The 288,358-nt window shown below is 45.0% G+C and overlaps 2 protein-coding genes across 2 annotated transcripts; one reads left to right on the top strand and one right to left on the bottom strand.

Annotated features, from left to right (window-relative positions):
* Positions 1-45,320: 45,320 nt before the first annotated feature.
* On the top strand, positions 45,321-134,520 carry RUBCNL (rubicon like autophagy enhancer; the record flags this gene model as incomplete). The annotated part of the gene is made up of 16 exons (XM_082247253.1): positions 45,321-45,384; positions 53,452-53,549; positions 62,831-62,933; positions 63,630-64,283; positions 75,813-75,898; positions 87,783-87,972; positions 91,616-91,726; positions 92,043-92,100; positions 94,521-94,635; positions 95,561-95,700; positions 106,628-106,692; positions 108,797-109,035; positions 115,160-115,221; positions 116,107-116,260; positions 128,904-128,994; positions 134,289-134,520. The coding sequence occupies 16 exons, from the start codon at positions 45,321-45,323 to the stop codon at positions 134,426-134,428; spliced, it is 2,370 nt and encodes a 789-aa protein (XP_082103379.1). The 3' UTR covers positions 134,429-134,520.
* Positions 134,521-166,138: 31,618 nt separating this feature from the next.
* On the bottom strand, positions 166,139-283,905 carry LRRC63 (leucine rich repeat containing 63). Its single transcript, XM_082246813.1, has 12 exons — positions 283,795-283,905; positions 266,190-266,267; positions 250,414-250,536; positions 232,669-232,782; positions 226,411-226,896; positions 210,282-210,332; positions 209,954-210,099; positions 197,188-197,286; positions 195,998-196,134; positions 180,405-180,488; positions 175,412-175,651; positions 166,139-166,489 (listed from the first exon to the last, which is right to left on the bottom strand). Exons 3-12 carry the CDS (start codon positions 250,532-250,534, stop codon positions 166,306-166,308), a joined length of 1,662 nt encoding a protein of 553 aa, XP_082102939.1. The 5' UTR covers positions 250,535-250,536; positions 266,190-266,267; positions 283,795-283,905; the 3' UTR covers positions 166,139-166,305.
* Positions 283,906-288,358: the final 4,453 nt, after the last annotated feature.

Below are 288,358 nucleotides of genomic sequence, written 5' to 3'. Positions count from 1 at the left end.
AGGGTATACATTTGATATCCCTTCTCTTCAAATCTCTTCATTAAAATTGATGTTTGTTGGTCATAGTCCTCTAACTTTCCACAATTTCTCCTCATTCTCATAAATTGTCCTTTCGGGATGTTGTTTTTCCACTTTGGGTGGTGGCAACTTGTTTTTGGGATATACCCATTCTTGTCTGTGGTTTTAAAAAAAGTTTTTGTTTGTAGGTAACCTTCTTTAAAAATTTGTAAATCCAAATAGTCTACCTGATCTTGGCTCCAATAACCTGTAAAAGTGAGCCCGTATTGGTTAGAATTAATTTCTTCCAGGAAATTTTGTAGGGAGGATCTAGATCCTTCCCAAATCATTATTATGTCGTCTATGTAGCGTTTATATAATTTTATCTCCGGTATGTTCTGATTGTAAATCTCCTGTTCCTCCCACATATTCATAAAGACATTCGCCACACTGGGTGCATATCTAACCCCCATGGCGACTCCTTTTGTTTGGACATAAAATGATTTCTTATACCAGAAGTAGTTACTTTCCATTGCCAGTTTTAGGCCTTCAAGGATATACTGTATTTGGGTCTTTTTCAGGCTCTTATCTTCATAAAGTGCTTTTTTAATTGCTCTAAGTCCATCTGTTTGATTGATGCTTGTGTATAATGAATTTGCATCTATTGTAACTAGAAATTGGGATTCGTCAATGTTTATATTCCTAATCTCTCTTAGAAGTTGTGTGCTGTCCTTCAAGTAGGACCTTCCTTTGGATACAAGGGGTTGGAGGAATTCATCTAAATATTCTCCCAATCGGGAAAACAGGGAGTCTACCCCACTGACTATGGGTCTCCCTGGTGGTTTCTCAAGTCTTTTATGTATTTTAGGTATGTGATAGATAATAGGGGTTTTAGAGGACTCCGGAACCAGATATTTTGCTTCCTTTTCCGTTAGAATCCCTAAATCCTTTCCTTTCTGTACATATTCCTTTAGTTTCTGCTTGTATTCCATTTTAGGATCTTTCTTTAATTTTTTGTATGTGTTTGGGACTTTAAGAAGGTTTTCCATCTCTTCTTCATAATCTTTTTTAGCCATAATGACCAGCCCTCCTCCCTTGTCTGCTGGTCTTATGACAACTTCTTTATTTTTCTCGATATTTCTGATTGCTTTCCAGATCCTTTTACTATCTGTCCCATGGATCTCCAATTTCTTTATATCCTCCTCCACCATCTTTTTAAAAGCATTAATACAATCGTTATTCGGTACTTTTGGATTAAAAACAGACTTATTCCTTAAAACAGTATGTTTAAAACGTGTAGAGGATCATCCAGGGAGACCTAAGGGGATCCGGAGGCATTAGAGGCGATATTATACCTAAGGCCTGTTACCCCTGCAGGGGTAATTATTTCTGGTGAGTGCGGTCCTGGGGACACGGGGAGCACAGAGTGATCACCATAGTCAGCACCCTTAAGAAATGTACTGAAGCACCTGCACTGAAGTCACTTTCTTTGGGAAGTTTGTCTCTCTTTGCATAGGAGCCATTTGTGGATATTAGATCATTACCATACTTATGTACAGTGGGATATAAATCATTGGACACTCATCGGTGGACTATATTTATAATTTTTTCCTCTTTTATCATATTTATTGAGAGTGGTTTTGATATTTATTCTTGTACGTTTTATATCCCATGTTTATATGGGGTTCCCTGCTGTTTTTATATTGTGTATCTCCTAGCCTGTTTCTAATTAGCATCCTGTTTGGTTTTACACTGTGATTTTTGGATTTTATCCAGTTGCATTTCAAAAACGCATACACAGAGGATTTTCACTTTTTTTTCCACTTTTATGAATATTAATGATATTTATTATAACTTTTTTGATTACTATTAATAATAATTTTTTGATTACCCTTATTCCACATCACTATATTGAATCACTGTTTACTCACTTGTTTTTTTATCACCCATTGGCATTTAATTTATACAGTCATAGTTTATGACACTTTTTTGACTAACATCATTATATATTTTTTATTTACCAATTCACTCATTACCAGTTTTTTAATAGTGGATCCAGTAAATTGTTTGTTATTGCACCTTCACCAATTAATATAAAAAGGTCACACAATATTTATTTGCACCATTGCACTTTAAATATTTTACCAAACCTTTCATTCTATTTCTAAGTTGCTGCATTTGTAAGTAGCAAAAGCCAGCATAAAGAATTAATAGTGGTAAAAAAATAACAAAAAGCCCAGCAGAGGTGTATGAATCCTGAAAGTGGCTGCACAGAAAAAAAAGATTCATTTGGCACATAGGACAAGTCACACTTATTTCAAGTATGAATTCAGTGTTTAGCCAAATGTCAGTTTTAGCAACTGTCTTTGAAAAAATGCCTGACAAGAGTGAATGCACAGGAAGAAAAAAAGATTTTGTTTGTACTTTTTACAATCTCAAAAAAAAAAACACTGCCAGCATTTTTTGGTCCATTCTTGTGACACAAGTTTTATTGGTGACATAAACCAAACAAACCCCAATGCAGTTAAACTGGAAAGTGATTCATTGTACTAAATTTGAGGTTTACAGATGTGGCATTTCAGTGCACTCCTACCCGGAAATGAGCAGTATTTATTAATAACCTAGGAATCAAAAAGTACATAACAACTATACCCAACATAGATGGATGATCAACCAGTGAACTGGAACTGTGCATTACTGAACTGACACCAAGCACGAACAATAATACAAGTGAGCCAGATATAACAGCTGCTGACAGCTGATTAATTAATATGCCAGCAGAGCCAAAGCTATTGCCCTTGGTAACAGTCCAGTGACAGAGAATAGAACTAAGTCTGGTTGGCAAAGCTACTGTAGGACGCGATTATCAGTAGACAGTGTTTTATTAAATTCCCAGAAAACAAGCACACCAGAAGAGCCACAGTGCAGAGATAAAAATATGTTGATAAAGTTCGCCATACACTAGCAGATTTTCTAACAAACTTTCATATGAATATTCAGAAGAATATTTGTTTGAAAATACTTAGTACTTATTTAAATTAAATTACCATAAAAGAGATTTAAATTAGAGACAGAATGAACATCCTCTGTTGTGCTCCTGCTGTAAAAAAATCCATGGTGAGGAATTCTTTATTATGGGTGATTTGGTATTTCCCAAAAGAAATGTTTTTTTTTTTATATATTTATATTTGCAAAGCAAAGATTATGTGTGTAAATGTGTGTGTGTGTATGTATGTATGTATATATTTATATATATATACTATATATTTTTTTTATACAGTGTATATATATATATATATATATATATATATATATATATACACACAGTATCTCACAAAAGTGAGTACACCCCTCACATTTTTGTAAATATATCTTTTCATGTGACAACACTGAAGAAATGACACTTTGCTACAATGTAAAGTAGTGAGTGTACAGCTTGTATAACAGTGTAAATTTGCTGTCCCCTCAAAATAACTCAACACACAGCCATTAATGTCTAAACAGCTGGCAACAAAAGTGAGTACACCCCTAAGTGGAAATGTCCAAATTGGGCCCAAGTAGCCATTTCCCTCCCCCGGTGTCATGTAACTCGTTAGTGTTACAAGGTCCAAGGTGTGAAAGGGGTGAAGGTGTGTTAAATTTGGTGCTAACTCTCTCACTCTTTCATACTGGTCACTGGAAGTTCAACATGGCACCTCATGGCAAAGACCTCTCTGAGGATCTGAAAAAAAGAATTGTTGCAAATCACGCGACTTTGGTGTCGCACTAGTGGAAACGTAGCCTTAGTGAGCTATATCAACAGACAATTTTTGTGTGTCCATCGAATTTAAGTGACTGGGCATGTTGGAATTTTTTTTAAATCAAATGATTTTCTTATCATTATTTACCATGTCCGCACAGCCTATGACATCTCCTGTACCATGTCTGCACAGCCTCGGACTTCTCCTGTACCATGTCCGCACAGCCTCTGACATCTCCTGTACCATGTCCGCAAAGCCTCTGACATCTCCTGAACCATGTCCACACAGCCTCTGACATCTCCTGTACCATGTCCGCAAAGCCTCTGACATCTCCTGAACCATGTCCACACAGCCTCTGACATCTCCTGTACCATGTCCACACAGCCTCTGACATCTCCTGTACCATGTCCACACAGCCTATGACATCTCCTGTACCATGTTAGCACAGCCTCTGACATCTCCTGTACCATGTCCACACAGCCTATGACATCTCCTGTACCATGTCCACACAGCCTATAACATCTCCTGTACCATGTCCGCACAGTCTCTGACTTTTCCTGTACCATGTCCACACAGCCTCTGACATCTCCTGTACCATGTCCGCACATCCTCTGACTTCTCCTGTACCATATCCCCACACAGCCACTGACATCTCCTGTACCATGTCCGCACAGCCTCTGACATCTCCTGTACCATGTCCACACAGCCTCTGACATCTCCTGTACCATGTCTGCACAGCCTATGACATCTCCTGTACCATGTCCACACAGCCTCTGACATCTCCTGTACCATGTCCACACAGCCTCTGACATCTCCTGTACCATGTCCACACAGCCTCTGACATCTCCTGTACCATGTCCGCACAGCCTCTGACATCTCCTGTACCATGTCTGCACAGCCTATGACATCTCCTGTACCATGTCCACACAGCCTCTGACATCTCCTGTACCATGTCTGCACAGCCTCTGACATCTCCTGTACCATGTCCGCACAGCCTCTGACATCTCCTGTACCATGTCCGCACAGCCTCTTACATCTCCTGTACCATGTCCCCACAGCCTCTGACATCTCCTGTACCATGTCCCCACAGCCTCTGACATCTCCTGTACCATTTCCACACAGCCTATGACATCTCCTGTACCATGTCCGCACAGTCTATGATATTTCCTGAACCATGTCCACACAGCATATGACATCTCCTGTCTCCTGTACCATGTCCGCACAGCCTCTGACATCTCCTGTACCATGTCCACACAGCCTCTGACATCTCCTGTACCATGTCCACACAGCCTATGACATCTCCTGTACCATGTCCACACAGCCTCTGACATCTCCTGTACCATGTCCACACAGCCTCTGACATCTCCTGAACCATGTCCACACAGCCTCTGACATCTCCTGTACCATGTCCACACAGCCTATGACATCTCCTGTACCATGTTAGCACAGCCTCTGACATCTCCTGTACCATGTCCACACAGCCTATGACATCTCCTGTACCATGTCCACACAGCCTATAACATCTCCTGTACCATGTCCGCACAGTCTCTGACTTTTCCTGTACCATGTCCACACAGCCTCTGACATCTCCTGTACCATGTCCGCACATCCTCTGACTTCTCCTGTACCATATCCCCACACAGCCACTGACATCTCCTGTACCATGTCCGCACAGCCTCTGACATCTCCTGTACCATGTCCGCACAGCCTCTGACATCTCCTGTACCATGTCCGCACAGCCTCTGACATCTCCTGTACCATGTCTGCACAGCCTCTGACATCTCCTGTACCATGTCCACACAGCCTCTGACATCTCCTGTACCATGTCCGCACAGCCTCTGACATCTCCTGTACCATGTCCGCAAGCCTCTGACATCTCCTGTACCATGTCCGCACAGCCTCTGACATCTCCTGTACCATGTCCGCACAGCCTCTGACATCTCCTGTACCATGTCCACACAGCCTCTGACATCTCCTGTACCATGTCCGCACAGCCTCTGACATCTCCTGTACCATGTCCGCACAGCCTCTGACATCTCCTGTACCATGTCCGCACAGTCTCTGACTTTTCCTGTACCATGTCCACACAGCCTCTGACATCTCCTGTACCATGTCCGCACAGCCTCTGACATCTCCTGTCCATGTCCACACAGCCTCTGACATCTCCTGTACCATGTCCGCACAGTCTATGATATCTCCTGAACCATGTCCACACAGCATATGACATCTCCTGTACCATGTCCACACAGCCTCTGACATCTCCTGTACCATGTCCACACAGCCTCTGACATCTCCTGTACCATGTCTGCACAGCCTCTGACATCTCCTGTACCATGTCCGCACAGCCTCTGACATCTCCTGTACCATGTCCGCACAGCCTCTTACATCTCCTGTACCATGTCCCCACAGCCTCTGACATCTCCTGTACCATGTCCCCACAGCCTCTGACATCTCCTGTACCATTTCCACACAGCCTATGACATCTCCTGTACCATGTCCGCACAGTCTATGATATTTCCTGAACCATGTCCACACAGCATATGACATCTCCTGTCTCCTGTACCATGTCCGCACAGCCTCTGACATCTCCTGTACCATGTCCACACAGCCTCTGACATCTCCTGTACCATGTCCACACAGCCTATGACATCTCCTGTACCATGTCCACACAGCCTCTGACATCTCCTGTACCATGTCCACACAGCCTCTGACATCTCCTGAACCATGTCCACACAGCCTCTGACATCTCCTGTACCATGTCCACACAGCCTATGACATCTCCTGTACCATGTTAGCACAGCCTCTGACATCTCCTGTACCATGTCCACACAGCCTATGACATCTCCTGTACCATGTCCACACAGCCTATAACATCTCCTGTACCATGTCCGCACAGTCTCTGACTTTTCCTGTACCATGTCCACACAGCCTCTGACATCTCCTGTACCATGTCCGCACATCCTCTGACTTCTCCTGTACCATATCCCCACACAGCCACTGACATCTCCTGTACCATGTCCGCACAGCCTCTGACATCTCCTGTACCATGTCCGCACAGCCTCTGACATCTCCTGTACCATGTCCGCACAGCCTCTGACATCTCCTGTACCATGTCTGCACAGCCTCTGACATCTCCTGTACCATGTCCACACAGCCTCTGACATGTCCTGTACCATGTCCACACAGCCTCTGACATCTCCTGTACCATGTCCGCACAGCCTCTGACATCTCCTGTACCATGTCCGCACAGCCTCTGACATCTCCTGTACCATGTCCGCACAGCCTCTGACATCTCCTGTACCATGTCCACACAGCCTCTGACATCTCCTGTACCATGTCCGCACAGCCTCTGACATCTCCTGTACCATGTCCGCACAGCCTCTGACATCTCCTGTACCATGTCCGCACAGTCTCTGACTTTTCCTGTACCATGTCCACACAGCCTCTGACATCTCCTGTACCATGTCCGCACAGCCTCTGACATCTCCTGTCCATGTCCACACAGCCTCTGACATCTCCTGTACCATGTCCGCACAGTCTATGATATCTCCTGAACCATGTCCACACAGCATATGACATCTCCTATCTCCTGTCTCCTGTACCATGTCCGCACAGCCTCTGACATCTCCTGTACCATGTCCGCACAGCCTCTGACATCTCCTGTACCATGTCCACACAGCCTCTGACATCTCCTGTACCATGTCCGCACAGCCTCTGACATCTCCTGTACCATGTCCACACAGCCTATGACATCTCCTTTACCATGTCCACACAGCCTCTGACATCTCCTGTACCATGTCCGCACAGCCTCTGACATCTCCTGTACCATGTCCACGCAGCCTCTGACATCTCCTGTACCATGCCCACACAGCCTCTGACATCTCCTGTACCATGTTCGCACAGCCTATGACATCTCCTGTACTATGTCCGCACAGCCTCTGACATCTCCTGTACCATGTCCACACAGCCTATGACATCTCCTTTACCATGTCCACACAGCCTATAACATCTCCTGTACCATGTCCGCACAGTCTCTGACTTTTCCTGTACCATGTCCACACAGCCTCTGACATCTCCTGTACCATGTCCGCACATCCTTTGACTTCTCCTGTACCATGTCCGCACAGCCACTGACATCTCCTGTACCATGTCCGCACAGCCTCTGACATCTCCTGTACCATGTCCGCACAGCCTATGACATCTCCTGTACCATGTCCACACAGCCTCTGACATCTCCTGTACCATGTCCGCACAGCCTCTGACATCTCCTGTACCATGCCTGCACAGCCTCTGACATCTCTTGTACCATGTCCGCACAGCCTCTGACATCTCCTGTACCATGTCCGCACAGCCTCTGACATCTCCTGTACCATGTCCGCACAGCCTCTGACATCTCCTGTACCATGTCCACACAGCCTCTGACATCTCCTGTACCATGTCCGCACAGCCTCTGACATCTCCTGTACCATGTCCGCACAGTCTCTGACTTTTCCTGTACCATGTCCACACAGCCTCTGACATCTCCTGTACCATGTCCGCACAGCCTCTGACATCTCCTGTACCATGTCCACACAGCCTCTGACATCTCCTGTACCATGTCCACACAGCCTCTGACATCTCCTGTACCATGTCCACACAGCCTCTGACATCTCCTGTACCATGTCCGCACAGCCTCTGACATCTCCTGTACCATGTCTGCACAGCCTATGACATCTCCTGTACCATGTCCACACAGCCTCTGACATCTCCTGTACCATGTCTGCACAGCCTCTGACATCTCCTGTACCATGTCCGCACAGCCTCTGACATCTCCTGTACCATGTCCGCACAGCCTCTTACATCTCCTGTACCATGTCCCCACAGCCTCTGACATCTCCTGTACCATGTCCCCACAGCCTCTGACATCTCCTGTACCATTTCCACACAGCCTATGACATCTCCTGTACCATGTCCGCACAGTCTATGATATTTCCTGAACCATGTCCACACAGCATATGACATCTCCTGTCTCCTGTACCATGTCCGCACAGCCTCTGACATCTCCTGTACCATGTCCACACAGCCTCTGACATCTCCTGTACCATGTCCACACAGCCTATGACATCTCCTGTACCATGTCCACACAGCCTCTGACATCTCCTGTACCATGTCCACACAGCCTCTGACATCTCCTGAACCATGTCCACACAGCCTCTGACATCTCCTGTACCATGTCCACACAGCCTATGACATCTCCTGTACCATGTTAGCACAGCCTCTGACATCTCCTGTACCATGTCCACACAGCCTATGACATCTCCTGTACCATGTCCACACAGCCTATAACATCTCCTGTACCATGTCCGCACAGTCTCTGACTTTTCCTGTACCATGTCCACACAGCCTCTGACATCTCCTGTACCATGTCCGCACATCCTCTGACTTCTCCTGTACCATATCCCCACACAGCCACTGACATCTCCTGTACCATGTCCGCACAGCCTCTGACATCTCCTGTACCATGTCCGCACAGCCTCTGACATCTCCTGTACCATGTCCGCACAGCCTCTGACATCTCCTGTACCATGTCTGCACAGCCTCTGACATCTCCTGTACCATGTCCACACAGCCTCTGACATCTCCTGTACCATGTCCGCACAGCCTCTGACATCTCCTGTACCATGTCCGCAAGCCTCTGACATCTCCTGTACCATGTCCGCACAGCCTCTGACATCTCCTGTACCATGTCCGCACAGCCTCTGACATCTCCTGTACCATGTCCACACAGCCTCTGACATCTCCTGTACCATGTCCGCACAGCCTCTGACATCTCCTGTACCATGTCCGCACAGCCTCTGACATCTCCTGTACCATGTCCGCACAGTCTCTGACTTTTCCTGTACCATGTCCACACAGCCTCTGACATCTCCTGTACCATGTCCGCACAGCCTCTGACATCTCCTGTCCATGTCCACACAGCCTCTGACATCTCCTGTACCATGTCCGCACAGTCTATGATATCTCCTGAACCATGTCCACACAGCATATGACATCTCCTGTACCATGTCCACACAGCCTCTGACATCTCCTGTACCATGTCCACACAGCCTCTGACATCTCCTGTACCATGTCTGCACAGCCTCTGACATCTCCTGTACCATGTCCGCACAGCCTCTGACATCTCCTGTACCATGTCCGCACAGCCTCTTACATCTCCTGTACCATGTCCCCACAGCCTCTGACATCTCCTGTACCATGTCCCCACAGCCTCTGACATCTCCTGTACCATTTCCACACAGCCTATGACATCTCCTGTACCATGTCCGCACAGTCTATGATATTTCCTGAACCATGTCCACACAGCATATGACATCTCCTGTCTCCTGTACCATGTCCGCACAGCCTCTGACATCTCCTGTACCATGTCCACACAGCCTCTGACATCTCCTGTACCATGTCCACACAGCCTATGACATCTCCTGTACCATGTCCACACAGCCTCTGACATCTCCTGTACCATGTCCACACAGCCTCTGACATCTCCTGAACCATGTCCACACAGCCTCTGACATCTCCTGTACCATGTCCACACAGCCTATGACATCTCCTGTACCATGTTAGCACAGCCTCTGACATCTCCTGTACCATGTCCACACAGCCTATGACATCTCCTGTACCATGTCCACACAGCCTATAACATCTCCTGTACCATGTCCGCACAGTCTCTGACTTTTCCTGTACCATGTCCACACAGCCTCTGACATCTCCTGTACCATGTCCGCACATCCTCTGACTTCTCCTGTACCATATCCCCACACAGCCACTGACATCTCCTGTACCATGTCCGCACAGCCTCTGACATCTCCTGTACCATGTCCGCACAGCCTCTGACATCTCCTGTACCATGTCCGCACAGCCTCTGACATCTCCTGTACCATGTCTGCACAGCCTCTGACATCTCCTGTACCATGTCCACACAGCCTCTGACATGTCCTGTACCATGTCCACACAGCCTCTGACATCTCCTGTACCATGTCCGCACAGCCTCTGACATCTCCTGTACCATGTCCGCACAGCCTCTGACATCTCCTGTACCATGTCCGCACAGCCTCTGACATCTCCTGTACCATGTCCACACAGCCTCTGACATCTCCTGTACCATGTCCGCACAGCCTCTGACATCTCCTGTACCATGTCCGCACAGCCTCTGACATCTCCTGTACCATGTCCGCACAGTCTCTGACTTTTCCTGTACCATGTCCACACAGCCTCTGACATCTCCTGTACCATGTCCGCACAGCCTCTGACATCTCCTGTCCATGTCCACACAGCCTCTGACATCTCCTGTACCATGTCCGCACAGTCTATGATATCTCCTGAACCATGTCCACACAGCATATGACATCTCCTATCTCCTGTCTCCTGTACCATGTCCGCACAGCCTCTGACATCTCCTGTACCATGTCCGCACAGCCTCTGACATCTCCTGTACCATGTCCACACAGCCTCTGACATCTCCTGTACCATGTCCGCACAGCCTCTGACATCTCCTGTACCATGTCCACACAGCCTATGACATCTCCTTTACCATGTCCACACAGCCTCTGACATCTCCTGTACCATGTCCGCACAGCCTCTGACATCTCCTGTACCATGTCCACGCAGCCTCTGACATCTCCTGTACCATGCCCACACAGCCTCTGACATCTCCTGTACCATGTTCGCACAGCCTATGACATCTCCTGTACTATGTCCGCACAGCCTCTGACATCTCCTGTACCATGTCCACACAGCCTATGACATCTCCTTTACCATGTCCACACAGCCTATAACATCTCCTGTACCATGTCCGCACAGTCTCTGACTTTTCCTGTACCATGTCCACACAGCCTCTGACATCTCCTGTACCATGTCCGCACATCCTTTGACTTCTCCTGTACCATGTCCGCACAGCCACTGACATCTCCTGTACCATGTCCGCACAGCCTCTGACATCTCCTGTACCATGTCCGCACAGCCTATGACATCTCCTGTACCATGTCCACACAGCCTCTGACATCTCCTGTACCATGTCCGCACAGCCTCTGACATCTCCTGTACCATGCCTGCACAGCCTCTGACATCTCTTGTACCATGTCCGCACAGCCTCTGACATCTCCTGTACCATGTCCGCACAGCCTCTGACATCTCCTGTACCATGTCCGCACAGCCTCTGACATCTCCTGTACCATGTCCACACAGCCTCTGACATCTCCTGTACCATGTCCGCACAGCCTCTGACATCTCCTGTACCATGTCCGCACAGTCTCTGACTTTTCCTGTACCATGTCCACACAGCCTCTGACATCTCCTGTACCATGTCCGCACAGCCTCTGACATCTCCTGTACCATGTCCACACAGCCTCTGACATCTCCTGTACCATGTCCGCACAGTCTATGATATCTCCTGAACCATGTCCACACAGCATATGACATCTCCTATCTCCTGTCTCCTGTACCATGTCCGCACAGCCTCTGACATCTCCTGTACCATGTCCGCACAGCCTCTGACATCTCCTGTACCATGTCCGCACAGCCTCTGACATCTCCTGTACCATGTCCACACAGCCTCTGACATCTCCTGTACCATGTCCGCACAGCCTCTGACATCTCCTGTACCATGTCCACACAGCCTATGACATCTCCTTTACCATGTCCACACAGCCTCTGACATCTCCTGTACCATGTCCGCACAGCCTCTGACATCTCCTGTACCATGTCCACGCAGCCTCTGACATCTCCTGTACCATGCCCACACAGCCTCTGACATCTCCTGTACCATGTTCGCACAGCCTATGACATCTCCTGTACTATGTCCGCACAGCCTCTGACATCTCCTGTACCATGTCCACACAGCCTATGACATCTCCTTTACCATGTCCACACAGCCTATAACATCTCCTGTACCATGTCCGCACAGTCTCTGACTTTTCCTGTACCATGTCCACACAGCCTCTGACATCTCCTGTACCATGTCCGCACATCCTTTGACTTCTCCTGTACCATGTCCGCACAGCCACTGACATCTCCTGTACCATGTCCGCACAGCCTCTGACATCTCCTGTACCATGTCCACACAGCCTCTGACATCTCCTGTACCATGTCCGCACAGCCTCTGACATCTCCTGTACCATGCCTGCACAGCCTCTGACATCTCTTGTACCATGTCCGCACAGCCTCTGACATCTCCTGTACCAGGTCCACACAGCCTCTGACATCTCCTGTACCATGTCCGCACAGCCTATGACATCTCCTGTACCATGTCCGCACAGCCTATGATATCTCCTGAACCATGTCCACACAGCATATGACATCTCCTGTACCATGTCCGCACAGCCACTGACATCTCCTGTACCATGTCCACACAGCCTATGACATCTCCTGTACCATGTCCACACAGCCTCTGACATCTCCTGTACCATGTCCACAGAGCCTCTGACATCTCCTGTACCATGTCCACACAGCCTCTGACATCTCCTGTACCATGTCCACACAGCCTATGACATCTCCTGTACCATGTCCGCACAGCCTATGAAATCTCCTGTACCATGTATGCACAGCCTCTGACTTCTCCTGTACCATGTCCACACAGCCTCTGACTTCTCCTGTACCATGTCCACACAGCCTCTGACTTCTCCTGTACCATGTCCAAACAGCCTCTAACTTCTCCTGTACCATGTCCGCACAGCCTCTGACTTCTCCTGTACCATGTCCGCACAGCCTCTGACTTCTCCCGTACCATGTCCACACAGCCTCTGACATCTCCTGTACCATGTCCACAGAGCCTCTGACATCTCCTGTACCATGTCTGCACAGCCAATGACATCTCCTGTATCATGTCCACACAGCCTATGACATCCCCTGTACCATGTCCACACAGCCTAATACTTCTCCTGTACTATCCAATGCACAGCCTCTGACCACCTGTCCTGTTTTGTTCTCCTGTTCCATCCAATATGCAGCATCTGACCACCTGACCTGTTTTGCTCTCCTGTTAAATCCAATACGCAGCCTCTGACCACCTGTCATGCTTTGCTCTTCTGTTCCATCCAATACGCAGCCTCTGACCACCTGTCTTGTTTTGCTCTCTTGTTCCATCCAATAAGCAGCCTCTGACCACCTGTCATGCTTTGCTCTCCTGTTCCACCCAATACGCAGCCTCTGACCACCTGTCTTGTTTTGCTCTCCTGTTCCATCCAATACGCAGCCTCTGACCACCTGTCTGTTTTGCTCTCTTGTTCCATCCAATACGCAGCCTCTGACCACCTGTCATGCTTTGCTCTCCTGTTCCATCCAATACGCAGCCTCTGACCACCTGTCTTGTTTTGCTCTGTTGTTCCATCCAATACGCAGCCTCCAGGGCTGGTTTTTATTCCAAGTCCGGTCTTGCAGGGAAAGAGTTAACCTAGGAGTGATCAAAAGGTTAATTGAGAGCCTAGGGGGTGTTTTCTAACTGTGGGGGGGGGACTTGTGAAATGATCATAGAGACCTGTGTTCCTATACAGAAATATCACAGGTGCTCTATGATCATTTCAGAGAACAATGGTCTGCTGTGTTTACAACAGCTGACTGGTGTTCTCTCTCAGTGGGGAGCGATTGTGGATTGCCGCCAGTCCCGTGGATCGGCATCCCTGCTGCCTAGTGGGGGCAGGAGCGCACCGCCACCGGCGCACGCTCACTCGTCCCCACGGATCACCATACGACGATTTGTGCAGCCGAGCCAGCCTGCCGCAGTATATATGTGGCGGGCGGTCAGTAAGTGGTTAAGGTGGTAATTAAACTCACTTAAGGAGCTTTTCCACTACATGGTACGGCTTGGTACGGCTCGCTTAAACAGTACCACCTTGGTTGGGGTTCCAAGAGGGCTGTACCTATACCATATCCCACAATCCTTTGCATGCAGCCTTGATTGTTTGTCACTACTAGCCACTGATTGTTCAGAGAATCGTTGTAATCCCACCCACTTACTATTTTAGTGGAAAAGCAAAGCGAGCTGAGTAGAGCCTATACAGTGCTGAAACGTGCCGACTCGTACCACGCAGTGGAAAAGCAAACTGAGCCGAGCAGTGCTGAGTGGAGCCGGGCCGGTACTTCCAGTGGAAAAGTGCTAATAGTGCCTTATGTGCATTATATCAACCTTGCACCCTGTGTAATTAATATGTCCTAGTTTAAAGGGATGGTGGCAACCCTATTTGAGAGACATCTGAGCGGGTTCACGCACAGACATCTATTGAAATCGCTCCCGAACATGCCTAAAGTAGTGCAGGAACTCATTTTTGGAATCGGTGCCCGATTCGAATGATGCTGTTGCCAGCAATAGGCTTCAATTTGACATGTAAAATCAGCCCGATGTGAGCGATGGCTCAGACGCGGTGGCGAATTCGCACGCCATCTACTCAGGCTGAAGGCTTTGTTGGTCAGATTCCAAAATCTATGGTGGCACCATAGGATCATAAGGCTGGCCACACACTATACAATTTTCTTGTTCAACTTTTCTTTAGATTTACCAAAACCATATAATATGAAGTCAAACCTAAACACTTTCAATTTGTATGCAATCAGGCAGGCCCTTGCATTATGTAGTTGAAGGTAAATCTAAAGTAAATTGAATAAGAAAATTGTATAGTGTATGGCCAGCCTAAGGTGCACGAAATTTCTGTTTTTTTCGAAAGCAAATTCGGAATTCGACCCGTGTATGGTCTCAGAGTTTAGTGTCACTCTTTATAAGGAACCTCCCCACCTCAAACCACGAACACGTGTGTGCAGTGTGCCATGGGCCCCTCTCTCCTCCTCAGCAGTTGTTGTAGTCTCTCCCCCCTCTCCTCCTCAGCTGACCCTATGAATGGATATCCGAGTGTATCAGCTGCTGGGCGGCACAGGGAGGCGGGGGGAGGGGCTCCTGTGTGGGAAAGCCAGTGACCTCCACACAATTGCCGATTTATTTATGCTGAAGCAGCTGAGGCTGGAATCCCATGTATAGTGTGTGTATAGTGTGTGTACGGAGACCGGGAGGAGCGAGGAGCCTGAGCACTGAGGTAAGGGGCCTCTCTGGGCTGGATATAGGGGGACGGGACAGTCTAGTCTTATTATACACACTGAGCACGGAGGGGTCCTCTTTGTTCTCCTCATATTGGTAATGGCGGGTCAATAAGGTGAGCAGGTCCTCCTGTCCTGTCCTCCTGTGTGTCCCTCAGCTGTGACTGGCAGGGGGAAGGCTGCTCATGTGTTGCTGTATTCCTGGACTGCCATTCTATATTTTGCTGCTCTATAGGATTATAAACGCTTTGGAAATGCTGCTTCTATTTAGGGCTCATTCACACAGCAATGCATCCGTCAACGCGTGTGCTGCGTTCTTCGTAATGTGTCGTTGTGCATGTTATATACGTTGTTTTAGTGTCGGGTCACACATGCAATGTCGGACATCGCATGTGATTCGCAGCGCACTGCTAGGCAAATTCCACGCAATGTCAGAGTGTTGAGAATTCAGGCATATAGATTGTATGGCTGAATTTGCATCGCGTCCGGAACAAAGTCACACAGGACCCCCCTTTTTTTTTTTTTTTCTTTTCTTTCTGGTCCGCACCAGAATTGGATCGCATGGGTGTTCACACCTATGCAATCCGATTCATGTCCGAGCTTCTAGTTTGCACTGCAAAATGCTTACTGATCTGGGGGTGTGGTTAACTTTGTATTGACACCCCCAGCGATTCGCATATGGCAGTGTGAACTGCCTGCAAGTTGAGTGCGATGTCGGAAACTGCAGTGGATTCGCAGGGTTCCCACATCCGATGTGTGCGAACTGGCACTTAAGGGTGTGTGTGTGTGTGTGTGTGTTTGTGTGTGTGTGTGTGTGTGTTTGTTTTTTTGCTTTGTCTTGCAGTGTGATTTGTTTATTTCAGGTACTTGTATAGCGCTTTACATATATTTGTACATTCACATCAGTCCCTGCTCTCCAGGAGCTTACAATCTAGGGTCCCTAACTCAAATTCATACATACAGGGCCATTGATAGGGGGGGGGGGGGGCACCAGCCCTCCTGTAGGGGGCCCCCTACAGCACGGGGAATCAGTGCGGTTGGGCAGAGGGGCAATTACAGAAGGAAGCCCTGTGCAGCTCTCTGCAGCAGCTGAAAGCCAGTTTCTCCCCCTCCTGCCAGCTTTCAGCTGCTGCCGGGAGAGACACAGACACAGGGCATCGTTCTTGTAATTGCTTCTCCATCACCGATTCCCCCCCTCCCTGTTCTGCCTGCTTCTGATCCCCCCCCCTTCTTGTGTGCCCCCCTTCACTGCGCCCACACACACACACACACACACACACACACACAGAGCGCTGCAGGCTTCCCTGTCCTGTAAAAAAAATAGCTAAAAAAGGGCTATTTCACACAGATTCTATGTTCTGTTCATGTCCACTAATAATGATTTTAGTGAAAATCTTGTCTTGGTATATTTGGGGGGGGGGGTTGTACAGGGCCCTGTGATTTCTAACTGCAGCCCTGCATACATACAAATACCAGAGCCAGTTTAGACAGGAGCCAATAACCTACTAGCATGTCTTTGGAGTGTGGAAGGGAACCGGAGTACCTGGAGGAAACCCACATAGACACAGGGAGAACATGCAAACTCCAGGCAGGTAGGGTCATTGTTGGGATTCAAACCGGCGACCCTTTTCCTTCCAGGTGAAAGTGCTAACCACTCCACCAATGTGCCGACCAGGCTTTTTTTTTGCTAGAAATGTGCTTATAATACCCACTTTTTTTCTTTTTCCTTCTAGCAGAGGGAATAAAATGGTGATTATTGCCAATTATTATGTCCCAGTATTTGTGCAGCAGTTTTGCAACACAATTTTTTGTGTGTGGGGAGGGGGGGATACCTTTTTAATGGCTTGCCAACCATATACTATGTGTGTGTGTATGTATATATTTAGCACAGCGGCTCTCCTGCGCAGGGTTACCTAGTAAGTAATCCTGCACTTCTGGGGTGCACGCCACCAGCATCCCGCTGTGATTGGCTCCTGCTGTGTGCAGTCAGCATGTCCGGCAGACTCTCTGTCGGGACCCACCAAAGTTTTGGGTCACAAACCGAACCCCCAGTCTACATATGTAAACAAGGCAGACTGCTGTTCTGTCAGTTTTGATCCTGTTTCTGTGAAGGAAGAATATAGCATCTCCCCACACAGATAGGGCCCTTTCACATGACCCATCTGCTCAGCGAGGGATCGATCCGCTGATCCCCACTGAGCAGGAGGCTGACAGGTCCGTCTCTACTCTGTCTGCTGTGACAGACCTGTCAGTCTCACTCTCCTCTATAGGGAGATCAGAAAAAAATGGCCCGCCGGTCCATTTTTCATCCGGTCCTCCAGACGGATTGAAAATAGGGTCACCATCCATTTGGATTTGGCTGATCGGATAGCAGCAGGTGTCACTGCTGACATCAGCCACTCCATAGGGGTAAATGAAGGGCATGATCAGGTAGAGCTGCACGATTAATCGTATGAAAATCTCGATTCACCCCCCCTGACGATCTAAACCTGACATATGCTCGATTCTTTGCATAGCTGTGAGGAAGCAGAGAGAACAGCTGTGGAAAAAAAAAAAATCCTCCGGTGTCGTGTCGAAAAATGCCCTCCGTCGGATAATGCCCGGGTCGGACTGCGCATGCTCCGTAAGTGACGTGACTCCAGCTGATTTTACCGATCAGCTGGGGTTGGCGCGTGCGCAGTCCGTCGGGGGCACAATCCGATGAGAGACAGAGCGGGGAAGAATCTAATGTCAGATTCTATCTCGCTCTGTACGATCAGTACACATATGGGACACATTAAAGGGGCACCCTGAAATGCTAAAGGGGCACTCTGGAATACTAAAGGGGCACGCCGACTGCAATAATAAAAGGGCACTCTGGAATAATAAAGGGGCACGCCGACTGCAATAATAAAGGGGCACTCTGAATGCAATAATAAAGGGGCACTCTGACCGTGGGTCATAAAGGAGCTATGTGACTGGGACACATAACGGGGCACTCTGATAGGGACACTGATGTAAAGGAGGACTCTGACGGGAACACTGATGTAAAGAGGAACTCTGATGGGTCACTGATGTAAAGGGAGACTCTGGGACACTGATATAAAGGGGGACTCTGATGGGGAAGCACTGGATGTAAAGGAGCACTCTAATGGGGACACGGATGTAAAGGAGGACTCTGACAGGGACACACTGGATGTAAAGGAGGACTCTGACGGAGGCACAGACACAGGCCAAACTACGGCGGGGGGACATGAACTGCATGACGGCGGGGACACAGGGTGGATGACGGCAGGGACAGGGGCTGAATGACGGCGGGGACAGAGGCTGAATGACAGGGGGAAACAGGCTGCATGATGAGGGACACACTGATGAGGCACAAATGAGGAGGCACTCATTGGCATGATTTAGGCACAGATGGGCATGAGACACAGGTGGGCAGAGATGGGCATGGATGAGGCAGAGATGGGCATGGATGAGGTAGGGGCGGTGCCCATCGGTGTGTACAGCGTGCGAGGAGAGAGCTAAACCAGACATGCAGCGTTCTGTTGACAAATGATCGCTCTGTCATTGGATGGAGCGATCACATGGTAAATGGCCCCTGTCGGCCCTTTAACACAATCCGTGGGAAGCGCGATTCAGATGTCTCTGTACGCCCTCCCAGAATAGGCCGACCACGCTGTAGCTATCATTGGGCTATGCCCTGGTCGACAAGTAGTTAATCCCCATAGTCTTAGCTATCCGATATTACCCGTAAAGCGGGGCTTTGCATTACCTATGTTCTGCAATATTTGGCCAAACTCAATCACCATGCCAGTCTCTGTGAAAATTAGGCGTTGCCCCCAAAAAATGTGTGTGGCTACTGGAGGTCCTCTAGTATAAGTTTGCCAAGTATGGTGCCCTGAACCCCCGTGGTTTGGGCTCTACATTTATAGTAGCTTGGCCTGCTATGTTAATCTATTGCAGAGTCTTAGTCTAGAAATTTGAGGTGCTACAGCTAGGACCCCAAATGAGTCCGGGGGCCATATTTGGCACAGAGGTAGGGGGGTCCTTCCTTTACCACCCCAAAACATTTTGGGGTTTGTTAGCTCAAAATTTCCTGATCAACTTTTTCTAGGGCCCCTTGAGAGTATGTGGCCCCCGGGCCATACGGCACAGCAGGGAGTGCTGGATACCATTGGACTATTCTGCGGTGGTCAGCTAAAGTCTACCCCAATGCAGGTCCCTGTGAAAATAAAGCATTGGCCCCAAACAAATGTATGTGCCAAATTTGGTGCCCCTGAGCACCGTGGTTCGGCTACCACAGGGCCCTACATTTAAGCTAGCCTGGCCCATTATGTTAATCTATGGTGCAGCCGCGATCAGGAATTTGAGGGGCCACAGATCGGGCCCCAAATTAGTCCAGAGGCCCAGAGGTAGGGAAGGTCTTCCTTTACCACCTCTACATTTTTGAGGTCGCTAGCCTGAAGTTTTATGGTCAGCTTTTTAGGGGGCCCCTTGGGAGTGTGTGGCCCTCAGGCACTAATGCGGAGTGGGGATTGGTGAGTACTGCAGGAATCTCTGGACTCTTAGCTATTTAACAATATTTGCAGAGCCTGGCTCTGCAGTTCCTATGTCCTGCGGTGGTTGGGCAAATTCCACCCCCATGAAGGTCCTCATGAAAATTAAGCATTGGCCCCAAAAAAAATTGTGGCCCCTGGGGGGTCCTCTAGTAACCCTATACCAAGTTTGGTGCCCCTGGGCAACATCGTTCCGCTACCGTGGGGCCCTAGATTTAGGCTAGTTTGGCCTAACCTATGGTAATATATGGCGCAGTAGGGAATTTTGGAGGGGCCACAGCGTGGGCCCCAAACATGTTCAGGGAACCTGGACTCTTTCAGGGCCTGGGCTTTGGCCCCTCAAATTCCCACCTCCATCAGAGTCATGGATTAACATAGCGGGCCAATGTACCATAAATTTAGTGCCCTGTGGTACCCAAATCACGGGGGGATATGGTCACCAAACTTGGTACAGGGATACTAGCTGACCCCCAGGGTCACACACATTTTTTTGTGGACGATGCCTAATTTTCACGAGGACTGGCATGGGCGTCAAATTTGCACAAATACTGTAGAACATAGGTACCAGTGAGCCCTGCTCCGCAGGTAACATTGGATAGCTAAGAATATTGAGATTAATATGGTTTCCAGCAGTCCCTTCTCCACGGTACTGCCCCAGGGCCACACACTCCCAAGAGGCCCCTGCAAAAGTTGACCAGAAAATTTCAGGCTAGCTACTCCAACATTTTCAGAGTTGTAAAGGAAGATCTCCCCTACCACTGTGCCAAATATGGTCCCCTGGACTTGTTTGGTGCCCGAGCTGGTGCCCTGGAACTGTGCCCACTCGAAGATTGCCATACAGCACCAAGCTGACCTAAATTATGGGCCTAGTGGTACCTGAACCCTGGTGGCTAGGGGCCTCAAACGTGGCAGGGGCCACATGCTTTTTTCAGGACCAATGCTTAATTGTTACAGGGACCTGCATAGGGGTTGATTTGGCTAACCACTATGGAATACAGGAACTGCAGAGCAGCGCTATACAGATACTGCTGAATAGCTACGAGTCCAGGGATTCCTGCGATATCCAGCACTCCCCGCTGCATGGTACGGGCCGAAGGCCGCAAACTCTCAAGTGGTCCTGGAAATAGTTGACCAGTACATTTTGGGCTAGCGACTCCAAAATGCTTGGTAAAGGGAGCCCTCCCCTACCTCCGTGCAAAATATGGCCCCCCAGACTAATTTGGGGCCCGAGCTATTTCCAGGGCCACTTGAGAGTTTGTTGATCAGGAAATTTTGAGCTAACAAACCCCAAAATGTTTGGGGTGGTAAAGGAAGGACCCCCCTACCTCTGTGCCAAATATGGCCCCCGGACTCATTTGGGGTCCTAGCTGTAGCCCCTCAAATTTCCAGACTAAGACTCTGCAATAGATTAACATAGCAGGCCAAGCTACTATAAATGTAGAGCCCAAACCACAGGGGTTCAGGGCACCATACTTGGCAAACTTATACTAGAGGACCTCCAGTAGCCACACACATTTTTTGGGGGCAACGCCTAATTTTCACAGAGACTGGCATGGTGATTGAGTTTGGCCAAATATTGCAGAACATAAGTAATGCAAAGCCCCGCTTTAAGGGTAATATCGGATAGCTAAGACTATGGGGATTAACTACTTGTCGACCAGGGCATAGCCCAATGATGGCTACAGCGTGGTCGGCCTATTCTGGGAGGGCGTACAGAGACATCTGAATCGCGCTTCCCATGGATTGTGTTAAAGGGCCAACGACAGGGGCCATTTACCATGTGATCGCTCCATCCAATGACAGAGCGATCATTTGTCAACAGAACGCTGCATGTCTGGTTTAGCTCTCTCCTCGCACGCTGTACACACCGATGGGCACCGCCCCTACCTCATCCATGCCCATCTCTGCCTCATCCATGCCCATCTCTGTCCACCTGTGTCTCATGCCCATCTGTGCCTAAATCATGCCAATGAGTGCCTCCTCATTTGTGCCTCATCAGTGTGTCCCTCATCATGCAGCCTGTTTTCCACTGTCATTCAGCCCCTGTCCCTGCCGTCATCCACCCTGTGTCCCCGCCGTCATGCAGTTCATGTCCCCCCGCCGTAGTTTGGCCTGTGTCTGTGCCTTCGTCAGAGTCCTCCTTTACATCCAGTGTGTCCCTGTCAGAGTCCTCCTTTACATCCGTGTCCCCATTAGAGTGCTCCTTTACATCCAGTGCTTCCCTATCAGAGTCCCCCTTTATATCAGTGTCCAGAGTCTCCCTTTACATCAGTGACCCATCAGAGTTCCTCTTTACATCAGTGTCCCTGTCAGAGTCCTCCTTTACATCCGTGTCCCCATTAGAGTCCCCCTTTACATCAGTGTCCCGTCAGAGTCCCCCTTTACATCAGTGTCCCGTCAGAGTCCCCCTTTACATCAGTGTCCCCGTCAGAGTCCCCCTTTACATCAGTGTCCCCGTCAGAGTCCCCCTTTACATCAGTGTCCCCGTCAGAGTTCCCCTTTACATCAGTGTCCCCGTCAGAGTTCCCCTTTACATCAGTGTCCCCGTCAGAGTTCCCCTTTACATCAGTGTCCCCGTCAGAGTTCCCCTTTACATCAGTGTCCCCGTCAGAGTTCCCCTTTACATCAGTGTCCCCGTCAGAGTTCCCCTTTACATCAGTGTCCCCGTCAGAGTCCTCCTTTACATCAGAGTCCCTATCAGAGTGCCCCGTTATGTGTCCCAGTCACATAGCTCCTTTATGACCCACGGTCAGAGTGCCCCTTTATTATTGCATTCAGAGTGCCCCTTTATTATTGCATTCAGAGTGCCCCTTTATTATTGCATTCAGAGTGCCCCTTTATTATTGCAGTCGGCGTGCCCCTTTAGTATTCCAGAGTGCCCTTTTATTATTGCAGTCGGCGTGCCCCTTTAGTATTTCAGGGTGCCCCTTTAATGTGTCCCATATGTGTACTGATCGTACAGAGCGAGATAGAATCTGACATTAGATTCTTCCCCGCTCAGTCTCTCGTCGAGAAATGCCCCCAACGGACTGCGCACGCGCTACAGAGCTAGTCAGAATCTGACATTAGATTCTTCCCCGCTCTGTCTCTCGTCGGATTGTGCCCCCGACGGACTGCGCACGCGCCAACCCCAGCTGATCGGTAAAATCAGCTGGAGTGACGTCACTTACGGAGCATGCGCAGTCCGACCCGGGCATTATCCGACGGAGGGCATTTTTCGACACGACAAACGGCAACGCAAACGCCTATCAGCATTCAGTCTCCCAGTAACTATAAACAAAATGATTACATTGTATCTTTTCCTTCCCTCTGCCAGGGAGAAAGGAAGTTTAACCTCTTAAAGACTAGACCTTTTTCTGACACTTGTTGCTTGCAAGTTAAAATCAGTTTTTTTTGCTAGAAAAGTACTTGGAACCCCCAAACATTTTATATATTTTTTTAGCAGAGACCCTACAGAATAAAATGGCGATTGTTGTAATATTTTATGTCACACTGTATTTGCGCAGCAGTCTTTCAAACGCAATTAATAGACTTTAATGAATAAAAAAAAAACGTAACAGTAAAGTTATCCCAATTTTTTTTTTTTACACAGAGAATCGTGATCTTTATTCCAAGCTAAAAAATCGTGATTCTCATTTTGGCCAGAATCGTGCAGCTCTATGATCAGGTCTGCCTGAAAAACTGACAGGCGGACCTAATCGGAAAGCCCATGTGACAGGGCCCTAAGCAAGCACTGGCTAGGCACACAGTTAACCCTTTTAACGCCCCTGATGTTACCCCTTCCTAGCCAGTGTTATTAGTACAGCGACAGTGCATATTTTTAGCACTGATCACTGTATTAGTGTCACTGGCCCCAAAAAAGTGTCCCTTAAGGCCCGTACACACGTGCAGATTGTCGGCCCGAAAAGATACGGCCGATTTTCAGCTTGTTAGTATGATGCTTCCGACAGCCGACAGCGCACTTTCGGCCGAACAGAATCTGTCGTGCAAGCATTAAAATTTTTGTATGCCGACACCAGAACGGCCGATTGTTCGCCAGTCAGTACAGAATTCGGCCGATAGACAGATTTGCAAGACTGGGCATGCTCAGAAAAGAAAAAACACAGGGAAAGTTAACCATCACATGACATCACTTCTGCAGTCGGCGGACAAAATTCGTGTGCAGTCTTTTGCACTTTTCAGCGGACACGGCAGCCCGGGGACAAAAGACGGCCGATCGTTCGGCCGACGATCGGTGTGTGTGTACGGGGCTTTAGTGTCTGATTTGCCCACCACAATCCTGCTACAAACTGCTGATCACTGCCATTACTGGTAAAAAAAATGCAGCTCCCTACACCTGTTGTGAATGGGCATTTGGGGTCTGTGCACATTGTGGCTGGGGAGGCAGTAAAATAAGGCTGCTGTTTTACCAGGCACAACTTTACATGGCTGATGACCTCAAACTACTTATTTGGTGGGTGGTAAAAAATGGAGAGTTAAGCCGCTGTTCTGTCAAACCGCAGGTTAGCATGGCCAATAACCGTGTTAGTATACCGGCCGGGCTTGCAGTGCAGCAAATATATAACCAATCATGTTAAGCAGGCAATACCGCCACCAAACATAACCTTTTCTAATTGACTGGGCAACTACCCTGCAACTGAGTGCAATGCATTCAGTTGCGACACGGCTACGATCTTTCAGAGATTAAAAAGGCATTCCGAAAAAGCAACATGCTGCCTGTCAAATGCCTCTGAAAGGAATCCACTGTGGATCTCTTTTCAGAGCAGCGACCATGATGGCCACAAGTGTATACAAGCCCTTAATGAGCCAAAGCAGCTGAAAAATCTTCAGTATTTCTGAATGCTTCTCATACCTGCTTCCCTCCAGCCCCCCCCCCCACCCCCCACCATTGTGTGTGTGTGCTTTTGTTCCACCCATGAACTGTTGTGTCCTAGAGGCTAGCTAGAGGACCAGGTATCCAGCACTCCAGGAAATGTGTAATGGCCTGTACACACGATCTGAAAATCGGACGACGGATCATCCGATTTTTATTTTTTTGCATGCTAGTCACATATCGAAAATGAAGAGTTACCAAAGTTTTTTTTTTTTTTTTTTTTTTTTGAAAAAGGAGTTAACATATACAGTCAACACATCAAGTCACAACACAGCATCAGTATATAGTACAACGTGGCCTCATTAGGAATAGATAGCATACAAGAAAAATAGGGAGAACAGATTACATGGGTGGGGAGGAGAGCATAGCATATAGACATACAAATCAGCAGGCGGTGCGAGTACCTAGCCCCCCACCATCCACAAAAGAGGACAAAGTGATGTAGAGCTCACCAACGAACCAAGAAATCATCCAGGGGAACAAGTGTCAGAGACCTGTAGCCACCTGTCCCAGAGCTTGTGATAGCTGCCAAGAGAACCTTGGCTAGTATATATGACCTTCTTGTAAGATAGGGATTGATTAATGCCAGCCTTCCACATAGCTAAATCCGGCCAGGCAGGCTGAATCCATGTTCGGGCAATCAATTTTCGTGCACTAAAGAGGGTTTCATGCAGGAATTTAATGGTATGTTTATCAACATCCTCATCGGAGATTACACCATGCAGGCAGACCTTAGGATCCAGAGAGACAGGAGCACCCATGCGGTCGTGTAGAAAATGGACCACCTGCGCCCAGAATCCCTGGATGCGGGGGCAGTGCCACAGCAGATGTCCAAAGGTACCCGGTGACAATAGGCACTTGGGGCACGTAGGGTCCCTGGAGGGAGCGAATCTAGCTATTCTATCAAGGGAGAGGTACGCTCTATGTAGTATGTACACCTGCGTCAATCTATCGGACAGCTTGGGTGAGACAAGCTTACAGGCCTCAAAGGGCCTCCGTCCAGTCATCGTCGTCTAGGTCGCCTGCGTCGTCAGTCCAGCGAGGGCGAACACCGAATGCCAGGGTCATGGCCGATTTGGACGTCAACATCTCGTACAAAAGAGAGATAAGTTTACGGGGGTCAGGACTAGTCAGGACATCCAACAAGTCAACTGTGGGCAGGTCCGGGTAACGGCCCCCAAACTGGGCATGAAGGGCATGTCGAAGTTGATAATAGCGATAGTACATGGTGGGGGGAAGGTCAAAGTCAGTCCGTAGCTGGGAAAAGGGCCGAAGCGTCCCCCACGTAGCACATGGGAAAGATACACAACCCCCTTGGTCATCCACAGTCCAGGGTCTGGCAGTTGTAGTAATTCAGGTAAGTGTCTATTGAACCACAGGGGAGTTTTAGCGTGGAACAGCGGGTCCCCCGTCCTAGACAGAGCCAAATCCCATATCCTCCTGTAGTGAGAAGAGACAGCGCTCGACACCTGGGTGTTCGAGGGCCCACCAGCCCCCCTGAGAACATCGCAGAAGGGGTGAGGACTCGAGGCTAGAGCAGGGGGACAGGCCAGGGCCATGTACCTGGAAGCATCCAGAGCGTTGACATGATAAAAGTGGGACAATTGCGATGCAAGGTAGTACGCACCGAAATCAGGGACAGCAAGTCCTTCCAGTGCAGTAGGCTTCTGGGCGTGACGCCAAGCCAGTTTGTGTCTACTCGGGCCCCACACGAAAGTCTTCAGCAAGCGTTCAAGGATCGCGAAATATTTGTAAGGGATATACGAAGGAGAGAAGAGTTACCAAAGTTACAAAAATTCTTGTACGATGGAGTAAAAAATCGGAGGTGATGTCATGTGTTGTAGTGTATTTGTATTGTATTTTCCAACAACTGTACTGATTTAAATTGTACGATCTGGTATCTTACAAGAAATGTTCGTGCTTGTCCGATCGGATATAATCAGATGAACTGTCATGATCGGCTCTCAAAAGCTCTGTACTAACGATCTAATTATTGTAAGATCGCTTTGAAAGCGGTATTTTACATCCAATTTTCAGATCGTGTGTACGGGCTTTAAGGTGCTGAAGGTTTAGCTGCCTTCAAGATCGCTATTAACCCTTTTTTGTTGGGGGGGGGGGGGAATTTGCTAAAATCATTTAGGTTCATTCTTCTTCCTCATGAATGTACAAGCCACCTGCCTATGACGAAGGAGTCGGTCATACATAATATATTAGAGTTCTGTCTGAAAATCAGCAAAACAGTCTTTGATTTTTTTTTCTTCTTTAAATAAAAAATTCTGATATTTACCAAATTTAACCTCTAATAGAATATATCTCTTCTGTCTTGTTGTTCTCAGAGTGGATTAGAGATTTTGCTCCCTAACCAGTGTTAATTTAGTTGACTAAAATACGACTAAAACCATTTAGATGACTAAATCTAAAATGGCATTTTAGTCATAAGACTATAACTAAAACGGAAATTGACATCAACATTAACACTCCTCTGCTGGCCATTTCCTAATCGGCAACACAATTTCATCCAGAGCCTGTAATATTAGCACATTAAATAAAGTTTAAACATGTATTGCACTACCTCATAAGTTAGGGGCATCGACTAAGCTGCTGAAAGAGAAAAAAAGTAAGAAAAAGGCTATTCTTATATATTTTTTCCTAATATTTAATGTTGGTAATATATTCAGGTAATATGTGCAATGACAGCCAACAGAGTTTAAAGTTTTTTTTTTTTTTTTTTTTTTTTTGTATTTTAAGCCTCATGCACACTGGACGTTTTTGGAGCTGCTGTTAGCAGCGTCAGATGTTTTTTTTTTTTTTGCAGCTGCAGAACGCCCATCCATGTTTTATGGCCTCATGCACACATAGAGCTTTTAGGAGCTCCAAGTGGCATAGGCGTTTTACAGCTCCAAAAAAAACCCAGCAACTGTGCGTTCTGGAGCTGCAGCGTCAAGCTGTAAAAACGTCTGACGCTGCTACAAGCGTTAAGCCACGTTATACGTTTTTTTTTTTTTTCTTCCATTCAAAATCAATGGTTCCCTATGGGAGCCTATTGATTTGAATGAGGGGGAACTCCACGCCAAAATGGGGGAAAAAACGGCGTGGGGTTCCCCCCCCCAGGTTCCAAACCAGGCCCTTCGGGTCTGGTATGGAATTTGAGGGTAGCCCCACGCTGAAAAAACGGCGTGGGGCTACCCTCAAATTCCATACCAGACCCGAAGGGCCTGGTTTGTAACCTGGGGGGGGAACCCCGCGCCGTTTTTGGCGTGGAGTTCCCCCTCAAGATTCTCACAGCGCAAGTCGGATCACCCTGACTTGCGGTGCGACTTCCATTCAAATCAATAGGCTCCCATAGGGAACCATTGATTTTGAATGGAGGCAGAAAAAACGCTGCTAACAGCTACTGTGGCCAAACGTGCAATAACACCAATGGAAAAGCTACTGAAAGCACGTTTTTACAGCTGCTTTTTCCCGGCGTCAAGAAACAGCTTTGGAGCTCGTTTTTATGATGCCCTGTGTGCATGGAGCCTTAACCACTTGCCGACTGCCTAACGACGATTTACGTCGGCAGTCAGCCCCTCACAGGCAAAGTGACGTAGATCTACGTCGCTAGCCTGTGAGGGTCTAGGGAGCGAGCATGCGCCGCCGGAGGCGCGCTCCCGCGTGGTCACGGACCCCGCCCCGCGCGTGTGACCGGCGGACCCAATGTCCACCGGTCACTCTGCGATCGCCGCTGCAGAGGGAGAAAGTCAGACGGCTAGTGTAAACAAGCCGCCTGTCATTCTCCCCTGTGTAGAAACTGTGATCACACGGTTCAACTACGTAGGACCGTTGATCACGGTTTCTACAGCTCAACCCACAGCCAATCACAGTTGGAATCACGCCCCTAGGGACACACACAGCCCCTCCCTCTCAAATAAATTAACCCCTTCACTACCAGTGTCATTTTGCAGAAACAGTGCATATGTATAGCACGGATTACTGCAGTAATGTCACTGGTAACCCCAAAAATGTCAGTCAAGGGTCCGATCTGTCCATCGCAGTACCGCAAAATAAATTGCAGATCGCCGCCATTACGCGTAAAAAAGAAAAAACAACAAAAATTACAAAAATCTTTCCCTTTGTTAGTAAACGCGATAACTTTTGCGCAAACCAATCAAAATACGCTTTTTGCGATTTTTTTTCAAACATATGTAGCATAAAACTGGCCGAAAATGTTAAAAAATTTTGATTTTTTTTTTACATTTTTTTGGGGGGAATTTCATATAAAAAAAATGTGAAAAATATTGTTATTTTTTGCAAAATTGACGCTCTTTTTTTTGTTTATAGCGCATGATCAAAAAATCGCACAGGTGATCAAATACCACCAAAAGAAAGCTCTATTTGTGGGAAAAAAAGGACGTCAAATTCGTTTAGGTACAGCGTCGCACTACCGCGCAATTGTCCATTAAAGTCACGCAGTGCCGAATCGCAAAATACCCCCTGGTCAGGAAGGGGGTAAAATCTTCCGGGGCTTAAGTGGTTAAAGTTGCACTTCTGTTTGTCAAAAAGCAATATTTTTGTTTGTTTATGAAACTTGGTTTTATTTATAAAGACATTAATACCATAAAAACATGGTATTAGATTTTTACTGCAGGGATATATAATTAGTTTGGAAATTCTAGAGAAGTGTTTTAAATAATGCATTATAATTAACCTACTCCTATTCGATTTGTAGTTGACTAAAATGTATGAGATTTAAGTCAACTAAAATATACTGGCGTTTTTAAATCAACTAAAACCATTCAGATGACTAAAATACGACTAAAACTAAAATAGCATTTTAGTCAAGACTATAACTAAATTGAAATTTGCTGCCAAAATTAACACTGTCCGTAACCATGTAGTTGTTTGTTTATATTTACCACACTGCATAGAGATATATTTAAAAATAAATTTACATTAGTAACCAAATTATACACCACACTTTTTTAAGGTTATTAGATTAATCGAAACAATAATTGGCCAACTAATCGATTATGAAAATAATCATTAGTTGCAGACCTACAAATAGAGCTTTCTTTTGATGGTATTTAATCAACACTGGGTTTATTTTTTTGCTAAACAAATTAAAAAAAGAGCGAAAATGTAAAAAAATAAATAAATTCTCATAGCTTGTTTATAAAATCTTGCACTTGCAAACGGGTAAATTTTCTCCTTCACTGAGGCAGGACTGATAAGGTGACACTGAAGAGAATGCACTGATTATCAGTGCAGGCCCACCGTTGCTGCCAATCGGTGCCCTGATTATCAGTGTCGATGTCCCTTTAACAAAAGTTGGTCATTGGCCCGCTGGTTCTCTCCTCCCGCTGTCAGCGTGAGTAAAGAAAATTTGATAACTGGCTTGTGTTGACATTCGTGATCAACTGTCATTAGCTGACAGCTGATCACGTGGGAACAGGCTGCTGCGATTGGCCCTGTAGCCTGACCTGTGATCAGCTGCGTCCGAAGCATGCGGTAAGTGAGATCTTGGGAGGACTTCAGTAAGCCCATGCTGTAGCCCTCATTCAGCTATAGCATGGGCGGGAAGGGGCCAATTAAATGTGAGCAAAAAAATGTGGTTTCTGTCCAGAATTTTCATTTTGATGCACCACAAATTTTCTCACTTTGGAGGGATTTCCTTGCACTTCCTGTTTTGGCTATTAGACAGGAAGTGAAGGGAAATCATCCCAGCGAGAGAAGCATGGCAAAAGGTGTTATAATCCTCCCCCACTCTATCGAAAATGGCCAGAAAGTTTTTTGCCTTTGGTTCTACTTTAGGGCTGAGCACACACAGGCGACTGTCGCTGGCACACATGTGGGAGAGCCTTCCACACAACCTCTGCAGCATTGCTACCTTGCTGGCTCTGAAAGCTGAAATTCCCTTGTAAGCTCCTTCTGCCTGCACATGGTCTAAATGTTCAGCGTGATTTAGGTGTGGTGTGTTTATTTTTCTTTTGGGGCTTTTTGAAAGATCCAACAATCAAGTCGTCTTTTGTTTTCTGGCTTTCAATACAGCTGATGCAGAGTGAAGAAAAGGGTTAAATGATTTCATTTTGTAGATTGCAAACATTGGTTGCTATGTAGTTGTTTTGTGCTGACCACAGCTATACAGGCTGAAAGCAACCAATCATCTCACATGAAAAGATACTTTATAATCCAAAGTAAAACAAAGTGACAGCCTTTTAAAAGTAATGGTTCTAGACAGATACTACAGACTGGCATAGGAGCCCTTTCACACAGGTGCTCTTTTGCTGTGCTAGAACGCACCTTTCCAACGTCCTGAAAGCGCAAAATGATTTCCCTTTTAAATCTTATGTGACTTTGCACATTGCTGTGCTGCATTTTGAAAAATACTGCATGCTGCATCTTTGAGCTTTTCAAAAGCGTGCCAAAAATGCACCTCCAATGTAAGTCAAGAGAAACTTGCCAAAGGTGTGTTGTGCATTTTGGGTGTCAAATTTTATTTTTTTTTCTTCTTTTTTTTTTAGGAGGCTGGTTAAGGACCTGTACTTTTATGGTGGTCACCCCTAGCTCCTCTGCTCAGTCTTGCTTCTCTCCCCAGTGCTGCCTGATCTATTCCATTCTGTCCCACCCAGTTTCCCCGATCCCCCCTTTGCAGGGTCCTGTGTGATGGCCAATGCTAATTAGGGCGGGCTCCACTTTGTGTCTGCATCTCCTTGCTCAGTCTGAGCAGAGAGGAGCTGGGGATGACCACCAAGGAGCAGAGATGTATAGTAACGAAGTAGAACTACTTAAGTACTGTACTTAAGTACCGAAATGCGGTATCTGTACTTTCCTAGAGTAGAATTTTTTTCTCCTACTTCTACTTTTACTTCACTACATTTTTTCGATGATTTCGATACTTCTACTCAAGTATTTTTTTTTGTGCTGCATAGTTACTCGTTACTTTTAAAAAAATGACCACTGCCAGAACAGTAGATGGCAGGTTGCATAAAGTTAAAAAAAATGTGTATAATGTCATTTGTAAATCAGCGCATACGAAAATAAAGGCTGTGTATAATAAAAGCTGCTATACCAAATCTTTCCAATAAAAAGAAAATATAAAAAAAACAAATAAATGGTGCTACAGCGCTTAAAGTGCATCAAGAAACTACTAACAAACACAGGTTAATCATTTGAATAAATCATTTGAAATAATAAAAAACAATATGATGTTCAAACTTTTGACTTCTTTCTTTAATAACTACATAACACAGTACTTCTACTTCTACTTTCAGTACTTGAGTAGAAATTTTTTTTCAAAACTACTGGTACTTTTTACTTTTAGTACTTAAGTAGCAAATTTTTTGAAAAAACTACTTGCAATACTTAAGTAAAAAAAATGTTGAATACTTTAGTACTTCTACTTAAGTAACTTTTTCTGCGAGCACTTCCACTTCTACTCAAGTCATTTTTTGATCGAGCACTTGTACTTTTACTCAAGTAGAAATTTCGAGTACTTTATACAAGTCTGCCAAGGAGTTACAGGGGAATGGGGGGGGGGGGGAATTAAACTAATTTTAAAGGTAAGGTGTGTTTTTTTTTTTTTTTTTTTTATGTAGAACAAATGTTATACTTGCCTGCTTTTTGCAATGGTTTTGCACAGAGCAGCCCTGATCCTCCTTTTCTCAGGTCCCCTGCTGGCCCCTCCTGCCAAGTGCCCCCAGAGCACACTGCTTGCTGTGGGGGTCACCCAAATGGGTTTGCTCCCGAGATGCTGCTCTGTGTGTTGATTCAGACACAGAGCTGCTGGTTGGCCCTGCCCCTTCCCTTCTCATTAGCTCACTGGCTATGATTGATAGCAGCAGGAGCCAATGAGGAGGGAGAGTCCCGGGGGAGCTGTGGCTCTCCTAACACATTGCTATTTACCTCATATGCAATGCATTTAAAATGTGCTGGTTTTTTTTTTTTTTTTTTTTTCATAGTGTGTTAAAGCGCACCAGTCTGTAAGGCACCGTAACACTTCATAAGTCTATGAATTGTTATAATGAACTGGAAATAATTGTACCAACTTTGAATTTTTAGGCCTCATTCATACAGGCATACTTCAGCATACACCCGTGGTCATGTTTGCCTGTGTGGGATGCACAATTGTTCTATGCATCCACGTGGCGGCAGTCCCATTTAAGTCAGTTGGGATGCAGTGGTTGCACGGACAGAGCCGCTACTCCCAATTTGATGTGTGGGTTTTGGGTGTGTGTCCTTAAATGCAAATGGTGTGAGTTTGGGGACATGCACTGGCACCCACCCACACGCATGTCAAATTGGAAGTAGCAACTGTCTGTGCACAAAGGCCTAGTATTTACTGTGGAAGAGACTTTAAGCACAAGAACTATGACCAGGTATTCTCGTTTATTAGAGAAAATTGGTGAAGAGAAAAATACAGGGGATGCAGTTGCTGTCGTCTGAAAGTATTTGCTTGGTTGCCACTTTCTTCAATAACTGAGTGTCCTGTGAAAGCACTGGCATTTGATTATTTTTTGTGAGCCAAATCAGGCTTAAATATTGGCAGATTGCTGCTGAATTGAACAAAATGCAATCTGTGGGTGGACCTGCAAGCACTGGCTGGTTTGATGTCATTTAAAAATCGACTGAGCCGGGTGGAAATCTCAGCTGAACAGTCTTGTCAGATGCAATCGCGGTTTAGGTATTTGAGCAGCTACAGATGTCATTGCTTCGGAGTACAATAGCTGGCAGTGGAGATTCTTGCGTAGCCCTTAACCACCGGAGGATTTTGCTGTCTTACGTCCAGGCCACTTTTTGCCATTTGGCACTGTGCGACTTTAACTGACAATTGCGCGGTCGTGCAACGCTGTACCCAAATGAAATTGACGTCCTTTTTTCCCCAGAAACAGAGCTTTCTTTTGGTGGTATTTGATCACCTGTGCGATTTTTTTTTTTTTGGGAGCAGTCCAGCGACGTAGGTCTACGTCACTGGACGATAACGAGCCACATTGCCGCAGTAGCAGCAATGTGAGCGGGGGTAAAGCGGTTAAAGAATGATTTTCTAAAGGCTTGCCTTGCTTGGGGATGCTAAGACATCAGACAAGGGAGACTGAGATATCTGAAGGCTATCCTTTACCACACTGGTGTGTGACACAAAACCGTTAATTCAGTATACATTTGTACATCAAATCTATTTAACACCACCTAACCTTTCTACATTTTTATCCCCGCCCCCAACCCCACCATTGTCCTGTTGGAAGGTGTTTTCAAGGCCAGGCATATTTTATTCCTGTCTTTTAGAATGACCCCCGGTTTGAGTCTTTTTTGGCAGATGGTGGTGGGGTTTGTATCCAATCTGACTGCTTTATCTGGTAGGATTAGCTACCATTATAGCAGCTAAAACCTTGTTAAACCTGCTGTTCTTCTATGGCAGGTAAACTACTAATCTAAATTGGGAAGAACATGATCCCCACCCACCTTGTCAGCTTTGAAACCCCATATTAACTTTATCACACTTATACGAAGCCATTTATGCAAACGGAGGTAAAGATACTTGGGTAGTTCATAGAATGATTGATTACATTTTCTCCCCCTAAGCAGTAATTGCTTGCCAAAAATCCGACAGGCTGGTTGTACCCAAGATGATTGATGGGATTTTTTTTTCTCAGTGTAGCCTGTTCAGCCAATTATTTTCTGCTTGGCTCCTTTAATTTTTCATTCAAAGGATGTTGGGCGAGAGGGCTACCCCCTAAGAGAAGTTTGAACACTGTTGACTAACTTTAGTTTGATAGAATTCAGCTGTGAAGGTTGGACTCAAATTAATGCTACTTTGAAATTGACTGTACCTATCAAGTGGCATGTTTATCACTGTAGCCGTGACACTATCCATTGTAAACAAATATATACAGCGGGGGGGGGGGGGGGGGGGGGGGGGCGACAGTGCAATTGAACACTCGAGTGATGTTTCCGGCACTGAGTCTGCCTTGACCCGCAGCCTGTGTATGTGTCTTCACATAAATGCAATGCGGGAACCCTGTAAAACCACTGGGGGTTCCGGCATCGCATTCAAATCGCAGGCAGTTCACACTGCCATATGCAAATCGCTGGGGTTGTCAATACAAAGTTAACGACACCCCCAGATCAGTTTGCATATCGCAGTGCAAACTGAGAGTTCGGACATGAATTGGATCACATATGTGTGAACCACCATGCAATCCAATTCTGCTGCGGAACCAAAAGGGTTATATGGCGTGTTCTGTGCGAGTTCAGCCATACAATCTGTATGGCTTAAAATCACTAGCGATGTCTGTGCGATGTGAATTCAGAGCAGTGCACTCGGATTCCCATGCAATGTCTGTCATTGCTATAGTGTGAACCGGGACAATGTGGCTGGAGCCGGCAGCTTTACTTGTATATGCGTACACCTCCTTCGTGTCGGGCAATGTGAGGGCACTTATAGTTTTTTTTTTATCAAATTGTGGATTGTTTTATGCTATGCTTTCTGTTTTTGACTTGTTGGGCAAATGGTCTGGAACTGTGATAACGTTGCATGACTGGTTTGCAAGCCCAATAATGAAGAGAGTGGATCCAATAACCCATCTTTGGATGTTTGGGATTGTATAGTTGTATAGTTAGTCTGGTTTAAAAAAAAAAAAAAAAAAAGTCCATCCAATTCAACCAATAAAAGGGGAGGAAAAAAAATGTACATTCCTATATCCACAGTTGAACCAGAGGAAGGCAAGAAACCCCAGCAATGCATGATCTAATTTTTTTCCAGCGGGGAAAAAATTCCTTCCTGATTTCCCCCCCCCCCCCAAAAAAAAAGGCAATCGGATATTCCCTGGATCAACTTCACCTGTACATATTAGTTAGTATCCGGTTATATTATGTACATTTAGAAAAGAATCCAGGCCTTGTTTTAAAGCGAGTATAGTGTAAGATACCTCCTAAAAGTGCAAAATTTGTAAAATGAGGTAAATCAGGTCATAATTTTGACATTCCATTTTGAGCAGAGGATTGTTTTTTTTTTTTTTTTTTTTGTACACAAATTCCACTTCTAAATTTTGGGTGTGGGTCTGCCATCGGTACCGGTTACCCCTCCAGCCCATGTGAGCTGGGACCCTGGGTGTGAGCACTGAGACTTTGACAACTCCGGCATCTTTGTTTTGTTGTTTTATTGTATTTAAGGGGATGGAAGAAGGGAATGAGTGGGATACTCCTTTAGGCTCAACTAAATACAATTGTGGGACTTTTCTGGCAAAAATGCCTGTTAGCACTGTCTTGACGCTAGTCAACGCTTCCTGACGCTTGAACACTGTGTATCACTGAAAACTGTGCTGGATCCTCGACTTTAGTCCAGAAGATCCAGGACTGTAGAATTGCTTGACTTGTAACACTACAATAGGTCAAAGTCAGTGAATTCCTCCCTCCAGCACTGCACTGGTTGAGAAAACTCCTTGTAAGTTCCTGTACTGCTGCAACTCTCAACCTGGCACACTTCACACTGTGCACTGGCACTTCAGGGCCCAAACCGCAGGCGCCCCCTTTACACTTTAAGCTCTTCAGGGTCCACGGACTATATACCCCCTCTGTCACTTCAGGGTCCTCAACCTAGGTACCCCCTTTCACCACTAGCTGGCACTGGATCCTTGAACCTCCACCAGAGTGGTCCCCTCTAACTTCAGGCAGACACCCAGGGGCAATCCTCAGTACTCACGACCTGTGTAGGCTTTCCTGGGACTGGACCCCTCTGACTCTCCACAGGTTCTCGGCACTCTGGATCTTCAGGCAGCACCCTGAGATCCTCCTCCAGACAGGAGGAGAGACAGCCATTCTCCGTCTTGGGACTCTGCTCCCGCCAAAGACATTGTGTCATGCGCCACTCCCAGAATCCTTTGCAGCACAATCTGCCTTCTGGGGTAGCTACAAGCCTGGATGTGTCCCCTGATTGGGTTTCCTACACCACCCTATGAAAAGCCTCTCACAGGAGCCAGTGGGGAGACTCCCCCCTTCAGCGGGCACACCTGGAAACCATGACGCCCTGACTAATAAATCACAGCCCTGCTGCTAGGCAGACAAGGCCCGCTATACCTTTACCTAGCACCTACCTGTAGGGTGCTACATCACTTTTTCTGTGTGTGAGGAAAGGAGAGCTGATAACTGGCAAGATGTGTGACCAGCTGTGATTGGACATAGCTGATGACATGGTAAAGGGCCACTGGGATTTGCCCTTTACCCTAATCTGTGTCCAAGGGACACAGTGATCAGACACTTCCCGAAGCACACCTGAGGGGGTGAGTGGAAAGGCTGTTCTTGGAAGAGAGTAGCACTGTAGTCGTACATCAGTTATAATGCTGTGTGCAAGTGGTTAAAGAGTCCTAATTTCCCTTCAAAGCCTGCCAATATCCCAATGGTACTACGCAGTGCTGTTCACACAGGAGCTGTAGCCTTATGTTGTGTCCTGTTAAAATCTCTCTCCCCCAAAGCAGTTGAGTTTTGGGGGGGGGGGGGGGGGGTCCATGTAAAGTTTTTCATGTCCCTCTCAGTCTGTGACACGCTGTCACATATTGTGCAGCTATTCTCACCATTGGCTCCTCTTCTCCCTGTAGGATTTGGAGTTTCCTCTTCCCTTCTGTAGAATTGAAGTCCTCTTTTTCTCTTTCTCTCTCTCTCTAACAAAGTTAACCACTTCAGCTCCGGAAGGTTTTACCCCCCCCCCCCCTTAATGACCAGGCCATTTTTTGCAATTCGGCACTGCATTACTTTAACAATTGCGTGGTCGTGCAACGCTGTATCCAAAATTAAACTGGATGTCCTTTTTTTTTTTTCCCCCCACAAATAGAGCTTGCTTTTGGTGATATTTGATCACCTCTGCGGTATTTAGATTTTGTGCTACAAACAAAAAGAGCTACAATTTCGAAAAAACACAATGTTTTTTTCTGTTTGCTATAAAACATTCCCAATTAAAACATTTTTTTTAATCAGTTTAGGCCAATTTGTATTCTGCTACATATTTTTGGTAAAAAAAAAAAAAAAATCCAAAAAAGTGTATTTTAATTGGTTTGCGCAAAAGTTATATTGTTTACAAACTATGGGATAGATTTTGTTTTTATTAGTAATGGCGGCGATCAGCATTTTTTAGCGGGACTGTGACATTGCTGTGGAAAAATCTGACACTAAGTGACACTTTTTGGGGACCAGTGACACCAAAACAGTAATCAGTGCTAAAAATATGCACTGTTACTGTATAAATGACGCTGGCAATCAAGGGGTTAATACTGGGGGTGATGAAGGGGGATAAAGTGTGAGCCTAATTGTGCTTGCTAACTGTGGGGGGGGGCTCTGTGAAAGGCACACAGAGATTGGTGTTTTCAGCTTAGCTGAGTCACACAATCTCACTGTTCCTGTCTTGACAGGAGAGCCGTCTGCTTTGTTTACATAGGCAGGTGGTTCTCCAGTCAGTTTCCTCAAAGATTGTGGGAGACCGGCGGCGATCCAGCCTGCTCCTCCTGCGGTCTGGCTCTCGCGGTGTCTAATTACAGTGGGAGCGCGGCTTCGGTGGCACGCACCGCCTAGACAGTGTGCACATAATCGCATACATGTACCTGATTATGCGCAGCCGAGCCGCCCTGCTGCAGTAAATCTGTGTGGGGCAGTTGGCAAGTGGTTAATGACACCCCCAGATTAGTTTGCATATCGCAGTGCGAACTGCTGATTTTTGACAGGAATCGGATTGCATAGGTGTGAACAATGTAAACATAAAGGTGTAGCGCTTAGAAGTATTAATGATCACAAAAAATATTACTAGATAGTGTCCAAATGAATGGAAAAAATTAATAATGATCACAAAAAATATTAATAAATGGTGTTCAAATGAATGGAAAAAACAATAACCACAACGATGTGTACAAAAGAAAAAAAAGAGTTTAAAAAGTATAAAAGGGTCCAAATGAATGAGTCCCAATAAAATAGATGTGAAATGAAGTCATAAATCCACATGCACAATATTCCAGAAGGGAATTCAGCCCGTGACACCAGGGGTATGTGAAGGAAGGGAACACCTCAGTGATGGAATATAATAAGCAGCTTACCAGATTTCCATGGCTGCTCAACTTAATGAGTCAGCCTCTCCCAGCTATTAATCAAGACCACTGAAGATCTGATATTACGTGGATATTTTATCGATTCAGACAGATCACCTCTCAAGATGCGTGAAAAAGGATCAGTGTAGGATTGGCACTCCTCAATATTTCTCATCAAGCATAAATGAATATGTAGGGAAAGAAGAAGGCGAGGCCCATAGTGTAATCCCGTTTAAAAATTATATTCTTATTTATTAAAAAATGTTAATCACAATTTATCATGAACAGACAGGCATGTCAAAACGCTAGAACAAGGGATGGAGATGCGGCGTCCCGCAAACAGTCCCGAGTAGCAAGAATGATGAAGGCCGGCTAATTTCCAGGGGGCGTGTGGACGTTGCGTCTGGAGTCGCCAACGTTTCGTCTCAATAGACTTCGTCTGGGCGAAGCCACCCTGCTGCAGTAAATCTGTGTGGGGCAGTTGGCAAGTGGTTAATGACACCCCCAGATTAGTTTGCATATCGCAGTGCGAACTGCTGATTTTTGACAGGAATCGGATTGCATAGGTGTGAACACACATGCAATACAATTCTGGTGCGGACCAAAAAAGGGTTCTGCATGACTTTGTTTCCGAATACGATGCAAATTCAGGCATATAATCTGTATGGCTGAATTCTCCTTGCACAGACATTGCATGCGATTTGCAGAGCAGTGGGGTGAGAATCGCATGCGATGTCTTCCATCGCTATAGTGTGAACCGGAAATTGGGGCCCATTTACACCAGCAGCAACACTGAACACATGGCCGGTGCACATCACACTGTTTGCTTTTTATTTGGGCGCGTTTTGTCGAAATGTCACATACTGCCATTGTAATAAGGGCTGTTCGTCACAGCACGATGCAGTGGATTGTGTCTGAATTCTCTGTACCTTATTTATTTAGTTTTCCATTCTTTGCACAAGAAAAATTACATTCTTTCTCTTCAGCTCACGTGAAGTGACAGTCACTGCATTTGTGGTATGGTCAAAAGTACTTGCTGAAATGTGCTTAGGCTAAAAGAAAACGAACGCAGTCTTCTTATCTAAGGACTATACTGCAATATATCGTATTACATTTTTGGTTTTAGATTTACATATGCTTTAAAGAGGAAGTAAACTCTTCCCTTTTTACATTCTTTTTTCTTCCCTGCAAAGTAAATGCATAATGTGCGAGTATGCATCGCATACTCGCACATTATGTGACCCCTCCAAACGAAGCCCTCGTCGTCCCTGCTGCCGGCCGCATCCATCTTCAGCCGTCTTCCTTCCTGGTCTGCGTACTCCGGATGTGCTACTGACCGGGAGCCGCGTGACTTCACTCCCACGCATGCCGGTCACTGCACAGGGCTCTGAAGAAAGGGCACGGGCGGCCATTTCTTCAGAGTGCATGCGCCGATGGCGTCATCGACTGCATGAAATGTAAATATCTCCTAAACGGTGCAAGTTTAGGAGATATTTACAGTACCTATAGGTAAGCCATAAGGCTTGCACATAGGTTAAAGTTATGAGTGGGTTTACAACCACTTTAAATTTTGCGAATGGATTTATTAATGAAATCCTGCGGCACCTCAAGTTCAGTAATATACATTGTGAAATACAAAATGGCCAAGTCTGCACATCTGGTTTTCACTATTTTAAGAAAGTAATGAAAACCTCCAGTGACCCTGGTAGGTCTGTGACATTAGGAAGGATCCATAGGGTAGTCTAATGTTCAAAGCGGATACTACAAAGAGCTTGCACAGCATTGTTGGCTTGTTGGTCATTTTTAGGTTATGTTTGTTTTTACATGTGTTAGTTGTACATGAAGGACAAGTGCATTTGTTCCTGATTTGGTTCCTGTAATCTCATGAACTGATCATTACACGTTCACACATGTAAACGCACATAAAAGTAGGTTTGTTAAGAACAAAAATCTCTACTAATACATGTTTGTGCCTGCTAAAGAAAATGACTTTTCTATACTGTATGAAATCTAAACTGGTATAATTTGCAGGAAATGCCCGTTTTTGAGTTCTTTAAAAATAACCTGATAGTAATTTGAAACTTCCACGTTTTGAGTAGTCACACAACAGCATTTAGTAATTGTATTTCATCAACAGATTTTAAAAAGACCCCTAGTGGTTATCTGCATGGAATTAAATGTTCCATCTGTGGTAAATACAAACCACAGCCTGATAGTTCACAAAACTATCCAAATGTAATCCAAATTTGTATTCATTTAATTAGTTTTGCTTACAACTAGAGCTAGTACCTGAATCTGTCTTGACATCAAACTACTGTAATCCTTTGCACAGCAGCCCTCTGAGTCGGAGAACAGTACTCAGTTAGGGCGGACCCCGTTGTTTTGCATAGCACTTGTTGGCCCAACAGTGAAAAGAGTGGAGCGATGACCTTATCTGCTGTACTTTTATTCAATGAGTAGACTGGTGGGGAAAAGTGGTGAAGATCTGTAAGCTAGCCATATATGGATCAAATTTGGCTGCTTCAGCATGGGCTGGCTGACTTTCTGTCCTTGTGTGGCTACTGTTGTTGGGTACTGAACTATTGGCCGACTTCTGTTCAACCACCTTGTTGGTATTTATTTATTTTTTGCTGATCAGTGCTGCGGGCAATAGACTGCAGCGCTGATCTGTGTATTCTGATGGTGGGCAAAGACACAGCAGGGAAGATTCCCCTGTCCACCTTGAATTTTTGGATGGGGTAATTGAATGAGAAAAACTGACTTGTGTATGGCCAGCATTGGCATCCATCTTTTTCTTTAAAGGCCCGTACACACGTACCGATCGTCGGCATACAAACGTCGGCGGACGAAAGATCTGCCGATTGTACGCGTGTTAGTATGGTGCCTCCGACAGATGTCTGCGCACAATCCGCGGACAAAAGTCTTTCTTGCAAACATGAAAATTTTTGTCTGCGGACACCAGAACGGACGATTGTTCGCCTGTCAGTACAGAATTCGGCCGACAGACCGCAGATTTGCAAGACTGGGCATGCTCAGAAAATAAAAAACACAGGGAAAGTTAACCATTACATGACATCACTTCTGCAGTCAGCTGAAGTCTGCAGACAAAATTCTTGTGCTGTCCTTGTGCTGTCTTTGCACTTTTCAACAGACACCGACATCCCGGGGAGAAAAGACGAACATTTGTATGACGACGATCTGCGTGTGTGTACGGGGCTTTAGACCCCTTCAGATGGGGATCATTACCTTCACAAAGATTAATGATCGGTTGTTAAGATGTGCAAAGGGTAGAATAGTCCTGGACAGTTTCCCAAAATCGCACAACACTGCATGGCATGGAGCTTGGGGTTGTCAACTGTCGGAGTACAATGTCCCTGACATGTGTGTGGATGGTGCAATCTGTCCGTCTGTCTTTTTTTATTTCCTCCAGCTGGTCGGCTACATTTGAGTGTGATTTAAATGAAAACAACATACCCATTGACAAATCTGTCTTGGACTTGAGGTCACAACTGCCCAAAAAACTGTTGCTAACTGACAGAGGCAGCCTAATTTGCCTCCATCGTTGTCACTAATGTGCTTGACTGTCCCTCACTGTGTTTTTTGTATTCATTGGATTATGTGTCAACCCCCATGAACTGCTAATGACCAGGAAGCAGTTGCAGGTTTGGGGGCACAAGCCTACTGATCATAGAAGGAAATCTTGCTTGAATTCTGAAAGATAGTCACTTTATTTTCTCCTTCACATGAGGCTGGCATTAAAGGAAACCAACCACGTTTTTTTCATTCCCAGCATACTGCAATCACCACACAAAGGCACTGAAAGAATCATCGTTTTTGGTGCTGTTGGCCAATATCATTAGCATAAAGACAAAGTAGATGCTATCATGCTAATAACCTGAAGCTCAACAGGCTGCATAGATAACATACACAGCTGGTTCCACCCATCTCTTATGAAATGCAAGGCACTGAATTTTTGTATATACAGTTAGCCTGGGTTCACACTACTACGATGCGGGAACCAGTGCGATTCTAGTGCGGGTTCCTGCATTGCATCTTCCTCACGCTGCCTTCTGCAAACCGCGGTGGCTGTCAATACATGATTAAAGCAGAGTTCCAGCCTTTTCTGTGTTTATTAATAGTCAGCAGCTACAAAAAGTGTAGCTGCTGACTTTTAATAAACACACACTCGCCTGTCCCACGGTCCAGCGATGCGGCCGCCCGAAACCTCGATCCTCTCCCTCTGGTCTCGACCTCGCTGGCATCACTGGTGTGGGCACCCGGCTGTGACAGTTTGTGGCTTCACAGCCGGGTACGCACTGCGCATGCGCGAGTTGCGCTGCACGTCTTGATTGGCCGGCAATCTTCTGGGACCTCTGACATGTCCCAGAAGATTGCAGGGAGGGAGGGGGAGAAGAGAACTTCCGCTCAGGGCGGCGCTCCGAGCGGAAGTGGGAGAGGGTACCTGTCAAAACTAGGTACCCGCTCCCCCCCCAAAAAAATAACATGCCAAATGTGGCATGTCAGGGGGTTAGGACTATTTAAAGCGGAAGTTCCACTTTTGGGTGGAACTCCACTTTAATGACACCCCCAGATCGGTTCGCAGTTCAAACTGTGAATTCAGACAGGAATCGGATCACATGAATGTGAAAACCTAAGCGATCCAATTCCAGAGCGGGAGAAAATGGCTTCCTGCAAATCTAATGCAAGTTCAGCCAAACAACTATGTGGCTGAATTTGCATTGCACAGACATCGCATGTGATCTCCATAGCAATGTGGTGTGAATTATATTTGGTTTCTGTGTTCGCAATAGTGTGAACACAGACAAAGTGCTCTAGAGAAGATGGATTGTAGAGCTGTTGGATAGTAAAGCTTGACTATGTGAATCAAAGCAATAGAAATGGTTTCCTTAAATGTTCTAGGGCTAAAAGGTGTCCTCCCCCCCCCCCCCCAATTGACTTAAGGTAAAAGGTTGCAACCTATAGAAAATTCTAAGCTGACTTTAGGGTCTCCGCTCCAACATCTTTTTCACCCATTCAGTGTATTCCACTGAGGGTGTAGTTCAGGCTAGGTGTTTGCCCTGACTATATATAAAAAAAAAAAAAAAAAACCATGATGCCAGTGTTAACAGTTCACTGCTATCATTCATATGAGCTGTTGCTAAGTCACTTGTCACAGACAGACCAGACGGATGGGTGTTGTGTGCAGGCAACCTGATCAAATCAATGGCAGGCAGATACATGTACCTGCAGGGATCCAAGCGTGTCCTAGAGTGTACATCTATGGTGGACTGATGCATAGATCAGAATGCTGCCTCTTCTGTGCAGGTCTACGCAGCAACCCTCCCCACCCCCCTTTCTGTTATTGCACGCAGCTGCTTGGAACACGTGCGCCTCCTACATGGGTTAAGATGACCCTTCACATGGGTGTGTGGAATAGATCCCCTGTGTTTATTGACGCCTGATCATCCGTTCACATGCATTTTCATCCGCATCCGTCAATGTCCGTTTTTTTGGAACGTATGAATGCCCTATTTTTCATCCGTCAAAGAAACGGATTGGATGGAAAACGGTTGTAAACGGACAAACGGTCCGTTTTTTCATCCATTTTTTGTATTGGTAGTGGATGTAAAAACAAACAAAAAAAAAAAAACGGATGAAAAAACTGATACATTGAACTTGCACTTGAACAGTTTTTTTTTTTTTTTTAGCATGGAAGGATTTGGCTGAGAAAGGACATCATTACTAGCAGATATCCGTGCTCATGTATAGAGCACGTAATCCCCCCAGGAGACACAACTGTACAGTTTTTGGTATTCTTTATAGAGTTAAACCCCAGCTGTTTTTTTTTTTTTTTTTTTTTGTTTAGCCAGCATAGTCATTATATGAAATGCAGGGAGTGGGTTCTTGTTCCTCATTTTAGTTCTACCCACACAGCTTTTGTAAAATTCCCAGCACAGCTAAAACAGACTTCCTTCTTGTACAAAATCTACATTTATGTCCCTTCAATATTTCGGGAGTCTTGGTCTAGTATTGGTCCAGTTCTTTCTATTGTTCAAGCTTGCTTTTGTGTTTTTTTCTGATGTATTCGTTCGCATTTCATGCAAGTCCCTCTTGCTACTGTGACTTGCTTGCTGATCTGTCAGGTGAGTGAAGTACCAAAGTTTGTGTTCTGTTTAATTAGGTTTATCTTGGATATAAACCATCTGATTTTTGAAGTGCATTGTGTTCTGTTAAGAAGGTAGGGCCAGATATGTAAATCAACAAATACCAACGCAGTTATCCCTATATAATCACAACTGGGGCCTAATTTTTTATGAACCTTTTTTCTTGTTGCTAGAAATGTATACTTGGATTCATGTTGGCTTGGTACAGTGTAGGTGTTTTCTTCATTCACAGATTCATATAGGTATTTGAGCTAAGCCCACCGGTGGTAGTGAGTTGAAGGGATTTAAAGATTAAGCCTAAACTGATGTATGTGATTGCTGGAGACTTAAATATCATGTTAGCTTTATCTGTCTTTTAGGAACTATAATGGAGGGATTTGCTGTTCATTGCACTACTATTGCTTAGTTACTGTATATTTTGATGCTGTGCTTTAGTGATGGAATCTCAATGATATAAAATGGATGGGGAATCCAGGAGTGAAAACCTTGATTTATGGTCTTGTGTAAGAAAATACAGATTATTGCAAGGACAACCTGACTTTGGAGTCTTGGTAAGGAACAAAATGCCAGTGGGTGGTCTACCCTCCAGAATCATCAATGGGGAATTGCTCCTAAAAAAAAATAGGCAGACTTTCTGATCTACTATGTCTTCTAGTTACAGCTAGTTTAATTTAGCAGTATCCATTTTTTAAAACAGTCTGCCTTTTTTAGTAAACCAAATGTAGCACCCTCCTAGGTAGGTGCTAGAGAGTATAGTTTTGGATCTTTTATGATTGCCAGGTAAATCTATATTCTGCCTACCAGAGAGCAAGATCTGCTCAGGTGCAGCTCAGTTTGTCTGAAGTGTTTCACGCTGGTCCAATAGGGAGACTTATTGGACAGTGGGGGGAAACCTGACAAATTTAGTACATCCCTGGTGATTGGCAGAGGAAAGTGCCTCTGTACATGCTGGGATACTGTATAAATGCCACGGGCACATGTGCAGGGTCTTTCAGCCTGCGAGCAGAGTTTGGAGGGAGGGGGCAACAGTCGCCGCCTCTGTAGAGGTTGCCATGCGGCCTCAGGTAGTCGACCTGAGGGCCTAAAGAGTTAACTAACTGAACCCGAAGGTCCTGTAGAGTGGACTGGAAGGGGGACACTGGAAAGGATCTGATTCTGCATACAGTGAGTACAGATCTGTGTCATGGGGCCTGTCCTGAGAGGGCCATCCTGTGAAGTGGATGGGTGTCAGTAAAGAGGATGCTGGAGTGTCCTGAAGATAATGTAGTTCACAAAGTCTTTTGCTGGAGAGAGAGAGCAAGAAGACTTAACCCTTTCCATACATGTGGCAGTATGGGTAAAGCAGCGACTGCTTCCACAAGTAACCTGGTGAGTTCAAGTTGGAGTATTCCACTATTACCTTCTTCCATCCAAGTTCCACAATAAACCACCTCAAAAAACCGAAACCCCTGGACTGTTGAGTGACAACCCAAGTAAGGATGGATGTGTGAACTGTCCTTAAGTGACTGTCTGCAGGTAATCGGAGGAGACCCAACAAGTCCTCACACAGCAAGCCCTACGGGGACAGTGCTACACAAATATATAAATTGGGTAAAAAGGTCCTTGCACTCAATTTAGGTAACTGAAAATTTTTGCAGCATACTTTGGAAGGGTAATCTATCTGCTTTGGGCATCTACTGCTTTCTTTGCATAAATTTATAAAATGTGTATTTTTTGTCTGTATTAGGCAATGTAACAGATTAATTTTAGAGGGGCTTTAAGCATTCTATACTTTGTTTCCTCAGGTCCCCCACCATTTCTATTTGGGAGTGTTGCTATTCTTAAAGCTCACTGTAGGGAAAACAGTTTTTCACGTGACTGTAGTTATCCTTTTGCCCTTTCAATCTGTGTTCTCCAATTACAGATTTTCTGCTTCCTACTTCTGTAATCCTTACAGAAAGTCAGTCAGACTTTAGAAACTGAAGTCACCATCACTCAAAATGAAGCGTTTTAACTTGTTTGTTGTGAAGGCAGCATCACAAAAATCTGAAACCAAAGCCATACCTGCAACGAAGGAAGTAAAACACTTCTGCTGCCTGTGCTGCAAATATACATGGGAGCAATTTCAGGAGCAATGCAGTATCTTTTGGCATCCAGAATCCTTCCCAGTATGTCCACTACCTACTCCCACAATGCATGCTGTGGTTCCTTCATCTGGACTCGTCCGTGAAGCACAGCATGCAAAGGGGATCAGGCATCTGACGCTACCAAAAGTATCAGAATCCAAACATTTTCTAGCCAGTGTAGCTCCGGGACCTAGTTACGGGCAGTGTAGGAGAGCCAAGTATTAACCCATACCTATGCATTTGTCAGGTTCCAGCTTTTGCATGCTCTGCCTTCTCTGAATCTTCTTTCGTAGTTTGTGCCTTTCCCATTTTGCAGCTAGTGGTGTTGCTTTTCCTGCATATGTATGATGCAGTGGTGACATCCCGCCACCAGGCTTCACTTTTTGGCTTATTTCAGATGCCTGGACTGTTTGCTCTGCTGCTTGTGAACTGCTGACAGTGTAAAGCTGGATACACACTATCCAACTTTTGTGGTTAGATTTCCTTCAGATTTACCTTTTCTATGTAGTGCAAGGGCCTGCCAGATTGCATACAAATTGAAAGTGTTTAGGTTTGACCTCCATATTATATGGTTTTGGTAAGTCTAAGGGAAAAAGTAAGGGAAAATCTTATAGTGTGTATGTCCCATTATGATGCAAACAAATTTATGCAGCGCTAGCTCCAATAATATTTTAGTAAACAATATATCTCAAATTATTATAAATATAAAGTGCTAAGTGCTGAAATGATCAAATATGCAATAAACAGTAAATATCAAGTGCATAAAATCCACATAAGGTGTTATAAATAAATCCAAGTGAGTATTAAGTGCATAAAAAAGTCCTTAGTGATCCAAAATAAGGTGCCAAAGTGCCAGGAATTCAAAGTGCTTGCAAAGTGATAAGGTGCCCCTCTCGGTTCCCCACTCACCAGATTGCCGATATAAAAAGACCTTGGTTATTTATTGCACAGTGGCCCGGGATCTTTGAAACAGACTTCTCCTATGCAGCCTTCAGTAATATATGGGTCCGCCTCCGCTTCCACCATTAAATGAAAAGAGGGCCATACATGGTGAAGTATGTTTAAACCGATTTTTATTTTCATAAAAAGGTCAAATGGATACTCACAAGCGAATATAGTATATTAGCGTGTAGACAGTGAACTCGTGTGGCGCCGCTCTCGGCGTGCGTTCCACACACAGGAAGTTCCTGACCGGAAGTGACGTTCCGTCTGGTCCGCAACCGGAAGTACGTCAATGTGTTTCGCCGTCCATTTCGCCCATTAGTCTGTGATGTCTACTTTAGATACTTTAGTGGCCAGTGAAGCAGTTTAGCATGAGCGCATACTGACATTGAACTATTTTATTAAAATCATTGTTTTTTAAAAAATTGGTAGATGTTTTATTGGTACTCTGGGTAACTGCCATAGTAGCTTGATCAAAGTGCTCTGAAATGCTGCACAGGGTTCAAGGCACTAAGATCTATTGCATGTGTTCTTTTCCTTAGTAGCCAATATTTTGAGCCGTATGACTTTTTTTTTTTTTTTTTTTTTTCCCCCCCCAATATCTGTTGACTATCGTTGCTGCAAGCAAATGTTGGTATGCCTATTCAGTCTGCATGGCTTAGTAAACTGGATGTATGATGTGCCTCTGAATAAATAATATTAAAGGACCATGGATATGACTATAGTACTTTGACTTAACATGACAGCTGAAATCTTTTGGTGCTTTTGCTATGTAATTGGAATAAAAATAATTTGCCAAGCTGTTATTTGTTTTCCCTAGATTCCCAAGAACAGAAATGGCAACAATGAACTGCCTAATAAAAGCTCTAAGGCATGGGTGTCCAACCTTTTGGCTTCTCTGGGCCACATTGAGTGTAGAGAAATGTTCTCGGGCCGCATATAAAATATATACTATTTGTTAAGGTATATAAGTAATAAAGCGCCGCCGTGCCCCCTTCCCGTGCTGCCACCCCCCCAGCACTAATTTAACACAACTAGTAGATGATCCCCCTCCGAGGCTGACTCTGTGGCCGTCCCCCCGACTCTACTTCCTTCCTCCCCAGCAAAAAAGTAAATAAATTGTCAGGGGGCAGTGGGCCGCATTGCCTGTGGTTCTGGGCTGCATGCAGCCACCGGGCCGCAGGTTGGACATGCCTGCTCTAAGGCCTCTTGCACACGATACTCCTGTTTGAGCATCTACTTTTTCCAGACTTTTTTTTTTTTTTTGTATGTATTTGAGACGAGTATTTGAGAGCATTGAGGCTTAAATTACTGACCAAAAATGCATATTTTTCTATTTTGTTCTTACTGAAGAATGGACAACGCTTGTTTACGTGCCTGTGTGCATAGGCACATTACAATTAATGGGCTGTATTTTAGCTCAAAAAGCTGTACTGAGCATTTTCAAGCCGCGAGATGCTCAAACAGGAGTACCGTGTGCAAGAGGCCTAACTGGGTCTGAATGTATTCTCCATAGGAAGGGTATAGTTCAAGCACAGTGAAGTTGCCCTTGTGAACTTGGTCATGTGAAGTGATGTCATACAGTTCTAGGAGACTGTAAAAGCAAAAGACTTAATCAGTAGCTGCAAGCCTTTTTTTGTTTTTTTGTTCTTAGTTTCACTTCTACTTATTCTCTATCTTCATGTTAGCTGGATGTGCAGTTTAGTAATAAACCGATAGGAAATTTTGTAGGTATGTGGTCGGCATTATTTTGATTCCTGTATTGGCTCAATAGGCCTCATGCACATTGTATGCTCTTGACACACTTTTCTCCCCTGCGAACGTGGTAAAAAGTAGCGTTTTTGTACGGACGTTAACACCTATTCCTGCATCTAGTGTTAATGCATTCTACTGGCCAGAATTCTTGCCAACACGGGAACGTGCCTAGTGTTGGTGTGCGTTCATGAGCTTTTAAGCATTTTTAATGCTTAAAAGCTCTTCTAAAAGGACAAGTAACTTTGTGTGTATTGGGGCCTAAAGCTGAATACACACTATACAACTTTTGTTGTTAGATTTCCTTTAGATTTACCTTCAACTATGTAGTGCAATGGCCTGCCTGATTGTATACAAATCAAAAGTGTTTAGGTCTGACCTCATATTATATGGTTTTGATAAATCTAAAGAAAATTGTATAGTGTGTATCCAGCTTAAGGCAGGCCATAGATGGTATGAATTTTTTTCCTGCTACCAACTGTCAACACACAGTCTTGACAGGGGAATCCCTCCATCCCTCCTGCCGAGCAATTGTTTTCTCCTGGCAGGGGCAGCTGTCCCTGCTGGGAAAAGACCGTGATTATCGCTAGTGGCTATAGCAGCCGCTTGCCATAACCGCAAGCAAATCTGGCAGGCTGGTTGTACCCAAGTTTTTCAATTGATCAACTTATTACATTTTAGCCTGCCCATTAATGGTTTGAATCTCAGCCGGTTCCTACTGAACTGGCCGAGATTTGAACCCTATATGGCTGTCCTAAGGAACGGTTCCTTTCAGTTTCTTTCAACACTGTTCTGTTTTTTAAAGAGGAAGTAAACCCTCCTCTGACACTTTTACCTATAGGTAAGCCTATATTAAGGCTTACCTATAGGTACTGTAAATATCTCCTAAGCATGTACCGTTTAGGAGATATTTACCTTACATGCAGCCAGTGACGTCACTGGCGCATGCGCTCTGAAGGAACGGCCGCTGGTGCCGTTCCTTCAGAGTCCCGTGCCGTGACCGTCGGCTCCCGCACGCATTCGTGACATCACCGCGGCTCCGGCCAATCAGATGGCCAGATGCCGCGATCCCGGAAGGCGGGCGACTGGACATGTCGCCCGTCATACAGGTGAGCGGGCGGCACGGCGGGGGCTCGTTCTTGGGGTAAGTATTTCATAATGAGCTAGTATGCGATGCATACTAGCTCATTATGGGTTTCTCTTTCAGGTTGCAGCAAAAAAAAAAAAGTTTCGAGGGTTTACAACCTCTTTAAGTAGATCTGATTAGTATGTTTATACCTCTCAAAGACCCCAGTCACAAGATCTGGGTCTGACTTCCCCAGACCTGGCTTCCTGTCACAGGAAATAGGATGTCCCGATTTTTTCTTTTGGAATATTTGTTTACTTTTTTTTTCACCAAAGGATACAGCTGGTGGAGGTGTAGCGTATGGGCAGAGGTTCTCACCACTGGTATTCTTAGCTAGTTAACTCCACAAGCATTTTTTTTTACAATTTAGCAATATGCTAAAAATGCTGCCTGCAATAATGATACAAAAGTGACACACATTACTTTGTGTGGGTCAAAGTGTTTGTTTCTTTTGGTTGTAATGTCTTCCAAGTGCTAGTTTAATATCTTTGGCTAGTAATGGATAGAAGTCATCCAATTATATTCAGTAATCTTGTCTTATCAGGACCCTAAAATGTTTATGGTGATGTGCAGATTAAGTAAGGGTGTTGTGTTGGTTTTTTCGTATTAACTGTTGGTTGGAAAAAAAAAAAGTTTCTTATGTATACAAATGGTAGCTGTGTAAAATAAAACTTCTAAAAAAAACATTTAGGTTAACTTTTGTGTACATTATAATCTTGAGGCTGGGTTCACATGGTGTACAGAACGGCTCGCAGCAGGAGGTCCAGGGCGTCCCTGTTCACCATTTTAGGTCCAAATTTTTGGCTAAACTCTGACCTGAAATGGACCAGAAGACTCACAGGACCCTTCTGCAAACCACTCTGCAGCTGTCTGCGGAGCTGTGCGAACTGGCTTTCATTGAGAGCTGGTCACAGTCCCCTGACATGCGAATTTGATGTGGGGAAACCCACATCCAATTTGCACCAGTGTGAACCCAGCTCGATGGTGATCGAAGGAATCCCTAAGACCCGGTTCACATTAGCGTGACTTGTCAGGCGCCTTGTCCATTGAGCGCTACAGGACCCGTTCTGATAGGAGCGACACAAGTCGCCACGACTTAGAAAAAGGGTCCTGTACTATTTCGGGGCGACCTCGGAGCGACTTGCATAGACTTCCATTATGTGGTGCAATGTAATGCACAAGTCGCCCCCGAATTAGTAAGGAGTCATGTCGCGCTAATGTGAACCGGGTCTTAATCCCCATGTCAAATGCGTTTTAGTTTAAAACTCCTGAATAGTTTCGAAAGAGATACAACCCAAGGTTTGTGTTTTAGGTTCTTCTTTTTTTTTTTCTTAGTGATAGTAAAGTCCCCCCCCTTATTTTTATGGGGGGGGGGGGGCAGACATACTTGCCACCTCCTGTACAGTTTTTGCCCAGGACCTCCTCTTCTCGGGTCCCTCTTCTGTGATCCTGGCCTCTCCCTCCTGTTGAGTGCCCCCACAGCAAGCAGCTTGTTATGGGGGCACCTTGAGTTGAGTCACAGCTCCCTGTCTCCATTCATACACTAAGGCCTGACCCGGCCCCACCCCCTCTCCCTCCTGATTGGCTAGTAAACTTTGACAGCAGTGGCGCCGCTGCTGTGTCTCAGCCAATCAGGAGGGAGAATCTAAGACTGCTGAGACACTCGTGGACATCGCCAGACAGAGGGGGACCTCGGGTAAGTATTAGTGGGGGCTGCTGCACATGGGTGTTTTTTTTTTTTTTTTTTTTATTCTAATGCATAAGGATGAAAAAACCTTCTGACTTTACAACTCCCTTTTTAAAGCAGTTGGATTAAATTTAGTAAGAAATACCGTATACTTTACAAAAATTAATTTTCTAAGTTGCCCAAAGACATTAGTACTAAGAGGTCTTTTTTTTTTTCGTGCAGAATGCATGTCTATACAGTATATTTACGTTTTCAAGAGTGAAGACCTTTATGCAATACAAACATTTAAAACATGCATTGTTGTTCATAACACAGCTAAATGATAGGTTTTGTAGTGGTGAGGGGTTTTTATGTTCAGCTTTGGTTGAAAAATGTTCAGTTGCACTTAATAACCTTTTGTATTGAAGTCACTTTTTGTTTGTGTATGCTTCTAGGTCGCAACTTTTATGGATTACCAACCATGTCTGTACACGCCTTGACATTGAGAGACTACAACACAAAGAGAGTTCAGACTTGTGCAAGTGTGGCACAGGTGAGTCCTTGCACCTTGTGCAAGGTATTTATTTACTTTCTATTTTAAATGCCTAGACGTTTCTGTAGATATGTAGTGAAGACTTCAAACCTACTAAAAGCATTTCTAGGTAGAGAGTGTCTGATAATAAGCGCCATCATTTCACAGTTGTATTTATCAATGATTAGGGTTTGCAATTCAAAGGATGCCCATATAGAGCCATATAGATAATAGCAAGCAATGTGACATGTATTTAGGGCATTCTTTGCAACAACCCAGTCATGTAAAGGTGGGAAAAATCACACCTTTGAAAATGTCTTTGCAAAAAGAAGAAAAAGCTGGAAATCTATCACATTCTACAGTTTACAATTGTACATGAATCATTGGAGTAAGATGAAGAAGCCTCTTTGCTGATCCTTTCTCAAACATCCTTCCTATGGGCCTCCTTTACATGTGTCCTAGCTTAAAGCGGTAATGAACTGCCTCTTATTTATTTTTTTAACCTGCAGGGCAATGTCATAATGTCTTAGTATGCATCCCATACTAGCACATTATGTGAAACTTGCCTTAGAGCGAAGCCTTCCAGCAGCTCGTGGTCACAGCTGAAGGTGCTTCCATCTTCACCCGATCTTCTTTCTGGGTTTGCGGACTTCGGGCTGTGTGAGTGGCCAGAGCCGCGATGATGTCACTCCCGCACATGTGCGTGGGACCTGCTGTTTACGGCACAAGACTCTGAAGGAACGGCATGGGCATGCCGTTCCTTTAGAGCGCATATGTCAGTGATGTCATTGGCTGAATGCACAGTAAATATCTATAGGTAAAATTCATGCATGGGGGTTTACTCCGACTTTAAAATGTGCTGTAAAGTTTCCAGGTGCCCTCTTCCCTATTTCTTCTGTAGGGTGCACACTGATATGTGTTTAGGCAGTTTACGCATAGACCTATTTAGGGCAAATCACCTCTGGCAAGCCTGGTGATTATCTTAACCCATACATGAATATCACATGACTGGTTGTAGAGGTCAGCCTAATTTAGAACTGTGGATGATGTGCTCATTTAAGACTCGCACGAGTGCTTTTCAAACCACAACTAATTGGGTGTGTGTAGGGGTACATTTTTAGTTCAGAAAAATGCATAAATATTGTATTATTGTACTTGAAGCGACTTTGTTTTCAGCACCTGGGAGACTAGGATGTGTATGTGTATACATACATACATACATACATACATACATACATACATACATACATACATACATACATACATTTTTTTTATTTGCACAGAGAAGGCAATGGTTCTTGTGTGGGCTCTCGCTCCTGCTGTCCGTGTCCATTGACAGAGAGGCTTTGCTATGCCTCCTGCTCCCCTTTCATATGATTTTAATGACGGTGTTCCGTGAGAATTACCTACCCCATGAGAAAAACCTACCCTCGTCACTTCCTGCCAGGAACAGCTGAGCAGCGCAGCAGTGCGCATGCTCACAGCCCCGGATACGTAATGGAACAGCTGAGGAGCTGACTAGTGCGCATGCGCACTAGTATGAAATGATCACGGTGTTCCGTGAAAAAAACCTACCCACGCGGCGGTTACATTAAAACAGCTGTGCTGCAATACGAGTCATCTCCGCTCCTGTCCCTGGCACTTCCCTGATCTTGGCTAGTAAATGTAAAAGCGGGTCTCGGCTCCGTGATTTATCTTTTCATAGACCCGCCGCTGCTTTTATATTTACTAGCTGATATCATGGAAGTGACAGGGATAGGAGCGGAGATGACTCATATTGCAGCACAGCTGTTTTAATGTAACCGCCGCGTTAGACACACTGCCGTGCATCGGAAGTGACGAGGGTAGGTTTTTCTCACGGGGTAGGTAATTCTCACGGAACAACGGCAGCCAAAGCCAATGGCTCATGCAGCTATCAGTCCACACTGTGAGAAGGGGGGGGGGAGAGCAAAGAGAAACATTGCTCTTCTGCACACCACTGGATTGAGGTTATGTACCTTGATGCAGGGAATGCAATAAGGTTAAAAAAATAAACCCAAAAAACTTTGGGCTTTAGAACCATTTGAAGTAGTGATGGTGCCCATTATCAAAAACGAGTTTGCTGACAGTAGTTCTGGTTGAAAGCTGGTCTTCCTGATGTTCAGTAAGGGTTTGCTCAGTTTCATCACTGACTGGTTCTGTCCAACCTCTTTATGTTTGTAAGCAAAAAGGAGCAAGTGTCCCACTACCAATCACATTTATAAAAAAAAAACAATCTGAGCAGATCAATCCTAGCCTTCTGATGTTGTGAGTGAATACTGGCAGGTGTTTTTTGCTACCCATCACTCTGTTTAACAAAATAGACCAGCATCACTAGGAGTGTAGGTCAAGACTTGCTACGCAAATCACTAAACCTCAATTGTTCCTGATAAAATGTCTGCCCAACTGTATATAAATAAGTAACAATGCTAATTGGCAAACTACTGATTTTCCTCTAAAAATCACAAAACCACCAGAAAAGTAAGACTATATGATCACCTATCCCATTTAAATCCCCTTACACATATAACACATAAAAACAAATCCACCAAACATGGCTCCAGTCCAAATATGCAAAATAGTATCCAGCCGGAAAAGGCAATTCATACTTGCTCATTAAACTGCTGTTACCTGGGTCAAACATATACTATATCGTCAAAAGTATTGGGACAACTTCCTTTACACCAGGGGTATTGAATAACAATTCACAGAGGTCCAGTCAGTAAAATCTTGTTCTTGCAGAGGTCTGAATATCCTGTCAGTACCATTGGCATTTTCATGTGTGCCAAATGGCATGTTGCTGCAGCACCATGCGGCTTGGTGCGGCACATTTTTTTTTAAAAAATAGGTAAAGGACTTATTTTTGTGTTTTCTTGCGGGTAGTGCAGCCCATGACGTGAACACCTAATGCACATGCACAGATCTTAACCCATTCTTACATCTGCGTCCTCAGTCCCCACTGCACAACAGTCTCCTTCCCCTTCATATCAAGAGCCCCTATTGATGAGTGTCCTCAGCTTCCCCCTTTACATCATCCCCCTTCACCCCTTTTACAGTAGTGTTCTCACATTTCCTTGACATCAACCCCCATTAACAGTAATGTCCTCTGCCCCTATTTACACCATTCCCCACATTCCAGTCCTCAGCTCCCCCCACAGTCCAGTCCTTAGCCCTGTTTAACTTCATCTCCCTCTCTGTCCTGCCTTACACAGACAGATCAGAGGGAGACATGCTGCGCGGGCATTGCAAGATAGTGATTTGCTGCTAGGATTGCCCTTCATCCTAGCAGCCAATCACCTGCTTCTTAACCTCTGGCAGCCCCACCCTTCATCCAGAACTGTCCCGCCTCCTGCTGTGGGCTTTGTGAGGATTACAGAGCGACAGCAGGGGGAAGAAAAGTCTCCCTAATGGTTGGACCGCGAAGGTCTGAATAGTAGAGTGGCGTAGTCCACTATTTAGTGACTTTACACCCACATGAACTTTAAGGGCATCACAGTCTTAGTCTGTAGGGTTCAATATGGAGTTGGCCCACCTTTGCCACTATAACAGCTTCAACTCTTCTGGGAAGGCTTTCTACAAGTTTAGGAATGTGTCTATGGGAATGGTTTGTAACCATTCTTCCAGAAGCGCATTTGTAAAGTCAGGCACTGATGTTGGAGAGAAGGCCTGGCTCGCAGTCTCTGCTCTAATTCTTCCCAAAAGTGTTCTCCCCCTGAAAAAAAAAAAAAAAACAACCCCACACCATATTCACCCCCCCCTCCCCCACTGAAAGATTTGGACCAGTACACAAAGCAAGAGTGGACACGCATCCGCTCTCCTCCGATTCTTGCTGTAACCTGGAAATCTTTGTCTGTGGTGATACTTCGGGTCAGCCTCTCGGTGTCCCCGGTTAGCCTAGCCAGGAAATGTTTTTTTTGCAATGCGACTTTGTCCCCTATGTGATGGACAATAAATAAAATGCATTTGCACGTAAGCACAAAATCCTCCCCCCCCCCCCCCCCCCACCTTCACTAAAACATGTACGAACGTAAATGCATATGTCGGGCACCTACGCATGAAAACTTTGATTGTGATACACATGTTGCATATGGCCATGCACACCACAGTGAGCTCAATAATTCAAGCACAAGACCACCCCTGTACCACGAAACTGATACCTTTTTTAGAGGGCTTTTGAAGCGTCGCCTATAGAAAATTTAGGGTACTGAATTTGTTGCCATTTCACGGGCGCCAACCAATTTTAAGATTTGCCATGTTGGGGATCGGTTTACTCGGCGCAACCTTGTCTTTTATATTTTACCAAACATTTGGGTAATTTTCTGTGTTTGCCTTAAAACTCACTTTAACCTTGTTTTTTGCGTTTTCTTGACCTTTGTGCTAATATCGTGTGATGTAAAAAAAAATTGGAACTACCGCTATTTTATTCTCTACGGTGTCTACTTTAGACGATCTTTAATGTTTGGGGGTTTTCCATCCTTTATAGGACTAAAATTATTTTTTAAACGTGTGGAAAAAAATGGAATAATGGCTCTGGCAGCAAAAAGGTTAAAGTTCATGTGCAGGTGTCACAATACTTTTGACAATATAGTGTGTATATGGTGCATACTAATCAATAGTACATGAAGCCACCCTTTTAGGGCTCATGTACACTGCAGCTCAAAAAAAAAAAGCTGCTTTTACAGGCATTTGAGCTTTTTTCAGCTCGAAGAAGCTTGTGCTCTTTTTGTGCTCTTGTGCACGTTTTTTATTGAGCTCCGTTTTTTAACCTCCTTTGAGCTTTTTTGAGCATAAGCATTTTTTTTTTCACAAACCCTTCTAGGTATTTTCTAACCACTGTATAAACAAAAAAACAAAAAGCTGGAACAAAGTTTTTTTTGCACGTTTTTTGTTTTGAAGCAACAAATAAGAGCTCAAAAGCCTGTAGGAGCCGTTTCCTTTGAGCTGCAGTGTGCGTAAACCCTAATCGCATGTGGGAAAAATATATCCAAAGGCGTGGATTAGATTGCAAAAAAAAAAAAAGATAAACAAGAAATGATATATGTGCATCAGAAATGCTGAAGAGAATAAAAAAAAAACTCCTTGCGGGTCATTACTTTTCACCGTTAAGAAGTCTAAATGACCTGATGCAAGATATGAGTGCTGATGCAGGCCCTGGGCCAGCTGGAAGCAAGACAGTATCTTGGGGTAACAGCAGGACTGGAACAAGGAAGCTCAGACAGGTTTATCACTATCTATCCTTCTGTGAGACCAGTTCTAGCCTAGCCTTCTAATGTGAGCAAAGGCTGCTGGGTTTCTGAATACCCATCACTCTCTGAGACTTGTGGCTGGTTCTATCCTTGCCTTCAGATATCGAGTGAAGGTGGGCAGGTGTCTCACTACCCTTTACACTGTGAGATCTCTGACAAGGTGTATTCCAATTTAGCATGGTACCTTTTGTGGAAATTGGCATGGGAAAGTAATAATGGAGAAGCACAGGAGGTTCTGGTGTAATTTCTGGGTCCCCAGGTGGGGTCAGTACTAGTTTGTCTATTTTAGGCAGGGTTTTTTTCCTCCGAGAATAGGTGCAGGAACCCCCCCCCCCCCCCCCCCCACACACACACACACACACACTCAAATTTTTTATGTCACCTGTTGTCTTCGCCCCCCTACCCACCTCTTGTGTACCATCCCTTGGTTCCACGCACGACCCACTTCAGTGCTGCCACCCCTTTTAGAAAATATAGAACTAAATGATATTTTGTTTAAGAAATTTGTATGCAATTTTTCTTAACAAATAGCAGTAAAATAGATCCCCATGCAGCCAGCAACAATAGACCCTATCCTAGCCACAATAGATTAGCCCTCACACATTATACCCCTATTACAAAATCCTCCCCCCCCCAAGCAACAATGGGCCCCATTACAAAATACCACCCCACCAACAATGGGCCCCCAGCAGCAGCAAGCAATAATGGACCTCTCCCTCAACATATTAGATCCCTCCTAGCAACCACTGGCCCTCTCAACAAAACACACACCCCTTGCAACAATAGACTCCTTGGCAACAATAAATCCCCACCAGTTACAGTAGACCCCCCCCCCCCCCCCAGCAGCCCTTGCCATTACATACATTCGGTGCTGGAGGTACCGGAACTGCATTCCCCCACCTCCCTGCTGGAAAAAAGTCCTGATTTCAGGTTAATCTCTGCTTTTTGTAAAATTGAGTGTGTCGGCTTTAAAGAAAAAAAAAATGGATTCCACCACCTTTTTTTTTTTTTTTTTTTTTTTTTTTTTTTTTCTGGTGGGGAATTCTAGCAGGGAAGATTGAGGAAGGCTTCATATTTTTCCTTTTTTATACTTGTATAGAACATACTGTTGGTGAATAGCATGTTTAAGCGATCCTAAAATTAGTGTACTGCTTTTGCTGCCGATTGAGGCAATATATATGGGCAGTATAACAGTAGTGGAAAGAGTGAAATGCTGATTTTATGATTTGCACGGTTTTCTTTGAACTCTGGTTTTGGAGAAGTACCAGATCCTATTGCTTTCAGTATACTGCTAGGTCAACAACTTGCTTTGCTGTGTATTGAAGCTCAATGAATTTCTTTATATGGTGTAATCCCTCTAGCCTCATTCCTCCTGGACTCTGATTATACAAATCCATCCAGTCTATTGTAGTTTAGGCTGCAAAGCAGAGTACACTGTCAGTTGACCATCATGCTGGGTGTCCAGTGTGTCCCTGTGCCTTTAAGGAGGGCTGGGCTACCTCTGGGCTCACTTGGCCCCTATCCATTAGAATGCTTGTGCTTCCTCTGTAGATGATCAGACTGCAGAAATATTGGGGTGCCTTGGAGTGGCTCTGCAGCTTATGCATGTGTTTGCAAATGTGTGCTAACTAAACCCGTTTTAACGCAAACTGTTAGACAGGATAATTCAGTTGATAGCAGATTGAGCTGGGAATTATTTTTGGTTTAGTTTTGCATGCGTTGCTCTTCCATGTGCTCCTTGCTGTGAAGGCCAGTTTTAGGTGGGGCAGTGGCCAGCTTCTCAATTGACATGGTCCCACAAGGTTCTCCCCACCTTTTCACCACACCAAAAGGGAGATGGCAGAGCTCAGACCACATTTCACCTTGTTTTTGCTGGTTTCTGGTCCTTGATGCTTGTTCTGTTTTGTATCCATTGGAATCATTGCTGCTGGGTGGCACTTGTCACTTCCTATTCTGATGGAGGTAGAGCAGTCTTGACTAATCCTATGGCCAGTCTGTTAAAGCCTGTAGAGCAACAGGCAGTTTAAACAGTAGAAGATCTAGGAATCAGTGTAGCATTTGGGGGAGGGGAGTGGAGAGGTGTTTTTATTATATGTAGGTTTTTTTTAAACGTATACACCTGTTTGAGTTGCAGAAATGGTCAACTGTTGTAGGTTGATTTAATTAGGCTGGCCATACATGATACAATTTTCTTTCAGTTTTCTGTCAGATTTTCTTGAAATTTACCTTCCAAGTATGTAGTACGAAGGCCTGCCCAATTGGATACAAGTGAATGTGTTGTTTAGCTTTGACCTCACATTATGTGGTTTGTGGTAGATCTGACAGAAAATTGTACAACAAAAGTTGAACATGTATGGCCAGCCTTAGTTTTCAGTTTTTAGTGCCGGTTCACATTTCTGCGATGCGGGAACGCTGAGAATATACAGCGTGTTCCCGCATCACATCCGCACCCCTGGCAGTTCACACTGCCATATGCGATACACTGGGGGTGCCAATTAAAAGTTAATGACACCCCCAGATCAGATCGCATATCGCAGTGCGATCTGAAAGTTCGCACAGAATTGGATCGCACAAGTGAACCACCATGCAAAAAAAGGGTCCTGTGCGTGTTTTAGTGCGATTGCGGTGCAAATTCAGCCATACAAACTGTATGGCTGAATTTGCACCGCACAGACATCGCATGTAGTTTTAGGAGCAGTGCGCTCCGAATTACAGATCTTGTGATCGCACAAATGTGAACCGGGCCGGCACTTAGGGCTATCATTATTTATTTTTTTGCAACATTTTCTCTCAAGACTACTTTGTGCCGGTTCACACTGAAGCGGCACGACTTCAGGGGCGACCTTTGAAGTTGCGTGCACCACGACTTCAGCGCGACTTGCACAGACTTCACAGAATGAATGTCTATGCACGTCGCTCCAGGTCGCCCCGACGTAGTACAGGAACCTTTTTCTAAGTCGGAGCGACTTGTGTCGCTCCTATTAGAACAGTTCCTGTAGCACACAATTGACCGCGACTTGCCAAGCTGACAAGTCGCCTGACAAGTCGTACTAGTGTGAACCGGCACTTAAAGCTCTCCTGGGGATGTTTGTTATGAAATACATCTTTCACTATAGCATAGTTTTTTTTATTTTAATTTTTGTTCCGACCAATTCACATTGTGTTATCTTATGACCATTGATACAGCTGTATCCTAATAGCAATGAATGCAGTGGTGTGGACTTTTGTTCTTTTAGTATATTCTTTGCCAGTTCTATTACTCCCTGGCCCAAGGTGCTCTGTTTGCTTATTATCGAGACGCTAGTTTCTGTATAGCAAACTTGATGGGTCTGGTTTTTATTATTATTATTTTTTTTTTTTTCATTCAACCAGTGGGTTGAAAAAACAAAATGGACCTGATTTCCCCATCAGTACATTGGAGGTGGATGGGGGAATCGCTTCTGCTGAACCACTTTTGTGTTCTCAAAGTGGGGGAGACCCCCCCCCACCATCAGAATACACTGATCAGCGCTGTTGGCTGTGGCTGTCAGTGCTGATCGATTGGTATTTATCAGACAGGCTGGTTGTGCAGAAATCACCAGGGAGTTCATACACTAATTGAAATTCAGTCAGTCCCTGCTGAATCAGGGGTTTGAAAATGTCCCTTAGTCAACCCAGAACAGCAGGTGAAATTTCTTATTTTTCTGGGACCACATTATTCTTGATAGACTGAGATTTAGGTGTTAGGCATTATCAAATCCTTATTTTATGCAAGTGTTGCATTAAGCCATCAGAATGAATATTTTAGCAAAAATGCTTTACGACTTCTTATATCCAACAATATGACCTGTATTAGAATAGCAGAGGTTTAAAAAAGGCATGTATGTAATATGAAAAATAATTTTGTGGCTTTTCTGGACATTTTTTTTTTCTTGTTTAGAAGCAACTACCATACTGATTGACTTTTAAACTGCACATGTTCCAGTGTAATATAACGACATTTTATGGGTGGTTGTTGTTGTTGGTTGTTCTTCTTATTTATTTTTTACTTCCTTTCAGGCAAGTAATGATGTCCATCTTTACACTGGCCTGAAAACGATGGATGTTCCAGATCCTCCTCTGACAAAGATACCCAGGATTCCCACCATTCGTTTTCCTACAGGTATTAAAAATCTGCTGCATTATAATTTTGGGGGTTTGGCTGGATTTGTGGGTCTTGGCTGGATAAACCTAGTTCAGAAGTGATATTGTATTTAGATACTTGACTAATGTCCTATCATCCAAAGTGGTGGCGTTTTTACAGGAATAGTCAGCATTGATCTTGGCAGATGCAGGGCAATGGGGTCTCCCTCCCACAGATACAGGCAGATACAATCTTCGAGATTGTAGTGACTAGATCTCCTCCTATTCTGCAAATCTGATCATTACAAGGTGGTTTCTATCTATCTATCTTGGGTCTTAGAGTTTCCATTTGGCTTATGTTTTGAAGAATACAGCAGCAACGAGCCTCTCCTCTGCTCCTGTAGACACAGACTAAACCTCCAAGATGTGGAGAATAGAGCTAGTTTAGGTCTCATCTATGAAATCCCATTAGGAATGGCTATTCAACCCTGTAGACTCGATAAATTACCATAATATTTTAGGTGGTTCTGCATCCGTTTACCTGTATTCAGTTGCATGTAGATTTTTGCCAAGTCCTGCCTGTACATAAATATACAACTGTACCTACGAGAAAAGACAATCAGCAGTTAGCCAGTGCTTGCATAACTGCAATAATCACTTCAACCTGTCCTTTTTTTCTTAATACATTTAATTACTGTCTGATCTCTTATTTATTGCATTTTTTTTTTCCGTTTAGATGAATTACCCCGACCAGCTGTTATTGGACTAGGAGGGAGCAATGGATCATACGTAGACAGTGCTACGGCCATAAAGGAAATTCTAGCTTCTGTTTTAAAAATTCCAAGCACTGCTAAATCCACATTAACTGTGAATACGGATGTTCAGGACAGTGACCTAGAGAACTGGGGGGAAAGCAGCAATGATGATTCGGACAGTGATTCCGAATGTGCCCCATCAGGTTTCTCTTCACAGCGTGACATTCGATTGACTAGACACAAAGCAGCATGGGATAACTCAAAGTCAGACTCTCCTTTAACCTTTGCAGTAGAGTCAACCACTTCCTCACATAATGATCCCATCACAAGCCCAAAGACTAGTGATACTAAAATGAGACTTTCACCTTTCCTGAAATGTGGAGATGTACTTTTAACTGGATCCATCGCCTCGCAACCAAATTTTACTTTGAACTCCCAAAAAGACAGACGCTTCTCTTCGCCTAATCTTTCCAGTCTGAATCTTAATTTAATTTTGAATCCAAATTCACATGATCCCCCATCAGAAAAAGACCTTATACCTTTACTTTCAGCCACAGTGGATGCTGACACCTGTACTGTGGAAGACGGCAAGACTTTCCACCGTAGGTCAAAATCCTATTCCTGCATTCCTAAAGGTAACTTGTACTTTTTGGCACACAGCACTGGTGTTTTGATTGGTTTTACAGTTTTTGTATGGCATGAAGTGTAGTGACACCTTGATAGCTTTACTTCCACTTTTTGTAGAGACATCATGATAACATGAATTGCTGTTTTGTGAATTTCCATTTTCCTTTCATGTTTCTATGGATTGGAAAGCTTGGGGCCAGTTCAATCCCAATCCCTGCATTCAGTATGTTTCCACGTGCTTTTGTAATGCATTCCTGCGTTTGTTTTGTTTTTTTACATTTAAAAAAATCTATATTTTTAAATTAATATGCTAGCATTTCCTTTTGAAGTTATTTCCTTTTTTCTTCCCCTGGTTCTCCATAGTTTGGTGTGTGGATAATCTAAGTGCTAAGGGTGTCTACCCTACAGGCAATCATGGTGCTGGCCTCTGCAGTGTTCTGGTTTGTTTACACATGTTCTGCTGCGGAAAAGTGTGTGTGTGTGTAAGATTAAAAAAGCCAAAGATGTTTAACTTTTCCCCAGACTATCCAGAAAAAAGGAAAGCCCAAGCTGCAAGAGCTAAAGTGGTTTTAAAGTCTCAAGGTTTTTTACCTTCATATATTCTATGCATGAAGGTAAAAATCCTGTGTGCAGCAGTGAAAAACCACTGCAAAGAGCAGGTAAGTATGGCATATTTATTAGACTTCATTGCTTACCTTACCATGCTCCGGAGCGTGGTTTCCTCTCCCACTGGCACTGAGGGTGGTCCCTTGGCCTCCTCGCTTATAATGCAGGGCTAAGGGCTTTTAAACCTGTGTTGTGCATGGAGGAGGCAGTTGTATGACTGCAGCTGGGAGCACTTTAGAGAGGAGGCCATGTGAGACCGATTGCAGCATCGGGGGGGGGGGTAAAGAGAGAGACCCCGCTGGAGTTAGAAGTAATAGAAGTATTACACTACTCTTAGGCAAAAACAAGCATTTAACCTTTGCAGTGTGAAGTGTGTTTTTTTTCCTAAAAATATGTAGCAGAAATCAAATTGGCCTAAAATGTTAAATTTAATTTTTTTTTGGTGAATGTTCTATAGCAGAATGTGATATATATATATATATATATATATTTTTTTTTCTTCAGAATTGTCGCTCTTCTTTTTTTTTTTTTTTTTTTTTTTTTTTTGGGCAAAAAATAAAAATCGCACAGGTGATCAAATACTACCTAAAAGCTCTATTTGTGGGAAAAAAAGGACATACATTTTATTTAGGTACAGCGCGTCACACAACCGTGCAATTAAAGTCCGTTAAAGTAACGCAGTGCCGAATCACAAAATATGGCCTGGTCATTAAAGCGGATTTCCACCCAGTGAACGTTTTTTTTTAATAAAAAAACCCTCGGGACAGTCAGGGCTAGTGCATTCCACAATGGATACCCTCTGATCTGTCCCGGGTTGCACTTACCTTTTAGAAGAAATACTTACCTTGAAAATGTATTCTCCAGCACTGCCATCTCAGGTGTGGGCAGCTTGAAGCCAGCGCGATCCTCTTCAGTCTTCTTCGGTCCCACGATGCACTGCACCGGCCCCGCCGTCACTTCCGGTTCCGCAGCGTCATCCCTGCACAGCTTCTGGGCATACCCAGAAGCTGTTTTGCAAGGTATGACGGCGCCTGCACCGGAACTGACGTCGGGGCCGGTGCAGGCGCATTGATTCCTGGGAGCGATGACGTTCAGCTCCCAGGAATCACTGCATGCCAGGAAGTGACGACTCGCCGCGGCCGCCGAGGGGAGGAAGAGGAAGTAAGGTGAGTATATTTTCTTCTAAACCAGGTAAGTAAAAAAAAAAATAAATTGCGATTATCCATTTGTTTTTCAGGTGACCCGGAGCGAGAAGATGGAGGTAAGTATAATTTTAGGGTGGAACTCCACTTTAAGGGGGCAAATCCTTCCGGTGTGATTAATAAGTGATTATTGCATGGCTCCTGAGCATTTATGTGTAAATATAGCCTGTGTCTTTGAGGATGTTGAGAGAGATGTTATTACTCCTCAGTAGCAGCGCAGAGCGCTTTTCACTAACCTCAAATGATGTTTTATGGGATTTCTAATTGAATGCAAGATAAAACTCATTACTTATACCATTACAGGACTATATAAAAAAACAAAAAAAAAAAAAGTTGAGATTTAAAATGAGTTTTAATACATGCTTAAAATTGCTGCCATGTGAGGTGCTGTAAGCAATGTTTAGAGAAAGGCAAATTATAATAACTGGAGGATTGCAGATATAGGAAACGTCACTATTCTAAATCAGCCACTTGCCAAGCTAGAAGAATCTTTGTACCAAAGTTGTTCTTCAAGTTTCTTGCATTCCAGAAGAACCAGTAGGACCACATTCGTTTTAAGACTATTTACAGCTTGCTTTTGTAAAGTGGATGCTTTTCTTTTGGAGGTGTTTTTTTTTTTTTTTTTTTTTTTTTTAGAATGCCAATACATGGAGGAACAATTCATGTTTTATAATTTAATCTAGTGTATGACTACTGAAATGAGAAATTCCCCCTTGATGTTTGAAAGAATCAGTGTACGTAAAAATACCTGTCACATAGCTGGGTAATTCAATCAGACTCAACTGACCTAAATACTCCACTGTCAATTAACCAGCCAAGCAGGAAGCAAGCAAGATCTTAAAGTGGCCGTAAACCCCTGAAAATGAATAAAGCATATATCCTTCTGTAGTGTACTTGCCTCAATTCAAATCAATGAGTGTGATTTGTCTATGTCTTCCCTTTGCTATCTAAACAAGTCACTTCTAACAGGTTATGCCAATACCCCAGAATCGTGGGAGATACCAAACCCCCCCACAAGCGCACAGAAGATGATTGGCAGCCTCAGCTATGCATGTTTCCCTATGAGACGGTGTGTGTATTACACTTGTCTCCCTGCTCTATGCTGTGCAGTGTGTGATGTCAGATCTCTGCCCCCTGCCTTCTGGATCTGAGAACATAGCTTTTGATCTGTTTACTTTGAACTTCTCTAGAGAAGAGTGGACTACAGATAAACAGGTACCACTTGCATAGATGGATTTGTTTCATATGTGTGTATCGCCTGAGGATAGTCTCTTTAATGTGGTTGTAAACCCTTACGCATATACTAACTAAAGTAATGTTTGCCAGAACTCCTTCTTAAGGCTACTATTGAGTGTATTCACACACTACCCCCACACACACATTTTTTACTATTGAGGGTAAGTGTAAGGTGTGCTTAATACTGAATGCCAGGAACAACTTCTTCATATAAAATAACTTGTCTTACTGTAGAAGTGCAGCTGCTGCTGTACATCTAGCTCTAATATTGTTTTTATTATCTTGTTCTAAAGCGAAGTATATGTGACCCATTTCTGTCCAGAGGAAATTACACTTAACAATGATGTGGATGAAGGATGGCATCGTTGTCCTTCCTAAGCGCTCATGTACTCGAATGTCTAGTTTTTAAGCTTTTTTTTTTTTTTTTTTTACTTTTCTAAACACAACTCTCTTTTTGGGCTGGTATACACAGGGGCATAAACCTGCATGGTGTATAGATCAGTAAAATGAAATTAAAAAAAAATATATATCTCTTATATCTCTTATATACAGTATCTGTGTTGCTGGCTATATGTTATGCGCATACGTATGTATACACGCATACGACACCCCTTAAGAAAAGCTAGAAGAATTTTTAGAAGTGTGTAAATGTACTCCTAAAAAAATACTATACAGCCCATCGTGTTTTTACGCAGGAACTTTCTGGCAGAATCTGATTATTCATATATCAGTACTGGAAGTTCCGAATGGTTAATGTTTGTCCTATTTTCAAGTGTCGCGTTTATGGCTGCTGTAGTCCCAGTCTAGTAGTGTACAACAGCCTCGGCTAATAGAGAATCTGAATATTGAGTCCTAAACTGTGCCGGTTTACCCGATTTAAAAAAAGTGTATTTCTCTTTTGTTCATTGACGGACACAGCTCCTGATTCTTTTTAACCATTGGGTTATACTGCCCCCTTCAAGAATAGGACACTAGGCAGGAAAAAGCTGGACTACGCCTATGGGGCAGTCCCAGGGGATATACTCCCACTTCCTGCTATAGGTACTTAGTTGTGTTTTTTTTTTTTTTTTTTTTTTTTTTATCCCTAGTCAGCACTAAGGACCTAGTTCTTTGCTGGGATCTCTGGTCCTGGCTTTTTTTTTTTTTTTCATTTTAAATGCATTTTTTTCTGTTTTTTGTTTTTTATCTTGTGCCTATGAGAACTACAATCAAGCGAGCGCGTGCTGACCGCGCTGTGACATAGCCCCACTGGAGGGGGACTGGCCTGCAAATTAAACGTCTCGTAAGGACACATACGAATTGGCTTCAGCCTGAGTCGCAGCGTTTCCTCCTGGCTGACAGCACCCACAATACGATGGAGCCTGTTCCTGGTGTGCTAAGCAGCTATCACTCCACTACCCCTGGAGGGTTTTGTGGTGGACATGGGCCCCTCCCTGGGATGGTCGGACCCCCGGGTTCCCTCCCCCTTAGCCCCTCTAAAATTTTGGTCACTTTGGGTCTTTTGGCCCCCCCCACCCCTCCTCCCTGGGTGAGGTTATGAGCTGGCTGTTGCCACGTGCTCTTAGGGGGGCTTGTTGGAGTTGCTGCTGACCGGGCTTTCCTGGTGCGCAACAGGGGGTTGAGCAGGGGTCCCTGCCATCTTGGGGGTTGGTGACCTGGGCAGGGTTGTCCTCTGGGCTCCCTGTGGCATTGTTTGGGCTGGGGGAGCGGATATTTTAGCATCCACGGGCCTCACGGGGCCAGATCTGGCTGAAAATTTAGGCCACGGCTTTGAGGCCTACTACTAAGAAACTAAGTGAGGCAGCCCCTGTGAGCATGGCTAAAGCCACTGCCTCCTGTTTGGGAATCCACCTTCCCCTCTGCTGCTCCTGGGTGGTTGGCTCTGCTGGGGCTTGTGTCTTGGGGGCTGGGCGCCCTCAAAAATTTAGGCCACGGTCTACTAGGCCATGCGGCAGAGTTGGGCGCCGCTGTTGGGGGGGGGGGGGGCAGCCCCACCGCATGTAGTTGAAGCCCCCACTTTTCCTTTGGCATTTGCTGGGCTGAGGATCCATGCAATTGCACCTGGGCCCCCACAAAAAATTTAGACCGCGGCCTGCTGGGCCATATGGTCAGCTTGGCACCTCATTAGGACCGGGTGGCGCTGTGGGGGTGCTTCAATTTTAATGAGTCTTGCCCCCATTATTATAGAGTGCGCTTCAAAAATATATCAAACGTAACCTTTCTCAATGTGACCACAACAATTGTGAACAAAAAGAACAATCGCAAAAGAGTCTCTCAAATGTGGAAAATGTCTGCATCAACTTCAAAACAATGGTGAAAAATAAATCTGTGCCAAGGTGACGTGAAGAAATGCAGACAAATGGTGCTTCACAATCTTAAATAATAGCTGTGCCCAGGTGGCCTCTTACCACAAACCAATCCAATAATAGCGTAATAACTGGTGAAGTGGATGAAGTTGGGTTCTTACCAATTTTAAGGGAAAAATGAGCTTGAAACTGTTGTAACAAGGAATCCAATTGCTGGTCAGCTTGGAATGGTATACTCTCACTGAGCTGAATGGATCCAACAGCTCCTCAAATGTATGGATCCGGAATTCGTCAGGGTTCAACCGCCCAGGAAAAGTTCCCACAGAAAAGAGGGGGGGACTGCATTACCCTTATATTTTATTAATAAAAGAAAGGCAAACACTTTAATCCAATGCAAATGAAGACAATGCTCTTTAAATTCACGGCCGCCTGCAGTGCGGTCCGTGACCTGTAACAGCGCGGCTTGCTCCCTCCGACGCGTTTCCACTGAGGAGTCGGCTTCTGGGATTGGAGCGCTAAATTACGCTATTATTGGATTGGTTTGGGGTAAGAGGTCACCTGAGCAGAGCTATTAAGATTGTAAAGCACCATTTGTTTGCATTCCTTCACGTCACCTTGGCACGGATTTATTTTTCACCATTGTTTTGCCGTTGATGCAGACATTTTCCACATTTGAGAGACTTTCTTTTGCGATTGTTCTTTTTGTTCACAATTGTTACGTTTTTGATATATTTTTGAAGCGCACTCTATATAATTTATAATTCACCATTTATACATTATATTTCTTCAATTCTAATTTTTTTCCAGTGCTGCTTCCACTTTATCTCTATTGATTCGCGCACCTTTCACTTTCACACCTATTGCCCCCATTATTGTGTGGGGCACCTGCCTTGTTTTAGTGAGGGTAGCCTGCCTGCGCGTCCATATCACAGCGGGCGCCCCCCTTTTGAAGGGGCTATGTCCTAATATATGTCCTCTATGTAGGGCTCGGAGGGTGACCCCCTTGTTTTTTTTTTTTTTGCGGGGTCCAATAGGTGGTCCATTTGTGGACCCTTGGCCGGTGTCCCCTTTGCGGGATCGCAGTCAGCGGCCTCCCCTGATGGTTATGTTTTTGGGGTGAGCTCAGTATATAGCGACCCTACTGGATCTGCGTCCATGCACCCTGAGTGCTCAGTGCGGATGATTCCTCTGCTCCTCTAGCCACGCTTAAAATAGGCGCTGGTGGATGCACTGTTTGTGTCAGCGTGTGAAACTTTAAAAATGGGGGTTGCAGCTGACGCCATGTCGGGAGGCACCGGTTCCTTTTGGCACCCCACAGTCCCCCACAAAGTGGTGAGGGTGTTCCTCTTTCTGTTTACCTTGACAACATTGTCACAAAACAGTGGGGTTGTCCAAAACGCAGTGGTTGCCAGGTGTTTTTTAATTTGTGGTATCCTTATGAGGATTTTCTGCTTAAAAGGTGGACGGTCCCACCTGTAGTGGACTTGCCGGTTTCCAGATCAAATTGAGTTACCATCATCCCGGCTGAGGAGTCCCTGACCTTTACAGGTCCAGCTAATAAGAGGGCGGATGCTCTGGCCCGCCATATGTGCTCTGTGGCTGGTTCGGCAATTAGGCCGGTAAATACTATTGCCCTGGTGTCGCAAACTCCCCCATGTTGAGGGCGTGTGGCCCTATTATGGTCCAGGGGGGGTGGGGTCGCTCGCTCGTCCCCTCCCCTTTTCTGGCCTGCCAGGCTGCATGCTTGGATAAGGGTCTGGTATGGATTTTGGGGGGGGGACCCCACACAGATTTTTCGGCGTGGGGCCTCACCTCAAAATCCATACCAGACCCAAGGGCCTGGTTTGGAACCTGGGTGGGATCCCCACACCGTTTTCTTCCCATTTTTGGCTTGAAGTTCCCCCTCAAGATTCTCATCCTGATCCGACTTGCGATGTGCCTTCCATTCAAATCAATAGGCTCCCATAGGGAACCATTGATTTTCAAAAAAAACGTATAACGTGGCTGTATAAGCAATGTTAAGCCACGTTTACCAGCCATTAGCAGCATCAGACGTTTTTACAGCTTGACACAGCTCCAGAACGCACTGGTCCTGGGGTTTTTTTTTTTTTTGCAGCTCAAAAATGCCTATGCCACTTGGAGCTCCTAAAAGCCCTGTGTGTGCATGAGGCCATAGAATAACCTGGAGGGGTGTTTTTAAGCTGCAAAAAAAAGTCTGATGCTCTAAACAGCAGCTGCAAAAAAAACCCTGTGTGCATGGGGCCTTTAAGTGGTTAACCTTCCTTCAATGGGGGGTTGAACAGAATTTGGCCTTTGCATACCATCAAGGGCCAGGTATTGGGATTTGGCGGTCTTTTTCCAACGACCTTTGGCCACACACTCCCTGGTGCGTACCTTTTTTTTTTTTTTTTTTCTTCAGGGTGTCCGAGATTTGGTTCCTTTGGTGCTGCTCCATTGCCGCCCTGGAATCTTAATGTGTTGCTTTCAGCTCTAATAAAGATTCTCTTTGAAAATATTCGGGGGGTTTCCCTGCTTACGCTGCCCCAGAAGGTGACCTTGACTTGGTGGCTATCACCTCTGCATGCTGGATGTCTGATCTGACGGCGTTATCCTGCCATTCACCTTTATGGTAATTCACAAGGATTAGGTGGTGCTTTGCCTCTGTCACTCATTCCTTCCTAAGGTGGTCTCTGACTGTCATTTGAAGACATTGTCTTCCCTGTGTCCCAGGCCTAAACCTCTTAAGGAAATTGCCTTTCATGTCTTGGATGTGGTCCGGGCAATTAGGGTGTACCTGGCAGCTACGTAGTCTTATAGGAAATTAGACTCTCTATTTGTGCTCACAGACGGACCTCACAAAGGGTTGCCCACTTCTTCAGTGACCATCTCCAGTTGGACCAGATGGTGGTTCAGGCCTATTGCATCAGGGTTCAGGTTCCTCCTTTCCCTGTTTAGGAGCACTCTATCAGGGTGTTTAGTTTCTCCTGGGCTTTCCATCATCAAGCATCAGTGACACAGGCTTGCAAGATGGCCACCTGGTGGATGGTGCACGACGACCTAGCTTTTGTAAAGTGGTTGTGTTGGCATCTGCGGATGCTTCTTTTGGCCTGCAAGGTTTTTGCTGGCTGCTGTTTAGAGGACCACCTGGTCCTCTTTGAGGGTTTATTGTTTTTTCAGGCGAGTTCCAATTGTTTATGGTTGAGCTCCATGTTACCTGGTTGGCTATGATTTTCCTTGGAAAAACAGGAAGGATAATACCCCAGATCACCACAGTACTCCCTAATAGTTAAATCAGTAAAAGGTAAAGCACCAGAAGGTGCTGCTCCTATATCACAGTGAACTATGCAGTCTCCAACCCCAAGATATGTGTGTGTATGTGTGTGTATATGTATATATATATATATATATATATATATATATATATATATATATATATATATATATATATATATATATATAGTGTATGTGTAACACCTAGGTAAATGGTGTACACAAGAAATTGGGTTGATGGCGGACACACGGCGCATTTAAAAACAGACCTTTTTTTTAAACCTTGATTAAATGAATTATAAGGCACAACCACAGCATGTCAAATGTTGTCTAATGGGGATAAGGGAAAGACCAACAGCTGCTCATACTTTACCCAAGTTCATACATAGGCCAATCACCACAGTATCGACCGATTATAATCTGGATAAACCATATAAACAGTCTCGGATTAGGTGGATGTAGGTAGAACAAGGTAGCTGTGCAGTCACTGGGAGGTGGGGAGGTCCCTCTCTGGAGCAATATCTGAACAATTTATTGTTGAAATTGCTGATTAATGACAACTAACCATAGAGGTGTATGACAAGTAGTCAAAGATTGTGGCAGAGGAGGCACTTCAGTTACAACATGTAGATAATCAGGTTATGTGTCCATTGCTCATCCATCCATCTGCTCATGGATCAGGATCCCAGAATTGCAGATGGCAGGCAGTTGATAGATGGTAACAAAGAAGATACTTCAGCCACAAAGTAAGGATTTGGAGCAGATTATGTATCCATCAATCCATCCGCTCATGGATAACAGTTCTCAGTTATGTGATGATCGCCAAACCAGTGGCTAGTAATAGGTTAGATAGCATGTAGGCTACACTCAGCATGTATATAGAGATCACTCGTGGTCAGCAGGAGAGGTTGGAGTTCAGGGGGGAGTCACTGTACAAGAAGCCGATATTCCCTAGTACAGTGATGACAAACCTTGGCACCCCAGATGTTTTGGAACTACATTTCCCATGATGCTCAACTACACTGCAGAGTGCATGAGCATCATGGGAATTGTAGTTCCAAAACATCTGGGGTGCCAAGGTTCGCCATCACTGCCCTAGTAGATAACCTGTTCGAGAACAAATGTGGATCTCAGTGTATCAGGGTAATGCAGGCATGTAGGTGAACACTCACCCCTATAGACCTCCACCAAGTGCCACACTGGTGCTGGTCTCCAAGAGCCGTGTTGTGCTGATGCTGCCGCCGTCTCTCTTCCATCCAGTAACCACCTCCCGCTCAAACAACTGCTTTCAGCTGCATGGTGTATGTTGGCTGGTCATAACCCGAGGTCACGTCAGTGCTGGTGACGGGAAACTGACGCGTTTCGTTGGCAAGCGACGCCAACTTCATCGGAGCCAAGCTGTGGAGCAACAGGATGAACGATGTGCAACAATATAATTGAGATAAGAGCCCTGGACCACTGCTATAAGTGTCCCAAGTAGGACCAAAAGATGTAGTCGAGATTGGTGACCCAATAATCTACCAAACCATCATTATTAATTATTTCAGGGTTGGATATCCAAGTGGACTTGGTTCTCGCATCGCAGCTAATTCGCAGGCAGTTCACACTGCTGTCTGCGAACCGCTGCAGTTGTCAATACAAATTTAATGACACCCCCAGATCAGGTCGCAGATTGCAGTGCGAACTGTTAAATGGTGCAGGAATCAGATTGCATAGGTGTGAACATCCATGCAATCACATTCTAGTGCGGACCGAAAAAAGTCCTGCACCACTTTGGGCCGAATGCGTTGCAAATTCAGCCATGCAAACGGTATGGCTAAATTTTGCATTGCACAGACATCGCATATGATGTGCACAGCAATGCAGTGCGAATCAAATGCGATGTCTCACATCGAAATAGTGTGAACCCAGCCTTAAAGTGGTTGTAAAAGCAGAAGGTTTTTATTTATCTTGATGCATTCTATGCATTAAGAGAAAAACCTTGTGTGCAGCAGCCCCCTAAAACTTACCTGAGGTCCAACCAGATCCAACAATGTTGTAAGAGAGATTCGGCTGTGACGCCATTGGTTCCCACTGCTGTCAGTTAGTGAGCCAATGAGAAGAGAGAGGGCCGGACTTCGGCTCCATGTCTGAATGAACACAGGGAGCTGCGGCTCGGCTCAGGTGCCCTCATAGCAAGTTGCTTGCTGTGGGGGTACTCAACAGGAGGGAGGGGCCAGGAGCACCCAAGAGGGACTTGAGAAGGGGAGGATCTGGGCTGCTCTGAGCAAAACCACTGCACAGAAAAGGTAAGTATTATGTGGTATTTTTAACAAAAAAAAAAAAGACTTAAGTATGCGATGCATACCAGCACATTATGACATTACCTTTCAGGTTAGAGAAAAAATATAAATAAATCACCCAATGGTTTGCTACCGCTTTAAATTCATCAAGGGGGTGAATAAGGTTCAGGAGGGCAGTTTTTTTTTTTTTTTTTTTCCCCCAATATGAAGCCAAAATCAAGAACACGGGACATGACTTCGAACAACTGGAGGAAAGTTCAGAACTAATTTTAGGAAGTATTATTTTACTGAAAGGTTAGTTGATGCTTGGAATAAACTTCCAGCAGAGGTAGTGAGACAGTCATCTGTAAATGGCTTCAAACATGCTTGGGACAAACCTAGATCTATACAAAAGATTACAAAAAAAAAAAATACAAAACCTGTTTAAAAAAAAAAAAAAAAAAGCCAAACCAAAAGAAAAACCAACTTGATGCACTACTCGGCCTTTTTTCTACCGTCACTTTTCTATGTTTGTTTCTATATCCTGATTTAGTGTTTGGGAATCTTTTGAATATAGTGTTAGCTTAACCTCCCAACACTTAAAAACTATGAGATCATTCAGTAACTTTATTGTGTTATATCTTACTTTTCTTCAGCAGCTGAGAATTTGGTGACTTCAAGCACAGAACTCAAGCATGACACTGCTGAAAATCTCTTTGAACCAGCCGTAAACTTGGAGAAAGTAAGAAGTTAATTTTCTTGAGTTTGTCATTTTTTTTTTTTTTTCTGTCCAGTGTGTGAACCTAAAAAAAATATATCATAACCAGGGGTGCTTGTACCAATTGTATGTCCTAACCTGAAAGATGCCAAGCCTAACGTGCTCTGTTAGAAGCTCCCTACAGAACATCTGCTGCTGTCTTTACTTCCATATATTATATATCTTTATTTTTTTTTATTGGGTTGCCATAGATATTTGGAAGCTGCCAATAATGCAGACAATTTACGTGACTATTTATTTTGTCTGGCTGTATACTGGACTTGCACTGAGTGTGTGTACATTTGGGTGTCCAGAGGGGGCAGGCACAGGCGTACAGGACCTTAGACCTTTTTACACTAGATTGTTGCAGTAACACAGGTTACCACCATTAATGCAATTTTTAGTGGGGTACTATTCATTTTGAATAGAAGCTCAGCACATTAGCATTGTAGTGCACCATGACACAAGATGTGAACCATTTGTGCTCTGTGATGCGTTGAGCTGTAACAAAATGCTGCAAGACCAGTTTAATGTGCATTGTGGTGTGTTGGAAGCCCATTCAGAATTAACAGGCTGCCTATTGTAGTGCATGTTAATGCACAAGTATTGGCTGAAAACTTAGCCTGTGGCTTTGCGACCTGCCGGACGCTGTGTGGGAGGCCCCGATGCGGGTGGCTGGAGCCGGCACCCTCTGTTTGGGCATCCGCCCTCCTCCCTTGTTAGGCGGTTGGCTCCGGCGGGCTCCGTGAGTCTCCTGTAGCCACCCGCCTTCTTCCCTTGGATGGGATCTGTGCGGCTGTGCCTCCACCAAAATTTACGCCAAGGCGCCTTTCTTGGAAGGGGGGGAGCGCTGTGGGGGTGGTCACCTTTTTTGATGACAGTATGCCACCATTACTGCGTAGGGCACTTGCCCTTTTAGCGATGCAGGCCTTCTGGGTACCTTGCCTCCGCGTCATGGCGGGCGGCCCCCTTTAAGGGGACCATTTATTTTAATTCGGGCCTCTGGGGAAGGGTTTAGAGGGTGACCCAACCCCCCCCCTTTTTTTTTTTTTTTTGCGGAGTCCAGTAGGTTGTCCATTTGTGGGCCCTGGGTCTGCGTCCCCTTGCAGGATCACAGTTGGCAACCCTCATCTGCCTGTTTTGTGTCTATGTATGTATGTATGTATGTATGTATGTATGTATGTATGTATATATATATATATATATATATATATATATATATATATATATATATATATATATATATATATATATATTGTAAGGGATTAGCTCGGTGGTAGGCGTGGATGACCCCTTTGGGGGTGCGTTTTCACAGAGAGATAGCCGACAAGTGCTTGCAAACAAACAGTGTGGTTTATTAAATGGTGTTTTCTTCACCAGGCTGTATGCAGCAAAACATCCAAAATAAAATAAAACACAAAATAAATCCTTGCCTCTGTGGGCGGCTACCTTCTCACAGCTGGAACCTACCTAAGAAGTCTTTCCAACCTACTGTTGGGCCGACACTGCTGATCCTACAGCAGACACTCAAATGTCCATTTGTTTGCTTTTCACACAGCACAAACATTGTCCATTGAACATGTCCCTTTGTTTTCTTTCACACAGCACATGTTCATTTATAACAGGATCCTTTACTCTTCAGATTCTTCACATTGAACACAGTTCATTTAACAGGTCCCTTTACTCTTCACACTCTTCACATGGAACACTTCTCTTCACACTCTTCACATGGAACACTTTGTCTTCTCACCTTTGAGACGTCTTCACTCGTGGTTACCCTCCTTAGCTTCACATCGCTGTAGGGGGTCTTCTCCCATGCTCACCAGCTTGTCGGGAGGCACACATCCGACTGTCCCCCTCTCCCAGCCCACACGGCGACAGGCGGCAGCAGTCCTTCTCCCATGCCCACACGGCGTCGGGAGGTACACGTATGTCTGTCCTCCTCTTCCCAGCTCACACAGCGACAGGAGGCAGCCAACAATAGGAATTTCTCTGAACAAATTATAGAGCCTTAACTCCCTCATTCTGAACAGGTGAAGGCCTTTCAACTTCCTGCTGGCTAGCTCTGTAGCCAACACCCTAAATTAATTAATGGACTTTCTAAATCAGGTAGAAATGTATCTCCTTCCTGTGACTACATTCCCAGATTTAGCTGACTTCCTGTTACATACCCCCCCCTCTTGTTTCAACCCTAGGGTTGGGACACAGATTTCCAGGCACGCATGTGTCAAGCACTGCTGACTCACTGATAAGCCTCCTATTATCCTCAAGCTTCCGGATGAAACTGTTTTGTCATCTTCATTGACGGATTTCTCATAAATGCCACACAGTTTGTCTCTCATCTCATATACACATTCTTCAACTGCATTTTTGGCATCATTTCGCTCCTTCTCGTTTCTGTCATCTTCATTGACAGCTTTCTCATAAATGTCAGACAGCTTGTCCCTCATAACCGTCTGTCCAATCCACCATGGAGGACCGTGATCCATAGGCAACTCAATTGGGCTAGTCTTAATGTCTTCAACATTCTTAAGACGCCTCTCTCTGCAATCCATAAATGTTTTCCACAAAACTTTGAGAACCTTTGCTTCACTAAGCTTTGTTCCAAGTAGGGACTCTTGACATCCCTCTGTGACTTGAGTTGCCTCTCCATACATCTGTACACAATCATTGACTTTTTGTTGTAAAAGGGAATGATCTTCCTTCTTGAGCTTTGCTTGCTCTAAGATGCTGTGCAGAGGATTTTCCAATTGAGACAACAGGCTGTCACACATTTCTTCAAAGTGACCCCTGTTCCTTTTCCCAGAGATATCAATATCATTCAAACATTTCATATTCATAGGCAGATCTGAAGCATTTGCACTCATCAACTTCTTAAACTTTTCGCCCTCCTGAGCGAGTCGCAGTAAAGGCCTACTATTTGATTTGATATTCAGTTTATATTTCTTGCCAAACTCTTCACAGAAGTAGCCAACCAGAACATCATCAACTTTCCTTCCACCAACATCGGGGTTAAAGGCAACAACACAGTTGAACCCAGCGATCTGGGTGGTATCCATTATAGACCTCCTCTCTGCATCAGTGAAGAAGCATGGAACTGCAACACATTCTTTTACAGGTTTCTTCAATGCACTTTCTGCTGAACTATTTGACCGCTCAAGGTCACCTAGTTCTTTTTCTCTATCTGAATTCCACATGGAATGCATCTCAAGATCACGATCAAACTTCTGCCACCCGTCTTTCACCAGTTCCATTTTGGAAACACTCCCTGAAAGGCACTTATTCATTTGCTTCACGTTTTCACCAACAGCCTTAGTTTTCTCCACTAGGTTTTCAGCCTGAACTGAGAAATCACCACATTTCTTACTCAGCTCCTTTGTTTGCTGAAGCTCTAACGATACATTTTCCAATGCTTGAAGTTTTTGAAGGAACGGTTTATTCCAAAGGGGTGATTCAAGCCACATGTCGTCACATTTCTGAGGCTCACTCAGGACAGACCCCAAAACACTGATCCTTTTAAAAACTGCATCAGGCACACTATCCCCTCTTTGGGACAGATCCTCTGTTGCCTGGAATTCCTCTTCCAGTTCCTGCAACGGAATCTTCATCTCTTCTAGTTGCTGTTCTAAGGCTCGCTTAGACTTTTCTAGCTCCTGAACGCTTTTCACAACATCATCCTTGGAGCTGACCAATTCTTCCATTTCTGTACGCAGCTGTTTAACACTTTCTAGTTCAGCCTTACACTCTAGAGCTTCCTCCAAAGAGCGAGCCAAGAACAGGGCTTTGCTCTCGTTATCACGCACCTCCGTTTCTGCACGTGCGCGTTCTTCTGCATATTTTGCAGACACATTCTTCTCTTCACCAAGCATCTGATCAAACTTCTTTTTCACATCTTCAACACACTGTAATGAACCAACGCTTTCTTCCATGCGTTTTTTCATAACCGCTATCTGAGCTTGCAATGTTGCGACTTGCTCTGATAGGTTTTTCTTTGCTTCCGCCTCCTCTTTTAATTGTTCCAGGAAGCCATTTTTCTCATCTTCCATTTGTTTGAGCTTTGTGCTAAAACTCAGCCTTTGACACCTCTCTTCCTGTAAGAGTTCCTGCGTGTCTTGCAGCTGCGATTCCAAGATAGAAAAATCTTCCGCAATTTCTCTAGATTTGCTGTCTGCTTGAGAAAGCTGATTTGTAACATTGTCCAACTCAACCTGCAGTCGGTTTGCCTTCTCTGACAGCTTAGCACACAATCGGTCACCTTCTGACACCTTGACTTGCGATTCCAGAAGCTGTGCCTCTACTTTTTCCCTCTTATGTTCACAATCTCCTTTTCCCTGCATAAGAGCCTTCACCTCATTGGCTAGCATCTGGGAATAAGAATGTAATTCTGCCACACAGGCTTCTTTCTCCTTTAACTGCTGCTGGACACGTTGGGCTTCACCTTTCCAACTTTCACAGTCTGCACGTAATTCATCTACCACATTGCTCAAAGTGGTGAGCTCATACACAGTACTCAGTAATTTAGCCTCTCTTTCACTTTTCTCTTTGTCGCTGAGAGACAATGTCGCTTTCAGAGCAACATTCTGTTCCTGCGACTCCTGCAGGTCTATTTTTGTAGCTCCCAAAGACTGAAGACTTTTTTCCAGCTGATTACACAACTCCAACATATCAGCCATACTTTGCTTCTGCAAAGTCTGAATTTCACTTTCCTTTTCCATGAGGATGGTATCTTTCTCCATTATAGTCTCTCTGCGTTTTTGCAACTCGACCAAAAGAAGAGCAGTGGATTCTTCCCACTGTAACACATGAGACTTGAGTAGTTCATTCATTTCCTGCAAGTTTCTATGCTCCATTTTAAGCAATTCCAAGGCTTGTTCCTTTTCTTCCATTTTCCGTTGCAAGGCATCCAACTCAGCCCTGCACACATACTCGGTTTCCTCCAAACCGATGGCCTCCATTGGCTGCTGGCGTCTCTGTTTCCAGCCTGCCATGCTCTCTTGATGAGCCTTTTGTTGAGCTGCAAAGCTCTGCTGAAAATCCGCATTTGCCTGCTGTTGAGCTGCATTTGCTTGCTGTTGAGCTGCATTTGATATAGTCAGATGTTTCAACATCTCCTCCATTTTGAGTTTACTTTTCATCTGAGCACACTGCGTCTCCATAGCGGTTTCATCAGTGTTGCTAGGGACAACAACCTTCCTCTTTAGTAGACTCTCTTTAGGCATGGATGGGGCTGGTTCAGACGGCAACATCCCCTCCATCCATAGAATCCGGTCTCTCATTTCATCTATCTTTGCATTCTTCAGGCGTTTTGAACGCCCCATCTTCAATAACTCCACAAACAAATTTTTCACAGTCCAGCAAAAATTTTTCAGACCACTGTCTCTTTAACACATGTAGTTTTTCTCTCTCTCTTGCAAGATCTCTTTTCCTGCACACACAGTTTGTGCAGTCACTTGCACCAGACACAACAAAGTTCATCAAAAAAATTTTGAGACCCCTGTCTCTTTAAAACACTTTTTTTTTTTTTTTTTTTGTCAGGATCTTCTCTCCTGCACACATAGATTGTGCAATCTCATGCACCAGACAAAGTTCATCAAACATTTGCACTTCCTTGCAGGGATCTTCGCTTCTGCCCGCATCCTCCACCATATGTAAGGGATTAGCTCGGTGGCGGGTGTGGATGACCTCTCTGGGAAAACGCACCCCCCAAGGGGTCATCCACACCCGCCACCGAGCTAATCCCTCACAATATATATACAGTGGGTACGGAAAGTATTCAGACCCCCTTAAATTTTTCACTCTTTGTTATATTGCAGCCATTTGCTAAAATCATTTACGTTCATTCTTCTTCCTCATGAATGTACACATAGCACCCCATACTGACAGAAAAACACTAAATTGTTGACATTGTTGCAGATTTATTAAAAAAGAAAACTGAAATATCACATGGTCCTAAGTATTCAGACCCTTTGCTGTGACACTCATATATTTAACTCAGGTGCTTTCCATTTCTTCTGATCATCCTTGAGATGGTTCTACACCTTCATTTGAGTCCAGCTGTGTTTGATTATACTGATTGGACTTTATTAGGAAAGCCACACACCTGTCTATATAAGACCTTCCAGATCACAATGCATGTCAGAGCAAATGAGAATCATGAGGTCAAAGGAACTGCCTGAAGAGCTCAGAGACAGAATTGTGGCAAGGCACAGATCTGGCCAAGGTTACAAAAAGATTTCTGCTGCACTTAAGGTTCCTAAGAGCACAGTGGCCTCCATAATCCTCAAATGGAAGACGTTTGGGACGACCAGAACCCTTCCCAGAGCTGGCCGTTTGGCCAAACTGAGCTATCGGGGGAGAAGAGCCTTGGTGAGAGAGGTAAAGAAGAACCCAAAGATCACTGTGGCTGAGCTCCAGAGATGCAGTCAGGAGATGGGAGAAAGTTGTAGAAAGTCAACCATCACTGCAGCCCTCCACCAGTCGGGGCTTTATGGCAGAGTGGCCCGACGGAAGCCTCTCCTCAGTGTAAGACACATGAAAGCCCGCATGGAGTTTGCTAAAAAACACCTGAAGGACTCCAAGATGGTGAGAAATAAGATTCTCTGGTCTGATGAGACCAAAATAGAACTTTTTGGCCTTAATTCTAAGCGGTATGTGTGGAGAAAACCAGGCACTGCTCATCACCTGTCCAATACAGTCCCAACAGTGAAGCATGGTGGTGGCAGCATCATGCTGTTAGGGTGTTTTTCAGCTGCAGGGACAGGACGACTGGTTGCAATCGAGGGAAAGATGAATGCGGCCAAGTACAGGGATATCCTGGACAAAAACCTTCTCCAGAGTGCTCTGGACCTCAGACTGGGCCGAAGGTTTACCTTCCAACAAGACAATGACCCTAAGCACACAGCTAAAATAACGAAGGAGTGGCTTCACAACAACTCCGTGACTGTTCTTGAATGGCCCAGCCAGAGCCCTGACTTAAACCCAATTGAGCATCTCTGGAGAGACCTAAAAATGGCTGTCCACTAACGTTTACCATCCAACCTGACAGAACTGGAGAGGATCTGCAAGGAGGAATGGCAGAGGATCCCCAAATCCAGGTGTGAAAGACTTGTTGCATCTTTCCCAAAAAGACTCCTGGCTGTATTAGATCAAAAGGGGGCTTCTACTAAATACTGAGCAAAGGGTCTGAATACTTAGGACCATGTGATATTTCAGTTTTTCTTTTTTAATAAATCTGCAACAATGTCAACAATTCAGTGTTTTTCTGTCAGTATGGGGTGCTATGTGTACATTCATGAGGAAGAAGAATGAACCTAAATGATTTTAGCAAATGGCTGCAATATAACAAAGAGTGAAAAATTTAAGGGGGTCTGAATACTTTCCGTACCCACTGTATATATATATATATATATATATATAATGTGTGTATATATAAAAAAAAATATATAAAATCTTGCAAATGGAGTTGCGGCTGCTGCATCGGAGGTGTCGGCAATGGTGTCACCCCCCCCCCCCCTCTTCCGCTACTTGACAAGAATGTTGCAAAACAGTGGGGTTGTCCAAAACTCACTCGTCTTGGTTATGCAGTGTCCTTCAGAGAATTCCCTGCTTGCAAGTGGGCGGTCCCATCTAAAATGGACTCGCCGGTTTCCAGGTTGCCTGAACCTACCTTATGCCCAGTTGTCTCACCTTTTACAGCTCCGGCTGAGATGGGAGGGTGAAGGCTGCGGCCCGCCATATGTTCATTATGGCAGGTTAGGCACTTAGGCCAGTATTTACTAGTGCCCTGGTGTTGAAAACTCTAACGAGTGGGCTAAACTTTTAGGCCAAGACCTGGGGGGGGGGGGGGGGGGGGAGTAATTTTCCCTGCCTTTGCGGAGCTGGTGGACTAGTTGGTCCTGGGCATAGTTGTTTTTTTTTCCCTGTGATTCCCCCTTTTGCTGTAGCTCCCTTGGTCTTAGGCTGTATGTATCAGCAGCAGTCTTTCGGCATGTTGTGGCTGAAATGCTGGTCTGCTGACCAGACTTCTTAGAAAGCCTTTTCTGATATCCCTTTGTTGGGATCACCTGTTTGAAGCTGCCCTGAATGACCCCATTAAGGATTTCTCAGGGGGGATAGAATTTTTTCTTCTCGACTCATAAGACATCTGTCATCTCTTAGGATCTCAAGACAAAAATGGCCCTTCTGGGCCTCTACCGGAGGCTCCAAGAGAACCTTGTCTGGCTAGCCACGAGCGGGCTCTCAAGACCTGTGGATGGGCTCTCTCAGCACGAAGGAGTGCCCTCACTCCTATCTGGGGTGGGGGGATATCGACCACTGGTCCCTGGATCCGTGGACCTCCCTAGTATAGAACAAGGGTTCCACAAATTCTTTCCTTCCGGCTACAAGATCGAATTTTAATCTGATCTTCCAGAAAGGTCCCCCCCGACCTGCTTTGTCCCCAGACCACTTACACACTTACAGGGTCTCTTGGGGCAGTGCAAGACTTATTACTGTAAGTGGTGGTTATCCCAGTTCTCACTTTGGAACATTTTCAGGGGTTTTAAGTTTACAGTCCCCAGGGAGGTAGGCAAGGTACGTCCATTCCTGGACCTCGAGGCTTTTACCGCTTTGTGTGGGTCCAGAAGTTCCAGATGGAATCTATTCATACGGTAGCGGCGTCCCTATATGAGGGGCTTCTATTGAGATCAAGGATGCTTACCTTCATATTCAGATATACGCCGGTCATTAGCGTTTTCTTCCGTTTTGCCATTGGCAAGGAGCATTATCAGTGTGTGGCGTTAGCCCTTGGCATCATTTTCTGCTTTTCGGGCCTTCATGACAGTGTTGGCCCAGGTGCTGGCCTTGTTGTGTCCACAGGGGGTCACGATACTGGGGTTACTGGATGATCTTTCTTCTGTGAACAGTGTCCGTGACAGTTCCAATGGACTACGGGGAAATTGTGTGAATTCTGAAGGAGTTCAGTGGGATTCTGATTTTCAGAAGTCTGTTCTGGTTCTGCCCACCAAGTTGGGACTGTCTGGGCCTGTCTCTGTTCTCCACCTCAGCCAGAGTGTCTTGCCTCTGGACAAACTTCAGTAATTGCAGGGGCAATTCTGCTGTTTATTATTCCCAAGATGGGCCTTTTGGTCTCTCGTCTGTACAGTAAGGTACAGAGGTATGGTCTCGGGGTCCTCTAGCCGATGCCGTAGATGCACTAGTGGCTCCCTGGGGTCAGCATTTTCTGATTATGCCGTCTCCCCTCTCAGGCTTCTGCCAAGCCTCCTGCGCAGGATCGGGGCATAAAGAATCCTGGTCATTCTAGTGGCTCCAGACTGGCCTCGCCGGTCTCAGTACTCTGATCTGGTATGGATGGTCACTGCTGCTTCTTGGAGACTTCCTCTCGGAGAAGATCTATTGGCCCAGAGGCCCATCTTCCATTCTTCTTCAGTCTCTGGCTTTAACAGCTTGGCTGTTTGAAAACCAGGTGCTGAAGAATAGGGGGTTGTATAAATCGGTGATTCCCACTCTGTTTAAAGGCTAGAAAATCTACCTCTAGGAAGATTTTGCCATCGTGCCTGGAAGATGTACATTGCTTGGTGGGAGTCCCTTGGAGGTCAAATCCCGTTCCCTTTTGGTGGCTCGGATTTTGGCATTCCTCTGAGTTGTTGAGCAGTCCCTGGTCTTGGGTACCGTCAAGGGCCAGATTTATTTGGCCTTGGTGGTCTTCTTTTACCGTCCTTCCTTTGGCTGTGCATTCTTTTGTTCGCACCTTTTATTCAGGAGGTTCACCACTTGGCTCCCCCAGTACGGTCTCCGTTGCCTCCGTGGGATCTCAATTTGGTGCCTTTCAAAGATATTGCCGAGCTTCTTCTGCTTACATTGTCCCAGAAGATAGCCTTTCTTGGTGGCTATTACTTCTGCACACAGGGTGTCCGGAGCTGGCGGCGTTGTCTTGTCATTCACCTTACCTGGTGGCTCACAGAGATAAAGTGGTACTTCGCCCTTGTCAGTCTTTCCTTCCCAAGGTTGTTTCTGGTTTCCATCTGAATGAAGACATTGTGTTGCCTTCTGTGTCCTAAGCCTAAACATCTTAGGGAGGTTGCCTTGCACTCTCTGGATGTGGGTCGGGCGATCAGGGTGTACTTGGTGGCAACCGAGTAATTTAGGAAATCGCTCCCTTTTTGTCCTTAAGGATGGACTTCGCAGGGGTTGGCCGCATCTGCTGCGACCATTTTCAAATGGATCAGACAGACTGTAGTACAGGCCTACTCAATCAAGGGTCAGGTTTGAGGGTGTATGTTTTTTTTCAGGTGAGCTCCAGTTGTTCCTGGTTGAGCTTCATGTTACCTGGTTGGGTTTCCATCCGTCCGGATTTGACGGATCGGATAGGATGGCAGCGGGTGTCAGCGGACAAGTCTCTGCTGACATCCGCTGCCCCATAGAGATGCATGGGGCATCCGTTCAGATCCGCCTGAAAAACTGACAGGCCTGAAAAACTGACAGGTGGATCTGAACGGTCCACATGTGTGAAAGGGGCCTTACTATGTCTCTCTTAATTTTCAATTAGTCCCCTTTTGATTGCTGCAAACCGTTTTATCGACCCCCCCCCCCTCTTTATGCTGTGTTTAATTGCTTTCCCTAGAAAAAGTATTCATATATGTTTTTTTCCCCCCATTATTTAATTGCGAAGAGCCAAATACATTGCATTTAGGTCAGTTAGTGTAATTGGTACTGATTAGAATACTGCACTTTTATAATGAATATCTGCAGCAGTTTAATAAGACCAAAGTAAATTGGTAAGACAGATGGGTGGTAATCAGCATAATAATGAAAAAAGGCATTGATTTTAATTTCCCTTTTTGGATTAATAAAGTATGCTGAATCTGAAGTGCCAACACCCAACGCAACCAATCAAATACTTTCTAGGTGACCTGCCTGCTATTGGTTACTGCATTCTTTGGTTCCATTCACACAGCCGTTAAAAAAAAAAAAAAAAAAAAAAAAAAACTTACTGATGTTGTTACTCGTGTTTTCTAGGAAAAAAGCTCCTGCATAATCAGTAAAATACTGGCGTAATAGATGCATTTAAAATATGTAGAGATGCGTATGCATACATGAGATATATATATATATATATATATATATATATATATATATATATATATATATATATATATATATATATATATATATATTTTTACGTGCTTTCAAATGCCTATAAGTGCGCATGTTCTTAGATGCAGATTTTTTGTTTCAATGCTATGGATCTGAATGCAGTGCATGTTTCTGCACCTGTGTTTAGATCAGTAGTTTTAAAAAATTGTATTGTGGGTTTTTTTTTTTTTTTGCGGTTTTGAATGATTGAATCTTTGTACTAAAGCACATCTATCTTTAACTATTTATTGTACATTGTTATTGCACTACTTGTTTTACTGCATGCCTTAGGCCCCTTTCACACGATCAGGTCCGCCTGTCTGTTTTTCAAGCAGAGCCGATCGGGCCCCCAATTGTCCTATGTGGGGAGGCAGATGTCAGCGCACATCTGCCTTGCATCCGATCCGACGAGATAAAACAGACGTATAGCGATACGTCACCATCCGTCCAGCGAGTTGGATCGAATGGGTTCGGATGAAAACCTACAGTCCGTCTCCCCATAGGGGTGAGTGGGACTCTGACAGGTCTGTCTCTACACAGTGAGTGGAGACGGACCGGTCATCCACCTGCTCAGCAGGAATCAGCAGAGCGATCCCCACTGAGCAAGCAGAGTCTGTCTGAACGGATTCATCCCGTGTGAAAGAAGCCTTAAAAATAGTTTAAAAGGATACCTAAATGTAGCCAGCATAGCCAGCCAGCTATCTAAATGAATGTGATTTTGTTTTTTTTTTTAAAGGAGAATGAGCACTTCCTGGCAGCAGATCTGTTTATAGCTGTGGTTGAGAGAATGAAAAGCAATTGGCAGTATGAGCAGTGGAAGACCGAGGGAGGCATGTACTGGATGAAGAGAGATCAAGAGGAGCCTTGTTTCTTCAGAAAGAAGGCAAATTCTGAATCTGCTGCTTCTGTTGACAGTGGATATGAGGGTAAAGAAATATTATTGCATGGTTAGATGTTTTAATATAAATAAATATAACTACCTCATGTTAGAAAATACTGACTTTTCCAAACCTGTTTACTAGTATACAGGGTTGCAAAAGGAGCAGGCATATGAATGATATGCCTTACAACAGTGTAGCAGCCCCGTTAACACTATGATCCTAAATTTGCAGTAGAATTACACCCCGGATTCTAACAATGTTGGGAAGTTGTGTAAAATCAACATAAAAACAGATTGCGATGATTTGAAAATCTCATAAATCTATATTTTGTTCACAAAAGAAAATGGAAAACAAATGAAATATTTTAAACTGCGAAAATGTACCATTTTAAGAAAAAAAAACATTTAAACTGGCAGCAACATCTCTCAAAAGTTGGGACAGGGCCGTGTTTTCTTCCCCTCACATCTGGGAACTGAGGAGACCAGTTGCTGGAGCTTTGGGAGAGTAATGTTCTTTTCAAATATAATTTTATTAAATCATTTCTTGTTTTATATAACATACAAAAACAAAAAAGTAAAACAAATTCCCAAAACATAGACACGATGGCAACAGTACATCATCATTAATAATTCTCAACTATATCTCAGGATGATATTTCACGCCTTCATATATTAGCCCAACTGGCACCTAATCCTGATGCTATTGCCCAGTCCATTGTACCTCCCCCCCCAAAAAAAAAAAAAAAGAAAACAAAGGAACACAATTACCAGACAAACACTTCCTCCTCCCAATCCCCTCCCCCCAGAGGACGAGCGACGCGATCCCCCCCCTCCTCCAGTCCTCTGTCGACCCGTCTCACCCAGCAAGAAGTTGTTTACCTTCCTCTGACGACATAAACAAGATCCATTTATCCCAGATATTATTATATTTTTCCTGCTTATGTTGTGAGGACCAGATCAAGTCTTCCATTCTACTAATATTTTCTACTTTCCGTACCCAGTCTGAGATTGACGGCGCTCGTATTTTTTTCCACAATGAAGGGATACATGCCTTTGCAGCGTCTAATAGGAAGGGTATTATTGATCTCTCATATTTTCCAATTGGAATTTCCGAGAGATGAAATAAGAAAAAGGCCGGATCCTCCTCAATCTTATAGTCTGTGAAAGTTTGGGTCAAGGCCTTTACTCCTGACCAAAAAGGTCTTATTACTTCACATGACCAGAAGATATGTAAAATTGTGCCCTTCTCCTTCTTACATCTCCAACATTTATCTGTCTCTTGTGGGTACGAGAGTAATGTTCTATTCTTGCCTGATATGGCATTCCAACTCTCCTGTCTTGGGTTTTCTTTGTTGTATTTTTCATTTCATGATATGCCAAATATTTTCAATTGGTGAAAGTTTGGGATTGCAGGCAGGCCAGTTAAATACCCAGACTCTTTTACTATGAAGCCATGCTTTTGTCATCGACCTATGATGGGTGCGTGATGGGCTCATTGAGACAGACCTTGTCTCCCTCATTGAGACAGACCTTGTCTCCCTGATTTTGTATTTTTATGCTATTATGACTTTAAGTAATGTAAGGGGATTTCTCTCTGGCCTCACATGGTCTTATATGGCGATCTGACTTTTGCTTTTTGAGGCTGTCCTGCTTATCGCACTGTTTTTTTTTAATATTTTTTATTTTTATTATTATAATATTGGTTTTTTAACAACTTTTTTTCTGATTGTGTTCATTCCTATGTATGTAATGAAAACATAAATAAAATCTGCAAGGAAAAAAAAAAAAAATCTTTTTTATTTTAATGCATTCTATGCATTAAGAATAAAAGACTTCTGTGTGTAGAAGCCCCCCTAATACTTACCCGAGCCCCATCTCTATCCAGCAATTTCCACGAGTGCCTTAGCCATCCGGGACTCTCTCTCCTAAATTTGGCTCAGACACAGCAGCGGCGCCGTTGGCTCCTACTGCTGTCAATCAAACTCAGCCTATCAGGAGAGAGAGGGGCTGAACGGCAACTCCGTGTCTGAATGGACACATAGAGCTGCAGCTTAGGTTTGGGGGCCCCATAGCAAGTTGCTTGCTGTGGGGGGCACTCAACAGGAGGGAGGGACCAGGAGCTCAGGCAAGAAACATGGTAAGAGGAGGCTCTGGGCTGCCCTGTGCAAAACCACTGCACTGAGGAGGGAAGACTAACATGTTGTTTTTCATTAAAAAAAAAAACATACCTTTTTTTGGATGGCACAGCAAACTGTGTTTACAGACAGTGATTTTTGAATGTATTCCTGAGCTCGTGCAATGATGTCCATCACAGAATTATGCCAGTTTATAATTCAGTGCTGGGTGAGGGCATCTAATATTGCATTTCGGCCTTGTCCCTTGTGCACCGATATTTCTCAAGATTCTCTGGATATGTGCTGTAAATGATGATATATTTTAAAGCATTTGCAATTTTATTATTTTATTTATTTCAGGTTCTTATATAGCGCTGTCAATTTACGCAGCGCTTTACATATACATTGCACATTCACATCAGTCCCTGCCCTCAAGGAGCTTACAATCTAGGGTCCCTAACTCACATGCATACATACATAGTAGGGCAAATTTTATACAGGATCCAATTAACCTACCAGCATGTCTTTGGAGGGTGGAAGGAAACCGAAGTACCTGGAGGAAACCCAAGCAGGCACAGGGAGAACATGCAAACTCCAGGCCGGTAGTGTCGTTGTTGGGAACCAGCGACCCTCTTGCTGCTAGGTGAAGTGCTAACCACTACACCAATGTGCAGCCCATAAATTTTACGCTGAAGAACATTATTTTGAAATGTTGAAATTTCTAGATGCAGCTTTTAACAGGTTGGTAAATCTCTGCCCATCTTTACTTCTGAGATACTGACACTATAAGATACCCTTTTTATACCTAATCATGGCTGTTGCCAATTGGCCTAATTAGTTGTAAAATGCTCTTCCTTGTTAGTACTTTTTACTTTGCCCTGTCCCAACCTTTTTGCAATATGTTGCTGCCATCTATTTTAAAATCACCTTATTTTTTCTTCAAATGGTATATTTCCGCTGTTTAAACATTTTAATGTTTTCTATTGTGAATAAATATGTGTTTTAGATATGCAAATCATTGCATTCTGTTTTTATGTACATTTCCCAAATTTTTTTGCAATTGTGGTTGTAGTTATCTAGATTTCATTATTGTACTTATTTTTGAGACCTTGTCCTTTTTCCATTGGGTCGTCATTTGTGCTGGCAGCTACACCTCAATCTGTATATGGAGATAATTGAATGAACTGTTACAGTTCCTGCCCTCGGAAGGGATCAATTGCAGTTCACACATATCCCAGAGACTGTGTGGTTGACATGTAGTCTGAAGAGCTGCTAAAAAGGACACACAAGGGGGATTTGCTCCAGAAGCAGTGTGTTGAATCTGTAAACTTGGTGTATAATCAAATCTACATTTATCCTCCCTTGATCTACAAATGTTGACCGTATGATCCTCTTTTTTTCTTTTTGTTTTCTGTAATGATAACCACTGTATGCAATATATAGCTCGAAAGTTACACACTTGGCAGTCCAAAATCAGAAAGTATGGCCTCTGAGTGTTAAAAAATAAGTATCTTAGAAATGTTGATGCAAAGATAAAATATCTGCGATTTTTCTTACTGTCCTTCCAAATTTCAGGGTTGCCTGCATTGCAGAATTCTCCTGCAGAAACTATATTTGAGGAGGATGAATCTCAGCACTCCATCAAGACTGAAGTATGTGAAGACTATGAGGATTATGTAGTTATAGGTAAATCCTGACTATATTTAGGTGTGCAGAAATCCTTGATTTGATGTGGGATAAATTCACTGTGTTTACAGCTGCCAATATGCTGTCCTCGAATGTGGGCAGGCCTATTTGTTAGAATAATATATTACAATTGGAAGAAAAAATACTTGCATATGTTCAACTGCTGTTTGTGTCACCTTTTTTATCTGTTTTCCTCTGAATTTTTCAACTCTATTGTTTACAAATGATGTGCAGGCTAACAGGCATGGCAACACAGCTAGAGCACGGTTTATGCAGGACAACATTTTCAAATGTATTTGTCTGCTTGCTTTTGCAGAAATGGAAGACTGTGAGAAGTTATGCACACCTAAACAATCCAATGACATACCTGAAAGGTAAATGATTTTTTTTTCTTTTGTCAAAGCAATGTTGTATAACCTATAAGTTTTAAAGCTGAGCGCAGATAAATATACTGTTAAAATACTGAAACTGTTACCTGCTAAAGGATTTGTAATCTTGTTTAGCCAGTCTTTTAATCCAGGCAGTTTATGCTGGCCATACATGGTAAAGCCTGGGTAAACTCTTATCGAAATTTGGCTAGTTCAGCAAGAATCAGTCAAGTTTCGATTCGTGTATAGCCCTGACCGTTAAACATATGTCGATCATTGGACCAGCTTCTGTTGAACAGCCAGAATTCTATCTGCTGCAGCACTGATCAGTGTATTCTGATGGGTAATGGAGGGGGGGGGGGGTTGAAGTCAGAATAAAATGGTGGGTGAGATTCCTGCATCCACATCCTTTGTATGGATGCGACAATCCTGCTGGTTGAAAGAAAGGAGAAAAGAAAAATTGTATACTTGGCTTAAGATTTCTCTTATTCAGCCATACAGGCTATACAAGAGAAATAATACATTTCCCATTAACCCCCGCATCCTCCTCCCTCCCTCCCAATCTGCATTGCAGGCTATTGTATTCTGGCAGCCAGCTGTCCAGCTGTGATTTTCCACCCTGTTCCTTCAACAAAGCACCTGTTGAGCTAGGTGATGCCGATCAGGTCAACCCCAGAACGAATTTCAAGTGCTTGAGCAGGTGTCTGCTAAATTTTAATTAGTGTATGGCCAGTTTTATTTAGGTCCCAGACCTTATCTTGCAGTGTGAGTTTTGGGGGAACTAACATGGCATGAACAGTGACTGTGGGATGGATTTGAGGAGGGTGGGGATGGGTGCTAATTGACAGATCGGAGGCTGGTAAATAAAAAATAAAATAAAAAATGGTATTGAAAAATGGCTGTGAGCTGTGACACTAAAAAGCAAGTTTGGTGGAAGAGCAGGGCCACTTGGGATGAGTATGCAGGCGAATAAAAAAGGAAGAGTAGAATGAGGAGGAGCGAAATAGGCCATGCACCCTAAGGATGTAATGCTGAATGTGTGTAAGAGCTCTCCAGTATATTATACAGGAAAGATGATGTATGAATTTTAATGTCTCATATGCAAATTGTGATGGCACTTGCCCAGTGCTTTTATTAAAGTAGAACTATAGGCAAAATATACATACATTTTTTTTTTCTTTTCATTTTGGATAGAGTAATAGAGGATTATAACCCCTGTCAGATTATTTTTCACCATCTGCGTCCCATTTGGAAATCCCTGCAAATTGAATTCCTTGGAGACCCTCAGGTGACCAGAACTAGTGTCCCCATTGGAAGGTTTCCCCTCTATTACCCTTTGGGGGACAACCCAAAATATTAATGCCCTTAGGTTTTGGTGTATTGTAGGTGCAGTGCTTTAAAACAAACAAAAACCCTGCTTGCTGCAGTTTTCATTAAAACTCATGTTCAATTGGGGTAAGCAATAAATAACCATTTCTCATTTTATGCATTGGTATAAGTTTATATCTAGTTTTTTGGAAATAAAGCAAATAACCAGTGTGCATGAATTATTGGAAACAGACCTATATAAGGGTTATCCCATTTGTCTAGAGCAAATCAATTTGTTTCTTTTACTTTTTTTTTTTTTTCTTAAATAAATATTTATTGGGTTTTCAAGATTTTAACAACAAAGTACAAAAGGGTAACAGTTACAATGAACTAATACACTGGGCATGTCACCCACAAGCAACTGTTGAAACCATACCCATGCAAACGGAAATTACCATAACCATAATGGGGGGGGGGGGGGGTTTGGGAGTCATGCAGATACGTGGGACGTATCAGGGGATTTTTAACAAGCCCACTGGCTGAAGCCCCTCTCACGCAAACTGGGTGCAGCAGAGAAAAAGAGAAATAAAAGGAAGTGGATAAGAGGTATGCCTAGTGCAGATCACCAGCTGATATTTGCATATACCTGTGTGGCAGAAAAGGGATTTAGGGAGGGGGTGGGAAGGGGAGAGGAGGGAGGGGTAGTGATCCGAGTGATATGTGACCCAGCAGATATCATAGCTAAGACTTGGCAAGCAGTGTATTAACAGTATCAGACAATATAACATAATCATTCTTTTACTTATTGAAAAGTATCTCACTCTCTTTAAAGGTTTGATTTAGGGTGCATTCGCACCTGTGAATGCACCCTACCTGCGATTACATGCGGGAACCCCAGTGGGCAGCCCCATTGAAAGCGTCCACTCGCATATAATCTCTCATGCAGTGATCGGCCCTGGACACATGAAGTCTGCATCTAGGGCTAATCACTCCTATGTTATCTTTTTATTTTTAGTTTCTTTACAGGCCATTCAATTATCTTTTTTTTTTTTTTAGATTTAATTCATTAACTTCATTTTGTATATACAGCCTACTATATAGTAATATTTTTGTTCCAGACAGGGCCTAAACTCTGCCGAACAAATTGCCAAGAATTTATACCGAACTTTCCGACAGCAATGGACACAGGTTGATGGGGAAGCTCAACTACCAACAAGGGTCACAGCTGACGACGTATGTACAAACAAAAAGTAACCAGCCAGCATCGTAGCATGTGTTGTATGTTTATGACCGGGCCTGTTCTCTGCAAGATTATTTGAGCTGTTTTGAGGTCTCTTACATGACCTGATTATGAAACTGCACGCTTTCCACATGAGCATCCAGTGTATAGAACCTGTGCAAATGTTCCTTTTTTTGTTTTTAACTTTTCCGCTCTATTAATAACTTTTTAAGAAACCTACAAGCTGCCACATAGAATACAGATTATTTTTGAAATATTTGACCTGAAATTGTGTTTTGTAAGGCAGTGGAATTGTTTCCCAAGCTTGTATTTGTGCAGTACCACAAATAAAGTGGAATTAAACCCACAAATGTAATACCTGTCAGTTTCCAATGTGTCTCTCAGCTCTCAATTGATTTCAAGCCCTCAATTAGCTGATGTCTTAGCCGGCATGTGCGTAACACCATAACAACTGTAAATCGAACATGAGGTGAGCAAAATAAGGTTTACAAATCTTTTAATTTTGTGAACACCGAAAGCTATCTAGCAGGAATAGAAATGCTGATTGATTTTTTTATATATATATATATATATATATATATATATATATAATATATTTTCATTTACTGAAAAAACATTGGAAGAAGGGTTTAGTTCCACATGGCCACATAGTATGAAAGAAACAATTTGAATCAAACACCACTTTTGGCAGTAGGGCCGCATAAAATAACCCATAACAACCAGACCCATTTTAAATTGCATTTAATTTTTAAGAAGTTTCAACAGAAAAATGTGAATATAACTTGGTTGATGTTGGTTGTCTTTTTCTTTTTTTTCCTTGTTAAAGCTTTTTTAGCCTAAAATCGATATTTGGGTATGATGCGGGGCACAATGTATATTTGTATAGTCCTGGTATACATAGATGATCTCTTCTTCTAGCTCACTGATAACCAAGCTACAGCAGAAGAATTTGAGTCCAGTGTAAGTCTTGTGGAAGAGATAAAGAAGTTCAGGATCAGGGACACGGAAGAGTGGTCTCCGCGGTTTCAGATCATAAGCACCGTACATCCGTATATCAAGTAAGTTTATTGTGTATATTATAGTTTTTGCGTTTTACACTTAATATCATGGTTTCAAATTGACTTGTAAATCACCTGTTCTTGGATAAAGCAGTTGGCTTACAAATTGCTTAAACTAGAACAGGGAATGGGACGTGTAATCATTGACCATGGGTTTTAAAATGCACTACCTTTAGCTGATTGGACACTGGCATAGGCTTTGCTGGGAAAGCCCCCCCCCCCCCCCCCCAGTGCACCATAATGCTTCCACTCTGTGGGACTCCAGTTTTTTTTGCCTTTGTCCTTAGGTAATAAACCTCTTATCCTTTAGTGAAGTTTCTGCATCCTTCTTCTTTTTTTTTTTTTTGTGACCCTTCTTTCAAAATCTATCAAATTATTGCCTGAGGGCTCTCTAGCAGTTTCCAGATTGGCTGCACTCAATGTACATCTTGTACTGTAATTGGACCCATCCTGCAATGTTTGCTTTGGGCACTGGATCTTGCATTCAGTGTTCACCTTGGTATGTTGTGCAATCAGTGTAGTTAGCCACAGGGTGCTATACAGACCCAAGGCAGTGATCCAGACCTTTTTTAGACCTGCTTTGGGCTATGCTTACCATAAAGGGTGAAGTTTGGTCCCCCTCCAAGAACCTACAGTGTGGGTAAGGAAGGACAGGGCTTCCCTGTAATTGTGACTGTCCTATTTATTTATTTTTTTACATGTGGGGCATAATTTCCCATATTGTTATGCTTCTCTGTAAATGTCTTGAATATGTTGGCAGTAGATAGGTTTTACTACCTACTGCTGCTTGAATGCTGACTTTGTTGAAAATGTCTTTTGGCTGATGCTTTTCACTTCCACTGGGAACACATGAAGCATGTCTGCTCCTTGATATTTTCTTCTCCAGAAACCGACAAAGGACATCAGTTGGCGCCTGGGTTGTAGCGGCTCCCTTACCCATTTTGTGAGTACCCCACAGGGGGATCCCCTCAATTGAAATTCACTGAGACAAGACGTGGAGGGATTGAGAAAAAGGGCCTACTGGCATTATTGCTACATGAAAACCAGAAAAATGCTCAGGGCGGTAACGGTTCCCCTGCACTAGAGCAGTATTGACACAGCTCCCTTCCCCCTAATTCTAGCCCCCTCTTAGGCATGCGACTTATGGTCTATTTGACAAAGGGAATTTTACTGCACCTATGTCTGATTTCTTTGGTAAACTTTATGTCCAAAAGTGCTCTTTTGCCTTTCCACCACCTGACTCTTCTAACCTCTACAAGGAAGATGTTGAGAAAGGTGAGGGTGCACTCTGAAGAGGATCCTGCAGAGGAACTTCTTTACCTTCTGCATTTTGAGAAACAAGGTAAAGCTTCACACCATTTGCTTTCTACTGTGAGCATGCTAATTGCTGTGGGGCATAGTAGCCTTTAACAGCACCAGAATCCCCTCAGCCAAAACAGGCCACCTATAGGCACTAAATGGCTGTCAAGGTCTAAAACGACATTTTTCCTTTGCACACACAATCTAACTGTGTTTTGCATGATAATGGACAAAATTCTAACTATTCATTTCTCCAAAATTCTTTGCAGAGTTAACTTGCGGGGAACGAATTAATGAAAAAATGGTCTGTCCCAGTAGTGGATCCTGCCATTTCTGTTGTCAACAAGAATCTTAATGTTCCAGTTGAGGGATGTTTACATCTCTAAGGATTTTGTTGATAGATGCTTTGAAACCCTATTTTAGGCTTCCTTTGCTCTCGATAGACCTGCCTTACAACCAGCCATTGCTGGTAGTACTTCTAACCCCAAAAAAACCCCAAAGCTTACTACTTCTATGGCTGCTAACTTCTCACTGAAGGGGGTCCTTTTGCTTTAATAGAGGAGGCATCCTCTAAGTCAAAGGGGAGCCCATGCTTTTGTAACAAGCCTTGGACCTCAAAACCCTCCTAATGACAAAGAACAAGAAGGGTGGACCAACCTTGTGCATTACCTAAGATACCATTTATTAAATGAATAGAGCTCAGTGCAAGAGGGTATCACTTCTTTAGGGTGTCCCTCTAATTGCGTTAGCCCTTGCTTCTGCAATGGAGTCTTGCCCAGGTCTGCCTATTGGCACTGTTCAAGTTCTGGAACGAGGCTGGTTTCCTAATAACTTTTACAAGCTCGCTATTTAGTTTGTGAGTATAACCATTTGTGTATTCATTTAATAAACAATATCTTGGGTAATGCACAAGGCTGGTTCACCCTTTTTATATTCTCTAGCGTTTTAAGGATTTTCACAAGTCTGAAGAGGGCAGCAAAGTCTGGAGTTTACCTGGTTACCTGCAGAAATATGAAGCCACCAAGATTGATCGCCTTATGACTGATATGTGCATTAGCCACTGGCCTCTTACAGTTTAGCACTGAAATGGTGTAACTTTTTTTTTTTTTTTTTGTTTTTTTTTCAAAACCCTCCAAGCCTACCCAGAAGCCATCTTAAGAAGGAGCAACCTCCCTCTCCAGAGTGGGCGGACATCTGATGGCATGGGCTCCTGTCTTGGTCACATGTCCCGCACCTCTGGGTCCAATCTGTCCTTTCCAGGAGTTAACAAATAAAAATTCTATCCCTGCCCCCTCTATTCCTAACTTGCAATCTGCAAGTTTCACCTCAAAGACCCAGGAACAGCCCTAAATCAACTTCAGTAGGCACAAGGAGGGGGTCATCTCAGTTCTGCCGAAGAAAGAAAGGTTCAATTAAATTTTCTCAAACCAAACCAATTGATGGTTTCAAAACCGAATGGCCTAAAATGCTTTAACAGATATCTACTTGTCCCCAAATTCCCTAGAGAATCTTCTGGCATTGGTGGACATCGAAGATGCCTATCTATACATTCCCATATATCTGCATACCAATGTTTTTTAAGTTTTGCTGTGGGAGACCAACACTTTCAGTTTGTTGCCCTGCCATTTCTGTTTGGAATGGGTAATCTAACCTAAAGCGGTTGTAAACCTCCAAAAAAAAAAAATTAAATAAAAACCTCAAAGGCATAATGAGCTAGTATGCATCGCATACTTGCTCATTATGAAATACTTGCCTTAAAACTAAGCCCCCGCAGCGCTGCCCGCACAACACTTACACGGGCGATATGATAACCCGTTTTCCATCTGTGTTCGTGTCCTCTGGCCATCTGATTGGCCGGAGCCAGGATGATGTCACTCCCGCGCATGCGCACGGGAGCCAGGGTTTACCGCACATGGCTCTGAAGGAATGGCACAGGCGGCCGTTCCTTCAGAGTGCATGCGCCAGTGATGTCACTGGCTGCATGCAAAGTAAATATCTCCTAAACTATGCATATTTAGGAGATATTACAGTACCTAATAGGTAAGCCTTATTATAGGCTTACCTATAGGTCCAAGTTACAGAGGAAGCTTTACTTCTTCTTTAAGAAATCTGCTCTCCAGCCTTCCCATAACCTTGACTATCTCTAGGACTGATTGTAGACACAGCCCGGTCCAAATGTATCCTTCCCACAAAAAAGGCTCTTCTCCAGAGTCTAATTTTCAGACTCTCCGATCAACTGGGCATCCCTTGTCTCACTTTTGAATTTAGGGTTCTAGGCCTCATGGTATTCTCAGTTACTTCCCTTTTGCTCAGTTTCATTCTAGACCTTTCACAGCGCAACATCCTCATGTTGTTGAACAGACAGATCCCTGCTCTGGATCCCTCACAACTTCTGTCCATCCAGGCAAAAATCTCCCTGGTATGTTTGATTTCCAACTGAGCCCTAGAATCTGCAAAATCTTGCCTTCCCTCTCTCTGGAGTGTAATAATGATGGACACCAGCCTGTTGGGCTTGGGTGATATCTGCAATTCCCTAACTGACCAGGGCACATTGTCGTTACAGGAGCCGATGCTCCCCATCAATAATGTGGTGGGCGCCCTGGTAAATGCCTTGGTCCCGGATCAGACTGGTGTATGCATTGCCTCCAATGAAACCTCTCCATCAGCCTCTTGGCAAGATAGAGGAAGAATTAATTCCAGAGATCCTTGTTGCCCCATCCCAGATTGGCCCAGGAGAACTTCATATGCAGACATACTCGGACTCCTGGTGGGGGAACCATGGGCTCTTCCAAACAGGTCAGACCTCCTGCCACAAGGTGACACCTCCAGCCTGGTACCCCTGATAATGTAAACAAGAGGCACGAAGACCTCGAGTGGCACAAGTGCCTAGATGGTGAAGGCAGCAGATGTCAGGTCTGTGCGTACTTGGATGCAGGCTGGATAGTGTCTTAAGGCAGCAGGTACTTGGCAGGGCACAGGCTGCAGACACTATGGCAGGCTGGCAGGAAGCAGACAGCAGATATAAGGATGACCGGTCACCCAGCAGGGTAGGGCAAGTCGGGTTGGTAACTAGCAGGCACGTCAGGAACAGAGTAGAAGGCAGCGGAGAAGTCAGGTTCAGGCTGAAGTTGGCAATGGCAGACATAGGGATAAAGCAGAGACGTGGTTGAAGAGCAAGCCAGGGGTCGGTTTAGGCAGAGTACAAGCGTGGTCAGACAGATCTGGACGGTAAAGTTTAAACATCAGGAACAGGTAGCAGAACATTGTAGACCATAAGGCAAGGTCCTAGTGCAGCAGAGGTGTTTATATAGCCCACTTGTCGCCACTTAGTGGTGGGCATGATGGCTGGAGCGCACATTTGCAAGTCATGTGAACAGGAATTCTCTGTCCATAGGTTTGGCTAACGTACATTTTCCATCTGATCTGCACATAACTATGTGCTTGGGCTTATTTCTTCCCTGACACCCACATCTGGATCTTGGTACCCTAAAGAGACAGGTTTCTGCCTCATCCATTCTATTCCAGAAACCTTTGACTAAACACATAGTTGTGAAGACCTTTTATACATGGTGTTTCTCGTGTTAATTTGCCACTTTGACCTCCTGCGTCTCCTGCCCGTGATCAGAATCTGTACATGCGATGCTTCAAGACCTTTTAACTGGTCTGGGATATCTTATTAGAGAATCTCGCCAGTAATGTGGCCCTTTTGGTGGCCATTACTTCTGTCAGGCATATCTCCAAGTTGGCAGCTTTCTTGTAAAGAACCTTTTTGCATGTTGTGGTGATTCTGATACCCAGACCTTCCTTCCTTCCCAAGGTTGCCTCTTCTTTTTCCTAAATGGGGATATTCTCCTACCTTCCCTCTACCCTGTCTGGATGTGGCCAGAGAAGTTAGGCTTCAGCATCTTATTTCTAGAAAAATTGATTACCTTTGTTCTCCCTAAAGGTCCCAAGAAGGAACTCTGGCAGCTAATTTTCAGATCTTGTGTCCCCAAGGAAAAGGTTCCTCCCTTCGCTAACAGGGCCCACTGCATCAGATCTGTCAGTCGTTCTTGGGCTGGTGGGTTGTTAGGGTGCACTCAGAATGTTGCCAGTATAGATTTTGCCAGTGTCCAATCACCTGAAGGTAGTGGCATAAAACCCATGGTCTTGGACTAGAAGTCTGTCCTATACTCCCAAGTTATGACATTTTACATGCAAGTCAAAATACCCATTCTTGTCTCCTCCTCCGTTTTTTTTTTTTTTTTTTTTTTTTTTTTTTTTTTTATTGAGGGGTAATCCATTTTTTTTTTTTTTTTTATTGAGGGGTAATCCATTGTTAACTGCTGCTATTCTGATAGGGTGAATCTAATTTATTAGGTTAATAGAATTAAACAAAGCAGCGCTAGGGAAAACATCCAATACTGTGTGCTGTGCCTTCACCAACAGGTACAAATGCACACTCACCGGATGGTATTGCTGTCTAAATTATAGGACCGCAACATACACATAGATTTAGAATCCTTAGACTTGGAAATCGCTATTTCTCTTTCGTTCATTGAGGAACACGGCTCCTGATTCTTCTTGACCATTGGGTTATACTGCCCCCCTACAGGAGTAAGACACTAGGCAGGAAAAAGCTTGGCTATGCCTATGGGCAGTTCCAGGGGGGTATACACCTACTTTTTTTTTTTTTTCCTTTCTTTGTTTTTGTTCCTGTAAGAATCTACAATCAATTGCCGGACTGGATAATCTAGATCCAGAGGGTCCCCCCAGTCTGGCCAGTGAGCGTGTGCAGACCGTAGCTCTGCGCTAGGTCGGCCGCGACCTAGCCCCACTGGACAGGGGCTGGCCTGCGAGTTAAACGTCTCGCGAGGATGCGTACGACCTGGCCTTGGCCTGAGTCGCAGCGTTTCTCCCGGTCGGCAGCACCCACATTATGATAGAGCGTTGGTCTGTCCGGAGAAGTGCCTACTCCATTTCTGGTATGGTAAGTAACTGTCCCTCCTCTACTCCTGGAGGGTTTTTGGGTGAATGTGGGCCCCTCAACATACTCTTAAGGGGGGCTCGTTGGAATTTCTGCTGACCGGGTTTTCCAGGTATGCAACCGGAGGGTTGAGCAGGGTTCCCTGGGGGTTGGTATGTAGGACAGGGATGTCCTCTAGGTTCCCTTCCGCAGTTGTTGAGCTGGGGGAGTGGATAGTTTAGCATCCACAAGTACGTGCTTCCCAGCCGGATCCGGATCAAGATTTAGGCCACAGCTTTGCAGCCTATTCATTATAAGCTGCATCAGGCGACCCCTGTGAGGATGGCTGAAGCCACTGCCTCCCGTTTGGGCATCTGCCCTCTCCCTGCTGCACCTGGGTGTTCAGCTCCGCTGGGGCTCGTATCCAGGCGGCTGGGAACCCATTAAAATTGAGTCGGGCACCTCCGTTGGGGGGCAGCCCCAGTACATTTAGCTGAAGCCCCCCCACTCTTCCTTTGGGCAAATGCCAGGCAGGGATCTGTGCACTTGTGGCTGGGCCTCCAAAGTTTAGGCTGTGGCCTTCTACGCCATGTGGTCAGCTTGACGCCTACCTTGGAAGGGGTGGGGGTGCTTCATTTTTTTAATGACAGCCTTGCCGTCATTATTGTGTGGGGCATATGCCCTTTTTAGCGCCGTGGGACAACCATGATAATTTTGCCTCCGCGTCACAGCGGGTGGGCCACCTTTTAGGGGGGCTATTTCTTATTATGCCCTTTATGGAGGGCTCGGAGGGTGACACCCCCCCCCCTTGTTTTTTTTTTTTTTTTTGCAGGGTCTGGTAGATGGTCCATTCGTGGGCTCTTGGTCGGCATCCCCTTTAAGGGATCGCAGTTGGCGGCCTCCCCTGATTGTTGTTTTCTGGGTTAGCTTAGTTTATAGCGACCCTACTGGGTCTGCGTCCACGCACCCGGAGTGCTCAGATAGTGAGGATGATTCCTCGACTCCTCTAGCCATGCATGAAAAGGTGCTGGTGGATGCAATTTGTGTTTGTGTCTTCCTTGGATGACATTAAGGATCTCACGGGGGGGGAAGAGAATTTAGAACTCTTTATTGAATGAGGCCATTTGTGACTCCAACACGCATTGGCCATTTTATGGCGAGCTTAAAGTGTCGGTAGGCCCCAGTTTTTTTGTTTGTATTTCTCTAAACCTAAGATTTCTTCCTGTGTGCTGAAATTTGCCATCATTTTAACTATTTATTGGTATTGAGGTTGTAAACCTCCCAAAAAATAAAATTAAACCTGAAAGGCAAAGCCAGAATGAGCTAGTATGCATTGCATACTAGCTCATTATGAAATGCCTTAAAACGAAGCCCCCGCATCGCTACCCGCACAACACTTACACGGCCGACATGTTAACCTGTCATCCTTCCGGGTTGATGTCATCCGGCCATCTGATTGGCCGGATCCACAATGATGTCACTCCCACACATGCGCATGGGAGCCGCCGTTCACTGCACAGGGCTCTGAAGGAATGGCACGGGCAGTGATGTCAATGGCTGCATTCAAAGTAAATATCTCCTAAATGGTGCATGTTTAGGGCATTTTTACAGTACCTATAGGTAAGCCTCATCGTAGGCTTACCTATAGGTACAAGTTGGAGGAAGCTTTACTTCCTCTTTAAATATCTGGTTTACCTGGTTTCTCTGTTAGATGTTTCCTCATTTTGGCCTCTGGAAGCTGCCCCACATTACTAATATTATTTTTATTTTTTTTTGCTTGAGGGGGCTTTGGTAGGTTTGACATTGTCTCCCCTCTCTGCCCCATGTGATTAGTTGTGTCTATTTGGGGGGCAGCTCAAGCAAGGATGATTGAGGTAAGAATTTTCTCCCGTGCTAGTTTGCCCTAAGGCCTCTTTCACACCTTGTGCGATTTGTCCTGTGATTTGGGACTGCGAAGTCACATGACAAGTTGTACGCCATGATTTCCAATGAGTAATGCTTATATTTGTACGACTTCAAGTCGCAATGACTTCAAAGTAGTCCCTTCACTACTTTGTGCCGATTTTTATACATTTTGAGGTAATATAGACCTAGGTATTGCTTCAAGTCCAGTCAAAATAGGTTGCACAAGTGTGAAAGGGGCCTAAGACATACTTAGGCTTGCAGGGCAGGCAAGTGTGAACTGTCAGGCAACTGAAATGAAAATTTAAAACAAATATTTTTATTCACTCGTGCAGCCACTTACCATTTTCCACTTTATTTCATTTTCCAGCTTTTGCAAATTTAAGTTCTATAAGCTTTGACAAACATGCTGAAAAATGGCTACACCTACATGACCAGATGCCCTTTGCTCTATTTGTGATAGGGTACCACTGTGTCATTGATTTGCCATGTTAACAAAATAGGTCATAAAGTGGAATGAATTTCTGTATCCAGACTTGCAAGTCCTGCTAATGTGGCACATTTTTGCCCTCCAGAGTCATGTGGCCTGTTGACCTAGCAGGTTTAAGTCTTATTTTCTAGGAAAAGCGTACTGAATGAGATAAGCTATGTGATGTGTAGATCAGCATGGAAGAAAATGATCTTTGCACCCGAACAAAATAGTATTTGAATACTAGTCAGGATATCTGGGGTCAAATCGTATGTGTTTTGTTTTTCCCCACATGACTGACATGTAGCAGATAATCCCCTTGCCTCTCATATCACTGTGCACTAAAACAAACCTGTTTGGATGAGCATAGTCTATGTCCTAGCTGTATCCACTGTCCTTTTGGTAAAATTTGAGAAATGACTGTAAAAATGGACAGGAGTATTAGGTAATTGCCCCTTCACGCAGTCATTTTTATTCCAATGGAACTACAGTGCATCCGGAAAGTATTCAGTGCTTCACTTTTTCCACATTTTATGTTACAGCCTTATTTCAAAATGGGATTAAGTGAATTATTTTCCTCATTCTACAAACAATACTCCATAATGAAAACATGAAATAGGTTTGTTTGACATCTTTGCAAATTTATTAAAAATAAACAAAATTACATGTACATAAGTATTTAGAGTCTTTGCTTAAAACTTTGTTAAAGCACCTTTGGCACCAATTAGGGCCCCAAGTCTTTTTTTAGTATGATGCTACAAGCTTGGCATGCCTAATTTTGGGCAGTTTCTCCCATTCTTCTTTGCAGGACTCCTCAAGCTCCTTCAGCATCGGTGCACAGCCATTTTTAGATCTCTTCAGAGATGGTAAACCGGGTTAAAGTTTGGGCTCTGGCTGGGCCACTCAAGGACATTCACAATGTTGTCCCGTAGCCATTCCTTTCTTATCTTGGCGGTGTGCTTTGGGTCGTTGTCCTGTTTTAAAGATGAACCTTTATCCCAGTTTGTGGTCCAGACTGCTTTTGAGCAGGTTTCCATTAAGGATTCCCCTTTGCTGCATTTTTCCCTCGATCCTGATTAGTCTCCCAGTTCCTGCCACTGAAAAACATCCATACAGGATGATGCTGCCACCACCATACTTCACTCTAGGGATGTATTGGCCAGGTGATGAGCATTGCCTGGTTTTCCCCAGACATAACACTTGCCATTCAGGCTAAAGAGTTCAATCTTTGTTTCATAAGACCAGAGAATTGTTTCTTATGGTCTGAGAAGCCTTCAGGTGCCTTTTGGCAAACTCCTGGTGGGCTGTCATGTGCCTTTTTAATGAGGAGTGGCTTATCAATCAGGCCTGTATGGTAGAGGGGTGCTGCAGAGATGGTGTTTTTTCTGGAAGCTTCTCTCTCCACAGAGAAACGCTTTAGCTCTGTCAGAGTGACCATTGGGTTATTGGTCACCTCCCTGACTTAGACCCTTCTCCCCCAATCCCTCAGTTTGGCCAGGCGGGCCGCTGTAGAAAGAGTCCTGGTGGTTCCAAACTTCTTCTATTTACGGATGATGGAGGCCACAGTGCTCATTGGGGCCTTCAATGCTGCAGACATTTTTCTGTACCCTTTCCTAAGTCTGTGCCTCAATAAAATCCTGTCTCGGGTCTACAGCCAATTCCTTGGCCTTCATGGCTTGGTTTGTGCTCTTGCATGCACTGTTAACTGTGGGACCATATATAGACAGCTGTGTGCCTTTCCAAATCATGTCCTATCAGCTGAATTTACCACAGGTGGACTCTTAAGTTTTGGAAACCTCAAGGATGATCAGTAGAAACAGGATGCACCCGAGGTCAACTTTTGAGTGTTACGGCAAAGGCTGTGAATACCTGTGTACATGTGATTTTTTTTTTTTTTTTGTTTGTTTTTTTATGCATTTGAAAATATTTCAAACAAACTTCTTTTACATTGTCACTATGGGGTATTGTTTGTAGAATTTTGAGGAAAATCATGAATGTAATCCATTTTTTAATAAGGCTGTAACCTAACAAAATGTGGAAAAAGTGAAGCCCTGTGAATACTTTCCTGGTGCACTGTACAGGCTTTTGTCTGTGACAGCAGAGTAGCAGAGGTTCGGTAGGTTTATCATGCGCTTGTAGAAATTAAGCGAATTGTTTCTTGCTTTTGTGTTCCTTCTACATTCAGGAAACTGGCCTAACTGGCCTTTTATGGTCTAATTTTTCAGAAAACTGGTTGGCACCCTTTATATGTCTGAAACATAGGCACATTAGTATAACTGCCATTAACTCTTTATCCTACTTTTGTGTTTCAGGAGAGATGTAATTGTAGCATCACAAAACTATTTATGTGCTGGCTGTGGAACACAAGTGGAGACAAGTGAGTGCTGTTTTTTTTTTTTTTTTTCTGTAAGGTCCTAATCACCGCGGAACTTTAAATGAGGTAAATGCTAGTGGCTGGAAAAAAATTAAATCAAGAATGGGTAGATAAAACAATATCGGTTCTTTATTGCAATATGTGAACATGTTGTAAAAGTAAGGAATAATATCATGTACTGAATAGCACATGACATTTCACAGTGGCTAAAATATAAACAATGTACAACGTGAACAATGGTACATCACATATTGGTATACATCGTAGTAGTACAATGCAAACCAGAAAGGGGGGCCCCTGGTAGGTGGGTGATGAGTATGCAGTAGAAAAATGCACCTTCCAAACCTGTCATATATATGAGTAAAGTAGTAAGGGTATAGCATAGTGCTACCAAATGTTATAGGAATAACAGGTAAGGTAGTTGGGTAGGAAGGGCTGGTGTAAAGGTGGTGATGGTGAAGGAGATCCCAGTGGAATGAAGGAAGAAGTGAACTCAGAAGGAAAACAGCATGCACCTAGTGGCTGGGTAATGGGAAGGAAGTGATGAGTAAAAGTGTACCGTGGCCAGAAACCAAAAAGTGTGATAAGTAAAAAGCAATGATAGTGAGTAGATAGGTGCTGGCCTGAGGGAAGTAGGTGCTGGGGAAAGGTATAGCAGTGAAGAGAGAGGCAGGGAAAATAGCCCTGTGACCAAACCTACCATGTTGATCCGAAGCCAGCAGCATGCCTGGGACCCTAGCGTCATGTAGCGGGTAATACACGGATCAGGCAGAGGCAGGGCGTCCGTGATCTCGTGGGGGAGAAGAACGCTGTGGGCGGACTTCCCCGCCCCGCAGATGTAGGAGCACGCAGCAGTGCGGTGACGTCAGTGATATCCACTTTTTTTATAGTTCTTTAAAATTTAGTGAGATAAAGGAATGAGACCTTGGTACTTATGTTTGAAATTATCTCAGTTGGGAAAGAATCACCAGAACGAATAGTGCAGTCTTCGAGATGCAGAGGCTGCCATTGAAAATGTATTTTGCCTGGATAATATGCTGTTAAATGGCTCCAGTACTTTGAGGCACTGACTGAAAACAAGAATACAGAGCTTTATAGAAATGATTGCACCCTTTCACATAGATTTTTAGAAGTTAGACATCCAATGTGATGATGCGTTCTTCCTACACTTCGTAGTACTTGCCTTTTATCCAGTATAGAATCAATACACCGCCTTATTGTCAAAAGTAATGCGCCAAATCTGAGTGGTGTAACCATTGCATCTTGTCTGCGACAGGACTATGTTAAAGCTTGTGATCCTACCATCATCACTACATAAAATCTGTTTCATCTTTCAACATTCTGAAAAAAATTGACACGTTTTGGCAAACCTGTTTGGTACTGTAAGCTATTTCAAGAGGAAATAAACCTATATCTTTAAGTTTTTACCTATAGGTAAGTCTATATTAAGGCTGGCTTACCTATAGGTAGTGTAAATATCTCCTAAACATGCATCGGTTAGGAGATATTTACTGTCCTAATAGCCAGTTGCGTCACTAGCGCAAGAGCCCGGAAGGAATGGCCGCCAGTGCCATTTCTTCAGAGAAGTGTGACGTGACTGGCTGCTCCCGCGCGCATGCATGGGAGTAACATCATCCCGGCTCTCGCCTGCCGGAGCCGTGAACCTGGAAGGAAGACCGGGTATAGATGGACTCCATCTCCAGCAATTTTGCTGGAACACTTCATGTTCAGGCAAGTTTAACATAAGGCGATGCATACTAGCACAATTTGCCTTGCAAGTGAAGGGGGGGAAAAAAGCAGCGGTTTACAACAGTTTTTAGTTAAAAAAAAATAAAATAAAATAAGTAAATGAAAAAAATAAAGATCTGCTTACATGTAAAGTGCTGTTTCTCACCCACTGATGTGTAACCCAGGGTTTATGGAAAGTAAATTCTTCATACTTGAGATCTTTTTATATATATATATATATATATATATATATATATATATATATATATATATATATATATATATATATATATATATATATATATATTATCTATCTATCTCTGGACCTCTTTGTTTTAAGCAGGTGACCTTTGTGCAGTAACGTTTGTTTCGTTTCTAGGGTACACTAATAGGCTGCGATATTGTGATTACCTTGGGAAATATTTCTGTGACTGCTGTCACAGTTACACAGAGAGCTCCATTCCTGGCCGCATTCTCTCTAAATGGAATTTCAGTAAATACTACGTCAGCAACTTTGCTAAGAGTGTCATCGACAAAATCTGGGACAGTCACCTGTTCAATGTGCAGACTGAAAACCCAGCACTGTACAAAAAAGTTAAAGACCTAAACAGAGTCCGAGTAAGTAAACTTTGAAACCTTTTTTGAAGGTTATTTCAATGGCTGCAATAATTTCTATGGCATGCGTGTGTGTATATAAATGTATATATAAAATGTTTCCTCTAGAACCCACACTGCCCCTGTCCCAATGAACAGAAGAGAAATCCAAATCAATATTTGGTGTGACTTACCTTTGCCTTCAAAACCACATCAATTCTTCTAGGTACACTTGCAAACATCTAGGAGAACTAAACACAGATCTTCTGTGGCTGTAGGATCAATGAGAAATACAGGCAGTTACTTACCATACCACGCCATACCATCAGGGAGGCGTGTGATTGGCTCAAATTAATTCTGCAGCAGGACAACATCTCTAAACATACAGCCAATGTCTAAGAACTATATTCAGCATTAGGAAGAGCAAGGTGTCCTGGAAGTGATGGTTTTGCCCCCACAGAGCGCATCATCATGTCTGTCTAGGATTACATGAAGAGAGAAGGATTTGGGGCAGCCTACATCCACAGAAGATCTGTGGTTAGTTATGTCTGGAACAACCTAGCTGCCGAGTACCTTCAGAAACTGTGCCTGTGTACCTAGAAAAAATGACGCTGGTTTGATGCCAAAGGTTAGTCACACCAAAATGTATTTGATTTCGACTTTTCTTCTAATAAAAGTAAACAATTATAATTATATATTTTTATAAAGCATTCTTTACAATGTTTCTTCACCTGCCTAAAACTTGCACAGTAGTGTGTGTGTGTGTGTGTGTGTGTGTGTATGCCCACAGTCCTCTAGGGAGATACTGTAAACCTTAGTATCTAGGAGGGAGATACTGTAAACCTTAGTATCTAGGAGAGCAGGAAGTGGTTAAATCAGAACTCTGACAAATACCTGTTAACTCTCATGAGGTATATACCACCTGCAGGACCACTTCACTTTCCTTCAGTGCCTTGAAAAAGTATTCATACCCCCTAAAGTTTTCCACATTTTGTCATGTTGCAACCAAAAACGTAAATGTATTTTATTGGGATTTTATGTGATAGACCAACTCAAAGTGGCACATAATTGAAAGTGAAAGGAAAATGATAAATAGTTTTCAAAATGTTTTGCATTTATCTGAGAAATGTGGCATGCATTTGTATTCAGCCTCCTTTTACTCTGATACCCCTAACTAATATCTAGTGGAACCAATTGCCTTCAGAACCCACCTAGTTAGTAAATAGTCTACCTGTGTGTAATTTAATCTCAGTAAAAATACGGTTGTTCTGTGAAGCTCTCAGATGTTTGTTAGAGAACCTTAGTAAACCGCTTAATGAAGGACAAGAAACACACCAGACAGGTCAGAAATTAAGTTGTGGAGAAGTTTAAAGCCGGGTTAGGTTATAAAAAAAACAAAAAAAAAAAAACTGAAGCTTTGAACATCTCACAGAGCACTGTTCAATCCATCATCTGAAAATGGAAAGTGTATGGCACAACTGCAAACCTACCAAGACATGGCCATCCACCTAAACTGACAGGCTGGGCAAGGAGAGCATTAATCGGAGAAGCAGCTAAGAGGCCCATGGTAACTCTGGAGGAGATGCAGAGATCCACAACTCAGGTGGGAGAATCTGTCCACAGGAAAGCTATTAGTTATGCATTCCGCAAATCTGGCCTTTATGGAAGAGTGGCAAGCAGAAAGCCATAAGAAGTCCTGTGTTAAGTTTGCATGAAGCCATGTGGGGGACACGGCAAACGTGGGGAAGAAGGTGCTCTGGTCAGATGAGACAAAAATTGAGCTTGTTGGCCTAAAAAGCAAAACGTTGTGTGGCGGAAAACCTAACTGCACATTACCCAGAACACACCATCCGCACCGTGAAACATGGTGGTGGCAGCATGTTGTGGGGATGCTTTTCTTCAGCAGGGACAGGGAAGCTGGTCAGTTGATGGGAAGATGGATGGAGACAAATACAGGACAATCTTAAAAAGAACCTGTTCGAGTCTGCAAAAGACTTGAGAATGGGGTGGAGGTTCAACTTCCAGCAGAACATCTACCCTAAACATGCAGCCAGAGCTACAATTGAATGGTTTAGATCAAAGCATATTCATGTGTTAGGATGGCCCAGTCAAAGTCCAGGCCTAAATTAATTTGAGAATCCGTGGCAAGACTTGAAAATTGCTGTTCACAGGCCCTCTATCCAATCTGACAGAGCTTGAGCTATTTTGCAAAGAAGAATGGGCATAACTTTCACTCTCTAGATCTACAAAGCTGGTAGAGACATACCCAAAAAGACTTGCAGCTGTAATTGCAGTGAAAGGGGGTTCTACAAAGTATTGACTCAGGGGGGATGAATACAAATGCATGCCACACGTTTCAGATATTTATTTGTAAAAAAAAATTGAAAACCATTTCCACTTCCACTTCACAATTATGTGCCATAAAATACATTTATGATTTTGCTTGTAACATTACAAAATGTCAAGGGGGGATTTCAAGGGGTATGAAACTGTTTTCAAGGCACTGCAACTGTTTTCAACTGTTTACACTTTCATACTGGGAAGTATAGCATTTGCTGTACTTCTGACTCTGTAGCTGTAAGAGTTGCACCCCATACATGAAGCTGAAATGTTTATCCAATGCCTCCTCTTACCTTGTTCATTCACAGAATGTCTTGTATTCTTTAACCATTTACAAAATACAAGGTGTTCTGAGAGGAGGAGCGAATAAAAGACAGTGCAGCTTTGGTGTATAAAAGCCACAGCTTTTAAAGTCGCCGCAACTCAAGTATAGTTAAAGCTATACTTCCACCATGAGTGAAAGTGCAAAAGGTAAAGAAAGGGTGGAAATCTTGAAGGTGGCATATACTGCATGATTTAACTATGACCATAGTTTGGGCTTCAAAAGGGGGGTATTGCAGAAGCCAACATTTAAAGGTGTGTTTAGAGGACAATGAGGTCACCAATCGGAATAGGACCAAGCACTATATGCCTATATACGCCCACATGTATGTTATGTATATGCTAGCAAGTGATGAGATTACCGAGACTATTTGCAAATGGCAGTAAAATAATGCAGCAGAAGTAGTGGGGGGGCAGATTCAAGTGTACCACTTGCTTGGCTACAAGTGGTATATGTAAAATATATATATGCAATATATTTTTCTATTATTATTGCTATTATTATTATTATACAGGATTTATATAGTGCCATCAGTTTGCGCAGCGCTTTACAATGTGGGGGGAAGACAATACAGTTACAGTACAATTCAATACAGGAGGAATCAGAGGGCCCTGCTCGTTACAGCTTACAGTCTAGAAGGGAGGGTCAAGTGAAATAAAAGGCAGTAACCGAGGGGGATGGGCAGATGGAGAAAATGGAGGTAGAGTTGTTAGGTGTGGGTAGGATAGGCTTCTCTGAAAAGGAGGGTTTTCAGAGATCGCCTAAAAGCTAATAGAGTAGGAGATAATCGGGTAAGGAGTTCCACAGGATTGGAGAGGCTCTGGTAAAGTCCTGGAGGCGAGTGTGGGAGGAGGTGACAAGGGAGCTAGAGAGCAGGAGGTTTTGAGAGGAACGAAGAGAGCGATTTAGGTTGGTATTTTGAGACTAGGCTAGTGATGTAGTTGGGGGCTAAGCTGTGGATGGCTTTGTAAGAGGTTAGTATTTTGAATTTAATTAGTTGGTTGAGTGGAAGCCAGTGGAGCACTTGACAGAGAGGGACGGCAGACACTGAGCGATTGGTAAGGTGGATGAGTCTGGCGGCAGCATTCATGATGGATTGAAGTGGGGATAGCCTGTGTAGAGGTAAGCCAATGAGCAGGGAATTGCAGTAGTCGAGGTGACCAGGGAGTGAACTAGGAGCTTTGTTGTGTCTTTGGTTAGAAAGGGGCGCATTTTGGAGATGTTGCGGAGGTTAAGGCGGCAAGATTTGGACAGCGATTGGATGTGGGGCTTGAAGGAGAGTTCAGAGTCCAGGACAACGCCTAGGACCTTTGCATGCGGGGATGGGCTGATAGTAATGCCATCAATATTGACAGAGAGATCAGGTGAAGGGGCACGTGGTGGAGGAAAAATTATTAGCTCAGTTTTGGATGGATTGAGTATGAGGAAGTGGTGTGACATCCAGACCGATATATCGGATAGTAAATTAGTGATACGTGAGGAGACTGAGGGAGAGAGCTGAGGGGTGGATAAATAGATTTGTGTATCATCAGCGTAGAGATGGTATTGGAAGCTGACCCAGAGAGGAGGTGTAGATTGAAAATAGGAGAGGTCCAAGAACAGAGCCTTGGGGGACCCCAACAGAGAAGGGAAGAGGAGAGGCGGAAGTAGAATTGTGAGTAACACTAAAGGTGCGGTTGAATAAGTAGGAAGATAACCAGTGAAGAGTACAGTTGCGGAGACCAAAGGCATGGAGTTTGTTGAGGAGGAGGGGATGGTCAACCGTATCAAAGGCAGCAGAAAGGTCCAGGAGGAGGAGTACAGATTAGTGTCCATTGGTTTTGGCCGTTAGTAGATTGTTTGTCAGTTTTAGGAGAGCAGTTTCAGTGGAGTGTTGAGGCCAAAATCCAGACTGAAGGGGATCAAGGAGGCTATTCTCGGCAAGGTGGTCGTACAGTCGGTTGTAGACCAGACGTTCAAGGAGTTTGGATCAAAAGGGGAGCAAGGAAATAGGGCCTAGGTTGTTAAGATCGGTTGGGTCCAGTGATGGCTTTTTAAGTATGGGGCTGACTAGTGCATGTTTTAGAGAGTTGGGGGAAGATGCCCTTAGAGAGGGAGAGGTTGAAGATGTGGGTTAGAGAGCGTAGAATAGGGCCAGAGGGTGAACGTAGCATTTGTGAGGGAACAGGATCCAGAGGGCAGGTGGTTAAGTGGACATTAGCAAGTAGTTTAGCAACCTCGTCTATAGTGGTGGGGTTGAATGAGGGAGGTAGTGATCGCACCTGTGGGCATGAAGCGTAAAGCATGGAAGGTATCTGAACAGCAATGATCTCCTTACGGATTGTATCAAACTTTTGTTTGAAGTGGTTGGCAATCTCCTGGGCAGTGAGTGAATCAGTGGGTGGAGGCAGTGGAGGACGGAGTAGAGAATTAAAGGTAGCGAAGAGTTGGGGGTGAGATGACAAGCTGTTAATGAGTGATAAAATAGGTCTGCTTGGCAGTGTGGAGACTGGAATTGTATTTTTGGAGGGCAGATTTATATTGGTTGAAATCTTTCTGAGACTCAAGGGCCATACACACTAAGATTTTCTGAAGACTTTTTCCTTCAGATTTACCTTTTCTATGTAGTGCAAGGGCCTGCCAGATTGCATACAAATTGAAAGTGTTTAGGTTTGACCTCATATTATATGGTTTTGGTAAGTCTAAAGGAAAAAGTCTTCAGAAAATCTTAGTGTGTACGCCATAGGCGCTCAAGAGCACGGCTATACTTTTTCAGACTTCTAGTGTTTTCTGTTTGCCAAGGTTGAAGGGGTCGGGGCCTGATTCGGTGTGTGGTGAGGGGGGCCAGTGTGTCCAGGGAGGCTAAGAGTGAAGCGTTGTAGACAGAAGTGGCTAGGTTGGTGTAGGACAGAGGTGCGAGTTTGTCATAGAGGTGGTCGGTAGCAGAGAAGAGAAGGGTTGAGATGGCGTAGGTTTCTGCGGGTAACTGTAAGGTAGCTTGCGGGAGAGGAGGTGGAGGAGAGGAAGAGAGTGAAACTAATAAGGTAGTGATCAGAGAGAGGGAAAGAATAGTTTGAAAGGTTGTGCGGAGTGCATAGGTGGGAGAAAACAAGGTCAAGGATATTGCCTTCAGAGTGAGTAGAAGCATGAATCCATTGCTTCAGGTCAAAGGAGGAGGTTAGACTGAGAAGTTTGGAAGTGACAGGAGTGTTAGTATTAAAAGGGATGTTGAAGTCGCCCAGAATGATTGTGGGGATTTTGGAAGAGAGAAAGTAGGGTAGCCAGGCAGAGAAGTCATCAAAGGTTGATACTGGTCCAGGTGGGCGATAGATCACAGCTATCCTTGGAGAAACAGGGGAGAAAAGATGAATGCAGTGTACCTCAAATGAGGAGAGTGCATACTATAAAATGGTTTAGTCTTCAACATAGAAAATATATACACAATACTAATATGTTCCCTTTTAAAAAAAATAAATAATAATCATCAGTAATGTTGGTCTTTTGCAGGAAGTTCAAGAGCAGTTAATTCACATAAGGAAACTGGTGTCAACTTGTCGCTTTGCAGATGGGTAAGAATAAAAATTTGGGATATTTGTACAATATGAATACCCTGTCCTAATAGCACTATCAATCTTATTTAGTAAGGCAGTGCAAGGTAGATTCCATTAGAATATGGAATCATTTATAGCCGCTAAAACTTCAGTTGTCACCAAGTAGGAAAGAAAGAGGTCTTAAATATATTTTTTATTTTTTTTTATTTTTACTGTATTTTTTGTGTTCAATGTAACTACAATTCCTTTATCAATCCATGGTGGTCAGTATAATGGTCATTCCCTTTTTGTATTTAGTGAAGGCCAACTCTGATTATTCTTAAAAATGTGTTCCCCCACCTGGCTGGCAATTTGTTTTCCAGTTTTGACACAATATGAATCTATTCTTAAACCTGTTTTTTCTTTTGAGTTTCTATCCTAAATTGTGTTTTTGTTTTTTCATATTTTAACAACTGTTTTGCACAGTAGAAACATGCCTGCAACAAAATGAAAGTTCAAACACACACACTTGTTTTTTGTTAGCCACTTCCTAATAAATTCTTTTATATTTCATGCCTGAGGCTTACAACCTTTTTGAAGATACTGATAAACCAAGATTATTGAAGCTGCCTTGCTGTATGCATTTCAGTAATAATGTCTGGGGCAGTGTCATTGTGGAAGTAGACTGTACTCTAATTGCTTTTCTAGCACACGGTAGGTTCAGGAACAACTGACTAGATTAGCTCCAAGGTACACGAATGTGTTTGGAAGTTGGGACGTAAGATTCTAAGCTCATTTATGGGCAAAGGCTGACACCAAGTGGCTTAGTACTCTAGGCATTGCAAATAAAATACAGTGACCTTTTTTTAATTGTAAAACTTTTTTTAATGATGGGTTTTTTAAATCCTCCTTTGTACCAACCAGCGTTATAAAGGCTTTTGAAGAGGTGCCTTCTCATCTGACGCAAGAGCTACATCTCTACACATTAAGTGACCTCTACAATGTTAAACAGAAATCCTTCTTGCCATCACTTCGGGAATTGTTGGCCACTGCAGTGGCTCATGTGGACCAGTGTGAGGTAAAGTAGCTGTCTCTGTTTCACATATCTCTTGATTCCCTTGCTGGTATGCATAGTGAATACCCAAGATGGCCATATCCTTAGGAGTCATTCAGAGGAAGAGGGAGAGAAGTTACAGCTCTGGTTTATTCAAAACTTCATCTTGCAATCTTTATCTTGTCCTTTTAAGCTCTGCAGGCCGACCACAGCCGTCCACTCCTAATAAAACCCAACTTTTTTTCACTGGCTCAGAGAATTATGACTGGTTGTATCTTTGGTATTTTCATTGTTAAATGAGAGCCCGGAGCTGCTGTTGCTACAGCTTATCTTCTTTGTACAGTAGAAGGCAAAGGCAACTTATTTTACACTGTGGGTAATAGGCTTGCATTTTGTGATTGGACGCTGACACGCTTTCTCTTAGACAGTCCAATGTGTCTTTTATAAGTCTTGTAAAGCAGGAGTATTTGGTGTCGAACTGGCATCTTCTTAGTGTAACAAAGCTTGAGATGTATGAAAGTTCAGCTTTTTGGGTAAAAAATCCCAGGCTTTTTTAGATGTGCAATGGTGGGCTGCATAATACAATTTATGACAGGGCCTCATCAGCCTTCTGAACACCCTACTAAGTAAGGTTTATAATGCTTCTGCATTCCTTCTATCTTTGTCTGCTGTCTGTCAAATGTGTTTGGTTTTTCAAATATGTCATGATCTGTCGTGAGATTTAAATATGACAGTGTTTTATTAATTTTTTTTTTTTTGGTCATGGCCTCCCTCCACCATTAAGCCTTTCTGGTTTCCTTGGACATCAAAGATGTTTACCTACATGTCCCCATCTTTCCAGCCTGTTGAAGGAGAATTATGGTCAACGTTTTGGCTTTGGCCATACTTCTCCTATGGATCACAGAAGTTCAGTTCTTTTTGCTCCCCTGTGGCCTGTTTTCAGCCTACAGCGGCTAAAGCCCACAGAAGCCTGGTTTGGCTCATGCTCCCAGCGATCCACTGAGAGCCTGAGCCAGCCCTTTCCACCCCCTCCACAGTTCAGCAGTCCAGTAAGCACTGGAGGGGAGTGCCGTTGATTGACAGTCACGGCTCTGTGCTCAGAGTGAAGGGGGAGAACTGAGAGATCAGCGGTGTTTGATCGCTTAGTTCTCACTGCAGAGCCGCCGGGAGACATTGATGCTGAGGATTGAGGATTGATGCTGCATCCACCTAGGTAAGTATAATTCATTTTATTCTCTTAACTATTCTACACTTTGGCAGTGCAGGGTCCCCACACAGTAATTTGTGGCCCTGCCCTTCGGCCTTTCGTTTCCACCTTGGGAATTAACCAAGCTGCTGGCACCCAATGCTAGCCCTGCAACATTTTTGTGGGATATGATACCTAAATATCCTCCTGTATCAAGCCTTCAGAAATTGTTGGAAACGACTCATTGTTTAGGTCTGGTACGAGGATCCTCATGATGGATGGAAGCCTGTTAGGCTGAGGAGTCATCCTGGGCACCCTGTTGGTGCAGGGGATTCAGTTATTCAGAGGAATCTTGTTTTCCAGATCAAAATCCTGGAACTTTTGGGTGATTTTCTCTGCAATGTTGGACCATCCTTTTTGAGGGTCCATCAATCTGGATTCAATTTGACAACACAAATCCTTAGTAAGACCTCATCTGAAATATGCAGTTTAATTTTGAGCACCAGATTTTGTTTTCCATACTTGTCTGCCATGTACATTGCAGACATAGACAGTTGGCACGCAGCTTTTCTCAGCTAGCATTGCCTGGGGTGAGAGGATTGGTCCCTACATCCAGACCTGTCCCAGGACCTCTGTTGCAAATGGGAAACATTTGTGGACTTCCTGTACCCCAGATTCAACAAAAATTTGAACAGGTTTGTCTCCAGGTACAGGAATCCTGTAGCAAAAACAGTGGCTGCTCTGGTAGCTATGGGATGAACACCTCTTGATCTATGCCTCTGAAACTTCTTTGCGCTACTGAGATAAAGGGCATTACTGTGATCCTCATTGCTCTGGACTTGCCCAGGCTGGTGGGTGTGGTACAACAACCCAGTGATCTTCCATTCACCTTCATGGCTGTTAGGTTTAATGCCAGTGCTGGTAAAGTCCAGGCTCTGAGGGACAGGGTTCTCCTATTGTGATTTCTAGAATATTAAGAGCTTCAAAGTCAATCTCTCACAAGGTCTATCATGAGACATGGCAGGTCTCTGGACCACTGCTTCTTTCAGGAAGTCTGTTTCCCATTTTGTTATCCCAGGGGAATCTCCTAAGAGTGCGTCGGCTTATCGTTTCACCATCTCTAGGTTACTCAAACCATCTTACAAGCTTATGGTCCAAGGATTGGGTTCCACTCGTTCCTGTTAAGATGTACTCTACTAAATCTGTGAGTGCTTTTTGTTGTGGGTTTTTGTTTTTTCTTTTTTTTTTTTTTATTTGTTTTTGCAGTGCTATGACTGCTTAAAAATCAGTTTTTGGAAGTAGCAGGGTTGTTTGTGTTTTGGAAGAAGCAGAGTTGTTTGCTGTCAGTTTTGTCTCCAACGTGCTCCCCTTGCTGAAACACTGTGAAAACTGGAAGAAAAAAAAAAAACGCGTAGGGGATTGTTAAATATTATTATACTCTCTTCCTCTGGCTTCCATGGTGCAGGGGCTGACCACCTCCTGCCATCGAAGACTCAAGGAATCCAAAACACCGCAAGTCCCATGAGAAGACACTGCAGCATGGTGCTGGTAATATCTTCTAAGCAAGCTTAAGGCTACTCTCTATTCCTTAGATCTAAATTCCCTCAGAGGATGATGTGACCGTCACCAAGGGGCTGTGGGTAGAAGCTAAGGAAAAGCTAATATATTTACATTTTTCTCCCTACATATGTCTTGTGGTTTGTGTATTTGTGTTTTTGTTTTCATTGAAAATTTTTTTTTTTTTTTTGAGGGCCGGTTCACACCAGGGGCAGTCTAGTGCGTGTTTGTTTTCCTCTGCACCAAAAACGCATGGACAGTAGGTTATATGATTCCAATGGCATAGTTCACACCAGTGCGGTCAGTTCCAGTGCAGAAAAAGTAGAACATGCTGAATTTCTTTCTTCACAGAACTTTACTGGAACGCGGCAAAACAAACTAGAACACACCAGAACCCATTTAAAAAAAAAATAAAATCTTTAAAAACGCATTACAGCCAAAAAAAAAAAACGGGAGACTTTAGGAAGAAGATGCATGAAAAACCCACTGGAACACTGAAAAAATGCGTCAACAATGAGCATGCAGAAATGCATCCGGAATGCACCCAGACTGTGTCTGTGGTGTGAACCGACTGATAGTCACCATGTAAACAGTTTACTTTGCCAAATTTACTATTTTTACTGTGAAAAATAGATTGCAGGGTATACTTTGCAGAATTTAACCCTTCAGTGTCCTGTAGTACTTGGTAACCTTTTCGTGAAACCTCTTTTTAGTGTGCTTCTCTCGAACACTTCTACTGTTTACAGATTGTGTGCAAAGTCCTCTTTATTATGGCTAGTTCCTAATTTTTCATGAAATCTGTTTAAATAAAGCAGTGGTTATCCGGTGATTTTACGGAGTTCAAACTAGAATAGCAGAAACAGTCGATGAAACATTAAGGCTCGGTTCACATAAATGCGGCCACGGTTTCAGTGCTGCCGTCCGGCTGCAGTTCCGTTCACTGGTTCAGGTGCAAATTTTTACCCAAAAACGCACAGGACCCTTTTTAAAACGGCACCGTGGCCAACCCCGCACGTGTGAACCAGCTCTATTGAAAGCCGGTCTGATTCATGTTATGTGAATTGGATGTTGTTAAAAAAGCATCCAATTTGCATATATGTGAACCGAGCCTTCTAGTTCATATTTGTGCCAATGCAGGGAATTGCCTAATTTTCAGTTTTGAGGCAGTGTAAATTGGGGATCGACCGTTTTTTTTTTTTTTTTTTACCAGGGGCCGATATTCACTTTTTTTGAAGCATCAGCTACAAACCTGCCGATATGACTGATATTGCTTCAAGTGGTTGTACCAGTGTGATGCCTGCAGCGAGAGGCATCACCCTGGTAGCATTGTTTAAAGCCAGTGGTGGGCTTTTTTGTAGTAACAAAAACTGATGCAGCTGAGCAGCCACTCGATGTTCATTACAAGGAACGGGGGGAGGGCCCTTCCTGCCGCCTTCCGCTGTTCGCCCGGGTCTCCCGTCTCCTCCGGGAGACCCAAACGCGTGACGGCTGGCCGAAGACCAGAGCCAAATGTGGCTTTGATCAGATCGGGTCTCCGCTGCAAAAACCCAGAAGCAATGTCATGATATCACTTCTGGATACTGGAGCCTTAAAGGTGTCGGCTTTTTTTTAAAAAAATTCCAGTATTCAAAACAACCAAACTTGGCTATTTTGAATGCTTTTTAAGTGCAGGGAAGGGTTTGGGGTCTAAAAGACCTAAAAAGCATTCAAAGACTAAAAGACTTAAAAAGCATTCAAAAATGCCAAGTTTGGTTCCCTCCATAAAGAGGACCTGTCACTGCCTTTTACTATCACAAGGGATGTTTACATTCTTTGTGACAGCAATAAAAGTGATTAAAAAAATTCTAAAAGGACAGTGTAAAAATAAAAACTTTAAATGTGCAGAATCTCGGCACCGAATATCGGCTATTGGCCAGAAGGGTGGCCTGGAAAATCTGTATTGATTCTGAAAAAACTATGTTGATACCTAGTGCAAATCCTTTTTGCATTTATTGTAATTTTATTGCAATGATCGGAATTGCAGCATTTCTGGCATACTGGAAGGGCTAGCTAGGGCCAAGACTACAAATTTTCTGTATTTGTATATTGTCTGAAATCAAAAGAAACTAAGGGTTTTGCCTGCAGCGTTTATTCTGTATAATTTAGGAAAATTAACTGTATTCAGGAAACTCTAGACATCTCTTGCTTTATTTAGCTACAAATTACTGTTGATTAGAGTTAGAGCCTGTAGATTTCCTCCTGTTGCTATATGTACAGCTTGTCCAAGCTGATTGCAAAGCGTTATAGTTCTCTGAGTCCTAAGGCTTTCATTAGTACCAGCACTGACCTGTTTTGCAGTGTGTAGGATAGGTGCCAGCAAAAACATAATGTGCCTTTTGTAAGTGGGAATTACTGAGAGAACACCCAAAAGTCCAGCAAAAGAACTGATCTTCAAAGAGGAAATTACAATTTTATAGCAGTTTTAGATCTTATATTAGATTGAATTGTCATGGTAGATAAATTGCATGTACTCATGTACTAAGCACTTGGCTTTTATTTTATTTTTTTGCTAATCAACTGTAATTACTGTTCCAAAGGTTGTTCATCTTCGCATTAGTCATTTCTTTATATGTTTAGTTGCTTTATCTTGGTATTAGGCCAGTGCAAAGCAACTAAACATATAAAATCAGACTGTCAGTGTGTTGTCATTCCTTTTCAGAGATCACTTTATGTAGCATGAAGTCTTGAGAGGCAATCCTCCATTTTTAACTGGACTAGTTTGTCAGATTATACCTTAGCACCACCTGCTGATGGATAAGGTGAACATAGTCAAGAACTTTCTCTTGGGTCAATGCCAGCAGGGTAGCATTACGATACATCATTAGAAGCAAAGTGCATAAAACCTGTATTTGGTTTACCTACCAGCGTCTATTAGACTCCATTAGGGGGATTTCTGATCAGTAGACCATGCCTGTACCCCATCTCACAAGGTCATGGCAGAAGGCTCAACTTGTTTCCATTCTCAATGAAGCTAAAATTAAGAGTCATAATCTAGTCTGATATATGCCATGGTGCCACATGCTTACTAATTAAAATTGAAACAAAAAAAGCGAACTGATTATTAGGGCACCATCATAAAGAACACTGATAATCTGTTATTGAAATAGAAAAGAAATAGGCTTTGATAAAAAAAAAAAACATGGATGATAAAGATTTAAATCCCCAATACATCATAACCACCCAACGCTGTGTCAAATATTGTATAACAATAATCAAGTTTTGACAGACTGTTACAGGTGAATCCCACAGTGTTTTGGATTTCATGTTCATCTTAAAGGGTAGCTTGATGGTCACTCTAGATCTAGAATGTGAATACATAGATCAAAAGATTTTCATGTATAGTGTAGACTATCTATAAATAGCTTATAGTGGTAATCAAAGAACCAACTTGCATGAGAAGCTACCAAACTAGGAAACATTAGGCCACATAGTAAGTCCATAGGTTTTTTGGTGACCCCCCCCCCCCCATAGTGTAGGGAAAGGGGAAGCAGAATGAGCACCAGGAATTCCTTAATAGGCTGTACACTAAAATTACAGTAAATGAATATAAGAATTATAAAATGAGTATATAATGAATGTATCCAAAATTATCTAAATCTGTATCTATATTAAGCAAGAGTTTACCCACTTGGTGGGGAAAAGAGGTGGGAAACGAGGGGAATTACTCTCAACTCCCACAATGTACACACATTTTCAACCCAATAAGGGGTAATTGTATATGCAAGTTAGTTAATGCCTCCCACATCTCAAGAGACACAGGTAACACCAAAGATTGATGGAGTAGGCACTAGAAAGTATAATTAGAACTCTATGTACCAAATATATAGTGTCCGAATACCAAAAAATATATAAACAGACTCTTGGAGTCTTACCGAGTGAAGAAATACAAAGCAGAAACTACTCAAAAGTAATTGTGAGAATAAGAATTCTCATAATCCACAAAGAGGTTTTCAATCCAAAAATGTAAACGTGAAATGCAAAGGGGCCATCAAATCCACAGCAATAAGGACACTGGAAGAGAAAATGCATACAAAAGATCAGAATTTGGAAAAATACTGACCAATTAAAAAGCAGGTGCTAGAATAAGGTGCAATCCAACTAAATCTTGCCAAACCGATCACCTACCTCCTATCCAACGTTATCAACTCTATGGACATTGTAACTACAGCAGCAAATCTGACTTCCTAAGACTGGATTATATATATATATGTGCCAAAAAATGGGCAGAGGCAAGACCATGTGACCACCAGGACCAATTCTAAACCATTCCTAGGGCACCAATCCATGGAAAAGCATGCCAGAACACTATAAAGAAGAAAAATGGAGCAACAAGTAAATACGCCAGAGAGGGATGCTGACATGCACATGTTCTGCCCAGCACAGTGGCTACCTCTGGGAAAGTGGGAGAAGGGATGCAAGGATTAACTCCACCTCCATAGAACTTGCCAGTTTCCATCTCCAGCTGATGGGACAAACCCACTAGAATGGTCTGCAAAAGCCCCCACTTACCCCCCCAGAGCAAAATATGGGAATAGTACAGGGGCTGCATGTGTCGGGTGCTTACCTCAATGCCATCACCTAGGGGACAACGGATAAATGCAGGACAAAAATGCAAAAATAAACTCACTATTTTATTTACAGTAATGTATATAGACGGGGTGGGATATACATACAAAATCAAATACAAAGTATCGGTTTAAAAAAAACTATCACTACAGAATCGCAGGTACTTCTTTGACCACCAGACTTCGCAGGTACTTCTTTGACCACCAGAAACAAACCCATCAAGAAGGGTCTATAACTGACCATTTCATTTAATCCCACTTGGGAACCCTCTCCAAAGCAAAGAATTTTAACTGGGCGTAATGTAATTGTGGTCTCATTAGGAGAGTGACACCACCATTGGGCTTTGTAATCGCCACAGCTGTTAAGGAGCACTAGGAAATCTAGTGAAATTGCTTAAATATTTCTAGCAGCCAGCATGACATTCAACTTTCATTGATAACTGTTGAAAATTTAAATATCGTTTTTTCTCTTTCATTTTTTGATGGACATAGCTCCAGGTATTCATAACCATTGGATTATACTGCCCCCTACAGGAGTAGGGCACTAGGCCGAAATGAATTCTGGCTACACCCATGGGTAGTCAAAAGGGGATATATTCCCTCTTTGCTAAAGCCAGTCAGTTTTTTCTTCTGCCTAGTCAGGAGTAAGGAACTCGTTTCTTGCTGAGATCTTTGGTCCTGGCAAAAATTTTTAGATTGGGAAACTTTTTTTCCTCCTCGGGTTTTTTTTTTTTTTTTTTTTTTTCCCTCTGAGATTTACACTCATCTGCCAGACTGGGCGACAGGCTGGATAATCTAGATCCAGTGGTCACCCCAGTCTGGCCAGCGAGCACGCGCAGCTCCACGCTAGGTCAGCTGTGACATGGCCCCACTGAACAGGGGCTGGCCTGCGAGTTAAGCTCCTCGCGAGGTTGCATACGAGGTTGCATACGACCGGGTATCGGCGAGTCGCATCGTTCCTCCTGGCCGTCAGCGATGGGGGCCGCTTGCGACCGGATGATCGCCTGTACGGGGGGGGGGGCAGGGTTGTACTTGGTGGGGGCTCCTGCCAGGGCACCCCGTCCTGCCTGGATCTGTCCTTGACACCTGGTCTCCCTTCTGGGTCCCTGTATGCCTCGTGGTGCCGCCATTTTGTTGTGGCCTGTGTGTTCCTATACATGGCGGCCATGTTTGTGTAGTCCGGTGGGTTGCTATTGAAAATAGCGGTGGCCATGACAGTGGAGCCCTGTTGGCGGGGATTTCGGCGGGGAGAGCCCCTCCTTTTTATCCCCTAGTCCTGACTCTTGGAGCATTTTACTTCCTGATCGCTGCAGTGTAGTGCAGATTATCCAGGTAGCTGCAGGTGTTTGTTTCTGTGGGTGGTGAGTCTGGTGGGGTCCTCTCCCTCTCTGCTGAGGATTGCTTGGTTCTTTGTGCTTGGCGACCGGGTGGTGCTGCCAGCGCGCAGTGGAGCTTGTCCTTCTTTTTTAGCAGTGTTTTTTTTTTTTTTTTTGGGTCCCCCTGGTGACTCATGGAGCCTTTGATGATAGATGCACTGGTTGTATCTGTGCGTGAGACCCTGAAAATGGAGGATGCAACTGAAGCTGCGACAAAGGCGCAGGTACCCTTTGGCACTCACAAGCCATCCAGAGCGGCAAAGGTGTTTCCTTTCCCTGCCTATTTTGACAGAATTGTTGCTAAAAAATGGGGATGACCAAAATGTCCCTGTGAGGTCCCCAAGCGCTTTAATAGGCATTACTCATATGAGGAGTCCTTTCTTAAGACCTGGACTGTGCCACAATGGTGGAACCTCCTGTTTCCAGAATAAACAAGGCAACCATAATTCCTGTTGAAGAGTCCCCGGCCTTTAAGGATCCAGCTGACCTGAAGGCAGAGGCTGTGGCCTTCAATATGTACACTCTGGCTGGTTCGGCAATGAGGCTGGTATTCACCATTGCCCTAGTGTCGCAAACTCTGACCAAGTTGGCTAAGCTCTTACACCGTGACCTGGAGGGGTAACGGCTCTCCCCTGCCTTTGCTGAGCTGGCAGACCAGCTGGTCCAGGGGCTGCAGTTTATCTGTGATGCCTGTTTGGATGCGTCTCCCCTGATGGCTCGCCACTTTTTTTTTTTTTTTTTTTTTGGCAGTGGTCCTTAGGCGTGTCTTTTGGCTTAAGTGCTGGTCTGTGGATAAGAGGCCTTGACTGATCATCATCCTTTTCAAGTAGATCGCCTGTTTGAAACTACCCTGGATGACATCATTAAAGGTCTCACAGGAGGGAAGAGTAACCCTGGATGACATCATTAAAGGTCTTACAGGGGGGAAGAGTACTTTTCTTCCACAGGCTACTAAGGGCAAGGAACCTCGTCGTAGACATGGACCCTCCTTCAGAAGAATTTTTTTTTTTTTTTCGTCCCTCGACTGACAAGAGTTCGAAGCCTTTCAGGGTCTCAGGAGGATACAGGAGGATACAAACGAATCTGGTCTGGCAAGCCAAGATCGGGCTTCTCCAGACCCGTGGACAAGGCTCCTTCAGCATGAAGGGGGTGTGCCCTCACCTATATTGGGGGTGGGGAGGGGGCGGGGCATCTTTGCTGGTTTCCGGACACATGGACTTCTCTGGTGCAAGACAAGTCGGTCCACAAAGTCATTCGGTCTGGCTACAAGATCGAGTTTTTGTTGTGCCCTTGCAAGGTTTTTTCCTTCCAACTTGCACCTGCCCCCAGACTGCTTACAGGGCCTCTTTAGGGAGGTACAGGACCTGTTCCTTCAAGGGGTTATTGTCCCAGTTCAGATTTTGGAATGTTTTCAGGGTTTTTATTTAAACATGTTCACAGGAAGGCAAAGTGCATCCAATCTTGGACCTCAAGGCGCTAAACTGGTTTGTGCAGGTTCAGAATGAAGTCCATTTAAACAGTGGTGGCATCCCTGCATCAGGGGGATTTCCTTCTCTGCTTTGCTGTGGGAGATGGGTGTTATCAATTTGTGGTGTTACCCTTTGGTCTCGCCTCTGCTCCTCGGGTCTTCACAAAAGTGATCACCCCGGTGCTAGCTTTGCTACGGGGGATCACGGTACTGGGCTACTTGGACAATCTCCTTCTGCTCTGTTGGAAAACCTGGAGATCACAATACGAACTCTGCAGGAGTTCAGCTGGATTCTGAATTTTCAGAAGTCTGCCATGGTTCTGTCCACAAAGTTGGACTATCTGGGCCTGACTCTGAACTCTGCCTTAGCCAGAATGCTCCTTCCTCTGGACAAACTCCAGAAATTGCAGGCTGCAATTCGCCTCCTGTCAAACAGATGGTCGTCCCTCCAGACTTGCATGCCGGTGCTGTGCCTGATGGTGTCACTGTCTCACTGTCTACCTTCGAGGGTGTTCCGTTTGCACAGTCCTGTATGAGGTCCCTTGAAAGGGAGATTCAGACCAATTGAGATGAGATTCCGCAGTCGACAGTCAATCGAATCCAACTGAGTCAGTGAACGAGGGAGTCCCTGTTATGTTGGCTTCATGCTTCGGCTGGACAGTGATCTCCACAGATGCCAGCCTGTCCGGCTGGGGAGGCGTCCTTGGCAAGCATTCTGCTCAGGGGATCTGGACGCTGGAAGAGTCCAGACTACCGATCAATTACTTGGAACTCAAAGCGATCAGACTGTGTCTGGATCGTTGGACCGATCGTTTTCTGGGTTGTCAAGTTCGCATTCAATTGGACAATGCCACAGACATGGCTTAAGTCAATCACTAAGGGGGCACAAGTGTCCTGGTGGCTCTGGAGGTAGCCGGCATTCTAAGGTGGGCAGAACTGTTCGTTCTAGCCCCCTCTGCCGTACCACATTCCCGGGGTGGAAAATTAGCAGGCGGATTATCTGTCAGCAGGCGTTGCACCACAGGGATTGGTCCCTTCATCCGGTATGGTTTTTATCAGCGATGTCTCCAGTGGGGCACCCCTGAGGTGGATCTGTTGGCATCTCGGCTCAACAAAGGTGCAGAGGTTTGCTGCGGTTGGTGACCTTGTGGAGTCAGTATTGTCTGATTTAAGCCTTTCCCTCCTCTCATGCTTCTGCCAAGACTTCTAAGCAGGATCGAGGCAGAAGGGATTCCAGTCATCTTGGTTTCTCCGGACTGGCCTCTCCGGGCTTGGTACGCTGATCTGGTGGGCAGGTCGCGGACACTCCTTGGAAGCTTCCTCTCAGGGAGGATTTGCTGTCCCAAGCACCAATCTTCCATTCTACTTTACAGACGCTGACTTTGACGGCTTGGCTGTTGGAATTCCAGGTGCTGAAGGCTAGTGGTTTATCTGTGTCAGTGATTCCTACACGATTGAAAGCTAGAAAATCATCTTCTAGGAAGAGCTACCATCGTACGCGAAATACATACATTGTGTAATATGAGTCTCTTGGGGTTCATCATTGCTCCTTCTCGGTGGCTCGAATCTTTCCTTCAACGGGGGGTTGAACAGAAATTGGCCTTGAGTACCATCAAGGGCCAGGTTGGAAGCTTTGGCTTCTTTCAATGACCTTTGGCCAGACACTCCCTGGTGCGTACCTTTCTTCAGGGTATCCCACATTTAATTCCTCCAGTTCGGGCTCTGTTGCTGCCTTGGTATCTTAATTTGGTTCTTTCAGCTCTGCAGAAGCCTCCCTTTGAAAATATTTGGGAGATTCCCTACTTGCGCTGTCCCAGGAGGCCTTTTTAGTGATTATCACCTCTGCACGCAGAGTGTCTGAACTGGCGGCGTTATCCTGTCGTTCACCTTCCCAGGTGTTTCACAGGGATAAGGTGTATCTTTGCCCCTGTCCGTTGTTCCTTCCAAAGGTTGGCTCTGATTTTTCATTTGAATGAATACATTGTGTTCCCTTCCCTGTGTCCCAGGCCTAAACATCCAGTTAGGGTGTACCTGGCAGCTACATAGTCTTTCAGGAAGTCTAACTTGCAGTAACATCCCATTTTTCTGATTGACGGACACCGCACCCACCCCTCTGTGGAGTTATTACTCTCCTGACACTGCTTGTTACAAAACTGAGTGGCTGTAGCAGAGAGGGAGTATACCCCCCTGGGACTGCCCATGGGTGTAGCCAGAATTATTTTCTGCCTAGTGTCCTACTCCTGTAGGCAGCAGTATAACCCAATAGTTATGAATACCTGGAGATGTGTGCGTCAATGAACATCAGAAAAAAATGGGTTTTATGTAAGTCAAAAATCCAGATTTTTGCTTAGAGTTGAGTTTGAAGAGGTTTTCATTTGTTAAAACTAGGACTCTATGTACAGTATCAACTGTCTGTTTTCTCTAATTTGATTTTTTATTTTATTGTCAGTAAACAACTTTTTATTTTGTTTTCCAGTTGTGCCAAGCCAAGGGGTTTATATGTGAATTTTGCCAAGAAACTGATGTGATTTTTCCATTCCAGATACAAACCTGTAGAAGATGTGAAGGTGTGTATTGTACATATAATCAGTTTCCTCCTTCATTCTTGTGTAGTGATTTGCTGCATTGATGTGTTTTCTGCACTTCTGTATTGACAGTTACAGAACCTTTAAAGCAGTAGTAAACCTAAAAGCAAACCTTTTATTATATTGCAGCTTAACAATTCTAGATGTGATGACTGCATAGTTTGCTTTTTTTTTAGGCTTGCTTTCCTTTATTTTCTGCCAGTGAGTCTGTTTTCCACAGAACAAGCTGTCCTGCAGATGTAGTAGTTAGAGGGCTAAGAAAAACAATTTAACACAGACGGGGGTGCTTACATGGATCAACATTTATTTATGTGAAACCTTTATCCCAAAAGGGGAAAAAAATGTACTGTAACTGCAGTGTGAGCTGGAGTTTGGCCTCAGTTTGTGAGTGTATCTAAATCTGCTAGTACAGCGAACACTCCCCTGTCCACCCAGACTGACAATGTTGCGGTCCAAAGGTGCCATGGTGCTTCCTTCATCCAGAATGGGGGCACTTTATTACAGGAGGTGTGTAACTTGCCAGATCACCTTATGAAAACAGAGGGGGAGGAAAAAGACATTGAGAGGAAACACACAGAAGGGATAAATGTTATCACAGGGGCAGGACTGGCTTCTGTTGAATGGTCATGGTGCAAATCCAGCATTTGGTTCTGTGCATGCAGCCAATGGCTGATCAGTGTATTCTAGTTAGGGGGAGCCCCCGCTGTCAGAATACAATAGCGCAGCAGGGGAAAAGCATGTATCCACATCACTTGCGTGGATGCTGGGATCAGTTTGGTTTTTTGTTCAACCCGCTAGCTTGAACTAAAAATAAATAAATAAAAAGCTAAGCTATACAGTGAGAGACTCAGTATAGCTGTCTGCCTGTTCCTCCTATATGGGCAGACAGTTACTGGAGAGCTCATTGAGAACTACGAGCCATCTGCAGCAGCAATGGAAGACAGTCTTTGTAGGTCAATCATTCACAGAGCTCTGTGAATGGATGATGCAGCTAATGTGGGTGGAGGCAAATTGTGACAGTGGTTGTGGGAGAGGATGTGTGGCAGTGCTGAGGGAGGTTGCTGAACATGTTGCATGTTACACCCTAAATATGGGTGTAATATGTTGGATAAATTCACCCTTCTGGACAGAACTGTCACTGCCAGTCTATATAGGCCACACTAGTATCCTGGCTCTGGTGCAGAAGAGCTGTCGCTGCCACCAGTTTCCCTTTGATTGCATTAGGAGCAACAGATGGCTATTACAGTGTATCCTGAAAGTATTCACAGCGCTTCACTTTTTCATCATTTTATGTTATAGCTTAATTCTAAAATTGTAGAATTTTGAGGAAGTTAATGAATTTAATCATACAATACCCCATAATGGCAACGTGGAAGAAGTTTGTTTGAAATCCTTAGCAAATTTATTAAAAATAAAAAATCACATGCATAGAAGTATTTACAAACTTTGCCATAACACTCAAAATTGAGCTCAGGTGCATCCTGTTTCCACTGATCATCCTTAACTTGTTTCTACAACTTGATTGGAGTCCACCTGTGGTAAATTCAGTTGATTGGACATTATTTGGAAAGGCACACATCTGTCTATATAAGGTCCCAGAGTTAACAGTGCATGTCTGCGCACAAACCAAGCCATGAAGTCCAAGGAATTGTCTGTAGACCTCCGAGACAGGATTGTATTGAGGCACAGATCTGGGAAAATTACAGAAAAATGTCTGCAGCATTGAAGGTCCCAATGAGCACAGTGGTCTCCATTATCCATAAATGCAAGAAGTTTGGAACCACCAGGGCTCCTCTTAGAGCTGATCACCTGGCCAAACTGAGGGATCGGGGGGAGGGGCTGTATCAAAATGGTGAATAACAACAAAATTTATAATTCAGGTATACTGGACAGCCACTGACATATATCTCGTGAATATTTAGAATGAAAGCAGGCACCAAGAGCAGTTTTGATAAAAAACATAAAACAAAACTTTACTGGACATCATAAACACAAAGTTTCCTTAAACATCTTAAAAAGTTACCATTACTGGACATCATAATACATAAAGCTCCCTTACACATAAAAGTTACCATGAACAAATACACTTTAAACATAATACTTAGCTTTTGGTAGTTGTAACAGCGTCCAATAGATCTCTGCAACAAAGGGGTCTTGGCCGCATGTTTCCAAACAGCCAACCTTCCAAACGAACAAACAAGCAAGGCTACATCATAATGGACGTTTTCTCTGTGTGACCCTCCAAGGAGTCAGGGTGATGGGAAAGAGGCTTTCTCATGCAAATTAAGCCTTTTTTATAGTACTGTGCACAAGAGAACGCCCACAGGATGTGGTCATACCTCTTGTCCACTCATCAGGTCACTTTGAGTGAGGTCATCCACACATGGCTGCACCCCCCCCCTCCCCCCACAAGCACATGGTTCATTAAATATGCGGCAGCCATTTTAGAACCACCTGTAAGTGAGAGATTATTATTATTATTATTACACATGTATTGGGAACATGTAAAAAATCCACAACTGATACAGGGGCCTTAGGGGGTGACCAAAAACCTGATTGTCACTCTGACAGAGCTCCAGCATTTCTCTGTGGAGAGAGGAGTATCTTCCACAAGAACAACCATCTCTGTAGCACTCCACCAATCAGGCCAATATGGTAGAGTGGCCAGACGGAAGCCGCCACTCAGTAAACGGCACACGACAGCCCACCTGGAGTTTGCCAAAAGGCACCTGAAGAACTCTGGCAATGAGAAACCAAATTCTCTGGTCTGATGAAACAACAATTGAACTCTTTGGGCTGAATGGCAAGCATCATGTCTGAAGGAAACCAGGCACAGCTCATCACCTAACCGGTAGCAGCATCATACTGTAGGGATGTTTTTCTGCGGCAAGATTTTGGAGACTAGTCAAGATCCAGGGAAAGATGAATGAGCAATGTACAGAGACGTCCTTGATAAAATCCTGCCTCAGAGTACTCTGGACCTCATACTGTGGCGAAGGTTCATCTTTCAACAGGACACCGACCCTAAGCACGCGGCCAAGGTAACAAAGGAATGGCTACAGGACACCGACCCTAAGCAAGCAGCCAAGGTAACAAAGGAATGGCTACAGGACAACGCTGTGAATGTCCTTGAGTGGTCCAGCCAGAGCCCAGACTTGAACCCGATCGAACATCTCTGGAGAGATCTGAAAATGGCTGTGCACCGATGCTCCCCATCCAACCTAATTGGCGCTCGAGAGGTCCTGCAAAGAAGAATGGGAGAAACTGCCCAAAAAAAGTGTGCCAAGCTTGTAGCATCGTACTGAAAAAGACTTGAGGCTGTATTTGGTGCCAAAGGTGCTTCAACAAAGTATTGAGCTAAGGCTGTGAATACTTATGTACATGTGATTTTTTTTTATTTTTTTATAAATTGGCAAGGATTTCAAACGTTTTTCACGTGGTCATTATGGGGTATTGTTTGTAGAATTTTGAGGAAAATAATACATTTAATTTATTCTGGAATAAGGGTGTAACATAAAATGTGGAAAAAGTGAAGCCCTGTGAATACTTTCCGGATGAACTGTAGAAGCCTCCTACCAGGAGTACTTCTACACACAATATTGACAATGTTTAGAATGTACTGTTAACTGTTACTTTTGTTTAACATTTGCACAATTTATACATTTCACTAGATCTAATAATGCTTACACCCAGGCAAAAATTGAACAGCTGTGTTTTTTTAATTTTTCATTTGACTAGTACATACAGCATATGGTAGACAATCCAAACCAGGGCTAAACCTGAGTGCTGGATTTGAAATCTGCATTTAAATTAGGAAGTTAAACCATTCTACAAAAAGGTGTGTAGTCAAAGGAAGGCAACTGTGTGTGTCGGAGGACCCTCTAGAATAATTTGACTATGCTGTACAACATATATTTAAAGTGGTATTAAACTAAAAAGCAAACATTATATTGCAGATTACCAGTTCTTAGATGTGATGGCTGCTTTTTTTTTTTTTTTTTTTTTTTTTTTGCTTTCTTTCCTTTATTTTCACTTGGTGATCTGACCAGTAAGTCTGTTGTTTTTTTTAGCAGAACAAGCTGTCCTGCAGATGCAGATGTTAGTAATTGGTTTGTCTCAACCCTCTACTGACAAGAGTGCTTACAGTGGTCTGCTTTTTTTTTTATGTAAAATGTTTATCCCAAAAGGAACAAAACTGTTTGCTGTAACTGCTTATAAAGTGTTGGCTGGAGTTTGGCTTAAATTTGTTAGTGTTTACATCTGTTAGTGTTGATTGACAATGCTGCTGTCCAAAGGTATCTCTTGCTCCTTAAAAAGGTTGTAAACCTCCCAATAAAGAAGAAAAAAAAATCCCTGAAAGACAAAGGCATAATGCGCTCGTATGCTTTGCATACTAGCTCATTATGAAATACTTACCTTAGAAGAAGCCCCCGCAGTGCCACCCACTCACCGCTGACACAGCGTCCATCTATATCCTGTTTTCCTTCCGGGTTTGCGTCCTTCGGCCATCTGGCCTGAGCCGCGATTGTCACTCCCGTGCATGCGCACAGGAGCTGCTGTTCACGGCACAGGGCTCTGAAGGAACAGCACGGGGGCCGTTCCTTCAGAGCGCATGCACCAGTGATGTCACCGGCTGCATGCAAAGTAAAGATCTCCTAAACATTGCATGTTTAGGAGATATTTTTACAGTACCGAATAGGTAAGCCTTATCATAGGCGTTCTTATAGGTACAAGTTACAGAGGAAGCTTTACTTCCTCTTTAATCCAGAGTGGGGGCACTCTAATACAGAAGGTGTGTTACTGGCCAGATCACATTGTGAAAACAGGAGGGGTGGGGGGAGTAGGCTAAAAAGACAAATGCAGTCACCATATCTAATGATTGGTAAGCTGCAAAATAATTACATTTTTGTTTTGGGTTTAATACCACAGCCACAGGTTGAACAGCCAGGTTATAGGGGGCTATCATTTGGCATAATAAACAAAAACCACTAACTTTTTTTTTTTTTTTCTTTTTTTTTTTTTCTTTTTTTTTTCTAAAGGCCTCCAAAAAATTCTACCCTTTAAACATTGTAATCATCTGTACTAAGCTGAAAGAACTTTTCTTTATGTCGACATCAATGTGCTAACCCTTGGCAACCAATTCTATTCTAGAGTTCCAGCAGTTTAGAATAGATTGTGAGTGATTCTTAAGGGATATTGCACAGTTCCCTTTGCTGCTCGTCCCAAACGATAGCTGTTTACTTTTCTACCATTTTTTTTTCTTCTCTGTATTCTAGTTTGCAAGGCCTGCTATCACAAGCAATGCTTTAAGACTGGCGAATGCCCAAAATGTATAAGGATAAAGGCAAGGGAAGCCTTGAAAAATGACTCGCCGTTTACATCAAGTGGTGAAATGGACTCAAACTCTACACAGTAGCTTGTATTTAGTGATTTTCCATTTTGTATATTACTGTTAAAATGTACAAAGCTTTATTTATGAAAATATTGGAACTGCTCTATTTTCACACTGAATGTATTTGTATATTTTTCAAGAACTATTTTATCAGGTTTTAAAGTTAGTACTTTTTGTATTTTAGGTTTGATGTCAAGTTTGGATTACACTGTGTGCTTTGATGACAAAAATATGTTGCCAACAACAAATGGATGGATTTTTTTTATTTTTTATTCAGGTTGGATTATACTTTGAGGTGGTCCAGCCCCCCATGGAAAATTGTATAAAGTCAGCAGCTACAAATACTGCATCTGCTGACTTTGCTGGATTCCAGGACAGGCAAGTGTCCTAATATGCAATGTCTGTACCCCAGCTAATGTTTCCATCAGCTCTCGGGTGCTGCTGCCACTGCCGCCATTACCTGTAAGGGAAACTGGCAGTGAAGCCTTGTCGATTCCCTACTGTGCATGTACAAAGCATGCTGTGCTTTGTGAGTGGCCTGGCATTGGGTAAAGGAGGTGGGGGCAAACTTTCAGGGGATCTCGTTGGAGCCAGGTCCCCCCCCTCCGGTACCACATTTGGCACCATTCAGGGGAGGGGGGCAGATAAGCAGAGCTTTTGGGTGGAACTCTGCTTTAAATGTCAGCTTGAAGTTTTTGTTAACAGTCCTCTTGGATGAATGCATTTAGTAAAACAAAGGTGCTGAAGTACTTGTGACTTTTGGAGAAAATGTATTTCATGGCTCCCTATAGTCTTGGCTACTTAAACAATTGTCTAGGCATTTGGTCATGTGACTTGTACTTGTACGAGACTGTGGCACACAGGTACAGTATCCTCTGGATTCATATACAGGACATTGCATCCCAAATGTTTTAAGGGTTTCTACAAAAACTTTACACGTATTAGAGAAGATTGGTGTGTTTTTTTTTTTTGTTTGTTTTTTTTTTTGAGTGTTAAGTGATGTGCAATCAATTAATTTTAATTTTTTTAACACACATGGTAAACAAAGGTTAGACATATATTTATTTTTCCCCTATAACTGTTTAATTTTATAACCAGGAAATTTTACAATGAACTTGACATCTTACATGTTTACATAAGATAATTCAGGTTTTGTTGCTTGGTTTCATTTTATGCTATTAAAACTTTTTGTGTGTGTATATAATGTAATTTTTTTCTGTTCTTTTCAAAAGTGAATGTATATTGTGTTCATTTTATTCTATAAGAAATAAAAGCAGACTTGTTTTTTTATAACTACGTTTTTATCTAAATGTTTCCAGCCTGAGTGAATGAGCAGTCTGAATTGGGGAGGAGGAGGTGGTTAGTGGTAGCTGGTGGTTGATTGGCGTAGCTAATCTATGCTGCGTTTAGTCGGTCCATCTGTAGTTTCCTATATTTTATGAACTGAAATAAAGTGAAAACTGGTAACCATGTGTAGGTCAAATCAAATGTTTCCATTTTTGGATTGATTAAGTGAGGATTAAAACCCCTGTCAGGTTTTTTTTGTCCTCAGAACGGTTGGGAAGATTTCCCTTCACCTCCAGTCCCATAGCAAAAACAGGAAATAAGAGGAAATCCCTCCAAAGTAAGTGAATCCCTTGTTTACCAGAACTAGTGTTTCCATTAGAAAATTTCCCCTCTATTACAGTTCTGATGTCAACTCAAAATTTGGAATTTTTTCTTTTCTTTTACTTTTGATGATGGTAAACAGGACAAATAGTGTGGGTGAATCTCCCTAACGGGCACAGACAGCAATAAAAGGTCAGGTGTTCTAATCCCTCACCACTTTTTTTCCAAAACTTAAAAAACAATTACACTTTAACCACTTGCTGACTGCGCTATGAAATGTTGGCTACAGTGCATTTGGACAGTTCTGGGAGGGCGTCATATGATGTCCTCCTGTGAACGCGCCCACCCACTGCACAGCCGGGATGCTCAGTGATCACTGTCTTTCGGATACAGGTGGTCACAGATCGGGGTAAAGAGCCAAACACAGCAGCATTTTACATCGTGATCAGCTGTGATTGGACACAGCTGATCATGTGGTAAACACACTTGCCAGTTATCGGCATTCCTTTCCTCATGCTGTCAGTGTGAGGAGAGAGCTAGTGACCGGCTAGAGTGAAAGGGGACATCTGCACTGATTATCAGGACACTGATCAGTGCCGCCTATTAGTGCCCTTCAATTACCTGTTTGGAAAATATTTTACCAGAAACTGTTTTCATTTTGTTAAGCAAATAACCCAGCAGTGATTAAATACCACCAAAAGAAAGCTCTATTTGTGTGAAAAGAATGATAAAAATTTCATATGGGTACAGTGATGCTTGACCATGCATTTGTCATTCAAAAACGCTGAAAGCTGACAACTGGCCTGGATAGGAAGGGGTTAAAGTGCCCAGTAGGCAAGTGGTTAAGGTAAACAAAGGACAAATATATAAAATGTAAGCTCACTGAAGATGCACTGCAACTGCCCTTCAGGCATCTTTAACCACTTCCCTACCAGCACATTGAAAATCAATGCCGACAGGAACCTCTTTCTGGCGGGTGTCACATGTCCACCCGTTCTTGCTGCTCATGCGCGTCCCTTGGGGGCGAGCAGCGCAGCAGTCTGGGATGAGGCGTGTCCCTCAGGACACAAGCCATCCCTGATCAGGGTAAAGAGCCAATGAAAATTGGTCTTTTACTTTATAACCGGCTATCATAGCCGGTCACGTGTTGTCCTCGCTGCTCACACGCGCCCCCAGGGCACACAGTGCGGCGATCGGGTATAGGGTGTGTCCCTCAGACACAAGCCATCCCCGTTCAGGGTAAAGAGACAATTAAATTGGCACAACCAGTCACAAATGTCAGCAAACGACAGTAAATCACCGTTACTGGGTTTTCTTTCTCACACACTGATCCAGTGTGAGGAGGAGATCTGGTAACAGTGAGTTACCAATTTCAGTGCAAAATACAGTCCCCAGACTGCCCCCACAGTAAAGAATACCTGTCTGCAGCCCCATCAGAGTACCCGTGTACCCGTCTGCAGATTTATCAAGAGTACCCGAGCACCGCTCCTGTGGGGTCATTTTATGGGCATTTTTATATTGTTCTGGTGCTCTAGGGCCTTCACAGATGTAATGGGTAGTCAGAAAATGAAATGTGTAATTTATGCTCCTAGAACGCCTGAAGGTTCTACTTGGATGTTGGGCCTCTCTGTGGCCAGGCTGTGTAAAAGTCTCACACATGTTGTATAGTCATACTCAGGAGGAGCAGCAGAATGTATTTTGGGGTGTCATTTTTGCTATGTACATGCTATGTTAGCAATATCTTATAAATTGGCAACTTTGTGTATAAAAAAAAAAAACCCTTTTCCATCTTGCCCTCACTCGACTTTCTGTCTCAGAGGATCCGGGACCGGATTGTTTTCCCCACTGCCGACAGGTCTGGTAAGTGGGGAAAACAGCTGGGGCACGGCGGGAGGGGGGGGGGCACCCCTTCTGCTGCACCGTAAGGGTGATTTCCACAGCAAATTCGCCACTGGGACCACCCTTATCTGAAAGCAGGCTGCCTGCCGTTTAAAAAAAATCCTGGGGTTATGGCAGCTATCTGGTTAAATAAAACTAGTAGAAAAAAAAAATTGCAGGCAGGCTCTTTATTGCACAGAAGGCATTCTATTTCTCCCCTGCAATGAAACAAACTTGCCTACCTCTATTCCTTATTATATACACTGAGTTGTTCAAACAGTGCAGTTCATAGTACCTTACTGGTACTCTCAGCATTTCCATGGTAAATGATCTGTGCATGTGTACAAGTTATCTTACACTGGCCCATCAGTGCAACCAAAGACCTAGCATCCATAAGAAGCCAAGTGAGGGACTTCAGATCATTGGAGCAGAAGTATTTGTGGAGATTAGTCCTGCTTTAGGGCGGGGACACCACTGGACCAACAGTAACCACTCATTTGAGACTCCACTAATGGATTTTGGACTGTAAAATATTTGTAAGAAGTATTGGGAGTCTCCCTTGCCCAGAAGTAGCATATGCATTGGAAAGGACTTGGAATCTTAGGGTCTCAATGGGATCCAATCGCAGTAGCAGCACTAGCAGAAGCTTTAGGCTGCATGAACATACAGGTGGCTTGCACTGCAGAAATAAAAGCTGGAATCAGTTTTTCAAGCGCATCTGCAAAAAACATATCTCACAAGGGTATGGGACTTATCAGTCAGTTCCTTTTGTAATTTGAAGCTGAGGCAGGAATGAAGTACATCTATGGACTCTGAATTTAGCGTTAGCAGCCCTGGTTGAGAGATTGCCCTTAAACTAACGCATAACTGCAGTGAGTCCTCTTGGGGAAAAAAACAAGTAGGTCTCATCCAACAGCGTTAAAGAAGACTGCAGAAACTCAAGCAGGTTAAAGCCTTCAGGTTACAGAGGGCACTGTGGGTCCCACCAGAAGCAGATATGTTTGTGCAACCATATGCTAACCAAAAAAAAAAAAAAGGTAGGGCCCAAAATAAATTAACCCAAGTTTACCAGAGATGGGTGTCCAGCCCTCTTTAGTGCCCTGGAAAACAAATTGGGTAAACTGAAGAGATGTCAACAGGCAGCTTCAAAAAATCCTGACATAGGTGCCAATATACCACAGCACCAGATGCAGAAAATGTGGTGTTGCCACAACTAGGAGGGTGGTGGACAGAGTCAAACAGACTCTGCCCCGGTCCTCGCATATGCACTGTATTCTTGGTATAACTCAAGGGACCATTTAGAAAATTCAATTCTTGTCTACCTGTGGCACTGGGATGCTCGGTCACATTCTGGTGCACCTGTAATCCATGACATGCGAGGCACTCATGTACTCAGAACTGTGTTCTCATGCTGGGACTACTGAGGGGTGAAACAAGCCCGTTCAGTGAGCAGGTGCTGGGACGTAGGAGAGCTGCATCCCCACTACCCACACAGGGAAAATTGTCCTGCAACAGATATTGGAAGGGCACTGGGTGTGACATGTACAGCCAGTGCACATCCATCTCCATCTAGAACTTGCCCATACCTAATATGGCTACTGACAACCCCCCTCTCCAAAGTGAGAGGCACAAAAGAGCTGCTGGCTGTATAAATGTATTGCAGTAATGACAAAGCAAACAACTGCCCACCTAAGGCAAGACACAACCCATGCAAAGAACGAGTATCTCACACGCGCACCATTAGGACACAGCAGTGAGAATAAAGAGGTACTCTCAATATAGTGATGGGAAGTTTGGATCTTTTATGTGAATCGGTTCATTTCGAACTACTCATTGAAATTAATCGATTCTTTGGTTCACTTGCTGAGGCTGCTGACAAGTAAGTGAACCGAAGCTCTGGATCTGACTCAACCTTTATTAAATGATGTGAATTGGAAGACTTTGATTCACAGAAGGTTTGCAGATTCTTGTTTAGTTAAAAAAAGGAAAAAAGTGATAAACTAAAACCATTTCCACCGACCCCCGATGTCTGCATGTGAACAAACGTGCGTAGGGCATGCACGTTTACATAATTGATGATTGCGTCACACGGTGGGTGTCACAACAAACGTCCAGAGGGCAACAATTCTAGAAAAATAACTAATATCCTGTACAGGGAGCTATAGCTCGAGTGACCGGCGGCTCCGATGTCCTCCAGCCACTCGCGATCTCCTGTTGCAGAGGGAAAAAGACAGACGGCTGATGTAAACACAGCTGTCTGTCATTCTCCCTGATGTAAGCACAGAGGCTATATGATCCTGCTATGTAGGATCGTATGTCTCTGTGATTACATCACAAGCCACGCTCCTAGGAACACACTTAACCCCTTGATCACCAATAAAGTTAACCCCTTGCCTGCCAGTGTCATTTTGACAGTAACAGTGCATATTTATAGCACTGATTACTGTAGTAATGTCACTGGTATTCCCAAAAGTGTCAAATGTCAGTCAGGGGTCCGATCTGTCCGCCCCAATGTCGCAGTCCCACAAAAAAAATCGCAGATCGCCGCCATTACTAGTAAAAAATAACCAAAACAATAAAAATGACAAATCTTTCCTTTAATTAGTAAACGCAATAACTTTTGCGCAAACCAATCAAAATACGCTTATTGTAGAAAACAAATTGGCCTAAAATGTTAAAAAAATTTTATTTTTACATTTTTTTTTGAGAGAATTTCATGTGAAAAAACAGAATTTTTGTAAAATCTTACCGTAAAATTCCTTTCTCTGAGTCCTCCGACAGGTCGCCGCCCACTCACAGTCTTCACCAATGGGTATTGACCTTTGCTCCGTAGGAGTAGCTAGGCACAAGACTTGTTAGTAACAAAAGCTTTTAGCATAGACACACCCCTAGGGGCTGTCCCACTAGTCAATACCTCCCTGCACCAGCATTCCCAACTCAGTTTGGTAGCATAGCAGTAAGAGTACACAAAAACCCCAAAAGAGGGGCGGGGGGCGGCGACTGTCGGAGGACTCAGAGAAAGGAATTTTACTGTAAGATTTTACAAAAATTCAGTTTTCTCTTACGTCCTCCGACAGTCGCCGCCCACTCACACAGTCTTCACCAATGGGATGTCCCAAAGCAGTGTAGACATGGAGGGGTGGGAGACGCAGCCGCAGAAGAGCAACGCAGTACCCACATCAGAGAAAGGAACCTTACATACAGTAAGAGAACCAGCTGGGCAACAGGAAAAAGTGCTCAACAGGAGCAACAACCCAGGAAAACAAGTAACCCAGAGGTAAAACACCCCAACAGCCAAAGACCCCAAAAAACAAGGGTCCGTATGGCACTGCTGCACTGAGAACTTTACGGCCAAAGGAGGCATCAGCCGATGCCTGAACGTCCACCTTATAAAACTTGGAGAAGGTGTGCACGGACGACCAAGTCGCCGACTTACACACCTGGGCCACCGAAGCCTGATGCCGGAATGCCCAAGACGCACTCAAAGACCTGGTAGAGTGCGCCTTCACAGGGAAGGGCGGAACCCTTTCCTTTAAGGCATAGGCCTGCACAATGGTTTGTCTGATCCATTTGGCGATGGTCGCAGCCGACGCCGCCATGCCCTTCCGAGGTCCCTCAGGAAGGACAAAGAGGGAATCCGACTTGCGAAAGGATTTAGTAGATGACAGGTAAACCCTGATCGCCCGAACAACATCCAAGGAATGCAAAACAACCTCCTTAGGATGTTTTGGCTTCGCGCAGAGTGAAGGCAGGACAATGTCTTCATTAAGGTGAAAATCCGAGATCACCTTTGGAAGAAAGGACGGGTTAGGTCGCAAGACCACCTTATCCCTGTGAAGTACCTTATAGGGAGAGCTACAAGACAAAGCCGCTAGCTCCGACACCCTGCGAGCCGAAGTGATCGCCACCAAAAAGGCAACCTTCTTGGACAGCAGAGGCAACGAGATCTCCCTGATCTTTTCAAAGGGAGCATGCTGTAACACAGACAGAACTAAGTTCAAGTCCCACGGAGGCAAGGGCTCCCGCCGAGGAGGGGCCAAATGACGCACCCCTTGAACAAAGGTGCGAACCAAGGAACTTGACGCCACAGGGCGATGAAAAAGAACAGCCAGTGCAGAAATCTGGCCTTTTATCGTGGCCAGCGCCAAACGCTGATCCACACCAGATTGGAGGAAAGCCAGCACTCTTGACACGGAGTATGAGCGAGGGGAGTACCCCCTGGACTCACACCAGGCAAAGTACGCTTTCCAAGTACGATAATAAATCTTCCCCGAAGAGGCTTTTCTAGCCTTGATCAGAGTAGGAATGACCTCAGGGGAGAGACCCTTGTCCCTCAGGACCTGGTTTTCAACAGCCAGGCCGTTAAAGCCAGCGACTGTAAAGCAGGATGGAAGATCGGCCCTTGAGACAGGAGGTCTTCCTGTACCGGCAGTCGCCACGGAGGTCCGACTGTCAGATGAACGAGGTCTGCGTACCAAGACCGGCGAGGCCAGTCTGGAGCCACCAGAATCACCGTGTGCGGTTCCGAGGCCAACCTGCGAAGGAACCTGGACAGCAACTGAATTGGAGGAAAGGCATATATCAGATGATACTGATGCCAGGGCGCCACCAACGCGTCCGAGACGTTCACCCGAGGATTGCGCGTCCTTGCCACGAACCTTTCCACCTTGTTGTTCAGACGAAACGCGAACAGGTCCACATCCGGTGAACCCCACTTCGCGCACAACATCTGGAACACATCCGGGTGTAAGGACCATTCCCCCTGGTCCAGGGTCTGGCGGCTCAGATAATCCGCCTGCCAGTTGTCCACCCCCGGAATGTGTACTGCCGTTATCGCCGGGACGTGCGTCTCGGCCCAAGACAGAATGTCGGTCACTTCCCGAGCCGCTCGGGCACTCTTGGTGCCCCCTTGGTGATTGATGTAGGCCACAGCGGTGGCATTGTCCGTCTGAACCCGAACCGGACGGCCCTGAAGCCGTTCCGACCACTGGAGAAGGCAAAGCTTTATCGCTCTCAATTCTAGAACGTTGATCGGAAGGGAGGATTCCTCCTTCGACCAAGTTCCCTGGGCGGACAGGTTGCCCAGGACACCACTCCAGCCCGACAGGCTGGCATCCGTGGTGACCACCGTCCAAAATAACGGACGAAAAGTCTTGCCCCCCGACACCGTCGGGGACTGGAGCCACCACAGAAGACTCCTTCTGGTGCGACAGCTCAACGAGACCTGCAAATCCAGAGACTGAGGTCGCCCGTCCCATTTGGCAAGAATCTCCGCTTGGAGACCCCGCGTGTGAAACTGGGCAAAGGGGATCGCCTCGAAGGACGAGACCATCAACCCTAGACACCTCATGCATGTCCTGAGTGACGAGGATCGGTTGTCCCTGAGGGACCTGACTTCGTCCCGAAGCGTCCTGAGCTTGTCCTCCGGCAGGAAGACCTTCACCTGAACAGAGTCCAGAACCGAAGGGCACAGAGTCGACTTTGGAACGTTTATGGTCCCCCCGAACTCCTGGAGCGTCTGCACCGTAGTGGACAGATCGGTCAACAGGCTCTGGCTGGCACTTGATCTTAACAGGAGATCGTCCAGATATCCCAAGACCGCAATGCCCTGGGCTCTTAACAGGGCCAGAACAGGCGCCAGAACCTTGGTAAAAACCCGCAGAGCCGAAGCGAGACCAAAAGGTAACGCCACGAACTGGTAGTGTTCCTCTGCAATGGCGAATCAAAGGTACCTCTGGTGGCCCTCGAAAATGGGGATGTGCAGGTACGCATCCTTCAAATCGATAGAGGCCAGAAATTCCCCCGGGCTCAGGGCAGCCACCACTGAGCGTAGGGATTCCATGCGAAACTTCCGAACACGCACAAAGCGGTTCAGAGCTTTCAAGTCCAGGATCGGACGCACCTTGCCCTCCTTTCTGGGCACAGTGAACAGATTGGAGTAAAACCCCCGAAATCTGTCCCGATGAGGCACCGGAACCGCCACCCCCTGGGCTTGCAAGTCCCGCACCGCCAGGTGCAGATCTCGCAAACGCTCCGGAGGCAGTTGAAGATTTGATGGAAAACATCTGCCTGCCGGCCGAGAAAGGAATTCGATCTTGTAACCCGATCGAATGATTTCCTGAACCCATCTGTCCTGGATGCGGAACAGCCAAGGTTGGAGGAAACCGCGCAAACGTCCCCCCAGAAACGTGTGAGGGCGTTCCTTCAGGCGGACGCGGAGTGGGTCGCAGAGCCAACTTGACCGGACTTCTGCTTACCTGCCCACGGCTTCTTCTGGGAGCCTTGGCCTTTGAAGGGCTTGCCCTTAGACTGTGACCTAAAGGCACGAAAGGACCCTTGAGAGGGCCTAAAGGAGGGGTTCCACTTGCCACGAAAGGACTTGTTTTTCAGATTCTGGGGTAAGAGAGTGCTCTTACCCCCCCGTAACTCCTTTCACTAGAGTATCCAAAGCCTCGCCGAAAAGGCGAGAACCAGCGTAGGGAAAATCCGCTACCGTCTTGCGAGATGATTGGTCGGCCGACCAACTTTTCAGCCAGATCAGTCGACCGTTAAGCACCGTGACACTAGACAGGCGTGCAGCCAAAGGGGCCTCATTCAAGGCCGCATCGCACAAGTACATGACCCCCTGATGGATCTGGTCCACCATAGCCAGCATAGTCGGCGGAGCTGAATCAGCTACCAGGGTGCGTCTGAGCACCTTCGTCCAATCCGCCACCGCCTGGGCTGCCATAACCGAAGCAAAAATAGGCTTGAGCATAGAGCCAGCCACCATATATGCGTAACGGGCAAGAGACTCCAACCTCCTGTCCGTAGGATCCCGGAGAACCGGGGTATCCTCAGTAGGGACCAGGGTAGCCTTGTTCAAAACGGCTACAGCGTGATCCACTTGGGGCGCTACACGCCAACGCTCGTCGGTGGAAGGCGCAAAGGGATAAAGCAGTTTAATGAGAAAAGCGGTAAAAAAAACTGCGTAAATGGTGTGAAAAAATTAATTAATATAAATAAATTTATATATAAATTTGAATATAAAGTGATAAAGTGGGATTTCTCCCACACTGTCAGCTGCTACACAAACGTGGAATCGTGATAAATAGTGAACAAATGGGGATGTAGCGCTCGACAGAAATATATAAAATAAATACAAACATGTGAACCATATAGGATGATTCGTGCAATAAAGTCTCTGGTGTCCAAAGCAATTAGAGAATTGACAGCCAAAATGGAAGACACAGACTTGAGGTCTCCAGTAAGGAACAAGATGCATTAGAGTTCCTTACTGGAGTACACAGCACATTTGACCCCTATAATCAAGGGGTCCATTAAATCTGGTAAGCGGCTCATATAGTTATTCCACTGGGTGATCGTGTGAAGGTGAAGGCTTTGCTAAGGAAACCACCCTATCAAGTCTGTGTCTTCCATATTGGCTGTCAATTATCTAATTGCTTTGGACACCAGAGACTTTATTGCACGAATCATCCTATATGGTTTATATGGTTCACATGTTTGTATTTATTTTATATATTTCTGTCGAGCGCTACATCACCATTTGTTCACTATAAAGCAGTTTAAACCTACTGGGCACTGTAAAGGGCTTCTTTAAAGTGCGCCATTGCTCATTAACCGTGTGATGAAATTCCGCAGGGCAGGGGAAAATCTGCGCTAATTTGCGGGTTCTATGTGTCCCAAAAGAGGACACCCTAGCTGGAGGAGTGGGCTCATCCTCCAGATGTAGCGTATCTTTTATAGAAGCAATCAGCTCATCCATGAGTGCAAGCTCTTCAGGCGAGCCGGGGGGGAGAAGGATCAACCCCTTCCACCTCCGCCTCCCCCTCAGACCCCATAAGGTCCAGAGATGAGCGAGACCCTGAAAAGGGCACGCCAGCCACCGCAGCCACATCGCCCTCTGAATCAGAGGAAATGGATAACCTGGCCCTTTTTGCAGAACGTTCAGCCATCAGCACCTGCATCTGTGACACCAAAGAAGCCACTACAGTGGCCAGATCAGACCCCTCGGGGGGTGCAGCAGTCCCCTGGTCCCCCACCAGGGCCGGGGGGGAACTTGCTATCCTGGGAATCCATGCCAAAAAAACGGTATGGGATAAAAAAAGGTACTGGCCCTTTAAACACCACGGAGAGCGCAGCCCACCGTCCATAAACTGTATGCACCGACCCCCATAGGGATAGGAAACACTGAGTGAGGAAGGATAGCACAGAGAAAAACCTGGAGAGAGCACTGCAGACTGCCGCCACCGATCGCTGTCCAGAGAAAGAGGAAGTGATGCAAGCGAGGCTGAACTATATAACCCACGAGGCTCAGGGAAAATGGCTGCCCGGCGGGAGTGAATGGAGGCTACAGAAAAATGGCCGCCGATATGAGCCAGATCGATCGCGCATGTTACCGCCAAAAGCACTCGGCACTGCGCTCTGCATAAGGCCCAGGAACAGGCCGCAATCCACAGTACACACAAAAAAATGGCGGACCGCGCGGCGCGCAGCCCCGGCCGCACATGTCTGCACTCACATCACCCAAAGGGATACAGCGGAGCGAGAGGGGTCCCCCAGCAGCACAAATAAAGACATTTAACCCCCGCAGGGATCACATTAGGGAGCCCGCACGTAACAGACATGGGGGGGGGAGGGGGGAAACACGCAGCCACAGACTGACACCCCAGACAGAAGGTCCCCACACAGAAGGTGCTTACCGTACCGGATGGCGTGGGGAACCGTCTCAAAAACGACAAACCGCTGTCCTATATGACAGGGAGTGCCGCAGCCGGGACGCAGGAGACTTCAGCACATGACTGCAGAAGGCGTCCAGTGAGGTAGCCACCTCACATGGCAGCATCCCTGCAGCGAGCAGTGGATGGGTCGTTTATGGCGCCAGGGCGAACCGTAGCTGAACGCTCGATGGCAGGCTGGGGATCCATCTGACCCTCAGCCCTGGGTATCCAGGGCGGCCAGTCCGATTCCCAGCTCTGCATGATGTATCTTCATCCGAAGATCCCTAACTAAGAGCTGACAGAAAAAAAACAGCTAGTATAGTAAAGAAAAAACACTTTGAAATAAAATCAAAAAAGGGTAGAAGGCTGAGACTGAAGCCCCAGCACAGGAAAGCCTGACTACTCCTGAGCTAGGCAAAATCAAACTGAGTTGGGAATGCTGGTGCAGGGAGGTATTGACTAGTGGGACAGCCCCTAGGGGTGTGTCTATGCTAAAGGTCAATACCCATTGTTGAAGAAATATTGTTATTTTTTTCAAAATTGTCACACTGTTTTTGTTTATAGCGCAAAAAATAAAAATCGCACAGGTGATCAAATACCACCAAAAGAAAGCTCTATTTATAGCAAAAAAAGGATGTCCATTTCATTTGGGTACAGCGTCGCACGACCGCGCAATTGTCCGTTAAAGTCAAGCAATGCCGAATCGCAAAATAGGGCCTGGTCTTTGAGCAGCCAAATCTTCCGGGGCTTAAGTGGTTAAATCGTCACCTATGGCGTACTTGACCCTTCTCTTCCTTTTTTGATCAGTATGAGTTGTAATCAATCGTATGTTCTGTGTTATGATTGCAGTGTCCCATAATTGTTTCTTTACTGTTTATTTAACCACTTGCCGACCGCTGCACAACTATTTACTGCAGCGGTCAGCCGCTCCTGGGCAAACTGTCGTAGGACTACGTCGCTCGCCCAGGAGCCGAGCTCCCGCTCATTCCCTGACATCCCCGCGCGAGTGACCGGCGGCTCCGATGTCCGCCCGCCGGTCACTCACGATCTCCCGCTGGAGAGGGAGAAAGGTAGGCGGCTGATGTAAACACAGCCGTCTGTCATTCTCCCCGATGTAAGTGCAGAGACTGTACAATCCTGCTATGTAGGATCATATGTCTCTGTGGTTACATCACAAGCCATGCCCCCCACAGTTAGAAACACGCCCCTAGGGATACATTTGACCCACTGATCAATAAAGTTAACCCCTTCGTTCCAGTGTCATTTTTACAGTAACCATGCATATTTATAGCACTGATTACTGTAGTAATGTCACTGGTACCCCCAAAAGTGTCAAAAATGTCAGTCAGGGGTCCGATCTGTCCGCCGCAATGTCGGAGTCCCGCAAAAAAAAAAATCGCAGATCGCCGCCATTACTAGTTAAAAAAAACCACAATAAAAATGACATAAATCTTTCCCATAGTTATTAAACGCAATAACTTTTGTGCAAACACGCTTATTGCGATTTTTTTTTTTTTTTTACCAAAAATATGTAGCAGAAAACAAATTGGCCTAAAATGTTAAATTTAGATTTTTACATTTTTTGGGGGAATTTCATATAAAAAAATTTGAAAAATATTGTTATTTTTTCAAAAATTGTCACTTTTTTTTGTTTATAGCGCAAAAAATAAAATCGCACAGGTGATCAAATACCACCAAAAGAAAGCTCTGTGGGAAAAAAAGGACGTCAATTTCATTTGGGTACAGCGTCGCACGACCGCGCAATTGTCCGTTAAAGTCACGCAGCGCCGTGTCAGAAAATAGGACCTGGTCTTTAAACAGCCAAATCCTTTGGGGCTTAAGTGGTTAAAAAAACAAAACACAAGTTCACGCCACATGCAGTCCAGTGCATTTTTTTTTTCTGCATCAAAAGCGCATGGAAAGTAGGTTATATGGTTTTCAGTGGCCTTGTTCACACCAGTGCTTGCAGTTCCAGAAAAAAAAAAGTAAAACATGCTTAATTTTTCCTGCACTGGAATGCTTTAACCACTTAAGCCCCAGAGGATTTTCCTTCCGCTAGTGTGGTTCCAAGGATTGGAACGCATTGAAACCCGGACATCCGGTCTGCACGCATACCGAGCGGTATAACGGTCTGTCACAAACCTCACTGTAAGTGGATATTTTATTTAATAAATATTATTTGCGAACTACTATACTATGGTCGGTCTATTTTCCTTCAAGAGGGGCACCATATGAGAAAACCCGGTGACACCAGGAAGGGACCGAAGGGTTAGGGTGGAGGCATCCATATAACCAGGGCCAGACCCAGATCCATAGGCAAGGAGGGACCTATAGAGGGATATCGCAGGATCTCCAGGACCACCCATATTGCTGTGCAGAGCTCGCTACTCCTTCCCAGGGGAAAGCATTGTGGTGAGTGCATTTCTTATAGCGGCACTGCATCACCGTACCGTGCACAGCTGAGTAAGAATTAACAGCACAGCATTACCGTATCACTTACCCCTTTTGGCTTCTTATACGTTTGGGATACTAGCATCACCTATACAAGATCACCTCTAAAGGCCCGTACACACGTACCGATCGTCGGCATACAAACGTCGGCGGACGAAAGATCTGCCGATTGTACGCGTGTTAGTATGGTGCCTCCGACAGATGTCTGCGCACAATCCGCGGACAAAAGTCTTTCGTACAAACATGAAAATTTTTGTCTGCGGACACCAGAACGGACGATTGTTCGCCTGTCAGTACAGAATTCGGCCGACAGACCGCAGATTTGCAAGACTGGGCATGCTCAGAAAATTAAAAACACAGGGAAAGTTAACCATTACATGACCTCACTTCTGCAGTCAGCTGAAGTCTGCAGACAAAATTCTTGTGCTGTCCTTGTGCTGTCTTTGCACTTTTCAACAGACACCGACATCCCGGGGAGAAAAGACGAACATTTGTATGCCGACGATCGGTACGTGTGTACAGGGCTTTAGACTTTTACTTGGACTCTTTATTGAGCTAAGTGGCTGTCAGATTTCCACGACACCTAACATTGGGACTTTGCAATATACTTTGATCTGATTTGTAAAACATCTATTCACTAATATTTATTTTTCTATTATATCTAGCACCTTAGGGGATATTCACTTGTTCTTCAGTTTGACACTACAGCACTTTATTTATAATATTCACCTCAATTTATTATATTCAGCATTTCACATGTTCATCTGTTCCTAATATATATATTTATACATTTGTATTTTCACATTTTTGTGACACTGAGCACTATAGCACTTTAATAATTTATGCCGAGCATATACTTCAGTATACTACACAGAATATATTTACTTTGGCACTGAGCACTAAAGCACTTTATCATTTTAATTTCTATTGTATATTCTATGCCGTGTGCGTGTGTTTGTATATATATATATATATATATATATGTGTGTTGTTTATGGCGATATCATACTCGTAACACCACCGCAGATACATTTCCGGTGTTAAGAGAAATACAACGGACATCAGAAGTAGCGCCCATTCACTATATTACCTATACCTTTATCCTTACTTCTCACTCAGGTGTGAAGCATTTTAGGGAGGATGCAAACTTCAGGATTTAATCTTTTTTTGATATTTCTCCATATTTGCGTGGGATTATTATACTACCTTATCTGGAATTTACTTGCTGGCTTGAAATAATGCTTAACAAGTAATACGATTTCAGAAAATGTTAAAGAAAAAACATTAGTTAATCAACTGGTGGATCAACCTTTTTGCACTTGTGTTTTATTATAGATTTCTATGGAATCTGATAGTTGTAACATCACTGATCTCATTTTGAAGTGTCTGTAATAAGCAGAAAGTGTAGTATATATGTTATTCCACCAGAGGATGCTAGCTATCTACAATGCAATTTATATTTAAAAGCCCTAAATTGCTTTTCAAATTTTTTTAACAATGTTCCAAGTAAATGGATATTGCAGATGTCCTTTTTTTTTTGTATCCGCTGATTTGGTGCAAGTGCGTTTTTGTCAAAATTTGAAATCCTATTTTTATTTTCACATTGTATTTCAAAATACTCCTTTTAATCTGAACAGTCCTGAAGTTTGTAAACTTGCTTTGTAAAGATCTCCACGTATTTACTTCCTTTAACCTCTTAAGCCCTGGAAGATTTTACCCCCTTCCTGACCAGGCCCTATTTTTTGTGATTCGGCACTGCGTGAATTTAACGGACGATTGCGCGGTCGTGCGACACTGTACCCAAATGAAATTGATGTCCTTTTTTTCCCCACAAACAGAGCTTTTTTTTGGTGGTATTTGATCACCTGTGCGATTTTTACTTTTTGCTCTATAAACAAAAAAAGAGCGACAATTTTGAAAAAATAACAATATTTTTTACATTGTAACCCCCGCCCCCCCCAAAAAAAATGTAAAAATAAAATTTTTTAACATTTTAGGCCAATTTGTTTTCTGCTACATATGTTTGGTAAAAAAATCGCAATAAGCATATTATGATTGGTTTGTGCAAAAGTTATTGCGTTTACTAACTAAGGGAAATATTTGTCATTTTTATTGTTTTTAACGAGTAATGGCGGCGATCTACTATTTTTTTTGCGGGACTGCGACATTACGGCGGACAGATCGGACCCTTGACTGACATTTTTGACACTTTGGGGTTACCAGTGACATTACTACAGTAATCAGTGCTGTACATATGCACTGTTACTGTAAAAATGACACTGGCAGGGAAGGGGGTTAACTTAGAGATGCAGGGGTTAAATGTGTCCCTAGGGGCGTGCTTCTAACTGTAAAGGGGTGGGGCTTTTCATGTAACCACAGAGACATACGATCCTACATAGCAGGATCGTATGATCTCTGCAGTTACACCAGGGAGAATGACAGGCGGCTTGGTTTACATCAGCCGCCTGCCTTTCTCCCTCTCTAGCGGGAGATCGCGAGTGACCGGCGGACATCGGTGCCGCCGGTCACTCGCGCTGGAATGTCTGTGAACGAGCAGGGGCCGGAGCGCGCCTCCCGTGGCGCGCGCTCGCCCCCTGGAAGCTCGCAGGCAAGCGACGTAGTACTGCGTCACTTTGCCTGTGCAGGGCTGACTGCCGCAGTAAATAGTCGTGCGACGTTTGGCAAGTGGTTAATTCTGTTATATGTATTCACTATTCCATGTGCATTCTGAACTAAAGAGGTGCGGAGAGGAAGAGCGTGAAGAAATGAAGTCAGTAAAGAAATCACTGCTTGCAGGTAGAAAGGTACCATGGGACATGTACTCTTTTGAAATTAAAAGTAAACAGCAGAGAAGCTGCAAAGCATGCAGGGATTCCAGGACATTGTAAAAAGATATGACCAGCAGACAGCAGTGTCGTAACAAGATCAAAGTTATGTTACTCACAAAGCTTACAAAATTGCAACTGTATTGTTGTCACACGTTAAGTTTGCACTCACAAAAACAATAGCATTAGGTACAGAAATAATTCTTAAAAGGACACATACACTTTGAGCATTGGTTTGATCTAATATAGGTGTCTATATTAGAGTGCCTAAAAGGATACTGTTATCACATTTTTTAATTACGGTTTGACACCCCAGCGTCTTTTTTTTTTGATGTATAAAATGATTGTTTTTTAATGGAGTGCTAAATATGGGATGGGGTATTAGATTAGAGAGAGGGGGTTTGGAAGCGGAATGGGTTTGGTTTGGTTTGTCATGGTTATGGGTTGCCTATTGGTTTACACAAAAATTTTTTGCCTGTTTATTATGTATTCGGTCTGACCAGACTATCGAGGTTGAGCAGCCCTCCCCACCCCCCACATACACCTGTACTCAATCAGTGTCCACCATCAAATGGATATAGGAGGAGTCCCCTGTAGTGCATTTGCACATTTTTCCCAGCAAGGAGTGTTGTCTCCAAGGGTTAGAAGGGCTGGATTCATCTCTTTTTCATGGATAGTGTAGGACCCACTGATAATGGGGTACTTTGACGCAGTAGTGGGCTTGAGCACGATATGGCCATATGGTGGGACCAAACCCCCATTTTTATTTATGGACTCTCTTCAGATTTGGTAGTAATTTCTTTTGCATTTGCGCGCTATTCTTTTTTTAATATACATGTCTTTTGGTTCATAGCTGCAGCAGCTTTGGAAATACATGGGTATGCTCCCCCAAATTTTTTGCCTGTTTATTATGTATTCGGTCTGACCAGACTATCGAGGTTGAGCAGCCCTCCCCACCCCCCACATACACCTGTACTCAATCAGTGTCCACCATCAAATGGATATAGGAGGAGTCCCCTGTAGTGCATTTGCACAATTTTCCCAGCAAGGAGTGTTGTCTCCAAGGGTTAGAAGGGCTGGATTCATCTCTTTTTCATGGATAGTGTAGGACCCACTGATAATGGGGTACTTTGACGCAGTAGTGGGCTTGAGCACGATATGGCCATATGGTGGGACCAAACCCCCATTTTTATTTATGGACTCTCTTCAGATTTGGTAGTAATTTCTTTTGCATTTGCGCGCTATTCTTTTTTTAATATACATGTCTTTTGGTTCATAGCTGCAGCAGCTTTGGAAATACATGGGTATGCTCCCCCAAATTTTTTGCCTGTTTATTATGTATTCGGTCTGACCAGACTATCGAGGTTGAGCAGCCCTCCCCACCCCCCACATACACCTGTACTCAATCAGTGTCCACCATCAAATGGATATAGGAGGAGTCCCCTGTAGTGCATTTGCACATTTTTCCCAGCAAGGAGTGTTGTCTCCAAGGGTTAGAAGGGCTGGATTCATCTCTTTTTCATGGATAGTGTAGGACCCACTGATAATGGGGTACTTTGACGCAGTAGTGGGCTTGAGCACGATATGGCCATATGGTGGGACCAAACCCCCATTTTTATTTATGGACTCTCTTCAGATTTGGTAGTAATTTCTTTTGCATTTGCGCGCTATTCTTTTTTTAATATACATGTCTTTTGGTTCATAGCTGCAGCAGCTTTGGAAATACATGGGTATGCTCCCCCAAATTTTTTGCCTGTTTATTATGTATTCGGTCTGACCAGACTATCGAGGTTGAGCAGCCCTCCCCACCCCCCACATACACCTGTACTCAATCAGTGTCCACCATCAAATGGATATAGGAGGAGTCCCCTGTAGTGCATTTGCACAATTTTCCCAGCAAGGAGTGTTGTCTCCAAGGGTTAGAAGGGCTGGATTCATCTCTTTTTCATGGATAGTGTAGGACCCACTGATAATGGGGTACTTTGACGCAGTAGTGGGCTTGAGCACGATATGGCCATATGGTGGGACCAAACCCCCATTTTTATTTATGGACTCTCTTCAGATTTGGTAGTAATTTCTTTTGCATTTGCGCGCTATTCTTTTTTTAATATACATGTCTTTTGGTTCATAGCTGCAGCAGCTTTGGAAATACATGGGTATGCTCCCCCAAATTTTTTGCCTGTTTATTATGTATTCGGTCTGACCAGACTATCGAGGTTGAGCAGCCCTCCCCACCCCCCACATACACCTGCACTCAATCAGTGTCCACCATGAAGTGGATATAGGAGGAGTCCCCTGTAGTGCATTTGCACATTTTTCCCAGCAAGGAGTGTTGTCTCCAAGGGTTAGAAGGGCTGGATTCATCTCTTTTTCATGGATAGTGTAGGACCCACTGATAATGGGGTACTTTGACGCAGTAGTGGGCTTGAGCACGATATGGCCATATGGTGGGACCAAACCCCCATTTTTATTTATGGACTCTCTTCAGATTTGGTAGTAATTTCTTTTGCATTTGCGCGCTATTCTTTTTTTAATATACATGTCTTTTGGTTCATAGCTGCAGCAGCTTTGGAAATACATGGGTATGCTCCCCCAAATTTTTTGCCTGTTTATTATGTATTCGGTCTGACCAGACTATCGAGGTTGAGCAGCCCTCCCCACCCCCCACATACACCTGTACTCAATCAGTGTCCACCATCAAATGGATATAGGAGGAGTCCCCTGTAGTGCATTTGCACATTTTTCCCAGCAAGGAGTGTTGTCTCCAAGGGTTAGAAGGGCTGGATTCATCTCTTTTTCATGGATAGTGTAGGACCCACTGATAATGGGGTACTTTGACGCAGTAGTGGGCTTGAGCACGATATGGCCATATGGTGGGACCAAACCCCCATTTTTATTTATGGACTCTCTTCAGATTTGGTAGTAATTTCTTTTGCATTTGCGCGCTATTCTTTTTTTAATATACTTGTCATGGTTATGGGTTGCCTATTGGTTTACACAATGCGCTGGCCCATTCCGCACTTATGGTTATTTCCATATTCCTATCTATGTATAGGTTTTAATGGATGGGAAATATAGGCTCTTTCCGGTAAAGATTAGTGGGTATATATATTGGAGATCTTCTATTTTTATTTGGTAATGGCCCTCAGTTTTTGAAAAGATCCCCATGGTACTACTTGTACAATTTTCTTGATTATGAGGCTCCTCTTTTGACAGATGAGGTGGAGGTAGATGGTAGTTCACCCTTTGTAGACAACTGGGTTTTATAATGTTGACTGTCCGATCGGATGTAGCGTGGAGGGTATCTAGAAGTAATGAGAGATATGATAGGGCAGGGTATACCTTGCAGTTTGGGGCTGCACCTGAGGGGGCAGTATATGTGTGTGTGTGTGTGTGTGTGTATATGTATGTATATATATATATAATATATATATTGTGTGTGTGTGTGTGTATATATATATATAATGTGTGTGTGTGTGTTTGTGTATATATATATATATATATATATATATATATTGTGACAGGAAGTCAGGTAAATCTGTGGATGTTGTCACAGACAGGAGATACACTTCTGCTTGGGTTAGCCAATTCACCAATTACTATAGGGTGTCGGCTGCAAAGGCAGCAGGAAGGTGTAAAGAAGTTGAAAACCATTTAGCTGTTCGGAATGAGGAAGTTAAGGCCTCTATAATTTGTCCAAAGGAAGTCTATTGATTTCTGCCTCCTGACGCTGTGTGAGCTGGGGAGAGGAGGACAGTCAGATGTGTGCCTCCCAACGCTGTGCGAAGCACGGGAGAAGAATTGCTGCCTCCTGACGCTGTGTGAGCTGGGGAGAGGAAGACAGTCAGATGTGTGCCTCCCGACGCTGTGTGAAGCCTGGGAGAAGGATTGCTGCCTCCTGACGATGTGTGAAGCTGGGGAGAGGAGGACAGTCAGATGTGTGCCTCCCGACGCTGTGTGAGCATGGGAGAAGACCTCCTGGAGCGATGTGCGCTGAGGAGGGTAAAAAGTGTGAAGACTTCTCAAGGTGAGAAAATGAACTATTTCTATGTGGAAAAAATAAATGAACTGTTTGCTATGTGAAGAGACAAGCAAAGGGACATGTTCAATGGACATTTGTTGTGTGAAGAAAAAACATGGACTATGGAGTGTCTGCTGTAGGGTCAGCAAAGTTTGCCCAACAGTAGGTTGGAGACAGACTCCGTAGGTAGGTTCCTGTATGTGAGAAGGTAGCCGCCCACCGTGGCAAGGATTTATTTTGTGTTTTATTTTTATTTTGATGTTTTTGAGGCTTGCACTTGTGTGAAGTAAATTGCAAGAATAAACCAAACTGTTGTTTGCAACCACTTCTCGGCTATCTCCCTGTGTAACTAACCCCCCAAAGGGGTCATCCACACCCGCCACCGAGCTAATCAACCCCACAATATATATATATATATATATATATATATATTAACCCATTTTATATACAGTCCAATATGTTAGTATCAGTGGGTGCTTGGGTTTTATACATCTATTTTTATTTATTTGATGTTGATTGATGTATTATTAGAACAGAGATTGAGAGGTGTATATATATATATATATATATATATATGGATATGTCTGTTGTAAAATGTTGACATGTTAATGTGAAGAGCGCTGCCGGCTCGATAGCCATTACTGCTCCCTGAAATATGATAAGATTATATACTTTTTTATAGTCTCATTCATTGAATTGATGCACTATTTAGATCTATTGATTTGCATATGGATTATATCCTCTGCGGCTGTCTACCAATCAGAAACAAGCTGTAGCTATATAGTTCATATCCAAGATGGCAACCAGATTTCCTGATGACGCCTTGTGGATGGCGAAATGTATTGATTTCTAGTTCCTATCTCTAAACCCTTTGTAACCATTGACATCACATCCGGTCACCCTGTGGAACGCACGCCGGCTGGCAGATTGGAGTGAGGGAAGCGTCTTTACTGGTGAGATCGTTTCTGTGGGATGCATAAAGGGCGATTCGTGCTGGTGCCGATCTAGGCACTAAAATAAAGTACAGCACAGATCATGAGACATTATATACATGCAAAGCAGATCAAAAACATTGTCATCAAGTATATCTGTACGTAAATAACATTTCCAAAACATGATGTAAACATATTTTAATGATTAGTGTAGAGGATTTTAATAAACTGTATTGCACGATCATTCTGTGTTTTTCTACCCTGTTATCTGTATCACCTGCTATTCGTGAGGGGTATATGTATGGAAATGTAGGAGCTTGCTGTGGAAAGAATCTCTGGCTGCTTGGACATTTATATCCCTGATAAAGCTCTGTGGTCCCTTAGACCCGGGGACAGTGGCGTCACTAGGGTTGGTGTCACCCCAACCCCTTTTAATAATGTTTTTTTTATGGCACTGATGGCCACTCCAGACCTTTGCCGCTCGTCTCGTTTGCCTGCTCCCAGGACCCCAGCAATGTACAGTACACAGGAGGAGCCAAGCCGAGGAGGTGGGGTCAGGTAACACACCCACCATCTGTTCGCGACAAACACTGCTGGAGGAGGCTGCTGGTCTGAATAGATTATAACACACTGCAATTTCGGCGGCCGAGAGACAGAGGCAGCGGGTGGTGGGTCCACAGACCGGCATCTTCGGCTCCCGCCTCAGGCACAGTGGTGTCACCAGTGTTGCCAACCTACCAGACTGAAATTCACTGACACGACACTCAAAATTTACTGGCACAGCCAAGTTTTTACTGGCATTTTCCAAAAGTTACAAAATGACAGGTTTAATTGCAAATTTCAGTGCATAAGCTAAAAACAAGTACAATATGCAATTAGCAATGTGGTTTAAGATAGACATTAAGGTAAAATATCATATTTCTTATGTTATTTTTGATATAGTAAACCAGATTAGATTATAACCCATCAGATTTTGTCACCTATGTGAAACTGGAGAGATTTCCCCTTAATTTCTGTTCCATAGCCATCACAGAAAGTGGGGGGAAATCCCTGGAAGCCACCAGGATCACCCAAATATTATGTCCCCAATTCTAAGGACCGCCTGTCTGTCTCCATCACTCCATCCCTCCATCAACTCCTGTCTCCATCATCTTCTGACTCCATCACCTCCTGTCTCCATCATCTTCTGACTCCATCCCCCCATCACCTCCTGTTTCCATCCCTCCATCATCTTCTGACTCCATCCCCCCATCACCTCCTGTCTCCATCCCTCCGTCACCCCCTGTCTCCATCCCTCCGTCACCCCCTGTCTCCATCCCTCCGTCACCCCCTGTCTCCATCCCTCCGTCTCCCCCTGTCTCCATACCTCTATCACCCCCTGTCTCCATCACCCCCTGTCTCCATCCCTCCATCACCCCCTGTCTCCATCCCTCCATCTCCCCCTGTCTCCATCCCTCCATCATCCCCTGTCTCCATCCCTCCATCACCCCCTGTCTCCTTCCCTCCATCATCCCGTCTCCATTCCTCCATCACCCCCTGTCTCCTTCCCTCCATCATCCCCCCTGTCTCCTTCCCTCCATCATCCCCCCTGTCTCCTTCCCTCCATCATCCCCCTGTCTCCTTCCCTCCATCATCCCCCTGTCTCCATCCCTTCATTAAACTGTCCATCCAACCTTCCCTCCCACCACTTCACCCTCCATTATTTTCATTTTTCCATAACTCCATCGTTTTATCTCTTGCTCCATCCGTCCCTTGCTTCATTTGTCTGCCCCTTGCTCCATCTCTCCATCATACTGTCCATCCAAAAATCCTTGTGCCCTATATCCCTTCCCCTTTTCTACCCACCATCACTTTTATCCTTCTATTATTCTGTCTGTCTCTCACTCTCTTTCCATAACTCCATCCCTCCATCCCTATATCCTTTGCTCCATTTCTCTGTGTCTCTCACCATCCCCTTGCTCCATCCCTTCCTCTATCTGTCACCCAATCTATACCTCCATCCCTTACTCACTCCTCACTCTTTCCATCTCTCTGTCCATCTCCCTCCCCCATCACTCCACCACTCTGACTCTGTCTTTCCATTATACACTAATAAAAATACTCCAGAGCACTTCCACTGCAAATGTGCTCTCTACTTACTCTGATAGGTATATAAATGGTAAACACCTTAAGACCACCAAGCACAATAAATAAATAATGATCATACAGTACATACACACTATACACTATGCACATTTAATCTGAAAATCAGCCTGATCTGTCTGCTGCTGCCTCCCCTCTCCTGGCATGCTTGGATTTGTAGTGCCACAGACATGAGGTGGTAATGCAGGAGAGGAGTCTGTGCCTGAACTGGACTGATGAGCAGGTAATGGATAGGGATTCTAAGGAGGTGTATTAGACACTGGGGGTAGAATTTAGAAAATATCCACCCTTCAGAAGCAGAGTAGTTCTCACACACAAAAAAAAAAACAACAGACAGCAGCCTGCTAGAGAGAGCACATTCTCTCCCCCCTCCTTCTTCCCTCTAGACAACAAGCTACGGACATGACATGTTGCCGAGTTTAGCTAGCAGCCAGCTTACCTTAGTGCTAGGCTAAACAAGTCTGTCCTCCCCTGCAGACTGCACTTCTCCCCCCTACCAGCATCTCTTCTTGTGTAGATTAAATAAGGCGCGCTGGAGAAGGGGGAGGGTGCAAGAAGCATCAGAACTCTGACTCAGAAACATCATTGGAGACTCATCTCGGCAGGCTCCGGTGTCGTGTCGAGGAATGCCCTCCGTCGGATAATGCCCGGGTCGGACTGCGCATGCTCCGTAAGTGACGTCACCCTGTCAGAACAGCTGATCGGCTGGGGTTGGCGCGTGCGCAGTCCGTCGGGGGCACAATCCGACGAGAGACAGAGCGGGGAAGAATCTAATGTCAGATTCTGACTCGCTCTGTAGCGCATGCGCAGTCCGTTGGGGGCATTTCTTGACGAGACAGAGCGGGGAAGAATCTAATGTCAGATTCTAACTCGCTCTGTACGATGATTACACATATGAAGATTCTAACTCGCTACCCAGCCGATCAGCTGTTCTGACAGGGTGACGTCACTTACGGAGCATGCGCAGTCCGACCCGGGCATTATCCGACGGAGGGCATTCCTCGACACGACACCGGAACTGCAAGCGTCACAGACACAGGCTGGGACAAGCTGTTTTTTTACTGGCAGCCTTTTTACCTTACACTGGGTGTCACCCTCCCTCGATGGACACCCTGGTGCGGCCCGCCCCCCGCTTGTGACGCCTGTGCCCGGGGACAGCATTCACGTGGTGGAGCACCTGACTATTTGAAGAACAGCACACATTATTGGTTGTGGATTTGTAGAGACGTTTGGCACATATAAGAACAGATTATTTGCACATAGTTTTATTCCTTTGGGCTACAATATAATATGTATCTGCTGTTATTATTTTACTTTTAGTTTGCTGTATTCTTAAGCCTATTATTCACCATTGGGGATGCATGAATATCACAGGGTTCATTATCACATATACATTAGTTATATAAGCACTTTATATTAAGGAAGTTTTCCATCTTTCTAATACAGCGCCTTACTTTATTTTGGGTGTTTTTTTTTTGTGGTTCACATTTAGACCCCGTTCACACTGTGGCGACCTGGTCGCCTGACAGGTCGCCTGCCATAGAGTAGCTGTGGACCCGTTCTAATAGGAGCGACACAAGTCGCTCCGACTTAGAAAAAGGGTCTGGAGCTTCTTTGGGGCGACCTGGAGCGACCTGCATTGACTTCAATGATATGAAGTCCGTGCAGGTCTCTCCGAGGTCGCGGTGCGAGCTGCGCACCGCGACTTCACAGGTCGCCCGGCAAAGTCGGGTCGCCCCAGTGTGAACGGGGTCTTAAAGGGGCGGCAGTTAGTGGTTTGGTACACTTATTGGGTTGGCACCTTTAATGATTATTGTTAAGGTTATAAGCAAACCTTTTTACTTTTTTGACTGTACATTTGTGTAAGGCCCCCCCACCAACATCAATCCTTATGATTGGTTAGTCAGGCCACCTATCATTAAATGAGTAATAGGAATGATGCTTAGATCTAATCCCAAGAGCATAAAAATCTCTGCACAGGGCAGGTGTAATTGTCAGTCATTCCCTTCACTTTAGAAGTCGAAGGAAAGGTGAGTGTATGATCTATCTTTTGTACCTCTACTGGTGTTTCGGAAAAGGGGAGCAGGGCCACATTTAAAAAGGTAGACGGTAAATGGAGTATCACTCATGCAAGCTTACATGTTGGTATTTAGAATTTTTGTAATTGCGAACCCGTGAAAATAGCACCGTAATTTTAACTCCTGTCCATGCAAAACCAACTTTATCTTATCTTCATGATAAATCAATGATTTATGCAAGCATATTTTTTTTAGGACTTTAAAGCTGTGAAAATGGCACTATCCTGCAAATTAAATACACGCAAACAGGACTTGGTCATATCCAATAATTATTTCAAACACATTTTTTTTTCCTGTGTGCATCACTAATTTACGTTGAGTGGAAAAAAAAAGCTCTCCTAAAATTATAGGTCCAATTTTGAGTTTACCATCTTACTGTTATGTAAAAATACAAACAGATACGAAACCATTTTAGACAGTGGATTTTGTTGATTACATTTTAGGGTAGATATTTATAACTGGGCTAAATACATAAAAATTGTACTGGGGAAAATTTCTAGTATTTCTCTTTTCTTTCTCATGAAACCTTTTGTTATAAAGATAAACTTATCAAAACCTGCTACCACTTTAAGCCCCAACTGCATTAAATATGAAGAACATGAGAAGGATGAAAGTGCTAGAAATTTAATGTAAGTCCAGTAAGTCTTTATTGCAGCTGATAGATGATCACAAAATTAGCCAGTGCATTTTAGAGACTCAACACTCCCCCTTCATATCTAAACTCAGTTTTGTCTGGAGTTCCACATTGCCTGTTTAGGCCATTCTCTTGCTTTCACTCAAGTGGTTTGTGGTTCGGTTTTGAAACTTCCTTTGTTTGCTATTTCCTCATATTCCTCAGCCTAGGAGATCTTGAGACAATATATAGGTAATAATGAACTTTTTGTGCATAAAAGGGCTTAATTTTCTGCAGGACTATCTATTATTAAAAACAAACGAAACAAGCAAGCTTTTATCATGTGAAGGCTAAACTTTATTAACTTTAATAAACCATCATGTACTAATAAGGGCTAGTGCCCAAATTAAAAAAGGGGTGGGGTGGGCGGGGAGCATGTTCTGTGAGGGTGGTCACTCGGTGTCTGCATATCTGCCCACTCTCTAAAGGCTAGGCCTGCCTAATGTTAAAGTAAATCCATCTAGAGCAGATATAGGGGTCGTCTTTGCTGATCAGATTCCAAAAATACTAGTTCACTGACTGCCATGTTGATTAAGTGGCTTCATTACTTTCTATGTAACTGACCTGGAACACAAAAAAAGAGCACTAACTTTATTCTGATGTATCTAATCAGCATGCTTGTATTAAGCCAGTCTCATAAACCGCACAGGGTTTCCTTTAAAGTGGTTGTAAACCTTTACATTTACCCAGTGAAGTGACTGGCCTCAGGTGATACACAGAGATGAAGAAAATCCTCCTACGTAAGTTGTGCCTGTTTATCTGCCTTCTCTTCTCTACATCCCTTCAAAGTGCAGAACTTAAAAAAGTTTGTCGGAGCTGTCAGAAAACGGGGCAAAGAGTTGACATTATACTCTACAGAGCTCAGTGAGGAGAGCTCTGACAGCTGATTGGAGGGAAGGGACACACCCCTATCACACAGGAACAGAGTTGAAGCTGTCAATCATCTGGAGCTCCATCTCATCACCTTTTTTTTTTCTTGGTGTCAGGAAAGCTTGTCAGAAGTGATTCATGCAGAAAGCACAGGAACAAAGCTACACACAGAGATGACACTTTGTGCTCTAATTGAGATAAGAACATACTAGAGGGATATGCTTTGTTCATATGTCATGTCTGAGGTTTACAACCACTTTAAGGTGAATTTATTCCTCATATAATCAATACAGCTCATTATTTCCCTTTGTCTGTAGAAATCCATACAATGCATTTGAAAGTTCTGTTTTATGTCAAAATAAAGGCCTCATTTGTAAATCCCGAGTGCTCAGACAGAACAGATCTTCAGAATACCCTCACTTTGCACATTCAGAGCAAAATTTAGTGTTTATGAGAAGGCCTTGATCCACTGATACCTTTTGAACAATCCCCTGCCAATTCATTCTCTATCTCATGCTGCATCTAGGCCAGAGCACTGACAAGGGGACTGATGTCACCACACCCTCTAGGCTCTGACTCCAGCCAACATCAGGTATTTTATGCCAGATGTGATGGTGGAAGTAGCAGTGAATATGACTGGGTCAGGAGGGCCGCTTTACAGACTAATGTCACTAATGTCTCTTTAGTAATGGTTTCATTTAAATTTATGATCTGTAGGTGATTAATAATAAAAAATACAGTCACATTTCCACTGGCTTTGACAAATAACCACATACAGATAAATGTAATTTGCTCTTCCTGTGTATAGCTGCTGTCTCTTTTTATTGCATAGCTGAATAAGTAAGAACCAAAAGCTCAGTTCCCATAAGACCATGCTGCATGTAAGGCAGAGCTCTAGGAAATCCTTTTTGCGCATCACTGCTCTTTAACCACTTAAGCCTTGGAAGATTTTACCCCCTTCCTGACCAGGCCCTATTTTGGGATTCTGCACTGCGTGACTTTAACGGACAATTGCGCGGTCGTGCGACGCTCTACCTAAATGAAATTGAGGTCCTTTTTTCCCAAAAGCAGAGCTTTCTTTTGGTGGTATTTGATCACCTGTGCGATTTTTACTTTTTGCGCTATAAACAAAAAAAGAGGGACAATTTTGAAAAAAATAATATTTTTCACATTTTTTTATATACAAAATTCCCAAAAGAAAAATGTAAAAATCTAAATTTTTTAACATTTTAGGCCAATTTGTTTTCTGCTACATATGTTTGGTAAAAAAAAATTGCAATAAGCGTATTTTGATTGGTTTGTGCAAAAGTTATTGCGTTTACTAACTAAGGGAAAGATTTCTGTCATTTTTGGTGTTTTTTTTTTTTTTAACGAGTAATGGCGATCTGCAGTTTTTTTTTTTGCGGGACTGCGACATTGCATCGGACAGATCGGACCCTTGACTGACATTTTTGACACTTTTGGGGGTACCAGTGACATTACTACAGTAATCAGTGCTATACATATGCACTGTTACTGTAAAAATGACACTGGCAGGGAAGGGGTTAACTTTATTGGTGATGCAGGGGTTAAGTGTGTCCCTAGGGGCATGCTTCTAACTGTAAAGGGGTGTGGCTAGTGATGTAACCACAGAGACATACGATCCTACATAGCAGGATCGTATAATCTCTGCAGTTAGATCAGGGAGAATGACAGGCGGCTTTGTTTACATTAGCCGCCTGCCTTTCTCCCTCTCCACGGGGAGATCGCGAGTGACCGGCGGACATCGGGTCTGCCAGTCACACGTGCGGACTTGTTAGGGAACGAGCGGGAGCGCACCTCCGGCAGCGCGCGCTTGCCCCCTAGAGGCTCTAAGGTTAGCGACATAGTACTACGTCACTTTGCCTGTATGGGGCTGACCGCCGCAGTAAATAGTCGTGCGGCTGTCGGCAAGTGGTTAACCACTTACGGACCACCCACCGTGTATTTACGTCAGCAGCTATCTGCTGCCAAACTCCAGTATTTTTTTAAACAGCGGGCGGCCCGCTTTAACATGAGAGTCGTCCCAAAAGCGGATTCCCTGCGGGATCACCTTTATGGGCGGCGGGAGAGGTGCCCCCCCCTTCCCCCGCAGCTTCCCAATCCTTTCCTCCGCTTACCGGAGCAGGCAGGAAGTTGAGTGAAGGCAAGATGGCCCTCACTCGACTCTATTGCCTTGGAGGACCGGAGCGACATCATAAGTCGCTTCCTAGCAACGGTTTTAAAAAGCCCATTTTTTTTTTCATCATGAAGTATCATGAAAAAAAATTACTTTTTTTTTTATTTTTTTTAGTGTAGATGTGAGATCTGACGTCTTTTTGACCCAAGATCTCACATTAACCACTTCTTGACCAGAAGGATTTGCCCACTTAACATTTGACCAGTCCACTTTTTGTGATTTGGCATTGCGTTATTTTAATGGAAAATTGCGCTGTCCTGCGACACCGTGCCGAAATAAAATTGATGTCCTGTTTTCACCACAAATAGAGCTTTCTTTTGGTAGTATTTGATCACCTGTGTGATTTTTATTTTTTGCGCTATAAACAAAAAAGAGCGTCAATTCTGAAAAAAAAAAAAAAAAAAAAACAATATTTTTCACATTCTGCTATATAACATTCCCAAAAAAAAAATATGTAAAAATCAAAATGTTTTCTTCTTTTTACGCCAATTTGTATTCTGCTACATATTTTTGGTATTAAAAAAAAAATCGCAATAAGCGTATTTTGATTGGTTTGCGCAAAAGTGATTATATCTACAAACTAGGGGAAAGATTTATGTCTTTTTTTTTTACTAGGAATGGTGGCAATCTGCAATTTTTAGCAGGACTGCGACATTACGGTGGACAGATCGGACCACTAACTGACATTTTTGACACTTTTGGGGGGATCAGTGACATTACTACAGTAATCAGCGCTAAAAATATGCACTGTTACTGTAATAATGACATTGGCAGGGAAGGGGTTAACCTATGGGTGATCAAAAGGGTAAATGTGAGCCTAGGGGAGTGTTTTCTAACTGTGGGGGGAGGGGCTTGTGAAATGACCATAGAGACCTGTGATCCTATATTGCAAGGATCACAGGCGCTCTGTGACTATTTCAGAGAGGATGGTCAGTTGTGATTACAACAGCTGACCGTCCTCTCTCAGCGGGGAGCGATCGGGGTTGTTTGTCACCATTCCACGAGTGTGCGCAATTTTGAAGCATGACATGTTGGGTACCTATTTACTCAGCGTAACATTATCTTTCACATTATAGAAAAAAATTGGGCTGACTTTACTGTTTTCTTATTTTTTTTATTAAAAAAAAGTGTATTTTTTCCAAAACAATTGCGTTTGTAAGATCTCTGCGCAAACACGGTGTGATAAAAAATATTGCAACAATGTCCATTTTATTCTCTAGGGTCTCTGCTAAAAAATATATATAATGTTTGGGGGTTCTAAGTAATTTTCTAGCAAAAGAAACTGATTTTAACTTGTAAACCACAAGTATCAGAAAAAGGCCCAGTCCAGAAGTAGTAAGCCCTATTTTCCTAATTCAGGAATATCCCCCACAGTTTATATACATCATTTGCACTTAGGTATGGTTTATTATTAGTATTATAGTGAAGAAGTAGGCCACTGCTTGATATGCCAGGACTTTTGTTTTTCTCCAAAAACCAGTACTTAAAATACCAATATAATAAATATTAGCTTTCGTAGAGATGCTTAGTGAGAGATTCTGTCTGGCTCATGAAGCTTCTGTAACAAGATGGTGAGCAGGCATGAAACATGAATGGAAGCTGACGGATCCCAAAGATTTTTTCACAAGGTCGAATAAAGCGAAGGCCTTCTCCTGACAGGGCTCCCCTGCAACAATCGCATACTTTAACCCTAAGTGAAAAAGAAAAGAAGGATAACATAACTCAGTAATACTTCAGAGTATCTGTACACTGGCTCAGTCAGTTGGAAAGACAGCAGGTTTTTCCAGTGCAGAGGTTTGTGCACAAATGCCCCCCCCCCCCCCTTTTACAGGCCATTATGGCAGTGACCTGATCAGGAAAAAAAAAGCTCTACCTGCAAAAAAAAGTGAGAGTAAATAATTACCTCTCCATACCACTCACTTGAAGAGATAGATACCTTTCACTGAAGTCTACTGAGAAAACTAAACATCACTTCTGGACACTCTTCGTTTGCGGACATTTTTTTTTGATAGAGTTCCTTTCAAGTAGAACTTCAAAGTTTTGGATAGCATGTGGACCACTCCGCCTGAACACCAGTAACGCGATGGCTTGCGGGGTTCTGCATTCTGGAGCGTATTTCCCACATATTCAAACACCGCTAACACCGCTAGGAGGACAATTACACTACCACATTACATTAGTATTCATGTGATGCAAGCTCCATTCTCTATAGAAATATAAGGAGAATTGGGCCCAGAATAAGAAATCTGGATGGTCAATTCTTGCTGTCACAGAAGTTTAGTAAGGAGGGAGAAATCCTTGCTGGGATCCTTAACAGGTAGAAGAACCAGAAGGGCAAATCCCCATTCACCGCTTTATCCAAAACTAAATGAAATGGGATCAGCTTTCACCGGGTCTCGATGTAGTAACCTAGAAGGGACATCATGACATTACTCCCAGTTTACTTAGCAGCCAATGCGCCAGGTTTAAAAAATGAAAAGTATTAAAAAATGCAGATCTTGGCCTTTTGAATACTTTCAAGTGCAGAGGAGGGGTTTGGCGTCTTATAGACCCCAGACTCCTCCATAAAGAGTACCTGTCACTGACTACTACTGTCAGAAGGGATATTTACATTTCATGTGACAGCAATAATCATGATAAAAAAAATAAAAACAAAACATTTTAAAGGGACGGTGTTAAAAAAAAAAAAAATGTAAGCTCCCCATCAGCTTGTTCTCGCATGCAGAAGTGAATGCATACGTAAGTCATGCCCACAAATATAAATAGTGTTCAAACCACATGTGAGATATCGCTGCGATCGTTAGAGCAAGAGCAACAATTCTAGTGCAAGACCTCCTCTGTAACACTAAACAGGTAACCATTAAAACACGTAACCATTAAAAAGCATTGCCCAGGGAGATTTTTATGTAATGTAGTTTGTCGCCATTCCACGCGTGTGCAATTTTAAAGCATGACATGTTAGGTATCTATTTACTCGGCATAACATCATCTTTCACATTATACAAGTTAACTGTTTTTTTATTTTTTTATTTCATTAAAGTGTATTTTTCTCTAAAAAAAATGGATTTTTGACTTTCCGTAAAATCCTTTTCTCTTAAGTTCATTGACGGACGCAGTGCTCTCTGATTCATATCAGTAGGGTTATACTGCCCCCTACACGAGTAGGACACTAGGCAGAAAAAAGTTCTGGCTACACCTATGGGCAGTCCCGAAGGGTACACCCTCTCTCTTCCTGGATAGGATGTCAGTTTTGTATCAAAGCAGTGTCAGAAAAGTAACACCAACCCAACTCAAAGATAGAGGGGCGGGTACTGCGTCCATCAATGAACTTAGAGAAAACTGGATTTTTGACTTACCGTAAAATCCTTTTCTCTTATCGTTCATTGACGGACGCAGTGATCTCTGATTCATATCAGTAGGGACGTCCCAAAGCAGTGCCATTAAATGAGAGGTGGGAACAGCAGAAAAGAACAAGTCCCCAAGGCTAAACATAGCCAACCGGGCAACATAGGACTCAGCAGAACAAAAGATGAGACCCACCTGAAACAAACAGTAAACACCCTCAAGGAAGGCCAGAAGAACTCCAGACAGCAGCCAGCAAAAAAACTTTGCGGCCAAAAGAGGCATCTGTAGATGCCAGCACATTCACCTTATAATATTTGGCAAAGGTGTGAACAGACTACCAGGTAGCCGTCTCGAAACCGAGCACAGATGCCTACAAGGCGAAAAGCCCAGGAAGCACTAGGCACCCGAATAGAACGCGTCGAAACAGGGAAAGGTAGGACCTGAACCTCAAATGAATAAACCTGCACCATCATCTGCGCAGCAGACGCAGGCAGTCCCGTTCACGGCCAATCCGTAATTACAGAGAGTGAGCCTGACTTACGAAAAGACTAAGTAGTTGCCAAGTACACCTTGAACTCCCATGCTCTAAACAGAGTAAGCAATGCACATTCCTTAGGATGTGAGGGCTCATGGCAAAAGATGGGAATACAATGTCCCCCTACAAGTGAACACCAGGAACCACCTTCGGAGGAAAGGACGGATCCAGACGAAGTACCACCTGGCCCCATGATCAACATATAGGGAGAACGAAAGGACAACGTCGCCAGTGCCGACACCTGCGTGCAGAGTGACAGCAACCCAGAAGTCCACTTTCTGTAATAAGGTAGGCAGGGGATACCCCCGAATACTCGCAACAGAGGTTCTTAAAGAACCTGACTGCACCAAAGCAAGGTCCCCAATTGGTGACAGAGGTCGCACCGGAAGTACCAAGTGTCGCACCCCCTGGAAGAAGTCACGCACCAGGGCACAGGTGGCCAACGGCCTTTGACAGAAATATGCCAAAGCCAAAACCTGACCCTTGACAGTACTCAACTCCCCGATGAAGGAAGCCAAGATCCGGGCCACCGAGTAAGAGCGAGGGGGAGCCCACTCAATATACGACTGCCTTGTATGATGAACAAAAATCACCCTAGAAGCCGCTTCCCACACTTCAAGCAGGGTGGGAACCACTGAAGCAGCCAAACCCCCATCCTTCAGCACCTGGCGGACGGGAAAGTCGGACGGGAGATGGGCCCTGGAGACAATAACTCTTCCCCGAGAGGAATTCTCCAAGGAGCGTCCGCGGCTAGCCTGACCAGGCCGGCGTACCAAGCTCGGCGAAGGCCAGTCCAGAGCCACAAGAAAGACCTGAATCCCTTCTGCCTCGATCCTGCGAAAAATTCTTGGCAGCAACCTGGGAGGAGGAAAGGCAGACCGCAGCCAATACTGACCTTGGCCCATCCGTGAGGACGCACACACGACCATGCCAGCCGCAGCCGTGCACAGGTGACCATGCTAAACTCCACGGCATCCTTCAAGTTGAACTTAGCGAATGGTCTCGCCCATGACAGAACCCATGGTGCCACCACTGCATCCCGCCAGAGGGTCCCGGGAGTGTGCCACAAACCGCAGCACTCTCCCGTAGATGTGACGCCAACAGGTCCAGGTCTGGAGTGCCCCCAACAAAGGCACAACTGCTGAAACACCTCCAGATGAAGGGACCATTCCCCTGCATCCAAGGCCTGTCGACTGAGGCAATCCGCCCGCCAAGGTTTCCACACCTGGAAAGGGAACAGCGGAAGAACTGGAACAAGGCGCACTGCCAATTGAAGAATTGACACTTTCAAGGCCGCAAGGACACCCTTGAAGAATGACATAAGCCAGGGTTGTGGCGTAGTCGACTGAACGTGCACCAGGCAGCTGCAGGAGCCCGATCCAGTGAACCAGGCAAAGCCGGATTGCTCTCAGCCCCAGGACATGGATCGGTAACCTGGATCATCCAGGGACCATACTCCCGAAGCAGAGAAACTGCCAAGGACTCCTCCCCACCCGGACAGGCTTGCATCCGCGGTGATAATTATTCCGGAAAAAGGGGAGGAAGGATTCCAGAACAAGACTCCCTGGTCAGCCAGCTCAGCTGGACCCGAAAGTCCAGAGAGTTTGGATTCTAGTCCCATTCGAGAGGGATCGCCCTCTAGGGAACCCCAAGAGGGATTGAGCGAAAGGGACCGTCTCGAAAGACGGCACCATCAGTCCCAGAACTCGCATGCAGGTCCGAAGGGACGACCATGTGCGGGACAGTAACAGTTGAACCGCAGTCTGAAGTTCCAAGAGTGTTTTCCCTGGAGGGAGAAAACACCCTGACTGAGGGAGAGTCCAAAGTCAGGCCCAGATAGTCCAGTCTCATGGAAGGAACCAGGGATGACTTCAGAAGGTTCAGAACCTACCTGAACTCCCCCGGAGTTCTCGTGGTGACTTCCAAATTCCTTTGTCAGCACCGCTGGGGACTCCACACAGAGAAGCAGATCGGCCAGGAACCCCGGACCGATACGCCCTGCCGCCATAACAGTGCCAGGATCAGAGCCAACACCATTGTGAAGACCCGAGTAGCAGAGGCGAGAGCAAGGGAAACGCCACAAACCGATAGAGATCCTTCCCCACGGTAAAAACGGAGAACCTGGTGGTGTCCTGAATACAACGGAATGTGAAGGTAGGCAACTTGATGTCTATGGAGGCCAGGAATCCCCCTGATGCAGGGAGGTCACCCTTGTGCGAACCAACAACGCCTTGAATGTCTGATCCGCACGGAACCATCAAGGCCAGAAGGTCCAACTTGTTGAACCAGACCCTTAACTGCCCCACAGAGCGCCTCAAGCGATCCGGGGACAGCCATACATTGAAAGAGAAAAAACTCACAGGAACAAACAGATCGAAACCCGATCTTGCAAGTGGACCGCATGACCCCCTGAACCCAGCTGCCTGGGATCCAGGCCAGCCGTAGGTCCAAGAACCAGCAAGGAAGACCCCCCACCCATAGGTGGGTGAGGACGCACCTTCAGACCGAGTAGGCCTCATCCACAGGTCAGGGAAGAAAAACGATCTCATGTCCAGACTAGGGTCGTTTGGAAACCACCAGAGGAAGTCTTGAAGGACTTTGACACATTGACTGTCCCCGATGGACGAAGAAACTGTGGTGAGCCAAAAAGGGAGGGACCTCGTCCGCAACTAAGGCCCTTACCCTTGGTAGCCTGTAGAGATCCGTTAAGGTCTTCCTAGAAGTTTGATCCGCAGACCAACACTTCAGTCAAGTATACGCTGGATAACCACCCAAGAAAAGGAGTCCAGCGTGGCATCGCAAACAAATCGCAGCCCCTGAGCCAGCTGGTCCAACAGCTCCCCCAGGGCAGGAGGGAATTGCCCCTCACCAGGACACGGTGTTGGAACTCCACCCATCAGGCAGAGTCCATGCGGCAGGGGCAATCATGAACACTGTGTCCAGTGCAGACCCGCCAGGGAGTACAGATCGCGAGCCACAGCCCATGCCATGCTATTTCCTCCAAGTCCTTAAAGGACGTGGATTCTCCCACCGGAACAACGGTAGGCCAATACACCCTAGAGACCGTACAGTCCACAGTACCAGAGACTCCACAAAAGGGTAACGTCTAGCAGGTGCTTAGACACCCCAGGGGAACGTATCAGACAGTCCCATCCTACATGAGCCTGCTAGCAAAACAAGCCGCTCCGGATGACATGTGAGTGCAAGGCGCTACCTGCGCCCCAGGTGCAGCCGCCACTGCGTCCTCCAAATCGCAGGATGTCATGCACCGAAAACAACCAGTGCAGCCACCAACGCCTGTATCATGCGTGGAAGGGGAGATGAAATGTCGTCCTCATCACCCGAGGAGACCGGGCGCAAGGTACCAGACCCGCCAGGAAGCCCACGTCTGCGGCGGCAGAGTCAGACTCAGAATCCGAGACAGCAGAGGAGGCAGTGGAGATCTGGAAGGCCCTGAGGCCTCCGTGAGGGGGTCAGGTGGGGATACATGGCCTGCAGGGTCCATACGGAACCTGAGAAACCCGCCAGCAAAAGTTGCACAAAAATTACAAAAATTAAATTTTTTTTAAATGAAGCGGCCCCACAGCGCTACACCGCCCCCCCTCCCCGAAGGTCAGGCATGCACCAACTAACCCCCCCAAAGAGAAAGACTACCCTCAGTAACTCACTGTCCCCCGATAGCAATCGGTCCCAGCGGTGGCTCAGATAAAATAGTGAGCCAGGAAAGCAGCCCGGGATGAAGGGAGGGTTCCTTACAGAAAAAGAATGCCTCCAGGCACTCCCACCGGCCTTTACAACAGAAATTTACCGCAAAATGGGCGAAAACCACCCCCCCAAGATTGCCGCCGCCATAACTGCAGACAAGGCTACAACAAAATGGCGGCCAAGCGCGGACAGTGCGGCAATAGGACCCCCCAGGGAGACCCCCCCACCAGCCCCACTACCTCATCCAGCTCTGGAGGGCCCGACCGAGGCCCCCCCTGCACCATCGACCGAGCGCCGCGAACGGCGCACCTCCCGGCCCCCCATGCAGCCTGCACACCAGGCCCCAGACTCAACTAGGCCCAAAACAGTCCCCCACACAGGAGGGGGGTAGGGTTGGGGGTAGGGGGGCTAAGGAGGGGGGGTCACAACAGGACAAAGGGAAACCCAGGAGTGTGAGGGTCTGACCATCCCAGAGAGAGGGCCGTGTCCACCCCAGGGAAGGGGGGGGGGGGGCGTTTACTCACCATACCGGGAACACAGGCGGGCGCAATCTCGTGACAGGACCCCACGTCACCGGAGTAGGGGGGCTGTCGGCCAAATAGGAACGCTGCGACATAAGCCTACACCCTGTCGTGTGCGTCCTGGCGAGACGTTTAATTTGCTGGGCCAGTTTTTGTCCAGTGGGACTATGTCGTGGCTGACCCAGCGCGGAGCTAAGGCCTGCACGCGCCTACTGGCCAGACTGGGGTGACCACTGGATATGGGGGTCCAGTCTGTTGCCCAGCCCGGCATAATTGCTTGAAGATCTCATAGGAAAAACATTCTGGAGAAAAAGACTAGCTAAAAAAAATCGACATAAAAAAATTACTTCCATGCCAGGACCAAAGATCCCAGCAAGGAACTAGGTCCTTACTCCTGACTAGGCAGATTAAAACTGACATCCTATGCAGGAAGAGAGAGGGTGTACCCTTCGGGACTGCCCATAGGCGTAGCCAGAACTTTTTTCTGCCTAGTGTCCTACTCCTGTAGGGGGCAATATAACCCTACTGATATGAATCAGAGAGCACTGCGTCCGTCAATGAACGATAGAGAAAATTGCGTCTAATTGCTGCAGGAATACAGTGTGACATAAAATATTGCAATGACCAACATTTCATTCTCTAGGGTCTCTGCTATAATATATATATATATATTAAATGTCTAAGGGGTTCAAAGTAATTTTCTAGCAAAAAATACTGATTTTAACTTGTAAGCAACAAATGTAAGAAAAAGTCCTGTTCTTCAAGTGGTTATTGTTGGAGGGGTTTTCTCTCTCATTCTGTCTTGATGACAAAACACTAAAATCAGCTCAAAGCAGTAACAAATAGCATTAAAGTGTAAGTTAGAACTTTTTTTTAGGTTTGCAAGCATTCTATTGCAGTCTGCATCCCCCAGGGGGGATTAGTTCCCCTCGATTTGTCCTAGCGACTACTGTTACCAGGCGAAAAGTAAAAAGTGAATTCTAAATGTAAAAGTTCTTGAGAGAGAAAAAGGTGAAGGAAAACCATCCAAAGGTGAAACTTTTGGGAGATTTCTTCTCACTTTTCACACAAAGACAGAAGGTAAAGGAAAATCTCCCTAGCAGGACACTCTGCTAGGGTTTTTAACCCTGCCGTACTCTAACCAAAACTAAAAAAACAATTGTGGCTATAAATAAAAAAACTGACTGAAGTTTTAGAGCCGGTTCACATTGCAGCGACCCGACTTGCCGGGGCGACCTGTATAGTCGCGGTGCACAGCGCGCACCGCGACCTCGGAGAGACCTGCACGGACTTCATATCAATGAAGTCAATGCAGGTCGCTCCAGGTCGCCCCAAAGAAGCTCAGGACCCTTTTTCTAAGTCGGAGCAACTTGTGTCGCTCCTATTAGAACGGGTCCTGTGCTAATCTATGGCAGGCGACCCACGGCGACTTGTCAGGCGACCAGGTCGCCTGACAAGTCGCCCCAGTGTGAACCGCCTCTTACCCTTTGTGCTCTATCCAAAACAAAAATAAAGTCTACACTTTCCTTTTCAAGCTGAGCAACAGAAGCATGAGGTTGTGCAATGCAGAGAAATCCATAGCAACCAATCGGATTTCAGATGACTGAAGTCAGCACAATTACCAGTAAATTCAGACTTATGGCTATTTGCTCGTCATATTTGCATAAATGTGGCTTTTAATAAACCTGCCTGAGAAGTGGGTATAGGGAACTGTTGGGGGACAAACTTCTCATAAGCTGTATAAAATAGAGAACTGCCTGATAATTTATTTACACCATTTATTGCACTCAAGTCTAATTAGGATTAAAAGCTGTGTGTAACAAAAGTACACAATGGTACTGCAAGACTGTAGCTTATTGTTTAGAAGAAGTCCACCAAAGCAAAACATTGGATTTTTAGTTTACCTTTTATCCTTTTCTTGAAGCACCTCATGGGACACAGAGCATATTCATAGCCATGACAATAGGGTTATGCTGCCAACTTCAGGTGAATGGATGATAAGGATGTCCTAAAGCAATGTATAAAAAAGGAGGGCAATATGGCAACAAGCCAACTGGCGCAAAACAACTAAACCAGAACAGGTTAGTACCTTGGGCAGCAGCCCACAAAGCACGCTAACCAAAGGTAGCATTCTCAGTGGCTCTAACATCCACTTAGTAAACCTTTGTAAAAGTATGAACCGAAAGACCAGGTAGCAGCTTTACAAATTTGAGCTACTGAAGCCTGATGTCAAATAGACCATGAAGCAGAAAAAAACCGAAAGCCCTGCTAATGGGGAGGGGTTATTCCTAGGAGGGTATTGCCTGTCTCTTTTTTACCAGTGTCCAATCAACTAAAGGTAGCATAACCCTATTCTCAAGGATATGAAGATGATCTGTGTCCCCTGATGTACATTAAAGAAATAATTATTACCTGTGCAGCACAATTCTAAAAGGCCTGTTGATAAAAACAATATCCTGCATCATTCGATTTAACATCAACAAATTCTAGCCTGCACATCACTTACTTGAGCAGTATTTTTTTGCCTTCACTGGGAATGTCTGCAAAGTAGCGAAACATGTTGTTTTTGGCAAAAGCCATGGCAGCTATGTCAATTAGGCGTTGTGGTTGGATGTGGGTGTTCTCTCTCCAGAACAGGGGGTGCATTCGATTGTTGCCTACACGTAGCTGCTTAAGCTTTAGTTTTAGTGCCCCACAAGGCAATGCTGGCAAGCTGTTTCCTTCCACATTCAGGAACTCCAAAGCTCTAGACAAATACAGATTATTTACAACATAATACTGAAGAAGAATAAACACATTTCAATTTTTTTGATGGAACAATGCACACCAGCTGCATTGAAGGAATCCCAGGCATTAGGGTTTGAGAGCTGGTTTACACAGACTGCCAGGAGGACAGTAAAAATGGGCTGATGACCCAGTGTTTTCGCTACCCTACCACCAAACTTCAAGTGGACATGGCCAGGAGCCATGTTAGTACACACCTGCAAGGTTGTAGCAGTATACAACAGTTTGAGGCTTAACATTGGGTATTGCTGCCAAACGCAACCTAATTAAGTGAATGGGGCCACATTGGGGCAAGATATTTAAATCCCAGTAAGGCTAAAAAAAAAAGAGCATTAAGGAAATGGCTGCTGTTCTACCAACCCTCTGAAAAGTGATGGACAGTGGAACGCTTTCCAGAGGATCGTACACAGTGCCACTCAAGTAAACAAGTCCTAAGAGTTTTTTTTTTTCAAAATATTTTCAGGATTGGAATAAACTCACATTTAACATTGGTCTAAAGAAAAAGCAGGATATTGCTTCAAAATGAGGATCTGTTGAAATCATTAAATATAACTAGTTAACAATGTTTACTTCCTTAGCTTGCAATGAAACAGCAGATTACATACAGTCAAGGCTATCCAGTTGTGCCTACCCACCCTCTCCTTAGCATTCACACCCTATCCCCACCATTTCCACCCTCTTCTCAGCATTCCGATCCTATTCTCACCATCCCCACCCTCGTCTAACCATTCCTACCATACTCTTTAGCTTTCCTACTATCTCTGGACCATTTCAATTGAGAACAGAATAGGTGACATTTCAGTTTCTTCATACAGCACATATAATTCATCTTCAGAAAAGGGTTGGTTTGGCTACCAGAAATTTGAGCACATACAGTGGGTATAGAAAAGAATCACCCCCTTTAACCACTTGCCGACCAGCCGCTGTACTTTTACGGTGGCAGGTCGGCTCTGCCCTGTGATAGGACATATCTATACGTCACTTCGTTAGACAGCTAGTGGGGGCGCACACACGTGCCGATTGCCCATAGGGGGAGCCAATCAGCAGCGACCGCTATTGCTCCCCATGAAGACAGATGTAAACACGGCAGACCACTGTTCTATCAGTGATGAACACTGGGTTCCTGTGTTTCTTCTATTTAGGGACACAGGTCTCTGTGTTCATTCAGCAAGTCCAACCCCCCCCCCCCCCCCAGTTAGAAAGCATCCCCTAGAGACACACTTAAACCTATAAAAGCCCTTGGTGTTAACCCCTTCCCTGCCAGTGTCATTAGTACAGTAACAGTACATATTTTTAGCACTGATTACTGTAGTAATGTCACTGGTCCCCCCAAAAGTGTCAGTTAAGTGTCCGATCTGCCTGTTTCAATGTCTCAGTCCTGCTAAAAATCGCTGACCGCCGCCATTACTAGTAAAAAATAAATAAAAATGATAACTTTTTAAACTTTTTTTAACTTTTTAAAGCGATAACTTTTGCGCAAACCAATCAATATACACTTATTGGGATTTATTTATTTTTTTTACCAAAAATATGTAGCAGAATACATATTGGCCTAAAATGATGAAAAATTTTGATTTAAAATTTTTTTTTATTGGGAATGTTTTATAGCAGAAATTAAAAAAAAAATATTTATTTTCTTTTCAGAAATGTCGCTCTTTTTTTGTTTATAGCGCAAAAAATAAAAATCGCAGATGTGATCAAATACCAAAATACCAATATATTACCATAAAATACCAAATATAAAATATAAATATATAAATAATATAAATATATATATATATATATATATAAATATATATAAATAATATAAAATACCAAATATCAAAAGCTCTATTTGTGGGGAAAAAAGGGCATCAATTTTATTTGGGTACAGCGTCGCATGAGCACAATTGTCAGTTAAAATAACGCAGAGCCGCATCGCAAAAAATGGCCTGGTCATTAGGTGGTTAAAATAATCAAGTTTTGTTGTTTTGCAACCCGAAATGAAGACAGACACTGTTTTTTGTTTTATCCAACTTTTCTGGGGGAACTTATAACATCCAAGTCAAAAATATAACATCAGCATGTCAGAAAAAAATGTAAAAATTTGAAAACCGAAGCACTGAGTAGGAAACAGGATCAACCTCCCTTATGTAAGTATTTTGTTGAACCACCTTTTGCTTTAATTACAGCCCTTAGTACAGGCACGTCCAACCTGCGGCCCGGGGGCCTCATGCGGCCCGGAACTGCAGGCAATGCAGCCCACTGCTTCCTGAAAATAGTTTTTTTTTTTGCTGGGGAGGAAGGAAGTTGGGTCGGGGGCATGGACACAGCGGCTTCCAACTAACTGTAGGCAGCCTTGTAAGGGATCATCCTCTATTTGTGTTAAATTAGTGCTGGTGAGGGGGGGGGGGGGCGCGGGGGCGTTTTATTACTTATATACCATAACTATAGTATATATTTTATTTGCGGCCCGAGAAAATTTCTCTACACTCAATGTGGCCCAGAGAAGCCAAAAGGTTGGACACCCATGCCTTAGTATGTTGGGATAAGTCTATACTAACTTTGCACTGCTAGACTTTGCAATATTTGCCCACTCTTCCTTGCAGAACTGCTTCAGTTCAGTTAAATTAAAGGGGGGTGATTCTTTTCCATACCCACTGTAAAAGTTATACTGTGTGTGCTTTAAGCTCATCATACATGGCAAATACATTTTGCACATCCAGGGCACAACAGAAGTGAGAGGTAATCTCTTCAAAATTAGGTATGCTCGCTCTTAAGACATGTGTCATTGGAACAAGTGTCTCCACTGAAAGATTTCCCCACTCTTCCTGTTCTGGTGGTATCTCATAATTTTGTTTTCTCCCTCACTTTCATCCTATGCGATGGTGGTCACAGGGATAAATAGAAAGTGTATCTCCCTGATGGGAACACAGATACAAACATGACCAGAGTACTAATCCCTCAGCACTCTAACCAAAACCAAAATACAATTGTTGGCTTTAGATACACTTTAAATGTTCAATGACTACATAAATTTAGAGTTCAAGTTAGTTTCACATGTTAAAGCAGATATGAAATTGAGACTGATAAGTTTACCCCCTGAAATCAGGTGATATTTAGTTGCTAAAAAGTGAAGTGAGGTGAAGCTTTTTCTTAAAGCATGGAAGACTTTTAATGGCCAGGAGGCAGTATGCTTGGTACATTCTTCCTGTTTTCCAACACAAGCCAATACAGACTTGGCATTTTAAATAGACTAAACGTAAAATAATTTGGGGTGTTTTATTTGATGGAGTCCAAGCTGAACAAGGTGGGCTATTCAACATGTCCTGCAAAACCATCTAAATTGAGCTAAATACTTCTTTATGCATCCCAGAAATTCCAGACACATACATTCTGGACTGATGCCTGAGACATTAGCTCAGTCTTGGGGCTCTGCCAAAATGCACCACTGTCCTGCAAGCTTATGGGGGCTGTTACTGACTGCTGGGGTGCTCTAAAAGGGTTGAGGAGGCCCAGAAGTATAGTAGAGCTCTTAAATACAACTCAGGCTGACACTTTTAATCACCTGGTGCCCAGGATGGGGTATATGACTAACAATAAAGGTAACCTTCAAGTAGCTTTTGTCTGCTTTTAATCCATAATTAATTGGATATTGCAGGTCCTCCTTAAAAAGACAGTCTTTTATTTATCTCTGTTACTTACAGTCTGCAGACTAAGCACAGTTAATCAAATGTACTCACAGTGAGAGTTGTTGAGCTAAAACCTATCGCAATGGCTGACTAGTACAAGTTGCTAAAACCCTGTCTAGACCTTTGCACAAGAATACATTTTTACCAGAATCAGGAAAGGGAAGTTATTGTACTTATTTTAGTATGATACTGTTTTGATGAGCTACCAGTTAATATTTATACAGGTATCCAAAGTTGACACTTTTTTTCTCCTTCAGATTTCTATTTGCATTTATGGCCCTGTCATTCAGTCTCCTTAGCAATGATGCAAAATTGAGGTAAACCGGTTTCCTGCTTGCCTTTTACCTCATTATTACATAGTACAGCTAGTGATTCTGTGACACTCTTTTCCTTCTCCAGCACCACGCACAGCTATTTCCTGTGACACAATGTGCAACACAGCAATTATATGCATGGGCCAACACAATTTCCTCTAAATTGATCTCTACGAAAAATCATAAACAGATAAAATCCTTAACCCATTATTGTGGTAAAAAAAGTATAATTTAAGGCTGGTTTATATATTACTAACATTTATAAATAAATACAAAATGTAATTAATAAAATCCCAAATACTACATACAAAGCAATTCACAGCTCTGCTATGAGCTACATCACCAAACTAATCACAAAATATGACCCAAATCATTCTCTTCGCTCCTCCCAAGGGCCTCATGCTCTATAGACCGTTTTGTCATCCCCTCCCATGCTCAACTTAAGGACTTCACTAGAGTCTCTCCCATCCTTTGGAACTCCCTACCCCAATCTGGCTATGTCTTACTCTGTCAGCCTTTAGGCGATCCATGAAAACTAATTTCTTCAGAGAGGACTATCCTGCCTCTACCCAATAAACTGAACTTATACTTTCTCCATCAGCTCATCCCTTACAGTTATTACCTTTTGTATCAATTGACCACCCCTTTTGAATTGTAAGCTTTCTTTTGTTTTTCTAACACGTGGCTCATTCCACTAAACATATACAAACAAATCAAAATGTACAATTACCTGAGATTGGAGATGTCATTTGGAATTAAAGTGATGTTATTATAAGACACATCCAGCACCTGCAGATATGGCAGAAGAAACAGCCTGGGGGAAAAAAAAAGGCTTTTAAGCAATACGCAGGGAGCCTGATTTACTAAAGTGAGAACTGTGGTAAAGGGAACCTGGGCCTGATTTGCTAAGGCTAAAGTGAAATGCAACAAATATTGTATTCTTTACATAATGCCCTCGTTTCACACTATGGTAAATCATACCCCAGCAATAAATAGTCCTCTGAAACTGCATAAGGAAACTGGGAACAAGTTTGAAAGCTCCTTTGCAACTTTGGCTGTGCTGCTTTACCAAATGTGTATTAAGGCAGTACATTCATTTGGAGTGGGCTCCTAACACAATGCAAACACATTGCAGCAAAGTAGGCAACAAGTGCATCGTGGTTCACTGCAAGGCATGAGAGCACTGACAGCTATTGTATTTATGTGTTGAGATCAAATTGTAAAATGGCTTGTTTAAAATATGATAAAAAATGGTTAAAACCAGTCTGCCCTAAGTAAAGTTTGTGGACTTTTATTGCTTATCTCCTTCTAAAATTACAACTTCTATGATTGTTATGCTGATCCTGAGTCACTACTAAATAACAAGTATGCAACAAGTGAAGTCGGTACTCCAGAACCACATACATGTTCCGAATCAATGACTCAGCCAGGCAACCAACATTTTCAAGAGGAGGTTGCCAGCCTATACATTTCTCCCATGTTAAGTTTCCTTTTTTATGGCTACCACACTGGCATTGGATAAAAAAAGCACGGAACCTCTAAAAAATGTAATGTACTTTAGCTCTGGCAGCGCAGAGGAAATGGTAAGCACTTAGCAATCATCAGGAAATAGCAGCAGATATCCATTTGGAGACCTTTGTGTACAAGCCTTAAGAATGGCTTAAGCTACAGTACATTAAACATTTGTGTTTCATCTTGTCTATAAAACTACATGTATTATTTCATTACAAAATCACCATAGGAATATTCTAGGCCGTTCTAACAAGCAAAGCTTAACACTTCCAGGAAGTCCCACCTCTCTCACATTCCTATTGGCTCATCACTATGATAGGCTGCCTTATTGGCCAATAGGAATGTGCAGGAGGTAGAAGGAGGGGTTGGCTTTAGCACACTGAGGAAATGCCAAAGCTTTGGTTGTTTTGGCATTGTTTTATTTTAGAGACATAGTCCTTTTAATTCAGTACATTAGGATTCACATATCCATAATGTTATCATAAATACTGCAAACACATTGGTGAGCGAAACAAGGTACCTGGCCTTATGTCACTTTATTTAATGTTAAGGTACAGCAATGTGCTGTGTGACTGGACTGGGACTTCTAAATGGGGATACTGAATTGACTCCCATAAGCACCAAACCATTGTCCTTTCTTCAAGATTTCAGATGATCAGTCAGCTTGTGGTGCTAACAAGCAGCAAGCCTAGCATAACGTCTGAAGAAATTACAAAGGAACAAAAAAAAAAACAAAAAAAAAAAAAACAGGCGTGTGGGTGGCCAGTGCTACAGGACCAAACCACAATATTTTTTTCCGTCTTGTATTAGTATATCTGCGCTAAAAATACCCACATCCTCAACAAAGCTTTTAGAAACAAGACCAGTAACACACTGCCACCTCTACTATTTTATTTGAATGTTATTAACCTGTGTTTACCACCTCAATATTGGACACTTTACCCCCCCTTCTGTTCTGGCCAATTTTCAAATTTCAGTGCTGGCACTCTTTGAATGATAATTACGCAAAAAAAAAAAAGACAATTTTGGAAAAAAAAAAAGACAATTTTGGAAAAAAAAAAAAGAAAAAAAAAACTTTTTTTTTGTTTCTGTCATTAAATATTGCAAATAAATAATCTTTATAAGTTTAGACAAAAATGTAAAATGCATTCTGCTACATTTATTTGGCAAGTACAACCCAAATCAGTGTATATTATTTAGTCTATGTGAAAGTTATAGCGTAAACAAATAGCCAGGACAGTACAAATACCCCCCAAATTACCCCTTTTTGCAAAGTAGACATTCTGAGGTATTTAGTGAGAGGCATTGTGAGTTTTTTTGAAGTTGTAATTTTTTTGTTACAATTTTTTGGAAAATGAAGAAATGTTAAATTGTTTTTTTTTTTCAGAGTTGCCATTTTAAATTTAAGTTACTTCTCACACACAGCATGGGCATACTTAGAATTAAACCCCAAAACCCATAGTAATATGCCTTCCAAGTATAGGGGATACCACATGTGAGAGGCTTTTTCGCAGCCTAGATGCATAGAAGGGCCCAAAATCCAAGGAGCACCTTTGGGCTTTCAAGGTGCATAAATTACACATAAATTACACATCTAATTTCTTGACTACCTATCACATTTTTGGAGGTTGTGGAGCACCAGCACAGAGGAAACACCCACAAAATGACCCCATTTTGGGAAGCAAACAGACCAACGTATATGCTTTGAGGCATGAGTCTGTTAAAAATGTAAAATCCATTTCTTGGAAGTACATCATGGGACACAGAGCCATAAATCATATGGGTTATATAGTTACCTACAGGTGAAGGACACTGGCAACCAATCAGAAAGGATGCCAGTCTATATAACCCCTCCCACACAGGAAGTACCTCAGTTTTGTAGCAAACAATAAAGTCCCCATAAAAGAGGGGTAGGGACCTCTGTGTCCCGTAATGTACTTCAAGAAATGGATTTTACAGATGAGTTTGTATTAAAAAAATCTATTTTTCTTTCTGTACATCAGGGGACACAGAGCCATAAATCATAACATATGGGATGTCCCAAAGCAATGCATCTGAGGGGAGGGGGACACAAAAAAACAATTACCGCCATCCAACAAACACACTGCGGCCAAATGCAGATTACTCCTGGGTCCCAACATCCACTCGATAGAAACAAGTCAACGTATGCACCGACGACCATGTCGCGGCCTTGCAAATCTGAGTCATAGAGGCTTGATGGTGATGTGCCCAAGAGGCACCTACTCCTCTGGTACAATGCACATTTACAAGAAAAGGCGGAACCTTCCCTTCTAAATCATACGCCTGGTAATAACCTGGCGAATCCAATGAGAAATCGTAGACTTAGATGCTGCCAACCCCTTCCTGGGCTCTTTTGGCAGCACACAAGCACTCGGTTTTACAAATCCGAGCTGATCTCTCCAAGTAAAACTTAAGTGCATGCATTACATCAAGAGAATGTAATAACTTTTCCTCCTCTGAGTAAGGCTCTGGAAAAAAGGAAGGTAGTATAATTTCTTGATTCAAATGAAAGGCGGACACCACCTGGGGCAAATAACCTAAGTGTGGACGTAGAATCACCCTATCTTGATGAAAAATCAAGAATGGCTCTTTACAAGAAAGAGCTGCTAGTTCCGATACCCTTCTAACCAAAGTTATTGCAATCAAAAAGACCAGTTCCTTGGTCAGAAGAACCAGGGGAACCTGGCCGATGGGCTCAAAAGGCTGTTTTTGTAAAACTGCCAGCCACAAATTTAATTCCAAGGACATAATGGTGGCTTCACAGGTGGAAGCAAACGTAAAATTCTGTGGGAAAATGGAAAACAATTAGTTCTTTAAAGAAAACTGATAAGGCTGAAATTTGGCCTTTAATAGTGCTTAAGGCTAATATCATATCCACCCCTGCTTGAAGGAAAGCTAGAATTCTCCCGATGATATATTTGCAGGGATGCCATTTCCTGGCTTCACACCAGGTATTGTTGGATTTCCAAACCCTGTAATAAATGTTTCTAGATACTAGTACAGCCTGACTGACTGCTCGGATTTGCATAATGTTGTTGGGGAGACTGCTCTCTACCCAAGACCATTTCCCCTGGACAATGACTTCCTCCAGAACCGCTCCCCAGTGAGAGACACTGGCATCTGTAGTCACCACCATCCAGGTGTTTGGAAGAAAGAATTTCCCTTTCTCCAGATTTCTGGTCATCAACCACCAAATCAGACTCTGACGTACTCTTGGAACCAGAGGCATGAATCAGTCCAGAGACTGAACCCTTTCAGTCCATGTAGACAGAATGTTGTTCTGTAAGGGTCTGGCATGGATTTGAGCATAGGGAATTGCCTCGAATGCGGACACAATCTTCCCCAATAACATCATGCAAAGACATATAGAAGGATATCTCAGCCTCACTACAGACCGAACCCAATCCTTCAGGTCTGTGACCTATCTTGTTGGCAAGAATATCTTTGCCTGTACTGTGTCCACCAGAAGACCTAGATATTCCGGACGCTGGACGGCTGTAATGGTGACTTTGCCAAGTTCAATATCCAACCCAGACTTTCTAGGAATTGTACTGTCTGAGGACATTTCTGCTTATAGATCAATTGGCTTCGGCTTAATAGATCGTCCAGATATCCTATTACAGATATCCCTCAGGACCTTAGAACAGCCAATACTGGAGCTAGGATCTTTGTGAACACTCTTGGAGCTGTGGCTAACCCAAAGGGCAGGGCCACAAACTGTTCCAGTTTGTACCCCTGCGAAATGGTGGAGATAATCCAGTTGTCTAGGATCGTTTCGACCCAAACCTTTGAGACCCGAAGCAGCCTTCCCCCCACCCAAGTTAGTGGGGGCGCCCCTTCACAGAGTAGGCTTAGAGGACGACTTGGCTAATCTTTGGGCCCAGGGCTTTTTCGGATCCTGCCCTGAAGGCTTGGTTCCGGACCCAGATGGTTGAGACCGTCGCCACCTTCTAGAATTAGAAGCCCTGGTAGTATGAGTGCTGGGGATCTTAAAAGAAGGACATTTTCTCTTCCTTTTTACAGGTAGCAATGCACTCTCCCCCGAGATCTTTTGGATATACTTATCCAGATCGTAACCAAAAAGGCGTTCTCCCTGAAAAGGGAAGCTAGCCAGTAACCATTTACATGGTAATTCCGCAGACCAGTTCTTTAACCAAAAGGATTCTGCGCATATGCACTGTCATCAGAGCAACTCATGATATTTGCCTTACGGAATCCGTAAGAGCACTCACTGCTAAACAAACTGCGAGGTAGATCTGACAGCTCTTCCACAGACTCTCCTTTAGAACGAAATGTCTTGGACACTCGCTTCATACAGTCTTTTAAAGACTGACACACCCCTATGGCCGCTACTGCTGGTTGTATCGCAGATTCTGCAACCACAAAAGGAGGCTTCCAATAAAGATTCCGACCTCTTATCTGCTGGAGCTTTAAAAACCTGGGCATTATCCACAGGGCAGGTTAAACTCTTGTTAACTGAAGAAATGGCAGCATCCACAGTGAGTATATTCCATTTCTTAGTAAACTTTTCCTCCATAAGGTAAAATAGCGAAAACCTTTTAGGAGGAACAAAAATCCTATCAGGATGGTCCCAATCATTATAAATTTCTTGCTCCAAGAGAGGATGTTTGGGAAACGTTCGAGGACTATGAGGAGAGTGCAATTAGCCTAGAGAGGAAAAATACTTCAACTGTCTCTACGGGAGGAAATTTGTGTCCATACCGGACTATTTCAGTAAGAGACTTAACCAACAATCTTTGGGTTTGAGAGGCTGACAGAGGCTCCTATGACCCTGATTCCCCAGAAGTGGAAAACTCAGCTTGACAATCTATAGGGTCATCATCAGCTACTTCTTCCACATCCTTTGCCCAATCCTAAACAGAATTCAGGGGGTGGATCAGGTAAGGGGGATCTATCACGTTTCCTCCCTCCTTGTGATGCTGCAATCATGCTAGCAATCTTACCCTCAAGGCTGGCTAAGGCCGATGCCAAATCATCCCTAGTGATGTAGGTTGCAGCAGAAGCACCTGGAGTAGCTACTATGCCTGACAACAGTAATGGCTCAGATTGGCTAATTTTTTGACTCTTCAGGGGGAGTAGACACAAAGGAAGAATGGCTAGGATGGCCTGAAGGTGGCATCACAGTGCCCCCTCCAACTGTGCCCCCCCCCCCCCAGCCCTCTTTGGTGCAGACATTGCTTTATAGCAAGACAAACTTGAAGTACTAACTTCAGTGTACCCAAGGCTTGTGCCAAGCTTATACAGCTTATCGCACACAGCACTAATTATCCCAAGATACAGGACCTGTTTGTGCCAGTAACATAGACCCACAGTGATTCACGCAACCAAGCTGCTGCTGCTCTGTGTCCATAGTTACATAGTTCGTTACATAGTTAATCAGGTTGAAAAAAGACACAAGTCCATCTGGCTCAACCAATAATAAACAAAAGAAAAATAGCAGAGGCTAGCGCGTTGGAAACAGTTCCTTCTAAATGGCGCCCATTTATGCTGTACTGCGCATGTGTGGCGTGCTACATGGCGTCCACGTGCAGGCCAATCACGTTCAAACACACCTTCCATGCGGCGTACGCCTGTATTTAAGGTGAAGATTCTTGCGTACGCGAATAGACCTCTAACACATAGACATGCTTACAAGCGAGGAGAAGAACATGCAGACGCTTATGCGCCAAGGCAAAAACAGCAACCACATGGGGTGAGAGCAGCTTAGGCTGAATTTTGTTTGTCACAGCTGATACCTTTCAGGTGATCAACCCAGGGCAAAAAAACAGTGTGATCACAATAGGCAAAGAAATAATGTTTAAACAAACTTTGCATCAATCCCACAACTGCACAAGCTCATGTAATCACAATTGATACAATTGGCACATTTAATCCCTGAGGAAAGGCCAGAGCTTTCAACAAGATGTACCGTATTTATCGGCGTATAACACGCGTCGGCGTATAACACGCACCTCAATATTTGGAGAGAAATTTCAGGAAAAAAGCTTAAATTTAAAATAAACAGCTTTGAACTCAGAACATTTTTTTTTTTAATCAAATGACATCTCACCAGTGCCCATGAATGCAGCCTCATCAGCAGTGTCCAGCAATGCATCCTCATCAGCAGTGTCCATATATGCAGCCTCATCAGCAGTGTCCATATATGCAGCCTATTCAGCAGTGTCCATATATGCAGCCTCATCAGCAGTGTCCATATATGCAGCCTCATCAGCAGTGTCCATATATGCAGCCTCATCATCAGTGTCCATATATGCAGCCTCATCAGCAGTGTCCATATATGCAGCCTCATCAGCAGTGTCAATATATGCAGCCTCGCAAGCGCAGTGTCCATATAAGCAGCCTCATCAGCAGTGTCAATATATGCAGCCTCGCAAGCGCAGTATCCATATATGCAGCCTCGCAAGCGCCATTGGAACTATCCAAATCTGTTTTAAAAAAGGCCGGGAAGCAGCGCCGAGAGCAGAAGGGGCGGGCCGAGCCGAGGAGAAGGAAGGATGAGCTGTCATAAGAGCAGAAGGGGGCGGGCCGGGCCGAGGAGAAGGGAGAACGAGCGAGCGCAGTCATCGGAAGTCCCGCCTATCCTTCTCCTCGGCCCGGCCCGCCCCTTCTGCTCTCGGCGATGCCTTTTTTTTTTTTTAATATCGGCGTATAACACGCACTGCTGCTTTTTCCTCCATTTTTAGGAGGAAAACGTGCGTGTTATATGCCGATAAATACGGTATTTTGCATAGCTTAACATCCATTGTCTCACGCACACATTGGTCAGCGGGATGTGCAGATGGGTCCGTTCAGGACGCAGGCAGAGACATGGTCAATGAACAAGCCAGAATTAGTACAGTTGGCAGACAGAGGCAACACTGCACTGGTTTGTTGGTGATCAGAGACACTGTAACTGGTGAGGTGGGAATCAAGAACACTGTAACTGGTGTGGCGGGGATCAGGGACACAGTACCTGGTGTGACGGTGATCCAGGACACAGTAACTGGTGTGGCGGTAATCAGGGAAGCAGTAACTGGTGTGGCGGTAATCAGGGACACAGCAACTGGTGTGGCGGTGATAAGGGACAAAGCAACTGGTGTGGTGGTGATCAGGGACACAGCAACTGGTGTGGCGGTGATCAGGGACAAAATGACCGGTGTGGCAGTGATCAGGGCCACTGTAATTGGTTTGATGGTGATCAGAGACAATATGCCTGGTGTGGCAGTGATTAGGGACAATATGACTGGTGTGGCGGTAATGAGGGACAATATGAGTGGTGTGGTGGTGATCAGAGACAATATGACTGGTGTGGAAGTGATTAGGTACACTGTGCATGGGTGGCAGTGATTAGGGACACTGAGTGGACGACGATGATTAGGGACACTGAGTTGGAGGTGCTGATAAGAGACACTGACTGGGGTGGCGGTGATTAGGGACAATGTGACTGGGTGGCGGTGATTAGGGACACTGAGTGACAGCACTGGTCTGATGAAAATGTACTGATGTGGCAATATACGTATATATATATATATATATATATATATATATATTTTTTTTTTATATATTGTCATCAGAGCCATACTACCGTAGTGACACTGTGCTACTCTGGGGGGTAAAACTGGATTTTTGTCTTACAGTAAAATCCTTTTCTCTGATGTTCATTGACAGACACAGCTTCATATCTTCATTAGACAGATGGGTTATGCTGCGCTTCCTAGGAGTAGGACACTAGGCGGAAAAGGGTTAACAAAAGTTAACAAACCGTAACTACGTCCACGGGGCAGTCCCAGGTGGTATACTCCCACTTCCTTTTCCAGGATCTCAGTTTAGTAACAAGCAGTGTCAGAAGAATACAAAACCCAACTCGACAGAGGGGTGGGTGCTGTGTCCGTCAATGAACATCAGAGAAAAGGATTTTACGGTAAGACAAAAATCCAGTTTTCTCTTTCGTTCATTGACGGACACAGCTTTATATCTTCATTAGACAGATGGGATATCCCAAAGCAGTATCAGTATGAGGGGTTGGAAACACCGCTATAGATATATTCCCAAAAGAAAGGACTAAACTTAGCCAACCAGGTAAAACAGGAGCTCGCTAGAGCCCACTCACCAGAAAAAAACACCCTCAAGAGGCAGAGGACTCTGCCACAGCAGCCTGCAAAACTTTGCGGCCAAAGGCAGCATCAGCAGATGCAAAAACATCCACCTTGTAAAACTTGGTGAACGTGTGTACAGACGCCCAGGTGTTCCGCTTTGCAAACCTGGACCACTGACGCTTGATGCTGAAAGGCCCAGGAGGCACTAAGCGCCCTTGTGGAATGTGCCTTAACAGGGAAAGGAGGGACCTGACCCTTAATTGAATAGGCCTGCACCACTGTTTGCCTGATCCATCTGGAAATGGTCACGGCAGAAGCAGCCTGCCCCTTACGAGGGACATCCGTGAGGATAAAAAAGGAATCTCTTACATCCAAAGAATGTAAAGCAACCTCTTTCGGATGCTTTGGTTAAGAACATAACGAAGGCAACACAATTTCTTAATTTAAGTGAAACCCCGAAACAACCTTAGGAAGGAATGCCTGGCAGGGACGTAGCACCACTTTGTCCCTGTGAACCACCAGGTAAGGCGACTGACAGGACAACGCACCCAGTTCAGACACCCTGCGTGCAGAGGTAATAGCTACCAGTAAAGCCACTTTCTGTGACAAAGTAGGCAAAGGAATATCACAAATATTCTCAAAGGGCGGTCTTTGAAGGACTGACAGCACCAGGTTAAGGTCCCACGGAGCCACCAGGGACCACACCGGCGGGACCAGATGGCGATCCCCCTGCACAAAAGTGTGAACCAAGGAATTCACAGCCCACTGCCTTTGGAAAAAGATTCCCAAAGCTGAAATCTGGCCCTTAATTGTACCCAGAGCCAAACGCTGATCTACACCTCTCTGGAGAATCTCCAATAGACGTGATACCGAAAAGGAACGGGGGAAACCACTTTAGACTAACACTAAGTAATATACGCTTTCCAAACTCAATGGCAAATCTTCTGAGTAGATTTCCTAGTTTTTAATAGTCACGTTAACTTGATGGAGGGAGGTATAAAAGGAGTCAACACTTCATTCACAGCTCAGATGCTGTGGACAACACTGGGACATGTTACATCGTCAAAAAGGTGGTCTTTTGTGTATATTCCCCTTATAACCACATATCTATAGTCTTCAACTTAGCTTAATTAATTTCTATTTATTTATTTATTCATTTTATTTTTTTAGTTCATTTTTATCATATATATATATATATATAAATATATATATATATATATTTTTTTTTTTTGTAGCTGGATTTTGGGTTGATTCCTTCGTAGTGCAAAATCCCCTTTTCCTTTTTAGTGCTCCAGTGTTCCCCAGACTTGATTGCAAGGTGTTGGAGGATTAAACTGAGTATCAAGATCCCTGTGATATACTCAATATATTTTCTGAACATTCAAATACCTATTGATATCTATTTGCTGACCATTGAGGTTTTTGGCGATTTTGGAGAGTGTAAGTACACTCAAAATATTTGACAGGTCTTTTATACTACACTAGTCAACCACTTTGCGTTCTATAGTATATTATTATTATTAGGTTTGACCAGTTATAAACTCAGCTCCTTCTATTCCCCTCTGTGGAAGACCCAACGCGGCGAGGCTGCCACACCCTACATGTGTCAGTGATTTCCAGGTGTAGGCTCACACATCTTTACTTTTTAGCTTACGCTCCATGCTACAGGTATGGATACTCTTCATGTGTCTGCATTTCATTGAGCATCAAGCTGCATTTTTGATGTCTAGAGAGACAATGATGTTCTTTACATTTGTATTTATATATGGATATGTAAATCTTCATGTTGAATAATATTCTATTTGTTCATTAGTCAGAATTGACATCTACATTTTCTCTGAAGAAGCCATATCGGCGAAACCGGTCAGCTAACTAAAGCGTAAACAGAACATCAGGGTGTAACAATCTCACATAGCACCGTGAACAAAACTGTTTTTTAATGAATCTGTTTTTAACCTTTTGTGAATCAATAAATCATATATGTTTAAATCAATACATATACATTGTGTACTTGGTATATTTATTAAAGCACCTTAAAAGTCCCACAATTCTCATTGGTTTTCCACTTAACAGGGATGTTGGTGCTTTAGGAATTTCTAATTGGCACCATCCATAAAAAACTCTTGATAGTCTTTAACAGAGTAGGAATCACTGATTGCGACAACCCCCTCTCCTTCAACATCTGGCTTTCAATAGCCACGCCGTTAAAGCCAGTGAGTGTAAAACAGGATGGAAGATCGGTCCTTGGGACAGATCTTCTCTGAGAGGAACTGCCAAGGGGCATCAGCTGCCAGTCTTACCAGGATCGACAAGGCCAGTCTGGAGCCACCAGAATCACTGGAACCCCTTCTGCCTCGATTCTGCGCAGACGTCTCGGCAGAAGTTGTATTGGAGGAAAGGCATAAATCAGACGATATGTACCCCAAGGGGCCACCAGAGTGTCTGCGGGGTCTGCCAGAGGATGCCAAGACCTTGCAACGAATCTCTGAACCTTCCGGTTGAACCGAGAAGCCAACAGGTCCAAATCGGGGGTCCCCCACCGAAGACAGAGTTGTAGGAACACTTCTGGATGAAGGGACCATTCGCCCGAGCATAGAACCTGATGACTGAGGTGGTCCGCCTGCAAATTTTTGCACCCCTGGAATGTGCACAACAGAGAGCGCTGGAACAAAACATTCTGCTCACCTTACAATGCCGGCTAACTTTTATGGCCGCTAGGGCACTTCTTGTGCCCCCTTGGTGATTGATGTAAGCCACGGCCGTGGCGTTGTCAGATTGAATCCTCACTGGACACCCATGCAGACGATCCCTCCACTGGAACAGACACAACCAGATCGCTCAAATTTCCAGACTGGATTCCTCCCTGGACCAGAACCCCTGGGCCATAGCCGTGCCCAGGACCCCTCCCCACCCGGACAGGCTGGCGTCCGTGGTAACCACTGTCCAGAACAGGGGAAGAAAGGATTTTCTTTGTCGGAGCACCAGGGAGTGGAGCCACCAAAGCAGAGATCCTCTCGCACCCCGACTCAACAGGATCAATGTGTCCAGAGACTGGGGATCCTGGTCCCATTTGGTTAGAATCTCTTTGCAAGAGTATGGTATGGAACTGTGCAAACTGAACAGCCTCGAAGATGGAAACAATCAGGCCCAGCACTTGCATGCAAGTCCTGAGAGAATTGCATGTTGTAATTTTAAGAGCTTAGTTTCTGGGAGGAAAACCTGGGCTGAGGCTGAATCCAGAGTCATCCCCGGGAAGTCCAACTTGGTAGATGGAATCAAGGCTGATTTTCGAAAATTCTGAGTCCATCCGAGCTCCTGCAGAGTTTTCACAGTGATGTCCAGATCCTCCTGCAGGACATAAGATGATTCCGTCCTCAGAAGATCATCTAGGTACCCCAGTACCGAATTCCCCTGCTGTCTGAGCAAGGCTAGCACCCGGGCTAATACTTTCATGAAAACCGGAGGAGCCACAAACTGATAGTGCTCCTCACCTATGGCAAATTGTAGAAAACGTTGATGCCTGACGTAGATCGGGACATGAATGTGCGTGTCCTTGATGTCGATGAAAGTCCCCTTGAGGAGGAAAAGCCACCACCATACGGATGGATTTCATTCTGAATTTCTGAACCCGCACAAAGTGGTTCAGGGCTTTAAGATCCAGGATTAGTAGAACCTTCCCCTCCTTCCTGGGTACCGCAAAGAGGTTTGAATAAAACCCCTGAAACCGTTCTGACAGTGGAACCGGGACTATTACCCCTTGTGACAAAATTTCCTGCACCGCTCCTAGAAGGCCTTGAAGCCGATCAGGGGACAGTCTCAGATTGGAGGGGAAGAACCTTGCCCTGGGCAAGGATCGAAATTTGATTTTGTAGCCTGACCAAATCAACTCGAACACCCACTTGTCCTGGACAAAAACGAGTTCCATGGGTCCGGAAAGAACTGAAGAAATCCCCCCACCCCTACAACGCGTGAGGGCGTCCCTTCAGACGGAAGAGGTCTTTTCCTCAGAGCCAGAAGGACCCGCTTTAGACTTACCACCCTAGGATCTCTTGGAGCTCCCTGAGAAGGGATGAGAAGATTTCGACCCTTTGTCCTGCGACCTGGCGGGACAAAAAGGCCACTTGTGAGCCGAAAAAACAGGACCAAACCTGCGGCGGGGCTCTTTGCTTTTAGAAACCTGTAAAAGCAAGGTGCTCTTGCCTCCCGTGAGCCCCTTAATGATTTTTTTCATGGACGCTCCAAACAGACGGTCCCCTACAAAAGGAAGATCTGTCAGAACCTTCTTGGAGGCTTGCTCCGCAGACCAACATTTTAACCATATCATGCGGTGTAAAGTCAGCGACGCTCTGCAGGCCAATGGGGCCGCATTCAAGGGCGCATCACAAATATATTGCAACCCCTGTATCAAATGGTCCACAAACTCCACCATTTCATGAGGATGCTGACCCTCCTTCCAATCCTGGCGTAGGAGTTTTGCCCATTACGTCATGGCCTGAGAGACCAATGTTATGGCAAACACCGATCTTAGGATAGCACCATCAGTTTTTGTAAAAGAGACTCTTCCAAAGGATACCTCCAAGCAAAACGCTTAGGTATCCCAGCTATGCGTTTCGGAGACCCCCACTGACTAGTGACAATCTCGTCAAAATAAGCGGGGAAAGGGAACACTTAAGTCACTCTGGATGGCCTGCGGGTGCCAAATTGCACCGGAGTGGCATACGCAGCATCCGCTGCATCCTCCATCTTTAAAGTGTCTCGCCCTGACACAATCAGTGCTTCAACCAGCGCTTTCTCATAGTCATGGGGTGACTAGCGTCCGTGGTGGCTATTTGAGCCTCAGAGTCTAAGGAGATGGATGAGGCAGGTGAAGGCGGAGGACGCTTTTTGCCAGGCCCTTTTTGCAAGACCAGGTCCACTTTAGTCACTAACGACTGTAATACAGCCATCATGGCTGCCATGGCCGAGTGAGACCCTGAGGATCCCCCTCCCCCTCTAAAAGTGGGTCCGGTGGTGAGATGAGTTCTGCAGGCTCCATGAACTCTGGTGTTACAGCGCCCCAATAAAATCTATGTATATATGCAAGTATATAGCTATACCCGTGGGACTACAAGTCTCAGCACCACTGCCTGAAAGTAACAGAGGGGGAGATACCCCCAGGACTCACCACCGCTGTCTCAGATGAAGAGAAAGAGCGCCAGCCACAGCACGCTGATCCCAGGAAACAGGAAGCGGCCATGCCACCACTAGAGGTGGCCGCCTCCTCATCACTCGTCGCGGCTACAACAAAATGGCCTCTGCTGCCTTTCAGGCAGTCACCTGCAGAATGACTGCCGACTCCGGGAACATGGTGGCCGAGTAGTCACACGTGTTCCCATTTCCAAAACTGCGGCGCACGAACCAGCAGGGGAGCAGCCCAGCAGAGCATACAGGCATCTAGCTGCTCATCATGCTGAGCGGCCTGGACAGGCAGATCCCAACACACCTCGATCCTGCTCTATCACTGAAGTGATAGTCCAGAGAACACATCACAAAAAAAATAAAATTACATATGTCAATCATTCACCAACCTGGGGAAAAACCCCTACAGAGGGAACCCGGGGGGCTGAAGGAGAGGGGGGAAAGGAGGGGAGGACCCATGAGACCTACAGACCCCAGAGTCCCAAGGGGGCGGGACACTATTTACCAGGAGCCAGGCGGGGGTTCACTCTGGGCAGGTCACCTCCCCAATTCAGCACGGGGGTGCTGCGGTCCAGGGGGACGCTGCGACTCTGGCCGCGACCAGGTCGTATGGTTCCACGCGAGGTGTCCCTCCATGGGACCCTGTTGCGGCCGACCTAGCGCAAAGCTAAGGCCTGCACGCGCTCGCTGGCCATACTGGGATGACTGTAAGGATCTAGGATATCCAGTGCGTCACCCAGTCTGGCAGTTGATTGAAGTTCTCACAGGAACAACTTGATTGCAGAAAAAAAACAATAAAAGGAAAAAAAAATTCTGTTTAAAAAGGAAAAAAAAGATGCCAGGACCAAAGATCCCAGCCGGGAGCTAGGTCCTTACTCCTGAATTGGCAGATAATAACTGAGATCCTGGAACAGGAAGTGGGAGTATACCACCTGGGACTGCCCCGTGGGCGTAGTTAAGTTTTGTTAACTCTTGTTAACCCTTTTCTGCCTAGTGTCCTACTCCTAGGAAGTGTAGCATAACCCATCCATCTAATGGAGATATGAAGCTGTGTCTGTCAATAAACGAAAGAGAAAGAGGGATTTTTTTTTTAACTCTGAGTAATGATCACTGTAATAAGCAATATACACAGTGCAAAGGTTTTATTCATAAAACCTTGCATACTACTGTGTTGCTGTGATTAGTCACAGCAATCACATGATACAGGACCTTTGATTGGCCCTGGTACCATACAATCACTGTGGCCAATTACAGAGATCACAGTAGTAAGCATCATGAATGACACCTTTACTTACTTGTGTAACTGTGATCTCTGTGATTGGTGACAGCAAATGGTACCAGGGCTGCTCTGAGCGATCAGTAATATTACAGATCGTGAGCAGTTCTGGGTGGATACATACTCTCAGGAATTAGAGAGCACCTGCCCAGCCGTTTATGTACATTGGCTGAGCTGGAACTGGTTAAGTTAACTTTTAGCACATGCATGCACCATGCTTTGGACGGGACAAATGCATACCCTTCTGGCAGAGAAGATAGGGAGCAAAATGACACTATCAAAGTTCTGAGCTTCTTTAGGTTGTGGATCCCAAATGGAATGTCTCTGACGGGGTTGTTTCTAAATTTTAGAAATTCCAAATGTTCTAGTCTGTACACCTGAAACATAAATGAATTACAATGTTTACTGCAGATCATTTATTTTCAGTTAGGGGGTGAAGAAAAATATTTTTCAATTACTTGAGAAATAAAATGCATTTTTTAATATTCCTTTGTATATTACTGTGAAAGATTTATGATATGTATATACTGTATATATACATACATACCGAAACAGAAAACAGCCATTAACACAACCCTGTCATAAAAACTAAACTGGACAAATACTTACCTCTTCTGCAGCCCAGTCTCCCGAATGCTATTCCTTTGAAGAGGGATCGTCCATTGAAGTCTGCAAAGCCAACACTTCCAGCACTGTTCATCTGGTCCCCCACAGTGTTCAGTGGTTCCTCTCACCGATATAATGCAAATGTGAAGAACCGATAGCAGCCGAGTAAGTCAGTGAAGTAAATTATCCAATTCTCTCTTTGTGTGGATCCTGGACTTAATTTACTAAAGAAGAGCATATTTACTTTGCTCAGTGAATTTTCAGTTGGATAAGTTAAAATTCAGCTTGCAAAGAATACCCAACCATGTGTAAGTAGAAAAAAATATATTTTTTTTCTTGCACACAGTTGGATGATTAAATTTAGAAAAGTTTCTCTTTATTCACTAAGCTACGTGAAAATTCACTTTACAAAGTGAACATTCTCTACTCTTTTGGTAAATCCACAGATAAATCAGAATTTATCAAAACTGGAGCAGACAGAATCTGGAGCCGTTGTGCATAGTAACCAATCAGCTTCTATATTCAGCGTGTTCAGTTAAGCTTTGAAAATGAAAGATAGAAGCTGATTGGTTGCCATGTGCAGCTATGCAAGTTTTGATAAATTCCCCTGATAATGATCTGTGATCCTGTGTCATAGGTGCACATTGCACTTTGTATTAAATGGTTATTTGTAAAATAAAATATTATATACATAAAAAAGAAAACTAAATAAAAAAAAGACTGTAAAAAGTTATACATTTGAACAAATGAACCTGACCCTCAAACTATCCTTTTTAAACAATCATGTATCAATGTTCCTAATTCACAGAGTGAACGCGGCTTACCTCTGTAGGAAATTGCCAGAATTCATTAAAAGACAAGTTGAGGTAGAATAAAGTATCATACAAGGGAGTCAAATCTGGAAGTTTTGATATAAAATAGGCCTGGTAAAAAAACCAAAAAAAAATCAGAAGTGTTAAACAATGTACTATATACAGTAGACCTTCTGCTAAGCCAGTAGTCTCCAAACTGTGGCCTGAGGGCTAGATGTTTCCCCTTGCTAGCCTTTATACGGCCCTTGGGCACTAATTTTCTACTGACACTAACAGTGGGGCAGTGTTCATCCAACTGACACCAACAATAGAGGAATTTACCTCCCACTATCATCAATGATTGGGCACTATTCCTCCCACTGACACTAATGAGGGGGTACCATTCCACCCGATGACACCAATGATGGAGCACTATTCCTCCAACTGATTCCAATGATGGGGCACTCATCCTCCCAGTGTTACCAATGATGGGACACTGTTCCTCCCAGTGTTTCCAATGATGGGACACTATTCCTCCCAGTGATACCAATGACAGGGCACTATTCTTCCTCCTACTGACCACAGGCAATATGTAACTGAACACACCACCCCTTAGGCATTGTTTACCCTCACTGGGATATTTTCTATCTCCACTGGCCACAATTCCCCCCCCCCCCCAAAAGTCTTATAGTCAGTAAACTGGCCCTTTGTTTGGAACGTTTTGAGACCCCTGTGCTAAGCCATGGAGCAAAAAACCTTAATAAATCTGGATAGTACAAGAATTAGTGACTGTTGACAAGTACCTTTGATTTTGACATGAACAGATGGCAACTGTGTTGTCATCTGCCGCCTCCACATCAGGAGAAAAATCCCGCTGGAGACAAAATCACTGGCTAATTTTCAAAGCAAGCATTAAAAGAGGTGCAAAGTCAAGATTTCTTTCCACAGATACAGCATGCCAGACACACAGTATGGCTACACAAAAATAGAAAACTAGTATCAAACAGAAGTCCAATCTCCGTTTCAACTCATATAGGTTTAAGTGTATCTAAACCCAAAAGCAAAAATGTATAATACTGCAGCCTAACAGACCTTAGATCAGGGCTTGACAAATTTGCTTTGAATCTAGGAGGCAGCTAAAAAAGTTAGGAGCCACTTTTTTTAACTAACAAATCTTACAGGTGGACAGACGTTTTTGCATTTTTTGCACACGTTTAAAAAAAGAATTTTAGGCGTAAAGATTAGTGTTGAGCGAACACGGACTGTATTATTCGTGTTCGTACCGAATAATTGGATTTTTTTTACCCGAACACGGACACGGACACTTTACTGTATGTTCGGGTAAAAATCCGTGTTCGGTCGTTTTATTTCCGGGTTTTGCATGCTTTGGCGCTCTTTTCATGGCGGGCTTTCAACAGCCAATCAACAATCGTTTAACTGGTGTGCCTTAAGCCATCCCAGCCATGCCTGCAAATGTCTTAGTAGCTGTGATTGGCCGTCTGAAGCATGTGACCAAGTCTTTATAAGTTCGAGGCAGCCGCCGCAGCAGCGTCATTCTGCTGCTTAGCTAAGGGACAGAGCACACATCAATGTGCTGGCTGCTGATTAGGGAGAGATAGGCAGGAAAAAACCATTTGTGTCCGGATAGAATTGAGGGACAGGTCGGAGTGTTTAGGCAGGGCGAGTTGTAGGCATTTTAGGGATAGAGTCTGCTGAATTATAGGGTCAGTGTCTTCTACAAACTACAATCGATATTGCTGTGTGGGGGGTGGGGTGAATCTGCACTCAATCCTGATCTACGATCTCTTCTCAATCCTGTTAGGGACAGAGTCTGCTGAATTTTAGGGAAACTGTGTTCTACAAACTACAATCGATATTGCTGTGTGGTGTGGGATTGGAGATAGGCAGGTGTCAGTGATCCACATCCATTTTTCTGTGTGTGAGCTGCAGTGAACACAATCTTTTTGGGCTGCAGTGAACACAATCTTTTTGGGCTGCAGTGAACACAATCTTTTTGGGCTGCAGTGAACACAATCTTTTTGGGCTGCAGTGAACACAATCTTTTTGGGCTGCAGTGAACACAATCTTTTTGGGGTGCAGTGAACAAAATCTTTTTGGGGTGCAGTGAACACAATCCTTTTTGGTGTGCAGTGAACACAATCTTTGTGGGGTGCAGTGAACAAAATCCTTTGTGGGGTGCAGTGAACACAATCTTTTTGGGGTGCAGTGAACAAAATCCTTTTTGGGGTGCAGTGAACAACATCCTTTTTGGGGTGCAGTGAACACAATCTTTTTGGGGTGCAGTGAACAAAATCCTTTGTGGGGTGCAGTGAACACAATCTTTTTGGGGTGCAGTGAACACAATCTTTTTGGGGTGGAGTGAACAACATCCTTTTTGGGGTGCAGTGAACAAAATCCTTTTTGGGGTGCAGTGAACAAAATCATTTTTGGGGTGCAGTGAACACAATCTTTTTGGGGTGCAGTGAACACAATCTTTGTGGGGTGCAGTGAACACAATCTTTTTGGGGTGGAGTGAACAACATCCTTTTTGGGGTGCAGTGAACAACATCCTTTTTGGGGTGCAGTGAACACAATCTTTTTGGGGTGCAGTGAACACAATCTTTGTGGGGTACAGTGAACAGAATCTTTGTGGGGTGCAGTGAACACAATCTTTGGGGGGTACAGTGAACACAATCTTTTTGGGGTGCAGTGAACACAATCTTTGTGGGGTGCAGTGAACACAATCTTTTTGGGGTGGAGTGAACAAAATCATTTTTGGGGTGCAGTGAACAACATCCTTTTTGGGGTGCAGTGATCAAAATCCTTTTTGGGGTGCAGTGAACACAATCTTTTTGGGGTGCAGTGAACAAAATCCTTTGTGGGGTGCAGTGAACAGAATCTTTGTGGGGTGCAGTGAACACAATCTTTGGGGGGGTACAGTGAACACAATCTTTTTGGGGTGCAGTGAACACAATCTTTGTGGGGTACAGTGAACAGAATCTTTGTGGGGTGCAGTGAACACAATCTTTGGGGGGTACAGTGAACACAATCTTTTTGGGGTGCAGTGAACACAATCTTTGGGGGGTACAGTGAACACAATCTTTTTGGGGTGCAGTGAACACAATCTTTGTGGGGTGCAGTGAACACAATCTTTGGGGGGGTACAGTGAACACAATCTTTTTGGGGTGCAGTGAACAACATCCTTTTAGGGTGCAGTGAACACAATCTTTGTGGGGTGCAGTGAACAACATCCTTTTAGGGTGCAGTGAACACAATCTTTGTGGGGTACAGTGAACAGAATCATTGTGGGGTGCAGTGAACACAATCTTTGGGGGGTACAGTGAACACAATCTTTGTGAGGTGCAGTGAACACAATCTTTGTGGGGTGCAGTGAACACAATCATTGTGGGGTGCAGTGAACTCAATCTTTGTGGGGTACAGTGAACACAATCTCATACTTCTGAAGATTTGAGAAGTTCCATACTCCCCCTACTCCTCATCTAGCCTTTTAGGGGTACAAACAATAGTAATTGGGGCCTAGTGTGGTTGTGTACGTGTGATATACATACACTTTTTTTGGATCATATTTTCTATTCCGCTATTTAATCAAAAACCTTTGGGGATCAGTTAAATTGGGGGATAGTCTGTGTTGGTACGTGTGAGAGAGATCCACCTTTCCAAGTTGTTGGGGTTCATCTCATACTTCTGAAGGTTTGAGGGTGCTGCCTGTTCCATACTCCCCCTACTCCTAGCCTTTTAGGGGTACAAACAATAGTAATTGGGGCCTAGTGTGGTTGTGTACGTGTGATATACATACACTTTTTTTGGATCATATTTTCTATTCCGCTATTTAATCAAAAACCTTTGGGGATCAGTTAAATTGGGGGATAGTCTGTGTTGGTACGTGTGAGAGAGATCCACCTTTCCAAGTTGTTGGGGTTCATCTCATACTTCTGAAGGTTTGAGGGTGCTGCCTGTTCCATACCCCCCCTACTCCTCATCTAGCCTTTTAGGGGTACAAACAATAGTAATTGGGGCCTAGTGTGGTTGTGTACGTGTGATATACATACACTTTTTTTGGATCATATTTTCTATTCCGCTATTTAATCAAAAACCTTTGGGGATCAGTTAAATTGGGGGATAGTCTGTGTTGGTACGTGTGAGAGAGATCCACCTTTCCAAGTTGTTGGGGTTCATCTCATACTTCTGAAGGTTTGAGGGTGCTGCCTGTTCCATACCCCCCCTACTCCTCATCTAGCCTTTTAGGGGTACAAACAATAGTAATTGGGGCCTAGTGTGGTTGTGTACGTGTGATATACATACACTTTTTTTGGATCATATTTTCTATTCCGCTATTTAATCAAAAACCTTTGGGGATCAGTTAAATTGGGGGATAGTCTGTGTTGGTACGTGTGAGAGAGATCCACCTTTCCAAGTTTTTGGGGTTCATCTCATACTTCTGAAGATTTGAGGGTGCTGCCTGTTCCATACCCCCCCTACTCCTCATCTAGCCTTTTAGGGGTACAAACAATAGTAATTGGGGCCTAGTGTGGTTGTGTACGTGTGATATACATACACTTTTTTTGGATCATATTTTCTATTCCGCTATTTAATCAAAAACCTTTGGGGATCAGTTAAATTGGGGGATAGTCTGTGTTGGTACGTGTGAGAGAGATCCACCTTTCCAAGTTGTTGGGGTTCATCTCATACTTCTGAAGGTTTGAGGGTGCTGCCTGTTCCATACCCCCCCTACTCCTCATCTAGCCTTTTAGGGGTACAAACAATAGTAATTGGGGCCTAGTGTGGTTGTGTACGTGTGATATACATACACTTTTTTTGGATCATATTTTCTATTCCGCTATTTAATCAAAAACCTTTGGGGATCAGTTAAATTGGGGGATAGTCTGTGTTGGTACGTGTGAGAGAGATCCACCTTTCCAAGTTGTTGGGGTTCATCTCATACTTCTGAAGGTTTGAGGGTGCTGCCTGTTCCATACTCCCCCTACTCCTCATCTAGCCTTTTAGGGGTACAAACAATAGTAATTGGGGCCTAGTGTGGTTGTGTACGTGTGATATACATACACTTTTTTTGGATCATATTTTCTATTCCGCTATTTAATCAAAAACCTTTGGGGATCAGTTAAATTGGGGGATAGTCTGTGTTGGTACGTGTGAGAGAGATCCACCTTTCCAAGTTGTTGGGGTTCATCTCATACTTCTGAAGGTTTGAGGGTGCTGCCTGTTCCATACTCCCCCTACTCCTAGCCTTTTAGGGGTACAAACAATAGTAATTGGGGCCTAGTGTGGTTGTGTACGTGTGATATACATACACTTTTTTTGGATCATATTTTCTATTCCGCTATTTAATCAAAAACCTTTGGGGATCAGTTAAATTGGGGGATAGTCTGTGTTGGTACGTGTGAGAGAGATCCACCTTTCCAAGTTGTTGGGGTTCATCTCATACTTCTGAAGGTTTGAGGGTGCTGCCTGTTCCATACCCCCCCTACTCCTCATCTAGCCTTTTAGGGGTACAAACAATAGTAATTGGGGCCTAGTGTGGTTGTGTACGTGTGATATACATACACTTTTTTTGGATCATATTTTCTATTCCGCTATTTAATCAAAAACCTTTGGGGATCAGTTAAATTGGGGGATAGTCTGTGTTGGTACGTGTGAGAGAGATCCACCTTTCCAAGTTGTTGGGGTTCATCTCATACTTCTGAAGGTTTGAGGGTGCTGCCTGTTCCATACTCCCCCTACTCCTAGCCTTTTAGGGGTACAAACAATAGTAATTGGGGCCTAGTGTGGTTGTGTACGTGTGATATACATACACTTTTTTTGGATCATATTTTCTATTCCGCTATTTAATCAAAAACCTTTGGGGATCAGTTAAATTGGGGGATAGTCTGTGTTGGTACGTGTGAGAGAGATCCACCTTTCCAAGTTGTTGGGGTTCATCTCATACTTCTGAAGGTTTGAGGGTGCTGCCTGTTCCATACCCCCCCTACTCCTCATCTAGCCTTTTAGGGGTACAAACAATAGTAATTGGGGCCTAGTGTGGTTGTGTACGTGTGATATACATACACTTTTTTTGGATCATATTTTCTATTCCGCTATTTAATCAAAAACCTTTGGGGATCAGTTAAATTGGGGGATAGTCTGTGTTGGTACGTGTGAGAGAGATCCACCTTTCCAAGTTGTTGGGGTTCATCTCATACTTCTGAAGGTTTGAGGGTGCTGCCTGTTCCATACTCCCCCTACTCCTCATCTAGCCTTTTAGGGGTACAAACAATAGTAATTGGGGCCCAGTGTGGTTGTGTACGTGTGATATACATACACTTTTTTTGGATCATATTTTCTATTCCGCTATTTAATCAAAAACCTTTGGGGATCAGTTAAATTGGGGGATAGTCTGTGTTGGTACGTGTGAGAGAGATCCACCTTTCCAAGTTGTTGGGGTTCATCTCATACTTCTGAAGGTTTGAGGGTGCTGCCTGTTCCATACCCCCCCTACTCCTCATCTAGCCTTTTAGGGGTACAAACAATAGTAATTGGGGCCTAGTGTGGTTGTGTACGTGTGATATACATACACTTTTTTTGGATCATATTTTCTATTCCGCTATTTAATCAAAAACCTTTGGGGATCAGTTAAATTGGGGGATAGTCTGTGTTGGTACGTGTGAGAGAGATCCACCTTTCCAAGTTGTTGGGGTTCATCTCATACTTCTGAAGGTTTGAGGGTGCTGCCTGTTCCATACCCCCCCTACTCCTCATCTAGCCTTTTAGGGGTACAAACAATAGTAATTGGGGCCTAGTGTGGTTGTGTACGTGTGATATACATACACTTTTTTTGGATCATATTTTCTATTCCGCTATTTAATCAAAAACCTTTGGGGATCAGTTAAATTGGGGGATAGTCTGTGTTGGTACGTGTGAGAGAGATCCACCTTTCCAAGTTTTTGGGGTTCATCTCATACTTCTGAAGATTTGAGGGTGCTGCATGTTCCATACTCCTCTTCCTCATCCTCCCTTTAGGGTAGGAAAAAATTTAATCGGGCCTAGTCTGTGTTTGTACGTGTGAGATACACAGTTTTTTATCCTATTCCGCTATTCAATACACACCCTTTTGGTGTAAAAAACATTAAATTGCGGCATAGTTTGCATATTTGACATTTGCATATATTGTGCCTTGTTGCGCTGTTTTGGGTACTCCACCAACATGGCCAGTGGCAATGACGCCATTCTCAGCTTAACTATCCCACTTCTATGCCTCCTTGAAAAAACAATTTGGGCGATGATGGAAGAGGATGTGGCACAGGATGAGGAGGAGGAGGAGGAGGATGAAGAGGTAACATTTCAAAGGCTTTCAGGGCAGTCATTCGCAAGGGGCTCCGAGGGTGGGTTCCTGCACACACAAACGCCAGGGACACAATTGTCCAGCAGGGGCACAGTTCTGGAGGATGAGGAGGATGAGGAGGAGGAGGAGCTGGAGGAGGAGATGGAACCATGTTCACAGCAGGGTGGCACCCAGGCCAGCTCATGGCCATCACTGGTGCGTGGCTGGGGGGATACAGAGGACACGGACGATACACCTCCCACAGAGGACAGCCTTTCGTCGCCTCTGGGCAGCCTGGCACACATGAGCGATTACATGCTGCAGTGTCTCCACAACGACCGCCGAGTTGCCCACATTCTAACTTGTGCTGATTACTGGGTGGCCACGCTGCTGGATCCCCGTTACAAGGACAACGTACCGTCCTTAATTCACTCACTGGAGCGCGATCGCAAGATGCGCGAGTACAAGCGCACGCTGGTAGACGCCATGCTGCTGGCATTCCCATCTGACAGCGGGGCCACAGTGGAAGCACAAGGCAGAGGAGGAGGAGGAGGAGGTCGCCAACGCAACCAGGGCACCGCCAGCACCTCAGAAGGCAGGGTTAGCATGGCCGAAATGTGGAAAAGCTTTGTCAGCACGCCACAACAAACAGCAGCACCAGCAGCTCAGATGGAACGTCTTAGCAGGAGGCAGCATTTTACCAACATGGTGGAGCAGTATGTGTGCACACGCCTACATGTAGTGAATGACGGGTCTGCCCCCTTCAACTTCTGGGTCTCCAAATTGGGCACATGGCCTGAGCTTGCCCTTTACGCCTTGGAGGTGCTGGCGTGCCCTGCAGCCAGTGTATTATCTGAACGGGTATTTAGCACGGCTGGGGGCGTTATAACAGACAAGCGCAGCCGCCTGTCCAGAGACAATGTGGACAAGCTCACGTTCATTAAAATGAACCAGGCATGGATCCCACGGGACTTTTCCGTACCTTATGCAGAATAGCAATGGATACCGACCTTACCCACCCATTGTTCCATTTTTGCTCTTTCTCACTCTTTTGGGGTGTACCCTCATTTAAAATTTTTGAAAAGAAGCAGTGTTGGCTACCTCGTCCTCCTCCTCAGGGCCAGATTAATGTAGGGGCTATTGGAGCTGCAGCTCCAGGCCCCTACCTTTTATATAGGCCCCGGGTTGGCCATATTCACTGTTACCGCTCTTCTGTCACTTGTAAACACAGAAGTCTGGCTTCTATGCTCGCTTCCCCAGGCAGCACCCTCAGAACCTCCCCACACAGCGTGAAGGCCGGACAAGGAGGGACAGTTGGCGATGCATGGATGTGTTTATGGGCTTCAGAGACAGCATCCCATGTTGAATTAGGCATGCATGGCTGCACCCTTCCTCCTCTGGGTGCATGGCAAGGCACGGCCCTTAAGGCCCTTCAAAATCCTCAGCACCAAGCCCATGATGCTGTTAATCCGGCCCTGGTCCTCCTCCACCGCCGCTTCCACCTACACCGCCCATAGGTGTGCGCAGCCTATTGCATTAAGGTGTGCACCCCAAAGTTGAAATACACATGCATGTGTTTGCCAGCAGGGAGAGTAATGTATCGGGGCCATGTACCTGTAGGCAAGGAGAAATAGAGCAGAGCAGGTCCCAGGGAGATCTTTCCCATCTCCTCACTGGCAATGCTATGTGCCCTAGGTGATTAGGGTGTGCCCAGGCACACCCAGCACACCCTGTGCGCACGCCTATGTCACCGCCACATCCACCACCACCTCAACCTCCCTCCTACTCCATATGGGCCTCGTCCTTCAGAGATGAAGAAGAACATTGTTTTATTTTTCTGTTTTTTTTTGTTGTTTTAAGTTATTTCCCTATCCACATTTGTTTGCAGAGCACTTGCCATGCTCTTAATTACGTTTTGCTGCCATTTGCAGCACTCTAGCCCTTTCCTTTGGTGTTTTAGAGCCATTTTAGTGCCTTAAAGTTCGGGTCCCCATTGACTTCAATGGGGTTCGGTGTCCGGGAAAAGTTCGGTAAAAGTCCGGCACACGGACCCGGACTTTTTTTTAAAGTTCGGCCGAACCCGTCGAACACGGACATCTAGGTGTCCGCTCAACCCTAGTAAAGATTACATAAAACTCCAAAACATTACATATTTTCTGAAAGCAGACACCCTAGAGAATAAAATAGTGGTAGTTCCAATTTTTTATGTCACTTAATGTTACTGCAATGGTCTAGGAAACACAAAATTTCAGTAAAAAAAAAAAAACATTAAAAGTTTAGGGGGCACAAAAATGCAATTAAAAATTGACTCTATTTTTTGGTAAAACATAAAAGCCAGGTAAATAGATACCAAACATGTAAAACCCTAAACATGTCAGTACCCTATATTTTCCATAGGCAACGCTTTGAAAGCCCCCTATAAGTCATCAGTTTAGCATCCCTGGGGAGGTCTGGTGTTAGAATTATTGGTCTCATTCGGACATGAGCGGTGATATGGAACGTGTATTGCAAACAGGGTTTTTTTGGCGTCGTTGACAAAAAGTCCCCACGTGAGGATTTTTTTTGGTGACAGGTTCTTTTTATTGAGACATCCAGGATCTAAAAGACACTGCATGGTCTCCCCTGTGCTTCACTGAATGTAATGCAATGCATTACATTTTTTCCCGGCCTTGAAAACGAAACCCACTGCCAGTGCGTTCAGAAGCAGTTGTGTTTTGACAGAAAAAATGCTTGTAAGCGCGTTAACGTGTTTTAAACGTGTGTTAAGTTTAGGCGAGTTTAGAGCTTGAGCATTAATTCATTTCAATGCCCAGAATAAATTATTATTCTGGCTAATATAATTAACTATTGTCCAATTGCTAGAGTATCTAAAGCTGGTACACTAGTAGATTTTCGGATGAACAACTTACAATAATTTCCAGTACATTCAATGACTTGATCAATGTCATTCCAAAGTACTTCAAATTTTTATTTGCTTTGAACATTCAATTTTTGAATGAATGGAATTTACTAAACAAAAAACACATTCGCTGTTAGAAATTCAAAAAACTTTCCATCCCGCTCCTTTGATCTTCCTAAAACAAAAAATTTAGAACAAACTTCTACTAGTGTGTTCCCAGCTTAACATTACAGTGCAGCTGACATGAGACAGGAAGTGTGTTACTGCCTGGATCACCAGGTAAAAACAAAGGAAAGAAAGGCTACAAAAGAAAACAAATGCAGCCACCACATTTAAGGGTTGGTAAGCTACAAAATATAAAATTTTTGTTCTGGATGTAGATATGCTTTAACTACCCCCAAATCTGGCCCGCTAGCCCGCCATGTCATGTGGCCCTCACACCCAGTTTTTCAGCCGGAAGGTGTCGGAATTCCATTCTGCCACCTCCAGCTCACACCCTATGCTCGCCAGTCACCACTCACCGCTGTCACTTGTAAACACAGAAACTTTATGTGTTTACAAGGACAGCTTTGTTCTTTGTGGCTCCTGGCAGTAACAGATCCCTGCGCGCACTCAGGGCAGGGACATATCTCCAGAATCTGACAGACAGAATGATCTCCCTGAAAGGCGAGGCTGAGCCTCCCACACTGGTACACCCACATGGGTATGGCCACCTACACAGGGAGGTACTAGAGCAGGGCCAGGTAGGAGAGAGAGAGTAGAGATGCATAGAAGCTTTGGAGAACTTAAAAGGGGATGAGGGCTGTGGATGTGTAGAGGGAGATGTGTGCAGAGGTGGGGGAGGGAGGAGAGTGGTCAGAGCTGACGAGAAGGGGTGAAAATGAGATATGAACAGCCTGTGCTTTACAACTAAACTCTGCACTCTAAGTATGTGCACTCCTTAACCATGCACTCTGTACACAGTGCACCCCTGAATTCTGCACTCTGTACATAGCATACTCCCAAACTCTGTACGTAGCGTGCTCCTGAACTCTGCACTCTGTACGTAGCACGCTCCTGAACTCTGTACGTAGCGCGCTCCTGAACTCTGCACTCTGTACGTAGCGCGCTCCTGAACTCTGCACCCTGTACGTAGCGCGCACCTGAGCTCTGCACGTAGCGTGCGCCTGAACTCTGCACTCTGTACGTAGCGCACGCCTGAACTCTGCACTCTGTACGCATCACACGCCTGAACTCTGCACTCTGTACGCAGCGCACTCTTCAACTCTGCACTCTGTACGCAGAGCACTCCTCAACTCTGCACTCTGTACGCAGCGCACTCCTCAACTCTGCACTCTGTACGCAGCGCACTCCTCAACTCTGCACTCTGTACGCAGCGCACTCCTCAACTCTGCACTCTGTACGCATCACACGCCTGAACTCTGCACTCTGTACGCAGCGCACTCTTCAACTCTGCACTCTGTACTCAGCGCACTCCTCAACTCTGCACTCTGTACGCAGCGCACTCCTCAACTCTGCAATCTGTACGCAGCGCACTCCTCAACTCTGCAATCTGTACGCAGCGCACTCCTCAACTCTGCAATCTGTACGCAGCGTACTCCTTAACTCTGCAATCTGTACGTAGTGTACTCCTCAACTCTGGACTCTGTACGCAGCGTACTCCTGATCTCTGCACTCTGTACACAGCGTACTCCTGATCTCTGTACGCAGCACACTCCTGAACTCTGCACTCTGTACGCAGCACACTCCTGAACTCTGCACTCTGTACGCAGCACACTCCTGAACTCTGCACTCTGTACGCAGCACACTCCTGAACTCTGCACTCTGTAGGCAGCATACTCCTGCACTCTGCAAGCAGCATACTCCTGAACTCTGCACTCTGTAAGCAGCATACTCCTGAACTCTGCACTCTGTACATAGCGTACTTCTGCACTCTGTACGTAGCACACTCCTGAACTGTGAACTCTGAACACAATGCACTCCTGAACTCTGCACACAGCGCACTCCTGAACTCTGTACACAGCGAACTCCTGAACTCTGTACACAGCGCACTCCTGAACTCTGTACACAGCGCACTCCTGAACTCTGTACACAGCGCACTCCTGAACTCTGTACACAGCGCACTCCTGAACTCTGCACTCTGTACATACCGCACCCCTGAACTTTGCACTCTGTAGTACTGAACCCTGCACATAGCACAACATTGAACCCTGTACTCTGCACCCTGCCCTAGCTCTATTCCATGCTATGATAGCCATGTGGGAGGAGACCCTGATTTTGCACACTCTTTGGCACCATTCTGTCTCCTGTTTGGACTAATAGTGATGACTATTACATTGGTGCTGCCAACTTTAAGCTCCTTTTGTACTGCAATTTAACTAGTATACTGTATCTCTTTCCAGAGCCTATAGAATACACTCTCCCACTGTAAACTGACTTCAACTTTCAAATGGTGTGTGGTACTTCATTAAACAGATTTTGGTCTAGCTGAATTTAAAAATGATTCTGTGACTTCTGAAGCAGTGTATAACTAAGTTTTATATACATTTGTCTGGAGTTCTCACCTTGAGACTTAAGGCATGTCCTCCATGTACTAGGCATTCAAGCATTGCAAGGTCACAGTATGTTTCCAATACTTTACTTTGATCCTTATATATGGAATCAGAATTTCTGAAATGTTGTGACTTGTATAACTGATGGAGAGAGTCTTCTTGAAAAAGACAAAATAATAATCATAAAAACATTCAGAATCTTACAATTATGCCTACATGCACAGAAACAGAGAACAGGCCTCTGCATATTAGAGTTTATACAGCTGTATACTGTGTTGGGCCCTCCAATTAGAAAATACAAATAATATAGTATATGAAAAACAAATAAAAGGAAATGTACCTAGAGCTCCTGCACTTTCTTCACCACCCTTCATCATTGCTTGCTGCTGTTCTGCAATGCAAAATAAACATGTTAGCAGTATTTTCAGTTTCAAATAATTATAGGTAACAAACACATTTGCCCCTGTAAACAAAAAGGAGCAAGTGAAAGGAAGCCCAGAACCGTATAAAACCTTGCTCACCCGGCGCACAACCTATATACTATCTAAACCACTAAGCAGCTGCTATAAAATAACACAATGTATAAAAGGTGTGTACAGTAAAGTGTCTAAGCATCTGGCTTCCACTATATCAACACACTAGCAGCGCTGTAAGAGTCCACAGAAAATGAACTAAAATAAATAAATAAAATAAATAACTATGTGCAGGAAGAAATAAGCGTTCATGCATAAAGTCCCAATGTTAGTCAAAGGATCAAAGTCCAAAGACTGTGAATCCGCATAGAGACTTGTCACTAAACCAAAAGCGCAGGAGACTTCCACCTCACCACAGTGTATACCCTTAAAGCAGAGTTCCACCCTGGTTATACATTTTTTAATAAAAAATACCCCCGGGACAGTCAGGGCTAGCACATTCCACAATGTTTAGCCTCTGATCTGTCCCGGGTTGCACTTACCTTTTGGGAGAAATACTTACCTTGAAAATGTCTTGTCCAGCGCTGCCATCTCAGGTGTGGGCAGCTTGAAGCCAGCGCAATCCTCTTCCGCGTCCTCTTCCTTCTTCTTCGGTCCCACGATGCACTGCACCAGCCCCGACGTCACTTCCGGTGCGCACGCGTCATCCCTCCACAGCTTCTGGGCATGCCCAGAAGCTGTTTAGAAGGGAATGACGCGCGCGCCCTGGAACTGACGTCGGGGCCGGTGCAGGCGCAATGATTCCTGGGAGCGATGACGTTCAGCTCCCAGGAATCATTGCAAAAGCCAGGAAGTGACGAATCGCCGCGGCCGCCGAGGGGAGGAAGAAGGAAGTAAGGTGAGTATATTTTCTATACAAGGTAAGTAAAAAAAAAAAAAAAAAAATTGCGATTATCCATTTGTTTTTCAGGTGACCCGGAGCGAGAAGATGGAGGTAAGTATAAAATTAGGGTGGAACTCCGCTTTAAGGTTGGGGACTCACCAGATATAAAAGAAATATGCGCCAAAACAACTGGTATACAAGATCTGCCAACCGCCTCCAACAGCAGGGTAATTTCAACCGGATGAGGACAAACTAGATGACTCCCAGCCAGAGGTCTTCTCAGTGTAGTACTCACAATGCATGTAAATCAATGGAGTGACATAGCGTGATACTGCATAACACTTTATTTCCCTACACACGAAAATCCCTCACATATTGCACTTACAAACAAATCAGCATAACAGCGTAAAATGAATAGGAAAACCTGCGTCCTGTCGCCGTAGCCCTTCGTAGTGGCCCGCTGCTCGGTACCAGCATCGAGCCTCCGGGTATGGCGGTCACGTGGGAAGCTGACGTCAGACGCCATACCCGGAGGCTCGATGCTGGTACCGAGCAGTGGGCCACTACGAAGGGCTACGGCGTCAGGACGCAGGTTTTCCTATTCATTTTACGCTGTTATGCTGATTTGTTTGTAAGTGCAATATGTGAGGGATTTTCGTGTGTGGGGAAATAACGGAATTTTTGTAAAATCTTACCTGTAAAATTCCTTTCTCTGAGTCCTCCGACAGTCGCCGCCTCTTCATATTCGTCACTAATGGGGGTTATTGACCTTTGCTCCGCAGGAGTAGCTAGGCAACAGAATATATTAATATCAAAGCTTTTAGCATATCCCACCCCCAGGGGGTGGTCCCCTCAGTCAATACCTCCCTGCTTCCTGCATACCAACTCAGTTTCAGTAGAATAGCAGTAGAGTACATAAGCAAACCCCAAAAGAGGGGCGGGGGCAAGGGCGGCGACTGTCGGAGGACTCAGAGAAAGGAATTTTACAGGTAAGATTTTACAAAAATTCGGTTTTCTCTTACGTCCTCCGACAGTCGCCGCCTCTTCATATTCGTCACTAATGGGGACGCCCCAAAGCAGTGTAGACATGAGGGGTGGGAAAACAGCAGCCGCGCCTAAAGCAACGCAATACCCACATCAGAGAAAGGAACCTTACCAAAGTAAGAGAACCAACTGGGCAACAGGAAAAACGTGCTCAACAGGAGCAACAATCCAGGAAAAAACAAGTAACCCAGGGGTAAAAACACCCCAACAGCCAAGGACCCAAACAAGGGACCCTAAGGCACTGCCGCACTAAGAACTTTACGGCCAAAAGAAGCATCTGCCGATGCCTGAACATCCACCTTGTAAAATTTTGAGAAGGTGTGAACGGACGACCAAGTCGCCGCCTTACACACCTGGGCCACAGAAGCCCGATGATGACAGGCCCAAGACATACTCAAAGATCTGGTAGAGTGCGCCTTCACAGGCACGGGAGGAACCTTCCCCCTCAAAGCATAGGCCTGCTCAATGGTCTGTCTGATCCATTTGGCGATGGTAGAAGCCGACGCCGCCATGCCCTTCCGAGGTCCCTCAGGAAGGACAAAGAGAGAATCCGACTTGCGAAAGGATTTAGTCGATGACAGGTAAACCCTGATCGCCCTAACAACATCCAAGGAATGTAAGGCCACCTCCTTCGGATGCTTAGGCTTCGCGCAAAGCGAAGGCAAGACAATGTCCTCATTGAGGTGAAATTCAGAGATCCTTTTCGGAAGAAAAGATGGGTTAGGTCGCAAGACCACCTTATCCAAGTGAATCACCAAATACGGAGACTTGCAGGACAAGGCCGCCAGCTCTGACACCCTGCGAGCCGAAGTGATCGCCACTAAGAAGGCAACTTTCTTGGACAACAAAGACAACGAGATCTCCCTGATATTTTCAAAAGGAGAATGTTGCAACACGGACAGAACAAGGTTCAAATCCCATGGAGGCAAAGGCTCCCTCCTAGGAGGGACCAAATGTCGCACCCCTTCGAACAAAGGTGCTAACCAAAGAGTTAGACGCCACAGGACGTTGAAAGAGAACGGCCAGCGCAGAAATCTGACCCTTAATCGTGGCCAACGCCAAACGCTGGTCCACGCCCGTTTGAAGGAAAGCCAACACTCTCGACACCGAGTATGAGCGAGGGGAATACCCCCTGGACTCACACCAGTCAAAGTAAGCCTTCCAAGTACGGTAGTAAATCTTCCCCGAAGAGGCCTTCCTAGCCTTGATCAAAGAGGGAATGACCTCAGGGGAAAGACCCCTATCCTTCAGGACCTGGCTTTCAACAGCCAGGCCGTTAAAGCCAGCGACTGTAAAGCAGGATGGAATATCGGTCCTTGAGACAGGAGATCTTCTCGAAGTGGCAGACGCCACGGAGCGTCGACCGCCAGATTCACGAGGTCTGTGTACCAAGACCGGCGAGGCCAGTCCGGTGCCACCAGAATCACCGTTTTTGGTTCCGAGGCCAACCTGCGAAGGAACCTGGACAGCAGCTGAATCGGTGGAAAGGCATACATCAGGTCGATACTGATGCCAGGGCGTCACTAATGCGTCCGAGGAGTCCGCCCGAGGATCGCGCGTCCTTGCCACGAACCTTTCCACCTTGTTGTTTAGACGAGACGCGAACAGGTCCACATCTGGGGACCCCCACTTCGCGCACAACATCTGGAAGACATCCGGGTGAAGGGACCATTCCCCCTGGTCCAGGGTCTGGCGGCTCAGATAATCCGCCTGCCAGTTCTCCACCCCCGGAATGTGAACCGCAGAGATCGCCGGGACGTACGTCTCGGCCCAAGACAGAATGTCGGCTACTTCCCGAGCCGCCCGGGCACTCCTGGTGCCCCCTTGGTGGTTGATGTAGGCCACCGCCGTGGCATTGTCCGTCTGCACCCGAACTGGACAGCCCTGAAGCCTGTCCGTCCAACGCAGAAGACAGAGATATATCGCTCGCAATTCCAGAATGTTGATCGGAAGGGAGGATTCCTCCTCCGACCAAGTTCCCTGGGAGGACAAAACGCCCAGAACACCACCCCAGCCCGACAGGCTGGCATCCGTGGTGATCACCGTCCATGACAAAGGACGAAAGGACTTGCCCCCCGACACCGCCGGGGACTGGAGCCACCACAAAAGACCCCTGCGGGTGAGATGGCTTAACGACAGCCGTAGATCCAGAGATTGCGGACGCCCGTCCCATGTGGCCAGGACCTCCGCCTGAAGCTCCCGTGTGTGATACTGGGCGAAGGGAATCGCCTCGAAGGCCGAAACCATCAATCCCAGACACCTCATACACGTCCGGAGGGACGAGCACTGATTGTCTCTGAGGGACCTGACTTCGCACTGAAGCGTCCGAAGCTTGTCTTCCGGCAGGAAGACCTTCGCCTGAACAGAGTCCAGAATCATCCCCAGGTAGGGAAGACGAACTGACGGACACAACGTCGATTTTGGAAAATTTATCGTCCAGCCGAATTCCTGCAGAGTCTGCATCGTGATAGACAGGTCGTTCACCAGACCCTGACTGGTCGCGGACCGAATCAGAATATCGTCCAGATACCCTAGGACAGAAATGCCCTGGGCTCTCAGTAAAGCCAGAACCGGCGCAAGCACCTTGGTAAAAACCCGCGGAGCTGAAGCGAGACCGAAGGGTAACGCCACGAATTGATAATGATCCTCCGCAATGGCAAATCGAAGGTACCTCTGGTGACCCTCGAAAATGGGGATGTGTAGGTACGCATCCTTCAAGTCGATGGAGGCCATGAATTCCCCCGGAACCAGGGCAGCCACCACCGAGCGCAGGGATTCCATGCGAAACTTGCGAACCCGCACAAAGCGGTTCAGAGCTTTTAAGTCCAGAATCGGACGTACTTTGCCCTCCTTTCTGGGCACAGTGAACAGATTGGAATAGAACCCCCGAAATCTGTCCCGATGAGGCACCGGAACCACCACTCCCTGGGCCCGCACCGCCAGGTGCAGATCCTGCAAGCGCTCCGGAGTCAGCTGAAGGTTTGAGGGGAAAAATCTGCCCGCCGGCCGAGAGAGAAACTCGATCTTGTATCCAGATCGAACGATTTCCTGAACCCACCTGTCCCGAATGCGGTCCAGCCAGGGTTGAAGAAAACCGAGCAAACGTCCCCCCACCCCAGAAACGGGTGAGGGCGCCACTTCAGGCCGCATTGTTATGGGTAGCGGATCCGGACTGGCCGGACTTCTGCTTACCCGCCCACGGCTTCTTCTGGGAGCCTTGGCCTTTGAAGGGCTTGCCCTTATAGTGCGACCGAAAGGCACGAAAGGACCCCTGAGAGGGCCTAAACGAAGCATTCTTCTTACCACGAACAAACTTATTCTTGTGAGATTGGGGCAAGAGAGTGCTCTTACCCCCAGAAATACCCTTTATCAGAGTATCCAAAGATTCGCCAAAAAGGCGAGATCCCGCGTAGGGCAAATTCGCCAGAGTCTTGCGAGAAGATTGGTCAACCGACCAACATTTCAACCATATCAGGCGACGGTTCAAGACCGCCACACTAGAAAGACGCGCAGCCAAAGGGACTAAATCCAAGTCCGCATCACACAAATACATGACACCCTGATGAATCTGATCCACCATAGCCAAAGTTGTCGGCGGGGCAGAGTCAGCCACCAGAGTGCGCCTGAGCACCTGCGTCCAATCCGCAATAGCCTGGGCTGCCATAATGGAAGCAAAAATAGACTTCAGCATAGAACCAGCAACCGTATAGGCATGACGGGCCAGAGATTCCAATCTCCTGTCCGTCGGGTCCCGGAACACCGGTGTATCCTCAGCAGGGATCGCAGTTGATTTATTCAAAATCGCCACCGCGTGATCCACCTGAGGCGGCACACACCAACGCTCATCAGTAGCTAGTGTAAAGAGATAACGCAGCTTGAACCTACTCGGCACAGCAAAAGGCTTCTTTAAATTGCGCCATTGCTCATCAACCGCGCGCTGAAATTCCGTAGAGCAAGGAAAAACCTGCGATGTTTTGCGTTTCCTCTGCGTCCCATAAGAGGACATCAAAGCAGGAGGACATGGTTCATCCTGCAAATGCAGCGTTTGCTTGATAGAAGCAACCAACTCATCCATGAGTGCAAGCTCTTCAGACGAGCCAGGGAAAGAATTATCAACCCCTTCCACCTCAGCCTCCCCGTCAGACCCCACAAGGTCCAGGGATGAGTGAGACCCTGAGAAGGGCACTCCAGCCATAGCAGCCCCATCGCCCTCTGAATCAGAGGAAATAGACACCCTGGGCCTTTTTGTGGATCGATCAGCCACCAGCATCTGCACCTGAGCAGCTAAGTTAGCCACAATAGTGGCCAGATCAGCCCCCTCGGGGGAAGCAGCAGCCCCTTGGCCCCCCACCAGGGTGGGAGGAAACTTGCAATCCTGAGAATCCATGCCCCAGCAAAAAAATTAATAAGGATACTGCCCCTTTAAGATCGCGGCGAGCGCTGCCCACCGCACCCACTGAACATGCATAGCTGAACATGCGATCTGTCCTTGTGTCACTCAGTCACCTCCCCCCCACATGTCAGTAAGCACCAGGCATACATTAACCCCTTCCTCTCCAATAAAATTAACCCCTTCCCTGCCAGTGTCATTTTTACAGTAACAGTGCATATTTATAGCACTGATTATTGTAGTAATGTCACTGGTACCCCCAAAAGTGCTAAAAATGTCAGTCAAGGGTCCAATCTGTCCGCCGCAATGTCGCAGTCCCGCAAAAAAAAAAAAAAAAATCGCAGATCGCCGCCATTACTCGTTAAAATAAAAAACACAAAAAATTACAGAAATCTTTCCCTTAGTCAGTAAACGCAATAACTTTTCCGCAAACCAATCAAAATACGCTTATTGTGATTTTTTTTACCAAACATAGGTAGCAGAAAACAAATTGGCCAAAAATTAAAAAAAATTTTGATTTTTACATTTTTTGGGGGGGAATTTCATATAAAAAAATGTTAAAAATACTGTTACTTTTCAAAATAAACGCTTTTTTTTTGTTTATAGCGCAAAAAGTAAAAATCGCACAGGTGATGAAATACCCCCAAAAGAAAGCTCTGTTTGTGGGAAAAAAAGGACGTAAATTTTGTTTTGGTACGGCGTCGCACGACCGCGCAATTGTCAGTTAACCACTTGCCGACCGCCGCACGACTATCTACGTGGGCGGTCAGCCCCTCACAGGCAAAGTGACGTAGGGCTACGTCGCTCGCCTGTGAGGGTTTAGGGAGCGAGCGCGCGCCGCCGGAGGCGCGCTCCCGCTCCCGCGTGGTCACGGACCCCCCCGCGCGTGTGACCGGCGGACCCGATCGCCGCCGGCCACTCTGCGATCGGCGGGGGAGAGGGAGAAAGTCAGGCAGCTTGTGTAAACAAGCTGCCTGTCATTCTCCTCTCTGTATGAGAGATGATCACATGGATCTACTATGTAGATCCATTGATCACTCTGCATACAGTTGAAGCCCCAGCCAATCACAGTTAGAATCACGCCCCTAGGGACACACACAGCCCCTCCCTCTCAAATAAAGTTAACCCCTTCACTACCAGTGTATTTTTACAGTAACAGTGCATATATATAGCACTGATTACTGTAGAAATGTCACTGGTAACCCCAAAAGTGTCAAAAATGTCAGTCAAGGGTCCGATCTGTCCGCCGCATTGTCACAGTACCGCAAAAAAAATCGCAGATCGCCGCCATTACGCGTTAAAAAAAAAACACAACAAAAATGACAAAAATCTTTCCCTTTGTTAGTAAACGCAATAACTTTTGCGCAAACCAATCAAAATACGCTTTTTGCGATTTTTTTTACCAAACATAGGTAGCATAAAACAAATTGGCCGAAAATATTAAAAAATTTTGATTTTTACATTTATTTTTGGGGGAATTTCATATAAAAAAAAGGGAAAAATATTGCTATTTTTGCAAAATTGACGCTCTTTTTTTGTTTATAGCGCGTGATCAAAAAATCGCACAGGTGATCAAATACCGCCAAAAGAAAGCTCTGTTTGTGGGAAAAAAAGGACGCCAAATTCGTTTAGGTACAGCATCGCACGACCGCGCAATTGTCCGTTAAAGTCACGCAGTGCCGAATCGCAAAATACCCCCTGGTCAGGAAGGGGGTAAAATCTTCCGGGGCTTAAGTGGTTAAAGTCGCACGGCGCCGAATCGCAAAAAGGCCTGGACGTAAGACAGCAAAATCCTCCAGTGGTAAAGTGTTTAAAGCGCAGAGAGCATCATGAAGAACAAGGAACACACCAGGCAGGTCCGAGATACTGTTGTGGAGAAGTTTAAAGCCGGATTTGGATACAAAAAGATTTCCCAAGCTTTAAACATCCCAAGGAGCACTGTGCAAGCGATAATATTGAAATGGAAGGAGTATCAGACCACTGCAAATCTACGAAGACCTGGCCATCCCTCTAAACTTTCAGCTCATACAAGGAGAAGACTGATCAGAGATGCAGCCAAGAGGCCCATGATCACTCTGGATGAACTGCAGAGATCTACAGCTGAGGTGGGAGACTCTGTCCATAGGACAACAATCAGTCGTATACTGCACAAATATGGCCTTTATGGAAGAGTGGCAAGAAGAAAGCCATTTCTTAAAGATATCCATAAAAAGTGTCGTTTAAAGTTTGCCACAAGCCACCTGGGAGACACACCAAACATGTGGAAGAAGGTGCTCTAGTCAGATGAAACCAAAATCAAACTTTTTGGCAACAATGCAAAACGTTATGTTTGGCGTAAAAGCAACACAGCTCATCACCCTGAACACACCATCCCCACTGTCAAACATGGTGGTGGCGGCATCATGGTTTGGGCCTGCTTTTCTTCAGCAGGGACAGGGAAGATGGTTAAAATTGATGGGAAGATGGATGGAGCCAAATACAGGACCATTCTGGAAGAAAACCTGATGGAGTCTGCAAAAGACCTGAGACTGGGACGGAGATTTGTCTTCCAACAAGACAATGATCCAAAACATAAAGCAAAATCTACAATGGAATGGTTCACAAATAAAAATATCCAGGTGTTAGAATGGCCAAGTCAAAGTCCAGACCTGAATCCAATCGAGAATCTGTGGAAAGAACTGAAAACTGCTGTTCACAAACGCTCTCCATCAAACCTCACTGAGCTCAAGCTGTTTTGCAAGGAGGAATGGGCAAAAATTAAATTCTCTCGATGTGCAAAACTGAGACATACCCCAAGCGACTTACAGCTGTAATCGCAGCAAAAGGTGGCGCTACAAAGTATTAACTTAACCACTTTAATACAGGGCACTTCCCTCCCTTCCCGCCCAGGCCAATTTTCCCCTTTTAGCGCTGTTGCATTTTGAATGACAATTGCGCGGTCATGCAACACTGTACTTACACCAAATTTATATCATTTTCCCCCCACAAATAGAGCTTTCTTTTGGTGGTATTTGATCACCTGTGCGATTTTTACTTTTTGCTAAACAAATAAAAAAAGACAGAAAAGTTTGAAAAAAAAAAAAAGTTTTTTTGTTTATGTTATACAATTTTGTAAATAAATAAGTTTTTTCCTGCACTGATGAGCACTGATGAGACTGCACTGACAGGCACTGATGAGGAGGCAATGATGGGGTGGCACTGATGGGGTGGCACTGATGGGGTGGCACTGATAGGCGGCACTGATAGGCGGCACTGATAGGCGGCACTGATAGGCACTGATATGTGGCACTGATAGGTAGCACTGATATGCAGCATTGGTGGGCACTGATAGGCGGCACTGCTGGGCACTGATAGGCGGCATTGATGGGCACTGATAGGCGGCACTGACGGGCACTGATAGGTGGCACTGACGGGCACTAATGGGCACTGATAGGCAGCACTGGTGGGCACTGATGGGCACTGACGGGCGGCACTGATCGGCACTGACGGGCGGCACTGATGGGCACTAATGGGCACTGATAGGCGGCACTGGTGGGCAATAATGGGCACTGGTGGGCGACACTAAAGGATGGCAATGGTGGGCAGCACTGATAGGGAGGACACTGGTGGGCATCACTGATGGGGAGGGCAATGGGGGGCTCCCTGAGCCCTGATTGCCATCCCTGGTGGCCATAGTGGGCATCCCTGGGGTCATAGTGGGCATCCCTGGGGTCATAGTGGGCATCCCTGGGGTCATAGTGGGCATCCCTGGTGGATCTAGTGGCAGATCCCCCCCCTGAGGGTCTGCACTGGTAATCAATGATCTGATTACCAGTGCCGACCCCCCCCCTGTCAGGGGAGCCGCCGATCGGCGCTCCTTTACTCGTGCCTGTCAGGCACGAACTAAGGAAAGCCGATCAACGGCTGTTCCTGTTTTACTATGTGACCAGCCGTGATTGGACACGGCTGATCACATGGTAAAGAGCCTCCGTCAGAGGCTCTTTACCGAGATCGGAGATGCAGGGTGTCAGACTGACACCTTGCATCACCGATCGCCGCTCTGCGCGCCCCCGGGGGGCGCCCAGAGCGGTGTTATCCTGCCGCCGTCATATGACGTCCGGTCAGGATAACTCAACCACATTCCCGCCGTCATTTTGTAATAGGGCGGGCGGGAAGTGGTTAAGGGGGCTGAATAATTTTGCACGCCCAATTTTTCAGTTTTTTATTTGTTAAAAAAGTTTGAAATATCCAATAAATTTCGTTCCACTTCAGGATTGTGTCCCACTTGTTGTTAATTCTTCAAAAAAAAATTACAGTTTTATATCTTTATGTTTGAAGCCTGAATTGTGGCAAAAGGTTGCAAAGTTCAAGGGGCCGAATACTTTCGCAATGCACTGTATAAGGAACAGCAGTAGGACCAATTTGCAACTTATTAGGTCAATTGGCAACATGATTGGGTATAAAAAGAGTCTCTCAGAGTGGCAGTGTCTCTCAGAAGTCAAGATGGGCAGAGGATCACCAATTCCCCCAATGCTGCGGTGAAAAATAGTGGAGCAATATCAGAAAGGAATTTCTCAGAGAAAAATTGCAGTTATCATCTACAGTGCATAATATCATCCAAAGATTCAGAGAATCTGGAACAATCTCTGTGTGTAAGGGTCGAGGCCGGAAAACCATACTGGATACCCGTGATCTTTGGCCCTTAGACGGCACTGTATCACATACAGGAATGCTACTATAATGGAAATCACAAGATGGGCTCAGGAATACTTCCAGAAAACATTGTCGGTGAACACAATCCACCGTGCCATTCACCGTTGCAGGCTAAAACTCTATAGGCCAAAAAAGAAGCCATATCTAAACATGATCCAGAAGCAAAGGCGTTTTCTCTGGGCCAAGGCTCATTTAAAATGGACTGTGGCTAAGTGGAAAACTGTTCTGTGGTCGGACGAATCAAAATTTGAAGTTTTATTTGGAAAACTGGGACGTCATGTCATCAGGACTAAAGAGGACAAGGACAACCCAAGTTGTTATCAGCGCTCAGTTCAGAAGCCTGCATCTCTGATGGTATGGGGTTGCATGAGTGTGTGTGGCATGGGCAGGTTACACATCTGCTGAAAGGTATATCCAAGTTCTAGAACATATGTTCCCATCCAGACGTCGTCTCTTTCAGGGAAGACCTTGCATTTTCAAACATGACAATGTCAGACCACATACTGTATCAATTACAACATCATGGCTGCGTAGAAGAAGGATCCGGCTACTGAAATGGCCAGCCTGCAGTCCAGATCTTTCACCATAGAAAACATTTGGCGCATCATAAAGAGGAAGATGTGACAAAGAAGACCTACGACAGTTGAGCAACTAGAAGCCTGTATTAGACAAGAATGGGACAACATTCCTATTCCTAAACTTGAGCAACTTGTCTCCTCAGTCCCCAGACGTTTGCAGACTGTTATAAAAAGAAGAGGGGATGCCACACAGTGGTAAACATGGCCTTGTCCCAACCTTTTTGAGATGTGTCGATGCCACGAAATTTAAAATCAACTTAACCCTATTATGACAGGTGATACAAAAAAAGGATGTTGCTGCTACTAAACGTCTTAGGCTTGGTTCACACATTTACGTTTTTTGGTGCTTTTTGCAGCAACGACTACAGTTGAATTAACATAGTTTCCTATGGGACACATTCACATCTATTCTTTTTCTGCCTCTGCATATTTGGAAAGGGTAAATTACTTATTTCAATGCAAAACTGTGCTTTTTTTTTTTGCTTTTTTGGTTCAATAGACTTCAATGGAGCAGGTGCAGAAAAGCATGTAGTGTGTTTTTGGTGTGATTTGCGTTTTTAATCCGCTCAACAACAAATTGGCCAAAAAAAAAGCATATAAATGCAAAACACAAATCACAGCAAAATCGCATACGCAAAATGTACAGCAAAAAGCATTGCAGAAACAGCAAACTGCATAGGTGTGAACCAAGCCTTATGCTGGCCATACACATATTGATTTTCGGACGACAATATTCATACGAAAAATCTTTGTACATTCGCTGAATGAAAGGATGTTGTTTGAAAATTTCACTTGCTTTTAACATTCAATTTTAAAACCAATGTAATTTCTGAACGAAAACCACATACACTGTCTGAAAATTCTTTTGACCAAGAAGTTTTCTATTCTGCTCCTTCAAATTTTCCCATCACTGTGGTCGAAAACAAACTTTGATTTGACCCCACTTATGATTAGAAAATAGAACGATTGTTCTTAAAATGAACATTCTTTTGAAGGAAGACATTGTTTTTGTATGGCCAGCATAAGTGATTGCGGAGCATTCGTTTTCCTCTCACGGTGATTGCGGGTGCACTGTGGGGACAGTATGTTGCGTGTACTGGGACTGCTGTCAGGATGGAGTGGTCAGCCTTTGTTTGGACAGCCTTCCCCTCCTTTCCGGATCCGGTGGTTGCGCCTCCCCGCCCGGATGTTTAGACGGAGCGGAAGTCGGTACCATTCGGACGGGCGGAAGTGATGTCACACGGTGGAACGCATGGCAGTTCCGGGATGAGCGGTGTGCGTTCCACCGCCGTCCCACTGCCGAATGGGTAACGATTGGTGCAATGCTTTAGCGATGCCTCGACAATGATGGGCATTGTGACGTGGCCGGGCGGTCCCCCAGGTAAATGTTGCATTCCTTGTAAACATCAATGAGGGGTCCATCAGATTGCCCCTGAGGTTTTTACAGTTTAGTACATTTGTCCTATACATTACTTCAGTACACCCCTGCAGGTATTGATCTATGATGCACACTGGCAGCATTCTGATTAGGATCAGTAATAACTGTGAACCATCATGGCCTACATTGATTTTTATCCCCCGGTGTTGTGCATGTACTGACTGAATAGTGTATTGTATTATTTTATTGTACTATTCACAATGTATTATTTATAATGTATAGTAATTTAATAATTTTTTATGTACAATTTAAAATGAGTTAGGAAGATGTTGTTGATTGGCTAATATACCAGTTGAGCAAGTGGATCTATAGGACTTACTAATTAAAATCTGTTATGTTTTGGGCAATTAACTGTGTAGCCACGCCCATATGGGCGGTATATCCTCCCACATCTCTGAGGGTCATGTGGAGGCCTGGTTTACCATATTTAAGCCATGGATTTGGTCATGGCCTCCAGGCTCTGAGGAAGAGGCACGGCCTCGAAACGCGTCAGCCCTCTGCTTTCATGAGATATCGGACTCCTGTAATGATGCTGCTTTATGGAATTGATGTGCTTGATTTTCACGCATGTTTGTGAGTAGCTGATTTTTATCTTTTTATTATCAATAAACTCGCTGAGGATAATGCGCTAGGCTGGTGCGCCCTTTCTTTGTTTTGTATCTACAGTAAGTGATTGCAGGAGCAGGTAGCTTTTATCAAGCCACTTGCCTATGACAAGGGAGTCTGTCAGACATAATATATTATAGTTCTGTCTGAAAATCAGCAAACCAGTCTTTAATTTATTTAAAATATTTTTTTTCTTTAAATAAAAAATTTGATCTCTGAGTCTGATGGTATTTACCAGATTTAACCTCTTATAATATATATACAGTATATCTCTTCTGTCTGTTATTCTTAGAGTGGATTAGAGATTTTGCTCCATAACCAGTTTGTTATTTATATTTACCACTGCGTATAGATATTTAGGAATAAATTGCCTTTTTTTAACTTTACATATTAGCTAAATTATAAACCACACTTTTATTTTAAGGTTATTATCCGATTAATCAAAACAATAATCGACCAACTAATCAATTGAAAATAATCGTTAGTTGCAGCCCTAGTTTGCATAGGCACAAATTAGCATGCTGGCTTTTAACAGGTCTGTATTTGTTAAAACTCCAAATGACCCGGTGTAAGCATTTAATGCAATTGCAGTAAATGCATTTGTCATCCAGGTCATCTGCCATGGACATGGGGATTTTTTTTTTATTTATTTGTTTTTAAGTAGGGATGCACCGAATATTCGGCGGCCGAACATTATTCGGCCGAAAATAGAGAAAATGGCACTTTCGGTGTTCGGCCGAATAAATCAAAAGGCCGAATAATTTTGAGCCGAACAATGTCTCACCTTCCTCATTGCGGCTCGCGGTCCTCTATTATGATCTATGTAAAAAATGTCCTCTGCAGTAAGTAACCCTCTGATAATGTATGCAATGATCCTCTGTAGCTTCCGCCCTGACCGCTCACCTTCCTCATTGCGGCTCGCGGTCCTCTATTATGATCTATGTAAAAAATGTCCTCTGCAGTAAGTAACCCTCTGATAATGTATGCAATGATCCTCTGTAGCTTCCGCCCTGACGGCTCCCTTCTCACACGCCGCCGTCCTGTCCGGCCGCGAGTAGGGGGTGTGACGTCACGCGCGCGTCCCGCCCCCTGCTCCTGACTGGCGGCTCCTTCACACTAGGTCCACGCCCCGCCCCCCTGTTCGCGGCTTTTGGCTCTGGCTGCAGTTGAGGTATGTGATGTGGAGCTGAGCACATTTGGGGGAGAAGAATACGGTAGCTGGCAGCTGCACAAGCATTAGTGTGCAGACTGACATATGTTGTTGCCACTTGCCATGCTAATTATATTAGAGTGCCCTATAAAGTGCCCCTTGACATAAAATGTGGCCATCAGCGTGCCCCTTATTTTATGCTAAGGGATATGCTGATGAGCATATTTTATGTTAAGGGGCACTCTGATGGGCATATTTAATTTTAGGGGCACGCTAACGGGCATATTTTATGTTAAGAGCAATGCTGATTTAAATGTTTTGTTTTGCCCATCAGAGTGCCCCCTAACATAAAATGTGCCCATCAGCATGCCCCCTAACATAAAGTGTGCCCATCAGCGTGCCCCCTAACATAAAATGTGCCCATCAGCGTGCCCCCTGACATAAAATGTGCCCATCAGAGTGCCCCCTAACATAAAATGTGCCCATCAGCGTGCCCCTTATTTTATGCTAAGGGACATGCTGATGAGCATATTTTATGTTAAGGGGCACTCTGATGAGCATATTTTATGTTAAGGGGCACTCTGATGGGCATATTTTATGTTAAGGGGCACGCTAATGGGCATATTTTATGTTAAAAAATTTGAAACACCGCGTTCGGTATTCGGCCTTCGGCCAAGCATTTCATTATTATTCGGCTTCGGCCAAGAATTTCATTTCGGTGCATCCCTATTTTTAAGGGATAGATTAATGAATAGATCCCTCCCATGCAGCTCTGCAGAAACAGTGATCTATTCCTGCAGAGCTAAATAGGAAATAAATACATCACCTTTGTATTAGCCTCACTACTGAAAGGAAGTGATATGACATCTAACATGTTCACACTTGCTTAATGAGACTGTACTCCAAGTAAATATGAGCATCCTTTTATCTTGAGGGTTGGATTTTGACAGCGGGCCTCAATCTGAAATGCACCTCCTATTTACTGTAATATATAGAAGACAGGAAATATTTCATTGACTTCTAGGTAAAAAGTAAACCTATGCTTTGTTAATGCAAGTACCTCTTTATTTTTATTTTTTTTAGATACTGTGCATAAAAGATATATTCTGACTGATACATGAAAACGATATTTCTGATTCTATTTGGTTATTATGATGTATTGTGTTTTGTACTGTATGTACCCAAGTTCTTTACCTTTTTCCCCAGGTATCGAATTGATTTTTTAAATCAGATTATGCATTTAGGATATACTGAATATTAAAGAAAGTAAATTACCAAGAGCAAGCTGCTGCAGGGGAATTCTTTTTGACACTTCTGGGATGCTGTGAGGTGACAGCAGCACATTGTGAATCTTATCCTGTATCCTTCGCTGCAGCTTTGCAATGCTGTCTTCCATGCTGCTATAGGGCAGACTAGAGATCACTGGCTTGTTTAATAACTCTGTCACAGTTCCTGTGTGATAAGCTGACCTTGTAATGTCATTAAAGGTAAATTCAGGCACGGAATGTTGGTAGTGGGCACCATCATTAATATGTGTCAGTACATTTACATTTTGCAATGACTGCTTATGGCGCCTTTTTAATGGAAAATCTGTTGGCCCTCTGCGCATTAACTGTCCATGATGTATTTGCTCAGTGATATGATATTTATGCTGTTCCTGGATACAGCTCAGTGCGCTCAGGTTGCTCCAATATACAGGGTAATCATCACTGTTTAATCTACTTGCAGCAGGTGTAGGGGCTCGATGGTCACGAATCCAGTCTGTCAAAAAAAAAAAAAGGAAACTTTTGTTTACCCACCATGCACTGTATTGCTTACATTTTAAAATGGCATAATCAGTGTTGATTTATATATACAGTATCTCACAAAAATGAGTACATACCTCTCATTTTTGTAAATAATTTATTATATCTTAATGTGACAACAAAGAAATTACACTTTGCTACAATGTAAAGTAGTGAGTGTACAGCCTGTATAACAGTGTACATTTGCTGTCCCCTCAAAATAACTCAACACACAGCCATTAATGTTTAAACCGCTGGCAACAAAAGTGAGTACACCCTTAAGTGAAAATGTCCAAATTGGGCCTAATTAGCCATTTTCTCTCCCCGATGTCATGTGACTCGTTAGTGTTACAAGGTCTCAGGTGGGAATGGGGAGCAGGTGTGTTAACATTGGTGTTATCGCTCTCACTTTCTCATACTAGTCACTGGAAGTTCAACATGGCACTTCATGCCAAAGAACTCTCTGAGGATCTGAAACAAAATTGTTGCTCTACATAAAGATGGCCTAGGCTATAAAAAGATTGCCAAGACCCTGAAACTGAGCTGCAGCACAGGAACCAAGACCATACAGCAGTTTAACAGGACAGGTTCCACTCAGAACAGGCCTCCCATGGTTGACCAAAGAAGTTAAGTGCACCTGCTCAGCGTCATAGCCAGAGGTTGTCTTTGGGAAATAGACGTATGAGTGCTGCCAGCATTGCTGCAGAGGTTGAAGGGGTGGGGGGTCAGCCTGTCAGTGCTCAGACCATGCGCCGCACACTGCATCAAATTGGTCTGCATTGCTGTCATCCCAGAAGGAAGCCTCTTCTAAAGATGATGCACAAGAAAGCCCGCAAACAGTTTGCTGAAGACAAGCAGACTAAGGACATGGATTACTGAAACCATGTCCTGTGTTCTGATGAGACCAAGATAAACTTATTTGGTTCAGATGGTGTCAAGCATGTGTGGCGACAACCAGGTGAGGAGTACAAAGACAAGTGTGTCTTGCCTACAGTTAAGCATGGTGGTGGGAGTGTCATGGTCTGGGACTGCATGAGTGCTGCTGGCACTGGGAAGCTACAGTTCATTGAGGGAACCATGAATGCCAACATGTACTGTGACATACTGAAGCAGAGCATGATCCCCTCCCTTTGGAGACTGGGCTGCAGGGCAGTACTCTAACATGATAACGACCCAAAACACACCTCCAAGATGACCACTGCCTTGCTAAAGAAGCTGAGGGTAAAGGCGATGGACTGGTAGCGCATGTCTCCAGACCTAAACCCTTTTGAGCATCTGTGGAGCATCCTCAAATGGAAGGTGGAGGAGCGCAAGGTCTCTGACATCCACCAGCTCCGTGATGTCTCCGTGGAGGAGTGGAAGAGGACTCCAGTGGCAACCTGTGAAGCTCTGGTGAACTCCATGCCCAAGAGGGTTAAGGCAGTGCTGGAAAATAATGGTGGCCACACAAAATATTGACACTTTGGACCCAATTTGGACATTTGCACTTAGGGATGTACTCACTTTTGTTGCCAGCGGTTTCGACATTAATGGCTGTGTGTTGAGTTATTTTGAGGGGACAGCAAATGTACAGTGTTCTACAAGCTGTACATTCACTACTTTACATTGTAGCAAAGTGTAATTTCTTCAGTGTTGTCACATGAAAAAATATAATAAAATATTTACAAAAATGTGAGGGATGTACTCACTTTTGTGAGATACTGTATATATATATATGTATATATATATATACACATATATGCACACACACTCTCATTGTAACTCAGGGCAGAATACTCAGAATTACAAAGTGATCAACAGCTGCAGTTTTGGCTTTTTCTTTTAGCATTAAGCTTTATACAGAGAGAACCTGTGCACTAGCTGTTCACATAAAAACTTTGTTTAGCTTTAAAAATTTAACCATTTGAAATGAAAACTTAATTCAGTCAACAACAGGGTTGTAAAAATATACTTTATATGAGATTAGCACTTGTACAATAATTGTCTTTCCAAAATGCTGCCTGCAAACAAAAAAACGGAATTTTTGTAAAATCTTACCTGTAAAATTCCTTTCTCTGAGTCCTCCGACAGTCGCCGCCTCTTCATATTCGTCACATATGGGGTATTAGACTTTGCTCCGAAGGAGTAGCTAGGCAACAGAATATGTTAACAATAAAGCTTTTAACATATCCCACCCTCAAGGGGTGGTCCCCTCAGTCAATACCCTCCTACTTCCTGCAACCATATCTCAGTTTTAGTGGAATAGCAGTAGAGTATACAACCAAACCCCAAAAGAGGGGCGGGGGCGGCGACTGTCGGAGGACTCAGAGAAAGGAATTTTACAGGTAAGATTTTACAAAAATTCCGTTTTCTCTTACGTCCTCCGACAGTCGCCGCCTCTTCATATTCGTCACATATGGGGACGTCCCAAAGCAGTGCAAACATGAGGGGTGGGAAACGCATCCGCGCCGAAAGGCAACGCAGTCTCCGCATCAAGGAAGGAACCTTACCAAAGGAAGGAAACCAGCTGGGCAACAGCAAAAAACAAGTGCTCAACAGGAGCAACAACCCAGGAAAAGACAAAAAACCAGGGGATATAAAACTTATCCCAACAGCCAGGAGTCCCCAACAAGGGACCCTAGGGAACAGCCGCACTAAGAACCTTGCGGCCAAAGGAAGCATCCGCTGATGCCTGAACATCTACTTTGTAGAATTTTGTGAAAGTGTGCACGGTCGACTAGGTCGCCGCCTTACACACCTGGGCTACAGAAGCCCCATGACGACAGGCCCAAGACGTACTCAGAGACCTAGTAGAGTGCGCCTTCACAGGCACAGGGGGAACCTTCCCCTGCAAAGCATAGGCCTGTTCAATGGTCTGCCTGATCCATTTGGCGATGGTAGAGGCCGAAGCCGCCATGCCCTTCCGAGGACCCTCTGGAAGAACAAACAAGGAGTCCGTCTTTCGAAAAGACTCAGTCGATTTAAGGCAAACCCTTATCGCCCGAACAACATCCAGAGAGTGCAATCTCACCTCCTTTGGATGTTTAGGCTTCGCGCACAACGAAGGCAAGACAATATCCTCATTAAGATGGAATTCCGAAACTCGTTTCGGAAGAAACGAAGGATTAGGTCGCAAGACCACCTTATCCAAATGAATAACCAGGTACGGAGACTTGCAGGACAAAGCCGCCAGCTCCGACACTCTGCGAGCCGAAGTGATCGCCACCAAAAAGGCGACCTTTTTGGACAACATAGACAACGAGATCTCCCTGATCTGTTCAAAAGGAGCACGTTGTAACACAGATAGAACGAGATTCAAGTCCCAAGGGGGCAGAGGATCCCGCCTAGGGGGAACCAGATGCCGCACACCCTGAACAAAGGTGCCAACCAATGGGTTGGAAGCCACGGGACGTTGAAACAGAACGGCCAGAGCAGACACCTGACCCTTTATCGTAGCCAGCGCCAAACGCTGATCAACACCCGTTTGAAGGAAAGACAGCACACGGGACACCGAGTACGTGCAGGGTGAAAACCCCCTGGACTCACACCAGGCAAAATAGGCCTTCCAAGTACGGTAATAAACCTTCCCTGAGGAAGACTTCCTCGCGTTGATTAAAGTATGAACGACCTCTGGAGAGAGACCCCTCTCCTTCAGGACCTCGGTCTCAACAGCCAGGCCGTCAAAGCCAGCGACTGTAAAGCAGGATGGTATATCGGTCCTTGAGACAGTAGATCGTCTCGAAGAGGCAGACGCCACGGGGCGTCGACCGCCAGATTCACGAGGTCTGCGTACCAGGACCGGCGAGGCCAGTCCGGTGCCACAAGAATCACCGTGTTGCGTTCCGAGTGTAACCTGCGAAGGAACCTGGACAGCAACTGAATCGGTGGAAACGCGTACATCAGCCTGTACTGATGCCACGGGGCCACTAACGCGTCCGACGCGTCTGCCCGAGGGTCGCGCGTCCTTGCCACGAACCTCTTCACCTTGTTGTTGAGGCGAGACGCGAACAGGTCCACATCTGGAAGACCCCACTTCGCGCACAACATCTGGAAGACAGCCGGGTGGAGAGACCATTCCCCCTGATCCAGGGTCTGGCGACTCAGATAGTCCGCCTGCCAGTTCTCCACTCCCGGAATGTGAACCGCCGTTATCGCCGGGACATGAGTCTCGGCCCAAGACAGAATGTCGGCCACTTCTCGAGCCGCTCGGGCACTCCTGGTGCCCCCTTGGTGGTTGATGTAGGCCACCGCCGTGGCATTGTCCGTCTGCACCCGAACCGGGCAACCCTGCAGCCGGTCCGTCCAGCGATGAAGACAGAGACTTATCGCACGCAATTCCAGAATGTTGATCGGAAGGGAAGACTCCCCCTCCGACCAAGTCCCCTGGGCGGACAGAACGCCCAGAACTCCACCCCAGCCTGACAGGCTGGCATCCGTGGTGATTACCGTCCACGAGATCGGACGAAACGACTTGCCCCCGGACACCAACGGGGACTGGAGCCACCACAGAAGGTTTCCTCTGGTGCGATGACTCAATGAGATTTGAAGATCCAGAGATTGAGGTCGCCCGTCCCACCTGGACAGGACCATCAATCCCAGACATCTCATACACGTCCGCAGAGACGAATAATGAATAAATTCATTATTTTTTATATCTATATTAAATACATGCATTCCTATTATGATTTGTAAAGCAATATGCTTACAATACAATATACTGTAAATATATGTATGTAAACGGTTGAAACTGCTATGTTGTCAGTTCTTTAACCACTTAAGCCCCGGAAGATTTTACCCCCTTCCTGACCAGGGGTTTTTTTGCGATTTTTTACTGCGTGACTTTAACGGACAATTGCGCAGTCGTACCTAAATGAATTTCACGTCCTTTTTTCCCACAAACACAGCTTTCTTTTGGTGGTATTTGATCACCTGTGTGATTTTTTGATCATGCGCTATAAACAAAAAAAGAGCGTAAATTTTGCAAAAATAACAATATTTTCACTTTTTTTTATATGAAATTCCCCCCCCAAAAAATGTAAAAATCAAAATTTTTTAACATTTTCGGCCAATTTGATTTATGCTACATATGTTTGGTAAAAAAAAAATCGCAAAAAGCGTATTTTGATTGGTTTGCGCAAAAGTTATCGCGTTTACTAACAAAGGGAAAGATTTTTGTCATTTTTGGTGTTTTTTTTTAACGAGTAATGGCGGCGATCTGCGATTTTTTTTGCGACATTGCGGCGGACAGATCGGACCCTTGACTGACATTTTTGACACTTTTGGGGGTACCAGTGACATTACTGCAGTAATCAGTGCAATAAATATGCACTGTTACTGTAAAAATGACACTGACAGGGAAGGGGTTAACTGTATTGGAGAGGGAGGGGTTAAGTGTGTCCTAGGGGCGTGATTCTAACTGTAGTGGGACAGGTCTCCTATTGTAAAAACAGAGATCAACGGTTCTACATAGTAGAACCGTCTGATCTCCATTTTTACACAGGAGAGAATGACAGGCGGCTTGTTTACATAAGCCGTCCAGCTTTCTCCCGCTCTACCGACGATCGTAGTGTGACCGGCGGACATCGGGTCCGCCGGTCACACGCCCGGACTCCTCTGTGAACGAGCCGAGGCGGGCGGGCGCGCGCTCGCCCGCTATTGGCTCAAAACCCGGTGACAGGCTAGCGACGTAGACCTACGTCACTCTGCCTGGCCGGGCTGACTGCCGCGGTAAATATACTGTGCGCAGTCGGCAACCGGTTAATGAACATACCTTCAAAATGCAGGTCTGTCTTTACAGCAGTCACCAAATCACTAGTCCCATGTTTATTTTCTTGTATTGCATGGATCTCCTGTATTTTCTGCTGTTCACAAGAAGTGGTGCTCCCTGTACAAAATAAACATATTAAGGGATAAAGTAGCAGACTACATGGCTAGTATGTTTAAGGTGAACAAATAATCAACAGAAAGATATCAGCAGATATGTCCTAATGTAAAAGGTCTACAATTGGCTCCATTCAAGAAAGATTTCTTATTCTTCTTATTCTTTAGTGAAAATTAAAAGGGCACTAGCTTTACACCCCCGCGCCCCCCCCCCCCAGCATTTGTTTTCTTTGGGTCAAATGTCAACAAAGTTAATTTTGGTTTGTAGCTACCATACGTAAAGGTTAACTCCACATTTGTAAGGAAATAAATTGGATTTCTGTCTTACCGTAAAAACCCATTTTTCTGATGTTCATTCACGGACACAGATCCAGAATCTTCTTGACCATTGGGTTATGCTACCCCCTACAGGAGTAGGACACTAGGCAGGAAACAACTTTACCACACCTGTAGGGCAGTCCCAGGGGGTATACTCCCACTTCCTGCTATAGGCATTCAGTTTTGTTGCAAGCAGTGTCAGAAGAAAAATAGAGGGGTGGCTGCTGTGTCCGTCAATGAACATCAGAGAAAAGGATTTTACAGTAAGACAAAAATACAATTTTCTCTTTCGTTCATTGGCGGACACAGTTCCAGAATCTTCTTGACCATTGGGACGTCCCAAAGCAGTGTCAAACATGAGGGGTGGGAAAAACACAGCAGGAAAAATTCCCAAAGGCTAAACCTAGCCAACAAGGTAACATGGAGCTTAACCAGGAACAACTGGAGCTCACCTGAAAACATTACACCCTTACACCCTCAAAAAGGACCAAGTCCTCTCAAATAGCAGCATCCGCAGATGCCAATCTACTTTGTGAAATTTTGTTAAAGTGTGCACAGACGGCCAGGTGGCTGCCTTGGAAACCTGCATCACTGTTGCCTGATGGGGGAAGGCCCAGGAGGCACTGCGTAGAATGTGCTTTAACAGGGAAAGGAGGAACCTAACCCTTGATTAAACAGACCTGCACTACGGTCTGGCTGATCCATCTGCAAATGGTCGCAGCAGACGTGGCCAACCCCATGCAAGGTCCATCCATAAGGACAAAAAGTGAGTCTGATTTCCACCCTGATCGCCCAAATCATATGCAGAGAATGCAAGGCAATCTCGTTGGGATGCTTAGGCTTAAGACACAGGGAAGACAACACAATGTCTTCATTCAGATGGGAACCAGAGACCACCTTAGGAAAGAACGACTGACAAGGGCGAAGCACCACTTTATCTCTGTGAACCCCAAAAAAGGTAAACGACAAGACAAAGCAGCCAGCTCGGACACCCTGCGTGCGGAAGTATCGGCACCAAGAAGGCCACCTTCTGGGACAATGTAAGCAGAGGAATCTCGCAAATATTTTCAAAAGGCGGTTTCTGAAGAACGGACAGTAACAAATTGAGGTCCCACGGAGGAAATGGAGACCGCACAGGCAGGGCCAAATGGCAAACCCCCTGAACAAAGGAGCGAACCAAGGAACGGGTAGCAAAAGGACGTTGAAAGAAAATCGCCAAGGCCAAAACCTGGCCCTTGATGATACCGAAGGGCAGGCGCTGTTCTGCAACTCTTTGGGGAACGCCAAAATTCAAGCCACAGAAAAGGAACGGGGAGAAACCCCCAGAGACTTACACCCACAATGTACGACTTCCAAAACGCGATGATAAATCTTTCTAGAGGTAGATTTCCTAGCTTTCAACAGTGTGGGAATCACAGAGTCAGACGACCCCCTATCCTTCAGCACCTGGATTTCAACAGCCAAGCCGGTAAAGCCAGTGACTGTAAAGTAGGATGGAAGATTGGACCCTAGGCCAACAGGTCTTCCCTGAGAGAGAGTCGCCAAGGGGCACTGGTGACCAGCCGTACCAGCTCGGCGTACCAAGACCGTCGAGGCCAGTTTGTGGCCACCATGATGACCAGAATTCTTTCTGCCTCAATTCTTCGCAGAAGTCTCGGCAGAAGTTTGAGAGTGGGAAAGGCGTATATCAGACGATACTGCCCCCAAGGAGCCACCAGTGTGTCCATGGCGTCGGCTAGAGGATCCCGACACCTTGCCACAAATCTCTGCACATTCCTGTTTAGACAAGAGGCCAACAAATCCACCTCGGGAGTTCCCCACCAGAGACAGAGCTGATGAAACACCTCCAGATGAAGTGACAATTCTCCTTGGTCCCCCTGCCAATATTCCACCCCTGGAATATGCACAGCCGAGAGAGTTGGAACAAAACATTCTGTCCACCTTAGAATGCCGGAAACTTCCCGAGCCACTAGGACACGTTTTGTACCCCCTTGATGATTGACATATGCCACTGCGGTGGCATTGTCCGAATGAATCAGGGGAAGGAAGGATTTTCCCCATCGAAGAGCCGGAGAGCGAAGCCACCAAATCAGGGACTCTCTCATACCCCGCTCAACAGGATCAGATTGCACAGAGACTGTAGATTCCTGTCCCATTTGGCGAGAATCTCCCTTTGCAGAGGTCTCATGTGGAACTGTGCAAACAGAACCGCCTCGAAGGTAGACACCATTACGCCCAGCACCCGCATGCAAGTCCGGAGAGACGACTGACTGCTGTACAACAGAAGTCAAATAGCATCCTACATCTTCTGGAACTTGGCCAACGGGAGAAACACCCTGGCTGAGGCTGAGTCCAGATAGTCCAGTTCAGACCCAGATAGTCCAACCTGGACGGAACCAGAGCAGACTTCTGAAATTCAGAGTCCACCCAAACTCCTGCAGAGTCCGCACAGTGATGTCCAGGTTGTCCTGTAGAGCAGTAGAAGACTCTGCTCGTAGAAGATCGTTGATGTTGATAAAGACTAAGAGACCAGAAGATTCCCTTGATGAAGAGATAAAAGGGGTAGGAGAAGAAAAGCAGCGCCACCTCAGTGTAGATAAAAAGGTTATTTATTACATAAAAACAACGTAGTAACTCACACAGAGGAAATAGTTGATCAGCAAATGGTGATGGTTCATCTGCAACACTGCAGGGATGTTAGGGAAGTACACTGTGGCAGCCGTGGTCCTGGCTGTGCCGGTGGAGTCCGACACTTCCTGTGTTTCTGGCAGCGTTCAGTATCCAGGCTTACATCCAATAGTGGCAGGGGGGTGCTCGCGTTCGGAGCATGCATGCTCCTTCCTCAGGCGATGTGTATATGTACCTGCCTTGATGAAGAGATGCCACTACTGTGCATATTGATTCCACCCAGAATTTTTGTACCTGCACAAAGTGGTTCAAGGCCTTGAGGTCCAGGATTGGACGAACTTTGCCTTCCTTCCTGGGAACAGTAAATAGGTTTGAATAAAACCCCTGAAAGCAGAACAATGACCCTTTGTAAGAGCAGATCTTGCACCACCCCGAGGAGACTGCACCGGCGATCTGGGGACAAACGCAGGTAGGGAAGGACCTTGCCGGAGGCCAAGACCAAAACTTGATCTTGTAACTGGACCAGATTAGATCGTGGACCCACCTGTCTTAAATCAAGGAGGTCCACGGGTCCGGAAAGAAGCAAAGACGTCCCCCCACCCCAGATATGGGTGGGGGCGCCCCTTTAGGCAGAAGAGGGCTTATCTGGAAAGACCTGCCCTTGGCTTACCAGACCACGGCCTCTTTGAACCCCCTGAGGGGATTCTAACTGGTTTCGATGATCCCTTGTCCTGAGATCCTAAAGGAACGAAAGGGCCGCTTGTGAGCCGAGAATAAAGGGCCACGTTTGCGACGAGACTCCTTGCTCCTGGTAGCCTGCGGGAGAAGAGTACTCTTCCCCCCTGTATGACCCTTATTGATCTCATCTATTTGAAGCTTCAAACAGGTGATCTCCCACAAAAGGGAGATCAGACAGGACCTTCTTGGAAGCCTAGCCTGCAGACTAGTATTTGAGCCATATTATGCGCTGAAGGATCACTGCTGTTACAGATACCCTGCAGACTATGGGAGCTGAATCCAGAAAGGAATCACAGATGAACTGCAACTGGTCTGCCAGCTCTGCGAGGTTAGGGGGAATCTGTTCCCCTTCCAAATCCTGGCGCAAAAGCTTTGCCCATTTCGTTAAGGTGTGGGGAACCAAAGTTATGGTAAACACCTGTCTAAGGATGGAGCCGGCCATGATAAAAAGGTGTCGGACCAGAGAGTCAGCTCTCTCGTCAAAAGAGTCTTTAAAATACGGAGAGCCCTCCACCGGGAGAAAGATTGCTTTATTCAACCGGGAAACCTGAGAATCCACCACAGGCAGTACTATTCATTTTTTGTTTTTTACAGGGACTCTTCAAAAGGATAACTTCTAGCGAAACGCTTAGGCACCACGACAGAGCGTTTATGGAAAACCCACTGACTTGAGAAAATGTTGTAAAATAAAACGTGAGAGGGGAAAATCTTTGGCACCTTTGAGGCTCTGCGGGTACCGAAATGTACGGGTGCCTCCGACACAGCAGCAGCTGTGTTCTCCAGTTTTAAAGTTTCCCGCACCGAAACAATCAGTGCATTGACTAGCGCTTTTTCATGCGCGGCCGAAGTGGAAGAGGAATCCTCCTCACTATCAGAGCACTCAGGGTGCGTGGACACAGTAGGGAGACTCGCGTCCGGGGCGGCCAGATCAACCTCAGAATCTGAGGTTACAGAGGATGCAGGTGAAGGCAGGGGACGCTTTTTGCCCATCCTGTTTTGCAGGACCATATCTATCTTGAATATTAGTGACTCTAGGATCACCGACATAGTAGACAAAGCGGACTGGGACCCAGAGGGCCCTGCAGCCTCCGAGAGGGGGTCAGGTGGTGAGACATGCTCTAGGAACTCCATGGGTTAACCTGGGGACCAGTAGCAAAAAAGGAAAAATTACTGCTAAAAAACCCCCCACCGCTGCACAAGCGGCACCACAAGTCCCACCACACCAAGTTTGCTGCTATAGCAGAAAGAGGGAGGCTGGTTGCACCCACAGGGACTCGCCACCACTGACTCAGGACAGCAGAATGCCAGGCTGCATGCTGTGCGGCGATCAGAGAGGAGGAGGAAATCCAGGAAGTAACACTAGAGGCCCACCGCCGAATCACTACTCCCTAGGCTTCAGAAACATGGCCGCCACTTTACATCAATGGGAAACTACAAGAAAATGTCCACCAGACTACACAAACATGGCCGCGATACCTACAGCAGCTATCCACGACAAAGTGGCTGTTACACTCGGCGCCCACGCAGCTCCCGGGACCCCAAAGGACCCCCAGAAATGAAAGGGCAGTAAGGAGGGGCCCTGGTAGGGGCCCCCACCAGGACCACCCCCCATAAAACGCATTTTTAGCAGCCGGCGTTGCGCCCCCCCCCCCCAGCCCCCATCGTCTGCTTAACACCCCCACACAGACATAACAGATATGGCCACCCCTGAGGTGGGAAGGAGGGGGAAGCTATGTGTGGGTGAATGGGGGGTGGTCCACAGGGGGACCCTGATAACTGATAGGGGACGCTATGAGGTATGGAAGGGAACCCAGGGGTCAGATTGTTCTTGGAGGGGCCGACGACCACCAGTGGAAGGGGGGACACTACTTACCACACCATGGAAACCGGGGTGGGCACCACTCCAGACAGACCACCACACCATCGGAATGCGGGTGCTGCATGCCAGTGGTACGCTGCGACTGAGGTCGTGAACAGGTCTTTGTGTCCTCACAAGACGTTTTACTCGCCAGCCAGTCTCCGTCCAGTGGGGCTATGTCGTGGTCGCCCTAGCGCGAAGCTGAGGTCGGGTCACACTCGCTGGCCGGAATGGGGAGACCATAAGGATCTAAAATATCCAGTCCATCGCTCAGTACAGTGGTTGATTGTAGTTCTCCCAGGAACAGAAAACAACAAAAAAGGAAAAAATTGGATTTTTGTCTTGCCGTAAAATACTTTTCTCTGAAGTTCATTGATGGATGCAGTTTCTGTTCTTCATAACAGTAGGGTTATACTGCCCCCTACAGGAGTAGGACACTAGGCAGAAAAAAAGAAAAAAAAGTTCTGGTTACGCCTATGGGCAGTTCCTCGGGGTATATCCCTTCTCTCTGTCAGTTTTGTAACAAAGCAGTGTCAGAGAAAACAATACCAACCCAACTCAAAATAGAGGGGCAGGTACTGCGTCTGTCAATGAACTTCAGAGAAAAAGGATTTTACAGTAAGACAAAAATCCGATTTTTTCTATCGTTTATTGACGGACGCAGTCTCTGTTCTTCATAACAGTAGGGACGCCCCAAAGCAGTGCCATAAACCATGAGGGGTGTGAACAGCAGAAAATAATTCCCCAAGGCTGAACAGCAGCCAACCAGGCAACATAGGACTCATCAGAAGAACAATATGAGACCCACCTGAAAACAACATTAAACACCCTCAAGAGAGACTAAAACACCCTTAAAACGGCAGCCTGCAAAACTTTACGGTCAAAGGAGGCATCTGCAAATGCCAGCACATCCACCTTATAAAACTTTGTGAAGGTATGAACAGACGACCAGGTAGCCGCCTTGCAAACCTGAACCACAGATGCCTGATGGCGAAAGGCCCAGGAAGCAATAAGCACCCGAGTAGAATGCTCCTTAACAGGGAAAGGAGGAACCTGACCCTTAATTGAACAAGCCTGCACAACCGTCTGTCTGATCCATCTGGAAATAGTCGCAGCAGACGCAGGCAGCCCTTTCTTTGGTTCATTCGTGAGAACAAAGAGCGAATCTAACTTTCGAAAAGACTCAGTAGTCGCCAAGTACACCCTGATTGCCCGAACCACATCCAAAGTATGTAGTGCAAATTCCTGAGGGATGATTAGGCTTAGGACACAAGGAGGGTAACACAATGTCCGCATTTAAATGGAAACTGGAAACTACCTTCGGAAGGAAGGACGGATCCAGACGAAGCACCACTTTATCCCTGTGAACCACCAGATAGGGAGAACGACAGGAACGCCGCCAGTTCCAAGACCCTACACGCAGAAGTAATAGCCACCAAGAAGGCCACCTTCTGAGATAAGGTAAGCAGGGGAATCTCCCGAATATTTTAAAAGACAGGTTTCTGGAGAACCGACAGCACCAATTAACCACTTTAGGACCGGAGGATTTTCCTGCTTTACGTCCAGGCCACTTTTTGCTATTCGGCACTGTGCAACTTTAACTGACAATTGCGCGGTCATGCAACGTCATACCCAAACGAAATTTACGTCCTTTTTTTCCCGCAAACAGAGCTTTCTTTTGGTGGTATTTGATCACCTCTGCACTTTTCATTTTTTGCGATATTAATAAAAAAAGCGACACTTTTGAAAAAATAACAATATTTTTCTACTTTGACAGTTAAAAAATATCCAATATATTCAATTTTTGTCATATATTTAGGCCAAAATGTATTTAGCTACATGTCTTTAACAAAAAAAATTCTCAATGAGCGTATTTTTAACCGCTTTAAGACCAGAAGATTTTACCCCATTCCTGACCAGGCCATATTTTGCGATTCTGCACTGCGTTACTTTAACGGACAATTGCGCGGTCGTGCAACGCTGTACCCAAATTAAATTTATGTCCTTGTTTTACCCACAAATAGAGCTTTCTTTTGGTGGTATTTGATCACCTGTGCAATTTTTACTTTTTGCGCTATAAACAAAAAAATAGCGACAATTTTGAAAAAACAACAATATTTTTCACATTTTTTATATGAAATCCCCCCCCCAAAAAAAAGTAAAAATCAAAATTTTTTAACATTTTAGGCCAATTTGTTTTCTGCTACATATGTTTGGTAAAAAAAAAAAAAAATCGCAAGAAGCGTATTTTGATTGGTTTGCGCAAAATTATCGCAGCTACTAACTACGGGAAATTTATGTCATTTTTATTGTTTTTTTTTTTTAACTAGTAATGGCGGCGATCTGCGATTTTTTTGCGGGGCTGCGACATTGCGGCGGACAGATCGGACCCCTAACTGAAATTTTTGACACTTTTGGGGGAACCAGTGACATTACTACAGTAATCAGTGCTATAAATATGCACTGTTACTGTAAAAAGGACACTGGCAGGGAAGGGGTAAACTTTTATTGGTGATCAAGGGGTTCATGTATGCTTGGTGCTTACTGACGCGTGTGGGGGGAGGGGACTGTGTGACACAAGCACAGATCGCAGGTTCACACAAGGTGTTTACACAAGCGGGCGGATCTCCACACTTGATCCCCGACGATCGGGGAAGAGCGGCGGTTATCACCGCCTCTCCTTCCCTGGCCCGACTCCCGCGCGCCGCCCACAAGGGGAGGAGTCCAGCGACGTAGACTTACGTCGCTGGACGATAACGAGCCACTTTGCCGCATTACGCTCAATGTGAGCGGTCGGCAAGTGGTTAAGATCCCAAAGTGGCAAAGGAGGTCACACCGGAGGATAAAGCTAAGCACCAGGGAATGGGAGGCTAATGGCCTTTGGAAGAAAATTGCCAAGGCTGAAACTTGACCCTTGATAGTATTCAAGGCCAATTTTTGATCAACTCCCCATTGAAGGAAAGATCTGAGCCACTAGTAAGAGCCAGGAGGAACCCCAAGAGACTCACGCCACGCAAAATACAAATTACACGTACAATGATAGATCTTTCTAGAATTCGCTTTTCTCGCTTTAAGCAGAATGGGAATCATTTCAGCAGACAATCCCCTGTCCTTCAGCACCTGGCTTTCAACACAAAGCCAGCGACTGTAAAGCAGGATGGAAGATTGATCCTTGAGACAGCAGATCCTCCCTGAGAGGAAGGAACTCTCCAAGGAACGTCTGCAACTAGCCTGACCAAGTCGGCGTACCAAGCTTGGTGAGGCCAGTCCGGAGCCACATGGGTGATCAGAATCCCTTCCGCCTCGATCCTGCAAAGAAGTTTTGGCAGCAACTTGAGCGGAGAAAAGGCATACATCAGCTGATACTGACCCCACGGAGCCACCATCGTGTCTGTGACGTCTGCCAGAGGGTCCCGAGAGTGGGCCACAAACCTCTGCACTTTCATGTTAATCCGAGACGCCAACAGATCTACGTCTGGAGTGCCCCAATGAAGGCACAGCTGCTGGAACATCTCCAGATGGAGAGACCATTCCCCTGGAGCCAAGGTCTGCCGACTGAGGTAGTCCACCTGTCAATTTTGCACTCCTGGAATGTGAACGGTGGAGAGAGCCAGAACAAAGCGTTCCGCCCACCGAAAGATGCCTGCAGCCTCCAAGGCCGCAAGGACACTTCTGGTGCCCCCTTGGTGATTGATATAAGCCACGGCCGTGGCATTGTCCGACTGAATGCGCACTGGACAGCCCTGAAGGTACTCCGTCCAGTGGACTAAGCAAAGCCTAATCGCTCTCAACTCCAGAACATTGATCAGTAACCTGGATTCTTCCAAGGACCAAACTCCTTGAGCAGTAAATCTTGCAGAGAACACCTCCCCACCCGGACAGACTGGCATCCGTGGTGAATAATGTTTTATATATGGGGAGGAAGGATTTTTCTTGTTTGAGCTTCGGGGACCTAAGCCACCATAACAGGGACCCCCTGGTCACCTTTGTTCCATTTGAGAAGGATTTCCTTCTGGAGCATTCTCGTGTGAAATTGAATGAAAGGTACCGCCTCGAAGGACGACACCATCAATCCCAGAACTCTCATACAAGTCCGAAGGGACGACCATTTGCTGGACAGCAATACAGTAGCTGAACCACGAATGGATTCCATCTTGAATTTCTGAACTCGCACTAAGCAATTCAGTGCCTTTAGGTCCAGGATTGGACGCACCTTGTCTTACTTTCTGGAGACCATAAACAGGTTTGAGTAAAAGCCCTGAAAACGCTCCGAAGACGAAACAGGAACTATTACTCCTTGTTGTAACAGGTCCTGTACCGCCCCAAAAAGAGCCCGTAAGCGATCCGGGGACAGCCGCACACTAGAAGGGAAGAACCTTACTGGAGGGACGGATCTTCTTGTAACCGGGCTGAATGACCTCATGAACCCACTTGTCTTGTATCCGGGAAAGCCACAGGTCCGGAAACCAGCAAAGATGTCCCCCCACACCAGATACGGGTGAGGGCACACCTTCAGGCCGAAGGGGTCTTATCCGCAGGTCTGAAGAAACCCGACTTCTGTTTCCCAGACCAGGGTCGCTTGGAGCCCCCCGAGGGGGCCTTGAAAGACTTAGATCCCTTATCAATTGACCCTGAGGGACAAAAAACTTTTGATGTGCTGAAAAGGAGGGACCCCGTCTACAACGAGAATCCTTACCCTTGTTAGCCTGTGGGAGAAAACTGAATTTTTGTAAAATCTTACCTGTAAAATTCCTTTCTCTGAGTCCTCCGACAGTCGCCGCCTCTTCATATTCGTCACAATGGGGTAATTGACCTTTTCTCCGTAGGAGTAGCTAGGCAACAGGATATGTCAATATTAAAGCTTTTAACTTATCCCACCCCCGGGGGGTGGTCCCCTCAGTCAATACCCTCCTACTTCCTGTATCCATACCTCAGTTTCAGTAGAATAGCAGTAGAGTATACAACCAAACCCCAAAAGAGGGGCGGGGGCGGCGACTGTCGGAGGACTCAGAGAAAGGAATTTTACAGGTAAGATTTTACAAAAATTCCGTTTTCTCTTACGTCCTCCGACAGTCGCCGCCTCTTCATATTCGTCACAATGGGGAGGTCCCAAAGCAGTGCAAACATGAGGGGTGGGAAACGCAGCCGCGCCTAAGGCAACGCAGTCTCCACATCAGAGAAAGGAACCTTACCAAGGGAAGGAAACCTGCTGGGCAGCATGAAAAAAACTTGCTCAACAGGAGCAACAACCTTAGGAAAAACAAATAACCTAGGGATAAAAAAAACATATCCCAAACAGCCAAGGGTCTAAAACAAGGGACCCTAAGGAACTGCCGCACTAAGAACCTTGCGGCCAAAGGAAGCATCTGCCGATGCCTGAACATCCACCTTGTAGAACTTTGAGAAGGTGTGAACGGACGACCAAGTCGCCGCCTTACACACCTGGGCCACAGAAGCCAGATGATGACAGGCCCAAGACGTACTCAGAGATCTGGTAGAGTGCGCCTTCACAGGCATGGGGGGAACTTGTCCCTTCAGAGCATAAGCCTGTTCAATGGTCTGTCTGATCCATTTGGCGATGGTAGAAGCCGACGCCGCTATGCCCTTCCGAGGTCCCTCTGGAAGGACAAATAAAGAATCTGACTTACGAAAAGATTCAGTCGATTTTAGGTAAACCCTAATCGCCCGAACAACATCCAAGGAGTGCAAATCCACCTCCTTCGGATGTTTAGGCTTCGCGCAGAGCGAAGGCAAGACAATGTCCTCATTGAGGTGAAATTCCGAAATCCTCTTCGGAAGAAAAGAAGGGTTAGGTCGCAAGACCACCTTATCCAAGTGAATGACCAAATACGGAGACCTGCAGGACAAAGCAGCCAGCTCCAACACTCTGCGAGCCGAAGTGATCGCCACCAAAAAAGCAACCTTCTTGGACAACATGGACAACGAGATCTCCCTGATCTTTAAAAAAGGAGCATGTTGTAACACGGACAGAACAAGATTCAAGTCCCAAGGAGGCAGAGGTTCCCTCCTAGGAGGGACCAGATGTCGCACCCCTTGAACAAAGGTGCTAACCAAGGAGTTAGACGCCACAGGACGTTGAAAGAGAACGGCCAGCGCAGAAACCTGACCCTTGATCGTAGCCAGCGCCAAACGCTGGTCAACACCCGTTTGAAGGAAGGACAACACCCTAGACACCGAGTATGTGCGAGGGGAACACCCCCTGGACTCACACCAGGCAAAATAGGCCTTCCAAGTACGGTAATAGACCTTCCCCGAGGAAGACTTCCTCGCGTTGATCAAAGTGTGAATGACCTCAGGGGAGAGACCCCTGTCCTTCAGGACCTCGGTTTCAACAGCCAGGCCGTCAAAGCCAGCGACTGTAAAGCAGGATGGAATATCGGACCTTGAGGCAGAAGATCTTCTCGAAGAGGCAGACGCCACGGGGCGTCGACCGCCAGATTCACGAGGTCTGCGTACCAGGACCGGCGAGGCCAGTCCGGCGCCACAAGAATCACCGTGTGCGGTTCCGAGTTCAACCTGCGAAGGAACCTGGACAGCAGTTGAATCGGTGGAAATGCATACATCAGTCGGTACTGATGCCACGGAGCTACCAACGCGTCTGACGCGTCTGCCCGAGGATCGCGCGTCCTTGCCACGAACCTTTTCACCTTGTTGTTCAGACGAGACGTGAACAGGTCCACATCTGGAAGACCCCACTTCGCGCACAACATCTGGAAGACACCCGGGTGGAGGGACCATTCCCCCTGGTCCAGGGACTGGCGACTCAGATAATCCGCCTGCCAGTTCTCCACCCCCGGAATGTGAACCGCCGTTATCGCCGGGACGTGTGTCTCGGCCCAAGACAGAATGTGGGCCACTTCCCGAGCCGCTCGGGCACTCCTGGTGCCCCCTTGGTGGTTGATGTAGGCCACCGCCGTGGCATTGTCCATCTGCACCCGAACCGGAAGGCCCTGCAGCCTGTCCGTCCAACGTCGAAGGCAGAGATTTATCGCTTGCAATTCCAGAATGTTGATCGGAAGGGAGGATTCCTCCTCCGACCAAGTTCCCTGGGCGGACAGAACACCCAGAACACCACCCCCGCCCGACAGGCTGGCATCCGTGGTGACCACCGTCCAAGAGAGAGGACGAAAAGACTTGCCCCCCGACACCGCCGGGGACTGGAGCCACCACAGAAGATCCCTTCTGGTGGGATGGCCCAACGAAATCTGGAGATCCAGAGATTGCGGTCGCCCTTCCCACCTGGACAGGATCTCCGCTTGGAGACCCTGCGTGTGAAACTGGGCGAAGGGAATCGCCTCGAAAGCCGAGACCATCAATCCCAAACATCGCATGCACGTCCGGAGTGACGAGCACGGAACGTCCCTGAGGGACCTGACTTCTTCCTGAAGAGTCCTGAGCTTGTCGTCCGGTAGGAAGACCCTCACCTGGACCGAGTCCAGAATCATTCCCAGGTAGGGAATACGAACCGACGGGCACAGCGTCGATTTTGGAAAGTTTATCGTCCAACCAAACTCCTGCAGAGTCTGCATCGTGATGGACAGGTCCTTCACCAGACCCTGGCTGGTCGCAGACCGAACCAGAATGTCGTCCAGATACCCCAGGACAGAGATGCCCTGGGCTCTCAACAAAGCCAGAACCAGTGCAAGCACCTTGGTGAACACCCGTGGAGCCGAAGTGAGACCAAAGGGTAGCGCCACGAATTGGTAATGATCCTCCGCAATGGCGAATCGAAGGTACCTCTGGTGACCCTCGAAAATTGGAATGTGAAGGTACGCATCCTTCAAGTCGATGGAGGCCATGAATTCCCCCGGAACCAGGGCAGCCACCACCGACCGCAGGGATTCCATGCGGAACTTGCGAACCCGCACAAAGCGGTTCAGAGCCTTTAAGTCCAGAATTGGACGCACCTTGCCCTCCTTCCTGGGCACGGTGAACAGATTGGAATAGAACCCCCGAAATCTGTCCCGATGAGGCACCGGAACCACCACTCCCTGAGCTCGCAGGTCCCGCACCGCCAGGTGCAGATCCCGCAACCGCTCCGGAGACAGTTGAAGATTTGAGGGAAAAAATCTGCTCGCCGGCCGAGAGAGAAACTCGATCTTGTAGCCAGATCGAACGATTTCCTGAACCCACCTGTCCCGAACACGGGCCATCCAGGGTTGAAGAAAACCGAGCAAACGTCCCCCCACCCCAGAACTGGGTGAGGGCGCCCATTCAGGCCGCATTGTTATGGGCAGCGGATCCGGACTGGCCGGACTTCTGCTTACCTGTCCACGGCTTCTTTTGGGAGCCTTGACCTTTGAAGGGCTTGCCCTTATAGTGCGACCGAAAGGCACAAAAGGACCCCTGAGAGGGCCGAAAAGAAGCATGCTTCTTACCCGGAGCAACCTTAGCCTTGTGGGATTGGGGTAAGAGCGTGCTCTTACCACCCGTGATCCCTTTTATCAGCGTATCCAAGGGTTCGCCAAAAAGGCGAGATCCCGTATAGGGTAGATTAGCCAAGGTTTTGCGCGAAGATTGGTCCACAGACCAACACTTCAGCCAAATTAGGCGGCGTGACAACACCGCCACGCTGTGCACACGTGCAGCCAACGGGACTATATCCAAGTCCGCATCACACAAATACATGACACCCTGATGGATTTGATCCACCATAGCCAGCGTCGCCGGAGGGGCAGAGTCAGCCACCAGGACGCGCCTAAGTACCTGCGTCCAATCCGCGACAGCCTGAGCTGCCATAAGAGAAGCAAAAATAGCTTTTAGCATGGAACCGGTAACCGAATAAGTATGACGGGCAAGAGACTCCAGCCTCCTGTCCGTGGCATCCCGGAACACCGGGGTATCCTCAGCAGGAATCGCAGTGGACTTATTCAAAACCGCCACCGCGTGATCCACCGGAGGCGGCACACACCAACGTTCATCAGTAGCGGGTGAGAAAGGATAACGCAGCTTGAACCTACTTGGCACAGCAAAAGGCTTCCGTATATTGCGCCATTGTTCACTAACAGCGCGCTGAAAATCCTCAGTGCAGGGAAAAACCTGCGATGATTTGCGTCTTCGCTGCGTCCCATAAGAGGCCAGGACAGCAGGAGGACAAGGCTCATCCTGCAAACGCAGTGTTTGTTTGATAGAAGCAACCAAGTCATCCATGAGTGCAAGCTCTTCAGATGAGCCAGGGGGGGAATTATCAACCCCTTCAACCTCAGCCTCCACTTCAGACCCTACAAGGTCCAGGGACGACCGGGACCCCGATAAGGAGACCCCAGCCATAGCAGCCCCATCACCATCACCCTCTGAATCAGAGGAAATTGAAACTCTGGGCCGTTTTGTGGATTGAGCAGCCACAAGCATTTGCACCTGAGCAGCAAGGTTAGCCACAACAGTAGCCAAATCACCCCCCTCAGGGGAAGCAGCAGCAGTCCCCTGGCCCCCCACTAAGGTGAGAGGAAATTTGCTTTCCTGAGAATCCATGCCCCCAAAAGTGTGTTAGGAAGAAAAGGAGTACTGCCCCTTTAACAGCGCGGCGAGCGCAGCCCACCGCACACAAGCACACACCGACCCCCACAGGGATAAACACAAAACTTAGGCAAGGAATACAGGGATAAGGAAGATAAACCTGGAGAGACCACTCAGCTGCTGCACCGATCGCTGTTGCTCAGGGAAAGGAAGTGATGAAACACAGACCGCTCCTATAAAGCCTATGGAAGGCTCCACAAACATGGCCGCCGGTGAGGGACTAGCAGAGGCAGAGCATGCAGCGCTGACATGCGGCCCGAGCGATCGCCGCCAAAATGGCAGCGCTTGGCGCCACAAACGCCGCTCCTATCACATAGATATGGCCAGCACACGCCCGCAGCTATTATAAAAATGGCGGACCGCCGTAGCGGCCGCCGCATGTATGCACCAACATGTATAACATCATGTCCTATAACATACAGCATGTCACACAGATATTCACAGTATTAACACTGAACAGTGTACAACAGCCCCCCTCCTTGCAGCCCACAGCAGCATTAAACCAGACAGGGAGCCCAACAGTGTGAACAGGCATGCAGGGTTACACAGTCCCAGACTGACACCCACTACACATACAGGTCCCCACACAAAGTACACTTACCTCCTGAATGGCGTGGGGAACCCGCACAAGCGATCAAGCCACTGCACATGGGACAGGGAGAGTCGCAGCCAGGACGCAGTAGAACTGCGGTGCGAAACCGCATGGCGTCCAGTGAGGTAGCCACCTCACCATAGCATCCCTGCAGCGAACAGGGATGGGTCGTTCACATATGCCAGGAAAAATACCTGACTGAACGCTCGATGGCAGGCTGGGAAACCACTGGCCCACAACCTGCGACCAGGGGGGCCAGCCCGAGACCCAGCCCGCACGATCCTCTTCATCAGAAGAACTAACTAATGCTGACAAAAAGTAACAGCTAGGTAAAGAGAGAGAAAAAAACTCAAATAAAATCAAAAAAAGAAGATAAAGGCTGAGACAAAATGTCCCAGCATAGAAACATCCAGCCACTCCTGAAAGCTAGACAATGAAACTGAGGTATGGATACAGGAAGTAGGAGGGTATTGACTGAGGGGACCACCCCCCGGGGGTGGGATATGTTAAAAGCTTTAATATTGACATATTCTGTTGCCTAGCTACTCCTATGGAGCAAAGGTCAATTATCCCATTCTGACGAATATGAAGAGGCGCCGACTGTCGGAGGACGTAAGAGAAAGGTACTTTTACCCCCTGTAAGACCTTTGATAATGTCATCAAGGGTAGCCCCAAACAGGCGATCACCTTGAAAAGGTAGATCAGACAAGGCCTTCTTCAAGGTCTGATCCGCAGACCAGCATTTTAACCAAAGTATACGCCGGATGACCACGGCTGAAACCGACAGTCGGGTTAATAGAGGAGCCGCATCCAGCAAGGCATTGCAAAGAAATTGCAGTCCCTGAATCATCTGGTCCACAGCCCACTTTTTAATAAGAGACTTTTCAAAGGGGTAGCATCTAGCAATCCGCTTAGGGACCCCAGGGGGACGCTTGGGGTGGTCCCACTCTTTTTTGACCATATTGTCAAAATACGTGAGAAAGGGAAAAACCTTTGCCGCTCTGGATGGCTTGTGAGTGCCCAAAGTTACCTGCGCCTCAGTCGCAGCTGTGCCCTCCATTTTTAGGGGCGCAGGAACAGGTAGAAAACTGCAACACAGTTTATTAAAATTAATGCAATGTACATTGATCACCCAGAGGGTATTGTTTTCCCAACAAAAGTAGACTCTTTAAGAATAGGAACTCCTTTTTGAATAACACATATGTGTGCATTGTGGGTAGGGCTCTAATCATCATGCAGTAAAAAGAGAAGGAATACAGCCACCACATATAAGAATTGATAGGCTGCAACATCATAAATGTTTGCTTTTTGGGTTTAATACCGCTTTAAATGGAAGATTACTACAAACAAATCCACCTATATATCAACTTTCTGAGATGCATTCCTTAAAAGGAAACCTGTACTAAAAGGAATATGTAAGCTGCCGCTTCTGAGCTTGCCTTCATTAAATGCTAGTCAAGGTCTCAAAAAAAGTTTTAATTTTAGGACCTATTCACCCCATATGCATGGGTCTGCACTTAGCAGCACTGCCCATCACAGCCCCAAAGCCTATAAATGGCAATTTGCCTTCTGTGCTATTGTTTTAGCTTACACCAATATGGAGCACAGTATTGCAAAACATTTCACCATTTTGTACACCACATTTTATAATACTTCAATAACTTTATGAAAAAAAAAAAAAAAAGGTACACAGTGTGATGTCTTGAAACAACACATCACACTGCCCCTTCACATCGCACACCGGCAGGTGCTTGTTATATAATCCATAACATGTGCCCACTTAGAATGGGTTCTTTACTCTAACTGCACTTGAACCGTGTTTATTCTGGGTCAGCGATTCACAAAGAATAGAAACCTCACACAGCCAGGCAACAAGTATTTTCAAAAATAGCAGCAACAGCCCACATATTTCTTTTGGCACAGGTTTCCTTCAGTACCATTATGTGTTATTTCCATTTGCATACCTTTTTCCTTTTTATATGGCTTGTTTCCTTTTAGCACAGGTACTATTTTAGGGGGAAGAGGTCTACGCAACAGTTTAGGTGGTTCCAACATACTTTTCAGTGGCAGACATGGCAACTCCATCACTAAAAAATGGAAAACAACACATACAATATTTGAACAAGATTAAATAAAATGTAAATAATTTAAACATTCGCAATTATGTTCACTTAAAGCTGAAAGCCGGCAGAATATTAGCATGCATAAGGAAGGGGATATATTCCAGAGACAAAGCTATATTCTTACCACTTTATAAAAACCTGGTCCGGCCACACCTGAAGTATTCTGTCCAGTTCTGCTCGTCAATCCTCAGAAAGGGAGTCCGAAAAAGGGCAACTAATTAGGGAATTGGAGGACCTTAATTATGAGGAGAGATTACAAGCGCTTAATTTATTCTCCTTGGAAAGAAGACGCCTTAAAGGGGATATGATAGCGATTTACAAATACCTCAATGGGGATCCCAGCATAGGTAAAAAACGATTTAATCTCAAGGAGTGCAAAAGGACATGTGGCCACCCAATGAGATTAGAGTAGAGGCAGTTTAACCTTAAGCTGCGTACGGGGTTCTTAACTGTAGGGTGGTGAGAATGTGGAACTCTCTTCCACAATTGGTGGTAGCTGCGGGGAGTATGGCTACTTTTAAAAGACTCTTGGATGTGCATCTCACAGATCACAACATTCAGGGTTATGGGAATTGATCAGGCCACACACACACACACACACCTGTACAGGTTGAACTGGATGGACTGATGTCTTTTTTCAACCTCAACTACTATGTACAGTGCCTTGGGAAAAAAATTGGGCGTGCAAAATTAGCCCCCTTAAGTAATACTTTGTAGCGCCACCTTTTGCTGCGATTACAGCTGTAAGTCGCTTGGGGTATGTCTCTATCAGTTTTGCACATCGAGAGACTGAAATTTTTGCCAATTCCTCCTTGCAAAACAGCTCGAGCTCAGTGAAGTTGGATGGAGAGCTTTGGGAACAGCAGTTTTCAGTTCTTTCCACAGATTCTCGATTGGACTCAGGTCTGGACTTTGACTTGGCCATTCTAACACCTGGATATTTTTATTTGTGAACCATTCCATTGTAGATTTTGCTTTATGTTTTGGATCATTGTCTTGTTGGAAGACAAATCTCTGTCCCAGTCTCAGGTCTTTTGCAGACTCCATCAGGTTTTCTTCCAGAATGGTCCTGTATTTGGCTCCATCCATCTTCCAATCAATTTGAACCATCTTCCCTGTCCCTGCTGAAGAAAAGCAGGCCCAAACCATGATGCTGCCACCACCATGTTTGACAGTGGGGATGGAGTGTTCAGGGTGATGAGCTGTGTTGCTTTTACGCCAAACATAACGTTTTGCATTGTTGCCAAAAAGTTTGATTTTGGTTTCATCTGACCAGAGCACCTTCTTCCACATGTTTGGTGTGTCTCCCAGGTGGCTTGTGGCAAACTTTAAATGACACTTTTTATGGATATCTTTAAGAAATGGCTTTCTTCTTGCCACTCTTCCATAAAGGCCAGATTTGTGCAGTATACGACTGATTGTTGTCCTATGGACAGAGTCTCCCACCTCAGCTGTAGATCTCTGCAGTTCATCCAGAGTGATCATGGGCCTCTTGGCTGCATCTCTGATCAGTCTTCTCCTTGTATGAGCTGAAAGTTTAGAGGGACAGCCAGGTCTTCGTAGATTTGCAGTGGTCTGATACTCCTTCCATTTCAATATTATCGCTTGCACAGTGCTCCTTGGGATGTTTAAAGCTTGGGAAATCTTTTTGTATCCAAATCCGGCTTTAAACTTCTCCACAACAGTATCTCGGACCTGCCTGGCGTGTTCCTTGTTCTTCATGATGCTCTCTGCGCTTTAAACGGACCTCTGAGACTATCACAGTGCAGGTGCATTTATACGGAGACTTGATTACACACAGGTGGATTCTATTTATCATCATTAGTCATTTAGGTCAACATTGGATCATTCAGAGATCCTCACTGAATTTCTGGAGAGAGTTTGCTGCACTGAAAGTAAAGGGGCTGAATAATTTTGCACGCCCAATTTTTCAGTTTTTTATTTGTTAACAAAGTTTGAAATATCCAATAAATTTAGTTCCACTTCATGATTGTGTCCCACTTGTTTTTGATTCTTCACAAAAAATTACAGTTTTATATCTTTATGTTCGAAGCCTGAAATGTGGCAAAAGGTCGAAAAGTTCAAGGGGGCCGAATACTTTCGCAAGGCACTGTAACTATGAACTTCAGTATAAGCAAATATTGTCTACATACAAGAGTCAGAATCTTGGCATGACGTGTGTATTTCTTCCAGATTTCTGCAGTAATCCAATATGAAACTTCTTGTAGCAACCCTTCTCCTGTAGTATCCCACAGGCAGCCTGCAGTAGGTAGAGTCTGCTGGGTGCCTCCTACAGCTCTGCTCCCTGTGCAGGCTATGTATAGCACAATGATAATGTTAGTTACTTTTACAATATAAAATCTAGATTTGCACAAAGCAGGTTTATATCATTTGTGGCTATTAAGAAATATATTTAAATGGATGTTTTTTGTACCCAGAGTTCAGCTTGAGTGAGCCTTATTGTGTTAACATTTGTCAGATAAGACCAATTCCTACTGCTATATCCCACAGAAACAATTCTTTAGAATAAATATTTGGATAATTGCTAAGACTAAATAGATCCAGTGCTAGTTCAACATATAGTGAACTTGGTAATACCTCATATTCAGCTGATTCAAGATTTAGATCATGTATAGCAGCGATTAGAAATTCAATCAGTATTAAAAATGTACTAGTTAAATACTGGCTGTTCTCAAGGATAGCCAATACAGCAAGATATCTTCTCACAAAACTTTACCATATGCCTATTGGGCACTATTACCCCCTTCCTGCCGAGGCCAGTTTTCAGCGTGTAGGCCCCTTGTGCAACTTGTCCCTGCACTACTTTGGTCTGACTTTAATGCAACTTGAGGTCCATAGATCTCAAGATTACACAGGCATTGCTTCAAGTCGCGTCAAAGTCATCCTACTTTCAGGTCGTACAAATGCGAAAGGGGCCTTAGCACTGTTGCACTTTGAATGACAATTGCGTGGCCGTGTAACACTATACCCATATGACATTTTTATCATTTTTTCACACAAACAGCTTTCTTTTTTGGTATTTAATCACTACTGGGTTATTTTTTGCTAAACAAACTATAAATATTTTGAAAAAAAAACAAAACAAAACGTTTTTCTATGTTTCTGTTAAAAATTCTGCAAACAGGTAATTTTTCTCATTTTGGTAAGTATTGTGACACCAATGGCCATCATCCGTAATTTATATATAGGGAAAAAGTTAGTTATCAGACTTTACAGGTCAGACAAAGTAGCTTGATATTCTAAAAAAAATATACATTTACTTCAATAAAAAAGTTTAAAAGTTGTGTAACAATTATGAAATGAGTAAATAAAAACAGATAGTGCTGTTATGGCACTTTTCAACTGCCAGTTACCGGCTCGGCTCCACTCGGCACTGCTTGGCCCTGGTCGGCTCAGTTTGCTTTTCCACTGCGTGGTACGAGTCGGCACGTTTCAGCACTGTATAGGCTCTACTCGGCTCAGTTTGCTTTTCCACTAAAGTAGTAAGTGGGTGGGATTACAACGATTCTCTGACCAATGTGACAGTAGTGACAAACAATCAAGGCTGCATGCAAAGGATTGTGGGATATGGTATAGGTACGGCCTGCTTGGAACCCCAAAGGAGGTGGTACTGTTTGAGCGAGCCATACGGAGCCGTACCATGTAGTGGAAAAGCGCCGCTGTACCAAACCGTTCTAACACGTACCATGCGGTACCATACAGTGGAAAAGTGCCAAACCGAGCCAAACCGATCCGTTCCATGCAATGGAAAAGCACCATTAGATTACAAGAAACTGAGTGCTGATGGAGCAAATTCTAATGTGGATGAGGATTTGCTCCATCAGCACTCAATTTGGTGTTTTGATTGTATAATTCAACAGCACTATCTGGTAGGCCTGCACGATATTGGAAAAAAAATATATTGCAATATTTTTTTTTCAACAATATATATTGCGATATTGAGGGACCCGTCAATCCAGGCTAAAGGCTATCATGAAGCATGCAGGCAGCCTTCTAAATTTTAATTGCAGATACAGGGCACTGGGCAGGTCAGGGTTAATAATGGTACTATCAAATCAATTACTCAGTCTCAGTGACAGTGTGGAATCGATCGGATTATTCAGTGACAGTCTTTCTCACAGTGGTGGTAGGAGGCTGGAGCGGTGGACTAGGAGCCGGGAAAGGATCACAGCACAACCGCATACACTGACTCACTCGTGCACTGCAGCCCGACCCACACATTCAGTGAGTCTCACTCTCCGTCCTAGTTTTCTCAATGGCACATTCAGGGAACCAATCATGCCGTGAGTAGCGGCACAGCGAACCAATCAAGTGTGCAGGCGCGCGTGGTTGGTTAGCTGTGCAGCTGCTCACGGCGTGATTGGTTCCCTGAATGTGCCATTGAGAAAACTAGGGCGGAGAGGGAGACTCACTGAACGTGTGGGGTGGGCTGCAGTGGGATGGATGTGTGAGTTCTCCTCCGAGTCCCTGCCTAACGGAAGTCTGTGAGTCCTCCTCCGAATCCCTTCCCCCTGCCTATGCAAAATATCGTGACCTCGGCGATATGAATATCGCCTACGGCCGCAGAACGATAGTCGATATCATATCGACTATCGTTCAGCCCTACTATCTGGTTTTATTTATTCAATAATTGTTATATGACTTTAAACTTTTTCTATTGAATACATTTTTTTTTTATAGAATAGAACATCAGGCTTCTTTGTCTGGCCTGTAAAGTCTGATATCCAATTGCTCTCTTTTTCCCTGTATATGTATAAATATATATTTTTCTCCTTTACTAATGTGCACTGATGATGCTGCACTGATGGGCACTGATAGGCTGCACTGATGAAGCAGCACTGATGGGCACTGATAGGCAGCACCTATGAGCACTCTTGAGGTGGCACTGGTGGACACTACTGTGGTGGCACTGATATGCGGCACTAATGGGCACTGATAGGTAACAATGAAGGGCGCGGATTGGCAGTACTATTGGTTACTGTGTCATATGGACATAGCTCACCACCAATCGCCACGCCGCGTATCCCCAAGGGCACGTATGCGCGGCAAGAATAGGACTACGTTATATAAACTAGAACTAGAGAGGTTACGCCCAGCCATGCTATTTAAATGGAATACTGCATAATAATTATATACAATCTTCCACATTTACATTTTTATCATTATTTACATTTGACAAATGTATGCTGATTGAGTAGGGGACTATTTACCCCATACTCTTTCACATTGGGGGGGGGGGGGATCTGGGGGCCCAGATTCTGATGGGTTACCCCCGCACCCCCACAACTCCCAGACCAGAGTTGTGGGGAAGAGGCCCTTGTCCTCATCAATATGGGGACAAGGTGCCTTGCCAGGGCATAGTACCTCCCCAATGTTGAGGGCATGTGGCTTGGTAAGATTCGGAAGGGGGGGGAGTGTATGGGGAACGCATGCTAGATAAGGGTCTGGTATGGATTTTGGGGGGACCTCGTGCCATTTTAAAATCCATACCAGAGCCTGGTATGGATTGTGAGGGAAGCTCACAATTTAATGTTTACTAACAGCTCATTTGTGTACATTCTGCTGTCAGCCAGGAATCCCCCAACTGGCAGCAGACACTTTTTGTTAGGATGCCAGCGGGTGCTGACTCCCTACCAACCAATGACTCATCTCTGCTGTCAAGCTTTGATAAGTGACTGGTTGTTGGGATGTTGACTCCTTTACAACTAATGACTCATCCCTGCTGTCAGAGCAGGGATGAGTCACTGGTTCTTAGGAAGCCAGCAGGTGTCGGCTCAAGCAACACAAATCACAGACAAAAACACAATGAAAAAGGCATGTACATGCATTTTTGGTGCGTCCTAATTGAAGTCTATGGGGCAAAAAAGGCTTCCATAAACAATTAAAATAACACAAACAATACAAATCAATAATAATATGATTGCAGTTGCATTATTGGCATAGTGCACAAAATCTTCTAGAAAGCACTGCTTGGGTCTCCAGTGAATGACGGCTCTCGCTCTCACACTGGATAATGCCTCTCAGACATAGGAGAATCCACATAGTGACATATACCCATAAGCAGAGACAAGTACAAGCATGGAACAGACAAACACCCAGTCCTCTGGGAGGGCATGCTAACTTCACCGCTAAATTCCACCCTGCGTTTCCTTCGATAGGACGTCTTCTCAGATCTATGGAGCCATAGTTCTTCAAACACTGTCAGACCTCTTGTATATTTGAGGTCCAAGTCTCTGGTAAACAGCTGTGTTTACTAATAGTGTCTGGTACACAAGAGAGGTGTTTATTTACGAAAAATATAATATATTCACTTTAGGCTCCGTTCACATGTCAGCGTATGGATCGCGGGCAGAACCGCCGCGGTTCCGCCCGCGCTCAGGAGATTATTGCAAATCGCGGGACGCCTGTGCGTTGCCCGTTGATTTGCAATAGCCCCCCAAACGCTGAGCGATGTTGCCGCAAATTCCGCCTGCCGAATCGCGGTAACATCGCGCAAAAAAAAACGCGGGACGCAATACGCTCCAAAGAAGCTCTTGTACTTTTTTGGGCGTAATGCGTCCCGCGATTTTTTTTGCGCGATGTTACCGTGATTCGGCAGGTGGAAATCGCGGCAACATCGCTCAGCGTTTGGGGGGCTATTGCAAATCAACAGGCAACGCACAGGCGTCCCGCGATTTGCAATAATCTCCGGATCGCGGGCGGAACCGCGGCGGTTCCGCCCGCGATCCATACGCTGACATGTGAACGGAGCCTCAGGGTGGACTCTATCTTTTTTTGGGACTTTTTATTTGAGATTTCTAATATTTTATTGGCACATCAATATCCGTTTGGTTTGTCTGGTTTGTGTTATTTTAATTGTTTTTGAAACACAGCAACATTTTTGGTTTATCTATCGACACACAGCCTGGCTCCGGATCAAGCCCGCACCAGTGCCACCATAGGAAGCGGTTTCCTGTGACGACACATGGAGAAGATGAGAAGCCTGGAGCACCGGCGGGAGACCAAAGAAGAGGAGTATCAGGGATGCTCTGTGCAAAGCCATTGCACAGAGCAGGTAAATATGACATGCTTGTTATTAAAAAAAAACAACAAAACTAATTTACAATCACTTTAGCTGTGTTTTGTAGTTCAGATGAATTTTCTTAACACCAAATTCCTGCAATTCTTCAATTTGCTGCCTAACACTGGCTAAAGCAGCTGTTACAGCAGACTCATTATCATTGCCAGATTATTTTGTAACAATCTGGGATCAGGCTTGAAGTCCAGTAGCTGAAACAGAAGCGAGATTGGAGCAAGGCAAAAGTAAAGTCAGAGGTTACGTTGGTGTCAACAGCTAAAAGTATCAGTTTAGAAATTGAGAGCAATGAAGACAGGTTGGGAAATCAACAGTCAAGGTTGGTACACAAGTAGTGTTAAGGATGCAGCGTAGGAGTATCAACAAAGAGCAAGATATTGGCATAGGCACACATATATAATCTGGCACATAGAAAGAGCAGAGGGGTGGTTTATATAGGAAGTCTAAAAGATGAGCAAGGATTTTAGCATTCAGCAGGATATTGGATATGTATGATGACTGACCCAGAAATCCCACAGGGAGCTAACCAGAACCTTAGGAGTCTCAATAGGCAAAGCCACAGCCAAAAACAGAAGAATCAGTATTTCTATTCTGCCACTAGATGTCTTCAGTCTGATGGTCAGCATCATTCAACATATCATCCTGGACTCATCCCAGCCTTTGACTAGACAGTAAAAAGAGAAGCAGAATAATGTTGAGCTAATTTCTTTGTCACTCTGGTTTCTCTTATAAGTTTGCTTCTTCTTATCACCTAACATAATTCCTTTTATTGCCTCTTCCTCTCACAATCCAGCCCTGCTGCATGGGAACTACAAGCGAAAAATACCAGGCTAAAGTACACTTCCTGCAGTTAAAAACTACATTTAGCCCTGGTTCACACTGAAAGCGACTTTGAAATTGAAGTAGCACGATTTCAAAGCCACAGGTCAATGCAAATTCAGATGCGACTTGCGTGTTATCTGTGTCACTTCGTGCACAGATGTAAGTCGCACCTGAAATCGGAAAAAATAGTGCAGGAACCCTTTTTTCAAATCGGTGCAGCACTGCAAAGTCGGATTTGCTCTGATTTCAAAGCTTCCATTTCTGACAATGGGGGCAACTTGTCCTGTGATTTGGAACTGTGAAATTTCATGACAAGTTGCACCGGTGTGGACGGGGGCTTTGTATTAAAGATTTCAGACATGCATTCATTTGTGCATTTAATATCTGCCTAGAGTTCAACTTTAACCTACAGAACCATCTAAGATCACCACTAGACAAATGTCTAAGAACACCACTAGACGATGTCCTAACTGCATGCTGCCTCACTAAAAGTATGGAATGTTAATGGCTTTATATTGGAGAAGTACTTACTCAATTGACATGGGTGAAGCAGTATAAGGCTAGCCATAACCGGACTAATAATGATAATAAGTGATTCTACTTTCAAACATAAATTAGGATGATCAAGCTGAATCCCAAGGCAATTGGAGGAGCTTTATTGTACACCAAGATTTTTTTTTCCTGTTGGAACCTAAAGGTCTGATACCTCTCTAGTACTTAGAAAAGTGAAGAAACACAGTACAACATGTGTACCTCTGCCACTGTCAGGCAAAAATCCTTAAGGGTCCAGGATGGGCACAGTGGCGGAGCCAGAGGGTTAGCTGGGGGGGCAATTGCCACCCCAGAAGAAGTCCTTGCCACCCCTGTTGCCACCCCGATCCTGGGCGGGTGCATGGCAGCGGAGGAATCACAGGGGATCGCCGTACGGCCGGGAGCTGCAGAAGGAGGAGGGAGGCGGATGGAGAGCAGGTAGACAGAGGGAGGGAGGAGGAGCGGAGTTATCACAGGGGAGTGCCGTACGGCCGGGAGCTGCGGAGGGAGGAGGGAGGCAGATGGAGAGCAGGTAGACAGAGGGAGGGAGGAGGAGCGGAGTTATCACAGGGGAGCGCTGATACATCCCACACCAAGACAGGAAGACCGGACAATCGTCCTGTATCTTACTTTGTGTCCTCCCAATTCTCTGTGATCATGTCATGAGGGAGGGACTAAGGAGAGAACCTCAAATACCCGTTGGCTGGGGAGGCAGCAGGAGTCGGTGCAGCCTAAATCTTGCAGGCTGCGCCGCCTCCTGCTACTTACACAGCCAATGGGTGCATCGGAAGCGATGTCTGATTCCCGCGGTCTTCCTGTCTTGGTGTGGGATGGATCAGCTCTGAAAGGAGTTCCTGGCCTGGGCAGCCTGCAGTGACGGAGGTAAGGGACGGTTTGCCCAAGTAGTAGAAGCGCCTGTTCCTGAATCCTGTACAGTCTATGCTCCTTACCAAAAATGTTTCCTTTAATAAGTCATTGTAATGTCACCCAGGGCCCTATTCTTGCCCTTTTACCAGGGTGAAAGTACCCTAACACCTGTGCAGCATTAGTGTCAGCTTACTGTCAGTCACCCTGTTTAAAAGGACAGGAATATGTGTGGCATTACAATAATTTATTAAAGGGGGAAAATTATTTGTAATAATTCTCCTAAATCCTGTTTTTTTTTTTTTTTTTTTTTTTTTTAGCAGAGTGGCAGATTTTTTATGGGGCTAATAACATGTAGAGGGGTTCCAGTTGTGATTCAGACTTTGAGTTGCCTGTTTTTACCATCCCCTGACCGCTCAGAAAAAAATCTTAAATGGGCAAAATTATCTGAAAAAACTGACCCTTTAACTAATTCAGCTCCCCCTTAATGACCAGACCATTTTCTGCGATACGGCACTGCATTGCTTTAACTGACAATTGTGAGGTTGTGCAACGCTGTACCCAAATACAACTGTTGTGATTTTTCCCACAAATAGAGATTTCTTTTGGTGGTATTTGATCACCTCTGCAGTTTTTATATTTTGCGCTATAAACATAAAATTAGCGACCAATCCTTTTTACTTTCTGCTATAAAACATTCCCAATGAAAAAAAATCAAATTTTTTCATAAATTTAGGCTAATATGTATTCTGCCACATATTTTTTGTAAAAAATCCTAAGTGTATTTTGATTGGTTTGCAAAAAAGTTATTACATCTACAAACTATGGAACTTTTTGTTTTTTAATTGTTTTTACTAGTAATGGCAGCGATCAGCGATTATTAGAGGGACTGCGACATTGCGGTGGACAAATCTGACACTAAATGACACATTGTATATTGACCCCCCAAAATAATACCTTGCCACCCCTGTTTTAAAAGTCTAGCTCCGCCACTGGATGGGCATATATCTACCTGCTCACCGTTCTTAAGGAGATATCGATACCTACCTGTATAAAGCTCACGCAAGTCTAAAGAAAGGTTCCTGAATAACATTTCACAGTATATAGTAAAATCAGCATTGAAGCAGTAAAGGTGGATTGTGCATGTGATGATACTAGGGGACCCTTTCACATTGATGCGTATTGGTTGCGTATTTGTGCAACTTAAACATACCAAAAACACAGTAAAAATGTTTCCCTTTAACTCTTATGGGACTCTTCACATCAAAGTCCTGAAAGGTTGCATCTTTGGTGCTCTCTTTCAAAAGAACACTAAAAACGCACCTCCCATTGGAGTCAATGGGAAATGTATCAAAAACCCATGAAAAATTAACCAGGGTTACATGTTCGTGTTTCACAGGTACATGCTTGGAGTCTGCCAACCAGAAAATGCCTCAAAAATGTATTAAAAAGGTGATATGCATTTTTCCAAAATGCCGTGTTTTTAAGCAGACCAGTATGAAATGGCACTACAGCATTGCAAAGTTTGTGATGATATTGTACCACCAATCAATGTTTGGGAAATACTGCTCATCTACATTTATCATAAACATAAAGGGTCAAATCTCCCCTAAAAACTTGGAAGGGTTGTACCTTCTTCAAACATACAATCACACTGAATTTCACTGAGCTTTAAGTGTGATACAACACAAGGTGAATTTATGCAGTTATTAGATTTTAATTTAGGCTTCAGGGAACAGGATGTGGTCACAATGTGATAGGCGTTTGTATGTACTCGAGAGAAAAAGTGGGCGAGAAATAGCGTTTGTATCAAAACTATTTCACATTTTAAACAGCATAATAGGACAGACAAACGTACCTATTTACAATGTGACAAGATTGTAGCTCACTGGTAGTGCAAAACAGTGTGTTTACTATGCCAGACGTACGTTTCAGAGCTTCTCCTGTCCACTTTTATTTAAAGAAAGCAAACGTTTACAAATTAATGTCTTCCCATGCAGGGGTTCTCACCATCAATATGACAAAAGACCAATATTCAGCCTCGTGACTCTCTTTGCAGCTCTACTACTCGGGTATCATGACTTGGACCTCCAGACCATCTAACACGCTTCCCAGTGCTCATGCACCAATCGCTGTACCTCTGACAGCTCTGTGTCTTTTTCTGCAGCTTCCTGCTGCTACATCCTTCAGGCTCAGGCCTTAGTCTGTCCTGCCCTGGACAGCACGGTGCAGATGTACATCTCTCTTTGCTCCCAACACACACACTGACCCCCTTGGGAGGGTGGGCGCTGAACTCTAATCCTTGCTCTAAGATGAATCCAGCCCACACCCTCACCATTAGTATGCCTGTTTCCTGCTAAATCTGACCTAGACTGCCATTTTGGACTGTGGCATGGGCTCGCCCTGCTACAACAGGCATGATTATTGTACTTTGCATCTTTTTTATTCTTATATAGTCCATATACCATGGTGGAATGCAATGGAAACTTTACAAGATATTTAAAATGAAATGTAAAAAATCCGCGCTTAGGATAATTCTAGATTTCTAGTATTTGATGTTGGCTGCAGCCTAACTTTATACTATATCGCTAAGAATATAGTGAGAATGAAGGAAAAAGAAGGGGGAAGGTGTATGGCGCTGCCAAAAAGTGCTGATGTTTCTGTATGTCCAAAAATAGGTGTTAAAGGTATATACAATATAAATCACCACTATAAATAAAGTGTCCAGTGCATCGTATGTGTATTCCTAATAAATATGTGCAATACTATAGGATAATTCAACTCTGTAAATGATAAATATTTGTGCTAAACTGTGAGAAAAAGTGGATACAAAATAGGTGAGAATTGGTATGTATACAGTATGATAAGAGAAATATATGAAAGGTATGAAATATACAAAATATGAAAAATAAAAAATATATGAAATGTGTGAAATATACAAAGTATAAAAATGAAATATATAAAATATAAAAAGTTGGATCCACTTAAATCTACAGCCGTAAAATACAAAGCATCAAGTATGGCATAAATAAGGTGCACAGTAGGTATATAAATATTATGGCAGCAATAGTACAAGGATAAATAAGTCCGTAACACCTAAGAAAGAACAAATAGTCCCACAATGCTAAAAAAACTTTTCCTAAAAAACAGGGCAAAAAAGGTGACTTGAGTGCAGGTGTTCTGATGATAGATATTAAAGGTGCTCAGGTATATGGTGACCATTCAGTGCTCCCCGCACCCCTTGGACCGCACTCACCAGAACTATGTACCCCTGCAGGGGTATCAGGCCTTGAATCTATAATCCTGGATCTCCTCCACTGACCATCAAAGTGGTTGGGTGGTCCAATTATCTGCCCGAATCTTGTAAACCCGGTTCAGGCATTTGTGTATCTAGGGGCAAATATAGAGATCTTCACTTGTCTGCATCAGAACTAAAATGTTCTTTTTAGTTCTGATGAATTCGGGCAGATAATTGGACCACCCAACCACTTTGATGGTCAGTGGTCCAATTGACCAACTGCACTTTTTGGCAGCGCCATACACCTTCCCCCTATTTTTTCCTTCAAGATATTTAAAATGTAAAGAACAAATTACAAACATACAGTTATAAGGCATAGTGCACAATGGGAGTTTAGCTTCTTGTCCTATGAATGCAGCTTTCAGGTGCAGGTGGAAAACACAGGAGCACCATCAACTCCTGCTGCTGGCAGCCTGTAAAATGAGAGGCTAAAAGCTGCTGTGGCTGGACAGCGTACCGCATAGTACAAAAGTTTTGGGCATTCATTCCTGCCCTAAGCATTAGTTTAGTATCATTCAGTACACTGGCAAGCCCCATCTAGTCGCAATAGCTTTTAGCCTCTCTTGGACTTTTACAGGCTACCAGCAGTGGTATTGAATGGTGCACCTGTGCCTTCCAGTTACTCAAAAACGCTGGATTTTCAGGCACAGGGGCTAATGTACATTGTACATAAATCCTAAAGCTTTTACTTTTTTAAAAAAGATTGGGCTAGCTTTTCTTTTTACAGCAGGGTTTAGATGAGATTTTAACACTAAACCTAAATATTTTAAATCTTTAAAGCGATTTTAAAGTCTCGCTTTTTTTTTAAATAGCAAACATGTTATACTGACCTGCTTTGTGCACTTCGTTTTGCACAGAGTAGCCCGGATCCTCCTCTTCTCGAGTCCCTCTTCTATGCTTCTAGCCCCTCCCTTCTGTTTGGCTATCTTTACCCACTGTCTTTAACCACTTGGCTGGGCTGTCTTTAACGACTTCCTTACTGCTGGATGTCATATGACGTCCTGGGCTTTAAGTGAGGATATCTGAATGATGCCTGCAGCTGCAGGCATCATTCAGATATAATTTTTGTTAGCTGGCGATTTCCTGCACCTTAAGAACAATCATAAAGGCTGATCAGCCGCTTGATTGTTCTTACAGGAGGTGGGAAGGGACATTCCCCCCCCCCCTCCCGCCACCCTCCAGTGCCTCTACGGGCTCACATGCGATCATACTCCTGGGTAGTCAAACATACATTAGAAAAAGAGTGAAAAAGAAAAAACAGAACAGTAGAAGAAAAGGAGAAATAAGAAGGAAGAGGTCTGGACCAGAGTCAGAAGAAGTAAACGATACTTCAAACCCAAGGAAAAATATATTAACGTACTAGAGAGACATGCATACAGTTAGCTCACGGCTCCCAAATCCGTTCACGTTTTTTTCTACAGTGTCCCTCAAAATGCTAAAAATATTTTCATGTAACATGATCCAGGTGATTTTTTGCCTAGCCTGTGCCAAGGATACAGTAGGTTCTTTCCAGGATTTGGAAAGAGTCATCTTAGCCCCCAATAAGATAAAGAATATCAAGCGTTGACAACAGTTAGGTATACCAAGTACTGGGGTGTTAAGAAGCGCTACATGAGGAGTCTGAGGCTTTAGAACCACTTTAATGTTTCAACAGATAACATAATTATTGCAACCCCAAAAATTCTGCTATATTGGAATACAAAATACTCTCCACACTCCACTATAAAAACATGAATGCAAGTGACCTTCTGTTGAACTTAGTGCATGTATCAGACAACCTGCTATCTTTCTGTAAGGGATTGTTTACACTGTCACTGGTAACCCGGATTTTTTTTAACACTGCATAGACACGGGCCACTGATAGGACACATGGAAACGATTGTTTTCTAGATGTCACATTTACATTGCAATGCTGGTGCGATGTGCAGGGCAGTGAGCAGCGGTAATATGTATCATGACTGCATATCTCCACAGCGCACAAATGGCTTCGAATGTCACCTCACAACACTGCAATACACCATTTTACCATTACATAAATCAATTACAACCTGGGGCTGTAGTACTCATGTGCTAAGTTAGAGAGAAGGTCTCCAGCATTCCTATTTATGTGAGTAACAGAGAGACAGGACATGAAGAAAAACCTACCCAAATGGGACACATAGATAGATAAAAATCTGACAGAAGTTTTACCACTAGCCCAATGTAATCAATGCTAAACAAAATATATTGTTTAAGCTTGGCTTTAACCGCTTGAGCTCCGAAAGGTTTTACCCCCTTTATGGCCAGAGCATATTTGTTATTTAGCACTGCGCTACTTTAACTGGGAATTGTGCGGTCATGCAATGCTGTACGCAAATAACATTTATATAATTTTTTCCACACAAATATTGCTTTCTTTTGGTGGTATTTGATCATCACTGTGTTTATAATTCCTATTATATAAATGAAAAAAACAACAATTCCTACAAAAAAGATGAAAAAAAAAAACACATTTCTTCATACATTTTAGGCAAAAATGTATTCTGCTACATGTCTTTAGTAATAAAAATTCCAATAAATGTATATTGATTAATGGTATATTTTCTACAAACTATGGTATATATATTGAATTTCTTTTTTTTTTTATAATTATAAGATGTTTTTTTGTTCCTTTTTGTAATTAAAGCTCTTACCGGTTCACACTGAGGCGATACGACTTCGAGGGGCGACCTGTGAAGTCGCGGTGCACAGCGTGCAGCCTGACTTTGGCGCGACTTGCAGGGACTTCACATAATGGAAGTCAATGCAAGTCGCTCCCAGGTCGCCCCAAAGTAGTACAGGACCCTTTTTCTAAGTCGGAGCGACTTGTGTCGCTCCTATTAGAACGGGTCCTGTGCTAATCAATGGCGAGCGACCGAGCGCGACTTGTCAGGCTGACAAGTCGCCAGACAAGTCACGCTAGCCTGAATGGGGTCTCAGAATCACGTTAAAACTGAAATAAAAAATATAAAAATCTGTTTAAATTACCTTCTTGAAAAGAGAGGATACTTCCACTTTACTGCATCAATACATAAATTTTGACTTTCATCAATTGGTTATGATTTCCTAAAACACACAAAAAGACAGAAGCTTGCATTAGAAATTAGTGAAACATCAGGCCTTTTTTCAGACATTAGGAAACAATGATATCTTTATGTTTTAATATATGTCAGTTATAGGAAACTAATGTCACGATGTAAACATCCAATGCTCTATGCCCATGAATCAAAATTTGAAACTCATAGGTCAGGATTAGGGCCCAATTTATTTCACAGTAGTTTTAGGTAATTAGAGCCATCTTTTAATTACAGAAGCAAAAAAACAGGTCAAGGTAATCCATCACAAACAGTTTTGACTGCTTCATGGTCTTGATTGAACCTGTTCATTTTCAGTTACCTTGATCTATTTAGTTGTTTTTGTAATTGAAAGCTGTTTGAAAATGGCAGAAAACTGGTCAGCATAAGGCTCCTTTCACACTATCCGTCCTTCGGACAGATTCCGTTTTTCTCAGCGGGGGATCGAGCCGCCGATCCCCCGCTGAGCAGCAGGACGACAGCTGTGTCTCCGCGCTGTGTGAGGAGACACAGCTGTCAGTTCCCCATGCATCTCTATGGGGGAAATCGGATGGGAACGGACCGTTGGTCCGTTCTCATCCGATCCCATCCGATGGACGGATGGAAAATAGGGTTTCCATCCATCCAGATTTGACGGATCGGATGTCAGCGGACATGTCTCCGCTGACATCCGATCCCCCATAGAGATGCATGGTGGGACAGTTCAGATCCGCCAAAAAAACGGACAGGCGGATCTGAACGGTCCGCCTGTGTGAAAGGGGCCTTAGGATTCTATTAAGGGCTCGTTTACACCATAAATGCATGAAAACTTATGGGAATACCGACATCAGTTTTACATCAGTTTCCATGCGATTCAGTTATGTGCCCTATTCACACCAAAGTTGATGTCAAGTCAGTTTTTTTCCCATGCAGAAAATATCTGCATGTGATACCAGTGTTGTGGTGTGAACAGGGCACATAGAGAACAATTGTTTTTTTTTTTGTTGTGCCCTAACAAGGCATTAGAAACATATAGAGGTCAAATTACTTAGGCAAAAAGAATGTGCACTTTGCAAGGGCATTTGCTTCAGAGCTTATTAAATAAGAGGATATTTTGCTGACTTTCATCATCCAATCATACACAAGCAAAAAATTGGATTTTTGACTTACCGTAAAATCCATTTCTCTGATGTTTATTGACGGACACAGCACCTGATCCTCTTAACCATTAGGGTTCTACTGCCCCCCTACAGGAGTAGGACACAAGGCAGAAAAAAAATCTGGCTATGCCTATCGGCAGTCCCAGGGGGTATACTCGCTCTCTCTGCTATAGGTACTGAGTTTTGTTGCAAGCAGTGTCAGAAGAATTACAACTCCACAAAGGGGTGGGTGCTGTGTCCATCAATGAACATCATAGAAATGGATTTTACGGTAAGTCAAAAATCCCATTTTCTCTTTCGTTCATTGACAGACACAGCTCCTGATCATCTTAACCACTGGGACGTCCCAAAGCAGTGTTAAACATGAGGGGTGGGAACAAAAACAGGAGCTCAACCAAAACAACTGTCTGGAGCTCACCTGAAAACAACAATACACCCTAAAAGAGGACCAGGTCCTCTAAACAGCAGCCTGCAAAGCCTTGCAGCCAAAAGAAAGCACCCGCAAATGCCAACCCATCCACATTATAGAACTTTGTGAAAGAGTGATGCAGATTTGCAAGGCGGCCTCCTGGTTGTCGGTGCACACTTTCACAAAGTTCTGGATGTGTTGGCATCTGCAGATGCTTTCTTTGGCCGCAAGGTTTTTGCAGGCTGCTGTTTAGAGGACCTGGTCCTCTTTGAGGGTGTATTGTTTTCAGGTGAGCTCCAGTTGTTTTGGTTGAGCTCCATGTTACCTGGTTGGCTATAGTTAGCCTTGGGAGTTTCTTTTTCGCTGTTCCCACCCCTTATGTTTAACACTGCTTTGGGATGTACCAATGGTTAAGAATATCAGGAGCTGTGTCTGTCAATGAACAAAAGAGAAAATTGGATTTTTAACTTATCATAAAATCCATTTCTCTGATGTTCATTGACGGACACAGCACCCACCCCTCTGGGGACTTATAATTCTTCTGACACTGCTTGGAAAAAAAAAACTGAGTACCTATAGAAGAGAGAGGGAGTAGAGAGAGGGAGTATACTCCCTGGGACTGCTCATAGGCATAGCCAGACTTTTTTTTCTGCCTAGTGTCCTACTCCTGTAGGGGGGCAGTATAACCCCCAATGGTTAAGAAGATCAGGAGCTGTGTCTGTCAATGAACGAAAGAGAAATGTTGTTTTTTTTTCCCCTTGCATGTGATTTGGTATTCTTTGCAAAGTGAAGCTTCAGCTAATTTTTTAAGCTCTGGAACAAATGCCCTTGCAAAGTGCAACTGCACTTGCAAACTGCACAGAAGAATAGGGCCTGGCGATGGTCCAGGGGGTAAGCTTGCAGGTTTTCTGGCCACAACTATTGTATGGTGCACCTTCCGTTTGGCATTCCCAATCTCTCCATTCGGCTGCCAGGAGTGAATGGAAAGCCCCCTGTAAGCTATAAATAGCTGCATTTAGCGCTGCACAAACTGTTGGCGCTATATAAATCCTGTATAATAATCATAATCAATTGTAGCTTACACTACAGTATAACACCCCCCCCCCCCCCCCCGAATATGACAGCGTTGATCCACCCAGCTCTGTTAAATAAAGTGTTTCACATATTCCTAAAACTCAGAGGGTGCTTGTATTTTACATAGTGGAGAAGTGAAGAAAATGTGGGTATGTTTTGCTATAATTAGGCATTAAAGAAAACCTATGCTTTACCCATGCAAGGAAAAGCAACATGTTCACTTTTTTGTCCACTCACTGCCTATACTCGACTACTCGTGATTCCTCTACTACTTCATTTACCAGTCAGGTCAAAGAAAAGAGGGACAGTATTTGGACCTGACAATTGGTCACTTAGGCCGTTAGTACTGCATTGTGGGTGGAAGGAAAGAAAGATACACAATTCACGAAACCTCAATTTATCATATCAGCCCGCAAAGTTTCCATTTGCCTGCTCTCATATGGCGAGTGGAAATTAGTGGAGGGCGAATGTGGAGCAGGGGCAGACTGGGCTGACAGTAACTTGGCTGACCGCTTCTTGCAGAAGCAGTGCGGTCATCTGAGCGGCCCGGAGGGGGCGCTCTGATATCCCGTAAAAAGGGTTGCATCACTTTTGCCAGAAGCGATTAGCCAGGAAACTATGAGGAGGATCTGGCGGCCAGATCACACAGAGCAGAGATCTCCCATTGTTACACAGCTTCTATATGAATAGCCGGCAGCTGTCAAACGAAGTCCCGCCTCCTGGACTGGCATTGGACCAGTGTGCTGTCTAATAGAGTAGCCGGTCCAGGAGGCGGGACTTTGTTTGACAGCAGCTGGCTATTCATAAAGGAGCTGTGTAACAGTGGGAGATCCCCGATCTGTGTGATCCAGCCGCCACGTCCTCCTGACAGTTTCCTCCCGATTCTCTCAATTCCTCCCTGCTGCATTTATGGCCACTGATAAAGCTGCACTGATGGCCACTGATATGCTGCACTGATGGGCAAAGATATGCTGCGCTTATGGGCAAAGATATCCTGCACTGATGGGCAAAGATAGGCTGCATTGATGAGCAATGATATGCTGAACTGATGAGCAATGATAGGCTGCATTGGATGGCAATGATATGCTGCACTGACATACAATGATAGGCTGCACTTATGGGCACTGATATGTTGCACTTATGGGTAATGATAGGCTGCACTGATGGGCACTGATAAGGCTGCATTGATGGGCATTGATAAGGCTGCACTGATGGGCACAGATAAGGCAGCACTGATGGCCACTTATAAGGCAGCACTGAAATGCTGTACTGATGGGCACTGATAGGGCTGCACTGAAAAGGCAGCACTAATATGCTGTACTGATGGGCACTGATGAGGCTGCACTGATGGTCACTGATATGCTGCACTGATGGGCAATAATAGGGTGTATTGATCGGCACTGATATGTTGCACTTATGGGCACTGATATGCTGCACTTATGGGCAATGATAGGCTGCACTGATGGCCACTGATAAGGCTGCACTGATGGCCACTGATAAGGTTGCACTGATGGCCACTGATAAGGCTGCACTGATGGCCACTGATAAGGTAGCAGTTGCTGGTCACTGATAAGGCTGCACTGCTGGGCACTGATAAGGCAGCACTGATATGCTGTACTGATGGGCACTGATGAGGCAGTACTGATATGCTGCACTGATGGCCACTGATGAGGCATCAATGATGGGTACTGATAAACTGAACTAATGGGCACTAAATAGGCTGCACTGATAAGTTGTACTGATGGGCACTGATGAGGCCGCACTGATGGCCACTGATGAGGCGGCACTGTTAAGCCGCAGTGAAGGGGCTGCACTGATATGCTGCACTAATAGGCACAAATAGGCTGCACTGATGGGCACTAATTGGCTGCACTGATGGCCACTGATGTGGCTGTGTTTTGGGGCGGACTTAGGGGCAGGGTAGGGTAGTGGTTGGGTGGGGCAACTGGTAACTCTTAAGGCCTGGCTAGTGGCTCAGGACTTAATTTTGAGCCCTGATCATTTCACTACAGCAGGCGAATGAAATGGAGAAGGACTGAGGAAAACTGAGTATAAGCAGAGGGCAGGCAGTTCAGTGAACTCCTAGTAACATTTGGTGCCTTACATTACTAGCAGCACCATGGTACTGCTTCCCACAAACATCTTGTGCTAGGATTTCCTTTTTACGATTGTTGAGTGTTGCACACTGCTACCTCCCACATGATAGCAATCATAGGAAATGTATGGCTCTTTAGGAGCAGAAAGACATATAGTACAATCTATTGGGGCAAAATGGAGGATGTAGAAGGTGGAAGAGCTTACAATCTATTAGTGTATAAGGGAGGATACATTAGATGCAAGATCTTGAAATCTATTGGAAAGGGAGGACATAGAAGGTGGAAGAACTTACAATCTATTAAGGTATAAGAGGAATACAGAAATGTGATAAGAAAAAAAGTGCGCTGGAAAATCAGAAACGCTGCAACCTTAGAAAATTAATATATAGTGAAAAAAAGGTGTTTCAGGTGCGCTAAACTGTTCAATGGTGTGTCTAATATCTACATATATTGACAAATCAACAAAAATGGTGATGGTATGAGAAGACAAACCTTTCCACAAATTAGATAAACAAATTATCACTGAATCAGGTTTAAAAACAAACGTGACAAACAATCTAACAGTCAAAAAAGTGAGTCCATAAGTGAAAAATTAATGTCCAAAAACATGTTCAAACTGACATGCATGTAAAAAAAAAAATCCAAAAGTGCAAAATCCAAAATAGATGTGAGCAGTGAAGCCTCCACCGTGATCGGATATGCCCCTTACCAGATAGAAATAACACAAGGGCGTGTGTGTTATCAAGATCCAAAATGATGCCAGGAAAAATAGAAACACCCACCAGATTCTTTCACAAAGAAAATTAGGTCAGCCTCTTACCAGATGGCACATAATTGCAGGCATGAAAGGAAGTATGATGTCTACATTAGCAGCTTGCCATGTTCCCTGGGATAGATGGATATTTAAAACTCTGGTCCTTCTGCTCTCATAGACAAACATTGTCTCAATTCCCAGGCTGAACCTCATTTGCCATGTCGTTGCCCACTCCGTTATTTTGTCCAGGTCATTCTGTAGGATATCGGCTTCATGCTGTGCAGTTATTGCCCTGCCCAATTTTGTGTCATCTGCAAAAACTGATATAGAACTCCTGATCCCGACCTCAATGCTGTTTATGAATAAATTGAACAAGGTTGGTCCCAGGACTGAGCCTTGGGGGACCCCACTTACCACCTCAGACCAGTCTGAGTATGCGCTGTTTATTACCACCCTTTGGACACGCCCTTTTAGCCAGTTCCGTATCCAAGAGCAAACCCTGCTGTCTATGCCTGCCGACCTTATTTTATAAATTAAACGCTTGTGGGGAACTGTATCAAACGCCTTAGCGAAATCCAGGTACACCACATCCACTGGTCTGCCCCTATCTAGCTCACAGCTCACCTCCTCGTAGAATGTTAAGAGACTGGTTTGACAAGAACGCCCATTTGTAAACCCGTGCTGGTTACTGCTGATGATGTTGTTGTCTTTAGCAAACTCTACAATATAGTCCCTTATCATCCCCTCCAGAAGTTTACCGTATATACTCGAGTATAAGCCGACCCGAATATAAGCCGAGACCCCTACTTTTGCCACAAAAAAGTGGGAAAACTTATTGACTCGAGTATAAGCCTAGGGTGGGAAATGCTGCAGCTACTGGACCCAACTGGACCACCACGAGACACAAAACAGGGGCTGCGTGCATGGTACAGGAGATAGCGCAGGTCATAGTACAGGCATTGCACAGGTCATGGTAAGGGCATGGCACAGGTCAGGGCACAGGTGATGGTACAGGCATGGCACAGATGAAGGTATAGGCATGGCACAGGTCATGGTACATGCATGGCACAGGTCACAGTACAGGCATGGCACAGGTCACAGTACAGGCATGGCACAGGTCACAGTACAGGCATGGCACAGGTCATGGTACAGGCATGGCACAGGTCACAGTACAGGCATGGCACAGGTCACAGTACATGCATGGCACAGGTCATGGTACAGGCATGGCACAGGTCATGGTACAGGCATGGCACAGGTCATGGTACAGGCATGGCACAGGTCATGGTACAGGCATGGCACAGGTCATGGTATAGGCATAGTACAGGTGATGGTATAGGCATGGCACAGTAAGTACAGGCATGGCACAGTATGTATAGGCATGGCACAGTATGTATAGGCATGGCACAGTAGGTAGAGGCATGGCACAGTAATTAGAGGCATGGCACAGTAATTAGAGGCATGGCACAGTATGTATAGGCATGGCACAGTATGTACAGGCATGGCACAGTAATTAGAGGCATGGCACAGTATGTATAGGCATGGCACAGTAGGTATAGGCATGGCACAGTAATTACAGGCATGGCACAGGAGATGCAGTGCTGCGGGCATGGTACAGGAGAATGTCTGTACCATGCCCGCAGCACTGCATGAGGAAATACAGGGGCTGCGGAGGCATCTCACTTACCTGTCGGTGAGGCGCCGTCTTCGATTTAAAAATCGCGCCACCCGGCGCCGCCATACGTCACCGCAAATGCGCCACCGATGCTCGGGAAAAGCCGAACACGTTCGGCTATTTCCGGGCATGCAGCACATGCGCAGTGACACGTCGGCGCCGAGCGGCGCCATTTTTAAAAAGACACTCCAGTCAGTGACTCGAGTATAAGCCGAGGGGTGCATTTTCAGCATGAAAAAACATGCTGAAAAACTCGGCTTATACTCGAGTATATACGGTACATATTATTGATGTCAAACTGACAGGCCTATAATTTCCCGGGATATGCCTCTGGCCCTTTTTGAATATCGGTATCACGTTAGCCTTCCTCCAATCCCCTGGTACATCTCCTGTCATAATACTGTCAGCAAAGATCAGGAACAGTGGTCTAGATATAACTTTACTGAGTTCCTTGAGTACTCTCGGATGTACGCCATCCGGGCCTGGTGATTTGTTTGTGTTAATTTTATCCAGCCTTTCCCTGATTTCACCCTCTGTTAGCCATAGTGGCAAGTCCAGTGTATTACTGCTAACCATACAGTCATGGTCAGTGTACCCCTCCGTTTCCTGTGCAAAGACTGATGAGAAAAAAGCATTCAGCACGGTTGCTTTTTCAGTGTCCTCTGTAACCATCCTCCCATCATCGTTAATTATGTGTGCAATATGCTCAGCCCTAGTTTTTTTGCTGTTGATATATTTAAAGAATTTCTTTGGGTTCTTTTTACTATCCTCCGCTATTTGTCTCTCAAAGTTGATTTTAGCCATTTTGATTTTGTATTTACTTTTCTTATTTGCCTCCTTGTATTGCGGGAAAGCCGATACTGTGCCTTCTGATTTATATTTCCTGAAGGCCAACTTTTTTCCCCTAATAAGTTTTTTAACGTTAAGGTTTAGCCAGCCAGGTTTGGCTTTGTCTCTTCTAAATGTATTTCCCATAGGAATGCACTGCAAGATGCATTGGTTTAATATGTTCCTAAAGCATTCCCATTTTTCCTCCGTGGTCAGTGTTCCTAGGGTTTGGTCCCAGTTTACCCTTTCCATCGTTGAGCACAATTTGGGAAAGTTTACCCTTCTGAAGTTTAGGGTTCTTATGTTCCCCACTTGCCTTGTTATATTGTTATTTACACTAAATGTGATCATCCTGTGATCCCTAGAGCCCAGGTTGTCCTGGACTCCTACCTCCGAGATTAGGTCTGGGTCATTAGTGATCAATAGATCCAGCACTGCATTTTCTCTAGTAGGAGAATCCACCAACTGTGACATGTAATTATCCTGTAAGGTTTCCATGAATAGACGGGCCTTCTGTGAGTGTGTAGTCCCCTCTTCCCAGTCAATGTCGGGATAATTGAAGTCCCCCAATATGATGACTGATCCCAGTTTTGCCACTTTACCCAATAGTGATAAAAATTCCAGCTCTACCTCCTCCCTTTGGTTGGGTGGCCTATAGCAGACCCCCACAATTACTTTTCCCTTTTCTCCTTCCCTATGGAGTTCTACCCACACAGATTCTAACTCCACACTCATCCCTTCCGTAATATCACTCCTCTCTATCACCTTTACATTGTTCTTGACGTAGAGACATACCCCTCCCCCTCTTTTTCCTACCCTGTCCTTCCGGTACACCGAATACCCTTGGATATTGGCCAGCCAGTCATGTGAGGGGTCGAACCAAGTCTCCGTTATTCCCACAATGATGAGAAAATCGTACAAAAAATACCAATTTCTAAGCGATTGTACAACAATCTGATCGTTAGTACTCAGCTTTCGAGAGCTGATCACGACAGTTCATGCAAAATTATCCAATAGGACGAGCACGAAAATTTTTCTAGATTTTCGTTTAATCAGCACAGTTTTTGTCCGAAAATATAATACAACACATTCAATTCCTTCCAAATTTTTATTCTGTCGTAGGAGCAATTTCATAACCTTATCAATCTCTTTAGTTTCAATAAAAGAATACATAAGAAGAAAAGGAAAGGGTGGAAGAAATCAATCACAGTACAAAACAGTAAGGGCTCACTCAGAAGAGTGTTGAAACCCGTTCTGTGTGCTGCGCTGCTTTTTCTGCATCCACTTTCGAGCTGCGCGAAAGGCAGCCTAATGAAGGGGATGCAGATGCAGTGGCTGCACGGACACAACTGCATGTCAAAATTTTACATGCGGGCAGGAGCTGGTGCATAGATCTGAACACACCATGTCTGCATTCAGACCTGTGCACCTGCTCCTGTACACTTGTCAAATTTGAACATGTGGCTTTGTTCATACAGCCGATGCATCTGCATCAACTTCGATAGGCTGGCTGTGTACTAGGGATCGACCGATTATCGGCAAAGCCGATATATCGGGGGGGCTGATATGCAATTTCCCCGCTATATCGGAATCGGCGGTTACCGATATTGCCGTAACATCATTGCGTATGTTGTGCCACGCGCCTCCACACACTGGGACAGCTTCTGCCTTCTTAGGCCGCCTCCCTCAGCCTCGTCTGGAGTCGGGACAGTGAGTAGACGACTGTACATACACTACAGTCACAGTGCAAGTGTGTTTAACACAGCCACCGCGGCCACATCCTGGAGTCTGGAGTCGGGACAGTGAGTGATTCTCATACAGTGCAGTCACAGTTCACAGTGTGTTTAACACAGCTACCGCGGCCACATACATACACCCAACCACAGCTGCCCGGTGCCAGCCAGCCACCCGCACACCCACAGGCCTGTACCAGCCAGTCACAGGCCCTGCCTGCCTGTACCAGCTAGCCAGCCACAGGCCCTGGGCCTGTACCAGCCAGCCACCCACCAAGTGTGCCAGCCAGCCGCCCACCAAAGGGTGCCAGCCAACCACCCACCCACCAAAGGGTGCCAGCCAGCCACCCACCAAAGGGTGCCAGCCAGCCACGCACCCACCCACCACAAGGTGCCAGACAGCCAGCCACTCACCAAAGGATGCCAGCCAGCCACCCACCAAAGGGTGCCAGCCAGCCACCCACCACAAGGTGCCAGCCAGCCACCCACCCACCAAAGGGTGCCAGCCAGCCACCCACCAAAGGGTGCCAGCGAGCCAGCCACCCAGCACACCACAGGGTGCCAGCCAGCCACCCACTACAGGGTGCCATCCAGCCACCCACACAAAGGGTGCCAGCCAGCCATTAAAGGGTGCCAGCCAGCCAACCACCCACCACACCACAGGGGGCCAGGCAGCCACCACAGGGTGCCAGCCAGCCTCCCACCACAGGGTGCCAGCCAGCCACCCACCACAGGGTGCCAGCCAGCCACACACCCACCAAAGGGTGCCAGCCACCCACTCACCAAAGGGTGCCAGCCAGCCACCCACCACAGGGTGCCAGCCACAGCCAGCCAGCCACCCACCAAAGGGTGCCAGCCAGCCACCAACCAACGGGTGCCAGACACTCATCACCACAGGGTGCCAGCCAGCCAGTTTTTTTTAAGCTTATATTCAATTTCGGTAGTGTCTTTCAAATTTCAATGGAGATGGATGCAGATAGAAAAATTAAACGTGTGGTCTGGGCAGCAGCAGTGTGCAACAAGTGCACAATGTAAGCATGGGATCAATAACTGCAAAAATAGGTCAAATCTTTGGGCCCATCTAAGAGTTCATCATGTTGAATTGTATCATGCAGCACAGAAAAAAAACAAAATTAATCACAAGGTGAAACATCACTATCCCAGGCAACAATAACAGATAGGGATGCACCGAAATGAAATTTTTGGGCCGAAACCGAAACTGAAAATGCAGGATGCCCTTGGCCGAAAACCGAAACCGAAAATGACTTTTTCCCCAAAAAAATTTAAAATAGATAGAAGAGGGGCATACGCCAAAAACAGGGAGCGACATACACCTGTCGCTGCCACCCTGTCACAGTATATGTACTGTGACGGGTTGGCAAGAGGTTTGTTTAATTACCAATGGTATTTGTATTATGCAGCATGAGGGGTTAATGTATTGTCACTGCTGCATTAGTGACCGACCAGTGGCAGTTAATTAACCCCTTTGTGCTGCATTAGTGCAACCAGTATCAGTGTTAATTAACACTGGTTGCACTGATACTGGTTACACTAATGCAGCACAAAGGGGTTAATTAACTGCCACTGGTCGGTCACTAATGCAGCAGTGACAATACATTAACCCCTCATGCTGCATAATTAATACAAATACCAATGGTAAGCTGCCTCAGCTATCACCCCCCTCCCCCTCGCATCAGCCTCAGCCTCAGCGTCCCTCTCCTACTCACTCAGCTCCTCCGGTCACTGTGTCCATTATTCAAAAGTCCCGCCTCTGGCGGCCGCCCGCCTCCCGGTGATGTCACTACTACTTCGATCTGTACATGAATGAACTGACACACCGGGCGGGGGGCGGGGCGAGCGGCCGCTAATAGATACAACTATGTGATCCTTCCTGTCAGCTCAGCGGGACTGTGACTGTGTGTGAATGAGATCTGATCTGACCTGACACCGGGCGGGGGGGCGGGGCGAGCGGCCGCTAATAGCTGTAACTATGTGAGAGCTTCACTTCCTTGTCAGGCATGTATCTCCGCTGACAAGGAAGTGAAGCTCTCACATAGTTATAGTTATTAGCGGCCGCTCCCCCCGCCCCCCCGCCCGGTGTCAGGTCAGATCAGATCTCATTCACACAGTCACAGTCCCGCTGAGCTGACAGGAAGGATCACATAGTTGTATGTATTAGCGGCCGCTCGCCCCGCCCCCCCCCCGCCTGGTATGTCCCTTCATTAATGCAGAGATCATAGTAGTAGGACGTCATTGAGAGACGGGCGGCCGGCCAGAGGCGGGACTTTTAAAACCTGCCCTGCGCTGCACTGCGCCCTCCTCCTTCCTCACGGCGGCCATATTAATTTCGGCACTGTTAACCCATTATCGGCCGAAATGCGATAGGCTCATTTTCGGCCGATAATTTCGGTGACCGAAATTTCGGTGCATCCCTAACAGATATGATTCAGAAAAAAAATAGGTGGCTAAAATCAGATGGAAGATCCCAACTGCTGGACAGAGTAATCACAGAGATGATGGTCACTGATATCCAGCCATTTACAATGGTGTCTGACTCTGGATTTAAAGCGGAGTTCCAGCCTTTTCTGTGTTTAATAAAAGTCAGCAGCTACAAAAAGTGTACCTGCTGACTTTTAATAAACACACACTCACCTGTCCCCCGGTCCAGCGATGCGGTCGCCCGAAGCCTCGATCCTCTCCCTCTGGTCTCAGCGGCGCCGGCATCAGTGCCGGGTACGCACTGCACATGCGCGATTTGCATTGCGCGTCTTGATTGGCCGGCAATCCCAGAAGATTGCAGGGAGGTTGGGGGAGAGAACTTCCGAGCGGAAGTGTGAGCGGGTCCTTGTCAAAACGAGGTACCCGCTCCCCCCCAAAAAAAAAAAATGACATGCCAAATGTGGAATAATTATGTTGAATAAATGTTGAATAAAATAAATCACAATAAAATGATTGCAGTGAGGGAGTGTACTACTGCAGCAGTAGTCCACTGACTCCTCCAATCCACTGTCTAGCTGTTTGTTGTTGTCTAGCTTTTTTTCTAGCAGTTTAATTTGCACTGACTGCAGTGTTAAAAATGTTAATAAACAAACATTAACATGTTAAGTAACAGATTTGTGTCGAAAATTGTGTTTATTTTGTAAAACTTTAAAAGTTCAAAATATCGGCCGATACCGATATGCAATGGGCAAAATATCGGTATCGGCAACGAAAAACCGATATCGATCGATCACTACTGTGCGCAGCTCTGAGGTGGATGCAGATGCAATAAAAAGCATCTCATTGCACAGAATGGTTGTCAATGTCAGTCAGAATGAGTCCTAAAAAAAAGAAATCTGCTCCCTGATGATAAAAAAAATGTCTTGGACTATCAAATTAAATTGTTACTGTTTGGTTTTCGTTCCAGGTCTGCCTGAAAGGGTATTAGCCCCAAGCCTTGTGATTTTACTTTGTATACATTCCCGTATACGGGAATGAATACGATTTACACCCACATATACACTATTTTACCAAAAGTATTGGGACACCTGCCTTTACACACACATGAACTTTAATGGCATCTCAGTCTTAATCAGTAGGGTTCAATATTGAGTTGGTCCACCCTTTGCAGCTATAACAGTTTCAACTCTTCTGGGAAGGCTGTCCGCAAGGTTTAGGAGTGTGTCTATGGAAATGTTTGACCATTTTCCAGAAGCGCATTTGTGAGGTCAGGCACTGATGTTAGAAAGAAGGTCCAGATCGCAGTCTCCACTCTAATTCATCCCAAAGGTGTTCTATCAGGGTGAGGTCAGGACTCTGTGCAGGTCAGTCAAATTTCTTCACCCCAAACTCGCTTATCCATGTATTTATGGACCTTGCTTTGTGCACTGGTCCAAATCATTTGGTGGAGGGGGGATTATGGTGTGGGGTTGTTTTTCAGGGGTTGGGCTTGGCCCCCTAATTCCATTGAAGGGAACTCTTAAGGCGTCAACATACCAAGACATTTTGGACAATTTCATGCTCCCAACTTTGTGGGAACAGTTTGGGGAGGGCCCCTTCCTATTCCAACATGACTGCCCACCAGTGGACAAAGCAAGGTCCATAAAGACATGGATGAGCGAGTTTGGGGAGGAGGAACTTGACTGGCTTGCACAGAAAAGACAGTCAAATGTCAAGATTTAGACAGTATTGGGAATTTTGGTCTCCTATGTGAGCTGTTATGCCTTATTGTCGTTGTTGAGAATGTTTGATTGTATCTCCTGTACATTGCATGTTGAATTCACATTATGCATTGCCATGCCATTTGCCTTCCTTGCCTTCCCTGTTTCTTGTGTTTGTTTGTCTTTGAAACTCAAATAAAAATCATTTTGAAAAAAGAAAAGACAGTCAAACACTCCCAGCGCTCAGTGCTCCTTGGCAGGATTGCCAACCAATATCATATCACATACATGGTCCAAACGCCTGGGGGGTGCAGCCCTCTTCAGATGGGGATATCCCATGTGGAACTACAAAAAACAAAGAAGGGAAGGCGCCGCAAACCCTTCGTGCATTATCCGAGTAAATAAGAAATGTATTAATATGAAAAGCAACCAATAAAATGCATATTTACAAAGGTGCACAAGTAAACAGCATGTACATGGAAGGATGACATGAGGTAGAACCAGTGGCGGCTGATGCTCAAAATTTTTTTTGGGGGGGGCGCAAAAAGAAAAATGTAATAGGTATTGCTTCGCGGCAAAAAACGCGGTAAAAAATTGCATGACTTTGAGGTCATGGTACAGGCATGGCACAGGTGATGGTATAGGCATGGTACAGGCATGGCACAGGTGATGGTATAGGCATGGCACAGGTGATGGTACAGGCATGGCACAGGTGATGGTACAGGCATGGCACAGGTATGGCACAGGTGATGGTATAGGCATGGCACAGGTGATGGTATAGGCATGGCACAGGTGATGGTATATGCATGGCACAGGTGATGGTATAGGCATGGCACAGGTGATGGTATAGGCATGGCACAGGCATGGCACAGGTGATGGTACAGGCATGGCACAGGTGATGGTACAGGCATGGCACAGGTGATGGTATAGGCCTGGCACAGGTGATGGTATAGGCCTGGCACAGGTGATGGTATAGGCATGGTATAGGCATGGCACAGGTGATGGTATAGGCGTGGTACATGTGATGGTATAGGCATGGCACAGGTGATGGGACAGGTGATGGCATAGGCATGGCACAGGTGATGGTATAGGCATGGCACAGGTGATGGCATAGGCATGGCACAGGTGATGGCATAGGCATGGCACAGGTGAGGGCACAGGCATGGCACAGGTGATGGCATAGGCATGGCACAGGTGATGGCATAGGCATGGCACAGGTGATGGCATAGGCATGGCACAGGTGATGGCATAGGCATGGCACAGGTGATGGTACAGGCATGGCACAGGTGAGGGCACAGGTCGGCTTCAATCACTTACCTTCTGACGGCGGCGGGATGGCGGGATTCCGGGAACCGAGACGAGCAGCGCCGTGGACGTCCTCCTCTTCAGTCTTCTGTCTTCCGGTGTGTGACTGACTGACATTGCGAGTCAGCGATGTCCTGGATGATGATTGGTCCAGGCTGGAGACTGGACCAATCACAGCCAGGATATCACGAAGGTGGGGGTGGCTCAGCGCTTTTTCCTGCGCCCAGGTTACGCCCCCAGAAGGCAGCCAATCGGCGCTTCTTCTGGGTCGTAAACCCCCCCCCCCCCCCCCATAGCCACCAGGCCCAGCGCATAGGCCTGCGAGCACGATTTTTTTTTTTTTGCAAAACTTTATTTGTTCTTTTTGTAACTTTTTTTTTTTTTCTATTTTTTTCTATTTTTTTTTTAGGGGGTAGGGGGGGGTGGCGCTCTGGCGCCCCCTATGCACGGGCCGCCACTGGGTAGAACATGTCTCTCATGTTTCTGCAAACTCACAAGGCCGTAGCCATTTGGGAAGCCAAGTGTGAGTTCCATGGAATGAATTGGACAGGGAACCCTGTTTCTGAGTGCAGGAGAAAGGTGCTATAGCATCGCAATTAGGTCTTGGAGCAGTCCCAATACTTTTGACAATATAGTGTATGTGAAGGCAGCCTTTGGCTATGTTTGTAAGATTGCACGTCCATGTCATGGGTAGAACAGCCCATTAATTTCAAAGGGCTGCCCTACCCACCAAAAACAAAGTCCCCAACACTTTTTTGTAAAATTTCGCCACACTGAATCGCATGGGGGATTATGGGGACCCCTGTGCCTCAGGTAAAGAGCAGTGCGTTTCTCTGTGGGTGGGGGAATGTGGGCGATTTTTGCGTGTGTCCCCCACCTGCAGAGATGTGAAGCTTGATAGTACAAAGGTCTGTCACTATTATATAACAATGCATTAATATGCATTATTAACATATCATTAATATTTACTATGTATATATAATATGTAATACTATAATATTATATGTAATACTATGCAATATGTATGTATTAACCAGTTACCGACCGCCTACCGCAGATTTACTGCAGCAGGCAGCCGCTCCTGGGCAAAGCGACTTAGGTCTACGTCGCTCGCTCTGAGGAGGCTAGGGAGCGAGTGCTCGCAGCCAGCGGCGCACTCCCGCCCCCACTAGTCAGCGGGGAAGCCGATGCGTGTGTCAGGCGGCTCCGATTGCCACCTGACACCCGCTATCGCTCCCCGCTGAGAGAGAAGGAGGGTCAGCTGTTGTAAACACAGCCGACCGTCCTTCTCCCTGGGATGATCGCAGAGCTCATGTGATCCTGCTATATAGGATCACATGTCTCTATGGTCATCTCAGAAGCCACGCCCCCCCACCCCCACAGTTAGAATCACTCCCCTAGGCTCACATTTAACCCCTTGATCACCCACAGGGTTAACCCCTTCCCTGCCAATGTCATTATTACAGTAACAGTGCATATTTTTAGCACTGATTACTGTAGTAATGTTACTGGTACCCCCAAAAGTGTCAAAAATGTCAGTTAGGAGTCCAATATGTCACAGTCCCGCAAAAAATCGCAGATCGCTGCCATTATTAGTAAAAAAAAAAATGACATAAATCTTTCCCTTAGTAGACGCGATTACCTTTTGCGCAAACCAATCAAAATAAGCAATATTGCGATTTTTTTTATTAAAAATACGTAGCAGAAAACAAACTGGCCTAAAATGTTAAAAAATTTTGATTTTTAATTTTTTTTTGGGAATGTCATATAGCAAAATGTGAAAAATATATATTATTTTCAAAATTGTCGCTCTTTTTTTTGTTTATAGCGCAATAAAAAAAAAAAATTGCAGAGGTGATCAAATACCACCAAAAGAAAGCTCTATTTGTGTGGGGAAAAAGGGCGTAAATTTAGTTTGGGTTCAGCGCCGCACGACCGCGCAATTGTCCGTTAAAATAACGCAGTGCCGAATCGCAAAAGAGGGCCTGGTTAGGAAGGGGGCAAATCCTTCCGGTCTTAAAGTGCTGCTGGTGTAATCTTACAGATAACTGTACACTGAGCCTGTCTTTGGTACCCATGCTATGTACTGTAGTTAGGGTTGCCACCTCATCCCTTGAATCCAGAACATATAATAATTACACAGGTTGTGAGGCTGATATAATGCACCTGTGTAATTAATGTGTGTCCTGATTTAAAGGGATGAGGTGACAACCCTAGCTATAGTGTACTATAGTGAAGGAGCTGTGTACAGTACAAGACACCCGGATGTGGACTCATCACACAGCGAGTGAAGCAGCTTTTCTATCCCCCATAATTGTCACTATAGCTGACCAGTATAATGTGAATGTGAAGGCACCGAGTTCCATGTACCTGACCCCGCACCGCGCCGTCCACACTTCCCGGACAAGTTCTCTGAGGAGACTCCATAGCAACCTGACTGGAACAAACACAGCCGAGCCCGACCTCGGGCACGCATGCGCAGTTGCGCACACCGTGACTGCTGGATGAGCGGGAGCAGTGTGTGTGCTGATCTCCTCATGTGCTGTGAGGATTGGTAGATTGAACATTTAATCAGTTAACAGAGTTGTTTTCGAATTTCCTTTTACTATTTAGATAATCTTCATCAACTAACAGAAGAAATTAACAATTAACCACTTCCAGTCCATATAGATACATCCTGGAGCAGAAAGCAATTGTACCAAGGTCATAGCTGCAGCCATGATCCTGATATCAATTTTTACATTGGCTCTCAGGCAGAAGTAATCCAAGTTTCTTTACAGCCGCACAATTACTTTTACAGGGCTCCCCATGGCACGGCCATTCCTGCTCTCTTCATTCCCAGGACTCCCACAAACCGCCAGATTGGCTGCCCACCAACTTGACTGCTTGTAGCAGTCCTGAGAACGAAGCCGGTGTTTGGACAAAATGTCAAACCTGGCAGAAAGTCGAACCCATGTCATGTGACGTGGCATCAGCTATTCCGCAAATCTGCACAGCGCGTCATCGATTACTTCAGCGCTGACGTTGGTGCACTCAGGAATTTGCATGTCAAATTCCTCGACCGACGATACAGCGCATGTGCGCATAAATATACTAGCTACTGTGAAATTGATGTTGTATGTAAGTCAATTGGATTGGTCAGCTGGACATGGCACTGCTCCCGAACCATAAGTGACAGGGATACTAAACTTGGGGAGCACATTAGGGGGCCCAGGACCACCTCTGGTAGAAATGGGACGGCTGCTACCTTTGATTCGACCGTACCTGTGCTCCAAATGTGACCGACTTAGGTGGCACCTTTCCCCGTTAAAGTCTATAGGAGACCCTGGTCGGTACTAGTTTTTGTACCACAGCTCCCGAACCAAACAAAAGTGCCAAGCTACCCCAAATTGTTACCAGCCCTAGGGGTCGGGCTGACCCACCCATGATAACATTTGGGGGCATTTCTGACCTTTCCCTAATATTTAAGGGTTGAACTGTCTGGCGGGGGGGTTGGTCTCCTTCCCGGTACTTTTCCGGCTCTCGGAATCTTCTGATATGGCCATAGACCCAAAATTCTGTGTGGAGGTACCCTTAATGGTCCTCTCTGGGCCCCCTTAAGTTTGGTATTTTTGTCACCTATGGTTTTGGAGTACTGGGAACGGAGACCACCTTCTGCCATTTATCGACCCCTAAGAATTTGGGGAAAATGTCCCTATCATTGGTGGGTTAGTCCAACCCCTAAGGCTGGTGAAAAATTGGGGTGGCTGGCACATTTGGTTTGGGAGCTGGGGTCTAAAAACTGGTACCTACCGGGGTGGTCTCCCATAGACTTTAACAGGGAAAGGTGCCAAATCGGTCGGTCAACGTTGGAGCACCGGAAGGTCGACCCATAGGTGGCAGCTGTCCCATTTCTACCAATTTTTACCAGAGGTGGTCCTGGATCCTGTTAACCTGCTCCTCAAGTTTGGTGTCCCTGTCACTTATGGTTCAGGGGGCAGTGCCATGTCAAGCTGACCAATCTCATTGACTTGTATACAATGTCAATTTCTCAGTAACTAGTTTATTTACATGCACATGCGCTGTCTCGCTGGTCAAGGAATTTGATATTCCATTTCCTGAGTGCACCGACATCAGCGCTGAAGTAATCAATGATGTGCTGTGCATGCACAGTGTGCACGGATTTGCAGAACAGCTGATGCCACAGGAAGTGACGTGGGTTCGACTTTCTGCCAGGTTCGACATTTTGTCCAAACAGTGGAAGTGACAAGGATTTTGTCCGTTTCAGCCAGGGAAGTTCTTGGAGGGCAGAGGAGGGATCAGGGGTCTACTAGACCCCTGATGTCTCCATGAAGATTATCTGTCACTGCCTAAGCTATTACAAAGGATGACGTTCATCCCTAGTGATAGCAATAATGTTGAATGAAAAAAGTATAAAAAATAAATTAAAGCATCCCCCTGTTCCCCAGTGCTCCTGTGAAAATGAAAACGTGCACGTAGGTTCAGCACGCATAAACACTGTTTGCATAACACAAATGCAAGGTATTACTGCAAAACATGAGAAGGCTTCTGTTTTGCTAGACTATACCAAGAAGAGCTGTTTATGCATGTGGTGTACTAAAGGTGGCCATAGGCATAGGAGAGTGCTGGTAAGTGCAGACACTAGGGTTACCACCTTTGTTCTGGCATATTAAAAGACAGAGGGTGGAGTAGGGGAGAGGGCTAAAGGCCGCATACGTAGTGCACAGACCCTTGAACAGAGTCATAGACATTCACAAGAATTCTGGCATTGGTTTGTGCAACAGATTCATGTACCTGGCAGGAACTACTGAACACCCTCATCCTCAGTGCATGTTCATCCCCAGCCACACTGCAAGTATTACTGGTTGCTAGGATGCTGTCAGCTACACGGCCAGCAGTGTCATAGCAACCAAAAACATCTCTGCCTCCCTTCAGCCGCCATCTGGGAGATTTCCCAGCCAATAGGTGAATGTAAACAAAGAGGCAGGTGCCATTATTATATTTTGGTTAAAGATGTCAGCCAGCAGCCCCGCCCCTTTAGTTACATTTATCTGATGGCTGGGGAATCTACTACTTGTATTTAAAGTGAAACTTTCCACTCCCCAAACACGTAAACATATTCGTATCTTTACAGTCTGCTCAGTCAGCTATTTCAAGCACATTTCTTTCCCAAATGTGCAGCTTAAAGTTTTACTAAACCCAGGACCCTGCATTTACTGTATCTGGTCTACCACAGTACACAAAACATGGAAATGCAATTATTTTAGTAAATATAAACTATAAATACTAAACACCTTTTCTCATCAGCAGTATTTAGCAGACTTGTGCCTTCTATCAGTGTCTGGTTAAAGTATGTAGGAGGAGATTTCATTCTCCTCTGACTGTCCTATGAGGCTGGAGGACCCCTGATCCTCTGTCTGGACAGTGCTGATTGGCCCTGTGCTGATCACATGCACCCTCCCAAGAAAAAAAAAACTCTCTAGCAATACACTAATTGCTAGTGAATGTACAATGTACAGTATCTCACAAAAGTGAGTACACCCCTCACATTTTTGTAAATATTTTATTATATCTTTTCATGTGACAACACTGAATAAATTACCCTTTGCTACAATGTAAAGTAGTGAGTGTACAGCTTGTATAACAGCATACATTTGCTGTCCCCTCAAAATAACTCAACACACAGTCGTTAATGTCTAAACCGCTGGCAACAAAAGTGAGAACACCCCCTGAGTGAAAATATCCAGATTGACCCCAAAGTGTCAATATTTTGTGTGACCATCCTTATTTTCCAGCACTGCCTTAACCCTCTTGGGAATGGAGTTCACCAGAGCTTCACAGGCTGCCACTGGAATTCTCTTCCACTCCTCCATGACCACATCACGGAGCTGGTGGATGTTAGAGTCCTTGCGCTCCTCCACCTTTAGTTTGAGGATGCTCTACAGATGCTCAATAGGGTTTAGGTCTGGAGACATGCTTGGCCAGTCCATCACCTTTACCCTCAGCTTCTTTAGCAAGGCAGTGGTCGTCTTGGACATGTGTTTGGGGTTGTTATCATGTTGGAATACTGCCCCGCGGCCCAGTCTCTGAAGGGAGGGAATCATATTCTGCTTCAGTTTGTCACAGTACATGTTGGCATTTATGGTTCCCTCAATAAACTGTAGCTCCCAAGTGGTGGCACCACTCATGCAGCCCCAGACCATGACACTCCCACTACCATGCTTGACTGTAGGCAAGATACACTTGTCTTTGTACTCCTCACCTGGTTGCCGCCACTCAGGCTTGACACCATCTGAACCAAATAAGTTTATCTTGGTCCCATCAGACCACAGGACATGGTTCCAGTAATCCATAGTTACATAGTTACATAGTTAGTGAGGCTGAAAAAAGACACAAGTCCATCCAGTTCAACCTATGTGTGTGTGTTTGCTTTTAACCGTACATTGTATACCCCTGTATGTTGTGGTCTTTAAGGTGTCCATCCAATAGTTTTTTGAAACTATCAATGCTCCCCGCTGATACGACTGCTTGCGGAAGAGAATTCCACATCCTTACCGCTCTTACAGTGAAGAACCCCTTACGCACTTTAAGGTTAAACCGCCTTTCCTCTAGTTTTAGTGAGTGGCCACGTGTCTTATTGTATTCCCTTACTCTAAATAGTTTGTTCCTTATGCTCGGGTCGCCAGTACAGTATTTGTACATTGATATCATATCCCCCCTCAAGCGTCTCTTCTCCAGAGAGAATAGGTTCAGTGCTTGTAGTCTTTCCTCATAGCCGATGTCCTCCATTCCCCTAATTATTTTTGTTGCCCTTCTCTGGACTTTCTCCAGTTCCAGCACATCCTTCCTGAGGACCGGTGCCCAGAACTGGACAGCATACTCCAGATGTGGCCGGACCAGAGTCTTGTAGAGTGGAAGAATAATCTCTTTATTT

This window comes from Pelophylax lessonae, assembly GCF_965119305.1.
Source record: "Pelophylax lessonae genome assembly, chromosome: 2".
In the NCBI taxonomy this organism is placed as follows: Eukaryota; Metazoa; Chordata; class Amphibia; order Anura; family Ranidae; genus Pelophylax; species Pelophylax lessonae.
The sequence above is the reverse complement of the archived record's forward strand: the minus strand, read 5'-3'. Positions and strand labels throughout refer to the sequence as shown.

Coding starts and splice junctions, on each gene's coding strand:
- LRRC63 (XM_082246813.1), bottom strand. CDS start 250,534: ATGGAGTTGCCATGTCTGCCACTGAAAAGTATGTTGGAACCACCTAAA. Junction 210,100..210,281: donor AGAAAGTGCAGGAGCTCTAG/GTACATTTCCTT, acceptor GTCTTTTTCAAG/AAGACTCTCTCCATCAGTTA. Junction 196,135..197,187: donor TCTGGCAATTTCCTACAGAG/GTAAGCCGCGTT, acceptor TTTATGTTTCAG/GTGTACAGACTAGAACATTT.